The 217,975-nt window shown below is 40.0% G+C and overlaps 1 protein-coding gene across 2 annotated transcripts; it reads left to right on the forward strand.

Annotated features, from left to right (window-relative positions):
* The first annotated feature begins 17,569 nt into the window (after positions 1–17,569).
* BRINP2 (BMP/retinoic acid inducible neural specific 2) lies at positions 17,570–196,880 on the forward strand. Of its 2 annotated transcripts, XR_014175046.1 has the most exons (9): positions 17,570–18,302; positions 91,168–91,503; positions 122,496–122,686; positions 130,128–130,327; positions 134,477–134,582; positions 141,448–141,684; positions 147,716–147,938; positions 157,220–159,339; positions 196,843–196,880. XR_014175046.1 is itself a non-coding variant. In XM_081948966.1 (8 exons), exons 2-8 carry the CDS (start codon positions 91,238–91,240, stop codon positions 158,331–158,333), a joined length of 2,337 nt encoding a protein of 778 aa, XP_081805092.1. In that variant the 5' UTR covers positions 17,570–18,302; positions 91,168–91,237; the 3' UTR covers positions 158,334–159,405. The 2 variants fall into 2 exon arrangements, 1 of the variants encoding a protein (XP_081805092.1); XM_081948966.1 differs by lacking the exon at positions 196,843–196,880 and having other exon boundaries at positions 157,220–159,405.
* Positions 196,881–217,975: the final 21,095 nt, after the last annotated feature.

Consider the following 217,975-nt stretch of genomic DNA (forward strand, 5'->3'; position numbering starts at 1 on the left):
TTCCAATTTAATAACAAGGCCTCCCTATATAATGTCTTCTAAAATAACCATGTGCTTTAGTTCCCTTATACCATAAAAAAGCATGCCATCCCAACAGTAAATCATGACATTCAATAATCTAGAGTTTTTTTTAGTGCTACCCACTCCTTAATCCACATCAGATTTGTTGCTTGATAATATAATTCCCAATCAGGTAAGGCCAATCCTCCTCTTGTTCTAGCATCTTGTAACAATTTAAGTTTTATTCTTGCTTTTTTCCCTTGCCAAATAAACTTTGACTATTTTATTTAGATCTTCAAAAAAGTCCTTGCCCAATCTGATTGGAATTGTCTGGAATAGGTATAGGATTCTGGGTAAAATGTTCATTTTAATTGTAGAGATTCTTCCTATCATTGATAGTTGTAGATTTTCCCATTTCATCAAATCAGTCACAATTTGTTGTTTTACTCTAGTATAATTGTCCTCCTTGAGAGTGCTACATCTAGCTGATAAGTATATCCCCAAATATTTAACCTTACTTGTGGTTTGAATCTGCAAAGCTTCTGCAACTCTTCCTTTCATCTTGATGATATGTTCCTTGTCAAAATCTTTGTTTTGTCTTTATTTATTTTCAAGCCTGCTACTTTTCCGTACTCCCCTATTCTTTCTAACAATTTGGGTGCTGTCTCTAGTGGGTCTTCAAGAATAAAACCAGATCATCTGCAAATGCTTGTAGCTTGTATTCTTCTTTTTTAATTTTTATTCCTTTTATTTCTTCTTCTTCTTCTCTAATCTTTCTATGTAAGACTTCTAATGTTAAGACAAAAAGTAACGGTGATAATGGGTAACCTTGTCTCGTACTTTTCTTTATTTCAATAGAATCTGTCAATTCTCCATTTACCATTATCTTTGCTGTTTGTTTATGGTATACCATTTGTATGGTTTGGATAAATTTCTTACCAAAATTCATCTGTTCCAATTGTAAAAACATGAATTGCCAATTCACGTTGTCAAAAGCCTTCTGTGTGTCAAGAAACATCAAAGCCATTTGTTTTTCGGGATGGGCCTCATAATACTTCAAAATCATTCTCATATTGTCTTTAATTTGTCTCTTTGGTAAAAAACCATTTTGATCAGAGTGGATAAAGCTATTTAGGTACTTTTTGAGTCTCTCTGCTAATATAGATGCAAATAACTTGTAATCTGAATTTAATAAAGATATTGGTCTATAGTTCTTGGTTTGTATTAAATCAGTCTCCTCTTTAGGTAGCAGTACAATGTAGGCTTCTGACCATGATTTAGGTATTCTGTTCTCTAATATCACTTCATTCATAACTTCTAATAGTGGGAGAGACAAGGTTTCTTCAAATGTTTTGTAGAATTCTGCTGGTAATCCATCTGGACCTGGGGCTTTTCCATTGTTTTGTTTTTTAAGTGCTTCCGTTAGCTCCATCATTGTTATTTTGCTTTCCAACATTATTCTAGTTTCATCTGATATCTGGGAAAGATTAGCGTCCTATAAATACTTTTTGACTCCTCCCTCTTCCATTTTCTCTTGTTGATACAGCTTAGCATAGTAGTCTTGTATAAAGCCCTAGACAACAATTATAAAAAACTGGAAAAAGAACTACAGAGATCGCCACAAAAAAAGATGTTAAAATAAAAATGGATACAATCAAACATAAAATGGATCTACTGGAAAAGGAAGAACTGGCACAAAGATCAGAGGCACTAAACAGAATTATTTTGAAAATGCAAACAAACCAGGCAGATGGTTGGCATATAAATTGAAAAAAGAGAGAGAAGCAAAGAAAATATTCCAATTAAGAGATGAGCAAGGACAAATTCATTATGGAAATGATGAGGCCATTTCAGAGTTCTTGACTAGACTAAAGGTCCAAAAGAAAGAAAAATACAAAAATAGAAAACAGCAATGACAATTGTTTCCTTAAAGCTGTCAAGAAAACAGCATGGATACAGTCACTACAAATGATTTTCAGCTGGAGGATATCTTTACTTTTTTAAAATCTACATTCTGCAGGATCAGCACCAGGCAACAGAGTAGAACTTGCAGTGGGAGTGAGAGATACAATTGGAGCAATATACTGGGGAGTAAAAGGTAAGCTTTAAGTAACAAAGTCAAAACAGCAGGCAAATATTTCAGTTCAGTAGCTTGGAAGCTTCTCTTCCTAAGTAAAGATAACAACAATCTCTTCTTGAGTCATGTTTTTCAGTCAAATAAGGTGCCTCCTGTTGCTTCTCAAACTTGCATTGTGTTGAAAGGAGAATCCTGCTGTGACTGCTCTGGGTTTCTTAGGAGGAAAATAGAGCAGGAGATGAGAACCAGGATCCATGATTACATGCTGTGACCCACAGGGAGCTCAGGCCAGGGACTGAAGGCTAGAGCCAAACCAAGTCCTATGATATCTTTGCACTCTGCATCTCCAATCTCTGATTCACTCTTTCTAAACAGCACTGCCGCTACTGGAAGGAGGAAGAAAGGGCTGAACAGTAGAAAAGTGCAAGATTGCAATATCAGATTATATGGGAGAAATAGCTTCCTTGAGAATCAGATACACAAGAACCTTTAAATTTGGTGAAGACAAGTGTTAGGAGCTATGAGGTAGCATCATCTGAGGCTAAGATGATGGCCAGAAACAATGTTCTTTTCATGCCACTTTGAACTCCTAATGGAAAGACAAGACTGCAGTATATCAATGTAATATTGGGAGGAGGAGGAAAGAATTTCTTGGTGTGTTATGGGTAGATATAAACATCTCTGTGGTGATGGATACTGGGAGATATGGTGAGAGACATGGGACTCTTGGGGAATGTGGCCTTATTCCAGAGCCCCATGGGCTCTACCCCATGCTGCAGAGGACTGGGCTTTTGACTGCTGCTGTTTAATACCAGGTCAGGTCAGTCTGTGATTACCCACATTTGTGACTTGATCATGGTTGAGAGGGCTGACTTGTGAGATCTGACTAGACCCAGAATGGGGGAAGGGCCACACTTTCACAAATGTTCCATTGGGTTTCAGGTATAATATCAGCCAAGACCAGAGGACAGGGGTGGGGGAGTGGTGACTGTCATTTGGGAGTCCCTAAAGGCTTTCAAGGGTGCTGAAATAATTACTCCCTGCTGCATAGCAACCCCCCTGCCTAAGTTCTTTAACTTCATTTCTGGGTTGGTTGTAGAATTTCCCAAGCTTATGGTCCCTTATTGGGTCATATCCACTCTTCCAGCCTGACTCTTTTTATAACTGATGCAGTAGTAATTGGCTTTAAACCCATGGATGTGCTTGAGTAACTCACCGGCTCAATGGATTTATTGGCTCTCAGACTTGGCTAGCTGACTTTTCTTTGGGTTTCATTTCCTGTAGAGTCTCATAATTGAACAAATCCCAAGGCCTGGGGGAGTTTCTGAGAAAGAATTACAAGTAAAGACCAGTGAAATCTTCCTTGAGTTTTTATATTTTCACCTATGGAGGTTTTTTTTTGAAATGTTGTTGCTTTGATGGCTGCTTTCTGAGACACTCAGTAAGAGAGTCTTCTCATTATCAGAATCTAAAGACTCCTCTACTGATAGAGGAGCATCTCAATCTAGGTTCCACCAGGTCTTTCCACCCAAAGCTCTGCTTGGAGTTCTGTCTGTTTACATGAAATAATTGTCAATCAAATCCCAGACATTCTCAGATGGATTAAGATTTTTTATTTAACCAAGATCTTTGCAATGGCATTGATAACATGCATTGCCGATTGTTAATCTTCCTTTAACTTTGCACTGATTACATGATTGTAGTTGTTTTCTGACATTTAAAATAGTGCATGCTGTTTTTAGTAATTTTATTGGAAAAAATGACTTTTGTGGAATTTTCTCATCATTTTCACAAACCCTAACATTAAAGTTCATATTGATTACTGGAATGAGAACCAGTTTGGTTAAAGCACCAGGTTAAAAAGTGGGAGGCCACAAGTTTCATCTCAGCCATGAAAACCCACTGGGTGACTTTGGACAAGTCATCTCTCTCAGCCCAACTCACCACACAAGACTGCTGTTAGTAGGAAAATAAGGGGAGGAAGGTGTGTTGGGTATGTTTTTTGAAGGCAGCATAAAAATTAAGAAGATTGCTCCTGGGGAGGAAAGCTATGGCGAATCTAGACAGCATACTAAAAAGTAGAGAAATCACCCTGCCAACAAAGGTGCATAGTCAAGGCCCATGATTTTCCCAGTTGCAATGTATGGCTGTGAAAGTTGGATCATAAGAAAGGCTGAGCGTCAAAGAATTGAGGCCTTTGAACTATGGTGCTGGAGAAGACTCCTGTGAGTCCCTTGGACTGCAAGGCGATCAAACCAGTCAGTCCTAGAGGAGATCAACCCTGACTGCTTTTTAGAAGGCCAGATCTTGAAGATGAAACTCAAATACTTTGGCCACCTAATGAGAAGGAAGGACTCACTGGAGAAGAGCCTGAGGCTGGGAACGATTGAGAGCAAAAGAAGAAGGGGACGACAGAGAATGTGGTGGCTGGCTGGAGTCACTGAAGCAGTCGGCGTGAGCCTAAATGGACTGTCAGGTAGAGGAAGGAAGGCCTGGAGGAACATTGTCCAAGGAGTCGCAATAGGTCGGACATGACTTTGCAACTAACAACAACATATACACATACATACATATACATATAAAGACAAGATAGAGAGATGTGCACATGGATTAGAGAACAAATGAAAGGATATGATACATATATACAGACAGACAGACATGTACCAGTAAGGTCCAGTAGGGTATTTGCTAAAATTAGTATAATAACTTGCAAACATCAGAACTGCACATGGAAGCATATTCCTTGTTTTTTATAGTGACGTCCCGGCTAGACTACTGTAACGCTCTCTACATGGGGCTCCCCTTGAGATGCACCCGAAGGCTGCAGTTGGTTCAGAATGCGGCCGTGCGGGTAGTTTCGGGAGTCTCTAGATACTCCCACGTAACACCTCTCCTGCGCGAGCTACACTGGCTACCTGTGGCTTTTCGGGTGCGTTTCAAGGTGCTGATTATCATCTTCAAAGCGCTCCATGGCACAGGACCTAGTTATTTGCGCGATCGTATCCTGCCCCATACATCCCTCCGGCCGATTCGCTCACACAGAGAGGGACTCCTCCGGGTGCCGTCCACTAGGCTGTGCCAGCGGGCGACGCCCAGGGGAAGGGCCTTCTCTGTGATGGGCCCGACCCTCTGGAATGACCTTCCCCCTGACATTAGAATGACTACGGACCTCTGCTCCTTCCCCCGGAAACTCAAAACCCACCTGTTTCATCTAGCCGGCCTGGCCTAATTCCAGCTTTCCCACCTCAGTTTGTATTTTTAAATTTTATGGTTTGGTTTTAAGGTTTAGTTTTTAATTCTTATAAATTTGTACAGGGGATATTTAATTCAATTTTAGTTTGTATATTATCGAGTGTATGGTTTTTAAATTTGTACCTGTACACCGCCCCGAGTCCCTTCGGGGAGAGGGGGCAGTCTAGAAGTTTAATAAATTAAATTAAATTAAATTATCCTGTTGGATTACCATAGCAAGTTGCTGAGAGATGCCTATGAAGAGAATCCAGAAATTGTACCTGGTCCAGAATGCTATGGACTGACTGGACCGAAGCCACGCTGGCCCAATGTTTTATCTTCGCACTGGGTAGGCTGGGCTGAAGTGATGCAGGTTGTTCAGGCCAAAACAACGCAGGCCAGCCCCTTACATTTTCCAGGCTGGCCCCGTGGGCTGGATCTGACCGCATCGTATGCCGGATGTGGCCCACAGGCCTTGAGTTTGACTCTCCTGAGCTAAACATCTAATTATAGGGAATATGTGTCTTTTGGGTAAAACAGTTTCACTGACTACCAGTCTGTTGTTGAACACAATTCAAAGTGTGATGTGTGTGTGAGAGAAAGCACTCTTCCAACCACATCCTTTCCCTTTTTTTCTTGGAAATCATGCTGTTTATACATTATTGTCCTTCTGCTGCCTCATTTTTATTCAGAGAAGCCTTCAGAATTTAAGCTGGTTTGTGCAAAATGCTGGTACATCAGGTTGATTTGATGATGTGTCTTTTCAGTTTATACAATCTTTACAAATAATGTTGGAAGCTCTGAATATCATTTCAAAGGTACCTTGATAGTGGGTACTTGTTGATGATTCCAAAGTTGAATATCTGACTGACTTCATAAACTGGTGTTGTTCTAAAATTTAACATTAATTCCACAGCCTCCTAACTTTAAAGGTTTTGCAGGATATATTAATCCATATCCACTTTTTGTAAAGGGGTGTTTTTGTGATAAGAATTGCATGAATCTGCTGAACAGCTGTGTCAAAATAGTCTAGAACACTGAAATAATTGATGGCATATGAATAGTGACCCAATGTATGTCTGGGAACTATGGAGTTTCTTTAAAGCTCACAATTAATAACTTACCTTTTAAAATAACTATAATAAGATCAGACTTTTATTCAACTTGCAACTGAGACTGTATGTTGTACAATCTTGGGACAATGTTAGGAGCTGTAACAGTATGTAGCACTATAAATATTTCTAGATGGCAATTGGAATAATATGCCAGTTGAAATTATACACTTCTTAAGAACTGTGCAAGAGTAAGCAATGAAGATATTAAAGTGTTAAACTTTATTTAATATATGAGGAAGAGTTTGCAAAAAGTGGGTCATCCTTCAGGTGTCTTTAAAATCGAAGACTACAATTAAACTTTTCCTACAGAACATTGCCTGTTCCAAGGTCAACAAACAACTCTGGCCTGATAAACAGAAAGTGCTCCCTCTTTAACCATTGGTCATCCCCTTCTCTTACCCTGGAGATATCAGTTATCCAGGGACATCAGCTACATACATTAATTTTTCTCTAAACAAGGAGAAACCCTGTAGGGACAAGTGCATGAAGAATGGCCACTCAACTGCAGTCATAGAGAAAATAAATATTTCCTGACATTTTCCTTTTCTGTCTCTTCTTTTATCCTTTAGAATATTTATATTATCAATGCATTTTTGTATTAATTACTGAAGTCCTATAATGCTTGCTGTTATGATTCAATTGATAATGTCCTATCAATAATATAACCAATATTGATTTCCTATCCCCCCTAAACACTAATATTCTGGAATTGGTGAGTTAATGAACATTAGTTGAATAGCTGGGTAACTTGAAGTTTAAATTTCTGAGATGGAGGTTTCCCTTGTTATTTCTCCCTTAGTAATTAATTGAGTATTAATTAAGAGTTATTCTGTCTCTGATTATGGAAGAGCTACTCTAGAGCATCAAGGTAAATCAGTTCTATATCACTAACAGCAGCTCTATTGGAACAGTCCAGCTGATTGGGCAGCAGATTTATCTAGTGATAAAACTTATTTTATCTTCCTAGAATTTTGCCACCCAAATGTTCTATTTGGCATTCAAAACTTGAAAGGATCGTCAATCATGCAATAAACAGCAAGAACATTGTTTCTGTCCTTTCTCCAACTGCACCTTCCCTTGTTAATCTTATAAACCTGTGCTGCGTGTTTCTTCTGTGCTGAAGGAAAAACAAGCAGTCAAATAAAATAATCAGAGTCTAGCTGAAATTTGAAGCATTTAGCTACTATGCATGGAGATAAATATCATGGGATGTGTGCTTGTTCTATATACCCTTATTAAGTGAGAAACATAATAAAAAGAAAGCACCTAAAATATAGACTCCCATTCTGTGCAATTTATTGTTTTTCATTTGCTAAGATTGGCATTTTTCCTTTTTAAGGAGTCAAGGTCAACATCAGAGAATGACTGGAAATAATTGTTAGTGGAATGAAAATAAAAACAAGAGATAGCCAAAACTTTTTCTCCTATCCCCGACATTCGGTTTCCATTCGGCACTTGACTAATCCAAATGTTTAATTCTTTGATGTTCCCTAAATCTCTGAATTCATTCGGTTCCCAAGACCTTCCACAACCTTAATCTCGACTGTTTTTCTTTGCTTCTTAGGCTGCTTTGACTTCTGTGAGAAAAGGAAGCAAGAACATTTCTTGCTAAGCTGTGTTGTTCTTGAGGTCAGCAGTAAGAAAAGATGGAAAGTCAACATTGTTTTTCCTTCTACTTACGAAGAAATTTAATCATCCATTTTAGTTAAAAATAAATAAACCTTTTCATCAGTCTGTGCTGGCCAAATTTGATACAACTATTTGGCTATACCCAGCATGAAGCGGATCATGTTATGCTTGTTTGAACAGTCACTAAACAAGGTAGACACTCATCAGAAAGTCAGAGATGACAACCCTAGCTGAACCCCACCAACATGGTGAAATGCCCAGAGATTCAAAGCAAATCATATAATAGTTATCTAATCAGATCATTGGCTGAGTAAATGAATTTGCCAGCTTTATGTTCTTTCCTATTGAATTGTTTTAATCTCAAATCCATGCCATTCCATTTATGAAAATGTTTGTGAATGATGACAAATCACTGCCAAAAAAATTGTTAAACTACATTTTCATCCATCCCTAGTATTGGGTTATTCTGAAGGATGGTAAAACAATACTGGAAATTATACTAGATGTGATTTTTCTGCTTCTAACTTTGTGAGTGAGGAGTCAGGAGGTGTCTCTTCCTAAACGGCTAGGTTTGGTCTAGGGGCCTCCAGATGCTATCCTAAAATTTAACCAGCCTATAATATTCTTTTTCTTTCCTCATTTCCATGATTAAGAAGCTAGTTTGAAATTAAAATTAGTTGAACTAAGACAAAAATGACACACCAATATTTAAGCTATGCTTATTTCATTCTAATAAAGGGGAACTGAAAGTCCGTTTGGTGTAGTGGTTAAGGGATCTGTCTAGACCTTGAATTCTAGTCCCACCTTAGGCGCAAAGACAGTTGAGTGACCTTGGGCTAGTTACTATCTCTCAGTCCTGGGAGCAGACAATGGCAAATTAATCACCCACCTTCAAAGTGCTAACAGCCAGATGACTGCAAGGAATATAAATCCTTCCATTCCCCAGCATTCAGTCAGAACCGAGGGTGCTTCTTGGATAACAAAGTAAAACGTTTTCAAGAAAAAATTAAGGACAGTCTAGTTGCCTTTTGAGAAAGCACCTTTGGGACAACCACAACCTGGATGACTGAGATTCTCCATAGACAATAGCAAACTACTTATAAGAAATCTTGCCCCCCCCCAAAAATTACAGGGACGTGTCTAGGCACTCTCTTAGAATTGGACATGACTGGAATACTAATTTGATTAATTCAATTTCTATGGTCATCCATCTCAAACAAATGAATCCGAGTGGCTATAAAGCTATATTTACTATGAGACTACATTGGAGAGACCACATTTCCTCAAAGAAGTGAGTATTTTTTTGGAAGGCCCTTTTCTGAATCTCCAGTTTTTATTTTTAGAAAGTACACCTCTAATTCTTTTACCCATGGACTTATCAAGAACAGCATGAAACCGTTTTCTGCCCAATCACTCACTGAGGAAGAAAATGAAATAAATTAAAATCTTAGGCAAATTATGTTTGAAGTCTGGCCCATGTCTCATGTTGTAAAATTTCTCCTTGGTTGTATGAGTCGTATTATTAATCACACAAGTGTTGTGGCGGTATTCTAGATTGTTTCTGGCTTTGATTTAGGAAAATACAGATTAAGAACTTCAGTAGCTAGTCATAGGCCATTTACTATCCTGAAGAAAAATATGGAAGAGGGAAATTTGGTTTCTTATACTGTATGCTGTCTGGACTTCTCCTGAAGGAAGCATAAAATGTGTGTGTAATAATAATACATGAAGTCTGAATAAACAGCTCCTAAACCAATCCTGGATATTCCTGATTTGCATAACTCAGCATATAATGTATCAATTTCTATCCCCAGGCCGCTCCCTGTCTGTTTTCATTTTCCCCGTATATTTTTCCTATTTAGAAGTCTAGGCAACCATTGCTTTGAAAATCCTCTTCAGAACTTAAAGGATGGGATTAATATAGGAAAAACAATTTGGGAAAAAAGCCAACTTTTTTTCTCTGTAGGAAAAATTATCTTCCTCACCATGAAAAGGGCTTATAGCTTGCCTCTGTTAAAGAGCTGCAGGGACTCCCCTTCTCTTCTGGCCTGTCAAATTTGAATTTTTTCATCTACACAGAGAAACAAATTCCAGTTTTGTACCCCATTCATATTTATTCTCCCCTCCCTTCTGATGTGTCAATTCACCACCTACAGAGTTTATCTTAGTCAAGCACCTTCCTATTTAAAGTACTTTGCACTGTATTTTTAGGACATTGAGAATCAGCAGTACCCAAAGACTTAAAATAAAAAGAGAAGCAAAGCAGGGAACTGTAAAATATAACAATCTTCCTGGATTTTTCTTCTGAAGGGGGCTTGTGTGAGAAGCAGGAAGAGAGATGTGCATGGTAGAAAGATATGAATGTAGAAGTGCTGGTATTTAATACTTTTTTTCTATCTCTTTGATTGATATCTTGCCTTTCTACTCAAGTGAACAGTCTTTCAGTAATATAATATAGGTATACAATGGACAACATAGGGAAAGCCAAGCCACTATTCTCAACCTACTTTCTTCATTAAATGTTTAAAGAACACATACAAGGAAGTAGAGTATAACAGTATAATTTTGTCCTTGGGCATTCATTGAATGTGTCTTCCAGGGGCTGAAGTCTGACCAAGGCTACTTTGCATGCTTAAATATGCTACTCATTTTCCTGTATAGTAGATGACTGGCAACTGAAGGCCAAATTAGAGTTTATAATAAAGGTAGGTATTTATTTAATGCTTCTTTCTTAAACTATAAAAAGAATAGCTGCAGAAGAGATAATGCTCTTGATTGCCATGCTATAGCACTAGTGTCATTGAGACAATTAATCCTTTAGCCTTTTCCTGTTTGAATGTATTTAAATCCTGCAAAGAGATTGAGAGGGAAAGTTTCTGTTGGCTCCTAGAAAAACTAGCAATTTGGGGGGAAATATTCCCAATGGATCATCACAGATAGGAGAAACGATGAACATCCTTTACACTAAAATCTTGATCCTGACCCTACTGAAGTCAGTGCTATTTTAAAAGAAAAGAGTGCTTTATAGTAGTTGGAAGGGACCTTAGAACTCCAATCTCTTCTTGAAAACCTTCAGTGACAGAGAAACTCCAACTTCTGGAGGCAAGTCATTCCACTGATTCATTGTTCTCACTGTCAGGAAATTTATCCTTAGTTCTAGGTTGAGTCTCTCTTTAATCAGTTTCCATCCATTATTTCTTGTCCTGCCCTCAGGTGTTTCTGAGAATATGTTGACCCCCTTTTCTCTATGACAGCCCCTCAAATATTGGAAGACTGCTATCATGTCATCCTTAGTCCTTCCTCTTTGTTGCTCTTCTCTGCACTCTTCCTAGAGCAGTGGTTCTCAACCTTCCCAATGCCGCGATCCTTTAATACAGTTCCTCATGTTGTGGTGACCCCCAACTATAAAATTGGTGTCTCAGTTCCTAAGACCATCGAAAATATGTGTTTTCCGATGGTCTTGGGCGACCCCTGTGAAAGGGTCATTCGACCACCAAAGGGGTCCTGACCCACAGGTTGAGAACCACTGTCCTAGAGTCTCAACATATTTTTTGTATTGTGATAACCATGACTGGATACAGTGTTCCAAGTATGGTCTTACCAAAGCAGTATAATATAGTACTAACACTTTGTGTGACCTTGATACTATCCCTCTGCTGATGTAGCCTAGGACTGCATTGGCTTTTTTGACAGCTGCGGCACACCGCTGGCTCATATTTAAGTGGTTGTCCACTAGGATTTCTTAATTGGATTGGATTGGATTGGATTTATTAGATTTATATGCCGCCCTTCTCCCAAGGACTCAGGGCGGCGTACAGCATTAAAAAACACATAGTACAAAAGTTAAAAGGAAATTAGAAACAGTCCAAAAAACAAACCCAATTTATATAACACTCACATTTTAAAAATTAAATAAAATTAACAGGCCAGGCCGGAATTGTAATTCCTCTTACAATTACTGTAATTGAGCCAGGTCTGATCTATTGTATACCTATGCATATGTTTGTTTCTTGCCTAAAGTAAAGTGTAAAACTTTACTTTTCTCACCACTGAACTTCCTTTTTTTGGATACGGTCTAGTGTTCAAGTCTATCAAGATCCTTCTTGATCTTGAAACTACTTCTAAAGAGTTGGATATTCCTCCCTTCCCCTCCCAGTTTAATGTCCTCTGCAAATTTGATAGGTTCTCCTTATATATAACATATATTCTATATGTTAAAATACAGTATGTAGGTCTCAATAGTAGATTGGAAAAAGTATTGTAAGGGAAACGCAGGCCAATAACAACCATTAGCACATGTATAGCATGTTTAAAGTGCTCAGATTTTATATATTTATGGAGTTTTGTTATTATCTTTATAACAATTCTGTACTTAGGAAGAGGAAAAACTATGCCTGAGTTTCTCTAAGAGCATTTCGTGAGCAGAACCACTTGAGACATTTTACAGAGAGTACTTCCTTCACATAATGTAGACAAGCCAACAGTAGAAAAATTGAATCTTCATTGCTACAATGGGACTGCACAACTCAGAGCAGCAGACTCACCTACTTTCTTGGAGGCTAAAGGGCATGGCAGTCGAGGATATCTATATGCTACTAAAACTCTCTTTGTCTGTAACCTTAATTTGGGTGAAACAGTCCATCATATATAAGGCAAGGATTTTTGAACCGAGATCCCTCAAATGGACTAATTTACATAATGTATCAAAAATTTAGGGCCAATTATTCCTGTGAGATTGAAAATTGGAAATAAATTGTGGTTGTTTCAATGCCACCATGGTGCCACACTACAACGGTCAGCCATCATTACGTGATCATCACTCCCAACATTCCCTGACAGCTTCCAACATATCAAATGGGGAAATCATTGATCGTGATTGCTGAGGCTCCCTGCAGCTTCCACAAGCAAAGTCAGTGGGGAACCTGGCAGGAAGTTGCAAGTCCAAAGTCAGGAGGCAGATCCGTGGCTACTGCCAGGTGGGGAAGGGAGCAAGTGGGTGCACGAGAGGTGCACATCCTATCAAGTCAAAATGTTTGTTATGGTCCAAGATCACCACAAAGACAGTTGGTTACAGTCAATTAGAAAACATAGACAATACTTAGGGGAAAATAATTTTAAAAACTAAAATATATAAAACAGAAAAGTATATATAAGAACAAAACTCTAAAAGAGATCTGAAAGGATAGGTAGGAATATTAGAAAGGTATAGGAGAGCATAAAGAATGTAGCAGGCTAAAGCTATCAAAGGACAGAGCACTTTAGTATGACAAACTGGATGCTCATTAAGGCTAGTGCGTGGCACAGGTCATCATCTGATGGGTTTTAAGTGCTGCTGTGCAGAACTTGGCAACATTATATGTTGTAGCAGGGATGGCTCCTAAAAGCATCAGGGAGGTGTAAAATTGTCCTGTGCACCCTGGATAGTTATATAATAATGGTGAGATGAGGCTAATACAAATGTCTCTGTAATAGAGGCAGTGAAGAACACATGCTCTGTTGTTTCTGTGTGCAGAGTCACAGGGGCATTGCTTTTCCAGGTAGGGAATCTTTCCGTATCAGCCTTCAAGGAAAGCTTAGGTGAGGACATGTCAGGGTAAAGTCTCCCCAGTGATTTGGTACTTCGAGTTTAGTTAAGCATGCCATAGGGGAGGTAGAATATCTGTTGGATTCATTGGTAATAAAGGTCAGGCACCTGGCTAGATCCAGTTGGTGTTCTGTATCTACTACTGCTGTTTAATGCGTGTTTTGGCCTAATCGTACTCCACACTGAGTAGAAAACCCAGAGAAGCCCAAGGATGAGATTTTAATTGCCAATGCCTGTTTCCATGTGAACTGCAAATCATCCCTCATAGTTAAAGGGGAAAGGCCAAGGTGGAAAAAGGATACTATGAGCTAGTAATTGAATGTAGACACCCACTCTTTCACCTCTACTTTCAGGGTGGCATTAGACACACATTTTGAGACCTGAAGGGCTGATTTTAGAAATTTGAACTGAACATGTTCTAATGGTAAAAAATTGGAGAAGGGTCCCAGCTAGGCACCATAAAGAAGTTGCACTATTGGCTTGGCTTCAAATAATTTGAGTGCTGCTGGCATATAGTAGTCTTTTGGCAAATGCCATGTTTTCAGATAGCTGAGTTCTGGCTGGTCTTCCTTGCAGTGCTTATAATGAAAGTTGGATTGAGAAGATGGTTTACAATGACGATTGTATAGAAGCTGAATAGGAATGGGGCCAATAAGCAGCATTCTCAGTTTCATTTTACTTTGAATGATGTCCCTTCAGGAAACATGTATATTAGATGGACTAAAAACAGCAGTGAATTGAAGAGGCCTCCAGTTTTCCACATAGTTTAGTTCATGGCATGGAATCTAAAATTGTTTTGAAATCTACGAAGGCAGCATAAAAGGAGGTAGTGTTGCAGAAGAAGTACTTTTCAATGAAACCACCAAGCACTGATCAATGCTGTGTTATTCTCCCCTAAACCTACATCCTTCCCTAATGTATTATCCTTCCTTACTTGCGCTTCTGCAAGTATCGTTGCTTGTTCCTGAAATTCTGTTGTAGGAGAGTTGCATAAAGATTGCTTATTGTATTGAGAAAGCTGATCAGTTTTTAATAGGAATTTCGAGATACACACACACACACACACACACACACACACACACACATACCAGTGACGTGCGCACACACACACACACACACATACTCATACCAGTGACGTGCAGTCAGGGGAGGCAGGGGAGGCAGAGCCTCACCGCTCTCATCATGAAAATAAAAAAGAATTTACTCCGGGAAGTCGCAAAAGTGGCTGGGAGAGGCGCACGGCTTGGTTTAGCCTCCTTGGACATTGCAGCAGCAGCTCCAAGTGCGCCGATCTCGCTATTTTTTGCATCGGGCGAGCCAGGGATCCTTGCAAGGGGAACGGGACCACATGTGCAGGAGGCTCCTCAGCGCCAGCCTCAGATCAGTGCAGCCGCAGTCCCCTTCATGTTGGCTCAGGAAGGGGGGGAATGGGACCACATGTGCAGGGGAAGGGGACCGCGGCTCACGCTGATCTGAGGCTGGCGCTGAGGAGCCTCCTGCACATGTGGTCCCATTCCCCTTGCAAGGATCCCAGGCTCGCCCGATGCAAAAAATGCCTAGGTAACATCATCAGTGCTAGAAGGGAGTGGGGGCGGGAAGGAGGAGAAAGGAGAAGTTTCTCTTCTCAGAAATGTCTTCTCAGTGGAACTGTGGCAGCCTGCCTGTCCCTTTCTGACATTTCTGAGAAGAGCAACTTCTCCGGTCGGGCTGTGCCCGTGCGATTACAGCAACCACGCGGTTCGATGACGTCACCAGCCTCACCAGCCATAAACCTCACCGCACGTCACTGACTCATACATACATGTGTGTGCATACATACATACATACATACAGTACATACATACATACATACATACATACATACATACATACATACAATGATTGCAAAGCCCCAATCCTTGGGAACTTGGCCATAGGTGTCAATGCAAGTAAAGAATGAGGACAGATTGGGGTCTAAAAACCCAAGTTATTCTTAATAACCTCTGGAGGGATTAGGACTTCTCCTCAGGTAATAGGAGAAGTGTAATGTGGGTATGGGAGGATGTGTGAGGGTACAAAGAGATGTCTGAGACGTGCAGTAAAGTTCAGGATGGATGCAAGTTGAAGAGGAGTGCAGGGCTATGGTGTGAGTTGAAAAGAGCACATGAGGATGTTGCATGGGTCAGGAAGTGCAGAGGGGTGTGTGAGTGGTTACCACAAACCCAGAGGGACTGGGGGATTATGTGGGGAGAGACTCAGCCAAGTAACTTTGCAGGCTTCCTTGCCAGCCTGCCAGAAATGGGAATTCTTTCCCATTAATTTCTCCCTGTAGGCTTCCCACAAGCAAAGTCAGTGGGAAGCTGGCAAGAATCATTCCTGCTCCCACTGCTTCTTTGCCAACCCATGGTCATTATGTTGATCTATTTAGGTAAGTACAGGTAATCCTTGACTTACAACAGGTTTTTTAGTGACCATTTGAAGTTACAACAGCATTGAATAAAGGTGACTTATGACCATTTTGTGCATTTATGACCATTGTAGCATCCTCATGGTCATGTGATTAAAATTCAGGTGCTTGGTAACTGACTGATATTTAGCATGTTCCCAGTGTCCTGGGCTCCTGTGATCACCTTTTATGGCCTTCTGAGGAGCAAAATCAATGGGGGAACCAGATCCACTTAACTATGTTACTACCTTAACAACTGCAGTCATTCACTTAAAAACTGTGACAAGAAAAATCATAAAATGGGGGGAAATTCACCTAACAATTCTCTTGCTTAACAACTAAAATTTTGAGCTCAATTGTGGTCATAAGCTGAGGACTACCCATAAATAGCTCTGAAACAATGGCCCAACAGATCACAGGTTGTCTGAATACTATTACAATACCTGTAGCTTAATGAGAGCCTCATTTATCCAGTATAACAGACCTGGCAATGCTCTGATTGACAACTTGGCCATTTAGCCATTGTGCTATCCCAAAAAGAAGCTCCTTGAAGCCTAGCAAAAAAAGGGGGGAAAGATGAAAAGAATTGAATGATTTCTGTTGGAAACTAGGAGTGAAACCCAGTTAACTAGGGGCATAGCCTTTTAAATTTGGCATGATTTTAGCGTAGGTTTGTATTTCTCTTTCAGTTCCAAGTTCTTCATCTGGACTAAACTGGGGAGGAGGGCGTGGAAGATGCACCAGACAGGGGATGTAGAACAGGGGTGTATGGTAAGACTCCCTGCAAACAGGAACAAGGTCCAATCCACAATATTCCTTTACAACAGAAGCTCACCTCTTTGGATAAGCAGAAGCTTCAGTAGTTCTTTCCTCCCTCCTATTTTCACCCTCACTCTTCACAGCTTCTTTTTCTTGTCTATCTGCAAAGATCTGTCTCCTGGTTGCTGTATCATTTCTTCCCCTCCCTGCTCTTGACTCTGGGCTTATTTCCAAAGCAGGATCCCCTTAAATATTTCAGTAGCAAGAGGTTGCAATACAGCAATCAACTGCAGGCGCCCTTCCTCGCTCCCCCCCCCCTCCGCCCCAATATCACCCTGCTTTCTGATTCCATTGCGGTGCTGCCTGACACGTGTCCCCCCCCCCCCCCGCTTTAGATTTAACTCTATCTGCCCTTGCACCATGCTATCCGGGCACTCCCTGGATCCCGATCTCCATTCCGGCTACTCCAAAAGAAAGAGCGCCTGGAGAAGTTCTCTCCGCGGCGACAGGCAAGAAGGGGCAGCCTCTGCCTCCGCTTTTCCACCCGGCCAAAGGAGACCCGGAGCCGACCCCCTCCCCTCCCGGGCCACGCCGGTGCCAAGCTTCTGGGCCAATCGAAGGCTCGCAAAGAGTAAGGGAAGAGATCTCATTGGCTGAGCGATCTGCATGCATCAAATAGAGGAGGATGGCAAGGGAGCCTGGCGAGCAGCGGTGTTATCTTGGAGGCACTTTCACAGAGGGAACCGGCAGGTGACAACTCTCCGGAGGTAGAGCGCCCGAGAGCGGAGCTGCTTCGTCCCTGGCGGGTCCAGCAGCCAAAAGCGTGGCCCCAGCACCGCTCTCCAGCATGGCACGGGAAGACCATGGTGGCAATGGGATTTGTGCTCCTTACTTGGCGGGCACCAGGCGTCCACACTAGGAAGAGAGCCAGGTGCTTGGCTACCTCCACGGCGGGGAGAGGAGACCATGTCCCCGGAGCTGGGCACCTTCTCGACTACTTGGATCGTTCCCCACGCACGGCGGCACCTGCCCGGCACTTCTAGGGTTGTGCTTAGGAGGAAGCTGCAGGTAGGGCTCGAGAGAGAAGCGCTGTTCCTTTCTCCCCTCTAATTGCCACCCCTCCCTCTGCGAGAGACGACGCGAGTCCCCACCCCGCTTCTCGCCTTAAGAGCTCTGTGGAAAGCGGGCCAGGAAGGATGGTGATGGGCAGCGTCCGTCCAGCGGAACAGCAGATGGCAAGCTGGAACCCGAGCGGGCGAGGATTCCAGCTGGCATCGTTCCAGGAACACCATTTATTCTACCAGCCCTCGCAAGGAACTTATCCGGGGAGGCCCTAAGAAGAGCCCGAGTGGCCGGCATCCCGCTTCCAGGAGTAGCGCCGAGCAACTACCTGCCGCTCTGGCTGGCTAAGCCGAGCTGTTTCCAGGCGTCGCCTGCTCCCGTCCCTCGCTTCCGTCTTCCCCAGTCCTCTGCCGTTGGGGGGTAAGTCTCGGAAGTTCCCTTTCGGCGCTCGCTCGCAGGCGCAGCTGCTCTCGGGATGAGGCTTTGGGACCCCCTTGCCAAGCCAAAGTGGCGGACTAGGCTGCCTGCTGAGACCGCGCGCCTGTTGCTGCCCAGGGAGAGCCGGTTGGGCGCGCGGGTAATGAGCTGCAAAGCGCTGGCAGGCAGGGCTGGCTCGGAGGAGAGCCTCGAGGGAGGCAGAGCGGGCGAGGGATACCGGGGATCCGCGGCGCCCCCTCTCCCTGTTGGGAAGTGGGCCACGTGTGGCAACATCGACCGATGAGGCCGCCCTTAATTAGAACAATCGGTTAGCTGGCACCCTTCCCATGCCGGTTCTGGGGTTGCAGCCCCTTTACGGCCAAGGCAGGGCGGCGAGAGAGCGCGTGTGAGTGAGGAAGAGGGGTGTTCTGTATAACTCCACCCTCTGCACACCTATGCCCTCCGTTCAGCAGCGTTATCTGGGTGGGGAAGCTCCAAAAAGCAGATCCGGATGCGATCCAAAAGAGTTCTCACGAACGATCGTACCATACAAATATAACCGGCTATCTCCGCGTGGGCTTCACTTAGCCTGTGACTGCAATGAGAACCCCTGAACTTACCAGATCGTGGCTAGAATACAGTGAATGGAAATTCCATTTGTCCGTAGGGATGTGGGGAGAAGTTGTTAGACCTGGAGAAGTGCAGCCCAAGAGTTCCAAATTCTTAGTTTGAAGGTTGAAAACCCCTCCCCACAACTCAGCGGTCAGGTCCAATTACCTTTTCCAAATAAATCCTGTCTGAGTTTCCCAAGCTGTCGAAATAACCACGAAATAACCAGAATCTATTCAAACAACGGATTTGAGATAGAATATCATCTTTTGTTCTCATTTAGTTTTCTCTATGCTGTTGGAGGCATATATTCTCCCTCCCCCCCCTCAAACACACACACACACACACACACACACACACACACACACCAATATTTGCAAAACTCTTGGTTTGAGGAGAATTCCGGGTGTAATCAAAAATTTTGATTACACCCAGAATTAAGGATAGCAATAGTTTATCTATATGCTATATTCATTTAGATTAAATACTAAGGTGCCACATAATGGAGGCATAGGCTGTAATGTATCCACATGTTTAATGTAATCACCCTTTTAGATGCACACTAATAAGATGTTAGTTGCAAATCTAAAAATCTAAAAATGTAATCTGTGAAGTGATTCCAGGTAGGCAGAACGTTAAGCACAACCTGGACCTGTTAACTAGACCTCTGCTACTGACAATTGAATTGTAGGTTGCACCTTCCTTATTCTACTGGGGTGGATTTGAAAGGAGAATAATATACATAATGATATGCAGTTATCCATCTGTAAAGAATGTATTCAATTAATTCATTAGGTCATTGTCAAGCATGAATGCTTATAGTGGTATTGAATGGTTATTTTCCTTCCCTTCAATTCAAGCATGCTGTTAAATAAGTACTTAATAAAACAAGAAGTAGTGAGTTATAAAAAATCTTCGATGTTGCAGAAAGGAGAAGGCAAGTTCAAAATCATATAAGCCAGGATTTATTTTTGGCAGTGATCTTGACAATTTAATACTTCATCAGCAGAAATTCAACAGGCATTGTTTTCTCAACATAAAAATGCTGTATTAGGAGAAAGTTTACCTGCTGAATGGCTGCACTATGCAGTTGTTAAAAGCATATGAAGACTTGATATGGAAGGAGGTAAGAAAGAAATCAGAGTTTTAAATAAATTCTATTATGTGACTGTCTATATTAGGTTAGGATGTGCAGGGAGAAAGATCATATTAGGCCTGCATCTTTAGCACGGTAAAATAACTGTTAACATGAATCCTAGAAAAATATTCAAAATAACAAGTTTCCTGTGATAGGAAAGTATAAATTACAGATATTACCCCCGAGAGAAAGAAATTGGGTGGCTTTCAGTAGGCTTTGAGTATCTTGTTCCTCTTTTCTTCATTTGCAAGAAGATCAGATGAATTCCTTAGCTGGTTACTTCACAGAATTGTTTTATAGATGAACGACCAAAGTCATTTGAGTATTAGTAGTATGTAACTGATAAATGTGTACATGAAAGCAAAATGGGATTGCTTTCAAGAAGGACAAAGAGAGATCTGTATTTCCACAGGAGTTCTGAGGATAGTATAGTAGTGCAATGTACAAAACTGGAGTCTGACGTAGATGTATTGTATATAAATTAAATTTAGTCTTCTTGGGCTTAGTGTGCTTATGCACATTAGTCTAGTTTATTTAAAAATAACAGCCATCTTTCTCTAAATTATATAGGATTACATAGTGTAATCTTGTGTGCAGCTTTTGAAGTTATACACTCCTTTTCCATAGGCACATATTCACTTATTCATTTATCCAGTTCAGACAATTTGATGCTCTTCCTCTGGCTTTTCCTCCGGGTTGTCTCCTTCCTACTTCTTCTCCCACTCTTGCCTTGCTCTCTGATTCAGCACCAGAACCAATGTGGGTCGGTGCTAAAAAGGCATGTATTGGGTACACCTTTGTTAAAATGAAGCTCTCAGAATTACTTGGAGTAAAATGTTACCACTATGCCTTTTGTTTAATATATTGCCCATCCTATTATTAATGGCTGGAGGAGAAACAGGTGCAAAAAAGATTAGTACACCATCAACTTGGAGAGCTGTAGAAAGAGAGGCTCCTCTGTCTTCCTGAGGACAAATGGCCTTTGTGAAGATGCTTACTTTTACACCATAAAGATACAGGCTCCCTGTTCTTCTTTTGCTTCTGGCCCTCCATATAGGAACCCACAATTATGTGTCAGAACATACTGTTGTCCCCCACTTTGAGCACCAGGGTGCCATATCAGATAAATATAATGTGTTTTTCTCTGGGCAGCTCTCCCTAGTTCACTGGTCTGGACTTCCTTCCTTCCTCCCTTCGTTCCTCCCTCCCATCTATTCATTCATAGCAAATCTACTATCTTTCTATCATGAATCTGTTTCAGGCGCTCCAAACATAAGAGATGGTAAATGCCTTTTTAACCAAGCTGTTTGAAATAAGGATTCTGGGTTTGTCTCGCTTAAATTAAATTTAGGACTATTTTCGGACGCTAAACTATAATTTTAATTTAAACTCAAAAGAAAATATGCTTTATTATTAAAGATTTAGGAAGCAGTGTATTTACTTCTCTCTGAAAGATTGAGGCCTATGAATTAGTCTATCAAAGCAAGCTTTGCTGGCATATTTTACTTATTTATTTGTCAGATGTACATATTGTCCTTACTTCAGGAACTCAGGGCTGCATACATAACACTCCCTCCGTCCCCATTTTTGCTCACAAGAACAATAACTCTGTGCAGTGAGTTGTAATATGAGAGAGTGACCAGCCCAAATTTACCTAGTGCTTTTTCATAATTGAGGATGAACTAAAACATGGGGCATAGGCATATTAATCCAACTATTGAACCACTATAAATAAAACTGGCTCTAAAGATTATAGCTGAAGTCTTTCTGAATTGATAATTCTTGATACAAACACTAAATGGCTGGTGGTTTTGCTTTCAAGCAGTGGGGAATCACAGAAGGAAGTGTGTGTGTGTGTGTGTGTGTGTGTGTGTGTTTGTGCATGTGTGTGTGTGCGTGTGCATTTTTGCTGATAAATAAATGAAGGGAGACTAGTATAGATCTATTTCAAGCTATTTAGTTCTCATCAACTAGCCATACCCTTAAAACTCGGGCTGTTTTTACATATTAGGCAGCTATATTAACCTCTAAGCCACAAGCTCTCCTCCCTTATCAGCTGAGCCAGAGGAATGATTAAGTGTTTTGTCAAAGCACCTGGTATGCCCAAATATGGGATACACACACACAGATACATACATTCAAAGATGAATTGTGGCATGCACAATTATTTATAAATTACTCGCTACAGTGTCTGCTTGGCTGCTGAAAAGAACACCCCATGGAATCTTTGCAGTAGTTATTTTTAGCTTAGTGGACACAGAAGATAGAGGCAGCAATAAGTGGAATAGTTCATCTCCTGAGATACTGTGTTTTGGGGGAGAGGTTTACTATACCAGAGATAGGCAAACATTGTGATGGGCTGAATATCTATAGCTCAGGTGTAGGATGAATCTCCACCAACATAGGCAAACATGCTCTCCAGATGGGATATTGATTTCCATCAACCTCAGTAGAAAAGGAAGTTGGAATTGTAGTCTAAAATTTCTAAGGCACCCAGTAGCCTACAATAATAATGAGCAAATTACAACATGCATATAGATCTTTTTTTTAAAAAAAGTAGAATCTATTGTCAGTGTCAATATAGCCTGCGGTCTTCAACTATGAAAAGGGTAATCTTCATAATGATTGCACAAGGATGTCCAAAATTCAGAATCAAATCGATAATGACAGTCCGAGGTAGTGATGGATATGATGTTTATGAGTAGTTGAACTTCTTCTACCAGTCTCTTTGGATGATAGATTTGGGACGCAGCCCACTATAATGTTCATCCCTTGAATTGAAGCAGCACAAGAAAACTCTCATTAATGACCCTGGAACTTATGCAGGAAATCCTTCTGGCAGACTTTGTGCTCTCAATATATAAGCCCCAGAAAAATGGATGGGGACAAAGAAGATAATTGAAACATTGGCTTATTCGCCTTGCTATTGTTATTCTGTTTCAACTTCCTTCAATATCAATTATGCACAACATGGATTTGGATCTTTTGTTTCATAACGATGAGATAAAATAGTAAAAGTAAATTCATTTGTAAATTTTGTTTGAAATCATTTCCATTATATTTGTTTTGAATCTCTTTAACAATTTTATAGCAAAAACATTGTGGGACAGTGATTGAAATGTGATTGAAAATTGAAGACCTTAGAACAGAGATGTTTTAATGACACCTCCTCTGCTGTGTTTTTAAGTTGCATGCCAGAGTCTAAACTTGATTAATTAATTAAATTTAGACTCTGCTGACACCAGGTGACACTCTGCAATTTACTTTTTAAAAGTGAAGAGCAATAAAACAAAATCAAAGATGAAAAATTTAGCACATTTGTAAGGAGAAAACACAACACGCTTTAAGAAATTGTGGTTAGGGCCAGAACAAAACTTATATTTAATTTGACTTCTGCACAAATTTAATTAAGTTGCATATAATTAAAAGTCATGTATTTAACACTTTTCCATCTGTCAGATTAACAATGCTTACTTGGTAACAAGTTTGGGAAGTCACATGCGGGCTACAACCAAGACATTTGGAGGCTTGCATTTGGTTTTATCTCTATCTCTATCTCTATCTCTATCTCTATCTCTATCTCTCTCTCTCTCTCTATCTCTATCTCTATCTCTATCTGTCTGTCTGTCTGTCTGTCTGTCTCTCTCTCTCTCTCTCTCTCTCTCTCTCTCTCTCTCTCTCTCTCTCTCTCTGTGTGTGTGTATTGTATGTGATTTGTGTATATTTTTATTTGTTTCTGTGAAGGCTAAAGGCCTTATTTTTTTAAAAGGATAAAATTACTGGGGATTCCATTTTGATTTGGCCTCTATATTTGAACCATAATTCTATTACAGAAGACACATCAAAAATGTTTTTTTATTTGTTAAACAACATTCATGCTCCATACGCATCACTGCCATATCCCAATTTACATTCTCTTTTGTCACCAAGCTAAAAGTACTTTGCCCCTAGATTTATTTTATTGTTCATAATAATTGATACTGAGTTGACTCAAAGAATCAATGTTTCTGATAAATTATAAGGTGGATCCACATAGCATGCAGGTTAAAATAAGTTGCTAATTTGTGGTTCAGTCTGCTGTATAAACCAAGGCAAGTGGGTTGGTTCTGTTTTTAGTATTTCAGTTAACTGGGGTTGTGATGTGAATACACTTCCACTGAATCCCTGGGTGATTTCTTTGGCCTTCTCTGAATGGTATTAATCTCCAGATCTCTTACAAAAGAAGCAGATAGGGTGTTAGGCCTGGACTTCAAAAGCTTTGCCTTAAATTTACTCATTGCTGGAATCCATGTCATCTCTCAGCTCAACCTGCCCTGTAAGGCTGTGGTAAGGATTAAAAAAGGAGATGCGGATCCTACAGTACATACATTCATCTTTCTGGAGTCAATCACAAACACAATGAATAGTGATAACTGGTAACTGTGAATGTCCTAAAGAGGATTGGTTAAATGCAGCACGTAAACCTGTGCAATACTAGCAACATTCCTGTTATTCTTCTGGCAATGATCAGTTCAGAATAAGCAAAGTTCTGTCACCATTCCAATTCTGCAGGATATTCCTTGTACTACGGAATGCCATTTGCTCATATTTATCCCTCTGTGTCCCTACCCCTTTCTTTCCTCTCACAGACCCATGTTATATTGTAAACTCATTTTGGCAGGGATTTACCTTCTTGTTTGCTTATGGGACCTCTTGATGCTAGTAAATAAAAGGTAATAACAATGATGACAGATAAGAATGCTTCTGAATGCTTCTGCAGCCCTGGACGACTGGTGCCAACCAATTTAGACAGATAGGATACTAATAATCTGAAGAAAATAACATCTCTCCTATTTAGTTTTGTTTGCATAATTTGAAGTTTATCTAAGTTGGAATACCTGGCTCAATTAATCACAACTTTTTCTTTCATAATGAACTTCTACCCAAATGTCCACCAAAACAAATGAAGTACTGTTGTCCAACTGGCATTCTAGCACAGTGATATAGAGAATATAGAATCTGTCTCTTTGTGGATCATTTTACTACTTTCCACCTTTGTATTACAACACCAGATCAGGGAGAAAGGTCTTAACTGACATTCAAAACTAACCATATACATGGTTATACCATGTATATGCATTATATACCTTTATAGATCTAAAGCCAATCCAAGACTGTTGCAGTATCCATATGCCTAAAACCTCAAAGATTCCTCTTTTTAAAACAGTACAACACTTCTATTAATTTTTTCCTTTAACAGTGAAGGTATTTCCCAATGACATATATAAGAAATGTATACAAAATTATAAATGTGTTCTTTTTTATGTGCAACCATTATGAGTATACTTAAAACTGTGTTTTTCACAGTGGCCTGTCTGCAAGTGTTTAGAAAATGAAAATAATTAGTTCTGTGCTGTAAAAAAAATCACTAGCTCATTTGTGCATATCAAGCTTTGTTGTATTAAATGCAGAACAATAAATCAGATGATTCCTTCCCTAATCAGTTGGAAAACATGGCTGGACAATTAGCTCATTCTTATAATATGTAAACTATCCAGACTGTTTTCTGTGGGATTTGATTAGGCTGAATCCTTCCCTCTGGCTCCACTCCATAACTCAGTTCTTCAAGGTAAAGTGGGAACAATATTATAGAGAGTTCGACTGCAGAGTTAGTATCCATCTAATATTTCATGCAGGTCTGGATAAACATGACTAGGCTACGTGGCAGTCTACATAGGGGAGAACTTTTTCTCGGCTCCTGAACATTATAGTGAGCTACTTTAATGTAAAGGCTGTCTGGTGGGAGGTCAGGTGAGACCTTGAGCTCCATATATATACACACACCAGTGTTGCTTTCTTGTTTGCGTGCTGCAGCTCTCAACCTCCTGGGCCTTCACAAGTGGATGGTTGGCTCCTTTGTGAATATGTGGTACTTCCTATGTGGGTATTAGAGAGAGATTAGATGACGCAGGAAGGCAGCTTATTGTGTCCCCTGGCAATGAATTGTAAACATCTTATTTTGAAGACATGGAGTTTTTTTGAAAGCTGTTGTTAGAGAATGCCAGTTTATTTGAGTATCACTACTTAAGATTCATTAGAAAAATGGAAGGATGTTTGAGGACATCACTCCATGGCCAGGAGTCAACAATTGAGAAGAGAGGGATTTTTTTCAAAGGGCAAGGGAGCATTGATTCTTGCTCTAACGCAGTAGAATTACAAGAGCAGATGTCACAGAAAGGAAATAGGCTTTAAAAACACAGATTGGGCTCTTTGTCTGCTGACCTTCTGCAGAGTGGAAGGACTCATAAATGGAATGAAGTCATCTGACTTGCAAGTCTAAAAGTTCATTACAGGACTTGCCCATGACCATGTAATCAACTTCATGAAGCTGCTGTTGTCTATTGCCACTTTCTGTTCATTGCACCACATTGCCTTCCCCAATTCATTGTTTATAGAATTATGGGAAATATTTTAGTACAATTACAAAGATGCTTCATTTTAACAGAACATATCCGGATTTGGAATAGACTTTAAATTCCATGTCTATTCTGAAACCCGGCTACAGCTGCTTTAAGAACACATAAGGATAACTGCATATGTTATGTTTTGTGCATTAGCTATATTCTGTTTTAAGAATGAATAAGGATGCTCTCTACTCAGATCTCGTGTCACCAGTATTCCTGATCACATAAGATTCACCCACAATCTTCCTAAGAAGTTTGAAACCCATTGGCAATTCCCCTAACAACACAATTTTAGCTATCATTAATGTTGAGGCACTAATCTCCAATATCCATTAAAATATGGATTTCAAGTAATCAAGAATATAATCCTTGGTCATAAAGCACACCTTGCCACCAGCTGGTAATACTTCATATTCATCCATTAACATATCAGCAATAACAAAGATGAAAATTGATGGCACATCTATAGGAATATGCATGGCTCAACAACACACCAACTTTTTCATGGCTGATTTAGAAAAAATGCTTTCTCAACCCTTACACATTTACCTAACTTCTTTTACTAGACCCATTACCCATTAATGACATTTTCAGCATCTGGACCCATGGGAAAGAATCTCTCAACAAATCCCATCATGATGTCAACAATTTTCACTTCACCATCAATTATGAAACTAAACAATAGATATAAAAATTACATTATACAGGATAAGTACATATTCCCATGCCTATTTACATGCTTACAGATTCCATTCAGAACACACTACCAAATCTCTCATCTGTAGCCAACTTTACACTACAGCCATATTTGTTCTAACTAATGTGACAGAGATGCTCAACTGATGGAATTAAACCAGGCATTAAACTACACATCAAATAGATCAATAGACAAATCAATAGATCCAGATCAATTTTCAAGGAGGACCTATTAAAGGACAGACAATGAGAAAGAACACCATTGGTTGTCACTTACAGCTCACAATTCATTTCACTCAAATGCATTATTAATAAGCTATAGTCTACAATGACACTGCACTTTCTCAGGCCCTGGGAAGCAGGCCCAAACCTGCATATGGACAACTACCCAACCTGAAACAAATTCTCACAAGCAACAGGAAAAAACAGATCAATGATGCGAAAATGAGAACAAGAGCTTGCAACAAAACCAGACATTAATTTTGCTCCACATTTATACCAGCAGAACTATGACATGCTCCAATAAGTGCACACCCAAGATTAAATATGTCTTTATTTACTTTTACTCTTTCATCATCTGCCAGTAACGCTCCCCTAGATTCTAGGTAGGATAAGTAGGTCAAAGTTTGTGCAAAACAACAAAGTAACATTAAAGCATCTTTCTCTTCCAGGACACTCCATTACCTTAAAGCAGCCATATTGGGAAAAGAAACTTTCCTAGTACAATTGAATGAGAACTTGTTGAACTCACATATATCAAAAGATTTTAGGCTGAATGTCTCAAAAAGCACATTAACACATTACCGCTATTCATTGATAAAAAATACTTCTAATTTGCCTCACCTAATATCTGCAAATCCACCTTGTCTTCTGTTTTTCTCTTCTTTTCCCCACTAGCTCAATGCAAGTTAAATCCTATATTAATCTGGCCACTCCACTATATTTCATGAAGTGAGCTGTAATTCACAAAAGCTTATTATACCTTTTAATAAAATTGGTTAGTCTGAATAGATGTTATCAGGTTTCTCCTTATTTTTGCTTCAGAGAAAGGCACCCTACAACCACAATAAAAGGATATGCAGCATCACCTGAAGCCACAAGCCCTGTGTTATGATCCCAACATTCTTATAAGCTTAAGGAGTCAGAAAAAATCCATAGACAAGATCAAGTTGTTGTATTATGACATTGCTTTTGTTAGCCAGCAGGGGTCAGTCTCTCCTCTCAGTCTGTGTTCTGTTGTGTCTCGACTTATTGAAACTTTTGGACAAGGCAGAAATCTGAAGTCAGTGGAGAGGTTATTCTAATAATTTCTTATCTTTAGGCCAAGAGCAGCTTGCTATTAATTGGCCTCCTTTTTGTCTTTTGCCCAGTTTCTTAAGGGAAGCCTGGGAAACTTGTTAAGTGTATCAAGACCAGTTTCCTGCCAAGTTTTTTTCCCACTAAAAACAGCAACTTTAATAAGAAGAACAAGGACTTACATCACACTTTACAGTGCTTTACAACATTGCACATAGACCATATTATATCGGATTGCCATCTTTATGATAATCCTAGATGGAAATTTTGTACTCATTAGTTTAAAGAGATAGAGAGGGGTTATATGGGTTGCCAAAGATGAGCCATAAATTGGGACAGCTGTCTTCATTCATAAGTCAATTTCTCGTCAGCTACATTTTGCCCTTTTTCATTTTCCAGATTCACTGCTGGAGCCAACTTCTAGTTCAAGGCTCAGCTGCACATCAAGGCCATTTAAATCACTCATTGTTTGGAACAGAACCTTCTTAGGAGGCCTCTCCTTTATCCTCCTCAATGGCTTTTCTTTTCTTTTTGTTCCTAGCCGGCTGCAAAACAAAGCCAGGAAAAAATCCTGAAGAAATTAATGAGCTGCAAAAATGAAAATGTTTAGCTGGAGTAGCAGCACACAAACTGACTGGCATTTGCTTCCTTCCACTCCCCACCTCCCCATACCCTCCTCCAAAGACATAAACAGGGGGTGCATCATCACTATAGCTTGGTAGATTTGACCAAAGCAACCATGGGCCATTATAGTTGCAGAGCGAATTAATCGTGGCGTTAAGCCTGTAGATCATCTTTCCATAGGGAGCCATCATTCCTACATGGATTTTGCTGTCCAGAAAAGAGCTGTGCTTGGAGAAAACAATGTTTTCATTGTCTTGACAATAGCCCTTCTCGTACCTGCCAAATTTCCTGATGAAGATCCAGATGTGTTATTACAGAAACAAATTGGGGCAATATGAGTAATGTCCCCCTAGGTGGGGCAGGGAAACAATCTGAACTCCATAAGTTATGATATATCCACACAGGATTATGTAGAATTGTTACTTTCATTGCTCAGAGTTTTAGAGAGGGCAACATGCCAGGCTGGCTTGACATGAATGTGGCATCAAAGACTCAATATATCAATTGTAATGGAAGAGAAAATTAGAGATATATGGTGTTTGACAGCTGCAGCCACCAGCAGGCTTTTTGCACAAGGTTCTCAGAAGAGGGCTATCTGAAAGCTTGGCATCTGAGTAGCAGTACAGTTAAATGTGATAATTAATCCATATTTGCCTCAATTTCAATGCAGGATTGAAGGGGGGGGGGAGAGGGGAGGAGAAAGAGAGAGAGAGTGGGGGAGACCTTGATATAGAATAGATATTACACACTGGATATAAAAGTTACTGGTTACCAATATTAAGATAGAAAACAGTTTTTTTTAGTGAAATTTCAGCAGTATGCCAATGGAATTGTTCTACAGATATGACTGATAACTGAGATGTGTCCAGAAAGAATGACAAGATGGAATAGAAAGAATCTTTGAAATCTATGTGATGAAAGGTATATGATTGTGGGTGGAAATATAGGGAGATCATGTTCCCCTTCAAATAACTCAATCTGGTCATTGCCTGCATTCCTTAACTATTTGGTCAATGAGGTCCCAGCTGAACAAGACCTGGTTTCATAATTCCTAAATTCAAATTTCCTAACCTTCAGTCAATTAACAGTTCCCGGAGCAAAAGCACTTCCTTGGGTGATGATATATATGAAATGTACCGGACAATGAAAGGGTTTAGCCAGCAATTCAATTTAGGGAGATGGAGAAGGCTATTATAATCTACTGTAGAGACCAAAAATAAATAAAAATACAATGAGGAAAAAAGGAATTGGTGAACTCTCTACAGATCTTAGAATTACAGGCTTGCAATTTGGGATCCAAGGAAGAGGAGCATGCTATATTTCATCCTTGCAGTGTTTAACTGCATGTGGTTAAGAGGGTCATTAGATGATGTTGCAGGCCAATTTTCTTTAACATAGGAAAATTCTGGGAACAGATGGAATGAGAAAGAGAAGCATCACCTACCGATTTTGGGGGAAGGAAATGGGTACAACTGGACAGAGTGTTAATTTATAAGATGGGCAGAATGCCCTTTCCCTATTCAACTGGTACTTTCTCTGTATTAGAGGTAACTTGGTCAATTTTCATAGGGAAATAAAGTGCTATTTACATACTTTTCAGTCTATCTGTTGGCGGAGGGAGTTCCTTGTTCTGGGGCCTGGTATACTGAAGCTTGTTCATAATGAAAACTCCTTGGAACAGGGAAATGTTTTTCTGTCATTCTGTAAATTCTGTAAAATACTGTAAATACCAGAGATGTTGATGTTATTGCTTCTATCTCCCTGATTCAATGTTATGTTAATAACCAGTGCTGGTGGACTGGGCAATCTTAACTGGGGCTTTAAAAGCATCACCTGGAAGTGGTTCAGAGGTGAGGAACTTAAGTTTCTGTTTCAAGATAACCATAAACAGTTCTATTGAGGCCGCCAATGTGTTCTAGATGAACAACTTTTCTCAGGAACTGTGTTTGAAAGTATCTGAACTGATTCCTCATGTATCACAGATTCAAATCCAATAATTTCTTCAAATGATTGAAAATAGTTTGGTGTACGTCTTTGGCAAAGTGGGTGACATATAAGGCTCCATATATTTCCAGAGCATAGCTGCTGATATTCCTTATCATCGGACTTATTGGTGAGGGCTAGTGAAGTTCAGCAATAGCTGGAGAACCATGTTACTTATCTTAACGTTTTTAAAGAAATTTTTCGACCTTTACTTATTCCAGTAGGGGTCTTCAAAGAAAAGTTCTCCACAATAATGTTGTTTGTAATTTGTGGGTCCACATACCACTATGATGCTTTCACTATAGGGAAGGTTGACTAACCTAATTACGACATTCTGTTTAGAAAAAAAAAATCAGAAATATTTGAATGCTCTGACTTCCCTGGGGAGATTTACTGTACCAGAGTATTGCCTGGATTTCCCACTATTAAGGCATTAGCTAATTGTCAGAGTGATTAGCCTGGATTTTTTTTGTCAAGCTACATACATTTCTTCCATCATCTTTCACAGTCAATTAAGAACACTTTAACCAGGGGCCAAACACCTTGTTGGATATGCAATGGTCTGGAAAGTCACAGAAGAAGTACAATATGTGCCATTAACTTTATTGCTGCAAGGTGAATTAATAGCAGCTCACCAAACAGCTTTCATTCTTGAGTGTTGGCACAATGGCACAATAGTTGTGCTCCTTAAGACAAAAAAGGTCATTTGCTCTCATTTTTCAACCCACATCTGGAATGGGCAAGTTTCCAATCCATTAAATAGGTCACATCTATCCAACAAAACTGTTATGCTACAGGATAAGATGATTTTGCTATTTCTCTTGGCTAATTTGCTCCACTTTTATGGTGGTCATGTTGCCAGCCAGTCCATCTTTACCAGATCTGATTCAGCAAGGGAATGGTGGTACCACAACTTCTGCCCTGGTCTTAGCTTTATGTTAATTCTGCTCCCATCTGATGAGTGCAGGGTCAAGGGTTTATAGTGTCCTACCACATTGACTGATGAGGCTACCTTCCACTAACATGAAGACTTTTGAATTTTTAGAACAATTAATTTAATATCTGCTGTGCACGATAAGGCCTTGGAACTGTAACTTTGTCCATTGCTGCTTTAGAGCGAACTTGCCAAATGTAATTGAAAATTGCTAAACCATAGTGCAAAAACATCTAAAATCCTGCCCAAATTAATTTGAACGGTTAAAGAAATGTAAACAATTCTTTTCCTGTAGGTTCTGTTTTTAGAAGGAGGGATGGTGTTGGTGTCCACGAAGTTTTGTTCCCTTAGTGCAGTGCTTATTAGGCCTTAATCTAAAGTCATTCCTACATCTGATATACCGAAATGGTTGGGCTATATTTCTTGAAAGTAGCAGGATGATAGTCTTTTGGCTGGGCAAGAGTTGTACCAGTGGCAATCTTTTGTTCTGCACAAATGCTGGTTTAGATAGGTGTAAAGCATGGTAATTTGATAGCTTTCCTTATCCTTCTATCTATTATTCTGCTGAACTGAGGAGATATAGGATGAAGCACTGTGGTTGGATACCTTCTACCATTATGAAATACTGAAAGATCAATGTCACGGCAGCAGCTGGCATTAGTATATGATACTTAAAACTCCCACTGAAGCATGTGCATATTTTGCTATCTTGTTTGCTTTTCAAGAAGCTTGACCAAAATATGTGCATGTAGCAAGTCAACCAATTTTTTTTTTAAAAAAGGTTTTCAATATCAGTAGAATGCAGGGCCAGTCTTCCCATTGGGAGGAATTAACGGCAGCTCAAAAATCAGATCCAATAGGCTGTGGCATGCCCAACCTAGTGGGCTGTGATGGGCCCCTGGAAATGTAAGTGAGCACACGCACATGCACTCCATTTAAGGGAGTGGTAAATGTGCATGCATACCACTCAAGCAAATGGAGCTATGTGCGCGTGTGCAGAACCATCCCCTCCCTCCCACACACACGGGTCTGCAAAGCTGGAAACATTGGGGATTTCTGCTGTAGACTGAAATATTTTTCTAGGTTCATAGCTTTCATTCTTACACCTTCATCTTCTCAGGATGGAATTTATGTGGGCTAATTTTGGAAGAGGGAGGTGGGTGGACTCCACTTCCAATATCTCTGCTCTTGCTGCTCTTAGATATCTTTCCACATAGATAGGAAACAGTAATGTAAACACCTTGGAGATCCTGGGACATTACCACTAAGTGCAAGGTGCATCTATTTCAGACACCTTTCCCAAATTTAACCTTCATGGTGACTACCTATGGAGGTCCACTTTTGCTATGTTCTGCTGAGGGACACATGGCATGGATTTTGTAACTTGTTAACTAACATAGTTACTTTGTATTTTAATTTGACTTATTTTCTCTTTTTAAAAATGATGTTGTCTTATTACAGCCTGGAATGTAGGAATACATTCTTTAACATTTAACTGAAAAGATAAACTAGCTGGAGACTATCTCCAGATAAGAAATAGTTTGTTAGTATAAATTGGGGTCTGGTTTGTCTCTTTTGTCACTTCCAAACAACCTTTTTCCTTACAATTTATGCCCCTTCTGACATCAGACCTCATTTTAATGAACACGTGTGATATTAGGGGATTCAAATATGTAATGTGTTTGACTACATGTAACTGATTTCCTATGCAAAGGGGAAGTTACTTTTATCCTGCCCAGTCTTTCCTCTTGCATTTTCTTTGTTGTGTTAACTATAGAAAGGAATTTTTCATAGGGAGATGCCACTTTATCAGGATACCCTAATAAACTGCTTTTAAATTATCTTCTGACTCAATTGCTTATTGGGAAGTTAAACCAAGGCAGAACCTAGGGTCAGATTTGGCTATAACCGCAGATCCAGAATATTACAAAATGCATATTTTCCTAGTTTTTCTAATTAATTTTAACTATCCAAATAAGTTTTGGAGAAACTGACTTACTCTAGCAAAGCAAAACTTTTTACAAAAGTCCAGATTTTCTGCATAAGGTTATTTATATATAGCATTTAGAAATAAAAATGATAATTCTTAACCTTATTAATGCAAAGTCTTTGCCAAGAAAGGGAAACTCCTACAACTCAAATATATTATGAAATGTAAACTTGCAAGTCTTTGCTTAGTTTGATAAATTATATTTGCTGCAGTTAATCCCAAGGAAAGGCAGTGCTGAATCACAGATCGCTGAGGTTTACTTATGTAACATTAGAATCAGAATCCTTCTACTTCTAGATTAGCCTTTCCCGAATTGGTGTATTCCAGATATATTGAGACTAAAAGTTTCCACATTTACAATTACTGCAGCTAAAATATCCGGAGTTATCTGTAAAGGACAAAGGGTGTGGTATACAGTCCTGCAGATACTATATTACATCATCATTCAGGAGGGGCTAAAGTAAATCTATGTTTAAAGCCCTCTCCACCCCATCTAATATTGTGTAGCCTAAAAGTATAGTGCTTGCTACGGACAATCATGGAAACAAACAACTTGCCTTGATGTTGGCCTGTGTTACAGTTGCCAAGGCAGCTTTAAGTGAATCCCAAGGTTGTTGAGACAAAACTATTGTCAAAGGTTGCCATACATTTAAATAAAACTATACAAAAATAAGGCAGGAGTGCATTCTTGGGAGTTGATTCAACATTTTGAATCTAATGCAGCTCATATTGAAATCCTTTTATTTCTGGTGTTGAGATACTGAATTGAAAGCTCAGCCATACCAGGTAGACCAAACAGGAAGCACAATGAGAAAAACATATTCTACTTTATTGCAAAGCTGATAGAACCTTGCAAGTCTAAAAGTACAATTCTCCTAACCTCACCTTTTCAGGCTGATAACTTAGAGATGGTCCCACCTTATCCTCTTGCTCTGCTCACTATGCAGTTATGGCTATGTCATTGCTTATCTGACCATATCCTCTCCCCCCTGGTTTCCCAGGGTCACTCCCACATACCATTATATCTGTGAGACCCACATCTCAAGTCTGATTGCCAGTCATCAGTCTCTAATTTTATTTTTTTCCTGTTCTCATTTCATGGCAGCAGGCAGTCTTTATTTCATTTATTTGGCTGACAGTGCAGGGTCTGATGTTGAGCAATAGCCATCTATAGCTAGGATCTGATTAGCATCTGCCTAGTAACAAGAAAAGTACACAGATTCAATAGTCTTGATGATTTAGATCCATAGAATTCAACACCATATGGAAATGATCTTGAGGGAAGAGAAGAAGAAATATTCTCTAGGAAACCACCAGACAAGAGAAGGACCAGACCCTAATGGCTTAAGGTCAGAGGAAGAAACTTAGGAAGGACTCATCTTAGCCAAAAATAAGCCAACAATCTATTTTGTTTATTGCTCAGCTGCTTCTGGAGTCTTCTGTGTTCATTCTTCTTTAGATATGTTGGATCATGTTTACAGGACTGAAAGTTCTCCTCTTAGATGGTGGGTGGTGGTCTCAAGTGGACCAGGAACCAGAAGCTATGGCATCTAATTGGAATCAGGACTTAAGAGGAAGCTAGAAAGTAGGGTTAAGAAACAATTCAGAAGGACATGTACAGCCAGGTTAAATCAGGTTGATATAGAAAACTCTTTGCTGAGAAGATTCCCACACAGAGAGAAGTCATATATCAGTTCAACAGCAATTCTGCTGTTCTGCTCATCCTAAAGCCCCAGCAGTAATTCTGCAGGAACTCACACTGGTAATTTCAGAAACAGTACTGAGAATCCCGGACTGTTTAGATATGGTCAGGGACCATCAGGATTTTGTAACTTTATCCCTAGCGTTGTCCCAACTTCTTCTTGATTTAAACTGGGAAGTAGGACAGGATCCTATAGGTCTGTTAGCATGACTGGCAATCCAACTGCTGCTTTGGTCATTTAGAAATCACTGCAAAATTGCTTCTGCCTAGCAGAGTCTTACCTTTTTGGTATTCTGTGGAGTGAGTCAAGGGAAATAAATTGGGCAGTGGCTAGATACTTGCATTAAATATGATTAAACTCTATTTAAAACTCATTATCAAGACTACTTTGTGCTGCTGGTGTAGGCAAAAAGCAGTTACTGTTAATCACCGTTGTATCATTTTGCCATCCAAGGGACTTTTCTGGGCAGTTCAGGATATTATATAATTTGGGCCAATTGGCCATTTCATTTGTTGAGCTCTAATGATGTAGACAAAGTAAACCTACTTCATAAATACCGTTCAATTCTTTCGCCTCTTGATTTATTATTAAGGGGAAAGAAACTGACTGTTGGGTTCCAGGGGATAATAAATGCCTCCTTGGAAAAGGTGAAAGCCCAATCTGCTAAGAACACTGATTGTTTACATACTTATATCTCACATTACAAAAACTCACCTGCTGCCATTTTGGTGTCCCCTTAAAGCCTTAGGGACAACAGTGTTGTTCTGGTCATCCTTCAGATATGCTTAATAGCAACATGCATATATATATACACACACACACACACACACATATATATATATATATATATATATATGTATGTATGTATGTATGTATGTATGTATGTATGTATATACGTATATACATATATACATATATACACACATATACACACACACACACATACATACACACACACACACACACACACACACACACATCCTATGGAGACTTCTTTTGCATTTATTTATTTAGAAAATTTATATGGCCAGCCATCTAATATACAAATGCCTGGCTAATAACAGTCAACATGAGCAATATAATGAAACCTTTATAAACCAAATAAAAACAAAATTAAAATGAATCATAGTACAATAACCAAGGAACCATAAAACTAATTGACCCAAAGATACAGCTATATTGGTCTCATCTATTATCTCAACCCAAGCCTTGTGGGGAAAAACAGGATTCAAGTGTGTATGTGAGTGTTCCATAGAGCAGGTGTTGTGACAAAGAAAACATTGCTGCTTGTCTCACAAGATGTTAATTGTTTAAAAAAAGAGGATCTGGAGCTCACTCTCCCTGTCAGATCTGTTAAGATGGCAGAGACCACTGGTCTCACCTGAGTTCCACCTATAGATTGGTCCTGTTAAACTGTTAACAACACTGCTGTAGGTGTGTACCAGGGAGGTGCGGTCAGGGGAGGCAGGGGAGGCAGGGGAGACAGAGCCGCACTGCTCTCATCATGAAAATTTTAAAAAAAGGGAAAAGGGAAAAGGCGCTGCACATGTGGCCGGGAATGGGAGCTCTCCATGGTCCCCTTCATGTTGACTCAGGAGTCAGGAAGGAGGGGAATGGGACCATGTGTGCAGGAGGCTCCTCTAGCCTCAGCCTCCCTCCTGCGCACGTCCCATTCCCCGCCTTCCTAAGTCAACCTGAAGGGGACCGCGGGGCGTGAGCCGCAGTCCCGCGGAGCACGCTCCGTGGTCCCCTTCATGTTGACTTAGGAAGGTGGGGAATGGGACGTGCGCAGGAGGAAGGCTGGAGGTATCGCGGAGGAGGGATTGCGCTGCGTGAGCCGCTGTCCTGCGGAGCCGCTGTCCCGCAGAGCACGCAGGAGGGAGGCTGGAGGTATCACGGAGGAGGGATTGCGCAGCGTGAGCTGCTGTCCTGCGGAGCCGCTGTCCCGTGGAGCACACAGGGGGGAGGCTGGAGGGATCGCGGAGGAGGGATTGCGCAGTGTGAGCCGCTGTCCCACGGAGCCGCTGTCCCGTGGAGCGCGCTGACGTGGTCCCATTCCCCTCCTTCCTGAGTCAACATGAAGGGGACCGCAGCTCACGCTGATGACATCACCAGCCTCACCAGCCGTAAAGCTCACCGCACGTCACTGGTGTGTACAAATGGTTCCCTGCTACATACACCTGCCCACATGAAAAGTAAATGTTGCAATGATTGGCAGATGTTTTCCCTACAGGTTGAAGATTGGGGCAGCAAAGCTGGAGGAATCAACCATACGCATGCATATAACAAGCGGAAGCAATATTTAATGGTTACTCTAAATTGAAAAAATACAGGCAGAATAGGGATCAGCAATAGGAACAGCACATTTCCTACCAGCATAGCTTTCTGATGTTTTAAGATAGATGGGTATTAGAACTAGCAGTGCTTCAGATTCAAAGGCAAGTTATTTTGGAATATGTGAGCAAATCTTCATAACACATGCAACATGATCCCAGTAAAACATGATCCAAGGTCTGCAGTTCAATTTTATTGGCCCCCAGTAGTGCCCTGAGAGGGTCCTGGGTGCTCTGGATCAGATCATACCCAAGTGGCTTCCCGCTGCCTGAGGATCCCAGAACTTCCCTTGGCTCACAGAAGAATGGAAGGAGTGGGTGGGTGAAGTGGATGAAAAGCACTTCTGGAGAATGCCAAGGTATGAATCTGACTGAACATGAGTAACAGCCACTATAAGGGCCTATGTTCTGGTGAAGATAGCAGAATGTCAGTATTTCTGCACCCAAACTTCCTCTAGGGATAGTTGACTGGTGGCTTTGTTTAAGGTGACTTGAGCTGTCCTGGGACAGGGGCTCTCAATATCACCCTGAGAAACCTGCAGGGCAACTGATCAATAAAGTTACTGTAATTGGACTTGTGCTAAGTTGGACTTTAGATTTAGAGGAGGTCCTGTGGTGCAAGATCTGACTTAGTTATTTGGAAGGAGTTTGAGGCCTGTTGGACATGATGAAGTGGATAGGGTTCTTGTGGCTATTAGTTCAGCCACCTCTGTTTTAAATCCATGCCCATGTTGGCTACAGTCTCCTAAGACTATGATTGACTCCTAAGAAGTGAATTCTTTTTCTTTGAAAGAGGGAGTGATCCCACCATCTTTTAAGGAGCGTGATCTCTACCTCTCCCCCCCTCAATAGGCCATTGCTGGGCCCAACAGTGCTGGACAATTTGCATGCATCCCTTTTGGGGGCAATGTTGTGGAGATGGTAGTTGTGCAGTAGCTTCAAAAGCTCTGGAAGAAGTGGATTATCTAGGCCCCTTTACATCAGAATTGAGACCCAGCTGTAAGACAAAATCAGCATTGGTTGCATTCTTGATTGCATTCTTTGATGGGAGAGGGATGGAGGTGGCACATCCATCTGTGTGCTTCTTGACCTGTCAGCTGTTGTTCCAAAAGTGCTTTTTCAAAAGGCAACTGGGCTTTCTTTCTTTGTTTGTTTTCTTGAAGTTGAAGAATCCATCTTTCCATCTTCAAGAAAATAAAACAAGCCAGTTGCTTTTTGAAAAAGCACCTATGGGACATCAATCATGACATTCATCTGGCCTTTGTGGGTTGCAGGTGAGGTTATGCTGACTTTCTTCCTCCACTGGTTCCAGTCAGTATTGATAGGAGAGATACAGACCAGGGCCTCTACTGTGTGGGATGCTGCAGGGCTCAGTACTGTAATATAGCTTGTTTAATATTTACATGAAGCCACTGGATTCTCATTGTTGTGGGTTGAGTTTTCATAAGTATGCAGATGATACTCAGGTATATATCTCCCTCGAATCATCTTAATGGTGGTATAGAAGTCTTGTCTCAATAACTGGAGATTATGGTAGTCTTGAAGCAAAAAACAGGCTTCAGTTCAATCTTAGCAAGACTGAGTGATTCACCCAACCCTACTGACTTTTTCAAAGCCTTAAACATCTGGTTTTGCAATTTAATTGGGGGCCATGATAGTACAGGTGAGCCGTATCTTAGCTGCATTGATTGGGATGATAGTGCTGTTGCTTAGTAGCTATGTTATTTATCATTTGGTGAATCATGGACTGAGATGAGCACCATATAAATTTAATAAATATATGTTTTAAATGTATTTGTTTTAAAGAGCTGAAGAAACATGTTACGTAGATCAGGGGTGGATTCTGGCAGGCGCTACTGCCGGTTCGCTCATGGTGCACTTTGCGTGCATGCACACTTTGCGTGCATACACGTACAAGAAAAATTGTTCAGCGCATGCGCAGAAGCAACAAACAAGATGGTGCCACCTAGGGAACCGGTTCGGGGTGTGGCAGGCCTGGGTCACTGCCGGTTCCAGTGGCCCAGATCACCAAACTGGCCGAACCAGTCTGAACTGGTAAGAACCCACCACTGATATACATGCCCTTCCCCATGTGTTCTGAAAATACTTGTTGTCTTCAAATCCAAAGTGCAATATAATGTTTAGTGTAGCAGGATCATAGTAATCCATGGTCAAATAGGTTTTAAAAGGCTTTTATGTCATGACCACAAATCCTGGGAATTGCATACATACTGTATATATTTAGGCTGGAGAAAAATCATACATAGGAACTAGATTCTATTTAGAAAAATGGAACAAGAAGAATAGCATTTGTCCTTCTCAGTGGAGTACAGCATAGGTTTTTGTTTTGTTCCATGACTCATATCTAGAAATATTTCCAAAACAATGAACATTTATATGCCATTTTGTCTCATACGGAAAATCACAATAAAATTATTACTCATAATCAACTTAGCAAAATAGCTTTCCTTGGAATTGCTTTTACTGATTTCAAGGTTTTCTTTTCCATACATGTTTGTTTAAACAATCATAACTGCAGTTGTCCTGAAAAATGCTTTTGTTCAACATTTTTGAATCAAATGATGGGAGTTTAGTCCAAAACAACGTGAGTTTACTAGGCTGAGATGAGTGTAATAGGTTCGTCTTTTCACTTAGCAGATTATGAACAGTCTGAACATAAATTTTATGACAATGTGGACTACATCATATTGACAGAGATATATTATTTCATTCAACTTAATGCAGTGACAAAATATTTCATCTAAGTCTTGTCACTCAGGTGATATTTATTGTTGCTCATTTGGGTTACTGTTTCTCATGAGAAAATATGCACAGATCCTTTTTATAATGTTTCCCATCATCTTTAGGCAATGCTTCCAAAATGTAACAGAATATAAATGTTACAAAAGAGGATGAGGATACAGTCATAGCTGCATCACAGTGTCATTAATAAGATTGTTATCAGTCTCCAGTCTTTAAAAAAAACCCATACCTTTCTGCATAAATATTGATCGGTCATGGTGACTGTTGCAGTTAACCTCTTTGTTGTTTTTCCTTAAAACAAACTTTCTCATAAAAGACACATTTGCAGATCCACCCTCATCCTTTCTTGAGTGCTCAGCATGGGGATTTGGTGGGTGCCTGTTTCCCAGCTGAAGGATACCAATGAAGCCAGTGTTCTTTCTTTTTTATGTTCTATATCAGTGTTGCTCAACCATGATAAATGTAAGTTATATGGATGCATGTTGGTTAGGAAACTCTGGGAGCTGAAATCCACATATCTTAAAGTTGCCAAGGTTGAGAAACATTGGTCTACACCAGTGCTTCTCAAATAGTGGGGCGGCCCCCCCAGGGGGGGCGCAAGGCTCCGTAAAGGGGGGCTCAGCTCAAATTATGTTATATATTTTTGTTTTGCAGGTTAAAGTTTTTTTTAATATTGTGTTCCTTTAAATCCTGTGCTCCTTTAAATCTTTTCTGCTACAGTTAATAAAGCTATTCTTTGTTGTAAATTGATCCACATTTCTTTCTTTTTTTATTCTCTTATACGTTAATAAGGATACAGTGTTATGCAGAGGTGTACTTATAACAATTTTATAGACAAATGATACTATTTACAGTCGCGCGGGGGGCGCGAAATGTTTTCTTCTTCCTAGGGGGGGCATGACAGAAAATAATTGAGAAGCACTGGTCTACACTAAGTTTGTTCTCTGATCATGTTGATATGACAGCAATCTGCTCTGTAAATGAAACATGATTTTATATTCTAGTGACTTGCCCTGGCAGTGTTGATGGGAGAGACCTTAGTCTTCTTTGCTTGTTTCACAGTTCCTAGATTGGGGTATTGTTTACTTCTTGATTGTTGACCTGGTGTTAATCTATGCTCATCTGGGTGTTGATTGCTGGTGAGGAGGTGTTTTATTCCTTTTTTTAATCTGTTGATTGCCTCTTTTGCATAGTATGTAGATGTTATTTATGTCTATGTGTCTATTGGTGACTGATTTTTGACAATACCAGGGTTCCAGGAATTCATTTTTGGATTTAACTTAGGATCACAGTTTCCCAATTGAAACTATGATTAAGTCTGTGCATGTTGTGACAAACTTTTTTTGTCTTCTGACTGCTATTTAGTGTTCATGTTCTGCCAGTCTTCTGTTTGTTCTTCCTGACCTAAAGTGGCAGGAAATAGGTGTCTTGGAGGCATGGTCATTCATTGTCCACTTATTTCTTAAAGAAGAAACTGGCAATGGCGCAAGTGCCCACAGAGGGCTCGGCATGCCACCTCTGGCACACATGCCATTGGTTCGCCATCACGGACCTAGATAGATTCTCTCTATCTACCCTAACTTGGTATTTCAGGTCTTCCAACTGTGCCAGTGTAACTAGGTACATCCACCTTGATGCTGGTTGTCCTGTTCTTCTCTGTCCTTCCGGCTTTCTCAGCTTTCTCCAGATCTTTGCACAATGTGTCCCAGCCCAGAATGGAGCATACAACTGGAAAGGTCCCTATTGAACTGGGATATATGACAAACCTAGAACCAATTTCAGCAAAAGAAGAAGAAGGATATATGACAAACCTAGAACCAATTGCAGCAGCAGCAGCAGCAGCAGCAGCAGAAGAAGAAGAAGAAGAAGAAGAAGAAGAAGAAGAAGAAGAAGAAGAAGAAGAAGAAGAAGAAGAAGAAGAAGAAGAAGAAGAAGCAGCAGCAGCTGTTTCTTGTTACTCCTTGTTAATTCTTGCCCAGCTAGGAAAATGAAACTCCTGGATAATTGAAACTGTACAAAAATAGATGTTGCTTTTAAATGCATTTTTTTAGAAAAGAAAAACATGGGTAATATTTGATCTTAAACATACTTTACAAATATACAAGTATTTTGTTATTTTATAAAAAAAAATATTGTATAATTTGGTTTGCTTATTAAAGAATATCTGGTATATAAAATTACAGAGTGTAATTTAAACAATAATTATACTTTTACTGCTTAACTGGGGCTGTAAGTGGTTGAACTTTAATAATTTCATTTTTCTTTATTTTTGCCCAATCAAGAAAAAAAGTTTTAGTAAAACAAAAATGCTATATATTCTGCATTTTGCCTGCAATTGTACATAAGAGACTGATACAGACATTTGCAAAAAGTAAAATGAGGGGAACCAAGAATTTGTAAAATTAGAGAAAGCTTTTTTTTAAAAAAAAAACATTCTGGCCTCCATTCTGGGGACTTCCTATCTTTACCCAAGGGGAATGGGAGGGCTATTGTAATGGATAGGTGGAAGGTAGACAAGGATTAAGTAATCCTTTCTGTCAATCCTTTCTTAAATCTATCATTTGATCACATTTTTGGAAAGCAAATTGATTATTTTATCTAAATATTTCTAAAGTTTGCCCTTTATTCTAATTCTAGCTGCGATTTGAACAGGTCTCAGGCCAAAAATTCTTCACATGACATAACATTGAGAAACAACAAAACAATACAACTGAAGAGGCAGTAAAAATAATTTTGGTCAGATGAGAATGTCTTGGCCTTGTGTTAAAAAGGTTCTTATTTGGTGCAATTAAGCTTTATTAGGAAGAATATTTTAAACTAGGAAGATTCCTAAAGAAATTATCTCCTCCTTTGTATAAACAAAATTTACTACATAACCTGATAAGGATAATTCAAAGATTGAAATACATTAACTGGTTGACATAGAAATAGGCATTGCTACAAATATTGGGACCATAAGCCGCTAAGCACTTTACAGGTAATCATCCATGCATATATTTTATTGGAGGAATAATCCAATAACATTAAATCTTTAAATCCTCTTGATTTACTGACCACTAAAGGGCAGTAGGGTGTAATTACAGAATCAAATATTTACTTTTGTCCCCGCTTGTCTATTACGCTGCTTGTTCTTGCCTATCAAATTACCAACCTGAGGTCACTTCTTCTTTTCTCAATAGGCTTGCATGAACAGTGCACCTAGTATCTTTTTGGTAGGGTGAGCCTATACAATATATTTCCTGCAGATAAATCTTTATATTATAGTTTATGAACTATGTTTTTATATAGTTCTAGTGAATCTTGGGAAGAGTTGGTTGTAATAAAGGCTGAGCGAACTTTCTGAAGATTATAGTTATACAGAAAGTTCTCCACTTACAACCACAATTGAGCCCAAAATTTATGTTGCCAAGCAAGACATTTGTTAAGTGAGTTTTGCCCATTTTATGAGCTTTCTTGCCAGAGTTGTTAAATGAATCACTGCAGTTGTTAAGTAACTAATACAGTTGTTTAAGTGAATCTGGCTTCCCCATTGACTTTGCTTCTCAGAAAGTCACAAAAGGTGATCATATCACCCCAGGACGTTGCAACCCTCATAAAAAAACATGCCAATTGCCAAGCATCCAAATTTTAGCCATTTGTCTACGGGGATCCTGTAATGGTTGTAAAGTTTGAAAAACAGTAAGAACTCATTTTTTTCAGTGCTGTTGTAATTTTGAATGGTCACTAAATAAATTGTTGTGAGTTGAGGACTACCTGTATAACCTGCTTTGCCAATCACTGCTCAGGTCAGTTTGACACGTGGACACAGCATGTTTTACCTTCTTCATCTCTAATTAATTCAACTTGTGCCCTGTCAGCTTTTTCTTTAGAGCATCTAAGTTTTTGAAGTGAATATGCTGACCATTGTGATTAAGCTAGATATAATGTAGTTACATCTTGCTTAATTGGTAGAATTTTCAAAGCCAAATTCTAATTGCAACTTCCATATCAGCTTCAAAGCAAACTTCCCTATAAAATATTATTTGTTTGACTTTGATTAGTACCTTGAATATTGGCTGAACAACAGGCAGCCCTTATGGAAATAAGCACAAGTTGTATAAGAGGAAAGAAATAGGTCCTTGGTATGCATGGAATCACTCAAAAAGCTGGTCTAAAGCATCTATTGGTGGGAAGTGATTTAGAAAGGCTGTTGAGAGTACAGATCAGAGTCTCATCTTTGCTAATTTGCCAATTAGAATCAATAGGAAGCAGTAGTGCAAGCTGAGCCTTGTTTTCAACTAATTACAGGAAAATAGTTCCTTGCCGGTGCAAGAGAAATCTTGCATGAAGTCCCCAACCCTGAGTTTCTAATCAAAAACTCCTTGAGATTCTTTTCATCAGAGATATGGAGGATTAAAAAATGGAAGCAGAGTCGAATTCTATGCCCTCCTTCTATCCCTTCTGTGTGGTTATCTCAGAAGCATACCCTGCCTGAATCCTCTCCTTACTCCTGACTGATCCTCTTCTAGCTATTGGGCAATTGTCTGGCAGTTTACTACCCATCTGCTTAATTTCACATAGCTTTTTAAAATTCTGTTTAGCTTTGCAAGCCTCCTGTGCCAGAGATGGATGTATCCCGGAGGGAAAAGGGCCAGTGTTTGTTACCCTTATTTTCTCCACTGTATTCTCAAGTGACTAGGCAGCGTTGAATGGGATGTCAGAAATGTTTGAAATCTATATTTAGAAAAACAGATGGGCTGCTTGCTATGGCAAGTCAGGCCGTGTACCTAGGCACACATGAAATATAAGATTTATAAAGAGCAAAACCCCAGGGAGATTAAACATAGATAAAGAGAGAGCAGAGGCTCCAAACCTAAACACTGCCATTATGTTCTTTGATTTCAATAGAAGAAAACTAAATTACAGTACCAAAAAGCTAAGCTGGAGGGTGGAAAAGAGAACACTGAAACCCCCCCCCCCCCAGCCGTAATAGGCTAAAGTTAAGGAAAGAAAATGCATGAAATGGCTATCAGGAGTAATTTTCTGGCAGTCCAAATCACAAGAGCATAGAATTAGCTCCATTGGGAAACAGCTAGAGGCCTGTGGTTTAAATCTTTAGATCTGGAGAAGACAAAGCATGGAGACACAATCCACAGGGACCAATCTTGTATTAAACATCAGGATTAAAAAGACCAAATGGTTTTTCTGCCCTCTAATATCTGCTGCTCCACCCCTGCTGCCTCCTATTAGCCCGAAAAGAGAGAAATAATATATCAACAGACAAAGGGATTGGAAGTTGCATTGACTGAAAACAACTCGCAGCTGTATGAGAGCTGGTGCAGTCAGTGGCGTATTTACAGGTCTTTGTTATGAATCAGGAAATGTCTGATTCAAATCTCCGTGGGTATATTGGATGGCCTTAGCCCAGCTACTCTTCTCTCAATCTTGGTTTCTTATCTGTAATGGGAGGGTAATAATATTGTCTACGCACTGAAGTTTCCAAAAGAATTGAAATATGATTGTGCACACAAAGAGCTTTGAACAGGTTAAAGCCCTGTATGAATGCCAAGAATTATTTTCTTAAAAACATGAGATATGGAACTGCAGACAGAGCTCAGCGGTTGTTCTTCTGCTAGAATACACCAAGAAAAGACAGAGAGGCTCTCATAATCTTGAGAGACATAAAGAAGAGGGGGTGGCAGCAAAACAGCTTGTTGGACCACACTCTTCTTTTCATAAGGTTGCAAACTTAAATATAAATGACCTCTTTATTCTTGGACATTTCTTGTCATTTCCTCACAGGCAAATTTAAGCAGAGAACAGAAGGATGGCAAGATATGTTGCTGGTGCATCAGAGTTGAGCTATGCAAAAAAGAGTTGTTTGAGGGACCAGATTTTCCTGATTAGAACAGAATAATAACAGAACAGAATCAGAAGGGACCTTGTAGGTCATCTAGTCCAACGTACTACCCAAGCAGGAGACACTGCACCATTTCTGACAGATGGTAGTCCAGTCTCCTCTTGAAAGCTTGCAGTGATGAAGCTCTCACAACTTCTGAAGGCAAGCTGTTCTCACTGATTGTTTGTTGATTGTTGTTCTCACTGATTGGGTTGATTGTTCTAACTGTCAGAATATTTCTCCTTATTTCTAGGTTGAATTTCTCCTTAATCAGTTTCCATCCATTATTCCTTGTCTTGCCTTCAGGTGCTTTGGAAAATAGCTTGATCCCCTCCTCTCTGTGCCCCTCAAATATTGGAACATTGCTATCATGTCTCCCCTGGTCCTTCTCTAGTCATGCCCAGTTCCTGATTATATCAGCCCAACCCAATAGATGTGGCAGAAGGCACATGCTGGGGATACCATCTCCATTTAGCGATCCAAAGCAGTGGGTTTTCTTCGCCATGGTGCCCGCCTTATGGCGCATTCTCCCTTCCAACATTAGATCAACTCTATCCTGTTTGATGTTTCAGAAGTCCCTAAAGGTGTGTGTGTGTGTGTGTGTGTGTGTATGTGTGTGTAATGTTGATTTTTATATTTTTAAATGCTTGTTTTTATCTATGTATTGGTTTTATTGGATATCGTATCCTGCCCAGAGTCACTTTCATGAGATGAGTGGCTAAATAAAATTGGTTGACAAATAAATAAATAGCCTAACAAAGCTGCTCACAATGAGGGATCTTGAAAAAATGAGGTCAGTAGCATAGCTGCTTTCTTGCCAGTGTCAATATCTGGAACAAACAAATTATGTACCAAAGGTGTCGGTCGTGTTTGGTCTCTGGAGTATTCAGAGAATACCGATGTCAATGTACAGGATTTCTCAAAAGTACAGCAGCTAGTTTACTCCAGATCTCCATTAAGTAAGGAGAACCTTTGAAATATCCTTTCAGAGCTAAACAGATACTCAGGTGTTTATAGGGGGCAGTGGTTTATAGGCAGGAGAGCTGGGTAAAATAACCTCAAACCTGATCACTGCTTCCAACTAGAGTCTCAAATGTCTACACAGAGAGACAGAATACTGATCCTTCTTGTTTCTCTGTACATTTTTTAAAATAGAATTTCATTATTGACTAAGTATCTCTCTGAGAATGTTATGCTTACATTTAGAAATAATCTAATATATATAAAATCTACCTCAGCTGATCTCAACAAGCTAAGCAAAATTGCTTAATTATTAATGTTTAGCTGGGCAGAGTTGGGTGGCAACAACAACAACAATAATAAAGTGGAAAAAGTTATTGAAAATGAGAAGGTGAAGAACTTGTGGGACTTTTGAAAACAAGCAGATTGTCATATGGAACACAATATGCCAGATATCATGATTGTTGAAAACCAAAGCATACAATTTATTGATGTCGCAGGAGATGCCAGAGTCAAAGAAAAAGAACTGGAAAAAAAATCATGAAATATTGCAACCTGGCCATTGAAACTACGCGATTATGGATGAAACATGTAACAGTGATTGTCTGTTACCCATTGTCATTGGGGCACTTAGTACCATGTTTTACCAGAATTTTATAAAATACATCAACAAATTGCAGCTTCCTGCAATAACACCAGCAGAACTGCAAAAAACTGCGCTATTCGAAACATCATACATCTTAAGAAAGTACTTGGTTGATACCTAGGACACTGGCAGCCACCCGTATCAACCATTAGCACCAGTTAATGGTATTTGTGACACATTTTTAAATGTTCAGTTGACTGAATTTCATGTGTAATGAATAAAGATGATGATGATTATGATGATGACAACAACAACAACAACAACAACAACAACAACAACAATAGTTGAGTGACTGTGGAAAAAGAAATAATGTGCTGTCCCAATTGTAATTGGAGCCCTTGGAGCAATACCTAAAGGGCTACCTCGCTATTTGGAAATTCTAAATTTATCGGACTTGAACATTCTGATTCCACAAAAAACAACCCTACTTGGAACAGCTTATATCCTCTGACGTTACCTTAACCGTTCCTAGGTCCTTGGTTAGGACTCAAGCTGTTGAGCTATCAACCAGCCCCAAAGGCTGTGAATCTCACCAAAGATTAAAATAAATAAATAAATAAATAAATAAATAATAATAACAACAATAACAACAACAACAATAATAATAATGGAATACAGGTGAAACTCAAAAAATTAGAATATATCCCAACCTGAAAACTTGGATGTGGGCATGACAGGTGTGTGACTCATCCAGCCTACTGGCTGGGAGTTTGAGAGGAGCCTGAGGGAGGAGAGGTGATATGATAGGTGGGGCTTCTGTGGGGCAAACCTGAGGGAAAGAAGGTGATAAGATAGGAGAGGTTTCTGTGGGGCTAAACTGTGGGAGAAGAGGATAGGATAGGGGAGGATATTTTGGGGCAAGCCTGAGGGAGAGAAGGTGATAAGATAGGGAGGATTCTGTGGGGCAAGCCTGAGGGAGAGGAGAGGAGAGGAGAAGTCAATGGTAATTACTCATTAATTTTCAAGCTGTAAGTGTTGATTTATCAAGCCTGATTACATAGTTTCATAGTGGAACACGGGTATTCAGCTAGTAAATAAATAAATACACATCCATGTAGTCACCAAAACTCAAGCTTGATTCAGGGCAACCTTAATGCAAACTTGGAAGTTCTAATATTATGCATAGCACTGACAGTGGGCAGTCATGTTTGCAATTCTTTGAGCTAGAACAGTGGTTCTCAACCTTCCCAATGCCGCGACCCTTTAATACAGTTCTACATGTTGTGGTGACCCCCAATCATCAAATTGGTGTCTCGGTTCCTAAGACCATTGAAAATATATGTTTTCCAATGGTCTTAGGCGACCCCTGTGAAAGGGTCCTTCGACCCCCAAAGGGGTCCCAACCCAAAGGTTGAGAACCAATGAGCTAGAAAAACAGTTAGTAGGAACAGCAGAATGATAATGATTGGAAATAGGTGAAAGTGTATCTTTTTATTTCTACAACCTGCTCTGTCTTTTTCATTAGGATATCAGAATTGTACCTCAGGAATACAATTCCGTTTACGAAGAAGAAAAGATCTGAAGGCATCAGACTAACCATTCAGTTTTGCTGAAAGCAAACATGTCAGAGCTTAATAGTTTCTGATTGAGCCAAATATTCAGGGAATTCTGAGAATAGAAATAATTTCAACAGGCCTAGTCTATAGTCTGAAGTGTACTGCATAAATCATTTGTTCCTGAGCTGATATATTCTGATGGCTGAAAAGTGGAAATATAAATCAAAGCCACTTACTAGGTAGCTGTTCCTAATAAAAAAAGGATTTTCACCAGTTCAAATATTACCTGCAAATGAACATAATATTTACCTACGTTTCAGGGTGGTTGTGTGGAATGATAATATAATTAAGGGCTCTGAATGCTTTCAAACATTGTATAAGTATTAAGTATCAGATACTGTACCTTATTTTACAATTTCATCCTCTTATCTATATAAGTAGTAGATCTCCCCTACTACTTGGAATTATTTTATATCATTTTATGGTATGTTAATGTTTCTAAGCAAACATTTCTAAATTTCTGTTGTTATGAGGTATGATCATTTTTCATACTTACAATGGTTGTGGCATAGTCAAGTGATCAGAATTCAAACATTTGACAATTAGTTCATATTTATGACGGTTGCAGTGTCCCAGGGTCATGTGATCACCTTTTGCCACCTTCTGACAAGCAAAACCATCGGGGAAGCCAGATTCACTTAACAACTGTGTTATAAATTTAATAACTGCAGTGATTCACTTAACAACTGTGGCAAGAAAGGTCATGAAATGTGTCAAAACTCGCTTAACAAATGTCTCACTTAGCCACAGAAATTTTGGGCTCATTTGTGGTTGTAGGTCGAGGACTACCTGTACTTGCTTTCACATTTGGATTTTGGAGGGAATTACTTCACTGTGTAAATTGGAAACCTTCAGGGCTGATGAACAAAGAGTTAACCATCTTCCTTTATCCCCAGATGGGGTAGAGCTCCAGAACACTCAGCCATGGAATTGCATTCAGCACTCTAAAATGCTGAAGTGCACTGTTAATGAGTTGCCAAATGAATGTTAGCACCAGCCATGCATTTCTGAGAGTAACATTGCACCTGTGAGGTACTAGCTGGCTGTTCTCAAAGACTCTACATACTATATGTAGCATGTGGGGGAGGAGGAGGAAGAGCATGGCTGGTGAAACTGATGGTAAATTGGATCGTGATTTATTTACTGCACATCACATCTATTGAGCATCTGAAACATTTGTCCTGTGCTCTAGTCCGCAATAGCCCTTAGATTTCAATCTCAGGGAAAATTGATTGGAGAGAGAGCAGAAGAAACAAGTTCAAATACAGAGGTGTGTTTTTTTTAAAAAAGAGGTTTTAGTTCTTTACAAATTAAGTTCAATTTTTTTTTTAAAAAAACCCATAATTCAATTTAATTTGTAAAGAAATAAAATCACATGCACAAAGCAACAGGCTCTTTCCTCATGCTAGTTTTTTAAAAGAATGAGTTAAAAACAATGACTTGTTTCTTGTCCTTTTACAGCATAAACAAGTATATCTGAACATACAAGATGCTTCTAGGAAGAATGTACTCAGATGTGATCCAGGGCAAAGGATGCTAGTGACCATTATGCATTTTGCCACAATTCTAAACTACATAAGGTTAGAGAGAATAGAAGAAAGTGCAGAGTTTGCCATGAAATGGGATAGTTTGACTGAAAGGGTGCATGTATGAGGAGAAAACCCAAGTGAATGCTATGTCTAATTGCTATATAAATAAAACAATTTCACTACAATCACTAAATTCTACAATGAATTCACCTGTTCAGTGTGTGCTATGCCACAATATTTGCTTTTTAAGAGAAAGAATGATTGGGATGCTATGGATCTGGCCTGGTTTGGCCTGTAATGATTCCACCATGCTGAAATTATTAACTTCACATTTGTGACAATCCCTCTGAGATGTAGCACCCAGCTCTTATTATGAAACCTAATCACCTGTGACAGGAATGGCCTATATAGCATTTATAGCATTTCCATCTGCAGACAGTAAACAATGGTACTAGAGGAACTTGAAGTGAGGGGAAAAAATCATTTGTTTCGGGTTTTTTTTTTTTACACATGCAACATTGCATCTGATCTCAAAATTGCTCCTGCCATAATTTCCCCTTGACTGATGTTATTTCCCAGAACAAATTCCTTCCTTGCACCCATCAATGATAATTTAGTTCCTTATATTCAGGGTATGTTGCAAAATACTTTTCAGCTTGGAAAATATAGTTTCTATAATGCCAGTGCCACATAATAAACATCAAATATTCTCCCTCTATGTACATTATTTTTTTCCTTTGCGTAAAACACAGAAGCTTATGTCTTAAGCTAAACTGCCACTTTTGGAGAACAATAGAATTAAGAGTTTTGGTCATAAGAGATGCACATTTTTCCCCTTCACTTTTTATTTTATTTCCATCTGAGTGATTAAAAGAAGAAGAAAAAAACACCACACAAATGTCATTTTTAAAAAAGGTTTACTTTGCTTCAAAATTTGTATGCAATTTTTCTAGACCAGGAGTTTCAAACTTGCGCCATCATGGCGTTGTCATATGATGTATCAGGACTTTCCCCCCCTTCGCTAAACCAGGGCCAGCAAGTTATGGATCTGGCCCGCATGCCATGAGTTTGACACCCCTATTCTAGACTATACATTTATGCATCTTTGAGGGACGCATGGTTATTGCCAAATGTTAATCCATTCCAATTTGTGTATTACTGTGTTAATAAAACAAATTAGTTCCACTTGCTTAAAAACTAGGCTTGAATGCAACCTTCAACCTTTGAAAGTAAGGCCATGGGAAAGTATCATTCAATTGAAACTAAGGTAAGTATGACAACAAGAAATTGGATTAGACTACCACTTCCTTGCATTCAGTACAGTGGTGGGTTTCAATTTTTTTTAGAACCTATTCTGTAGGTGTGGCCTATTTTGTGGGTGTAGCTTGGCAGTCATGTGACCAGGTGGGAATGACCAACTTGTAAAATGTGGTGAAACTCATTTAACAACTCTCTTGCTCAATTGTGATCATAAGTTAGCTTTCTTTTTCTTTCTTTCCTTTCTTTCTTCCTTCTTTCTTTCTTGTGTGTCTCTCTCCCCCTCTTTCTTTCTTTCTTTCTTTCCTTCTTTCCTTCTTTCCTTTCTTGTGTCTCTCTCTTTCCCTCTTACTTTCTTTCCTTCCTTTCTCTGCCTCTTTCTTTCTTCCTCCTTTCTTTCTTTCTTTCTTTCTTTCTTTCTTTCTTTCTTTCTTGTCTCTCTCTCCCATTTTCTTTCTTTCTTCCTTCCTTCTTCCTTCCTTCCTTCTTTCTTGTCTCTCTCTCCCTCTTTCTTTCTTTCCATTCTTCCTTTCTCTTCCCCTTCCTTCCTTCCTTCCTTCCTTCCTTCCTTCCTTCCTTCCTTCCTTCTTGTGTTTGTCTCTCTCTCCAACTTTCTTTCTTTCTTTCTTTCTCTTTCTCTTTCTTTCTTTCTCTCTCTTTTTCTTTCTCTCTTTGTCTCTCTCTCTCTCTCTTTCTGTCTCTCTATCCCCCTTCCTTCCTTCCTTCCTTCCTTTCTCTCTTACTCTTTCTCTTTCTTTCTCATTCTCTCTTCCCCCTCTCTCACACACGCACATACCTTCCAGATGGTGAAAATTTCTGTTTTGCAAGCTGGGAGGCTGGCAAAGAAGCCTCGTTTTCCCTGCTGCCTGCAGCTCTCGGAGGAAGGAGGCAGGGAAGCAAGCCCCAGGCCTCATCTCTGCCTCCTTCCTCAAGAGCTGGCTTCAGGGACAGCCAGCCTTTCCTGCTATTGCGCCCTTCACTCTCTTTGGAGTGAAGAGGCTGTGCTGGCAGGGCGCCTCCCATTTCGCCTCCCACAAGACTTGGTTTGGTGAAAAATACAGTGAAGATGTGTCTATGCCTACTATCACCACCAGCATCCACCTCCTCCTCTTCTTTACTGGTCAGTGGAGGATCGGCTGTGGCAGCCCAGCCCCGGTTGCCTTTCCCCAAACCTGGACAGCACTAACGCCCGCCTACCCGGTGTCCAAGCTGCAGCAAGTGAAATACCACTTCAGCAGTGGTTATCTCGAGCCAGGCTACAAAGCACAGGGAGCAAAGACCAGCCACCACCGCCACTGCTACCCTGCTGTTGCTGATAGTAGTAGTAGACATACATCTTCGCTGTATGTTCCTCTGCATCCAATCTCGTGCAAGGTGAAATGGGAGGCGCCCCGCCGGCAGAGCCTCTGGGTGTAAGGCGAGTGAAGGCGCAATGGTGGGAGAGGCTGGCCATCCCTGAAGCCAGCTCTCAGGGAAGGAGGCAGAGATGAGGCCCGGGACTTGCTTCCCTGCCTGCTTCCTCTGAGAGCTGCGGGTGGCAGGTTGCCTTCCACTGCAGGTGCCCAGGGCAGCCTCGACCGCTGCCTCCCTGCCACGCCTGCGCAATGTCTCTGCCAGTCCACCAACTTGTGGATGCTCCCAGTTCTGCTGGGTGGCCGCTCCTTCGTGCCCTGTTGCCGGCTGCAGTTGCGCTTTTGGCTGCCCCGCTTTCTCCTGGCATTCCTTCCTGGCTGGGAGATGCTCCAGGACAGCCCCATCACCCTGGCAAGGCACTGGGTCAGTCAGCAGCCCACACACTGCCGCCACGTGACCTTTATAAATGGAAATTAATCATCTTCTTTTAAACTTTCCATTTCAATGAAAATTTTTCTAAAACTTCTTAAATTCTCATTGAAATAGAAAGTTTTTAAAAAGATGGTTAATTTCTGTTTATAAATCAGCAGTAGGCCAGGAAAGCATCCCCGGGAGCTGAGTGGGCCGAGTGTGGCTTCGGAGGCTGAAAGGGAAGCTGTGCCCCTGCCAGGTTCCCCTCCCCTTCTTGCTAGTCTTCCCACCCACCCACCTCGGCCGCCCAAGGTCAGCAGAATATGCCTGAGAAGTGCCCTCAGGCATATTTATAAACAGAAATTAACCATATTTTTAAAAACTTTCTATTTCAATGAGAATTTAAGAAGCTTTAGAAAAATTCTCATTGAAATGGAAAGTTTAAAAGATCACCTCACTGTGATCCGAGGGATGTTATTGCCTTGGTAGGACATCTTCCCCTCAAGGCCGCGCCTACAGTGCGGGAAGGAGAGCAGTGGAGGCAAAGTGGCCTTTCTGGGTTCATCCCCCTCCCCCTTCTCTTTGAGAAGTGGTTTGCAAAGTCCCAGTTTTGCAAGGTGCTTGTCAAAGAGAAGGAAGTGTGGCTTCTTCCAACAGCTGAGTCCTCCGCTCTGGCACAGGAAGTGGGTGGATGGGGCAAGCATGGTCTGGACAGGCAGGGCAAGAGAGAAAGAGAGAGGCAACTAGGCAGGCGGGGGAGCGAGGGGGGGCAGACCACCGGAGAGATTGTTTTGGTATGGAGGACCCAGAACGCAAACACATGCTGGATTTCTGGCACCGGTACGCGCATACCAGACCATACCTCCTGAAACCCACCTCTGATTCAGTGCCTATAGATGCAAATAGAAATGCCCTGGAAGGCCATGATCAGAATGGCACCTTCCATGAATATTACATACACATGCTGTAACTAGATCCCATCATATAATCCTGATCTTCAATGCAATCGTCTCACTGCCTTTTGAAGTCATTCGGATTGCCCTGTTATCTGTCCTGAATATCCAACTATTCAGCCTTGCTGGAGGTTCTCGAGCGAGACAGAAAGATCAACCTTATCCTGTCTATTTCTTCCTCCCCTTCCAAACATCATGTTACTAATTTTTATTATGTTATTACTTTCCTCCCAATTACATTTCCTAACTAGAGAGATCACCTTTTCACTAATTATTTTAGTTGCCCATTTCTGTTGTGGTTTTAAAAGAGAACAGCTATAGTTTTGCTCACTGTTTGTCACAGTTCTTTGGAAACTGATTTCCTATGGGCATTGCTTTGAGTGTCCTTCCCCAAGGGAAGGAAATGATAATTCTGTAGAGTGGACAGTGGAAACCCTTGCTAGTCTGTAGACATGAGGCTCCTTCTGGGATCTTGGCAATGTGTAAATGTTAAAATCATAAAAATATCCTAAAGTATACATTACTGGGCTTCCGTTTCTAAGCAAATCATTTAGCAAGTTATAAATAGCAATCACCAGCAGTCTATTGAACAGAAGCCCAATTTTTCTTCCTTACAGCCAGGTTTTCAGCTTCCTATTAACTTGCCAAAATCAATGACCAGATTATCAAATTACTCACTGGGTTGTAAATCATCTGTATAAATGAAATAGACTGGAGGCCCAACTTTCTGATCTTGAGTCTTGATTACAATTAATATGACAGTGGATATATATTAGAATAAAAGGGGCAGGTAAGAAAAATGGTTGCTGTGTAAGGAAAGTGGAAAGACTGCAGCGCTATGGTGAGAATGTTCATAAATGCAAGCTGCTGCTAGTATTAAATGTACAATGGAGACAAATGGGATAAAATTAAAATAATAAATGTTAATGATGCAAAAAATAACAAGGCTGAAGTATAAGAGGGTGATAAATTGTTTGTAAGGTAAAATAATATGAAATAAAAAGAAACATGAACCCTGTAGTTTAATAAAAGTCTAAGCTTAATAATAATAATAAGTTTAATTGCAAATGATTCTTTTTTGCAAGCTGGTAGAAGATGCCAGTCAGCCTATGTCATCCATCTACAAACAGGTGATCTCCAGATATGGTGTAACTAGAAGTCCTAGAATTTACAATCAGCATGGTTGTTAGTCACAGTGTTTGGAATTCCTAGTAGTTGTAGTCCCAAGAAATCTGAATGGCTTCTGATTGGGAATGGTTTCATGGCATTGTCCTTTAAAACTACCAGTGGAGCAAGGAGCAAAACCAGAGAACTGAAGCTATCTGTGTCTTATGCTTGGAGGCTGTCCATATCCAGATGGGGGAGAGAGATGTATGTCTCCCAAACATCATTCCAACTGTCATCGAAGCAAGGCTGGGGATAAATTTTATTCCAGTGGATTTAATGCACAAATAGAAATCAATTTCATTTGTAGTTGAAATTTTTAATATCATTTGGTGTATATTTTTCTATTATTGGTGATCCTAATTGGGACTGGAATTTATATTGCTAAGCAAAGCAGTCATTAATCATACTATCATATGACTGCATTGCTTAGCTTCAGCATTTATGGTTTTGGCTCTTACACGAGGACTGCACCATCATTAGGCAATGATCTCATGATTCTTTTGCCCTCCGGGACTCACCTCTGTTTCATCTCCCCCTATCCTCATATATCTCCCACAATGCTGCCCTTTTGGCTGCCCTGCACTCCATCTTTCGCTGCCTTCCCCTGCTGCCCAACCTGCTCTTTACCATCTTCTTCCTTCTGTTGCTGACAAGGGATACCTGGTCTTGTGAATGCCCAGTAACTGCCTCAGCTGGATCTGCCTTGTCAAGAGCAGGAGAAAGAAGGACATTTGGGGGAAGCATGGGGTGCATGTAGTGCAGTGTGGCCAACAGGGCAGAAAGGTGGGTGAGATAGGAGGATGGGGAAGGGGCAGGTTTGAAATGCATGCTGTGGTTGTAAATATGAATGGGCTGACAAATGCCTGAATTTTGAACACATAACCATCACCGGGTGCTGCAGTGGCTGTAATTTTGAAGTCCATCATAAATACATTTATTCAGCTCCATCCCAATGGTCACTTAATGAATGGTTGTTAAACAAAGACTATCTGTACGGGATCTGTAAAGCGCAAAGATAAGCAATTTATAGTATGGTGCCATAATAGCAGGCATGCTATCGTTATGACTAAAATACAAGCAAACAAAATTGCCGTATTTCATCCCAGGCTTGGTAATAAATCAACTCTCCAAACACTTAATCTCACACTCAGGGACTTACTTACAGTGGAAGCTCAGAGAAAACTGACTAGATAAGCTACATTATTGCAGACAACACAGACCTCATACATCTGCAGAAGATCCACCTCTTTCAGAACATGGGAATTTTACATGTCTGCTCCAGGGTTTAAATCCATTCACCACCTGAACTTGAAATTGAGAGCCATTTGCTCTCAATTTCAGAAGGGTTCTATCTGGCCTGAAAAGCTATTTCCAACCCCATCAACTTCAGCCCTCAAAAAATAATTATTTCCTTGTTAAGCATTGTGTGGATATAATTCAACCTTGTTATTTCTTCAGCAAACCAGCTGTGTCCATAGTACAGAGTAAAGTTCAATGGCAGCTCTATGAGGATCCCTCTCTCCATTAGACTAGTAACACTAAACTAAAACCATCTCACAGATTCATAAGGCTGAAAAAATATCAGTGATCTTCTAGTCCAACACCCTGCTCAAGCAGGAGACCCCCATATCATTTTAGAGAAATAACCATTCAATCTCTTCTTAAAAACCTCCATTGATAAAGCACCACAACTTTTGAAGTCCAGCCATCCTACTGACTGATTGTTCTCACTGTCAGGAGGGTGAATACCTCTTTGGTAAGATTTCATCTGTTACTTCTTGTCCTGCCCTCTGGTGCTTTGGAGAATAATTTCCTCTTCTCTGGGACAGCCCCTCAAGCACTGGAAAACAGTTGTTGTGTCCCCCTGATCCTTCTGTTCAATAGGCTTGACATACCTAGCTCCCTGAAACATATATGCATGGGACATGATGGCAAGGAACAGAAGAGGTTAGGAATTTATGGAAAAAAGACATGGATATATATATAAAACAAAAATGAAAGGGAATGGTATTGAAGAAAAAAGGTAAGGCAAATTCTTCTTAAATAAAACTTTATTTCTGGGAATTATGGTCCATATAGTTTTCTTGGCAACAGTAAGAAAGTAATTTTTTATCGTCTTCCAGGATCATTTTGGAATTCCTGGTAAAGACTGTTGACCTTGTAATTTTTTATCCCAAAGATCCTCTTATTACCTTTATAACTTGATTAGCTTAACTGAGATCAGCTAACTACGACAAAAGAGAGTGGGGGGAGAGAAAAAAGCAAAAGCAAAAATATTTGTGGCCTTTCAAGCCACAATAGTTGTAAATTTACTTTGGAGCCTGAACAAGTAGGATAGTACTTAAACTGTATGTGCTGTAGAATCTTGGCTCTATGGTAATTGATATGAAAATCCCATATGTCCTCAAGCTAGTTTCAATATCTTATCAGCAGTTGACATATCACAAGTAAGAAACACCTCAGTAAGGCATCTTCCCTTAACTCCAGGCACTCATCTTACTTCAAAATCTGAGCCCTACTCAATGTGGCATTTTTACATTGAAACTTTTCATCTGATCAAGAGACTTTTCATCTGATCAGAAAGAAGGAGTTTCTAAATAGGATTTATTATAGGATATTGATCTTCTGAACTTTTCAATGTGTAGCAGAACACATTGTTGAAAAGCCCCAATGGAAGGACATCTAGTTTCATATTTAGGATCTTCCTAGCCAAAATATTCAGACTTGTCATCACCTTCAAATTTAAAGGATGAATCTTCGATAGTATCTTCATCTCTTGACCATGGAACATTCTCTAGAAAGCAAGTTAGCTTCAACACTCCTCATCTTTCATAAGGCACTAATAAGTCTTGGTTCTGTGCTCTGACTGGGGTCCCAGGTGTGTGGAGGGATTCACTATGGTACTGATTGTTCTGGTTTACTCAAATGCTGTGTATTTTAATTTTTATATCTCTTTTCTTTAACCACTGTTCACTATCTGGATATATTCCGAACACTATTCCAATATTAATCAATTCATTCATACAATTAATCAATATGAAAGGCTTCTAACAAGGGGTAAAACCCACTCTACTCCAAGGTCTGGGAAAATAGCCAGGTCTTTAAGGTCTTCTGGAATGCCATTGGGGTGGGAGCTATCTGGATCTCAGAGGGATCTCATTTCAGAAGGTAGGTGCTGCAGCAGAGAGCCTCCTTAGTCTTGAAAGATGACATTGTTTAATCAAATGGACTTAGTACACACCAACTCTATTAGCTCTTAATGGCTGGGCAGAAACCACAAGAGATAAATGACACCCCCCCCCCCAAATAACTGTCCCTGATGCCATGTAAGGCTTTATAGATGATAATCATAATCTTGAATAACATCTGGAAGTCCACAAGAAACAGTGCAGCTCACAAAGCAGGGGTGTCAAAGGGGCATGCCAAGACAAACCCACCACTCTTCACCCTGCTTCATCCTGCACCAGATGAAGTTTTTAAGCAGTCTTCAAGGGTAGCCATGTTCCCTCCATGCATATATAAAATACATTTTTTCTCCAACATCTCGTTAGTCTCTCTATGAATATTTTTGCCTGATTTGGCATGTCTGTCCTCATTCTCAAAGTAGAAATATACATTTTATTCAGAGTGATCATAAAATTCATAATCTCCAGGTGTTGTTTCAATTCTTTTAAGTTTTCGGATGTTACTATCAAAGGAATGAAGAGATTATCAGGTATTTGCTATCTGAAGGCTATAATGCTTTGCAATTGTTGCTAATCTTTAAATATAAAGTTTCTTTTTAAAAAATATATATTTATTATTTTTACATTTAAAATAATGCAATACCGCAGAGTCGAAGTGACCATACACAATTATACACATTACACATACACATACACATTACACACACATTATACACAATTAGTCTCAACCATTAACTATTAGCCTACTTAGTGCATTATCTATCCTTCTGTCCAATCACAATATATACAGTTTGTTCCAGTCTTGTCACCTTGTCTTATACCAATCATAAAATCTGTTCCAGACTTCAAAATATTCTGATTCCCCCCTTTTTTTAGGTTCAAGAGTGAGCCTATCTGCTTCCACACAGGTCAACACTTTTCTGATTATATCTAGCTCTGATGGTGTATTTTCTTTTTTCCAATACTGTGCAAAAGTTATGCGTGCCACAGTTAATACAGGTATAAATATAACGTTTCCTAATCATAACAGCTATAGCTTTATGTCGTACATGGAAAAAGAGATGCCAGATGTTCAAGCTGGCTTTAGAAAGGCCAAGGAATATGACCAAAATGCTGGCACATGTGGGACAATTGAGAGAGCCAGTGTACTTCATTGATTATAGAAAATCCTTTGATCGTGTCAATCATATCATGCTGTGGGAAATGCACAGAAAAATGGGAATCCCCAAACACCTCATTGTCTTCAAGTCAGGAAACCATAGTTCAGACAGAACATGGTAAAACAGAGTGATTCCAGGCAAAGAAGTGCAACAAGTCTATTATCCCCTTACTTATTCCATGTACATGATATGCAGAATATATATTAAAGTAAGGCTGGATTGGAAAATGAGCAGGGTTTTAAAATTGGATGAAGAAATAAAAATAACCTGCACTATGAGACTACTCTGAAAATGGATCTAGTACTAAATTCAAAGAGTACAGTGAAGATATGGGATGAAAATTAAATATAAAGAACACATAGAACAATCAGTCTTGAAACTGACAATGAAGATATTGAGCTGTTGGATAGTTTCTGCCTTTTTGGATTAATCATTAGCAATAAAGGAACAAGCAGTCAGGAAATACACTGGAGATTAGCACTTGGTAAGAGCAGCCATGAAAGCTTTGGAAAAGTTATTCAAATAGCACGATGTGTCTGTGCCTACAAAGATTAGAGTCATGCAAGCCATGGTACAGTACTCCCGGTGACACTCTAGGTCAATGATGGCAGTGGTGGGTTCCTGCCGGTTCAGACGGGTTCAGTCGTCATGCGCAGAACAATTTTAATTGCACTATGCATGCACGCACAGTGCACATCAAGCATGCACACGCACATAATGCTCACATGAGCGAACCAGCAGTAGTGCCTACCGGAACCACCCCGAGTGATGGCGAAACTTTTTGGCACCGAGTGCCCAAACTGGAACGTGCGTGCTTGCGTACACTGGAACGCTGGAAACATGAAGACCAGTTGGTCGGTGCACGCATGCTGGTCTTCGGGTTTCCAGCACTCTGGCACATGCAAGGACCAACTGGCCAGTATGCATGTGCGCACCAGAAACAAGAAAGGAAGCTGGTGATGGCGCGCGTGCCCACAGAGAGGGCTCTATGTGCCACCTCTGGCACACGTGGCACAGGTTCGCCATCATGGCTCTAGGTCCAGGAAATGAAAGTGGACTTTAAATAAATAGGATAGAAAGAGTATTGATGCTTTGAAACTTTGGTGTTGGAGAAGGCTTGTGAGAATAGTAAGGCAAGCGAGAAAACAAACCAATGTCTCATTTAATACATTAATACAGATTTCTCAAATGACCAGGCTCAAATCATCCTATTTTGGAGACGTTATGCAAAGATCCAGCTCTTTGGAAAAAGCTCTAATACTAGGAAAGGTGGAAGGGAAGAGAAGAAGGGGACAACCAGCATCAAGCCTAATGGGCTCAGTTACAGTGGCAATGAGTGCACTATTGGGAAACTTGAAAGAACTTGTTAAGGATAAATCATCATGAAGAAAATATGTGTGGTTGCTAGGTGTCAAATATAACTTTATGGTACATATTCAATAGTTGTATTCCTGGGTTTCTTTTATTTTGTGGCAGAACATTGGAACTCTACACCAACAAATGATTTAGAATATGTTGTGCTTCTGGTCACAGTTTAAGTGCACATCAGTATTTCCAGTGACATAATTCAGTTCCCTGCTATTCATACAAGCCATGCAATTACATATGCCCAGAAACAAAATCATTTTTTTGTCAGTAGATGGGACTTAAATAACTTTATTGTCACTTTGAATGTACACTAATGAGCATGCATTAAAATGAAATTTGGTTGCGTACAGCATATGTAGTGACATCGACAAACTTTGATCATTCGTTAAAATGTGGAGAAACTACTGGTTATGTATAAATTTTGCTTTGGAGGCTACTTGACTAGTTTCATGCTCAGTTGCTACATCTGCACAACTTGTAAACTTTTCCCTTTTTCTTTCCTCATCTTCATGGTGCTGGGCCCTTGGGGAGAGATGATAGCTGAACTGTTTGTCACATTTTCCAGTTGGTTGCCTCAGCATCCCCAAGGGAGCTCTATGTGCTAGAACCCAGAGGAGGTGAGAACTGCTTCCTGTTTGCACATGCAAGGAAAGCAGAAACAGAGCAGGCTGAGGAGAGGGGTTGTTAGTGGCTCTTTCAACTTCAGCAACTCCAGTTCATCACTGCCTTTGACTTTGTGGTGACAGTGCCCAACTGAGCTTGGCTCTTGATGAAATCTCCGGGCGCAGGGGAAAAGGTGACTATCCCCTTGGACAATCAAGAACCCTTGTTCTAATTTAACTCTAAACTGTCATAGGAATTTTAGTAGGTTTAGCATGGTTGTATGTTGGAACATACAATCTTATACGCTGCCTTGACAGTTCCTAGAATATGTTATTAAAAGGTTAAAGTATGTAATGTGTGACACAGCATGGTGATGCTTGAGGCACTGAAAAAAAAAGATTTTTAAGCTCTAAGTTTGGCTGAAAAGGTGAATAGCTGTTAAATTGATCATTTCTCTGCAGCCATCTTCCCGAATAAAATCCTTCCCCAGCTAGTTTTCTATATTATTTGGATAATTTTATTTTTCTTGAGAAAAGGGTCTTTTGGGAAGGGTATTTAATGGTCAAGTGTCTCCATGGGAAAATGGAAAATATGCTTGTCTCTTCTTTTTGCTGCCCTGCTCATATTTATAATCCCCAGGAGCAATATTAACCTCAAAAAACCACAATAGACATTAGCAGATAATCTACTTTTCCCCTTATTTCTTTGTCCTTGCATACTATATTTTTTAAATTCAGAGCTTAACTCTGACTAAATAATTAGTATAGATTCAAACTCTGCACAATTACATCTGTGAAGCAATTAAAATGGCTTTGCTGTGTGCTGCCTGCTCAGATATATTACCTAGCCGTGGTTTATTTTTGCCATAGTTTTAACTGTAGTTTATTTCAGCTGTGGTTGATTTTTTTTTTTTAACAAACCAGAGCTTCCCTTGATTTCTTAACTTACTTCTGCTAAAAACATTTAGATGCATTTTAAACTTCTGGGGGTAGAGGATAAATGAAGGAGAAAGGTTAAATTCTAAGGTCTAGTAATTTTAAAATAATTGCTAAATACTTATGTTTATGATGAAAAATGGCAGCATCCCCTTTCATTTTGAAACTTGCTGTTTTTATCTTTTTATAATAATAAATAAACCATGATGTTTAAACTTTTTTTTTAAAAAAAAGTTCAAATAATCCCCTCCCCCCCCAAAAAGAATAGGTGGGATGTAACAAATAGGAGAGAAATATATTGTAAAATCTCTTTCCCTCCTTTGGAAGTTTTGCTCCCGGGATAAAAGCTGTTTCTAATCTTTTACCTGCTTTGCCTACCTTTGAGGAGAATTTGGCTGAGATAGCCTGCCTGCCAGGTGTCCTCTCCTATATTGACCCTTCAGCTCCCACTGGGCTCTCATTTCCTCGAGGTGGGTTGCAAGTTAGGGCTCAGGTTGAATGGAGATATTTCCCACAAAATATTTTTTGAACCAGTAACGCAAACACATAGAAATGCCTTGGAAGAGGTCGCCACCAGGTAACTTATGACTATAGTCAGGCTGACTATAGTTTTCTGATATGGCACTGTGAGGCCCATTTTGAAATTGCAAGCGCCACATTTATTATTAAACCTTCCTTCTTGCCATGCTCATCAGTACAGTGGGAATAGCTGACAGTCTTCAGGTCAAGTTAAAGGTATTTAGCAAGTACTTACTGAGCCTGCAATAGGGCAGGCTGGGGGTGCCAGAGGCCAGTAATAAAACACAGAAGTTGTGATGATTCATTCTGCGTGCATGAAGAGATGGAATAGCAGGGGTAATGAAGGCCTTTGTGGAGGCTCAGCCGAATTGCCGTAAAGAGCTCCAGATCTCTTGAGTAGTAATGAGCTTTACAGGAGCTGAATGGCACATATTAGAAGTGTTAAAGAGTAGAGGAGAAGTGGAGTGGGAGATCATGATTGCATACATTTGCTGAGCCACTTGATGTCCTTTATCATCTCAGATATCAACTGACTTATCTGGTCTGAGAAACTAAGCATGGTTAGGCTTTGAATGGAAGCCCATCAGCAGGGTCAGGGTTAGGATTAGGGTTAAAGTTAAGGTAGGACGTCAGATGAACTTGGAAGCATAGACATTCATAAGAAGCCAGTGACAACTTCTTCTTTAGTGACTGTGAAGTCACTAAAATGAGCTTGATTTGAAGGATACATGTTATAATAGAATGGCAGGGCTGTTTCCAGTCACATCCAAAATGTATGATTCTGGTGTTCAAAAGACTGATATTTTCTACTAGGTTTTTTTATTAGGGTTGAATGGCACAGCCAAACAATTTGTACAACAGAATTGCCTCTGATGTCAGCATGCCAACCAAACAAGGCCTGATGTAAGTGAGAAATCATATTAGAATTGGAAGTAAAATATTTTTGAGAGCTGGAAGTTGGTTGCCAAATTTTGTGCAATGTATTCCATATATTGAATAGAGGGATGGGTTGGTATATATCACAGTAACTATTGACTTGTGAAAATTTGTATGGCAATTTTTATTATGTTCTATTTATTTAAAACAATAATATAATTATAAACAATAAAAATAAATACAGCAACTAAGAGCAGTTAACATTTTCTAAGCAGCATGTACACTTAAAATTGATTAAAATTCTTGAGGCCATTAAAATATTTTTGCCTGGTAGGGAAAAAACAATACAGTCACTTATTGTCCAACTTCAGTATAGTCTCACAGAGCTGATGAAAAGATAGGAGGAGCCAAAATATTTACATTCAAACTCTGAATTATTCTTTGAGATTTCAGGATTTCTAAATATTTTACTTACATTATTCACTTATTGGTAAGGCAAAAATTGATAAGGCAAAAATCAATTTACTTTAGTTTACAATATATTGCTTTTTAACAATAAGTCTTTTTGGAGTTGTTTATTTCTGCTATCAGTAGATGGTGACAAAGGATACTAGTCCTCTGTCTTTCTGCATCATTGATTCTTAGATCTGGAACTGGTGTGTAGAGATCTATATCTAAACCTTTCTTCAGCCCTCCAGTTGGAATCAGGTGTTCTCCCTGACCATTAGATGTTCTTGGTACTCTTCTTACATGCAGTTAATTAGAAACATCTGCTTGTAGGCAATAGTTGTGATTTACACATCTCTTTTTGATACTAACAAGGCTTTTTGCACTAGCTAATCTTGTTATTACTATCATCATCATAATAAGCAGCAGCAGCAGTAGCGAGAAGCAGCAAGGCCAAGCAAACCACTATAGTCTACATCACTATTCCTGCCTCTTTAAACATACCCAAACGGAGGTCGTGGTACTGCTTGCCTTTGCTTGGAAGGGTACCCATCTACCCAGAAGGAAAGATAAACTAATTTGGTTGAAACCTTCCTAGATGCAAAACACCAGGGCCAGAGGCGTCTCTGGGGTGTGGGACAAAATGATAAGTGGGATGTTACTATCAATGCCCCACCCCCATTTTATATGTGGATTTGGCTTCAGTTACAACATGGGTGTCAAACTCTCAGCATCGTGTTCCCATCACACAATGTTTCATGATATTTCCCCCATTTGCAGAGCTGGGGAGGGCGTGGCCTGCACGTGACACATCTGGCCCATGGGCCACCAGTTTGACACCTCTGAATTACAACACTGCATCTGCTATTTTGCAGATTTTGACGTCCCCATGGCTAGAGATTCATTATCTTGCCCTTGGGGCTGCTCAGGTGGAACTTGCATTATATGACTGGACCCTAGTCATATAAACAATAACTCTGAGATGTCAAATAGTTCAGCAGCCTGAAATATGACTTAGTCCTTAGATGAAAGATGGATCTTGAAAACCACCATCCTCTCTCTTTAATAGCCTTTAAGATGGGGACCAAAGGGACTCGTAGAGCTATGCTAAGAGTTGTGGAGACAGGTCCTGCATATACTGATGGACACTCATTTCTTCACATTATAGTTGCGGTACATATTGCTATATGCTTGTTGACACTCCAAGTCAGCTTTTTAAAAATATTTTCCCCAACGTTTCTTTCATTACGAATGTCTGCAAGTTTCAAGAAGGCAAAATCATTCCTCGAGCTACTAAGCCATACATTTTTATGCCCGCCCCCTTATCATCTCGGGAACTTTTTTTAATTGAATGAAAAATAGACCGTTTCTCAGAGTGAGAACTTCAACAGACCTTGGTGCCCCTCATATTTCTATCAGTCTCACAATTGGCTTACCTGATGTTCCTCATGTTGGCACTGGGCTCGCTCGGTTTGAACGGCGCCAATGCTCCTTAAAGGCTCGGTAGCGGGAGAACATTTTCGTCATCGGGAACTCCAAGTCAGCTTTTATGGTGATAATCTACCATTCAAAAAGCAAAACTTGGCAGGTATACCATGTTTGCTAAATTGTATTTGCATTAGAATGACATGTTACATGTTGGGATTGGCATGTCTCCTTTCTTGCACTTTGAATGGTTTATTATAGAAGGGAGTGATGGAAATGTCTTTGCAAATGTTGCTTTATTGTTCTGGCAGAGTTCTCTTTGCTCCCCAGGGTTTGAAGCTTCTTTCTCTGTGGGGCGCATGCCTTAACCAAGCTGCTTTAAGTTCATAAAGGTTATTGTACTGTTCGAAAACCAAAATATTGAAATGAATCAATTAGAGTTGGTGGAAATGCTTTTTTTTTTTTTTGCTGAAGCAACATGACAAAGTAAAAATAAAAGTATACATTGCGGAGCAAAGTTCAGTTTTCCTGATGACATCTTAATTTCTTTCCTGTTGAGTTAAACATATGTGACAAAAATATTTTATAATTCAGTGAGATATATGCAAATTTACCATTATTTGAACAGTTAAAATGTCCAGAGATTTAAACCAGTTTTGAACTTAAGCAATGGCCCAGTCAACAAAGATGACTGGGTGTTGCATGTAGACAAATATCTGAATTTACAGGTAACAAATGGAGCCTTTGCTCTGCCTGTGAACCCTGCAAAAAAAAAAAAAAAACCTTAACAGCTCTCTCCTCTATCTTCAATTTGCCTTCTCCAAAAAATAATGAACAAATTCTGGGGTTGTTGTTTTTTTTTGTCTTAAAAAGATGATTTAAGTTCAGTTATTTAATAAACTCTAAATGAGCAATAAATTAATGTATAATATTTGGAACTCTAATTCATTTTGATCAAATATTTTTTTATAATTTCCCAAATAGTTAAAAGCATCAAACAATTAAGGTTGTTGAATAAAAGGTTACAGTGAATGGCTCTAAAAGGATATTTTGATACAATGAGAAATGAACTTTGGGATGCATCTTTACATATAAAATACAAAAATGGTATGCCTTGCAGGTTTTTTTAAGGCGACTATCTAATATAATTGTGTGTGTGTGTGTGTACACACACACACACACAGTATATTGACAGATAATTGATGTGGTAATGATTCATCACGAAATGGAAAAACTGATTCAGAATTTGTCTATGAAGGCAAGGGTGGGGGAACCTGAATTCTATGTTAATTAATGAATACATGCCTTAGGAAAGTAGGAAAGATGAAGCTGCTAAAATAATAAAAACAATGACGGTTAAGTGTCACCACATTATTGTCAATTCTTAGCAACTGCACTGTTTTCACCATAAACATCTCCTCCTGACCTGGTTCTTTAGCTCTTGCAATGGTAAAATGTTCAACTAAGTATAACATCATTTAGAGTATTTTTCTGGTCACTAGAAGCAAAAAGGATCCAACAGAGCTAAGGCACCAAAAAGAATGAAGCAGTTGGGGAAAGACTACAATTTTAGTTCTTCATTAAGGAAAAAAGAAAAATGTGGTGGACTTGACAGTTGATGATACTTTATTCTATAACAAAAGTATGTGAGGGAACTTTTCTACCTTTCTGTCCTAGAACCTGGGGTCATCCAATTACTTGGATGGTAGAATATTCAAGATAGATAAAAGGGCTATCTTCACACATACTTTAACTAAAATATGGGTTTCTTTTTATCACACCATATAACAATAGATAAAATGATGGATAGCTTTAATATGGGATTAGAGTAATTAATGGAGGATAAGACTATTCTAACTATTAATCATAAAAAATGAAAGAATTTTGCAGTGACCTAATTTGAATCACACTCCCCAGATAATCTTTCAATGAACTGCTTTTCTCAGCTTTAAAATTGCATATAAAATACAACTATTTGGGAGAAAAGACACACAAAAGGAGTTCGGAATTGTACTAAATAAAAAATGTATATATGATACTAGACAACCCATGCCCCATTGGGTCAAAAAAATGTCTCTGAAAAATTAAAAACATTGATAGAATTAGAATGTTCCTCCTGTTCCATTTTTTCTGGCATAGTTGTTCTGTGCATAATGTTATTAATATAGTAACTTGATTCTTTAAACTTAGTTTCAATATTTCAAATATATTTGTTTGCATTAATTGAGAAACAGGATGACCAAAATCAGTGAATATAAGAATGACTTTTCAATTTCAATTTCAATTTCAATTTATTTGTGCTTCTAGACCGCCCCCTCTCCCAGAAGGGACTCGGGGCGGTGTACAGTCCATAGAGAATATCACAAAAATACAATAAAAAATTAAATATGTACAGTTTGGAGGAGGTTAAAATGCAATTAAAAGAACTGTACAAAGCTAAATAAATATAATTTTTTTTAAAATCCCTAAAACAGACACAACAGATTAAAAAACCCTAAAATAACCAGATAATAATACATTTGCCAGGAGGGACAGTTGTAATTATGCCAGGCCTGCTAATCGGAACAGGTGAGTCTTCAATTTTTGCCGGAAGGAGCGGAGGTCAGTAGTGGTTCTAATGTCGGGGGGGAGGTCATTCCAGAGGGTTGGGCCCATCACAGAGAAGGCCCTACTCCTTGGTGTCGCCCGTTGGCATTGCCTAGTGGACGGCACCAGGAGAAGTCCCTCCCTGTGTGAGCGAATTGGCCGCAGGGATGTATGTATACTTTTGACCTGCTGGTTTCCCCATTGAATTTTCTTGTGAGAACCTGGAACCTATTCTTTTTGCTTCTGGCCTTCAACCCTCAAAAGCCACAAATTATGTATCAGAACATACTGTTGTCCCTCACTTTGAGCACCAGGGTGCCATGTCAGATAAATATAATGTGTTTATCTCTGGGCAGCTCTACTTAGTTCACTGGTCTGGACTTCCTTCCTTCCTTCCTTCCTTCCTTCCTTCCTTCCTTCCTTCCTTCCTTCCTTCCTTCCTTCCTTCCTTCCTCCCTCCCTCCCTCCCTCCCTCCCTCCCTCCCTTCTTTCCTTCCTCTCTTTCCAACAGGCAGGTAAATGGCTGCTGCTGGGTGGGGGGAGACACCAGGGATTGTGAGAGTGGTTGGCAAACTGTCATGGAATATTGAAAATGAAGATCAAGTGACTGCAGTAGCAGCATAGCAACAGACACTCGCATGGAAGCAATCTTAACCTCCCCAAATTTTGTTTCCCTGGAAGTCATGGGTCCTGGATTTTAGACATATTCTGTAAATTAGCCCATTTGAGGTAACTAGGTTCAAAAAAATTTGCCTTTTGATACACCATTTTGCTCACCTAAAGGTCATAATAAGAATTTTAGCAACATATACGGGTACAGGTATTTTTGTGAAAATTGTGGCCAAAATGTGTATATTAGAGAAGGGATTAAAAAGAATTATGTGCAGATTTCTATGCATATGCTTGCATTTTGATTGCAGAATGATGCAGAAATTAAATGGAATGGGATTAAGATTGAGTTCATGAAAAACAGGGATGGATATAAAACAGATTGTCTTTTTCTCCATGATTGTGATGATTATATACTGTAGAACATCCGGTATCAGAAATAGAATGGCCCTGATTACCACTTGCTGGAAAACATGCAGGCCAGTGTTATTGCCCTGGGGCTCCCCAGAAGCATCTGGAATAGAAGAGTGGCCTGTGTGGGCTTGGTTTTACAGTGTTCTTGGTTTAGCAGTGCTATTCTCATGCATACCTGCCTAAATGTTACGGTAAGAAATAAGTATATACATTTATCTGCTGTGCTGTGCACTGATTTTTAAATTTAATGTATGCTTCCCCTCACAGTACACCTGTCTCTCAGTCCCTGAAGGATTAAATCCAACAGAATGAGACATAAATAAATGGGGATAGAGCAGTATTTGCCACCGTGGAACAATTTTCCCTTAAGCTTTAACCAAGAAATATGTCAAAATAATGAGTGAGAGCTGTCTACCAGCTTACTGAAATTGTCATTCATCCAAATGTAAATTACGCTATATTAAGAAGCCCCCTGAAGTTTATTTCAAACAATGATCAGATTTCCAAATGAAAAAAGATGTCCCCCTCCCTTTTTTCTTTTGCTTCATGTTAGTTTGCTAGTATGGGATTGATCTCTTTTTATCCAAAGATTTGATTTATCAGAAAAAACAAAAACAAAATCCCTGTTATGCAATTTGTATCAGCAGAGTTCTGGAAATATGTCATGACTTCTTGCCATCAAAACTCCTACCATTGTGTTGTTCACTTCTACAGTATTTTTGTATTCTGTCTTCTACTTACTTCAGCACCTGCAACAGCTATTACTACATTACCCAGTATTGTATTAACCTGGGATCAAAATAGCCATTAATACCTTACCCAAAAGAAAAAGAAAAAGGATTCCTCTGGTTGAGCATGTTACATCACACCAAAGTTGCTGAAGGAACTTCAACCTGGGCCAAACTTTTAACCTGAGTGAATCTACTGTGAATCTACTGTGCACAATAGAAGAATGCTAATAAAATTCATAGTTGATGTGATTCAATTTACCTCCTTGACTGCCATGGCAACCATGCACATAGGAAATCCAGCTGTAGAAAAGGGGAAAGGCTTTCCCCATGCTTGAAACACAAGACAAGGAAGAAAATTTGCTTGAGTAACATAGTACTTAAGAATAAAGGTCTAACAATTTATAAGCACATTGGTCAATGTGCTTGAGTTGTAACATTTGAACCCATTTCCCCAAAACTCCTCTCCGTTCAATGATTTTAGTCCCTCTCTTTATGGAAATTTTCTGCATGTGATGTTTTAAAGAACATAACCCTAAAGTCAGGGAAGCCTGTATTTGAAAATCACCACAAAAAGATCTAGAACAGCGGCACCCAACCTTTTGGGCACCAGGGACGAGCTCCGTGGAGAGAGGTTTTTCCATGGACCAGATGGAGAATGGTTTCACGTGCTGCCTGCATCCAGCAGTTGGGGGCATTGCTTGTTTGCGCAGCCCAATTTCTGGCATGCCATGGTCTGGTGCCTATCCATGGACTACGGGTTGGGGATCCCTGATCCAGAACACGTTCTAGATATAGCATTATCCATAGACATGCTATTTTTTTCTTATTCAACCTAATGAATTTTTTTTTGCCACAGAAGGAATCTTGGCAACCATCTTTGTAATCTGAATAAGAGTTAGATGAGAATGTTTCTTCTTCTACCTGGGTATTTAGGAGAAAATGTCTGAAAAGGTTAGAGTAAAAAAGGCAGTGCAACATTGTGCATGCCACAGATTCAATTTTCTCTGACTGTTTGGATCGTCCCTTTAAAGCACTGAAGGTAGGACACTGAATTAAATGAAAGAGGTGGTGATATGTGGCAAATAAGAAGCCATAGAAGACTTTCTATGGGTTAAATACAATAATAGATTGTTAACAGAAGATTTTGAAGTTTGCTTCATCTGTTAACTACTTTGCTTTATATATAGTAAATAGATGATAGGTCAATTTAGTTGCAAATATATGTAGAAGTTTATAGTCAAGTCAAGTAGGTTTTATTTGTCATTCCAACAATATACAGTACAGTACACAGTGAAACGAAACAACGTTTCCCAGGCCCAGGACCAAGGTGCTACATCAGACAACATAGATAAAAAATAAAAAGCAGGACACAGAACTACATATAGCTCTAAATCTAAGAACTTAGAGAGAGAGAAAAAATACACAAACTAAAAAATACACAAGCTAAATACACAAAAAGAGAAATACACAAGCTAAATACACAAGTATTTATGGTTTCAGTTTCTTGTGTTGAAGAGTCTGATGGCTTGTGGAAAGAAACTGTTACAGTCTGTTTGTGCGGGCCTGAATGCTTCTGTACCTTTTTCCAGATGGCAGGAGAGTAAAGAGCATGTATGAAGGGTGTGTGTGGTCAGCCACAATGTTTCTGGCTTTTTGAATGCAGCATGTGGTGTATATGTCCATGACAGAGGGAAGAGCAACCCCAATGATCTTCTCTGCCATCCTCGCTATTCGCTGTAGGGTCTTGCGATCCAAAATGGTGCAATTCCCAAACCAGGTGTTGATGCAGCTGCTCAAGGTGCTCTTGATGGTCCCTGTAGAAGGTTGTGAGGATGTGTGGTGGAAGCTGTGCCTTCCTCAGTTTCCTAAGGAAGTAAAGACACTGCTGGGCCTTCCTTGTTATGGAACAGGTGTTGAGGGACCAGGTGAGATTCTCCGCCAGATCTAAGATCTCCACGGAGGAGCCATTGATGTTCAGCGGGGAGCGGTTGTGTTGTGTCCTTCTGAAGTCAACCACCATCTGACTGGTTGTTGGCTTTACACCAGTTTGTTAACTTCTCCACCTCCTCTCTGTATGCTGTTTCATCGTTCTTGCTGATAAGACCCACCATGGTTGTGTCATCAGCAAACTTTATGATGTGATTCAAGCTGTGCATTGCTACACAGTTGTGTGTCAGCTGGGTGAACAGCAAGGGCCTGAGCACCCAGCCCTGAGGGGCTTCAGTGCTCAGTATGATGGTGTTAGAAGTGTTGTTTGCGATCTGGACTGTCTGAGGTCTTCCAGTCAAAAAGTCCAGGATCCAGTTACAGAGGGAGGTGATCAGGCCCAACAGGGTCAGCTTCCCCATCAGGTGTTGGGGAATGATAGAATTGGATGCTGAACTAAAGTCTATGAACAGCATTCATACGTAGGTGAGTGAGGGCTAGATGGAGAGTAGTGGAGGTGGCGTCGTCAGTGGAGCGATTCGAGCGGTATGCAAACTGCAGTGGATCCAATGTTATGGGCAACAGGGTCTTTATGTGCCTCATGACGAGCCTCTCGAAGCACTTCATAATGATGGGAGTAAGTGCAACGGGGCGGTAGTCATTGAGGCAGGACACTGACAGTTTCTTCGGCACGGGGATGATGGTCATTGTCTTGAAGCACTTTGGGACAACAGTGATGCTCAGAGAGATGTTGAAGATGTCAGTGAAAACATTTGCCAGTTGGTCTGCACATTCTCTGAGCACTCTGCCAGGAATATTATCTGGTCCCGCAGCTTTCCGTGGGTTGACCCTGCTTAGAGCTTTCCTCATGTCAGTAGTGGAGAGCCAAAGTATCTGGTTGTTGGAAGGAGGTGTGGTCTTCCTCACTGTCATGTCGTTCTGTGCTTTGAAACTGGCGTAGAAGCTGTTTAACCAATCTGGAAGTGAGCCATCACTCTCACAGGCAAGTGTTGCTGTTCTATAATTAGTGATGGCTTGGATGCCCTGCCACATACGCTGTGTGTCGCCACTGTTCGTGAAGTGTTGGTGGATGCTGTGGCATGTGCATGCTTTGCTTCTCTGATGGCCCAGGACAGATTGGCTCTTGCTGTTCTTAGGGCTGCTTTATCACCTGCCCTGAATGCAGAATCTCGGGGTTTTAGTAGAGCACGCACCTCTCCAGTTATCCACGGCTTCTGGTTGGGGTGTGAGATAATTTTCTTGGAGACTGTGACATCATCAGTGCACTTGCTGATGTAGCTAGTCACTGACGATGTGTACTCCTCCAAGTCAATGGAGTCACCGTTGCTTGCAGACTCCCTGAACATGTCTCAGTCAGTGCATTCAAAGCAGTCCTGAAGAGCAGAGATGGCTCCTGCTGGCCAGGTCCTTACCTGCTTCTGAACTGGTCTCGAACGCCTGATGAGTGGTCTGTATGCTGGAATTAGCATAACAGAGATGTGGTCTGAGTAGCCAAGGTGGGGGCAGGGCTCCGCCCGATATGCACACGGGATGTTTGTATAAACAACATCCAGCATGTTTTCCCCTCTGGTTGCAAAATCCACATTCTGATGAAATTTAGGGAGCACAGTCCTGAGATTTGCATGATTGAAATCTCCAGCAACAGTAAACAGTCCATCAGGGTGGGTATTCTGCACTTTGTTGATCATCCGGTGAAGTATACAGAGCGCTTCCTTAGCATTAGCGCTAGGTGGGATATACATGCTGAGTATAATAGCAGTGGTGAATTCCCTGGGTAGATGAAAAGGTCTACATCTCACAACCATAACCTCCACAAGCGGTGAGCAGTAGGTGGAAACGAGGACAGAGTTTTTACACCATTCTGTGTTGATGTATACACACAGTCCGCCACCATGAGTCTTACTGCACAGAGCTGCATTTCTGTTGGCATGAAACACAGTTAACCTGTCCAGCTGAATAGCAGCATCCGGAGGCTATCACTCAGCCATGTCTCCATGAAAACAAAGATGCAGCAGTGTCTGTACTCATGCCGTGTAGCTTGCTGATGTAATCTAATTTATTGTCCAGGGAGCAGACATTTGCTAGCAGGATGGATGGCAGAGCATTAACCCCTGCTCGTTTTCCATGCATCCGCTTTCTCTTGCACCACTTCCGATGCCCCCTCCTCCATCAGTTGGCTTCTGGTGATACTGAAGTCTGAGGGCCTGGACCTCGGAGCAAGCCAAGGTTGCACAGCTTCTTCCGCAAATCATCATTAATGGTGTTGGAGTTGTTTCTGTATTTCCATAGTGTCCGCCGAAGGTACACATAAGCACCAGTTGCTCCCACATCCATATGTTTCGTGGGACAGGATACAGCATAAAAATAGCACCACTTTGGATCCGGAGTGGCCGCTGTGAGCTACTGCCACACCACCATGATAGATGGAAGCATATATTTAGCTTTAAATTTTGGGCTTGCTTCACAAGGGGGTGGGGAACTAACATTGGTGCAATATATTTATCAGTATTCAGCTTCCGGTAGGAGAGTTAACATGTGTTTTTCTCTTTTATCCCTTTTAATGCACTTTTTCAATGTTCTGTTTATTCTTTGTCTTGTTTTTGTAAACATTTCTCTTTTTTTAAGTTGTATTTTAATTTTCTGAATAAAAAAATGTAGTTAAAAAAAAGGAGGCACACATAAGTAATGGCAGAGGAATACTGATGTTTTTCTCATGGAAGTGGCGATTGCAGTGGGGAAGCCCTGCTCCTTTGCTCCTCTTGCCAGCAGCATGTCACCACAAGGTTACTGCATCATCTGCCAGCCTAGGATTTTATCCGTGTACCTTTTCCAAGTTGGGTGACCTGCTAAAGTCATGACTGTCATGATGAAACCTGAAAGCAAAGACATAAAACTGAAATTAAAAAAAGCCCAAACAGATTTTATACGTAGGTAGCAGTTCAGCATCCAGGTATGTTAAAAATAGTGGAGAATAAACTGAAAATGATTACAAAATGAGTTGACGGCGATGGGCAAGTGTTTGCTGACGGCGACGGGCAAGTGTTTGCTCGCTCCGGCTCCCCGGTGGGCTTCCCCACTCCTTGGGGGGCACAGGACGCCCCGCAGAGGCGTCCTGCTGGAGGGGCGGCACCGCGGGGGATCCCTGGATTGGCGGCGGCCGGCGGGAGGTCCCCTGCCTCGCCCAAGGCACCGGGGAGCAGATCCGAGGACGCGTGGGCGTCTTCGCTGAGAGGCTATGCGGAGAATGAGCAAGCAGAAGGAAGCAGCTGCGGTGCGGTGAGGCGCAGACCCCCCTCCACTCCCTTTACTGACTTGAAGAATTTGCCAGCAGTTTAAAACTTTTTCTTTCGGCTGACTTGAGAGGCGCGGCTGGAGGGAGGGGGATTCGCCCCCCCCTTGGACAGGCGGCTTGGAACAATTTTGCTCTCAGCCCCAGGGGAAGGAGGAGGGGGGAGAGCCAACCAATGATGCCACACCCTTTCTTAAAGTGATCTTCTTTGAACTTAACCTCATAATATACTGATGATCTGAAAACTTTGGGAACTTTGAACTTTGAAAACTTTGTTATACCTCTAAACCCGAAGCTGGCAGGGCAAGATGGCACACTTCCATTGTCTTCATGAACTGTGAAACCTGACTCCACCTTTAAAAATTCAGGCTTCCGGTCTTTGTCTCCGTGCTACTCAGATAAATCTCTTGTGGATTGCTACTCTTTGAACTCCCTGGAGTGAAAAACTTTGCTCTACTGCCAGGGTGATTAGAGAAACTCTCTTCTGCCTGGACCTTCTGCCTCCTGGACTCTTCTGGCTGCTCTGCTGCTCTGACTGTCCATTCTCTACACTGACTGAACTCTTTATTATATAAACAATGCCTCCTAAAATACCACGTCCTGGAAAGCCTGGCTTTGCTACCTCTGCCCCGACATCAGCAACTTCTAGCCCTGCTACACAATCAAAGATAACAGACCTGATGCAACCTAAAAGTACAGAGATGGACCTCCAAACAAATGCTCCAGCAACTTTTACAGGGACAAGAGGAAATCAAGAAACAACTAAAGGAGATGAAAGAAGAAATTAAAGAGAATCAGGCCCAAATTTATAATAACTCACAGAGATTGGACCTTCTGGAGGGTGGGGCAGCTGAGATGAGGGAGGGGGTAGAGGGGGTGCAGAAGGGAAACAAAGAACTTGATACCCAACAGATGAAAACAGAGTTTGAGAGAATGTCCTTTTACCTTAGATTTCAAAATGTGATGGAAGCAGATGATGAAAACATAAGGGACATCATGACAAATATCTTGTCTGAATACATTCATAAAGAAAAACAACAGATGGGATGGGAGATAGATCTGGTTTATAGAGTGAACTCAGCCTATGCTAGAACACACAACGTACCCAGGGAGGTACATATTAAATTCCTTAGAAAAAGCACAAGAAATGAAATTCTGGGTGCACAAAGGGGGCAAGCCTTGACATACCAAGACAGGGAAATAACCATCCTGAAGCAGATCCCCAAGAAAGTGAGGGAAAAAAGAAAAAAATATTCGCAATTAGCAAATAAATTATACCAGAAGGGGGTGTGGTTCAGATGGCTGATGCCTGAAGGTATGTTAATATTCTGGGAGGAGACAAGAATTAGAATCAACACACCCATAGAGGCACAGGCCTTTATGGAAAAAAACAAAACACACCTAGAAAAAACAGAAGATCCTACAACAGATATGCAGGACACGGGAGGGGCCGGAGCTCTGTCAGCGGGGGGAGATGGGGCAATACCAAGAAAGCTCAGATCACAAAAATGAATAAGAAAATGTTTTTGACATAAACTGATCGAAAGTACCAATGGAATTAACATGCGGACTATATACTACTATGTATTAAACTGATTGAAAGTACCAATGGAATTAACATGCTGACTATATACGACTATGTATGGAGGGAGGGGGCGCCTACCACACTTTGCAACTGCCAAAATTTGTATACCTTTTCCACTACCTTTTCCCTTGTAAATTTAAAAAAAAACAATAAAACTTTGTTTAAAAAAAATAAAGAAGATGTTGAGACTCTGGAAAGATGATTGGGGGCTGGAGGCTAAAACTTATGAAGAAAGATTGAAGGAATTTGGTATGTCTTATCTAGTGAAAAGAAAGACCAGAGGAGACACGATAGCAGTATTCCAGTATTTGATGGATTGCCACAAAGATGGGGGTGGTGGTGGTTTCCAACCTATTTTCTAAAGCACCAAAAAGCAAGGCAGGAAATGATAGATGGAAACTAACCAAGGAGAGAAGCAACCTAGAACTAAGGAGAAATGTCCTAACAGTGAGAACAATTAATCAGTAGAATGGCTTGCCTTCAGAAGTTGTGTGTGCTCCCTCACTGGAGGCTTTCAAAAATAAACTGTCTGAAATGATATAGAATCTCCTGCTCAAGCAGTGAGTTGGACTAGAAGACTTCCAAGGTCCCTGTTATTCTATGCTCTGTGGTTATACCCAAATATCTTATTTCCTGCTCAGTCTTGAAACATGTTTTATTCATCAATTCTTACAGCTTTTTAGTCTTGCAACTTCATATTTTTTGTTAGCATCTTCGTCTTCTGTTTATTAATCTTGAAGCCTGCTAATGTTCCAAATTCTTTTAATTTACTCATTAAAAGTTCAATTTCCTTTAAAGGGTCTGCTGAAATAAAAATCAAATAATTTGCAAAAGCTCTTAACTTATATGACTTTTTTATTTTTATGCCCATGATCCTCTCATAATATCTTATATCTCTATTTAATATTCCAAGAACTAAAATATAAAAGGAGTCAGTTATTTATTTTTTATCTCATAGTTTAGTAAAATCTCCATCACTAATTATTTGTGTTGCCTGTGAAGTATAAATTGATGTCATTCATTTTACAGAATTCTTTCCAAAATTCATATCTTCCAAAACTTTTAAACAAGACAGTCCAGTTCAAATTGTCAAAAGACTTCCTTGCATCTAAAAATATCAATTGGTTTGTTTTTCCTTACGTTGTCCAAATGTTTCACAATATTGAATACAATTCTAACATTATCTTTTTAACTGGCTTTTTTTGATAAAAACCCACATTGTTCTTTATGAACAAATTCTAGAAAAATTATTTTCAATCTTTCAACTAAAATCATGGTAAACAACCTATAACCATTATTCTAGAATGATATTGGCCTGGAATTTCTTCCTGACATTGCATCTTGTTCAGGGTGGGTTGTTGCCGGTTTTACTACTAGTTCGCAACCTGCGAGCCACGCACATGTGCACTATTCAATGTAAATTGTTCTGCATGCGTGCACTATTCAATTTATAGCAGTGACGTGCAGTCAGGTGAGGCAAGTGAGGCACAGCCTAACCTCTCATCATCAGGGCAGCGAGTCATTCGATGGGAAACTTGCCTTTTGGGAGGAATGACCCAGCTTGGCTCCCGCTTTCGATCTGCCGCCCAACAACCGAATGGAGAAGCGAAGAGGCAGGAGAGACAAAGCAGGAGCCAAGCCGAGTCATTCCTTCCAAGAGACAAGTTTCCTATTGAATGACTCGCTGCCCTAGACTTGGGGCTCCAGTCCAGCCTGCGGTGCTTGCAGCCCCCGCCAACTCCTCCAGGGACTCACAAGCTCGGCACCAGAGAGCCGCTGCGAGAGAGGCCGGCCAGATTGCCCGGGCGGCGGCAGAGGTTCCCTTTGTTCTTTCAGGTGTGGGAAGCGGGGGGGGGGAGAGGCTTCCTCCGCTCCGTCCGCTCCCCATCTGCGCTGCCCTCACCCGACAAGCATGCCCCGGATTCCACGCAGCTCTGGCAGGCGGTGCCGTGGCCGAATCCCAGGGCGGAGGGCGGTAGGTCGCAACTGAGCATGCCTGACTGTGGAATTCTGGGAATTGAAGTCCACAAGTCTAAAAAAATTGCTGCCTCACCAGCTATGAACCTCACCGCACGTCACTGATTTACAGTGAACTGCACATGCGCAGTCACTAAAATCCAACATAGTGGCGACATCAGCAGCGGCAAGCGAACTGCAACCCAGGCCTGACTTCCACTATTGGTTCGGCTGAACCAGACCGAACTGGCAGCAATCCACCTCTGATCTTGTCCCTCCTTAGGTAGTAATGTTATACTGGCCTCTTTCCAAGTCTCTGGTATGCTTCTACCCTGTAGAGTTTACCGGGTAATGGCTGTAAAAGTTCGTCCTCAAAACACTTATAATATGAATCCAATAGTCCCAGGCTTCTCTCCTGATTTACTCTTTTCAATTGCTTCTAAGACTTCCCTTATTGTTATAGGTCCATTCATAATTTCTTTATCTATAATCCTTGGAAGATTTTCTTTTTAATATATGGATTTATTTCTCCAATAGAATATCTTAACCTTAATACAATTTACAATAATATTGGTACATTTTTTTGCATGGCCACATTGCCCATAAGTTTCAGATCTACCATCTTCAACCCACTAACCATTGAGCTTGAACTGCCTAAAACTCTCAGACACATTCCCCCGGTATTCCATTGCACTCTGCTAAAGCCAGCAACCACCTCTCCTCAATGCCTGGCAATTAAACCACCATCCCATCCCATCATGATCGAGGGGGAAACAACATTTTGAGGTCAAAGACATTTTAGATTCACACACACACTGTGGAAAAATCCAATAACTAGTGGCGTGGACTAGTGGCGTGGAAAGATTTTCCACCTTCCGTGACAGAATGTGTGGATTCACAACACACAAAGGCTCCAAATTCCTCAAAAAGTTCCTCAAACAATATCTGAACAAACCTCATTGAACATCGATTAATTTGGCATTTGTGTTTGTTTTTGTCTCCCCTCCCACTATTCTTTCCTCTATAGCAGGGGTGTCCAAACTTGGGAACTTTAAGACTTGTGGACTTCAACTCCCAGAATTCCCCAGCCAGCCATGCTGGCTGGGGAATTCTGGGAGTTGAATTCCACAAGTCTTAAAGTTCCCAAGTTTGGACACCCCTGCTCTATAGCACTGATGTCTCTGAAAATGGGAAGGGGGGGAATTCAGATCTGCCATCTTCAGCTTAACACTTTGCTGGTATCCTGTCATAAATTGTTAGGGGTGGGGGAGAGTATGTAGGAAATTGGCATGCAGAGAGTAGAGATGAGCAAGGCCAGATGGGCCAACTTGTCCTTCATGCAGGGTAGCAGTAAATATTTTTGACACAAACAGCATTAAGCCCACAGTAGTCTACGCATGGACACAGGGTCCCTTCTTCTTTAGTGACATCGTATCTCCCTCTTGTAATTTCAATTTCATGTTCTTTTCTCTTTCTAGTTGCAATTTATAAGATAGCCATTTCCCTGGTTTATTCACAAATCAAAATTTCTTTGCTTTCCATGATTCAATTTTATTTCCATTTCTCTTATTGTTAACGTAGATAACTGTTCTATAAAATCTTAATTTGTTGGGAAATACTTGTATTCCCTGGGGAGTTCTTTAATTATTCTTTTCTTTTTATTTCATCTGAAATATTTTGTATTTTCTCTTTCAGAATTTTGTTATATCAGGTAGTTTCTAATAAAAGCTTCATTTGCATTACAAACCATTGTCAAATTCTTTTAATTTCTTTTTGCAATCCTTAACAACTTCTTTCTGTAGCAATGCTTCATTTGATCTCCAGCTAAAAGATCTAGATTTTCTTGTATAAACCAGACTCACAGAAAAAAAATAAGCCTTAGTATTTGAAAAGCTCATTTTTTAAATTGTAAGAAAGCAGTCCTCTGTTTAATAATTATCAAGATAGGTCAACCTTTCTCAATAAATTGAACTTTTTGATATAGTTCATTTTATGTTTAGAAGGATGGTAGAGGTTGTCGGTCATATGTGATAAAATACAATAAACTAAAATCCTTCTTTTAATGAAAACTGAAAGCATTCTTTCTTTTCTGAGCACCTAGGAACAATTCCCCACTGACTTGCTTCTCTTCACAGTTTGAGATCCTTGAGTTTGAAAATGTTCCCTTGAATTGCATCCTTATTTAATCTCTGCTTTGGGCCTAAGAATATATTAAGATACTTACTCTTTCTAACCTGCTGTTCCATGCTTTAATTGCACCAATTTATTTGGAAAGATTATTTCCATTTAGTTTTCTTTTTCCTTAACTTTTTATACCATATTTAAATTATCAGTGTTCAAAATATAACCTTACATACTATAGTATGATATGCATTAGAAACAATTTTTAAAAATTAGCTGCAGCAAAACTACATGAAAGTAGTTCAATAACGTGATTTAAATAACTTGGACAAAATATAAAATTCCTTTAATTTTATTTCTATATTGCCTTTATGGGCAAAATACCCTTCCAAAATTTCAAGTTTCTTTCTCTCTCGCTCACACACAAACTAAATATTAATCAAACAAAAACAAAATTAACAACAGTAAGACCAATATAACATGAAAGAAGGACGCCCCCTCCCAGAGTAAAATTAATCCAACTGTGATTGACAAGAGAAGCAAGAGTTGTTTTTTAAAAAAATAAAAAGCTTTGAATGAGTAATTTGATGGATGGATGGGTGGGTGGGTGGGTGGATCAATTGATGTTTGGGACCATATAGGATTACCAGAAGTTCAACAAAAAGAAAACATGATCTTATTTTTATCCTTGTGTGCTCCATCTAAGAGGCCTCTCTTTAAAATTAAGTATTGCCTGGCCTTTTCAGTATCTAATAAACTTCCTCTTCTCAAACAACTTTTCTGTAAAGTACAGCTCTTCCCTAATAAGTGCTAACCATAAATTTTCAAGCTCAACTTTGTGATCTTAATTAGTTAATTAGTAGTACCCTCCTGCTGGTTTGCACTGCAGCCTGAAATTGACAATACCTGCCAGCTGGATCAGATGCCTTATCTTCCTGTGGTTCTTACCCAAGCCAATAATTCAGCAGAATACCAGATGGTCAGTTGAGATAAAAGAAAATATATTTGTGTAACCCAAGATGATCAACTAGTATTGGGTGGTGACTACAATGGATTGTTCCTCTCTCTCCCACAGGTTTTTAGTTTAAATGTTTATCAAGCATTATCAGTAGAATGGAACATGGTAGCTTATTACAATCGTTTCTGATCTATTGGCATGAAATTGTCCTCCGGTGCCATCCTTCCTTTATATTCTGCTAAAATAGACATTTCCTTATCAGATCACAAGGTACTCAATAGGTATAGGGCCACTACAGAACAGTGGTGTCTTGTTTTAAGAGCAGTCTTTCCAGGGTAATAAGAGATTTTAAAAAGAGGACAGAAGGATGGAATAAAACGGAGACCACTGCAGTGTCTGTCAAAAACATAAAGACAAAAGCCAGATTACTGTGTAATCAAAACTTCAGTCTTTTTATGGAGGAAAAAGGATGAGACTATATTCACATAGTGTGACTACCATATTTGTTTTTGATCCTAACCCCTACAGATGCCCTTGGGGGGATGGTAGCCCTTCAAAGATGTATTGTCTAGCATAGGAAACAATCAGTTCTGAAAATCATTGTCATGTTTAGTCCATCAAAATGAATAGATATCCTAGTAGTTAATAGTTAGAAAATACTATCTTTAAGAGGTTGTGTAGTGTCAACAAAGATTTTTTTTAAAAAAAAACACCTCAGACTTTTGGTGTCATGGCCTCCTAGAATTTCAAACCATATTTCAGTTTTCTCATCAACCTAAAGTCACTTAGGAATATGCTTTTAATAACTAAAGTTCAGTTTAGACTTCTTGGGAAATGCAGGACTTTTGGAATGTAAGATAATAAACAAGATTGTTCATGTAGAGAATTCCTTTTAATCTGTGCAGCATTTCTGGGTAATAAAAGATTGAAAAAATTGTTCCTGATTCAGGAACTTCAGAGAACTTATTATTTAGCATATGATGATAACATGACAGAAGAGAAGTAAACTTACATACACAGCCCACATAATTATAAGTAAAACTTCTATGGGGCTATGGCAGTGGCCTCATAACTGGATGTCCAATTCAGCTATCCAGGCAATGATCACCTCTGGCTTTGCTTCGTGCAGATCTTCAAGGAAACCAGAGAATGCAGATCATGGGCAATTTTGCACAATATGTTTAATACATTGCATATCGGCACCACAATTGCAACAAGAGGAATCTTTCCATTCCCACTGACAAAGGGCAGAGGCACTTCTCCCAGTATCCCACCTAATCCTGTTCAATTTTGACCAGACAAAATGAGGCAAGTCAAAATCACATGGTTTGGTAGAAAAATCACTAATGGTCAGACCAGAAGAAGATGCCTGAACTGAAACTATAATAATATAATAAATGATATAATAAGAAACTGATTTCCTTCCTTAGTATAGATGGTAAAAATATGAATGCTTAGAAAGATTTGTTTTTCATTTAATTTTTCCCTCTGCCTTCTTTTACTGTTGCTGACATGGTACCCAGTAAGATAATTAAAACAATTTTTAATTAGAGGCATCACTTACAATCCTAAGCTCACTGGTCTTACTGCTTCTTAAAACTGGGTTGATGCAATACCATCTTATGCCAGTTCCCACTGATATGAACAGGTATATGTACACATTAAAAAGCGATAATTTTTTCTCATAAACCATCGTTATGCACCTCAGGTTCTAGAAAAAGAAGCTATCGAAATTAAATTCTTCATTAAGCTCCAATATAGTGTTTCCAATATAAGTAGAGCTAAGCAAAAACTCATAGCTATAGGAGTTAGACTTATATATTGCCCTACAGTGTTTTACAGCACTCTCTGGGTGGTTTACAATGTCAGCGTAATCTGAGCCCTTATTTTAGCAACCTCAGAAGGATGGAAGGCTGAGTCAACCTTAAGCGGTCAGGATCAAACTCCTGACAGTGGGCAAGAGTTAGCCTGAAATATTGCGTTCTGATTACTGTATTTTCCTGAAAATAAGATCCAGTCTTATTTTCTTTTGGGCCCCAAAATAAGCACTATGTATTATTTCGGGAGGTGTCTCACCCTCTTACCTTAGGACCATAGCAGCTAGACCTCCCACACCGTGACATCTGTCGCTCTGCTGCTTGACTTTTGCAGTCGCTTGCGGCCAGATGCCACATAGTGCATTGCACTGGTGCCACCGCTCCCAGCAGGAGGCTGAATGACCCATGGTGCCAATGCCACCACTTACGGAATGAGGCCGCATGGCATGTGGCGCTGTTGCACACACGAGCAGTGGCACCGGCACAATGCGCCACGCAGCCTGCCACAAATGGGGGCACTGGCACAATGAGTCACATAGTCTTCTGCTGCAAGTGGCAGCACTGGTGCAATGTGCCACGTGGTCTGTCGCAAGCAGCAGCACCGGCATGATGCACCATGTGGTATCCAGCCACAAGCAGCTGCAAATGGTTGCAGAAGAAGTCGGGCAGTGGTGCAAAAGGTGTCAGGGCATGGGTGGTCCTAAGGTGAGTAGGTGTGGGGCATATGGGGCAGCTACACCCCCACCCCTGCCCTAGGTTGATTTTTATGTATGCACCTCGTCTCACCTCGAACAACCAGATGGTGGGACGGAGTGGGTTGGGTCTTAATTAGGGCTTATTTTGGGAGTAGAGCTTATATTAGGTGCACACACAAAAATCAAGCTAGGGCTTATTTTGGGGATAGGGTTTATTTTTGGGGAAAGACCGTGTTGCGCCACCAGGGCTCCATATTTCTGCTGCTCTGAATATCTGGAAAGTCCAGAGAATAATCCTGTCAAGAATGTGTCTTGGCCTAGCCATGTGAATTCCAATCACTGTCTGATCTATTCCAGCTTTTTTTAAAAAAACTCTTCTGCCTGGCCAAAACTGGGAGAAGATGATATTTTGACTTTAGCTATACTGTATGAAATGTTATTATCTAGTTATCATGAATCAGTTAGATTACACTCCTGTGTTCAAGCCAATTGAACTCGTAGCAATTCAGGCTTTAAACATAGGGTAGTCCCTGGGTTAAGGATCAGTTATGTTTCTAACTCTGTCTTCAAACCAATCCTGTATATAAGTTGGAACCTTATGGACAGGCTGCCTATTGCTAGAGGTGACAGATGGTGTTCACCTACCATGGGCCAGCAAGCCACTGGGGCCAGGTTGTGCTTTCAGAGAGTATTAAAACGACTGAAAATAGACAGCATATTAAAATACATAGCTCCAACTGTTCCTGAAGGTATTGCACAGCTTCAGCAGTTTGTCAGCTTGGCAAGGGGGAGCGTCAGCCATCATTTTTGGTAATTGGCAGTCCACTTGTATCTAGCGGTTGTTCTTAAGTTGGACACTCCTAACCTGGAGACTGCCTTTATAAGAATCACTGCTTTAATTTGACTCAGATATGTACAGAGGTGGATGGAGAGCACATTGTTTGCATATTCTTAAAATGGCTATATTCTGCAGAGCAAAGGCAAAAATACACCATATTATAATAAGTGAGTCTAGTTCAGTAGTGGGTTTCATTTTTTAAAAAAATCTCTTCTGTAGGTGTGGCCTGCTTTGTGGGAGTGGCTTGCTGGCCATGTCACCGGGTGGGAGTGGCTTGCTGGCCATGTGACCAAGTGGGAGTGGCTTACCAGCCATGTGACTGGGTGGGCGTGGCCAACTTGTAAAATGTGGTGAAACTCACTTAACAACGCTCTTGCTTAGCAACCAAAATGTTGGCTCAGAAACTCTGGCATTTGAAGCACGCAAGTCTTAAAGCTGTCAAGTTACAAGACCCTTGCACCCCTAACCCTTTAGAAAAAAACTCCAGGGGTGTTCAAACTTGACAGCTTTAAGACTTGTGGACTTCAACTCCCAGAATTCCTCCTCTCGCTCTTCATCTTGATGATATGCGGACAGGTGGGGGGAGGGAGCTGGAATTGTACAATTCTACCAATCTTGATTACTGGTTTTAAAGAAAAGGGTGGGTCTTTCATGTAGCAGTGAGTAACTTCTTAGAGAATGATATCACAGTGCCATAGGGAAAATTACTGCCTACACAATTCTGATCTTTGGAGGTATAGATGTATTCTTGCATCTGAATATCTTTTCCAAGTTCACCCTGGCTATTGTACTAAGTGCTAATCTGCATTGCATTTCTTCACTGCTAGTTTCTTTGTTCTTGATGGTTGTTCTTAAAAGGCAGAAGCTGTCTACCAGAATTCAGTATCTTCATTGTCGGTTCTAAGGCTGGTTACTGTACTTGTTCTTTTTAGTCTGGATCGTCTTTAGTCTCTCTTCCCCCCCCCCCCCCCCAGTGTGCTCCTGTGACTTTCATTCCTCATCTTGCAGTTCATTTGCATTTACAGCTATCAAACCACCCCACTGCATGAAAGGAAATCATTGAGCCAGTCTAGGAAAGGGGGAGCCCAGGAACAGCAGCTAATGAGAACTCAAGACTGAGAAATGTGGGATGCACATTCAAGCCTCACCGCTCTCATCATGAAAATTTTATAAAAATTACTCCGGGAAGCCACGAAAGTGGCTGGGAGAGGTGAGTGGCTTGGTTTAGCCTCCCTGGACATCGCAGCAGCAGCCCCAAGTGCGCCAATCTCACCATTTTTTGCATTAGGCGAGCCCGGGATCCTTGCAAGGGGAATGGGACCATGTGTGCAGGAGGCTCCTCAGCGCCAGCCTCAGATCAGTGCAGCCGCTGTCCCCTTCATGTTGGCTCAGGAAGGAGGGGAATGGGACCACGTGTGCAGGGGAAGGGGAGCGCGGCTCATGCTAATTTGAGGCTGGCACTGAGGAGCCTCCTGCACATGAGGTCCCATTCCCCTTGCAAGGATCCCAGGCTCGCCCAATGCAAAAAATGCCTAGGTAACATCATCAGTGCTAGAAGGGAGTGGGGGGTGGGGGGAGAAGGAGGAGAAAGGAGAAGTTTCTCTTCTCTCAGAAATGTCTTCTCAGTGGAGCTGTGGCAACCTGCCTGTCCCTTTCTGACATTTCTGAGAAGAGCAACTTCTCCGGTCGGGCTGCGTCTGTGCGATTAGAGCAACCACGCGGTTCGATGATGTCACCAGCCTCACCAGCCATAAACCTCACCGCACATCACTGATAGTACACTATAGTAGAGTTTCTGCCTACTAGCAGACAAAGCACAGGCCTAGCATAATACCTTTGCCTTCTGACCCTCTCTAGTTGTTAGATACCTTCTCCAACTCCAGGGACCTCACTTCTGAATCCAGGGCAGATCTTCTTGCCAAAACTCTCTCTCACAGGCACATTTCAGCTAACCAGGAAAAGTGTTGTATGGATTAATAGGTCTCTGACACCCTTCAACTCAACATCTCTGGGACAAAGTTCCTCACTACTGTGTTTCTAGGAAGCAGGTCAGCAAGCCTCTCTTCCCTTCCCCTCAGCTGAAGCTTCATAGTTCATCCCAAGCCCCAAAAGGTCATCAGTGAAAGCAATATGATGTTCCTGCAGCCTTCTATAACTTGCAATTTGCAGAATTCTAAACCTGGCATGACTTGTGGAATTATTTAAGAGGCATCAGATTGGGGAAATGTGTTCTGGCGTGAGAGAAAGGGGAGACAACCTTATAATTCTTTGCCAGGGAAGAAATAAACACATGAATGTTTTATGGAATTTATTGGATAGCTTCAGAGAGGAATGGGCTGGGAGATAAAAATAGAAACTTGTGCTTTGAGTACAAAAATGAATCCTTCCTAGATTTGGAAATGAAGATCTGAGCAACTAGCTTTTCAAATACAGTATTGCCCTGAGACAATGTTTACCTAGGAAACAAAACTGCCATTATTTAAATCTTTCAAGTAATTTACCTCCTCATTTTAGTTCTGAATTTGGAAGTATGCGGTACATTTTTAAGAATTTGCTTATACTGTGTTTGTATTGCCTGTCTTGGGTTTAATTTATTTTGGTTGTTTAGGTGGTTTGGCAAAAAGCAGTGTCCATTTTGACAAATTATTCCCAGTCTTGTCATTCAGCATTTCATTTACTCACCAAGAGATACTTACAAATGAAATAGGACGTGGGGAAGGAACAAGGGACAGGACAGATAATATCCTTTCTGAATAAATGGGATATATTTCAATGACAGATAGAGGTAGGAATACGGAAGATGGTCCATATAAGATGACATAACCTACAATGGGAAATTAATTCTTACATAAACTTAGGGGAGATATGCAATATGAATAAGATGAAATTTTTGAGTGATAAATCTGAATGCTGAGCATCCCAGGTGATTTCTACAGGCAGCCCTTGACTTACAGTTGCAACTGAGCCCAAATTTTCTGTTGCTAAGTTAGACAGTTGTTAAATTACTTTTGCCCCATTTTATGATCTTTCTTGCCACATTTGTTAGGTGAATCACTGCAGTTGTTAAGTTGTTAACACCGTTGTTAAACGAATCTGGCTTCTCCATTGCCTTTGCTTGTCAAAAGGTTGTAAAAGGTGGTCACCTGACCCCGTGACACTGCAACCATCATAAATATGAGTCCGTTTCCAAGCATCCAAATTTTGATCAATGACCATGTCGTAATTGTGAAAAATGGTAACTTTTTTTAGTACCATTGTAACTTTGAATGGTCACTAAATGAACTGTTCTAAGTTGAAGACTTCTTGTGTATTACTTCTTAACCCCAATATCTATAATATGCTTATGATAATGACATACTTTTTAGGTCAACTATAAGTGTAACAGTAATTTCAACTGTTCAAGCAGCTACTGCAACATGTGGCTTGGTCAACTGACATTCAGGAGTGATGGCATATTCATACTCACTCTCTATCTCCCACATATCTTTAAGCACACACAGGAAGTGGGAAATAGGTGATTGCCTACATACTGACTTCTGCTGGTATGCTCACAGGTCTGATTCCAGTTTTTGTATGTTTAACTGAAATGTACTGGTAGTCCTTGATTTACAATAGTTCATTTAGTGACCATTCAAAGTTACAACGGTACTGAAAAAAAGACTTATGACCATTTTCCACAGTTACGATGTTTGAAGCATCCCCATGATGATTTGATCAAAATTCAGATGCTTGGTAACTGGTTCATACTTATGAACGGTGCTGTGTCCCAATACCATGTGACTTTCTGACAAGCAAAGTCAATGGGAAAATCAGATTCACTTAACAACCAGATTCACTAACTTATCAACTGCAGTGATTCACGCAACAACTGTGACAAGAAAGTTCTTAAAATGGGGCAAAACTCACTTAACAAAAGTCTCATTTAACAACATAAATTTTGGGCTCAATTGTGGTCATAAGTCAAGGACTAACTGTACTATATGTTGCAGAAGAAAATTGTAACACAATTCTACATATTCACTGCAGCTTTCTTTCAGTACCTCAGTTGTAATAATGTATTGACACATTCCAGATCACTGCCGTTTGCCTTGCCTTCTATGCTTTAACCCCAGACTGATCAGGAAAAAGCAACTTCAACAGTAATATATTTATAATGTGTGGAGAAGAAATCATTAATTCGAGAACAGCATGCCATACAAAAGGGACAAACCTTGGAATAAGCTTAAAGTTGCAAACCTGTTAATTACTTGCTTTGCTACACATTGTTACCATGAACCTCAAATGTCAATGTCTTGGAATGTTTCAGTTGGAAACCATGTTCAGAAACACATCTACACCAGAGGTGGGTTGGCAATTTTTCTACTACTGGTTTGGACGTGCTCTTGCACACAATGCTTCTGGGCATGTGGGTGGAGCCTCCCGCCACCGCTACTACCAGTTCACCTGATCTGGCAGCAATCCACCTCTGGTCTACATTTCAACTGTTTGGTTTGATGAACCACAGATGTGCAGGCCTATCCACTCTATTTCTCAGTGCTTCATGTATAATTTATTTCCTTATCCTTGTTCCTTCTTAATGCAGGAAATCCTGAAGGAGTACCGAGAAGGAAAGAGTGGTGAGAGAATGAAGAAGCCAACCGAGCAGGAGAAGCATGAGGTGGCAGCGCGGCACTCGATTTAATGGTCTCCGGCTGATGGTCCCATGGTTGTCATCAGTCTTGGTCCTGATTCTGGGATTCTGGGCCCCGGCTACAGCTGTTGCAACACCACATGAACAGCATGCCTCAACTGCTTTCTCCAGCCAAGTACCACTGGATTGGTTGCTTACTGATCGAGGACCATTCCACCGAGCCCCAGACTACGTTGACTTTATAGAGCGCTATCGGCAGGGTTTCACCACGAGATACAGGATCTACCGGTAAGCCATACAGATGAAACAAAATTTTGCACAAATTGTAACATTATCTAATATTCTTTATGTCAAACTTTCATGGAATAGTGATATAAAACAGTACAAAATATAGTTTAATATTCTGTATTCTGCATTGGCATATGCCAGGTCTTTATATCTATAAGGGCCTATAGTAAGGGGCAGTGTGCGGTAGCTGCTAACTCAAGTGACATATTTGGAACATTCATTAAAGGTGGAACAGTGGAAAGCAACAACTAAAGCCCATGGATACCAATTCAATAGGAAGATCTTCTGTAAAAGGACCACCAAAAAATTGAAAGCCATGATCATTATATCATGCTGCCTCTCTTTATTCAGCAGCCTTTCCCAATCTGGCACTTTCCAAATGTGTTGGAACTGAGATTCTTGGCTAGTATGAAAACTTCAGTAGACCCTGAACAGAAATTCTTCATTGACTGAGTTTGTGGAAGGAGAGCATCTTGTTGTATATTCAACTAAAGATGAAAGGTACCTGTCTCATGTGGAGTATAGTAGAGAGATTATTAATCCTCTCCTGAATATTTCTTGCATTCCCGATGTATTTGTTTTGCAAGGTTTAATACACTTCCTTCAAATTCAGCAGCAGTTAAGGAGAAGAATGGATAGAATGATAATATCATTAGCCAATGTCTGCCTAGTTAATATTGTAGATTATAGCTTTTATGATTCCCAGCCATCCTGAGTGGGGATGTTGGTTAACTGTAGTCCCAAAATCCAGAATAGAATGGAATTTTTATTCTAGAATGTCTGAGACTCTAAGTTTATCCTGAAATTATTTTAATTTGATATTGATGGACTTTAGTAACAGGAGGGATCAATGAAACCAAATTAAGTTACAACAAAAGATTATTCAGTTATCTGCCTGGTAATTGATACCTATGTTGAAAAGAAATAGCATTTGTTCAACAGAATTTAGTCATCTTCAAATTTACGTTTTTGACTGACAATTGATTTTTTTCCCATGTCTGCAAAGAAACAATTCCAAACATTTAAAATAGGGACTGCTTCCAAATCCACTTGAGTTCTTCCTTTACCACAGCATAGGAAAAATAGGAAAAAGAAAAATTATTATATAAATGGCACTCACATAGGAGGCTGTTCTATTTAAGGATAACTGCACTGACTGGAAGATAATGGGAGTTTGTCTAACACTAACATAATGCTTCTCAAACTTGGCAAATTTAAGACCTGTAGACTTCAACTCATAGAAGTCCCTAGCCAGCATGGGAAATTTTAGGAGTTGAAGTCCACACATCTTAAACTTGCCAAATTCAAGAGATACTGTCTTATTTGAATGACCCAAGATATTCCAATATGAGCATTCATATTCTTCAGATCAGTGGCTATCTACTTCAAGGGGTTACTTTATCATGGAATTTTGCATGCACACACATAAAGCTTTCTTCCATACTTTAAGAATCACTGCTACAAAAGAAAAAAGCAAAAAAAGACAATATTACATTTTTTTAAAAAAAAGCAACATACATTTTTGGGGAACTTGTTTAACCCATAATATCAATTGTGTCTGCTAATACTAAAGTGATGTAAGTAAGAAGTTTTTGGAATCTAGCTTGATTTTTATAAGCCAATTTTAAGAGACTCATTTGAATAGTTAGAACATGCAATTTAGCTATAAAACAGTGTCGTAGATAATTCAATAATTTTGTGAAAGCAAATGAGCAAAGCCTATTCTATGGGGCAGGATCACTGCTTGTGTTGTACTATTTTTAGCCTGCTGTGGTTATTTGTATGCTTTCTCACTGGCATTCTAACTTTGGCAAGCTGCAACAAAACTGTCAGGCATCGAATTAGATTGGAAAAACAACCATTTAAAATTGTCAATTCCTTGGCTTCCTCAAAATCATCTCTCTCCAAGAAGAGTTCTTAAAGTTACTCATTACTTCTGTGCTAGAAATACTGTAGCATCATTAGGAATTGCTAGTCCTGTGTTATGCTTTGGATTTAATTCCAAAAAGGTGTTTCAAAAAGTAGGATTGGTATGCAACTTCTTAAAGCATCTGTGTTTTTCTTCAGGAAAAAAAAACACCTGTAACACCTTTTAGATACACAACTCTATTAAGATTAGTCCCCCCCCCCTACTTTGTTAGCATTTCCACCGAGCCGTTAAAGTGTATTGAGAGTAGAAAAATGATTCAAATACAGATTGATATGTGAATCTTTCTGCTTCCCAAACCTTCATGGGAAGAGAGAAACTGCTGAAGTTAATTACAATATTATGTACAGTATAGAAATAAACGGCTTAACTAAAGCTGCAGATGACATCGGTCAAGTCAGAATTAGTTGCCTAATTTGCATGGACTGGACTTTTGAGAAGTGTTTCGAGGGACAAACAAAGCATCCAGAGGGGTTTGTGGGCAAGGCAAGCTGGAGCTAGTTATCTTTTCTGCTCTTCCTAGCAGTGTAGCTCTCCTTAAACAACTAATTTTCCTAGTCTCGGAATACTTTGCTAAATAATTAGATATTTCTAACCCATGTTGGCAACCTCTGGCCTAGGCTTCATATGGCACCTGATTCCTGTTTTTGTGGCCTCTGAGCCCACTCTGTAGCAAGAAATTATGATAGTCCAGTTCTGCACAATGTTTTCCTATTTTAAGATACAAGGTAAGAGTACTATAAATACAAGTGGGGCTTATGAGAATTAAGAAAAGAAAAGGACAAACAAAAACAACACAACATTCATATTCCTTCTCTCTCTAATCTGGGGGAAATAGCCACCCAAATTTTTGTCCTGCCATGTGTTTAACATGGCCTAATGCAATCTCATTGCTCCATTCACTGCATCTCTCACTTGATAGCCCCATCCGCTTATGTGCTGCCCTGGGTTATCAAAAGTTTGCTCCACTCCCTAGTAAATTGATACATAAGTGGAGCTAAACTACAGATAGAGAAAATTGGCTGACAGTTCTCCTTTCCTTCATCTTTTTCTAAAATTCCTCTTTCCCTCTTCCTCCAGCTGAGATTCAGGATACTAATAATGAATAGAGCATGTTGTTTTGCTCTGATGATTTATTTAAGGGGAGGCAACATGAACCACACTGAATGTGTTTGAGAGGGAGAGACATATAATCTTTCAGCTTGAAAGCATAATAGATACTATTATAGATGGATGATGTTTATAGTCACGTTAATAGATGGATGATGTTTATAGTCACGATATGCATACTGTTTATGGACAGAAAGGTTGACTATTTGCAATTAAATCCAGTGCTAGAGAATTATCAATAATATTTTTCCTTGTGTATAAAACAGTTAAATACAAGACTACAGAATGGGACTGGTAAATGTTATTTCCCAGTGGCCTTGGTGTAGCAGCTGATGAAGAACTCCAGGTCAGCTTCAGGGCACAAGAGATATGATTCAGTACATGTTATTACCAATTAGGAAGCAAGATGAAGAAAATCTATACTGCATGATAACCCTGGAGGGTTACTAGGATAGCTTTATAGTGGATCAGCCAAATAGATAATCCATATCTACAAGCCATGAAAGCTATGTATGAGAACTACCATTTTCGAAACAAAATATCTTTGCATGTCAATTGTTTCCATTGCCCTCATAGTCTGGTTCCCTGTTAGCATTTGATTGGCTGTTTTGGGAACATAACCCTAATCAGATCAAACTTTTGGTTTTCCAAGTAGTTTAATATTTTTATGACAGCAACTGCCTGTCAGAATAAACAACAGATGGAACAGTATCCTGACGTGTGTGTGTGTGTGTGTGTGTGTGTGTGTGTGTAAAGCTGTAAGCAGAACCATTGTCAGCATTGCCAGAATCCTGTATCATGCCTTGAGAAAATGGATTATCCATATAAGAAACTTTCTAGTTTATTTTGTTTATAACTGATTTCTTATAAACATAGAGACAAAATTACAATCTAAAAGATACAACATGGCTATAATAGGTTACTTGAGATTGGAACAGAAAGAAAGAGAGAAACTGAAGCAAAAAACCCCTTCCTTTGTTTTACTTGCAATAATTGTATGCCACTCATTTCTAAAGGCTCTGAGTGGCTAACAATCTGAAACATCATTGAAAAAGTTTTTAAAACTTGAAGTTTTATAGGCACTCATAAAAAATTGTTTTTGGATTTCTTTTTCAATACCTATGTCTTTGGAGAGTTACCAAGCGTTTCTGTGACAATAGAGATCTTGCTCTTTTGTTTGCCATGAGAGAAGAACTACTAATAGGTTTTTCTAGTACTGAACTGTGTCATTTCAAAGATCAATTACAGGGTTTATTCCAATGCTTGTCAGGAAGAGGAAAGTTTTGTTCAGAAAGTGAGATTTCTGCTGTTACTTGGGACAAAACTTTTGGTTCCCTCTATCCATGATGACGAACTTATGGCACGCATGCCAGATGTGGTACACAGAACCCTCTTTGTGGCCACATGGACCATCGCCAGCTGCTCTTCTGGTTTCCAGTGTGCATATCGGCACCAGCTAGCTGGTCTTTGTGGGTGTTTAGGGGCCATTTTCAGGCTGTTTTTTAGGGCTGTTTTCAGGCCATTTTCCAGGCTGTTTTGGGGGCATTTTTGGCCTGAAAACAGCCCAAAAAACTGGTCTGAAGCGTGTCAGGCAGCTGGTCTTCAGGTTTACAACTCTTTGCCACATGGGCATGCATGCACATTCCAGTTTGGGCCCTTGGTGCCGAAAAGATTCACCATCACTGCCCTATATAATCACATTCTCTCTATTGTGCACTCCCTATTGGTTAATTATCACACTATTCCCAAGGACTCCTATTTGGAAATTATTAAATTAATCAACCAATTAAAATATGGGAAAATCCAGATAGTGACTTAGTTCTATTTGAGTTAGAGCTGATGGTGAGCCCCTAGTTTGGCCTGCCTTTCACCAGACTCTGCTGGAAGCTACTGTTGGAAGAAATATCCACCTGTTCCAGTCCTAAGCCAGGAGAAAGGCACTGGAAATAAAATGGAGGCAGGAGGCTGATTGGAAAGAAAGATTCCCTTTATTGATGAAGCAGAACTACCAACCACATGCGATTCTGAGACAGCTGACAAAATGGAGTTTAAAGTGGGTGGGTTTTATACCTTGTGGAGTCCTTTGGGGTCATGACTGACTCTGTAGACAAAAGGGGAAATGTAAATCCTAGGTGTTTGAGCTAATCTTGTCAATCTTTGGCTTGCCTAATTGTGTTGCTTTTCTGGAGTTTCTTTCTGACCCAGTCTTTCTGAATCGATTACCAAATCTGCATTTCTAAAAGCTGGCAGGGACCCTGGGGCTGCTTTCTGCTTCCCTTAAGATTTTTCCCCATTTCTCCCTTAGGGAAATATTCTATCTTGCCTTTTTAATATCCCCCAAAATATTTCATTCTTCGGGAGAAGGGGGGCTTCCCACACTACCTGTAAAGAGCTGTGGCTTCTTTATTTAATCAGGAGGCTACACAAAAACACCATTACCCAAATTAGACATGAGAATGCCAGACAGTTTAGTGTGAATATCCCAATCAGCAAAGAGATGAAACAGGGCTATATTTTGTTTCCCCACTATCTTTGTTTAATATCTATTTGAAATTGTAGCAGCCATAACTAAAAGAGAATTTTAACACACATACAAGCTCAAAGACACATTTTGTATCATTGACAATGAAGCAATGTTTTCACTTTCTCAGATCAATCTAAGGAGAAGTCTCTGGGGCTTGGTGACCCATCATAGGGCAGAAAGCTACAACAGTTTACTTCGAAATTAAAATTATGGTATTTTCAAGGGTATTGGAGTGCCATAAATTCCACTGACAGAGTGATAACAAAAGGCACACTTCTGCCTTTAAATAGTGGAGTGTTGTATTCCAGGGCTCTATATTTAAGTTGTCTCTGAAAAAGGGAATAGTGCTGCCAAGGCAATATTGAGCCTTTGTTAGATGCCATCTGTTCCCTTGTATCTGTTTAAAGCTGAACTTGTGTTACAGATGCTTTACCACTCACCGTTTGTAAATGTAACACCTTTAAGCTCCTAGAGACTGTTTGGTGATGGTTTTTGCATGTTCTCTTTCCAGAAATCCTATATTGTGCCTCAAGTGATCTGATCCATGCTAAATCAGGAATGGTTCCTCTTTAGGGTCTCCACCCCATCCCCCACTCACCCCAATTTGCTGCCTGTATTTCTTATTAAAGTTCTTTATCAGCAATTGTTCATTATTATTTCATTCTGACAGCTCTTCCTGATAAAAAGTCATGAGCACCTTGCATTTCTGCTGCAAGTTTAAGTCTAGAGATAGAGAGAGAGTAGAAATCCACCAGTGACTTTTTGATGCAAATGCATTTGGGGGCTACTGGCAGGTTCTGGATTGGAGCATGCTTGTATCATAGATATTTTGCCTGGTTTGCTTCAACATCTGCCCTACAGCAATATTGGAGGGTAAGTACAGGACAATCCCTTTTAGATTGAGAGTTTTCTTTATGACTCAAATGAGCCTGAAACCCTTGTCCACATTTTCTTCCACCACGTAACTTTCCAGATCTTTGCACAACTGCATATACTGGCTATCCTTTTAATGCTCCTTTCCAGGAAAAAATAATCTTACTTTGAGGAATATTTATTTATTCACCCATTCATTACATTTTGATATCCCCTATCTCTAGGCAACATACAATGAAAACATGTCTGAAAATATATAAAAAAAACATAAATATGAACAAAGTGAAAAACAGAATTAAACGATAAGGTTACAATTTTAATGGTTAAAATGTTTAAAAAGTGGAGAGGACACACTCATTACATCAACCATCCCCAGAGTTGCCTAACACTCTTTGACCCCGATGCCAATTGGCAGAACCAAGTCTTAATACTCTTTCTTTTTCAAACAAAGATTTTTATTGGTTTTACAAAAAAATTCAGGAAAGGGGATAATGGATAAGGTTACAAATTTTGACAGCTACATTATGCAGGAAATGGCACTCCCCCCAATTCTCATAACTTTCACTTATTAATACATTGAGTAGTTACTACTTAGCAATATTTTGACAGCATATTTTAACCTTTTATCTTCAAGTAATTTCAATCTATTTTATATCAAACAGAAAAAATTCTCTGTATTAGCAATTGCATTATTTTTCTAATTCACTTTTGTGATCTAAGTTTTCTCAGTGTTGCCTCTTCTCCTCCCACCAGCAAGGCTCCGGCACCTCCCGTGTCCTGTGTGTCCCATGTGGTATCATCAGTTTTATCTAGGAGTACTTTGTTTTTTTCCATGAAGGCCTCAGCCTCCATAGTTGTATTAATTCTAACTCTAGTGTCCTCCCAGAATATCAGCATACCTTCTGGCAGAAGCCATCTAAACCAAACCCCTTTCTGGTATAATTTCTTCGCTAAGAGCGAATATTTTTTTTCTTTTATCTCTAACTTTCTTTGGGATTTGTTTCAGGATGACTATCTCTCTATCCTTGTATTTTAACACTTGCCCCCTTTGTGCACTCAGAATCTCATCTCTTGTAGTCTTTCTAAGAAATTTAATGTGAACCTCCCTTGGAACATTGTGTGTTCTAGCATAAGCTGAATTGACTCTATAGACCAGATCAATATCCCATCCCAGCTGTTGTCTGTCTTTTTTAATATATTCAGCCAATAACTTTGTAATAACTTCCCTCAAATCTTCATCATCGGCCTCAATTACATTTTGAAATCTAAGGAAAAAAGACATCCTTTCAAACTCCATTTTTATCTGATGGTTCTCAAGTTCTTGGTTTCCTCTCTGGATCCCCCGCACCTCCCCCCTCATCTCAGCCTTCCCCTCCTCCAAAACTTCCAGTCTTTGCGTATTTTGAGCTGTTCAGTTCTGATTTTCTCTGAGCTGTTCGTTCATTTTTTTTAGTTGATTCTTCAATTCCTCCTGCCCCTTTAAAATCTTTTGGAGCATCTGTTGGGTTAGGTCCTCCTCCGGGGGCTTGGGCTGCAACAGAGATGTTAGTGTCTGTTGCCCGGTGGGGCTGGACGTTGAGGATGTTGGGGCAGAACCAGCAAAGCCTGGTTTTCCAGGTGGTGGTCTTTTTGGTGCCATTTTGGTAAAAAGAGCTCAGAAATGTCTGTGTTAATACAGTAAGAAGGCGACTGTAAAAGTGGATAGCCAAGAGAGATCACGAGGCAGGCAGTCCAGGCAAATAGAGACCTTTTCTATAGTTCAAATCCAGGCAATAAAATCCATTGTTCCAAGTCCAGAGTATAGTATATCAAGAGATATCTCTGAGTGTCACGGAGACAAAGACAAAATGCCAGCAGTTTCTGTGGGTGGAGTCATATTTCAGAGTACATGAAGACAACGGAAGTGTGCCATCTTGCCTTGCCAGCACTGGGATCAGAAGGCAACAAACCAAAAGTTTTCAAAGTTTTCAAAAAAGACAGATCATCACCTCATTTTCACAATTGCAGTAGAGTATTCATCTGCTGCTTGCTATGAGTGTGATTTCATTCCAGAGTTCTCTCCCCTCCTCCTCCTCCGGGGGTAGAGAGCAGTTTAAAGCCGCTTATCCAAGGGGGGGGGGAAATCCCCCTCCCTCCAGTCACACTTCCCAGGAACAGATTGAACGCTTTAAAAAGCTGGCAATCCTTTTTTTTCAGTCAAAAAAGGGAACGGGGGGAATTTCCACCTCACCACATTGCAGCTGCAGCCTTCTAATCGTCAATTTCGCCCAGCTGTCTCGAAGCGAAAGTGCGAGGAGTCCCTGTGTCTCCCCTTTTGCCTCCTGGTGCCTAGGGCAATGCAGGGAGCCCCCCCGTGGCTGCTGCCGACGCAGAGGACTCCCAGCTAGCCGCCCCCTCGGCAGGGGCCCCTACGAGGCTCCCTGTGCCCCCCCGATCAGGGGGGAGCCCACCAAGAGCGTGCGGGGCGAGCGAAGCATGCCCGTCGCATCCTACAGCCGGAACCAGAACTCCTCTTAATACTCTTTCTGAAGGCCAGAAGAGTGGTGACCTGTCTCCTTTGGGGTGGGGTGGGTAGATAATGTTTCAAAGGGTGGGGGAAATGGCGGAAAAGGCTCTCTTCCTGGATCCTGCCAGGCAAATTTCTTTAAGGATCCACAACATGCAGTCCAAGTACTGACTGGTAGGACAGGATGAAAAATCCCTTTTGAAGAATCAGAACTCAACTGTTATGAATAGAGTGGCTAAATTTTTGTTAGTTACTGTCTCAATGAGAAAGAAAATACAGTTTTGACCCTGATATGAAATTCTCTTTTACTCTCTAGTTTTATCCACTTTTTTTTTGTTTTTAGGTTTTCAAATATATTTTTATCTTTCTATCACATGTGCATTTTATTTTACTTTGTGTCTTTTAATTTGTTTTTCTCTTTGCTGGTCACAGACTGTATTTGTTACTAAGCAGAAAACCATTTTTTTTCCTTTTTCATCACAGCCATTATCATTACCCCTACTTGGGGGACACTTCTACAAATTTTAAAAAAAAATGCACAATAGTGTTGGTGTCCTGGCAATATACACACATGAATGAGAAGAAGAATCTGGCAACATAATATATAAAGGGACTCTACTAAATATTGTTAGTCTGTGACCATAATCAAAATTGATTGATTGATTGATTATGAGGTTGTAATATGAAACAATGTGAAAGCAATCTTGCTGGATCAAACAAAAAAATTATCTAGTCTGCAAAAGTAACATGTGATACAAAGGAATATGTTTGGGGCTTATGAAAGATGTTTCATGTACAGTTTTATTATTTTATGGCAATGCATATTCAAGATTTATTGGTGCTATACATATGTTGCAAATCTGTACATTTCATATGTCTATAATGCATAAAGCTGTGTTGAAGGTATTTGCATCTGTGCAATTCAGCCCATTCAGAAACAATTTTCCAGAGACTGACCTACAAATTAAGATTATAAAATAAAAATAAGCTCATTTTTATAAAATTTTCTCAGGACTAAAACTCTATTCACAAAGATTAGAGATATTATTCATCAATATCTGTGGATAAAGTATAGATCATCTCTTGGGGCAGGTGGGGTTGGAGTTAGTATGTTTGAAATTTTTCCTGGGCTTTTAAATATGCAGGCAGGGAGGATAACCATTTTAACAAGAATTTTAAAAAGTAGCAGCTAAGAAGTTGGGACATACAGAGCTGTCCCTGATGTTCCTGAGGAAATGAAGCCTTTTCAACCCTAAATGGTATCTTTTAGAAAGCCAGAGCCAATAAAAAAAATAAAGATTACAAGGGAAAAAAAATTAATGTACTATTCTTTGAAGGCAGTTAAAATGATTGCTCTGGGGATCTGGAAAAACTGGGTGCTATCTGCCATGAATAGCTATTTAAGAGTTTGACTGTCATGGCTTCACTGAGGAAAAAAGATGGCAGAAAAAATATGGTCCTTAGAATGGAAGGTAAAAAAAGGTTGTGCTTAATTAGGCGCAATGAAACGTTTTAATTGTAGGAAGTTTTCCAAAATCAACCCTTTTCCATTTAAAAAGTAACAATACCTTCTGGCACAGGCTTATCAAATGCATGAAGTGTTAACCTGAATTACAGGGGTATATATATATATATATATATATATATATATATATATAGATAGATAGATAGATAGATAGATAGATAGATAGATAGATAGATAGATAGATAGATAGATAGATAGATATAGATATAGATATAGATATAGATATAGATATAGATGATATAGATATAGATATAGATATAGATATAGATATAGATATAGATATAGATATAGATATAGATATAGATATAGATATAGATATAGATATAGATATAGATATAGATATAGATATAGATATAGATATAGATATAGATATAGATATAGATATAGATATAGATATAGATATAGATATAGATATAGATGATATAGATATATATATATATATATATATATATATATATATATATATATATATATATATATATATATATATATATACCTGTATATATATATATATAGATGGTTGTTATTGTAAGCTTTGAGGGAAACTGTAAATTTTGAAGGCAGCTGCTAATGCTCAGGATTATGCTGGGGATTACCCCATTTAGTCCACTGGGGTATGGCACTCTCTTTGTCTGCGTCTTTAGGTTTGAAAATTGGTTTTTAAAGCAAAGAAAAATTTAACAGTAAATAAATAGACAATTGGTTGAACTGGCTTAAACTTAGTACAGTACTTTGCCTGGGAATGGCATAGAAAGGGTTAGATTATAGCTGTGTCATACTATATCCAAATAGAAACACTGGCTACCTAGTTTACAAGGCTGTTATTTATATTGTTATCCATCCTGAGATTGTTGCTTTGAAGTTTCAGCCATTTCCTCCAGGTCAAATATTGCTGCCTCTTGCTGTGCAAAGTTTGGATATCAGTGATTGTGTGCAGGAGTGGTAAAAACAACAATCAAGATGGTGGTTGAATTGTCACGACCATCATCCCAGCAAATGCCCCTCATGTAACTCTTACCTCAAGGCTTTGTCCTCTGGTTAGGCAGCCATAGTACTTATAGTGAAGGTTTAAGGGGTAGAGCTACATTACTTTCACCTCTTATATACCTTGCCTAAAATAATTGGTGGAATTCAGGTGTGGTGGAATGCTGCTGGTATAGTCAGTTTCTGGGCATAGAAAATGGAGTGAGGACGGGGAGAAGAGAGAATCACCTTGTGTCCAGTTTGGACTGGGAATTGTTCCAGGTTGGATTTCACAATGGTGGAGAGGAGTTAGTGATATGCTTACTTCCCCAGCTAGTGTACCCTGCATATCTGAGGTGGAAAAATGCTGTAGTCTGTTACAGGACCCTCAGAATTCCCAGTTCAGATGTCATGAGGAGCACTCCTTTTCTTAGTTCAATATGAAGTGAATGTGAGCGAGGTGTGTTCACCATCACATCACTTGTTTTTTTTTTTTTAAGTAAACACTTCCATCCTGTCCTTCTGTGCTGGGCTCTGCTTCTTTCCCGCAATGTAAGACTGAAGGTGTCTGAATGGATCGTAGTATGACTACAGTTCCATGCAGCGGTTAGAAAATACGCCAAATATGCCCTGATACTTCTCTTTCTGCAACTTCCCAATGGACATTTATTTATTTCTTGTCAAATCAACCAGCTTCTCCCCTCTCATTTTTTCCTGTAGATTGATGTGATTTGGCATCGTTTACTGATTTTTAGCTAGTGGAAACAAAGATGGAAGTAGACATGATGAACAAATTTAAGCCAGGAAGATTTTACTTGTGTACAGCTGAAGACCCACCTCTTTCAATTATCCGGCCTGGCTCAATCGCAATCGTAATCTTCCCATTCCTCCAAACTGTTTTTAAACTGTCCGTAAATATTAATTTTTTTGGGTTTTTACAATTGGGGTATTTTAAAGCTGACTTTTAACTGTCTATTGATGTAATTTGTTTCCTCCTCCGTGTATGTATGTGTGTTGTATATGTATGTACGTTTGGTGTTGTTGTTTTATGCTCCATTGTACGCCGCCCCGAGTCCTACCTGGAAAGGGAGCGGCTAATAAATCCAAATTTATTATTATTATTATTATTACTTAGCTTGACTTATGACCACAACTGAGCACAAAAGTTCTGCAAAAGCAAGACAGTTAAGTCTGTTTTGCCACATTTTACAACCTTTCTTGCCACAGTTGTTAAGTGAATCACTGCAGTGGTTAAGTTAGTAACATGATTGCTAAGTGAATCTGGCTTCCCCATTGACTTTGCTTGTCAGAAGGTCACAAACAGGTGATCACATCACCCCAGGACACTGCAACTCTCATAAATATAAACCAGTGGCCAAGTGTCCCAATTTTAATCATGTGATCATGGGGATGTTGCAATGAGTGTGAAAAATGACCTTAAATCACTTTTTTCACTGCTGTTGTAACTTTGAACAGTCACTAAACAAGTAGTTGTAAGTCAAGGACTACCTGTACTTGCTTATAAGGTGTGTAGTGCTAATAGTGCTCTCTGTCTAATAGTTGATATGATCAATGATTAACAAAAATTAAAAACAATAACAAAATCAAATCAAATAGATGATGTAAAATATCAGGCTAACTAAGTTAACTAACACACAAAAAAGTGTCTTATATGAATACAATGGTGCATTAATTACCTGTGCAAGTATAAATGTAAAATATTACAAACTCTGAAGTAAAATATATATCATCTAAAAAGATAATTAATATGTGAACCCTAAAGGGATAAGTAACACAGAAGCAATTATTTCTGCAACCCGTTATGCTTTATTTTCATTGCGGCAACATAGAATTTGGCAACTGCACAAGTGATAAATGGTTTCAAATCTTCTAAAAGGTGTTTCACATAGAAATTGTCTGGTCTTGTGGAAATTACATATTAGGGACAGAAGATAAGCAGACCTGATAATCCCTGAAGAGTTTACAATGTAGCAATGCATGTGAAATGGTTTTGATTTCCTTGTCGCCACACTGGCAGGTATGTTGGGTTAATGGAGTTTTGGAGTACAGTATCTGCCTTCTAGCAGGGCAGATGGTGAGATGTTGTGACTGGCTTTGCAAAATGTTTTTCTCAGCTTGGGAAAAGTTAGATTTTGAAGATACCTTGTTAGTTCCCAAGTGCTCTTATTCATCCAATTTGTGCTATGCTGGGGCAGCAATTAATTTTAGTCTTATATTCTGTTTCCCTTATTCGTTGAGTGGACAGTTGTTTGACGTCACACCCTAAAGAAATTAGTAATGGTACAGAAAGTCCCTACAATGGCTGTTCTGCTCTATAGCCTATTTTCAGGGAAGAGAAAAATTGTCTATTGAAACTAAGGGGGTCGATCTGAATTGTATTTTTACCCAGTAGTTTATCATCCTCCTCCAAGCCCTTACCGCAGTTGCAGGCATTCCTGCCTTACGCCTTAACTGGGTGTTTGCTGATCCTTTGGACTCAGCAAGGATTGATCTCAAAAAAATTATTTGCACTATTTCCAGTGCATCCTTCTTTGCATAAATTCCTACTTGTGCCCTATATAGGATATAGGCCAGTGGTTTAGCCTGAAAAAAGCTAATGCTACAGGAATTAATTGTATTAAGCCCTTAATAGCACCTGTACCCATAAGAGCTAGCTGCAATAAGTGATACTGGCATACATTCCAGGTGCCTTTAGAGTGAAAAACTACCCACAGGTATTTAAATGAAGTCGCTTCCTCTAATTTGTGCTTCTCTCTCTCCAGAATTGTTAGGTGGCCCTCTGAGCAAAATTTAGATTAATCAAAATTAAAAAAGCTGAGAATTTTGGCTGTAGTACCAAATTGCTTGCTGCTATTGGTCTTTTTAGCCCTATAGGTTTTAATTGTGAAATTATGGTACCATTATCAGCACAGAGGGGTATGTGGATTCTGTGCCCTGCTAGTTTGGATGCATGGAAATGTGGATTATGACAAAGGTCCACCAATGAATTGATGTATAAACTGAAAAGACTGAGGGCTAGAATATATTCCTCTCTCACTCCTTTCTGAACATTTACTGTGCCAGAGAGAAATGCTTGGAAGTTGTACCTCGCTCTTACCTACGATTTCTGTATCAGAAAGAAGAGGCACCTATTAGTAGTTGTGTGGGGGTTTTACTCCTCAAAAGAGCATTCCTGGAAATTATTTCAAAGGCATGTTTAAAATCTAGAAAGGGAGGGGATTTCTTTGTGCAAGACAGTGGAACTCCAGAATCTGGTCTGCTGTTGATCTCCCTCCTCTGAATCCTGCCCGGTCATCTTGGATTATGCCCTCTGTCTCTATCCAGTCTTGATGCTAGTAATTTATAATGTTAACCACACTCAAAAGGCTGATAGGCCTGTAATAGTATGGATCATTCTTATTGTCCTTTTAAAAAACAATAAATTGGGATTATTATTGCCAGACCCCAATCTTTTGGAACATAACCAGTCTGATCTATGAATGTAAATAGAGATGCTAAGCAGAGGGGCCCACCAGCTGGGATTCTTTTTAATTATTTCAGGCAAAACACAATCAACACCTGGAGACTTGTTTATTTTAAGGGATTCAAACAGTTGGATTATCCCTTGCATGGAGACAGGAGGCCAATTCTGAATCTGATCCAGGTCGATCTCCCTCTCATTTAGGTTACTAGCAGGGGCCATGTATAACCCTCTGAAATACTCCTCCCAGGGTTGAATTGGCACTTGACTGAGGAGATGTGGGCTAAGAGTTTTCCTAATCCTCTGGTAGTTTGTCAGAAGAGGGAAGAATCTTTCTTCCTAATTGATTGCATGTTTCTGTCAGGTTCATTGCCCATATTTTGTTTTGTTCTAGGAGGGCCTTGTATTGTGCCTTTAAATTTCATAGGGAAAATAGTTGGTCTTCAGAAGAAAAACGTTTCTTCTTCCTGTACATATAACAATATGATCTTTTCAGTTGTTCACAGTCTTGATCAAACTTTTAAAATATATTTTACAACCCAGTTAATGGAGCATTGCTTTGTTTCTTTGGCCAAAGCAGATTTCAGATTAAAAATCAATATATAAATCAGTATGGTTTTGGAGACTTGATGTCTAATCTGAGGAGGAGGAGCTTCCGGCGATGGCAGTCGCCTCTTGAGCTCCAGGAACTGTAGCGGAGCCCCAATGGGGGGGAAGGGGCTGCTGCCGGCCCTCGTTCCATCCGAGGGCCAAGAGTCGGACTGCTGAACCACCCTGGCCTGCTTTGGACCTATTTCGGTCCATCAGGGTGGTCGGGGAGGCCGGGGAGACTGGAGAGAGGCCGGAGAGAGGTGAGAGGCTGGAAAATGGATGCGGGGGCCGGGGCTGAAGGCAGGAAGAGGAACGGCGACGGCGCGCATATGTTTGGCGCAGGCGATGGCGGAGGGAGTAAGGAGACATCCATGAGAGTGACTGGCAGGGCTGGGACTGGCTGGGACTGGCTGAGCAGAATGGAGCTGAGCAGCTGAGTAAACAGCAGAGACGGCAGCGGCGGCAATGAGAAGAACGGGAGAGGAGACGCCGCTGCCAGGGGGCCTTGCTGAAGATCTGCTATCTCCGAGCGGCCCCCCGCCTGCAGACCAGCCAGCACTAATAAGAAGATGCCGAAGGCTTAACATCAGGATATTGGAACACTGGGTGAGAGCCTGGAATATGAGGTTTTTGGGCTCTTTGGGAGGGAGCCAGGACAGAGTCTGGAGTTACAGGACGATGGCCGGGGGTGGTCTAGAACAGCAGAAGCTACCGGAAGATCGGGCCTAGGGCCATGGAGAGGCCGGATTGGTGCCTGGATTAAGCAGGCCTAGGCTAAGAACGCCCCCCCACCCACTGAGGACCCTAGACTTCTGTCCATGAGCTCATGCTCACCTGGGACCATCTTATGCCCACTCGGGACCATATAGGGCTTTCACCCACTTTTGTCATCTTTTATCATCGTTTATCATCTTTGCCACCTCTATTATGCCTGCACCATCTGGACATTTGGACTTCTATCTGCCCCCCCCCCCTTATCCTCATCCAAATACGAACAGGATTCTGCCTCTTACCCCCCCTAACTGACTTTGTTAACATCTGCAGCACCTTAACCCCACTGGATTTTTATATCAATTTACCTGAGGTCAGACTTGCTCCGCCTGCGGGAGGCCCCTCTCTCGCAGGCATGGCCCTTGGCTCTCTCAAGGGCCCGCCTCGATGACGGGTTTGTCAACCCCGAGAGGTGCAGGAAACAGAAGCTAAGGGGTTTTTTAATTAAATGCTTTGTATCTTTTTTAGGGGGTTCCAGGGTGGGGGGGAGGGTCCATCAGACAGGGAGGGAAGCCAGTGCCAGGCAAACAGGTGAGTCCAGGAAGGAAGGGAACGAGGTGGGGGGGGGAAAGAAAAGGTCATTTCAACGGAGGGTTGTTTTATTACAACGGTCGTGGGGAGAGGGGGATGCGAGGACAGGAGAAGATCCCAAGGTCGGTTGGGAGATCATGGCTGCTGACTACGCCCGGTCGTTTGTACCAACCCCCGCAGTCTGGGTGGTCAGGAGCTACAGAGCCAGGGCCTGCGGCTGATGCTTTGCAATGCAAGGTCTGTGATTAACAAGGCCCCCCTCATCAATGAGTTGATCTCAGAGGGGGAGCTAGACCTTGCAGGGATAACGGAGACCTGGTTGGGCCACGAGGGCGGTTTGCCCCTCGTGGAAATGTGCCCACCGGGTTTCCGGGCATTTCATCAGCCCCGGGCCCTGGGTAAGGGTGGTGGGGTGGTGGTAGTTATTCGGGAATGTTTGGAGCCGAGAGAGTTCACTGTTCCTCAGATACCCGGGTGTGAGTCCCTTGGTGTGAAATGGGGCCCAGGGAGGCAGTGGGGCTTGCTGATTGTATACTTGGCTCCTCGCTATGCATCAGCAGCCCTGCCCGAGCTCCTCGAGCTGATCTCGGAAACGGCAGTTGAGACCCCCAAGCTTCTGGTTATGGGGGACTTCAACTTGCCGTCGACGGGAGAGGCTTCTGAGGTGGCTCGGGAGTTCATGGCTTCCATGACGGCCATGGACCTGACCCAATTAGTTCAGGGCCCCACTCACGAAGGTGGTCACACACTGGACCTTGTTTTCGTATCTGAGCAGTGAACGAGTGATCTGGGAATGGGGGATTTAGTCATCACACCCCTGTCATGGTCTGATCACTCATCTCTCTGGCTGAACTTCCCTGGCGCTACCTCCCACCGCGAGGAGGCAGAACCAGACTGTCTAAGCTGGTACTGCCCCAGGCACCTGATGGAACCGGATAGATTCCAGACGGAGCTTGGGCCAATACCTATAGCCCTGACCCGCGCCCGGTCGGAGGACCTAGCGGCCGCCTGGAATAGGGCGGCGGCTGGGGCCTTGGACCGGGTTGCGCCTTTGCAACATCTCCTGCGGCAGCGATCCACCCGGGCTCCTTGGTTTACCGAGGAACTGAGGGTGATGAAACGCCACAGGAGACGTCTAGAGAGCAGGTGGAGGTCCTCACGCTCCGAATCTGATCGAGCACAGGTAAGAGCCTACTTGCGGACTTACCTTGTGGCATTAAGGGCGGCCAAACGTAGACATTGTGCCACCCTTATTGCGTCCGCCGATAACCGCCCTGCCGCCCTGTTTCGGGTGACCCGCTCCCTCCTATCACAGAGGACGCGGGGGGCACCCCTGCAGGGAAGAGCAGAGGAGTTTGGGGAATATCTGCAGGACAAAGTCGCTCAGATCCGGAGCGGATGGGCCCCCTTCAGTGGACCGGATGAGCCATCAACAGCGAGTCTTGTGAGACCACTCTGGGAGGAGTTTGACTCTGTTGCCCCCGAGGATTTGGACAGGTTACGTGGACGGCTGCGACCCACCACATGTTCAATGGACCCGTGTCCCTCCTGGCTGGTACTGGCATCCTGGGAGACGACACGAGGCTGGCTTCTGGGCCTGGTGAACGCTTCGTTGGGTGAGGGATCCTTGCCAACCGCCTTGAAAGAGGCGGTGGTGAGGCCCCTGCTCAAGAAGCCTTCACTGGACCCAACGGAACTAGCTAATTACCGTCCAGTCTCCAACCTTCCCTTTTTGGCGAAGGTTGTTGAGAATGTGGTGGCGCAGCAATTTCCGCGACACCTCGACGAATCCGAGTATCTAGACCCACGCCAGTCCGGTTTCCGACCCGGGCACAGCACAGAGACAGCCTTGGTCGCGTTGGTTGATGATCTCTGGAGGGCCAGAGATAGAGGTTGTTCCTCTATCCTGGTCCTATTAGACCTCTCAGCGGCTTTTGATACCATCGACCATGGTATCCTATTGCGCCGGCTGGGGGGGATGGGAGTCGGAGGCACCGTTCTACGGTGGTTCGGCTCCTACCTCTCTGACCGGACGCAATGTGTGTTGACAGGGGGGCAGAGGTCGACCCTGAGGCCACTCTCTTGTGGGGTGCCGCAGGGGTCGGTCCTCTCGCCCCTCCTGTTCAACGCATATGTGAAGCCGCTGGGGGAGATCATCCGTGGTTTTGGGGTTGAATACCATCTGTACGCTGATGATACGCAGCTGTACATCTCAACCCCAAACCACCCCAATGAGGCTGTCGAAGTGATGTCCCGGTGTTTGGAAGCCGTCGGGGTCTGGATGGGGGACAACAGACTCAAACTCAACCCCTCCAAGACTGAGTGGCTCTGGCTACCGGCACCCCGGTTCAGCCAGCTAACTCCATCACTGGCCATAGGGGGTTAACAACTCCCCCCTGTGGAGCGGGCGCGCAATTTGGGCGTCTTCCTAGATGCCCGGCTGTCTATGGATGACCATGTGGCAGCCGTGGCAAGGGGGGCGTTCCACCAGGTTCGCCTGGTGTGTCAATTGCGCCCCCTACTGGACCGGGATGCCCTACGCACGGTCACTCATGCGCTGGTGACGTCTCGCCTGGACTACTGCAATGCCCTCTACATGGGGCTTCCTTTGGGACGCATCCGAAGACTACAGCTAGTTCAGAACGCAGCCGCGCGGGTGATTATGGGGAGCTCAAGATACTCCCATGTGACACCTCTCCTGCGTGAGCTGCACTGGCTACCTGTGGTTTTTCGGGTGCGTTTCAAGGTATTGATTACCATCTTTAAAGCGCTCCATGGCACAGGACCCAGTTACCTGCGGGATCGTATCCTCCCGCACACATCCCTACGACCAATCCGCTCTCACAGGGAGGGACTACTACTGGTGCCGTCCACTAGGCAGTGCCAGCGGGCGACGCCTAGGGGTAGGACCTTCTCTGTGATGGGCCCAACCCTCTGGAATGACCTCCCCCCCGACATTAGAACTACCACTGACTTCCGTTCCTTCCGTCAAAAATTAAAGACTCACCTGTTTCGATTAGCTGGCCTGGCACATTCTTAGTTTTTACCTCCCGATGGATATATTTTAATGGGTAATTTGGGGTAATATTTTAACTCTTGGGTTATTAGAGTTTTTAATGTATTATATTTATTATTCTATATACAGTCTTGCAACCTCCTCCACCTACGTATTTAATTATTTAACTGTTTTATGTATGTATTTTATAACGCATTTTAGTGACTGTACACCGCCCCGAGTCCCTTTCGGGAGAGGGGGCGGTCTATAAATATGAATAATAAATAAATAAATAATAAATAAATAAATAAATAAATAAATAAATAAATAAATAAATAAATAAATAAATAAATAAATAATAATAGGCATGTACATATTTCTAGCAGATGATTTTGTGTTACCTTCATTCCATTCAATTTGTATCTCTTTGTTGTTGATTTCCAGAATTGGGGTATGGACTGCTTCTGCTTTTACTGATTCTCAGAGGGGCATAAGAGTTAGTAGTCGGGGATGGTGATCACTCTCTAATCATGAATCTATGCCCGTGCACTGTAGGACATTTAGGAGATCATGCAATGAGATCTAGTAATCAATTATTTTCTTCCTGCCTCCCCCCGGCCTTTCTGCTAGATGATTCCCATCTTGGAAACCATCAAGTATGCACAGCTCCAAATACTGGGTCACTTGCCGAACACATAATCCTGCCCAATTAGATTTTAAATCCTTTCTCTAGTGTACAGGGGTCTCTCTAGTGTTCTCCTCATAAAAAGTCATAAATTGATGGAGTAGTCAATTTCTCACTTTAATGAGCATTATCTAAGCCCATCTAATTATTCCTGGAAGAATTGTATATGTATTCTCTACCATTATAAGTTCTCTAACAGGCAAGACTTAAGTTGGGAAAAAACAGACAGGAAAGAAGCAGCTTCTGCAAGGCAATGCCTAACAAGTGCAGCATCCCTGGCACCAGAACCAGAGCTTGACTCTTATTATTATTCTCTGAGGCCCTCAGGAGAGCTGGTTTCCTGTTTGACAAGGGGAGGACAGGAAGGGTAGTGGTTCCCTCTCCACCTGCCTACTCATTCTCCTTTTCCTCTGGAGGCCACATTTTCTCCTGAGGCAGCACTGTGACGGAGATGGGGAGGTGGGGGGCAGAGAAACCCTGGGACTATGCTTACCTCAGTCTTTCCAGTCTAATCCTTTGTGGATTCTCTGAGAGAGTACACCTAAGAGTAGGCAACCAATCCCACTGCATGCTAATTTAAAAATTGGAAAAAAACATTGGGTAGGGCAAGATGCTTTGTGAACTTTATAATAGAGCAATGTTTTTTTTTTTTAATACAATTAGACCTCCCTCTCTTTTCTCCGGTGAAATTTCCACAGTGGTAGGACAAAGACTCAATATGGCAAAGATCAACTTTGGCATGCATTTTCTTTTGATGCCAGCATTTCCATGTTTGAATCTAAGAACTGATGTATGAAGGGAGCCCACATGCAGGGCATGAAGGCAGCTCAGAATTATGCTGGGGTTTCCACTACATACTCTAGATATTTGGGTATTTTAAATTATATGTACTATCTTGAAGGGTTTTTAGAAGAAAGTCATGGATTAACATTGATAAATTGGTGAATTCAGAATTCAGGAATTTTCAAGGCAGGTTAAGGTGGGGAAAACAGTCTGCAGGCTTTGATACAGAATTATGTGGAAAGGAGGAGAGTTACGTCACATCTGAAAAGTCCTGGAACAGTGGTGAGGTCAGATTTAGGGATTCTAGTGTTGTCAAGGAAACAGTAGATTCAGCCTGCAGCCTTAATTCATTTTAGAACTCTGGGTTAGGGTCTGATATGCATAAACTCATGCAGGCTTCTTTTGGGGTGGTCTCTCTGATAGATTTAGGTGAAAGTGCATGTGAACATGCAAAGGCATTTGTTGCAGATGTATTCAAGCTATTTCCAAAATCATGACAATTGTAGCCTGAGTGAAATAATCATCTTCTATATCCCCTTTGATCATAATTATTTATTCTGTGAATATGTATATGTGTATGTGTATATGTATGTGTATATGTGTATATATGTATATCTATATGTGTGTATGTATGTATGTATGTATGTATGTATGTATGTATGTATGTATATGTTTTCATAGATTTTCATGGGTGTAGGTATGCTGGTCATATTGTATTCGGGTCTTTTCCTGTGTAAGATTGAGATTGTCTTGGCAACGTTTCAGTGAGGTCTCACTCGCCATCTTCAGGCTGGGTTTTGGGCTGAAGATGGCGAGTGAGACCTCGCTGAAACGTTGCCAAGACAATCTCAATTTTACACGGGAAAAGACCCAAATACAACAAGACCAGCATATATGTATATTTATACACACACACACACACACACACCATATCAAAAGTTGTATTTCAAATAGACATTTTCATTTTACTTTCATATTAAATAGTATTTTTCCCAAGGTACACATTTCTAAACATATGCTATTCTAAAAACACTTAGTTTGTCTACATTTTAATTTTTAATGGGCAGCCTTTCAAATGTTAGAAGGTATAATACAGTGAGATGGGCAGCAAAATGATTTAATAAATAAAAAATCTGACAAGTCCTAAAAATGTGGATCAAATTAAATGCTCAAGAATGGCTAGGGAATAAATGTAGGATACAAAGGACTATCCTGATATGGAAAGAAATAAGAAATGCTTACCCATTGCCCTCTAAACCATCACATAATTTGTTTGCATATAGCATATTCAGTAAATATGGCCAAAGGTAATTTATTCAATAAACATGATTAAACAAACTATGACTTAGTATATTACATAAACCCCATCTGAGTCAAGTGATGTAACATTGCCAGATGACAATGGTCATTGTTGGAGGATCTGGAGATATTCAGGAAATTGAAAAATGGGGTAGCACAGCTGTCTTTCCAACCACTGTATGTCTTGACAGTTATTGTTGTCTATCAGCTGCTTGGTTTCTGTCTGGGAGATTGGAGATGAGGGCTTTCCATATATTATCCTTGATTCTTTTTCTTTTTCTTTTGCACTGCAAAAAAGATACACATGCATCTTTGGAGAAGGCATTACTTGTGTTCAACAGATCCCTTGCCCATGGCTAACATAATCCCATTTTTCTTCTTGTCTGAGTTTGCATGACATGTTGAGCCACCAATTAATCAGATTTGTTGAGTTCACAAACCTTGATAGGGCTAAAGTTTGGTTTTTTTTATTAGATTACAGATCAATGCCTCATGTAAACACAACCCTTCTTTCTCCATCCAACACAGATGAAGAATTCCTGTGATGGATAGACATGTCCCTTTCTACAGTATGACAGCCTGACTGAATTAGAAGAAAGCAATGAATCAGAACAGGGATTCCGTGCATTGAGGCTTCTGCCAAAGAGAAACATGTTGACACTCAGTAATTTCACATATATCAACTTAACATCTGCCCCCTGTGAAGGAACTCTTATGGTATGTGCCAACCAGACCTCAGCTTCAGAGGTGGCACATACTCTTCACATTGGTGACTGGCATGAAGATGATTTCAACTGCCTGCTGTGTTCTCCAAACAATGCCTCTGTAAACAATGATCAGCCAATTTCATTCTAATTTTGAAAATTTCAGGGTAATTAAAGCCAGGCAATGGCTTGCAAACACTTTAATTAAGTCTGATTGGGGAAGATAGAAGGGGAGCAAGGGAGTAAGGGATGATTGGCAAAGCCAGAAATAATGCAGAGTTCCAAGATGAATGTGTAAACACTAATCACATAACTACCGATGTAGCTTTTAAGCCATATTTAGCATGACATGAAATATAGGTAGTCCTCAAGTTACGACTACAATTGGGACCAGAATTTCCATTGCTATGCAAAGTGGTTGTTAAGTGAGTTGCACCCTATTTTTCAATCTTTTTCTTGTGGCTGCTGCTATTCTTAAGCAATCATACAGTTGTAAAATGAATCTGGCTTCCCCCATTGACTGCTTGTCAGATGCTAGCTGGGAAGGTTGGAAATGTCAGTCTCTTGACCCTAGCCTAGAGCATTGCAATGGCCATGAATACATGGCCAAACTTGGCGATGGTCATATGTGTAAGGACAGATCATAAATAACTTTTTTCAGTGCCATTATAACTTTGAACAGTCTCTAAACAAATGATTGTAAGTTGAGGGCTATATCTGTAGAGACACGGAAGCTGACCTCAAAGGACAGCTACAGAATTGCTAGATTGTTACATTGTTCTCCAAATGTCTGACAGCTGATGCTTGTCTAAATTTTTGTTAAACACATTTTTTCCCTCATGAAAAACATGGGCGCTAGGAATAAGGATTAAAAATCCCCTGTGGAACTTTTCCTTTTTCTATCTCAGATGCCATTGTGGGTGTGGTTGCTGAGATAAAGATTGAGCAGAAGGTCCATGGCAAATGGAGCTTGTTCTCTGTTCCTTTAAGATCCCTCACTCCAAATAAAGATGCATTGGAATTCATGATCATACTGTGTGAAATTTGGATGCAACGCTCTGCTGCTTTAATACTATTGGACTCCAAAATGTCAAAATAGCAAAGTGCACATGCAAGAAAATGCATAGTTGTGCAGTAGCAAATTACAGGCTCATTTCATCTGCAGCTTTGTCCCCATCTTTCCTCTGGAAAATTCCTGCAGATCCAAGCTGACATTTGATTATCATTTTAAACTGAAAATGTAGGGGATGAATTAATGGATCTATTGTGTGTAAAACAGGCATTTGACTTCAGATGCAGTACAAGAACTAGAGGTGTCCTGCTTTGTATAGCAACAAATTCTTCTCTCTGGGTCCAAAAAGAAGAATGCAACAGAGATTATTTTTAAATGAATTATGCTAATTAAGAGAAAGGGCTGCACATTGTCTTAATTTAATTAATTTATGGCAGCTGCAACATGATATATGCATTCACTTGAAGATATATTTAAACAATAAAAACAGGAAAAGTGAGTATAATTTTCACTGTTCAATGCTTGCCTTGACACATATTTTGATCATTTGGCTGGCATATACTACATACAATAGGTGTTTCAGGTAATTTTTTCAGAAAGTTCAAAAAGTACTTTCTATTTCATTGAAAAAAGATTTTAAATCAGACTCTATGAAGTTACTTTACACTGGTAAGATCACCTTTCCATTCAGCTCAGTGGACCCTGATCTATTCAGAAATGTCTTTCTCCAAGCTATGCTTTTTCTAATCTTGCTATCTGATATTTTTTATCTAAAAGTTTTAGAAGTACTCATTTTTTATCTAGCCTGATTCTCAAAAAAAGAATTGGTGTGTAATTCTTGCTATCCTTTTCCCCTTAGACAGATATTTAATAAAACTACTTTTACCATTCCAATTTATGATAATCCATTCTGGGATCATGTCTTGTTCTTTAACCTCTAGTTATTTTATAGAAAAAGAGATAAAAAGCTGAATTATTTCTGAATAATTAATATGTTGACTAAAACATAAAAATAAGTTATTTTTGTAAGTATATTTATAATGGCTAAAAATAAATGTGAGTGGGATAGGTTGTGATTAACTTAAGAAATAAAATTTAAAATCTTAAAATTATATGTCTTTCATCAGCTACTTGCAAACATGTTTTTAGGAGCATTAACCATGTTGATCTGTTTGACAGCATTTATTCTGGGATAAGTTTTGATAGCATGAGAAGTAATGTCCTCAGGCTGAATAATTAAAGACTATTTAATTGTTAGTTAAAGCCTAACTATTCACTTTGTGTAATATTTAGTTAAAGACTAAATATATGCAAACAAATCTAATAATCTTTCATTAACAATCACTCTTAACAACTATAGATGCATTTAAGAATGGCTGTAAAATCACAAAAGTTTATGCCATAATAAATTTATTATTTTTAAAGTACCATTTTTCCCATATACAAATATGTTCCATCTAAAAAACTTCATTTGCCAAGTCTTACGTATTGTGGAAAACAAAGTCTCCCTTTCTACTTCTCATATGAGAGCAGTCTGATGGCGTGTTTCAGTTCTCTCCCATTTTGCTCTTCCTTGATAAACAGGAATGATAAGCTGTCATTGGCAAGCTGTCTATTCAGCACTTTTCTTATTAATAGTCAGAATTCATTTACTTGAAAGAAGTTCCCTCATTATCATTTTCTACTTTACAGTCTGAAGTGGCACATAGTTAGCAATAATTTTTAACTTTCCAGTTCCCCATAATTAGCAAGAATATGACTTCCCCAATTCATTAGTGGTTGCCCATCCAAGATCTGTTACAAGGCTTCAACCTACTTAGATTTTTTCCCCCAGCATTCGAGGTCACTCTTTGCTTTGAATCTGTATAAACCCCAAATGAAAAGTGAGAGGGAATGCTAAGATTATTAGCTGCAAATTCCTACCCATTTTATAATTTTGAAAATTCATTTGCTTGTAATTGCTGTTTCCACCAGATCTATAATAAACACTTTTTCTATGTGGAAATCAAGTCATATTTTATGATGTCATTTTTTTGTCTGTCAGTCACAATTCATGTCCTGCTGGAGTCTTAGGCTTATGAAGTCCTTATGCAACAGACAAGTTGTACACTCACCTTTGGGATAGCATCTAATTGTTTTTTGTTTGAAATAAAGACAAGCATGGAATGGAATTGCAGGCAGGCCTAGCCTAATCAGAAGGAAGTCTTACTTGGTTGAAGGAGGCTTCCCCCCTCCACCTGTAATCAGTCTACTTAGAAATTTAACTTTAATTATACTGCTCTGATGTGAATTCCACATATGGCACAAGTTTTTTAAACTGGGCATGTTACATTTTTCTGCATTCTCAGAGGTGAAAGATGTGAATAAAATTCTAGAAACATCAACAACTTAAAGGGACAATGAGGAGTAATATTAAAAACTATTTCATTCAGAAGTAGGTCACTGGTCCATTAACCTGGTGCCAACTGAGATGTTTATCAGTTTTCAACATTGTAGACCTATTTCATTCTACCTGGGAGGGTGAGCCAACTTAGTGAGACACAAACAGCTCCTGAAATAAACTTTGGGCTTGTGACAGGCCTTTTCTATCTGGCTTACTTCTACACCCACAAAATGTCATCTAGACAAAATAATTCAGACCAGCCCCATAAATGACACTGGGACCAGAGGTAGATTGCTGCCGGTTTGGCCCGGATCGGGTGAACTGGTAGTAGCAGTGATGGGAGGCTCTGCCCACCTGCCCAGACGCTTCTCTGCATGCGCAGAAACATTGCGCGCCCGAACCAGTAGTAATAAAATTGGCAACCCACCACTGACTGGGACCCATAAATCTAACCAAGCAGAGAAACAAAGAAACACAGAACCCAGGATTAATGCCTATCTCCCCCATTGCACAAACAACAACAAAATCTGCCTGAGGAACCATTCACTTCCAAAGATTATGACAACACAGAGCCCAATCATACGACAAGCCACCTCCCTGACTTCAAAGACTCAGCCCAAATTTGTCCCGACTCCCACCAGGGGTCTATGATAATTTGCTGCAGCCAACTCACCACAGCCAACTCACCACAGGACAAATTGCTGCAGGACAAGTGTTACACTAATATCAAAGAAATGGTGGAATAGAATCATTAAAGAAAGGATGCAAAAGGAGGGCAGAATGAAATGTGAATGGCAAAAATTAAAATATATTTTTAAATTTATTTTAAATAATTAAATAGAATTGTTAAATTGTCTTGTGGCAAGTTGTCCTGCAGCAAGTTGGCTGTGGTGAGTTGTCTCATTCCCCACAGCAGGGAAATAACTGCTTGAGACACGCATCCTGCATCTCCCTCCAACTACATCACTAAACCTTTCCCATGAAGTCTGCCTTCTGTCTGCAGAAATTTTGACCCTCATATTGCAACAGCTAAATGAAATTGCAGCCAAGGTGGGCGACTTCCAACAAGCCCTTGATCTGCAAATCCCTGGGAATTAATACTGCAGCAGAAGCTGGCCACAGTCAGCATTCTGGCAGCCTATTCATCCAGGCATCCAGAAGTAGTTAATTTAGTCAACCATGCCATGTGGTACAGAAAAACGTGACTCCTTCTAGAAAATCATGGGAATGCCCACAGACTCAACAACTTAGAGTTTATTGTGATCTCCCTATCTTAGATCTAAACTGCCAAAGCAGAACAATTGGCTTTCACTTGGTTTTCACTATCTGCCCAGTGTAAGAAACACCAAATGGATCTTTTTAGGTTTTTTTCTCAGCCTTTTCTCCCTTCCAGATTCATTCAAATGAGCAAATTCCTACAGGCGGACTTATCACTTCCAAACCATCAGAGTCTTTAAGGAGATTTCGTCAGCAACCTCATCACTAGAAAAGTGACAAAAGGTCATGAACTTGCAGATAAGATCCATAAAAACACACACTTCCAAAAGCAATAAATCTGCCAGCCTTGGCAGCAGCAAAGAGGTTAAGCAAACTTCAAAAGAGGAAGCTATAAACTCAGAACTCATTAATCTGAGGGGGGGGGGGGAAACTTGCTGACATCAAAACAATCTTGATGTGCCCTCCCAGTGCTGATAGTGATATGGAAGTCCACCACAATTTAATTCATCTGCCCCTTTGAGTTGCTCAACCTCTAAACTATCTCATGTTATTGCCTCTTCTATGACCAAGACACATAGAAAGCTGTCAGCACATTACACTGATTCATCAATAACAGTGAAAGTGGCACTGACAGTGACTCCTCTGGGAGTTTTACACCAGAAATTCTCAAGAAACCCATGCAATCCCAAGCAGCGGTTAACCAAAAGAAAGAGCTTGTAAATATAACAAAGCTCAGCCAAACAATACAGAAACCCAGTCTGGAGATTTAACTTCATCTGCCTCCAAAACTAAGGTGCCTCTTCTGGCCCATAGGAACCTGACTCTTAGAAGAAACAATTCCCTTCATTTCCACTTAACACTGGACAACCCACAAAGAATGCTTGGGATCTTTGCTTGCCAGTGATCCACATTTCACTGCCCATGCTGCACTGATTCTCCCGATGGACATACATTTGGAAGAGAAGAATGTGAAGCCTATTGTGCCACTCCTCCTCCCCCACAGAAGGAGACATGACTATAGTAGCCTCAACTGTCAACTAATATTTTCTACCCTTGCAAAAATCACCCACCCAGTCCCAAGGGTACAATGCCTCTGCTCCACATTTAAGTATTTGTTCACCAGCATAATGTCATCCTTTCAACCTGGAATGTGGCTGGGTGGTTTATATCCACCAGACATCCATGTTTTACTGACTTCCTCTCCCATCATGGCATCAACTGCTTCAATGTGGCTGCCTCATCAAGGCTATCGGAACTGGGAAAGGCATAAAGCAAGGCTGCATATTGGCCCCATTCCTAATTCTGTATCAAGTACATATTGGACCATTACCTCAATTTTCACTCCCCCAAACTGGCTGGAAGATGCATTTCTCTTTTATTCTAGGCAGTGACGTAGTAATATTCTCAAGAATACCTGTTGCCTTAAAAGAGCACTGAGACCACTAGGGCAGTATTGCAAGGATGAGCAGCTAGAACTCAAGTATGAGAAAAACAAGATTTGCAAAAAGTACTTGCCAAAGGTCTAAGAATCAATGGAGGATACATGGCCATGAGATTCAGCAGGTGTACTGTTTCAAATATTTGGGAAATAGTCCTATATTCTGCCAACAGTAGGAAATCCCCTGAAGACAACATCACTGAAAATGCACAGATAAGAATTTGCAATCCTTAAATTCCTCAAGATAAGAGATGGCCACTATATACCAGCAGTATTTGAAGCTAAGCTAATAGCACAACTTCTTTATGGTGCCCAGCTGACCCCCTTCTCCAATTGTGTCCCATTACAACTTTTTCAGTCCAGATTTCAAAGATTAAGCATTCAAACCCCAAACTGTGTCTCTAATACCACCCTAAAACAGACTTCATGAAAGTAGAAGCTTCAGTATAGGTGATGAGACTCAACTATTGTCTCAGACTACTCTTTCTTCACCTTGGCCTTGCTCCACTATGAAGGGTGATTCTCAATTAACAAGGAAAAAGACAGCAACAACTACAATTTCATCCTTGGGGTTCTCTCCAGGCCTTCTATTTAGTATGCAATATGTTCAGGCCATAGCATTCATTAAACAGTGTGTAGCAGACGCAAAGCGCCAAATGGACCTGGCCAGGTCTTCAACCTTTACTGCCACTGAACCCAAGAGATATTCTGTCTCTCTGTGACATACGTAACTAATCTTGAAGTACCTAACCACCCAAGGGCTTTCCTCTGGCATGATGACACATTCTTTTCTTAGCTGTCATTCAAGGTTGATACAGCAAGATTTCCTACCTGGAAAGATAATGCATCTGTGGCTCTCAACACGTAGAAACCATAGAACATGTAGTTCTCCGGTGCCTGTATTACAGAGGCATTTGTATTAGCCTCATCATTACTGTATAGATACACAGGGAGCCCAGAACGATTTTGCACCTCCCTGCTACTCTCATCTACCAACCATTCTACAGCATCCAATGTTGCCAGGTTCTGTACAGTAACCCTTAAAATCCATCCAATGATGGATGATCTGTGCTGTAAATCAGTTTTAATGAGCACCTAGGATGCTCTGTATTATAATAGGTTTAGTTTGTCATGCTCTTCTATATCCATTTACTGCTCAACCATTCCTTTTATAATATTTTTAAAGTTTTGTTTGTATGCTTTTTAGCTTTTTGTGTGCAATCTATTTTCTGTTGTATCTTTTATGCTTTTTAATTTCCTGTACACCACCCTTCTTATGCTAGTTTTTGACTGTAATAAAGTTTGACTTCATTGAGTTCATTCTTCCTGCATGAAGAAAATAGAAATCAAGCACTCAATTCAGCAGTGAAGTTGGTCTGCTGAACATTTCTATTAGAAAAATATTCAGTAGGTTAAATATGTTTCCAGTTTTATTTTCCTTCCATGTCATGTAGCGCTTAAAGTCTACTTAAAAACAGTTGTGTTAAAAAAAATCTGAGATCCCTCCAGGATTGAGGAAATTATTTTTTACACCACCACCTGTTACTTATTCCTGAGGGCTAGAAATTTTCTCTTTCTTTTTTGATTTACATAAATTCTAGAGCCTCCTGGGTGTGATCTGCTTTGTTTACTGTTAGTCTTCCCTATATTCTTGTCTTGCTATTTTCTTCCAGAGAATTTGCTCGTTGGAAAGTCAATAACTTGGCATTGGAAAGAAAAGATTTCTTCAGTTTGCCTTTGCCTCTGGCTCCAGAATTCATCCGCAACATTCGTCTTCTGGGGCGTCGGCCCAGCCTTCAACAGATCACAGAGAACTTGATTAAAAAATACGGGACCCATTTTCTTCTCTCAGCAACTCTTGGAGGTAAATACTTAGCTTTCTGTTCATACATTAAACTCATAAACAATATACTTGAGCTGCATCAGCAAAGATTATATTATATTAAATATATTTCCTGAAGCATTTACAGTAGGCGCAGCCTAACTGTAACAGCTCTAGCAGTTCAAATTGTTTATTAAGATGAATATCATTTACTCTTTAAATATGCTTTGATGAGACAAAAGGACTCAAAAAGGCATGCATGGAGTTATTTGGAAGCATTGGTGCATAATATGTGGATCTTCTGAATATGTGTTTGGAAACAGAGTCACTGCCTTAGGTGGGGTTTTTTCTCAAGTAATCATGCACAGGGTTGCAACTACGCAGCTCAATCCAGTTTTAATAATTGTTATGCCATGTTAAAGCACAGATATGAAGAGACCCAGGGCACAATCAGATCAGTTGTCTAAATGGCAAGAATATATGAAGATTGCATAGAAACTGTAGTTCATAGCAATTGCCCATAGAGATAGTGCTTCTCCTCTACCTATTGCAGTGTCACATCCTGACAACATCTGTCATGATCACATAACTGCTTTCCCCATCAGGGAACGGCACTTGTCTTCAGGAAAGATGTGTCATGGCTCTGTGTCTTCATAACATTTCCCTACAACCTCCCTCTGTGAACCACAGTCTGCAGCCTCAGAACCATGTTGGCAAAGATTTCCATCACTGTCATCTCTTTAGAATCAGTTAGAGACAGAAGGAATATGAAACATTAGAATAGTCTAAGGCAACTCCAATTTCTATTACTGTCACCTCTTTAGAATTAGAGGCAGAAGGATATGCAACATTACAACATTCCTTTCAGGCACCCTCCAACTGGTACCACAACGCTCTGTGCTCAAGAATGCTCCTCCCACTTCAGCTGACAGGTCCCTCTTTCCAGCTCAGGAATAGCAATTCAATAGACAGCATTACTGCATTCTAACTACTGCACAGTCAGGGCCCTCTGGGAATGGCCAACCACTTCTGAAATCTTGCCACAGAAATTGCAGGTATTTCTCAATACTGAGTGGAAGACACGTAAGTGAATGAATGAATGAATGAATGAATGAATGAATGATCCAGTGCTTTATCCAAATAACATTCACTCCTCTCAATAATTTTTCTGGCCTCGGAGAGGATTTCCATAAATTTTTCTTCCTCCCCCCCATTTGCTAATGTATAAAAAGCTAAAAAGAGAGTTGTAACTTTGGACAAGATGTCGTTTTCTATCGAAAAAGAGGTTTGAGGGGAGAGTGAAGATACATGACCACTTCCTCAAAAGAGAAAGACGTAATTCTAGCTTCAGGCTGTGTAAAGCATGGCGGCCAAGAGAACTGCTGCAGAAAGCAGCAGGCGAAGCAGTTCACACTTTTCTCTAAGGATTTATCATACTAGGATTCATTGGTGTAGAGGATTTGTTATTGATTAAAGCCATAGTTCAAAGAAGGACTTAAAGCAGCGGTATGGATTTTTAAAAATCTATAAGTCACATCTAGTATTAGCAACAGAACAGGCTTGCCAAGAGACTAAAGACAATTAGTGATATTTCACTATGTGAGTGATTGCTTGGTTTAAATAATACCTTTTCTATTGCCAGATTAACATCATTTCCCCCCTTTTACTCACATTAACCATCCTTTTTAATGCTGTGATGTGCTAAAGATTTCAAGTACTTGGGCAACTGAGTTTTTGTGTGCCATGCACTGTATAGTAATTATCTCTATTATTATTGGATCTGACTCTACTATATAGTAAGACATTTCACAGAAGCAGGAGATCTTAGAATCAGAATACAGTTGGAAGGGACCTTGGAGATCTTCTAGACCAGTGGTGGGCAACCTTTTTTTTCAACTGAGCCAAATCTCGCCAAAACCACCATTGAAATTTATTTGGAGAGCCGCATTTTTAAAACCGAAAATACATAGGATGGTACACTGTTTTTAGTTTCAATAAGTTTTTATTGAGAATATTCCGCATGCAAGTATCCACATAGGTCGGGAGGATACAAATAACACAACTAATAAAACAAAAACTTTAGAACGATATTATTTATCGATAACGTTAAATTCCGTAAAATTTGCCTTACAATGTAGAGAAAATTACATCCTGACAATGACTGACAAAGTCACAACCACTAATGTGAACATTGGCCTTGCATTTCCTTGGATAGTTTGAGTAAGTCAGGTTTGTATGTTGTTGCTTTTAATTTCATCTCCCTCTCCCACTTTCTTTCTTTTTTTCTTTTTCTTTCTCTCTCTCTCTCTGGCTCTTTGTCTCTCTCTCCCTCCCTCCCTCTCTGTCTCCCTCTGTCATTTTCTCTGGGTGTCTATCTGTCTGTCTCTCTCTCTGTATCTCTGTCTCTCTCTCCTCCTTCCCCCATCTCTGTCACTCTGTGTGTGTGTGTGTGTGTGTGTGTGTGTCTGTCTCTCACTCACTCTGTGTGTGTGTGTCTGTCTCTGTCTCTCCCTCTGTCTCTCTCCCCTCCCTTCCTCTCTCTCTGTCACTCTGTGTATGTGGGTGTGTCTGTCTCTCACTCATTCACTTAATCACTCACTCTGTGTGTGTGTCTCTCTCTGTCTGTCTATCTTTCTCTCCCTCCCTCCCCCCCCTCTCTCTCTCTCTCTGTGTGTGTGTCTGTCTGTCAGTCTCTCTCTGATTCCCTCCCTCACTCCCTCTCTCTGTTCCTCTCTCTGTCTGTCTGTCTCATTCACACACACACACACACACACACACACACACACACACACACACACACTGTGGTCACCTTGTTGAGTGTTCCAATCACAATGTGATTGGAACACTCAACAAGGTGACCACAGTGTGTGTGTGTGTGAGTGAGACAGACAGACAGAGAGAGGAACAGAGAGAGGGAGTGAGAGAGGGAATCAGAGAGAGACTGACAGAGACGAATCAGAGAGGTACTTTTAACTACCTGGCAGCGGCGTTTTGGCTTGGGGGGCTCCTCAGAACTTCCCAAGACTTCGGAGGGAAGTTTACAGTCCTCCCTCGGAACGCTTCGGAGGTAAGCTTCTTCAAAAGCCCGGGCGAGTGACAAGAAGTCTCCCAGGCTGTAATTTTCCGAGCTGTGCGCACGCGCCTGTTTTCCACGGCGTGGAGCAGCGGCGAGATTCTGGGCGGCGAGCGATGATTCCGGGGGCCATCCAGGAAGATGAGGAACGTGAGGGGGGACCCTGCCCCCCCACTGATGGCCCCTGGAATCATCACTCGCCGCCCAGAATCTCGCCGCTGCTCCACGCCGTGGAAAACAGGCGCATGCGCACAGCTCGCCAAATTACAGCCTGGGAGACTTGTCTCGCCGGGGTTTTGCAGAAGCTTCCCTCCGAAGCCCGAGAGGAGGGAGGGAAGCGGGCGCCCGGCACACAGAAGAGCCGGATTAAAATGTTTAAAGAGCCGCATTTGGCTCGCGAGCCGCGGCTTGCCGACCACTGTTCTAGACCAACCCCTAATCAAGCAGAAGACCCTATCACTTCAGACAAGTGGCTATCCGGTCTCTTCTTAAAAACGTCCAATGATGAAACACTCACAACTTCTGAAGGAAAGCTGTTCACATTTAAGGCTCATGTTTAAGTGATCGTCCACTAGGAATCGAAGGTCCCTCTCACAGTTACTGTTTTTGAACCAGATTTCATCTAATCTGTATTTGTACCTTTGGTTTTTCTTGCCTATGTGTAACTTTAGTTACACTTTAGTTTACTTCTCAGTCAAAAATGATTGTAATAAACATTCTAATAGAGGTGTTTTGGGTAATGCTAAAAGCCACACCAGGTATTCTATCCCTCAAAGAGGCTTCCTGTGGATTAAAAATTGATCCATTTTTATTTGCAACTCCAAGGATTTTGGTCAAAGAAAGAAACTGCAATGTGATTGAATGTGATAATTGCAGAAGAGTCAGAATTTTCCACCTCCACAAATGCTGTTGACATTCAAAGGCCTGTTAGATGCTATTGTCTGATAGGAAAGTTTCTAATCAAGATAACCTGTATTGCTGAGAGTAAACACCAGATTCATAATAAAATAATCCTACATTTCTATCTCTGTTTTTTGAAATATAATTAAAAACTGAAACTAACTTAACCAACCCTATATAAATTAAAATCTGTTATTCAAGCAAATACAAAAATGTTAATTTCTCAATTTAAAATGTATGTGAAAAGACAATAAATAGATCCCTTTCTTAAGTTTTACTTCCTCAGAGAAGAAATCCTATACTTTGGGGACAATCAGAGTTGGCTCCCAATTCTTAGGGTCTGTGGCAAATGTGAAATAGACTGTTAGATCTTTGGGAGGTGCAATGGCTCAGTGGTTAAGAAGCTGAACTTGTTAGTGGGAAAACTGACAGCCTGGGTTTGAAACCCAAGCCCCATGCAATGTGGTGAGCTCCCTGTCAGGCCTGTAGTTATGTTCCTTTTAGGATCTTTGGCCTGCCACACTTTCTATTATTTCACTGTGCTGTTTCATTAGCGTAGTAGTTGGGAGGGGGAATAGAAAGGAGTAGAGTTGTGGAATGTGTTGTTGTCATTCCTTTCTAGAAGCCCAAGGTCATCTTTTGTCTCTGCACCTCTGCACCTGACCGGAAACAGCTGGGTGGAGATGTCAGCATGGCCAAAGAAGATTGGACCATGTGATGGATTTACGGGTGTGGGGAAAAGATCACGAACTTTCAACTGGGTGGAATCCCAGGAAGCTTTTAGATTTGGGATTCCACCGATGTGCCAACATGTCTGACTTATTAAATTGGAAATTTAAGGATAGTTTTGCTTTGGACTCTGATTTAATTCTGCATGATATTTGGAATGCGGCAACTCCCATTCTTGCCCCTGCTCCTGCCCAGTTTGAAAGCATGCAAATGCAAGTAAATAAATGGATACCGCTTTGGTGGGAGAATAACAGCATTCTATGTTGCAGCATGATGTCATGCTGGCCACATGACTGTAGAAACATCTTCAGACAATGCTGGCTCCCTCGGCTAAGAAATGGAGATGAGCACTCTCTAGAGCTGAACACAACTGGATAGGGGAAATCTTTATTTTTATTAAATCTTTGACTTGTTAAGGAAAACACATTCATTAAAATATGAAATTCCCAGGCTTGGAAAACTTTAAATCAAATTGCATTTGAAATATGGCTATTAGATTTGGATTACAAAAATCTTGACAATTTGGAATAAAAATGGCAATAAAAATACTGAAAACAATTTGTTGTCTAGAAATTATCTGGGTTTTTCTAGCCCAATCTGGTAATCCTAATCTGAAAGTGAATGGGCAATTAAGGCAATGATGCTAAACAAGTTATTTCAATTTGTATTTCCCATAATCTTCTAGTACAGTGGTCGGCAAGCCGCGGCTCGCGAGCCACAAGCGGCTCTTTACACATTTTAATGCAGCTCTTCTGTGTGCCGGATTATTATCCTCCCTAATCATTGTGGATCGAAAAGAAAAAAGGGAAAGGGGCGCTTGTTTTGAAGCGCCCGCTCCCCTCCCTCCTCTCGGGCACTTCAAAACAAGCGCCCCTTTCCCTTTTTTCTTTTCGATCCACAATGATTAGGGAGGATCCTGAAGTCGGGCGGGGACGAGAAGCGAGGAGGCAGAAAAAGAAACGGAGGCTAAGGAGCTTCCCTCCGCCTCCTCCCAGCAAAAATCTAACCGGGGAGCCGGGCGGGCAGCTCCCCGGTTAGATTTTTGCTGGGAGGGGGCAGGGGGGGAAGCTCCTTGGCCTCCATCTCTTTTTCTCCCTCCTTGCTTCTTGGGGCTCCACCAATGGGGGAGCAAGGCCCGCCCAGCGCCAGTCTTTGGGCTAACACAGAGGTCTGCAAAGTTGGCTGTTTTAAGACTGGTGGACTTCAATTCTCAGAATTCTGGGAGTTGAAGTCCACCAGTCTTAAGAGCCAATTTTGCAGATCCCTGGCCCTTGGTGGACTTCAATTCTGGGAGTTCTGGGAGTTGAAGTCCACAAGTCTTCAAGCTGTCAGGTTTGAAGACCCTGGTTTTTTTTTTTCTAAAGGGTTGGGGGTGCGAGGGTCTTGCAACTTGACAGCTTTAAGACTTGCATGCTTCAAATGCCAGAGTTTATTGAAACTAAAAACAGTGTACCATCCTATGTATTTTCGGTTTTAAAAATGTGGCTCTCAAAATAAATTTCAATCGTGGTTTTGGCGAGATTTGGCTCAGTTGAAAAAAAAGGTTGCCCACCACTGTTCTAGTAGATAGACTATAACATTTTGGGTCCTTGCATTTATAGTATCAGGTACAAGGAACCAGAAATGACAAATGAGCTGATTTTACAGTTGTCTTCATTGTTGCTCGCCTATAGATAGGCATAGCTAGCTAAAACACACATTGCTTAACTACTGCATACTGTAAATACTTCAAAGTTTTATGGAGGATCTTGTTTCAGCCTTTTCCTCCTAAAAGGACTCAAGGCTATCCCCCCCCCCCCACCCATTGAAACCAGTGCCAGAACACATATGACTGTTTTCAAAGACAGCCTTAACCATAACATACTGTAATGAACAGATTTTGAATGAATGAATGATGAATTAATGTGCAATGGATAAATAAAGCAAGTTCAGATTTATCTAATGGTAGTGGCTGGGCCATGGGATAGGGGGGAAATTAAATAATTAAAATGGAAGAAAATAACATCTAGTAACCCTTGGGAGCCAAATCTCAAGAATCAACATCATGGCCAGGAGATTCCAAGACATTCTTATCTAATTATTGATTTGATCCTAGAGCAGCAATGGCAAACCTTTTTTGGCTCGCGTGCCACAAGTGGGGGGAGCGCGGGGGGTCGTGTGCGGGTGTGCCACACCCATAATGCAACGTGCGATCCCCCAGTGCGGATGCAAGCACAATGCGTGCCCCCCATTTTTACATGCTTTTTTCACCCTCCCCAGGCTCCAGAGGCTTTATAGGAGCCTGGGGAGGGCGAAAAGAGCCTCCCCTGCCCCCCGGAGGTCCTCCGGAGGCTTCAGGGACCGTCCGGAGGCTTCCCTGAAGCCTTCGGAACGCTTAAAACCACCCTCCGCTCGGAGGGTGGTTTTAAGTGTTCCGAAGGCTTCAGGGAAGCCTCCGGACGGTCCCTGAAGCTTCCGGGTGGGCGGGGGAGGCTCTTTTCACCCTCCCCAGGCTCCTATAAAGCCTCTGGAGCCTGGGGAAGGTGAAAAATAGCTTTTAAAAATGGGGGGCACGCATTGTGCTTGCATCCGCACTGGGGGATCGCATGTTGCATTATGGGTGTGGAAGTCCACAAGTCTTAAAGTTGCCAAGTTTGGACACCCCTGCACTAAGTGAACTGTTGTAAGTCAAACTGTTGTAAGTTGCTATTTTTTTTCTTTTTTTCATTGTTCTCTTTTGTGGCAAAATGTATCCATTACCTCAACAATCCCAACTCAGCATAAAGCTTCATGTCTTCACAGGGGAAGAATCCTTAACCATTTTTGTGGACAAACGGAAGCTCAGTCGGAAGGCAGAAGCTGCTAGCCTCTCAGGGAGTGGAGGAAGTAACGCCACCGTTTCCTTGGAAACACTGCATCAGTTGGCAGCCTCATACTTCATTGATCGGGAGAGCACCCTGAGACGTCTCCACCATATCCAGATAGCAACTGCTGCAATCAAGGTAAATCTAGAGGCACATAAGTAAGGATGATTTAGCGTGCCCTTGAGAAAGAGCTCTGTGCAAAACCATTTCTCTGAACAATAACTGAGACCCTGCAGTTGCAAAATTGGGGAGGATGGTTAAAAAAAACCAAGAGACCTGTAGAAAAACAACTCTAGCTTTGCACCAGATGAAGCTGTTAAAAAGATGAATAACCTTTTACACTTGGCCACACTTAGCTTTTTGTTTTGTTTTGTTCCCCCTCCCCTACTGAGTGCCCTCAGGCATGATAGAAAAGTAGGTGTAACCACGAGGAATAAAAAGAATTTAAACTCAAATGGATACTCAAGAATTCCAAAACAGAGTAATGTCAAAACACAAGTACACAGAGACTTAAAATGGCACTTCTTTCCTCTGGCATCTTTGCTGCAAAATAAGTGGGGGAAGAGATGAAGGGATGCATGTATGTACTGTAAGTTGCTGTCTGTCTGAGCCATAGACAACGAAAGGGATTTGGATTTGGTAGAGCAGACAAATTCCATTCATTGGATAAGCTTGTAGCAATCCCTGTGTGTGTGTGTGTGTGTGTGTGTGTTTGATTTATTTATTTATCTATCTGTCTGTCTGTCTGTCTGTTTGTTTGTTTCTTTATTTATATTTATATTTATATGCTGAGTTAGACTCCTGGTCCATCCGTTCCCCATTTTTTCAGCCTTGCCAGCTAATCCCCTTTTCAACCCAATGTGCTAGGAAGAAGACAGTTTTAGTTTTGAATGGAACCCTGCAATTTCTCCCAGAGTAAACTGTAACTGTTGGATGCAGGTTACTTTAATTTTTTCTTCTGCATTTGACAGAACACATCTCAATTTATTTCCCCCCCCCCATCAATTTCTCTGTGTGCCAGGACTATAATTTTCAGGTTGCTTAATCAGAACTCCCATCCCTGAAATTTCCACAATTATAAAACTTTGTGTTAGTCATCTATTTCTATTCCTCCACCTTCCCAAAGAATCAGGAGGAATAGCAAACAAGAGTCAGACCTTAACTGTTGACTGTATGCTATTTGTGGGAAATTGGTTTTGCTAATTATGCTGAATTTCAGAGAAGGAAGTACAGGTGGGGTATCTTCTCTCTCAACAAGCCAATTACTACACATTTATTTTCTTTTTTTAGAAGCAGTGCTGCCTCTTGCGCTGTCACAAACTTGATGTACTTCATTCTTTTCCAGTCTTGCTATATCAAAGTACTTTTATATTTAATTTCATATGCATGAAGTGGTGGGGGATTTTCTCATTTTTTACTGCCACTTTTAAGTTTTGGGGTTGATGGATATATTTGTGCAAATGTTCCCTTCCTGTTCTGGCAATGTCAACATAGGGAATATTCTACTGGAAGATATTTCTGCACAAGCCTCACTAAAACAATTGTAAGTTGAGCAGGAAGGACTTATATTCTTGTGCAACTTTCTTGTTAGGAAGGAAAAATCAGATTCAGTCTTGCCAGGGAGAGAATCTATCTTTCTCCTGTGTACCATTAATGGCCTTTAAAAGCATGATGCTATCTTTATTTTATACTAGCATTTTTATCTGGGTGTAAAATGTATGGAGTTATTTTGTAGAAAGACATTGCAATATATTGAAATTATGCCACTTATAGCCTTAATAGAGAGTAACCTCAATATACATTTGAAGATACTTTTAAAGATTTAAAATTATTTCGACCAGAGTGTAAGTACTATACTCTGTTGTATTTTTATGCTGATTTTATTAATATACTTTTATTTTTATACTGCCTTTCTGTATAAGCAGCCATGATGGTTTATATGTTGTATGCCACCCAGAACCACTTCAAAATGGTACCCAAATAAATTTGACAAAATAAATAAGAAATAAAAACAAAATAAACAGCATTAACAATATAAAAATAGTCAGAGAACTGTAATAAATATAAAAAGTAACAGTAGAAAAACTTCAAAGGTTATTTTGTTTTAATTATATTTCAACATGACTCTGCACCATATCAGCTTCAAAAGAAATGTCTCTCATTCATTTTCATACTTACTCTAATTCAGAGTGATTTCTAGTTCCATGTATATCTCATTATCATATCTTATTATCTAAACTGTTTTGAATCAGGTGTTTAGTTTTAGTTTCCATCATGGATGATTGGGATTTATGAAAGCCAATCATATCAGATGACCAGGACTTATTACTAGTTTTTGATGCTATCAATCATGATATTCTTCTGAACCAATTGAGAGAGAGTTAAGTTAGAGGTTCAGTTTAATATTGTACACAAAGGGTGTCAAACCCAATTTCACTGAGGGCCACATCAGGGTTGTCTTTGACCTGGGGGGGTGGGGTAGGCATGGCCAGAGTGGGCATGGCCAGCTCAACATCACTCATGTCAGGGCACCTGTGGTGGTCCAAGCACTCTGCCAGTGAAAATGGGCCCCTGATCTCTGTTTCCAGCTGCGATGGCCTCCTGCAACCCTCTGCCAGCCAAAGCGGAGCTGGGGGGGGGGACATGCAGTGCTCCCAAGCTCTGTTTTCGCCAGCAGAAGCACAGCGGGCTGCTCTTTGCTGTTTCCAGGGTGGCCCCATAGTCCAGATCTAAGCACCCCGTGGGCTGGGGTGGGCCTTGAGTTTGATACTCCTGTTCTACACCAATGAATGGCTATTTTTTCATCTCTTCATTTTAAAAAAGATTAATTGACTGAAATTATCGGTAATCAGTCAATTTTGGGGTGTTCTTGCACAAAGTCTCACAATAGGGTGACTATGAGAACTTTACATTTTTAAAATAAATCTTATTGATTTTGCGCCAATTTTGAGATTCTTCTGGAGAATCTAACCTCTTCTTCTGGAGAATCTAACCAGGATGCTAACCTCTTAAAGTCAAAATAGGAGTGATTCCTGAAATATGTGGTAGTTTCATATTAGTTGTGTTTGTTTAGGACTTGGGTAAGATCTGAATCTGACCAACACAGTCCAGAATAATAAATCCTTTTCTTGCAAACCATTAACCAGTTTTGCAGCAATACTGAAAGGCAAATGGCAGTTTGAAAAAAATAAATATCCAGCTGCTACCCTTCCTCTGAGCATTGCCTACGATAAATCCAGGGATTCCCTCCCTCACTGCTATTGATATTTTAATTGTGGTGACACTTTATGTATTGCCTATGATATATCCAGCGTAGATCCTATACTACTTCATAATGCATAGTTTCTACTAAGAATAAATTATGTTATCTGGTAAGTAATAGTAAAGTGTTATACTCATGTACTTAATATACATAAATTATTGCAATGGGATATGGAATTTTACAAGTGATGTTGATAAAGATTGATGTAGAAAAAGTAGAAAAGAAGAATGACATTGGAAGAAATGGGAATGTTGTTTCATGATGGCAGTGAGAATAGGTAAGAGGCAAGATCTTGCTCTTCAGAAAGGAATGGCTTCATTCAGAAGGGAATGTCTCTAACTTTTTTTGCAATTATGAATTTTCAGTAATGAATGGGAAGACGTATATTGAAATCAGACAAGAGACTCTTGAGATCCAGTTACAACTTGATCCAGTTAGATACCAGTTAGGTCTACACTAATGCAGGCCCATTTAAACAGAATCAGATGAAGAATGAAGCTTGTGTAGACAATATATGTTAGCAGGGGAAAATCACTAGAGAATCAATGAGTTGTTGATTATGCACATAGCGTAGTTCAGAATTCAGAAATAGGATCTGAACTGACTCTTCTGAAGCAGAGAGTATGTGTATACCTGACGGCACCACCTTGGCAGGATGGTGTAAGTGGAAGAGAGGAGACAATGGCATGATGACACAAATTCTGTGGTCCACGTCTAACTTTATGAAACCATATAAGGCAGCTTACCTCAACACCTGTCCACCAGGTGTGCTGTACTTCATTACCCATAATCTTTTAATAAGCGCACCCTTTGGCTGGTACCCTTCAGCCATATGAAGCATTTGGTTAAATCACTGAATTCTAAAGGCTTCACTGTTTTTGCTGCCTCCCATTGCCAGCTTTTTCATCAATTAAAAGTACCTCCTGACAATCTAAGTAACTCCTTGAATCAGAATGGGTTACCTTCTATTTGTTTTACTTAGGTTTTACTTACTTACATTAAAGCTATATGCTTCCCATTTTTAGGTTACTGAAACCAGGACAGGCCCACTTGGCTGCAGTAATTATGACAACCTTGACTCTGTGAGTTCAGTTCTTGTGCAAAGCCCAGAAAACAAGGTTCAGCTACTTGGTAAGGATATTTCTCTTTTCACCTGCTCTGTTTATCTGCATTAGTCACTGGACACTCACTTTGTAATGTTTGTGTGTCATTGTAATATACTGCTACAAAGAACATTAAAATGCATTTAATGCAAAGTATTGCTCTTCTGTCTGAAACAACTTTCTTTCTTAGGAAGCTATGGGGCAATGTGCTTAAAAGGGGGATATGCAGTACTATGCCAGCATCTTTTCCCAACACTGATTGCAATTTAAATTATGGCTTCTATGATTATAACTCTTACTGTCCCAAGATAATTTCCACACAGAAACTTCCCTAATGCATTCTATCATATGGAGTATTTATTTACTTACTTGATTTATGTAGCTACCCATCTCACTTTTATGTGACTCTAGGTGGCTTACAATAAAACAAGTCAAAACACCAAACATGATATAAAACAAACAAACAAACAAACAAACAAACAAAACACAAAGCAGCCAGGCAGGATCTAATCTATGCCCAGGCACCCAGGTACAAGTACAAGCTCAAGTACAAAGCAAAATTCTTAAGGTCTTATGAATGGTCAACAGGGACAGAGGCAATCTCATCTCAAGGGAAATGAAGATAATAGAGCTTTACTGGTCTCACTCAAAGTGTGAAGATGCTGATCATATAAATTAAGTAGGAGACTCAACTATCTCGTCAACCAGACAGTCAACCAGTTACAGTATCTGGCTGAGGCATATGCATCACATATTCAGGAACAAAATCACAAAATGTGTATGTGTTTGTGTGTGTTTGAGTTGTGGCCTGTCAGCTGCTGGCCTCTCCAGCAGCCGAATCAGATGAGGCAGTCAGGGTCAGCATCAAGGCAGCCTGAGAACTCTGAGGGGGGAGAGGGAATGGAGCTGGCAGAGAGAAAGACAGAGGTAGAGCCTGGGCTGTCCATCAGCCTTCAGATGGAGAGTCAACACCCTCAGGTCTGGAGGTGGTTGTTGAGGAAGAGGAGGAACAGCTGGGTCAAGTGCCTGATCCACAGTTGTGCAAAAGGCAGAGAAGAGGAGAGCAGTGGAAATCCTTGGGAAGGAAGAGCCACCACTGCTAGCTAAGCCCCACCCTAGCTCTGGGGATAAGAGGCAGAAGGTGGAGATGAATAGATATGGCAGACAACTATTCCTCTTCTGGATGGACGGACTTGTTAGTCTGCATTGAGAGAGAAACTTTTTGCTGGGGCTGCTGGCGCACCTAATAAAGGAATCTTTGAGTTGGAGTCGACAGGAAGTTCTCCAGCTGGACAGACATGGGGTATGTGGGCTCTTAAGAGTCTCACATGAACCCTGTCTGACAATCCAATTCCCAGATTCTTTTGAATCTGAATCCCCACTGGAGGTGGGAGCAAAGAAGGGTAGCGTCTCATCAGACCCTGAGGGAAGCAACTGATCCCTCATGAGTTAGAGATTTGCCTATGAATCAGAGTCAGGGCGGCAGTCATTAACATGGCTGACAAGATGCTGGCTTTTTGTCAAGCAAATGGAGCAGGCAGGAACTGGGAAAGATGAAAGGCCTGGTAAGAAAATTTATCTAACCCACAATTATAAATTAAATCTGGAAAAGGCAAAGAAATCTTGAGAACATAAATAATACTGATGATCAGATCAGGACTTTTTTCCCCAAAGAAAGGAAGGTGGAGGGTTGTAAACCCTCCCCCCCCCAAAGTTCTTTGTTTAAAACGCTTTTGAACAGTAGAATAGAAAGCAGACAAGCTTCTAAACCCACCCAATTATAAACTCTAAATTTGGCTTTGGATCTTAAACAGAAGCCAATACTTCTACTTTGTTTGAATTTCTTCCAGCTAATATAACCAAGAAAAAAAAAAGCATGTCCTCTTACTGATAACAGACAATTTAACCTTGACTGTGCGGGAAGTTTTAATTAACCAGCTGCCATAAATCAGAATTTGGAAAAGCAGAGGCAGAGAAAAACTTTTGGCTGATTACAAACTTATTATAAGTGATTTATTTTGAGCAGTGATTGAAGCAAAGAACAAGTATTGGACCTGGGAATTATGAAGGGGTTTTTTCCTCTTACCCTCTCACTTCTTTTTTTCTTGCTGTGGAGGATTAATATGGCGTTAGCTTCTCTTCCGGTTTCAAAGTAGATGGTTTAATTAAAGTTAAGGTGGACCAGAATTTTGAAACAAGATTTGTACAACTAACTGAAATCTTGGAACTGGATATCAAGGAAGAACAAAAGATTAAGATGGCCCCCATTTTTTCCACAGCAATTGAAGTAGATAAATCTAAGGTGGAGTAGACCTCTGAAACAAGGATTGTATAACTAACTATAACTTTGTAACTGGACATCATGGGAAACTGGGAATTAGAAGAACTAAGTGAAATTATAAAAAATATGCATAAATCAGTAAAATCATTAAAATTAAGCCTAAATAGAATTTTGAACCCAGGGAAGCAGAGATCTAAAGAAGAATTCAAAGAAGAAGAAGGGGGGGGAGACAATGAAGGAGGAGAAATGAAGGAAAATAAAAAGCAGACAAAAACCCCATCGGTCTTGGCATTGGGATAGAAAAAATTGTAAAAGATGAGATGTCCCAACAAAAGGGGGGGGGGAAGCAGATTAAAGTGGTTTTGAAGGTTGTGAGTGGTATAAAGAAAGTAAGTAGGAGGCTATGCCTCAACAAAGAGAAATATAAAATACTTGAGTGAGGGTGGTTTGGAGGAAATTGTTGGGAGTGGAGGTGTTAAAACAAAGAAAAGGGAGAAGACAGGAACAGAGAAATGGGACAAAAGACTTACTAGGAAAAAAGCAGATATCTAGATATGGGAAAATATAAAGTAAGATAAGGGTTTTATTCCTAAATATAAAAATAAAATGGAGTTGCTAACTGGTTGAATGTAATAATGGAAAGAAAAATATATTGAATATGGATAAATATGAAACTGATATGGGGAGGTTGTAAAGCAGAGGTTTCTGTTTCATTTTTACACATGATAATTAAACTGAGTTGTGAATTGACTGAAAATGATAACAGAAGGATAACTAAACATTGATTAAAATATATGAGACATGGATATACAGTATACATAGAAATTTTAAGATGATGAATAAAGTGAGATGTTTACTGCTTGTTTTTTACATAATATATTAATGGAATTGTAACAAACATTGAACAGCGTGGTGTGTCATTTATAGACAATTTAAGGATAATTTATTCCAAGTTATGGAAAAATAGAGAGGGAACATGGAATCTATCTGCAATGGGAAATTACTGAGATTTTAAGACAGAATCACAAATTGGGGGCATGTAAGGATGTATACTTATATAAAGATAATGATGAGAATAGCTAGGGATTGTAACCAGGTCTACATCTCGACCAAAATTAGGCTTGGGGTGGTGGTTAAAAGTACAATGACTATATATGTATACTTTTTTGTTATATTTTTTTTCAAGAAAGGATGTTAAAATGAAATATGTATATCGAAAAGGAACTATAAATACTATCAATATTAAACGGAGCTTGCTCAGTAGCTGAAATACACCAAATAAATGAGAAGAGTGGGAAGAAAAGATGAGAGGCAAGAGAAGAAGAAAGGGATAGGAGAGAGGGCAAGGAAGAGGAGGAGAGAAATGAGGAGTTGGAAGGAGGGAGAGGAGAAGGAGGGGGAAGTAGAGTAGGGAAGGATGACAGAGGGAAGAACAGAGATAGGGAGGGGGAGGAGAGAGGGGGAGAAGAAATGGATAAGGATAAATATGGTGTATGGAGAGCAGAAGAGTTAAATAATTGTGTTTTGGGAGTTGATGGTAAGATGAATTGATGTAAACATTTAATAATGCAAAATGATATTGGCTATGGAATAGTATACATGTAACTATATATTGTGAAAATGGAAAAATTAAAAATTTTACAAGAAAAAAAAAGGGAATCTTTGAGTTAACTTTAGAGGGTTTGTCATGCTTGGAGAGCTGGGTCAGAACTCTCTCTCTCTCTCTCTCTCTCTGTGTGTGTGTGTGTGTGTGTGTGTGTGTACACATATACATACATATATACACACATATACATATACTGTATAATTTTTTCATTAGCATGTAATACATTCACAAACAAATATACATACACAAGAATAACTATGCTAGTCCATCAGAGGAAATAATGTAAAATTTCAGGTTCTTAGAATTTTCTTTAGGCTGTGAGATCAAGAATAAGTAGACCACCCTCCCCCACCCCATTTGATTAGATATCGTGGACATAAATTGCAGTTTAGACTCAAAATGGTTAGACTAAATTACTGATCATTAGCACATTTTATCAGTGACTTCCCCATCTCATCCCCATTCCCTAATTTCAGAAAATCTAAAGGTTGTGCTCTGAACAAAAAGCACAGCTCCTGGATTAATACAGAACAGAAGTAAAAGAAATTTAATTGACCTTATATTAGCAAAAGTAAAAATTAATTATAAATAATTAGACAAAAAAGTCAGCTGAAGAAATTGTGTGATGGCATTTTGGCTGGTCCTAATTAACTTGTCTAAGCAGTTGCCAGAAGCCAAACCTGACTCAAAGACACGGCAATAAATAAATAAATAAATAAATAACATATTGCTCAATTGCAGTTTTTGGCTTTGGAATATATTACAGATATAAATTAGGATTACTAAAATTTAAGTGCTCAGATGTACATTCCTGGGGATTGTGTGTACTCCTTTGCAGAGATGTTCACAAATTAGCAGAATTGAGAGAGATTCTAATATTACCCATTCAATATTAATAATTACTAATGGCTACAGTAGAGTGTGAATTGATCAGAGGTGTTATTTACAGTGTCTGCTGAAAATATCTTGATATGGCTATAAATTTGTTGATTGCAAATACATGGTCTACAACTGAAGAAAATATGCTTTGAAAATGTGTGCATTACTTAAGTGATATTCTCAATATTGCCAATATAATTTAGAATGATGTGTCCAATTGCCAGCACATATTATTGGATACAAATTTATCCAATATTATTATTGAATATTAATTTATCTTGTTTTTGAATGGAGGAGGATAGACATGACCAAAAAGACAGTATATTCAGATTATGAGAAAAAATTATTCTGGTAATTCCCAGGCAATTTTCTTCACTGAAAAAAAGATGAAGTCAATAAGAAAGCCAAACTGATGAACACAATCACAGCTAAATGAACAAGGCATTATACTGAGACGTGTCTTCCCTTCCAGTGCTATGAGATGTTTCAGTTTTTTCCTCAATTTGCAGGCAGCAAAAATCATTTTCTCTTTTTCCACAGTTGGTGGAAATAACACCATCAACCTGGACTAAGTCAAAATAAATGTATTACTATAGAGAATCTAACTGACTGTTCTACCAATCCTATTTTCAGTTTCAGTCCTGTTCTACCCGTCCTATTTTCACTTGATTTACCAGTATTGTTTTCTAAAATGAACTCAAAAGAATAGTAAAAGCCAAAAATGTGTCCTGTGTCCATATGATGGAGCTCATTTGCAAAGGAATGATCTAACTTTACGCTTTTCCTACGAGAAGCGTTCCTGGGCAAGACTTAATCTGTGATCTACTTACGAAGAAACTGGTTTCAAAAATAAAATCCACCATCCTTAAGAATATTGCATTCAGTATAGCTTACCTAACAGCAGTATGCTTCACTGGAGACTTTGCAGTAGGAAGTTGAATCTTGTAGCTCTAGTGTGATAATCATAATCTTAGGAAGCTTTCTTCTCTAGTGCAAAATAATTCAGAAATTATCAAAAGAAAGCACTACATTCAGTGCATTCTATATTCGCATTCAGCAATCAAGAGAGCATCAGACCAATTCTGCATTAAGATCCCTGCCACAGTGTCATTTACTATTCTAACATATTTGCGTTTCAGCTATGGTGAGCAAAAAGTTGCATTTTAAACTTTTCTTATCAATCTATCTTTAGCTGTCCAGTTTTTCATCAAGTTGTGATTATAGCTTTGGTTGTACTGCCTATCTATTCATGGTAATGCATTCTAAGTTTGAGGATCAATATTGGAAGAATGTGGAAATATTATGTATGTTTTCCTCTAGAAATGTTTTAATCAGCAGGAAGATAGGTTTCCAGATCCCACTACAATAATTTCATTGCTTGGGCCATTTGTTGGTTTGTTTATTATTTTATGGTTTTTTTTTAAAAAGAAGAAAAAATAGGAAAAACATAAAACAGATATTTTCAGTGTATCAAATAAAACTTGTGCATATACGTGTCTCATACAATAAAGTTATTAATACTGAAGTCATTTTATTTAATGAGAAACAAATGAAAAGTTAAACATATAAATATATCAACTGATATATGCAGTTTAGATTTCTAAATAAATCCTAACTGGAATTCATAGCAGTAAGATGATTGTTTAGCTGTAGAGGGGGAACTTACCACTTCATGCTGCTGCATACTTAAGTGAGAATGGGTAGTCTTCCAATGTTCTAGTATCATTTTTTTTTTGCTATCATAAAAATATACTGTATTCATATTTGCAGGCTACCTATTAATTTCCAGAAGATCAGTATATAATTTTAAGAATTGAATATCTCTAAATAACCAGTTAGCCCCCCAAAACAAAATTAATGTGAAGTATTTTTTATCTAAAAATGACCCTCTGCAAATATCAGTGTTACCTTTGAAATACCACTTTGTCAACAATTAGCTGAACTTACCATTTTTACCTCTTTTTTCTTTTTACATTCACAATTTTGAAAAATTAATTAGTGATATTTAAATGTTTACTCCCCTGAAAAGAACTATGAGGGGAGAAGTCTGATTTCCAAAATACTCATTTATTCACAATGTGGATATCACTGTACTAAGGTTGTGAGTACTCTCTATTCCTTTGATAGGTCTTCAGGCAGTATTACCTGAGTACCTACGAGAACGCTTTGTTGTTGCTGCCCTAAGTTACATCACCTGCAATTCAGAAGGGGAGCTGCTGTGCCGAGATAATGACTGCTGGTGCCAATGTGGGTTTAATTACCCACAATGCAATTGTCCTGAGACCGACATCCAGAGTATGGAAGACAGCCTTCTCCAGATCCAAGAAATCTGGGAGAATCACAACCAACAGTTTCGGGAATCAGGTGAGATGGGGACTTTAGGAGATGATCGATGTCACATTTTTTGTACTCTGCCATTAATAGTGCCAGCAATATATTCAGCAATATATTCAGCAACAACCATAATTCTTTCCAGTTTCAGAAATTTGTTTGTTTCCAACATGCTTAGTTTGAAATGAGGAAATATTGGCTGGGTAGGCCATCAACTGGTTAGTCTTTTTGACATCTTCCTTGACACCTAAAGTATTCTGTCATTTATAAATTCGAGCTTACACAAATTAGAAGCCTATTGTGACTGTGATTAATCAATCCATGTAAATGGCTTCATTGTTATTTGTAGAAATAAATTGCATCACCAGTTCTAATACTTCTTTGAAGTAGATATTAATGTGGTTTCTTTTGTGAGAATGACTAATTTTTGTTACTGATTGTCTCTCTGGAAGGGATACCCATATTAGTCTGCTGTGTAATCAGTGAGATTACATGGCGGTAATGTAATGTAACACAATACATGCTTAACTGCTTGTGACTACATTCTTGCTTGTGCATGTTGGTCTTCTCTTTTCTAAAGCCTATTGTTTTCATTTTACTTTAGAAAGGTATTACAAAAAATTAAGGGTCTGAACCAGGTTGTAGGATGGACAACCAAAGCTTATAGGCTACACATAGCCTCCAAGAATTATTTTTGTAGTCCCTAGAACTGCCTAAGATTGTAGACAGTTTTCAGCAGATCAGCCTTGGAGGAAAAAGATCAAGACAAATAATTTGATGGAGTTAAGATGATTTTTTTCCTTTTACTTCCTAAAAGCTACTTAAACATTTCAATCTTGTCCCTTTTGGTAACAATTTCAGATTATTATTATGCCCTTGCATTCCTCAAGGGTAGCATTAATAAAATAATAAAAGTATGATCCTGGCTACAGAAGGTATTTCACTCCTATCCTAGTGAACCTCAGGTAGTGGCATTTCAGCTGAATTCCCCCCCTCTCTCTACTCCTCCCTCCCTCTTTCTTCCTATAATAATAATAATAATAATAATAATAATAATAATAATAATAATAATAATAATAATAATAATAATAATAATAATAATAATAATAATAATAATAATATTAATGCTTCTAGACCGCCCCCTCTCCCGCAAGGGACTCGGGGCGGTGTACAGTTCATACAAAATATAACAGGATACAATAAAATTAAATTAAATATGTACAGTTGACAATTGACATGGAGGAGGTTAAAATGTAGTTAAAAGAACTGTACAAAGCAGATATAAAATAAATTCAAACCCCTAAAAACAAATACAGTAAATTAAAAAGCCCCTAAAATAACCAGATGTAATACATTTGCCAGGAGGGACAGTTGAATTATGCCAGGCCTGCTAATCGGAACAGGTGGGTCTTCAGTTTTTGCCGGAAGGAGCGGAGGTCAGAAGTGGTTCTAATGTCGGGGGGGAGGTCATTCCAGAGGGTTGGGCCCATCACAGAGAAGGCCCTACTCCTTGGTGTTGCCCGCTGGCATTGCCTAGTGGACGGCACCAGGAGAAGTCCCTCCCTGTGTGAGCGTATTGGCCGCAGGGATGTATGTGGGAGGATGCGATCCCGCAAGTAACTAGGTCCCGTGCCATGGAGCACTTTAAAGATGGTAATCAGCACCTTGAAACGCACCCGGAAAACCACAGGCAGCCAGTGCAGCTCGCGCAGGAGAGGTGTTACGTGGGAGTACCTCGTACTCCCCATCACAGCCCGCGCGGCTGCGTTCTGAACTAACTGCAGTCTCCGGGCGCGTCCCAAGGGCAGCCCCATGTAGAGAGCGTTGCAGTAATCCAGGCGGGACATCACCAGCGCATGAGTGACCGTGCGTAGGGCATCCTGGTCCAGTAGGGGGCGCATTGGCGCACCAGGCGAACCTGGTGGAACGCCCCCCTTGCCACGGCTGCCACATGGTCATCCATTGACAGCCGGGCATCAAGGAGGACGCCCAAATTGCGCGCCCGTTCCACAGGGGGCAATTGTTCGCCCCCTATGGCCAGCGATGGGATCAGCTGGCTGAACCGAGGTGCCGGTAGCCACAGCCACTCAGTCTTGGAGGGGTTGAGTTTAAGTCTGTTGTCCCCCATCCAGACCCCGACGGCCTCCAAACACCGGGACATCACTATGTAAGCATCCTTCCTGTATTTTGCACATTATATGGTGGTTTTTAGAGCAGATCGTATCATGAGCTTGGTCAGAAAGAGTGAGAAGTGTGCAGAAATGTTGCTTTTTGATATATTTGAATCCTCCACCTCTGACTTCAAGGAGTTTGGCCTGTTTATATAGATAGCTCTGCTCCATCTCCAATTCTCTTCAAAGTGACCCTTTGAGGAAACTCAGGGTGAGACCTATTGAGTGATCCAAACTGACCATCCAAACAAAAAGTCTCAGGTATTTCAGCTTTATTCTCTTGATCCAAGTCACTGCGACCCATAATAAATAGCTTAACACATATTCTTCATTTATTATTTAATCATGCTTAATTCCAGGGAATTCAATTTAGTCTGGAAATGCCTTTAAAAATAAATGTGCTAATCTTAGATTAGGTATAGACCAGAGGTGGTATTCAGCAAGTTCTCTCCAGTTCAGGCGAACTGGTAGTGGCAGCTGCGGGAGGCTCCGCCCACCTGCCCCAACATCATGTGTGAGCACTGCAATGTGCAGAAGTCGGTGCACATGTGCAGATGTGGCGCGTGTGCTCACATTTGCAAACCGGTAGGGAAGGTAAGTGAATCCCACCACTGGTATAGACAATGTGATTTGGATTGCAACTTCCATAGCTCTTTTGTAGAACTGATGGGAATGAAAATGAAATATTTTTGAAGGGCATTAGACTGCCAATTTCTCTGCTAGTACTCTAGAAAGAAATACACGGTACTGTATAACCTTCCAATTGCAAGAGTTTATAGCAGCCTAAGCTACATGGGTGGAATATATATAATTATTATTAGAATTAATAATAATAAGCTTTAGGAGAAGAGGGACTGTCTGAGAGTTGTTACAGTTGATGGGACCAGCAGCAGAATGAGGTTTGTAATAGCACTAAGAATTATCCGTAAAGCATCAGGTTGAGGGTGTGATTACTTCCATTCATTCACAAATAGAAATCTGATTCCTGTTCCACATGGTTGAGGGAAAAATGAAATTGGGTTTTGGCATATATGGGTAAGCCTAGATTTTTTTTAGATATTCTGTGTTTGGAACATAAATGGAAATATGCCTCACTTTCAAATTTACAATACTCAAGCACTCTCGTTTGCCGAATTAAAACAGAAGATAACAGAAGAGTCCAACTATGTGAGTTAACATTATATACACTTAGAAATATATTATTCAATGGATTGAGTTTTTAGAATGTTTCTCAAGGATGACCAAATCATATTCTCTGCATAAGAATTCTCTACAATTATCTATGCATTAGATACTTTTTCCCTCTAACTCAAACGTATTTGAAAAATATGATTACTATCAAACTTCCAACAAATCATTTGACATTCTCTCTTATATTTATTAATTTATAATTTAAGTTTGTGTCTTACTTTCCACCTCTGGGGATGGGGTACTCAAAGCAGCTATCGATTGGTTTCTTTTAATGAAGTAATACAAACAGTTTAAATCTAATTACCTATACAGAAATATACGTTGAAATAGATGAAGGTTTACAGAAGATTTCATTAGTGTCTTAAACATATAGAAAAGTAATGTATACACGATCATTGTTAAACTGCATATTTTGAATTTTACATTTCAGTTAAAAATCTTTTTTATTTGCTCATAAATCATCATATTTATTTATCAAACTTCTTAACAGCCCATATCCCTCACAGAGGGGCTCTTTATATATCTTTATATAGTTCTACTAATGTGCATGGCACATTTTTGCAGAGTAACAGTCTGAAGACTTTAGAAGAATCTAAAACTCAAGATAAATAGAAGATAGAGAGATAGAAGGAAGGATATGTACAGTATGTGTTCTGTTCAGTTGAATGTTGTTTAGCTTATGTCCAGTAGAGAATAAATATATTTTTATTCAGTTTAAAATATGAGTTGATATAAAAAGAAAGGTAGTCAATACAATTACATCAAATACAGGATACTTACTGGATTTTTACAATATATATGGACATCATAGCTCTTAAAACGAGACAAGAAGTATTGGATTCAGCTTCAATAGCATTTATCCAACTAAAATTGCTTTTCCTATAATTTATTTCCCAGTACTGTATGAATTTCCAAAGAATGTCAAGGTGGAGGTTTTAAAAATATATTGAATTCTTCCCTCTCTAAATTGAATATAGTATGTCCGCTTCAATAATTCTGTGATAAGCCAGTGATTATTTAACAAGTGAGGAATGGAGGTTAGAGATTAAGGGCTGGAATTCTTCTCCTACCATTGACTCCACGTTTTCTAAGCTACTAACCAGAGACCAAACAATCTGTAATTGAGTAAGATGGCAAGTTATGGGAGTTGCACCCAGCTATTTACTTCCATCCATATTAATGTTTTTTCTTGGGTAGTGTTACCACAGTGACTTTAAGATGGAGACCAATTCTAAGTAAACCCACACATATTAACCTCCTCCCAAAATGTCTGAATTGAAGCTGAAGTTGTAAGAATTTTAAATATGACAGATCCTGACAGAGGTACATACAATGAGCATAGTCTTAAAGGTAGCTACCCATTTTAATTTATAGACCCATTCTCAAATTATTTCTTATTTGTAGGATATACACTTCATTTGGAGAATAGATTTCAGTGAAGTACTCTCAGAATTCTGACAATTTGTTAGCTATAAAATAGGATGGTCTGAAGGAATTTCTGCTGATTGGAACTGTGCGAGCTCTCCAGTAAATTTCAGCACCTCTGTCCCCAAAAAATATGAAAGAAGCAAGATACTATTACCTCAGTGGGTTCAGGATAAATCTTCTTTTCTCAGTGTTGTTCTCCATTATTTGGTCCTCTACCTCTCCTGTAAGTGATATGTACCAATTAGAGGGAAACACAATAGCTAAATCCTGTTAGGCACAAATGTAAAATAATAAGTCATTGCCCAGTGTATTTAAAAGATGGGCTAATCCATGTAAATTACCCAAAGTTATTGGACATCATTTAAAAAGAAGAATATTTACTATCGTTTCAATAGAAATCAGTACATTTCATCCTAGTGTGGAATAATATTATCATGGGATCTGAATTCTTGTTTGCTCTGTTTTCCAAGGCTCATTGTTGATGATCAATTCATAGCCTTTTTTAAATTTAGGAGCCATCGGCCTTACCTTGCATCATTAGAAACCTCAAGTAGAGAGCCAGTTTGGTCTAGTGGCTCAGGTACAAGTCTAGAAAGCAGAAGCCCATGAATTCTAGGCCCACTTTAGCCATGAACTGGTGGCATTATGGCTCAGTAATTAATTAAGTAATTAGTTAAGACATGGGGCTTGTCTGGAAAGCCAGCAACCCAGGTTCAAGACCCAAGCTCCATACAACAGGGTGAGCTCTCATTCTTACCCCAGCTTCTGCCAAGCTAGCAGTTTAAAAGCATGCTAATGCAAATAGATAAATAGGTACCACTTCAGTGGGAAAGTAATAGCACTCCATGACATCATTCTGGCCACATGAGCATGGAAATGTCTTCAGACAGTGCTGGTTCAATGACCTTGAAAGAAGCCCCATCCCCTATAGTCAGCAAGGCCTAGCAAAGTAAAATCTGCAGGAACGCCTTAGCCATGAAAGCCTACTTGACTTTGGAGCAATCATCTCTCTCAGCCCAACTTACATCACAGGGTTGTTGTTACCTCACAGGGTTGTTGTTTTGGGGAAAATAGGAGGAGGAAGTTGCATTGGATATGTTTATCATCTTGAGTTATTTGTAAAAATAATAAAGGTGAAATATAACTAAATAATAAGTAGCATGATCCAAGGCTCAATTAATGCCATGCTCCTCTAATTATTGAAATAAACTATAGCAATTTTGTGGTGTTTTCCAGTGTTTTCTTGTCACTGACATTTTGTTTTGTTTCCCCAGAGGAACTACAGTCTCTTGTGAAGAAGCTACCAGTGGATCGCTTCTTGAACATAACTGCCATCTCCCAATATTGGGCAGCAGATGTTGATATTCAGCATCACTATCAAAAATTGGGCATGACTTTGAAGATGTTATCTAAGAAAAGCCATCGGATTGTCCGACGCCTTTTCAATCTGGCAAAACGCTGTCCCAGGCAACCTCGCTTCAAACTCCTGAAGGAGAGGTTAGTTAAACAAATGTGATATTTGCATTGTAAATTTAATCCTACAGACCTACACAATTCTAGTCAGGGAGAAAATTCAGGGAAAAGATAGTTGTAAGTGAAAATTAGAGAATGATTCATTTGGAGGTATGCTATACTAAACCCATTCATGAAATGTTTTGAAATCAAAGTGGACTTGACTTTGGAAATATTTCTGGATATAATTTTTGCATGATTGTTGCAATCAACCATGGAATTTCAAATAAGCTTCAGAATATTAGCCACTTAGCTCAGAAGGAAAACAATGGAATTATAGTCAACAATTTCTTACCTTCAGTCTCTAGCAGTGGAATATCAAGTGTATTACCTAAATACTTATGCAGGTATTTCTGAAACTGCCCAACACAAAAAGTAAACATTTCCTTATTCACTGCACCAGCATGTAGGTAACTGTTTTTATTTGCTCTAGGAAAGCCAGTGATCTTATGATAGGAAGAACGAATTAAAGTATGAAATGAAAAAAAAATCCCTGCTATCTTTCTTCTGGCTCTTTATATCATGCACATGCTAAAACATAGTATTGCAATATTTTACTAGGAGGCAAACTGAGGTGGAAGGGGTTACTATTTAGATTGTAGAAAATTGTTGCTAGAGCAAATGTATCCTTCTGCTCTAGATGCACAGAGGTACAAGAAAGTATGATGCTAAAGAAAGTAAGGGGCAAGAGAAATAACAAGAAAAAGTGAGAAGAAATAACAAAAAGGATAAACTTAGGGAGAAAGGAAGGAGGAAGCCCCTCTCATACTCTATATTTCTCCAGTATCCCCAGGATCATAGACTGATGAATAAATGCTTCTCACAAGCTTCTTTGAATCCACCTGAGGAGAATAGACAGTCAATTGTTCAGGGACACAGTAAGAAATATTGGTAGAAGAGGGCACTTGTCCCAAAGACACTAACATCATTCTATTTTAGCCTTCTACCACCCTGCTTATTTTTTTTTTTTAGAGTTGAGAGGTATCATAGTTGGCACAGAACAACAACCATGAATGAAAGGGGAAAGAAACATCTGAAATAATGCTCAAAAGGAGGCAAAAAGCAAAGGAAGCCTTTTAACTCTGCAGAATTCTTGAGATACAGAGGCAGAAATTATCATGACCTTTCTAGTTAGTCCAAGTGCAGTTGACCTAACAACTGCTTTCAAACAGATATAACTAAACATGTCGCTGAAGAAAAGTGCAGGTCAGGGAAGAGTTGGTGAGGACACAAGAAACAGCTACTGTTAAATTAAATTTCTTAAATCTACAGTAGATTAGTCAGGACTGTAGGCTCCCCTGAGCCCTCACCAGGTATTTCATGGGTTAGAACAAGTGAAAAGCTTCATGCTCCTCCAAAACAATAAAAACAAGATGTTTCAGTTTGTCCTAATATGAAATTCCTTGCAGTGGCAAAGTGTAGATGCTGTAGCTTTTGTTGCAAATGCAACAGCCAAAAAGGATTGGAAAAAATAGGGATTGCACATTTGGTGTGCTATGAAAGGTCAGCAAATCACCAAAGAGTTTTCCATAGGTGGAAACAGTTTAAGTAGATATTAAGATCAAAGATTTCCATAAGTTATAAGCATCAAGAAAAATGTCATCAGTCTGTTCAGAGACAAAATTAACAGATTAACAGTGTTGGAAGGGACTTTGTAGGTCATCTAGTCCAAGCCCCCCCCTCCCCTGCCCAAGCAGGAGCCCCTACACCATTTCTGACAGATGTCAGTCTAGTCTCTTCTGTGGGTAAGGTAGTGGGTAAGGCAGGCAAGTGGGCTTGCGGTGAGGACTGTGTGGGAGGTAACTGGGTGAGAAGCGAAGGAAGAGTCACCAGGCAGAGATCAGCTGGGCCTTGGGGTCAAGGCAATTGAGGGAACCAGAGTGAAGAAGCAGCTATGCCATGTGTGCAACTCTAGGCATTGCCCAAGGAAGGCAAGGTGCAATAAGGAGTGAGTGGCAGGGGCAGGGTGGGACGGGCAGGGAGGACACGGCCAGCCAGTGGTGTGATTCACCAACCAGTTCACCTGAATCAATCAGTTGTATGCTCCAAATAGTGGACATTTCCTTAAAATTTAAAATTCATAGCTGGATTTATGCTATATTCTAAGTGTATATAAGAAGAGGCATCATCTCACAAATTCTACACAGCCCTACACATTGGGAAAAAAATGAAATAAAACCATAAAGTTATGGCAGCAAAAGTCAAAGAGAAGTTTTGGCAAATATAAAATCAGCAAGGTATGACACTATGATTTTGAATTGCACATTTGACATCAGTCATATGGAACTTGAGAATTGAATCATGTACTTTGTAACAGCAACAGAAACCTGTGAACATATCCCTGCGATAGGGCTGTTATAGAACATTTTCTTGAATTTATTGATACTTCTGGTACTACAAGAACTACTAATATGGCAAATGTACTTCTTAGAAAGCTGGAAGAAATGAATTACAAGAGCTGGCATAAGAAGTCAGGACTATGTTGTTATTCTAGGAGAAATTTATATTAAGAGTTACAGATGTTAAATTAGCTTAGAAAATGGGATCAATGTGTTATTATTAATCTAAGAGAAATTTATATTGTGTTTGTTGGGAGGAGAGGGGTTACGAGTAATTTACTTTAAGACGGGGGGAGGGGGCAAAGTATTTGGTATAATATTTGAATGTGAATTTTTGCGGGGGGGGTTGGGGGTGTATAGCATTTGTATGAGATTTACATTGTATGGCGGGGGGGGGTGTGAAAAGGGGAAAAAAAATAAAAACACACACAAAAAAAGAAGTCAGGACTATGATTAAGATACCCATATAAGAAAGCAGGAGTAGCATTTTTTTTAATCCCTTATAATTTTCCTTCACTGAATTTGCTTGCCAGGGATGCTGCATCAGCTTTTATCAAGGTTGCTGAATTTTTAAAAATAATAGAAAGCATTCTATTTTCTGCATCAACTTCTCTATAGGAAATGTTGAAACAATATCTTGGAACGTCCTCTGTAACACTAAAATCACAGAGTGCCATAAAATGGGAAAGTTGAGTTGATAAAGTTTATCAAACAGCAGGTTGAGAAGAACAGATGATGCCATAGTTTCAATTAAGGAGAATAATCTTTAATAGGAATTTTTGGTGTGAAAACAGCGGAAACCAGCAGACATCTAACTTCATATTTCTTATGGCTTAATGATTGAAATAAATGTGAGCAAGAGATTCCAACATGCTAACTCTGAAAGATAGAAAAAGATGGAACAACAGGTGCAAATATAGTCATACCTATAATTTTACCAGTCAGATAATGTCTGCGTAGATATTCCCACTCACTTAAGTATATAACAATCACTGGAAAAAAAGCATTATGAGACATGGGATAATCCCATTAAAATCCCTAAACACAAGTAGAAAGATTTAACCACATACTAGATTGTGTGATGCTGAAAAACATTTCCTGTAGCTCAAAGAGCATAACAATGCATTTGAGATGATAAATGATCATCTCAAATTCCTCTTGGTATCTGAGAAAAACATACACAAACAATGCAGGGACATTACTAATAATATTGAGAAATGACATGTTCAATATCGATGAAAGTGATTTGGGAGATAAATTGAAAGCCTTTTCAAGATTGAATCAATAAATAAAGGCTGCTTGATCAATGTCACCCTTCTTTATTACTCATTCACCATCCATGTATGCTGAAGTGTGCAACAATGCACTCTGAAGTTTTTTGGCAATATAACAACACTATCTCCCCAGATAGTGTTAGTAAGCCATTAGTCAGTTGACCATTAGCCCCTGAAGAAATTTTCAGAACACTTAACTGGGAGATGAAGGTATCAACATTGGTGGCAAGAAAGTAAACTCTTCAAGTTTGCAATGACATTGTGAACATCAGGTTCCAAGAGGAAGGCCCCAGGAAATGGGCAAGGATCTCAGAGCTGAGACTGCAGCCATCTTTCTGTTCTATTCTATTCTATTCTATTCTATTCTATTCTATTCTGTTTACATTTCAGAACTATCCACGTCCCTCAAAGAGGGATTTATAGTTTGGTCTAGGCATAGGCCTGTGAGAGATGGGTTGGTTCCACTGATGCTTAAGTAGTAATCTATTGTTTCTGTAAAAAGCTATCATTGAACCCAACCATTTTGAATAATTTTCATTCTGTTTTCAATCTTCCCTTTTTAAGGAAGATTGTAGAAATGGAAGCTGCACTATAGCTACACAGAACCCTAGAGAAAGTGGACCTATTTTAATCACGTTTCAGGCAACACTTGCCTTTTAGGACACCATCCCAGATTGGCTTCAACCCTTCTGGCCTTTTGGAAAGCTTTTAAGAGCTGGCTGTTTTCCTGGGCATGGGAATTGGGAGGTTTCCTTTAGTTGCCTTTTTTTTTTGCTTAGCTTTCACTGCATAAAACCAGTCCTCCAAGAAATGAAAAATGCTGAAGCAGAAGCAGAGTGCCTAGAATAGTAGTATAGTACTACGAGAAATGAGCCATAGCTGTTAAATGTGTAACCTGAAAAAATGAAAAGCACAGACGCTTTGAGTAACACAGCAAATGATGGAAAGGCAAATACTAATCATCAAAGTGGCATAAAAATTAAAGTATAAATTGGTATGCCAGGTTTTACAAATGGAAGACAATTAATGGGTGTGAAAGACTTGTTAGTGGACCTACAACTTTAGATGCTCACAAAGTCGACCGTCTTTGAGTTGTAGTGATGAAAATATAGAAAAACCTTGTACCCAGTTGGTACATTATAGCATTGGCCTGTAGGCATTACAAACGCCAGCTGGTATTGTTGCTTTGGGCAATGAACCTACTTGAATGAAGTAGCAAAGTTCTGGAATGTTTCCCTTTCCAAATGCTGTTCCTCTGCCCTGACTTTTAAAGTTGCCCAGGAGAGAATACAACTTCTCCAAGTGAAGTTAAACAAAATACCCCATAATTACAGAGAAGGTTCAGGGTAGCCTTGTATTCATCTGAATACAATCCTTGACTTACAGCCATTCGTTTAGTGACCATTGGAAGTTACAAAAGTACTGAAAAAAGTGACTTATGACAGCATTTCCAACTTATGACCATTGCCCTGTGGTCACATGATCAAAATTCAGATACTTGGCAACTGCCATGTTTTTATGACAGTTGCAGTGTCCTAGGGTCATGTGACCACCTTTTGCAACCTTCTGACAAACAAATGGGGAAGCCACTTACTAGCCATGCTACTAACTTAACAACTGCAGTGATTCACTTAACAACTGTGGCAAGAAAGGTCGTAAAATGGGGCAAACCTCAGTTAAGAACTGTCTTGCTTAGCAAAGAATATTTTGGACTCAATTGTGGTCATATGTTGAGGACTACCTGAAAGCATGAATTGCCCAGACTGCAGACTTTCAGAAGGCTTTCAAATCTTTGCACCCAAGAAGCCACAGAAAGCATAATTTTGATTATTCAAATAGATAAAATTCCAGTGCTTCATCTGAAAAAAAGAAAGAAAACACAAAGATTTTATGTTTGCTCTTTGGTCATTTAAAAGTTACTTGAAATGTTCAAACAAGGCATTTTAGGTACTTCATTCTCTTGTACTGTAGTTGCAGAACACTTCCACAAGAAAAAGAAAACAGGATGAAGGATAATTGAGAATTCCCTGGGTTTTGGCCTAAGCAAGGAGCACAGGAATGTAGTTTGAACAATTCCCAACTTTAGATACTAAAATATTGGGGCCAGGCTGGCTAAAACAGGCCTGCCACTGCTTGCATTAGGATACAAACAGAATGAATAACAGGAGAGGAATTAAAGAATTGGAGCTGAAATATGATTAAACATTTACAGTAAGTAGATGTGCAAATAAATGCATGATTTATTTTTACTAACTTTTGTTCAGTGATCTCCAAAACGGGAGTTGTATGTTTGTATTTTAATTTACGTAGCCAGAATAGCAGGTCTGTTCAATAATGAAGCTACTTTCTCTCACAATTCTGTAGATATCAGAATAGATTTGGAACCAAGGTCAACACATGCTGGTGGGATGTCGTCTTCCAGCTAATCTTACCATACGAATTCCCACTAATTTTATGTGGCTGTTGTTTTTAATGCTTTATTTTTTTTAAAGTATTGAAACCCGCCATACCTACCAATTTATTTGACATATAATTGTTGACTGGCTCTTCAGCTTTCATTAAATAGAGGTGGGGTTGAGCGGGTGAAGAGTCAGGAAGAATATTCCCTAGTAATGATTGATGTAGAAAGTACTAAGACAATCAAGGCTAAGGGCACAGTTCTTCTATCTCCTGCTGCAATAATGACACACTCACACACATCCTTCATTAGCCTGACTAATGATCTGGAACACACACACACACACACACACACTTTTTTTGTATCTATGCTTTTGAATCAGTTTTTTACTTCGGGCAACTGCTTAGGCAAATCCCTGCAGTTTTCTTGGCAAGATTTCAGAAGTGATTTGCCATTGCTTCCTCCCTATGACTAGAGAGAGGGACTGGCCCAAGGTCACCAGCTGGCTTTGAGTCCCAGGTTCGACTAGAGCTCACCGTCTCCTGGTTTCTAGCCTCAGGACTTAATCACTGACTGGGTCTCCAGATTATATTGCAGGCTTTTATATATCATGCAAATCGGGGGTGAAATGCTATCAGTTCTGACTGGTTCGCTAGAATGGTAGCAAAAAATGCTAAGGTTCGCCTAAACTGGTAGTAAAAAAAAATGTTAGAAAGTGAAAAAAAAGGTTCTGTGACACTCAGCTGATCCACGTGATTGTCGGAACCATTTTTTTTTTATTTTTAAAGCATTTTTTCCTACCTATTCGCCCGAACCGTCAGGAGAAAAATGCTTTAAAAAGTGGGGAAAAGTTGGGCACGCCCACCTGGTCAGATGACCCACCACCACCGAGCCATGCCCACAGAACCGGTAGCAAAAAAAAAAAAAGATTTCACCACTGATGCAAATACACTATTTACTGAAATTATCTTTAAAGCTGGAAAACCCATGTTTCTAGTTGCTTGCAATTTTTCCTAATATATATATGGAATTTTGTCATCAGCTTTTCTAACAGACTTTTCAAAACACAATTCTATTTAATAGATGACTTTTTGCATGCAGCTGTTCTAGTTTAGGATGCATCTTTCTTAAAAGTGCTTTTGTTGGAGGGAAGGGACGTATCTGTGTGTTTGTGCACATGGAAAATGATGACTGCTAACTTACACCATGTTTTGCTGGCTGTTCATCACCACAATGATGAATCTGCTTGCAGACTATACCGTTTTGCTCCCACTAAAAATTGTGGCAGTGGTATTTCCATCCTTATTCTCTATGCCTTAATAGATATTGAAAGATCATCAATATTTGGAGTAGCTCAGTGAGTCTTCATATTTCCTCCATTACTCCATAAATTCATGAGTGGTGGGGGCAGAAAAGGATTTCATGGAGATGGAGAAATCTTGGAGAACGCTTCTTTTGTACTTGGGAAGTGGAAAACTCTTTTTTATCCTCATTCTAAAAATGGCTAAAAAAATTCCTACCCTATTTCTCATGCCTAATTTTTAGATGCTTAGGGGTATGAATCTGTAATTTTTGTGAGGAGTCAGTCTGTCTTGTCTTCTGTTTGTTCCTTGGTTTAATTTAGAGAACTGAAATGTTGGAATTGATTCACAGTCTGCTACCCTGTTCATATTGTCTTTTTAATTAAATCATAGCTCATAAATGAATCTTGATGCAAAGATGTGATCAGATAAAGTTTTTTTAATTGAGAAGTGCATGTTAATCAGTGTATTAGTAACCTTAAGAGAATGAAAACTGCAAATTGAGAAATATAGCAAACAGCCAAATATGTAAAATGAAAAATAGAGTTTTACTTGATTGCAGTGATATAAATATAGTAAAAGACAGGCACAAGGAGTCTATTAGACACTCCCTTATCTCCCATTCCTTATCCTACACCTACAACAAATGTGGTAATGTTGGATAGAGCTATCTGGGTTGCAAAACTGATCTGCTACTAGATGGCAGAAAAAAAATAGTTTTCTGAATCCTTGTGCTCCCACCTCTAGTGGTCCTCCAGTTTTTTGCATGTCAGATGTGGGAGGCCACGTCTGGAGCCATAGGAGAGGAACAATGCACAAACAGAACAAAGACCTATGTTGTCAATGTTGGTTCAAAGACTCTTGTCACCTTAGCAACAACAGATTGGTAGTAGTGACCTCAGAGACCTTAGTGTCTTCCCAACTGATTGCTGCTAGATGACCCTCTTCCTCTTTCTTGTAAAGGAATGAGATGAGAGAGAGAGAAAGTATATTTATTATATCTATCTATATCTATGTATCGATAGATAGATAGATAGATAGATAGATAGATAGATAGATAGATAGATAGATCAATAGATATAGATATATAACCTTTTGTTGCCATTTATTGGTCATCTACATTTTTGCAACCCAGATATGTTTTGCCTTAGAGACAAAGACTTTCAGGAAACAGAATGAGGAGGATTCTTGTGAATGGAGAAGTGCTGTGCAGTCTACTACACATGCTCAGCTATAATCTGAATGGGCAGGTAAAATACATTCCCCTCTCTGAATATGAAGGTTGAACTGGAGTGGGGAAGGTATATTTTAGGTAACTGAGGAAGTAAAAATGGACCCTTCTGCATTTGCATAAAAGTGACCATGCAACACTCTTCTTCCCTTTCTCCCATGTAGTCTCCGTTGCCAGAGCACGGGGAGAAGTTTGCTGGGACTCTTAGTCTTCCCTCTTGGGAGTGGTCTGAATCTTCTACTGCATCCCAAATTGTCTGAAGTCTGTCAGTTCCCCTGGCTTTGAATTCTCACCTCAAGTTTGTAGGATTCAGCCCTCGTAATGTGAAGGAAAATATTTCTATTTAGCATATGGGCTGAAACTTCTGTTCTGGATTTTTCCCCATTTCTTTATTAAATCTATATGCTGCCCAATCTCACTGTCAAATGACTCTGGGCATCATAAAATAACAATATAAAACAATTATAATGTTTAAAACTTTTTAAAAAGTGAGTATTTAGACAGATTTCAGATATTGCTTATTTATTTTTATTTCAACCTGAATGAATAATTACAATTCCATGAAGGATATTGCAATATAAGATTTTCCTTGGGGGGGGGGGGCATTACCTTTTTCTTTGGGGAGTGAGTTGGTGAAGCATAAAATCTGGCTAGATCAAATGGTCTTCTTCTGAAGTATAATTCCAGAGCTCACCTTTCTCTCTGTTTACCTTATTCCTCTAGGCCTTTGACCTACTGGTGGAGCCACGTTCAGTCCCTCCTTTACTGCAGTGAGGCCTCTGTGCTAGGGACATTTGTTGAAGAAAGCCGCAGCTGCATCTGCCCTAATGATCAGCCCTCTTGTCAGGTCACCATCCCTTGTGCTGCAGGAGAAGGGCCAGAATGTGCTGCCTGTGCAGAAGATAACATCACCCAGTGTGGATCCTGCAATTCTGGCTATATCCTCACTTTAGGGTTGTGCCGCCCAGAGGTGGCAGAGTCTCTTGAGCATTACCTAGGGCTAGAAACAGACCTGCAGGACTTGGAGCTGAAATATCTTCTGCAAAAGCGGGACAGCCGCATTGAAGTACAGTCAATTTTCATTAGCAATGATATGCGCCTGGGGACTTGGTTTGACCCTTCCTGGAGGAAGAGGATGCTGGTGACACTGAAAAGCAACAAGTACAAGCCAAATTTGGTCCACCTCATGCTGGCCCTCTCCCTCCAGATCTGCCTCACCAAGAATAGCACCTTGGAGCCAGTCATGGCCATCTACGTCAATCCCTTTGGGGGTAGCCATTCCGAAAGCTGGTTTATGCCTACCAATGAGACTGGCTTCCCTGACTGGGAAAGGACTAATGTAGATGCCTCTGGCCAATGCCAAAACTGGACTCTCACTTTAGGCAGCAAGTGGAAGACCTTTTTTGAAACAGTCCATGTCTATTTGCGGAGCCGCATCAAATCTCTTAACGACAGTTCTAATGAAACCATCTTTTATGAGCCTTTGGAAATGGATCCTTCTAAGAATCTAGGGTATATGAGAATCAATAGCTTACAGGTCTTTGGCTACAGCCTGCCATTTGAGTCTGATGCAATTCGGGACCTTGTCCTTCAGCTAGATTACCCCTATACACAAGGCTCACAGGACTCTGCTATCTTACAACTGATTGAGATCAGGGACCGAGTGAACCGTCTCTCCCCACCGGGGAAAAGCCGCATTGATCTTTTCTCTTGCTTGCTTCGGCATAGGCTCAAACTGGCCAACAATGAAGTGAGTCGGATCCAGTCTACCCTGCAGGCCTTCAATGCCAAGCTGCCAAACCCAGTGGAATATGAGACTGGAAAACTCTGCAGCTAGCCTTAGGAGTGGGTAGGGCTACTCCTGTAACCCTGGAGAGGAAAAGAAACTGCAACAATCAAAGGCCTTACTTTCATGCCAGCCATTAAATTCCACGAGACAGTCAACAACCTGCCTCAGATGATTGCAGGCTTTGTGAACCTTGGAAATAAGTTATGGCACATCAATCTTTGGAATAGTTTACCTAAGAAGAGGCCTCAAGGCAGTGCTGCTGCAAATGTCCTACTCAAACACTGAACAGGTTATCATATTCCCTTTCCTGCTGACTACATCAAGAAACTATGAAGGAACCGGTAGACTGGGAAAAAGAAAGTGACTGAAAGCAGCATGACAGGAATGGCAATAAAGCCTTTTGCTCTCTGTCTGGCAGTTTTGGCTAGCAAGCCCTTCAAAAGATGATGAAGAAGAGTTAGACATGATTCTTGCAGGGGTTTTAAGAAAGCCTAGTTTGAAAACCCTATTTAGTCCTTGCTTTCCTTTATACTGTTTACTTTTGTATTATTTTTATGGGTGTTTCTGACAATGGCATGGGCTTGATATTCTCTACATTCCCTTCTAAAACCACCACCTAAGCACATCTTTCTCAGAAGGTAGCTCCATCTCTGTCAGTTGGAAAAATGCCTTTCAAAGAAAGAAGTTTAGGAATTAAGTTTCAACTGACTCACCAAGTCCCTGCTTCACTTTTTTCATTTGTTTCCTGGAGCCATTACAAGCATTTAACTGGCTAATATCATTTGGGATATGAGAAGTGTGCCTAAATTATCTCTTTTTCTCTCTCCTTACTATGAAACACATCACACTCTTCTGTCCCTTTTAATCACGCGGTTCTTTCATATGTGGTTGATTTCATAGGAAATTACAAAATTTCCATCCAGGAAAAGTGATGCAGAGGCAATTATTCTTAAATATACAGTATATTTGGAACCTGTTTGGTTTGGCAAACAATATACTGTGTCCAAATATATTAATAATATGTATTGTTTCCAAATATATATATATAAGCGAGGTCTCACTCGCCATCTTCAGGCTGGGTTTTGGGCTGAAGATGGCGAGTGAAACCTCACTGAAACGTTGCCAAGACAATCTCAATCTTACACGGGAAAAGACCCAAATACTCTTTCCAAATACATATTTGGAAATTGTTGTTAAATTCAGTATATATTTGGAAATATATATATTTAGAAATTTACTTATGTATTTGTTTAAAATGATTGGCTTTTTAAAAAGCATTTGATTTTTGCAATTTAAAAACAAATTGGAATGGAACATTCCATTTCGTTGTGTATACTGCTGCACACATCTTAGCCAAATGTATGTTTTATCATATTTTATGATGTGGGGGGGAGAGAGATTCTCATACCCTCTCCCCTTCTCTCTCTCCCTCGCACTCCTTCCCTCCCTCCCTCCCTCCTCTCTGTCTTGAAGAAAAAAGGAAAGCAGTAAACAATCAAAATAATTTACATTATATCTTCAATAGTCTGCAATTTGTGCAATGTGTGAATGTGTTCTCCATTCGTAAATGCAAGGAAGAAGACCTTTGAATCCAGCTAAATTTACTTCAGCAATAACTTCAGTGATTAAACTCCCCATTTGTGTACTTAATTTCTCCTGAATGTGCAAAGCAGACACGACAGAAGTGAAGTTATTGCTGCAATAAACCACTGTTGTTGGAGAGTGTGAACATGTCCCTACTGAGGTCAGGAAATTGAAAGACAGTTTTGTGAACAGAATGAAAGATGCTGAGAAGGAATTCAGATAAATACATTTTTCTTGTGTAAACCCCTGTCCCTCTCTTTCTTCAATTTCTGTGGTACTAATTAATAGGGCAGTTGACTTCTCCATAGCCACCCAACAATCTTGTACCAAATCAAGGGTGTTATTGTTTGAGGCACCTGCCCTATTTCAATGGTATTACACATCCTAGAGGTAAGCACATATCAGGGTCATTAATTGTAGGATTTAATTATCCAGGGTTGGGCACTGAAACTGTGGTGAAAGGCTCCTCTCATTTTCTTCTCACCATTCACAAAGGGGTTGCAATTTCTGCTTTACTTTCACCCTGTTCCCTTGCCAGTTGTAATAATCTGGCTTCCTTTGGACAGTTTGGCTGATTTGCTTCTAATCAACGGTGATGTTCACTTGACCTATACTCAGTATGCTCCCCAATACTGGACTCATTACAACCATATTGACTCCTCCTGCTTAATGCCCTTCCTTTTATCCCTGATACCTTTTCTCAAGAGAATAATGTGCCAAATGAAAACAGAAAAATCTGATCGCTGCTGCAGTGATGCCATCTCATTCTTGTTTCCCTGCCTCCCTCCCCACCCCTACACATACACACACTTCCTAGGATCTTTGGGATAGCTGATCCTTTGCAATCACAGAAATATTGCTGATTCAAAGTCCAGAGCCTGGATACTTCTAGATAAAACTTTTCTTATCCAATTGTCCTGCTTCATTCCTAAAATATGACAAAGGAGCCCAGAATACTGTATTATTATGTCCCTTTTGTAACACACACACATGGCCATTTTTCCATTGGGTTTTCTTGCATCTTTTTTCTAATAAAAACAACAAGGAGGGGAAAACAAAAATAGCTGCAGGAAGTCTTTTGATTGGTAGCACTAAGAGCTGCCTGTCTATCAGCATCAATAGCATACTCCGAATATCAGCTAGAAAAGGTAAGCAAGAAAAAAAAGGGCTAGCTGCTTGCATGCCTCACCTGTAATTTTCCCAGCAGTGCCAGCAGACTGTCTTGGAACACAAGCTGTCCTAATGTTGTGATACTTGGAACATAACTTAATGTGATGAGCTGCTCTTCCTGATCCTAGTCTGCCTAAATATCACACTATGCAGCATTAGGCAGATTTGAAACCAAGCTTCTTCTCAGATCAGTTTGCTTGCTGTAACATTATACCACTCCTTCTTTGATCTGAAATTTGAGATTTTTGAGAGATGCTGAAATTAACAGTTAAGTTGCCCTCTTGAAGGATGTTAAGAGTTTCTAAACATTTTATCGAAAAGGGTACCTATAATTTTGCTGTAAATCCCAGCAATTCCCCCCTCTGTTTCACATCTGCTACCAAGTTTGCATGCCAAGAACAACCCGTTAGCGTGACTCTGCCAGGTAGCTGCACACTCGAGTTACATTCTTGTAATACATACTTAGTGCTTGTTCCAGCTGCACCCCAGGAGAACTCACCTGCCTGCCATGAAATTGAATACACAACACTGTGCTCAGCTACACTTGGGGAAAAAGTCGCAAGTATGATGCTGATAGAATATGCTTTAGTTAACAATCCAGTAGAATCATACGGAATCTAGGAGAATAACACAGCCAATACATTTTCTTTAGTACATAAATCTTCATAATTAAAGCTCAGTTGGCAGCTGCTTTGCCTTTCCTTGGAAAACTCTAATATAAAGGATTGGACAGCCTCTTTTAATAACTTCCTTGCTCTGCTGATCTTTTAGATTAGAGATACTGAAGTGACAATCTATGGGATTCTTGCATTCCCATCTCAAAGCAGCCTGGCTTTCTACCACCTGTTTCATCTTGAAAGCACAAAGCACCCTTCTAAGCAGGAAGCTGCGAGGTTATCACCAAGCCTTTCTTGCCAGACAGCATAAGCACTTCTAGGTACTGAAATCATTGTTTCCAGGAAACATGGCAAGAGGAAATAAATACCATGGCAGCTGAGTAACTTGACTGGACCCCAGTGACAACACAGAGAGTGTTTTCCTGTGTGAATTAGGTAGCAGTAGTCATGACCTCAGAACTGCAAGGTGTAATTAGCCAGCAACTGGTCTTTACTTGAAAGGTTCAGGCAGAAATTTAGATTGTGCCCTACCATCCAATTCTGGGCAGAGAACGAGGAGAAATTGTCAGAAGACCAGCCATATCAAACCTCATATACCTAGGGCAGGATGGGTCAAATGAACCCATCTAAAAGCTTTCAGGTCAGGTCTGCAAAGATCTATCTGCCTGCAAGGACAATCTGATAATAGACAAAAAATATGTTTTGGATGGTCTCACAAGCACAGCTATGTTTCAGAAACAAAGACTGAATAATCTATGTAAATCTGTATTTTGGGATGTCCTTTCTGTCTCATATTAAATCTTAAGGTTGTTTATGGGTAGCTGTTTGTGGTTTCTGCTCCACTGAAACAGGACTTGGATTTGAGTTCTGTTAATATTTATGCCATATTTATTTTAATCAGAGTTAATAAGCAGCTTGATAATATGTAGTCCTAACAATCATTCATTTAATACTACTTGAAGCTACAACAACACTGGAAAAAAAGGACTTACAACTGGTTCTCACAGTTATGACAGTTGCAGCACGCCAATAGTCACATGGTCAAAATTCAGATGCTTTGCAACCAATATATATTTACAGCATGGCAGGAACATGTGAATGCCATTTGCAACTTCCCAACTGGCTTCCAACAAGCAAAGTCAATGAGACCAGCCAAATTTGCTTAACAAGCATGTTTTTCATTTAACATCTTCAGTGATTTAATTAACCACTGTGGCAAAAAGGTCATAATATTGGGTGCAACCCACTTAACAACTGCCTTGCTTAGCAAATGAAATTCTGGTCCCAATTGTGGGCATAAGTCAAAGATTACCTGTACATAAAGCCTAAGACAACTCACCGCAGGCAACTCACCACAGCCAACTTGCCATAGAACAACTTACCAAGACTCTTACCGGGACAAGAGTTACACTAATATCCTGGAATACAATCTTTAAAGGATGCCAAAGGAGGGACAAAATGAAATGTGAATGACAAAAATTAAAACATTTTTTTAAATTATTTTAAATAATTAAACTGAATTATTGAATTGTCCCACAGCGAGTTGTCCTATGGCAAATTGGCCATGGCGAGTTGACCATGGTGAGTTGGCTGAGGCGAGTTGTCTCATTCTGCTGTAGATATAACACTAAATAAAATTAATATGTTGTAACATATCTATGATAAGCCATCACAAAACAGATGTGGTGACTTAGCTGTAAGGTGCTGGATTCAAAAGTCCAAAATGTTTCATTCAAAATCAGGAAAAGAAGCCTTCAAATCCTCTTTTTAGAAAGACCAAGAGGGTTTGCCTTGTGAAGTTGTCCTTCAACTGGAAATGAGTTGTTCAGAATGCAACAGTCATTCTCTTTCATTGAAGACAAAACTCCCTTCAGGAAATATCAGTAGCAAGAGCTTTCATCAAGTTGTAATCATTTCTTTTGTGATGGGAAAGCTCCGTACTAGAACCTGCCAAGGGTTGTGGCCATTCTGTTTTTGCCAAACTCTGTGAATACAAATAGCACCGAACAAGTTTTTGAGAGACAGAGAAATTGACCTGAAGCAGAAATTCAAGGGCTGATACAAGTACTCCGTTGTCCTTAGATGAGTTATGGAAATGATGAAATGAAAATTATGAGTGTTGTGAGTAATATAATTTAGAGGACATACGGTACAATCTACAAAGTGAAGTAAAGATCACAAATGACAAAGATCAAGTTTCTACAAGAGATGACATTAATTAGATGTGAATTCCCATGAATTCAATTTTGAATATGTTCGGTATGAATTATAGCCCCCTTCCATTGGAGTTTAAAATTCACTTATAATTGTCATCCTCTGTACCTGATAGAAATTACTACAGCTGATTTTTTTCTCCCAGAGAGACATTTTTGTATTCCATAGTGACCCTCGGGTCGATAATGTAGTCAATTTTGTTCTTTCTTCATTTTTAATGTTTCACTGTAATTTTCTATAGTACCTCTATAGTAAAAATGCTTAATTTTAACTGCTTATATTTTATCTTATATTACAACAATTGAACATTGTACCAGCCATTTCATTGAGCAAAGCTGGATCTTGAACTGACACCTTCATGTATGATTGCAAGAACACATACAGTATTCTTCTTCTTGGTGAAAGAGAATCAGTGACGTGCGGTGAGGTTTATGGCTGGTGAGGCTGGTGACGTCATCAGGAAGGTGGGGAATGGGACCACATGTGCAGGAGGCTGAGGCAGCCTCAGCCTCCTGCACACATGGTACCATTCCCCGCCTTCCTGAGTCAACATGAAGGGGACCGTGGAGCGCGCTCCGCCGTCCCCTTCATGTTGACTCAGGAAGGCAGGGAATCGGACCACGTGTGCCTTTTCCCTTTTCCCTTTTTTTCTTTTCATGATGAGAGCGGTGAGGCTCGGCCTCCCCTGCCTCCCCTGACCGCACGTCCATGAAGAGAATAATATTGAGCCTACACACAATGCCCTTTATTGCTTTGGTGTTGGTTTCAAAACAAAATCAAGATCTGGTTTAGGAAATACAGAATATTCTTTTTGAAAAAACAGTGAACTAATATGTTTTCCCAAGTTTCCATCTTAAAATCTAATGCTATCACTAAGGAAAAAATATTTTTGGGTTCTAGCTAAATTAATACATTGGCTGCTACATAGGTCAATTATTGAGAAATTGCCTTGTTCACAACATAATGTGTGAACCTTGCCACTACACATTTTAAGCTCCTTCTGCACAACAGACATGCTTGTTGGAAGATAAGGATTGTATTCTAATATATCCATAACAGGTCAAAGGAAGGTTGTTTATACTCATTAGTCCACAAGCAAGTATCTAAAGGAGCCAGGTAGATAAGAAGAAAATTATTCATTAATACCTATTCCTGAGCAGTGCAGAGGAAAGATTGGTTATTTATTTTCATTCTACATTCTGATTATTTTCTCTATGGAAAAGAAATTGAAGCCAATGGATACATTCCTCATGTCACACTTTCCTGACTCTGTTTTCACCTGTGGTTCTGTGTGTGTGTGTGTGTGTGTGTGTGTGTGTCTGTGTGTGTGTGTTTGTAGATTTTCACGGGTGTAGGTATGCTGGTCTCGTTGTATTTGGGTCTTTTCCCCTGTAAGATTGAGATTGTCTTGGCAACATAAAAGAAGCCTTGACAGCTATCCAGAACAAATACAACCCCCCTAAACACATCCTGGACCTGACCAACCACTGCCTAACCAACACATACTTCATCCATAATGGAAAAAGATACAAACAGATAGAAGCAGCACCCATGGGATCACCCCTCTCACCTGTCACCACAAAGTTATACATGGAACATTTTGAAACCAATGCCTTAGATAAATCTGAACACAAACCCAAACTCTGGCTTAGATATGTAGATGACACTTTTGTAATTTGGCCACATGGGAAAGAAAAAGTGGACAACTTCCTCACACATCTCAACAGCCTACACACCAAAATACAATTCATTATGGAAATAGAAGCTAACAACCAACTTCCCTTTCTGGATGTCCTAATCTACAAAAAACCCAATGGCTCCCTAGGACACACCACCTACCAGAAAAAAACACACACCAACCTCTACTTAAACCCACAATCCCACCACCACCTGCACAGATCAACTCTGTAGCCAAGACCCTCATCTCTAGAATCAAATGCCTAGCCGACAAAGACCACCTGAAAATTGAATTACACACTCTCACAAATGTATTAATCTCCAATGGATTCCAAAGAAAAACAATTACCAACCTAATCCAAAGGGAGACTCCCCCCAAGAACTGAGACACAGAACAGGACAAGAGCATTGCCCTCCTCCCTTACATCAAAGGCACCACAGATAAAATCAGCAAAATTCTCCACAAGCACAATATCAAGACAGCCTTCAACACTAACCAAAAATAGCCAACATCTTAAGAAACCCCAAAGACAAAATCCAGCTAGAAAACCAAGGAGTCTACAAAATACCATGCAAAATCTGCCCTGCAACATTCATAGGACAAACTAATAGGAGAATAAATGCACGGATCGCAGAACACAAGAATGCAGTAAGAAAAAAAAGAAAAAACTTCCTCCCTTATCCAGCACCTTAAAGCTACAGGGCATGAAATTAATTTTGAAGGAACCAGGTTAATCTCCAAAACTGAACACTTCAACAAGAGAATAATTATAGAAGCTATTGAAATAAACACCCCACAACATGAATAAACGTGACGATACCTCCCACCTACCAGACATCTGGAAACCAGCCCTAGTCAACAAACGAGCCCCACCCACCACCCAGGCTGTTACAACACAAAACAACAACGGACACACAGCCAGCATCAATCAGCACCAATCTACCAATCATGATACAACTACACAGCCAATCAATCCACTTATTGAAACAAAGCCAGCACTCCACACCCACCCACCAAGATTTATAGAAAGATGGCAGCTCCGACCATGCTTTACTCACACAAACATGAAGCCAAAAACACCAGCCTGAAGATGGCGAGTGAGACTCCACTGAAACATTGCCAAGACAATCTAAATCTTACACGGGAAAAAAACCGAATACAACAAGACCAGTAAGATTGAGATTGTCTTGGCAATGTTTCGGTGAGGTGTCACTCGCCATCTTCAGGCTGGGTTTTGGACTTTGATATATATATTTTCTAGGAGCACTTTCTCACAATACTGTTGAAAGGCTTGCCATTTAGTGAGCCAACAGAAAATTAACCCAGCACATTTTTGTTCTTTCCTATTGAATCTGCTCTGTCTTGCAGTTAGAGGACAATGTCCTCATTAAAGGCTCTCATCTCCTCACTTTCTGAATGTCACCAAGTGGAGAAACCCTCCAATAAGCATGGGACTGATGAAATTGAATAGCAGACAACCTAAAAACAGATGGCAGATATGGGAACAGGGCCAATCCTCTGCAATTTCATAATACACAACCTACTTCCACTGGTCAGCTGCTATTCTAGCTGATTTTGAACATGGGTTTAGTGCTATGCTAGAAAAATGGCAAACCTGTGTTCTTTCTAGTTGTTGAAATTATAATTCCCAGAATTCATCACTATTGACCATGCTGGAATTCAACAGTTTCTGATAAGAGCAGGAATTTAACAACATTTTGGAGATCCAAATATTTAATCATAAACTTTGGCTACTCACTGTTGCATTTTCCCTGCTGGACTTTTCTATCAAAGCAAACTGCTTTTCATTTTATGCACTAGAGAGTTCAGAGTAGCTTTTCTCAAGAAATGAAAGTTTTGTGATCAAACCACTCAATCCAATTAATTGTTTTTACATTGGCTTTCCTCTTCCCTCCTCCAATAAAATTAGACCACTTTATGAAGCTCAGCAATGCCTATATTTATATAAAATAATTTTCAAAATGCTACCACATGTTAACATTTTATAATTAAGCCATTTTTGTTTTGCTTAAAGAGCACTGAATTTTACATCTGTATAAATTGTGCCAACTGAACATCTTAACAAAATCTCTCTCTTTCTCTCTCTCTCTCTCTCCCCCCCCCCCCATTTTACAGAGAGGCAAGGAGCTCAACATTAACTGAAATTTAGTTCACATTCATGAGAAATCTCAATACGATAGCCTTCTCTCTCCCACAGGTTCAGAAAACATTGGCTATATATTTATAATGTTTGTAGATAATATAAAGACTGGACAGTCAGAATTTTTGTGGCATAGTATATTCATTTGTTTTGCCTTGTTTCAGCATTACTGCATGCGCAGCTTGTCAATATTTTTAGGAGAGGAAAGATACGTATCACTATTACGATGGTAGCTCAATGACTATTTCACCCCACCATCAATTTCACCCTCAATCCTGGTGAAATAGTAAGGGAGAGCTGCAAGAGTTCTAATTTCATCCAACCTCAAAACATTGAGAATCTCAAAACAAGAAAACAGCCTTTTCTCCCTTTTATGCTGCATTCAGGGTTGCTTGGATGCTTTCTAAAACAAACCATCCTGGCTGCTACTGGTATGAACATGAGGAATGACAAAATGACACTACATCCTGCTCCTGTTCGCTGCATCATTAAAGACCTGTACCATTCTAAAGATCAATGAAGTGCTGGTGGAGAGCAGAGTGGGGGCACCACTGGGACGATGGTTTCCTGCATATAAGAAAGCATCTTTCCTCTGAGCTCTGCAGAACTTTAATACTGCAAGCTGGAACTAGACCTCTTCTGAGTTCTGATGTATTTAGAAGTAAAAGGGCACAGTTATTCAATTGCAACTAGTATGTGATATACTGGATATACAATGCTGATGCACTGTAAAGACCCCTCTATGATGTTGCTGCTAGAGACAATGAGTACAATACACAATTAGAATGAAGGAGTCCCAAGAAAAATACTGTTTTTATATATTTTGTGGGGAAAAGGCTACTAAAGTAGGTAAAATATATTTAAAACATTCATCTAAAATCAGGAGGACTAGGGATTGCATGTACAGGAAAAGGAAAATGTATTTTCTGCATTTACATTACTATTTGTAAACATCCATAAAATCATAGTACTTGGGGGACCTTCGCTATCCTGGTATTCTTCATCCCCAATTGGGAAGCCTACTTTAGTCAAACTGAAAGGATCTGACTTATCATCTGCTATTTCCTCTCTTCTGTTGCACACTCATGGAGTACTGGTACTGGCACAAGAGCAATTTGTTGGAAAATGAGTGTGCAACATGTTTGCATTTTATTGGCTGTGTTTTGGACCCAGAATATATAAAAGTGGCAGATTGAGCATTTCCTATAACTGTCAGGAAAAGGTTGAGTTGAACAAAACATCATAACAGATGAACTATAAAAAGTGAAAGCTTAATGGCTCTTTATACTGAAAAGTAGTTAAATCATGACATATATATCTTTAATTATCCTTATTCTATGGAAGAGTAGAAGGGCTGATCTGTATACAGAAACAGGATAATTATAACCAAGCAGCCGTAGAATCTTGGAGTTATTACAAAATAAACATTGGTTCATTGGTTTACAGTCCAAGACCAAGTCAAACTATTTAAAAATACCACATATCATTAATACCTGCATAACTAATTATACAGAGTACATACATATATGAAAGAAAGAGACTGTACAAAGTTAAGGTATTATTAAAGAGACCAAATGATTTCTGTAAGCTAAACTAAAAATAACAATTTTGCTGCTGCCTTTAAAACATCTGGAAGTTAGTCATTTAATAGTTTACCAGACTAAAGAGTAGATGTATCAGCTCCAAACTTTTTCTCCAGTAAGAAACAGGGAAGAGAGAGGAACTCTGTCACTTTTCCTGGAGCTATCATCTATCAAAGAAGGTGATTAAATTTCCACCAAACATTTAGAAAAACTGATTAATTTGTGCTTAAAGCAATTTCTTAATACTGCAAAAATGCTATCTTTTCTGCATATATCTTCAATTGTAGGAAGGTGATGGTGACATCATGATAGCAATAGCACTTAGACTTATATACTGCTTTACAGTGCTTTACAGCCCTCTCTAAGCAGTTTACAGAGTCAGCATTTCCCCCCAACAATTCAGGTCCTCATATTACTGACCTCGGAAGGATGGAAGGCTGAGTGAATCTTGACCTGGGCAGGATCAAACTGGTCAAACAGTGGACAGAATTAGCCTGCAATACTGCATTTTCCTGGGTGCTGCTCTGAAGTGTCCAAGCATGGGTTAAATACAGCCAATCTGCCCAGAACTGAATTGAAACTTTAACCCACGCCTCTGGAGCTGACTAATCCTCAGATTTTTTCAATTCAGCTAGCCCAGTGGACGCGGTTCCAGTTTCTCTTCATTCCTAAGTGATTGCTTGGACTCTCTATTTTTCTACTTTACTACAAAATTTATCTTCTTCTTCCTGATTATTGGAGCAGGCTTGGTGAGTTTTCCTTTTACCCCAGTTCCCTGGTTCTCACGCTTGGGCACCGTGAGGCTGCAGGCTGCTGTTGGGGAAGGTGCATGGGTCGGAGAGCTGACGCCAGTGTGATCACAGTGATCCTGCTGCGATCGTAACTCCACTGGGACATCCGTTGCTGCTGATTGTGCTTCTGAGTGAGCCGGCTGTTGGTGCGGAGCCTCAGAGCACTCTGGTGTATGTGAGTGGCCATTTTAAGTGGGTCGCATGTGGTGGTGGCCATTTTGAGAGGGTCACACATTGCGGTGGCCATTTTGAGAGGGTCAAAGTTTTGGCCGCCATTTTGTTGACCTACTTTTGCCGCGAAAAGCAGCTACAGCCACCTGATTGCCTGTCTCTTGCAGGTCACCGCTAGAAGCCTTCCTGTCCTGAATTCCGGCAGGCTCCCCAACTCACAGCTCCACTATTACAGTAGAGAGCAGCAGCAGAGGTTTGTGTCCATGACAATGTGGTCGCGCCCCACATTAATTGACCTGCATGGGTGCTGGGAGCTTGGAGCTCGCACTATTCTCCTTCACCAATCAAAGGACTGCTGAGCTTCGCTTGCCCCTGCCTTCAGTGCCTCTGCATCAGAGCACTAAGGCCAGTTTCATCTGAGGTGGTGAGTGGGGGAAAGTTACCTTCCAGGCCTTACATCTCCACATTCAATCATGTCAGAAAGGGCCCCTGAGGAGCAACAGATTGGTCCCTCCACCATCAGGCCCTCCACCAGACAGGCTGGCAAGGCAGCCAGGGAAGCCATCAGAGCAAGCAAGCCTTACTGTAGGCAGGGGACTAAGCAGACTTCAGGCCTAGACAGAGATGCCATCAGATGCCAAAAGGCTTTAGAAAAGCAGTTTTCTAGGACTCAACTACAGGCCCAGCCTTCCGGGCCTGTTTCCCCTGGGGATCACTCGCCCGGGATTCAGCCTGGTCAGGATCCTCCGATGTTGGAGAGTGAGGATGAAGGCCAGGAATTCTCCTCTGCAAATTCCATTGCAATGGCAGGCTCCCCTGGGCCTTCTATGGCCAATCAAACAGACCTATTTGCATGTCCTTCTGATCCTGAAGAGGAGCCGGTCACAGTGGGGGCCCTTGTACCCCAACAACCGGCCATTCAGCCCCCACCCAGAGCTCACCTCTTGGAAGATAGGGGACCCAATCTTTCCACAGAAATGCAGGATGTCATTGCCAGGGCCATTTCCCAAGGGATAGAGGCTGGCATGTTGCAATGGGCCAAGAGCCTGCACAAATCCCACCCACCCCCAACAAGATGTTGCTCAGGCCCAGCTCCCTCAGTCATCATACTCATCTTTGGCCAGTGAGGACTCTGACTGGGAGGAAGACCTCGGTCCAGGGCTAGAACCAGAATTCTCTGGGGATGAGGCTGCTGTTCCCGACAAGCCAACCTTTTCTGGCTTATTCAAGTATGCTCATTTCAAGACTATTTTGAACAAGGCTAGAGCCTCGACCCGCTTGGGTACCAGCACCCCGGCTCCGGCTGCTCTTGCACTGGAGGACCTCAGTGAGGGACTCTTTGAGGAGCCAGAACCTACTCAGGAAATTGTGCCAGTTCCAAAATTATCTCTTAATGTAGTGCAAAAGCAGTGGGCGCAGCCAGGCACCCTTGCTACCCCTAATGGTAATGACAAGGAATTGTACATGGTTGATCCAAGTCTAGAAGACTTACTGAAATTCCTCCCATGGACATGCCTGTGGCGACACTAACTTCCAATTCAGTTCAGTGAACTATTAGAAGGGCTCAAGGTGGAGGACAAAAGAGCAAAGAACGCTTGCTAGAAGACTCATCAGGCGGCGGCTTGGGCCATTAAAACTTCCCCTTCTGCTTCCTTTCTGTCCAGGGCGGCACTACTCTGGCTGAGACAGATAGTCAAAGTAGACATACCTAAGTTGACATTATCATTTTTCTTAGCCTTTCTAGTATTCTGTCGTTTTTCATTTTTACAGAATCTAGCTATATGCCCCTTTGCCCCACAAGAAAAACATTTTCTAACAGTATAGGCAGTTGAAGGTGACTCTTCATGTTGTGGTGGTTTCTCTCTCAGTTGCTCTCTTTCCAACCTTCTTCTGGACTCTTCCAACAGTCATGCAGTTATGTCAGTCAATGTTAGTTCATTTCGGGTTAGGACCTCGAGGGACGATACAAAATCATCATAACTCTCATCCAGTGATGACAGAATAATGTAAATTTGATGTAACTCTGAGAAAACAAGTTCTTTTTCATGTAGCTCTTGAAAAACTCCTTTCATAAAGTTTAAATGAGCTAACATATCTCCTCCCTTCAGAAGACGTGCCCTAAACAGTTTGCAGGTAAGATGTATATGTGCACCTACAGTGTCACGTATATATATCTTCTTCAAATTCTCCCAACATCTTGCTGCAGAATTCTCCCCACGAATATGAACTAACTGTTGGTCAGTCAACGTTTGACCAATTATACACAATGCTTGTTCATTGCATCTTTAAAACTCTGCTATCTTCTTGGCATCATCCTCGTCATCTGGATTCCAAGAAATCACGTCCGGTGGATTCTGCACAGCATCCCACAATCCCTCAGTATGCAGAAGTAAGCTGCACTTCATTGACCAGGAAACATAGTTTGTTCCATCCAACCGGGTTATCAGTGATAAATTTGCTGATGGTGCGTGTGCCATCTTCTCCATAATAGTAAGCACTTACAAACTAAACAGCTATCTGTATACGGTATTGCGTACCAACACCAACTCTCTTTTTAGCTATGTCTTGTACACTCTGGGTACACAGGATACACTGGGCCCATAACCAGTGTTAAGTAATTAAGCTCCCCGTTAGAAGAGTGAGTATGCAGAGAAGCGTAGTGAGAGTGATATGGAATAACACGCACAAACCAGCATACAGAGACACTGAATAGTATAAAAATATAGTAGTTTACTATGTAGAAATATAGAAGTATTCAGAGTCCGGTTAACAGTCCAAGTCATACAGTAATTCAGTTATCAAAATAGTCAGTCTAGCACACAAAGTAGCTAACAGGAACAAACCACAATACCTCAATATACACCAACCATCTTCTAACAAAACAGAGAGAGAGATCTAACAATCATTCTGGCTGCCTCTTATGGCTGCTTGAGGTAACAAGCCAATTACATCTGTTAAGCATTTAAAGTAACAGTAACATTTGTAACAATCATAGCTTAAATACATTGCCAAGCCAAGCCTAGGGTTACATCCCTAACAAGAGGGACCTCATAAGTAGGGGTATTCTTTCCACCAAGGTCATTCACACCATTCAGTCATCCACACGGCCTTCTACAAGCAGAATATACGACGCCACATGGAAGTCCTTCGACAGCTGGTGCAGAGAGCATGATACTGTGGTGACTATGGCTACGATTTCTCAGATCTTAGACTTTTTGCAAAATGGACTTGACCAAGGCCTGGCCCCTAACACTCTCAGATAACAGGTGGCATTGTCCACGATCTTGATAGTAGATGAGCATTGTTCCCTTGGTCGTCATCCCATCATCAATAGTTTTCTACGGGGTGCAACCAACCTGAGGCCTCTGGTCGTTCACAGGTACCCCTCATGGGATCTCAATGTGGCGTTACGGGATCTCATTGGCCCGCCCTTTGAACCTCTCTGATCGGCCAGCCTCAAACATCTGACATTTCAGATAGCCTTTTTGGTTGCCATCACATGGGCACCATGAATTTCTGAATTGGCAGCACTGTCAATTCGTGAGGACTTATGCTTGATACAACCTGACAGAGTAATCCTCCATTTGGACCCGGCATGTATACCCAAGATCAGCTCTTGGTTTCATGGGCCCAGGAGGTCATAATTCCGGATTTTTGTCTGAACCCCAAACATCCCAAAGAGAAAAAGTGGCACTTGCTCGATGTCCGTAGAGCATTACGTAAGTACATCAAACGTATGGCTGCCTTCCATCACTCTGAATCACTTTTTGTCTCATTTCAACCTGCATCCCAGGCTGCAAAGTTTCTTCTCAGACCATCGGACATTGGCTATGGGTCTGTATTACCACAGCTCACGTTCTTCAATCTATTCTTTTTTTTGAAATTTTTTTATTATTTTAATTAAACAAAAACGCAAAAAAACATTCTTCGTTACATCTTGTAGAAAGCATGACGATTGGTTACAAATAAATTTCGTGTGTTACTATACATCCTTCATATTTTTAATTTACATTTTAAAATCGAAGATCTTTATGTATTTTACCATCAATGTACCATCATTCTCATTTAGCTATAATTATTTAAACATGCTTTTATCTAGAATCATTTGTATTTAAACATACAACCACCTACTGGCATTCATTAGCTATTCCTATAAACCTCCAGTAATTACCCTTTTATAGCATATTCCCTTTTTTCCCCACTCACTATTTAAGGCTTATATCTAATTGCTTTTACCAATGCCAAGACATATAAAAATCATTAAACATTATCCATTAACATTTCCTTATTGTTATTATAGTTATCTAAAGAAAAAAAATGACTTTTTTTGTCATTTATATCACATCTCCTCCCCTCCGACCCAAGAAAAATTACATCTTTATAATAAAGTCTAAACAAAAGTTTGTTAGTAAAGTTTATAAGTGCCCAAGAAAAATTACATCTTTATAATAAAATCTAAACAAAAATATATTAGTGAAATTAATAAATCTTTTCCCCAGGTCCCAATTTACAGTTTATATCCAAATTATTTTCACTAATTGAGATTATTATTTCATTATTATTATCATAATGAGTTATTAATTAACAAATAAACATTTTAAAGAAAACATTCTAAAAGTGTCTAAGAAATCCTACTTATTAATCATCAAAGGTTAACTAAGTTTTGAGTTATCAACCTTCATCTTTCCAGTAACAAAACTGTCTTATCTCTTTAGCCAGTTGTTGTGTCAATTCTCTTATAAACTTCTTTATAAAGTTTTAAAAAACTTCTCTCCACACTTTTTTGCTTGAAAGATCTCTCATATAGTCTTGTTGCCCTTGAACTGGTATTAAAATTAACATGTCTTTGATTATCAGATATCTTTCTAAAGCTGTATCCCTTCCTATAAAGCCTCTGGAGCCTGGAGAGGGCGAAAAAGGGTGAACTCAGCTGGCCAAGACATATAAAAATCATTAAACATTATCCATTAACATTTCCTTATTGTTATTATAGTTATCTAAAGAAAAAAAATGACTTTTTTTGTCATTTATATCACATCTCCTCCCCTCCGACCCAAGAAAAATTACATCTTTATAATAAAGTCTAAACAAAAGTTTGTTAGTAAAGTTTATAAGTGCCCAAGAAAAATTACATCTTTATAATAAAATCTAAACAAAAATATATTAGTGAAATTAATAAATCTTTTCCCCAGGTCCCAATTTACAGTTTATATCCAAATTATTTTCACTAATTGAGATTATTATTTCATTATTATTATCATAATGAGTTATTAATTAACAAATAAACATTTTAAAGAAAACATTCTAAAAGTGTCTAAGAAATCCTACTTATTAATCACCAAAGGTTAACTAAGTTTTGAGTTATCAACCTTCATCTTTCCAGTAACAAAACTGTCTTATCTCTTTAGCCAGTTGTTGTGTCAATTCTCTTATAAACTTCTTTATAAAGTTTTAAAAAACTTCTCTCCACACTTTTTTGCTTGAAAGATCTCTCATATAGTCTTGTTGCCCTTGAACTGGTATTAAAATTAACATGTCTTTGATTATCAGATATCTTTCTAAAGCTGTATCCCTTCCTATAAAGCCTCTGGAGCCTGGAGAGGGCGAAAAAGGGTGAACTCAGCTGGCCAACGCGCCCATACGCGCTGGCCATCTGACAGGGGAGCGCCTCGTGTGCCTGACAAATGGCTCCGCGTGCCACCTGTGGCACACGTGCTATAGGTTCACCATCACTGTATTAGAATTTCTCTACAAAATTTTCACAGTTACACAATTCCTTTCTTTTTCTCCAAAACCAGAAATGCAAATAAGCTGGCTTGATTGACCAGTGAAGGCAATACTAGTTTGGTAGCCCCAAGGCTTCTTTCATCAGCAGATACAGTGGAAGCAGCCTGGCAGTATAAAGTGATAAATTCATAAATAAAATTTAAGTGTATATCAGTTGTTCCTCATTTCCACATATCTGCAGAAAAACAGTAAAAGTTCTGAATCTAATAAAGTGTGTGTGTGTGTGTGTGGTGTAGGGGGCAGAATGGAGCAACAAATAGAAAAAAATGGTATTTATTTTGTTCTCAGGGGGTTCTGAAAGAGGCTATGGGAGACTTTTTAAAAAAAGACTTAGGTATACACAAACTGTGTTTCTCGTATGGATTATACACTCTACCTGAGCATCTTATACTGTAATGCCAAGTAAAGTTCGATTCACTTAATAATGTTAACTTAGTAATTTCATGCTGTCAAAACGACTGTTGAGGCAAACTGAATTAATTTTTGAAATCTGCATTTCTCTAACTATAATAGTACAATTCCCTGGAAAGAAAGTATTGCAAATATGCATATATCAGGGAGAAGAGTGACACCTTTATTAGTAAAAATGGATTAAAATGCATTGTGTTGAGAAAAATTGCTTGCAAAGTCCATATATTAGGCAAATATTAGTAAAATGATGTATTGAAGAAAATATACTGGAACAGTGGTCTTCAAATGTGGCAGTAATGCTTATTCTCTAAAATGAGAAATGGATTTTTGTCTGTGTCCCCTCCTCCTATGGATAACAGTAATGATTTCATTGGAGTTTGAGGTAAGCAAGAAATAAATATGCTGCTTTTAATGATTAAATATTCATCTTTATGTCACAGGATTTCTCAAATTGTATGATTCCATTTGCATGCACAACCCTGCTCAAGGTCTTGTTTGTTTTTATTGTGATTCTCCCCTTCCTAGATGTTTGAGGCCTTCTACAGAACCCCAAGCTATAGTTTGAGAATTTCTACATTACAAGATATGTACCCCCAAAATACATTAATATTTTTCTGCAGCCTTCTTAAAAACACTAAAAGGTACACCAATTCCCATCCCTAATACCTTATAAAAGTAATGCCTCATCTGTTGTGTTGGCTTTCAAGTTCACACCAAGACTCTGGAATTTTGATACACTTAAATTAGCCTTCCAAATTTTATTTTCTCTGAACATAATGAGCCTGTAATTTCCAGGTAGGAATGCTGCTTAAGTTGAAATTACATAGGTTTAACCCCCCCACCCCTTTAAAATAATAATAAACCCAACATTTGGCTGTTTCTTATCTTGAAAAGAGCTTCAGGGCAAATTGAATGTATTCAAGTTTTAACACAGCCAGTCACCCTTCAGTAGCCCTATAGTGGATGTGCAGATGATATCCATGGTGGCACAGTGGTTAGAAAGACCATTGGCCTACCTGTTTTCGCCCTTCCCATGCTCCTATAAAGCCTCTGGAGCCTGGGGAGGGCAAAAAAAGCATGAAAAAATGGGGGGGGGCGCCTGTAGTACACGCATGCGCACTGGGGGGTCGCGCATTGCACTATGGGTGCGGCATGCCCGCACATGACCCCCCTGCGCTCTCCCCACTTATGGCAAGTGAGCCAAAAAAGGTTCGCCATCGCTGTTCTAATGCATCAGTAGTATACTGACTTTCCATTTTTTTTCTGTAAAACTAGCAACGTACAGAAATGTTACAGGGAAAACTTTCCCCATCATTTCCAACTTTATGTCATTGAAAGTTTCCAAGTAAAATTCTGGGGGTCAATTCTAGGGTTAGGGTTACAATGGGATAGGAAATCAAAGTAACTTCCAAAACCCCAAAACATCCATATTATAGGAGACTGGGTTTAAAACAAAGCAATGAGCAGTCCTATAGCAACATTTCACTATGAGCATACTTAATCTGAGCTAAGAAAAAATATCAGCAAGTTTTGTTTTTTTCATCTCATTCCTCCATTTGGCTCTGGGGGAAATGGAACTGATTGAGATGGAGAACCCCTGATGCCAAAGAACACGAGGGCAGCTTCTTCTAGTTAAGGCAACACTGTAAATGTGTGCAGAGAAAATCAGTCTGAACTCTGAAATTGTTTCTTGACCTATAAAAAATTTCTTCCCAAGGCATTATCTGAGCCAGTCAATCCAGGAGACCCTTTTTAATCTGCTTTTCAGCTGTGGAATATTGTCTGTTAGATTTGACCAGGGGAATTTATTATTCATCCATTTAACCCAGCTCTTGTGTTTTATGTGTTAACATGCTGGGGAAGTTAATCCAGTCACAGTATTAGCATCTGCTAAAAGCTGATAGGCTACATCTCCTGATAATGTCAGAGCCTTTAGCATTGCTGCTAAAAAACAACAACAAGTTTTGCAGCAGCATATGACCAGGGGAGTCAATTCTGGATGCCTTTCAGGGAGTGGCATTCATGAGATTTGACCAGAAAGAATAACCTGGTAATAAGACATGGGTGAAGGTAGAATGAATGGAATTGGCCGCTGGATCAGTTTACAGTTCCCATCCTGATCAAAGGACAGACATAATTTCTCATAGCTTGGGCTGATGTAGAAGATGCCAAACACTGTCAAGTAAGGCAGGTTTTAAAATTCTGCCAGTTGAAATTTGAAATCTAAATTCTACATTCAAATTTATATGGTTATAGGTACCTCTGTTTCCCCAAAAATAAGCCTTATCCTGAAAATAAGCCCTAACATGTTTTTACGTGTGTGCCTAATATAGGCTGTACCCCAAAAATAAGCCGTACTTAAGAGCCTGCAGAGCTGACTGCCCACCTATTCCATCTGGCTACTCATGGTCTCACAGTCACAAGGCAAGGTGGGTGGGTGGGGGGAATAAGACACCACCCAGATAAGCCCTAGTGCTTATTTTGAGACCCAAAAGAAAATAAGAACTGGTCTTATTTTTGGGGAAACATAGGTATATGAAATAGTATAGGGTCTCCCGCTTTGGTGGAGGGTTGGACTGGAGGACCTGCAGCATTCCTTCCAACTCTATTATTCTTTTATTCTATTATTCTTTCTAAGATCATGTGTATCCCCATCAAGCCCAAAGACAGTCCTGAATGGTATAGAATCTCCTACCACAAGCAGCAGGTTGGACTAGAAAACCTCCATGTTCCCATCCAACCCTATTATTCTCTGTTCTATTTAGTCATCAAAGTATGAAACAACTTTCCTTTGTTTAAATAGTAATTCATAAATTTAGATTCTTAATTCATCACTAATTTGGATCTGGATTGTAAAAACCCAGATGACCACTAGATAGAAAAAGACATAATTTTATAGATTTTTTTCCTGCCATTTAGTGGCTATCTGGAGTTTTGCAGTTTAGATCTGATGCCTCTGTTAATGAAAGAAATAGTTAAAAAATAGCAAAGGTGGAACTTTCACTTCTTATTTGGGGGTAAGTGCTATTGAGCTAAAAACACAGAATTACAAAAAAATGAATGAATGAATGTAAAAGAAGCATTCTCAATGCAGTTCACTTCTCGGATATTACTGAAAAAGTACTGTGTATAAAATACTGAGGTGAACATCCAATTGTCAACTGTCCAACTAATGAACCAAAAATAAAGAAACACTCTTGGAAGCTTTGAATTCCCCAAAATAAAACTTTATTGGGTACCCATTTTGGTTTTGAAGAATCAAAACCAGATCTGGTTTTACTGCACAAATGCTTGCTTAGTTAAACAATAGCTTCCCTTTCTTCCCACCCCTGGGTGATTACATTGTCCAATTATGAGAAGTCCTTTTGTTATGGGAACAGTCCATCTTTTTCCTCAAGCATGTGAAGTGGTGACTTGATGATTGCCAGGTTCTCACGGTCTGCACACACATTCTCAGCATTCTATTTCACCTTTCCCTCTCCCCCCCCCAGTTCAACAGCAAGTGTTAAGGCTTGAAAGAGACAAAGTGATTCAATCTTGACACCAATATTCATACATAGAATACTTTTTTTTTCAAAAGGTGTAAGATATAGTATATATAAACAAATTTGCTTCAATTCTATTTATATCATACTAATGGATATCCATGCTGGGTGTGGATAACTTTGGGGTTTACCATTTCAGTTTCACACTTCTTTATTAAAAGACATATTTGAAACTAATTCACACTCTGGCAAGAAAATAACACTCTGGCTCTATTAATAGAAAAAAAGAGCTCCTCCACTGATGCTGAATGGACAGTGCTAACCCTTGTTAGTTCAGAATAATTGTGTGACATGAAAGGCAGCAAGGATTTTCCGTTAAGAAAAGCAGCAGCTAATCTGTGTAAATTTGAAATACACATCATGAGTAGAGGAATTCAATTGATTTGAACATTTCACATCCAATTTTCACATTTTAAGCAGATGGCATTTTCAAACAAAAAATCTTTAAATCTCTAGAAGAATTAGCCAATTTTGCTTAACAAAAAGAAAAAAAACTGAGGATTCCCAGGATACTAAGCATCTATATTTATAAGAAATGGTTAGTAGGAAGAAAATTAAAAAGTCCCTTCCTCCCTAATTTATATTTCTAAAGAATGGTTTTAGAACACATTATGTACTGATTGGGAATCCTTGGGCAACAAGAGCATTTGCAGTACCATTTTTTATCCCCTGCACGAAGCCTTTTACTATATCATATAAACTTTAAGTGACTCTTATCTTTAACTTATATTCAATAAGTCTAAGACAAAGCAGCTAAATTATTGGAATCCAAGATGGTGGTGGTTTAATGTTTGGTTAAGATGGCTAGACAGAAAACTTGAGTTAAAAAGAAGTTTGACATGGGGTTTTAAAAATGGTTAATTCTGTGTGTTTATTTATGGTCACTAAGTAATATATATCAATATAGACAAACTCATAAAATAACAAAATCATAGTATTCATTATAATCTAAATAAAACCAGAGGAAAAAACATTGCCTTCTGGTACCTTGAGCAATGATTGCCAAATGTACATAGCAATTGAACAAAATTTAACTTGCTTCTATGTAATACTGGGACAAAAATTGGACTGCAAATTAATAACATATGCATTGTTTTGTTTGCCAGAAATCTTTTCCCAAAGGGGGGGGGGAGTTTGAATCTGCTCTAAGAACTTTAGAAAAGTTCCATGAATGATATTCTGTGCTAACATCGTGCAGAGACAATGATATTCCAGACACAGAATATTTTAGTATGAAAGAAGTTGGGGCATTTCAGGAGTCAGTATAAATGCCCATTCATTGTTTAAGTATTGATAGGGAATAGCAACAAGTTATAGATCAGTGATGGTGAACCTATGGCACGCGTGCCACAGCACGCATGCGCGCTGGCCAGCTGTGTTCACCTTTTTAAAAGCTATTTTTCACCTTCCCCAGGCTCCAGAGGCTTTATAGGAGCCTGGGGAGGGCGAAAACAGCCTCCCCCGCCCCCCCTGGAGGCTTCAAGGACCATCCCTGAAGCCTTCGGAACACTTAAAACCACCCTCCGAGCAAACCGGAAGTGACTTCCGGGTTGCTCGGAGGGTCGTTTTAAGCGTTCCGAAGGCTTCAGGGACCGTCCGGAGGCTTCCCTGACGCCTTCGGAGCGCTTAAAACCAGGTTGCTTTGAGGGTCGTTTTAAGCATTCCGAAGGCTTCAGGGACCATCCGAGGCTTCCCTGATGCTTTCGGAGCGCTTAAAACCACCCTCGGAGCAACCCGGAAGTCTTCCGATTTGCTCGGAGGGTGGTTTTAAGTGCTCCGAAGGCTTCAGGGACCGTCCGAGGCTTCCCTGATGCCTTTGGAGCACTTAAAACGACCCTCCAAGCAACCTGGAACTTCCGGTTTGCTCGGAGGGTGGTTTTAAGCGCTCCAAAGGCTTCAGGGACCGTCCGAGGCTTCCCTGATGCCTTCGGAGTGCTTAAAACCACCCTCTGAGCAACCGGGAGGTCACTTCTGGTTTGCTCAGAGGGTGGTTTTAAGTGCTCCGAAGGCTTCAGGGAAGCCTCCGGACGGTCCCTGAAGCCTCCGGAGGGCCTCCGGGGGGTCAGGGGAGGCTCCTTTCGCCCTCCCCAGGCTCCTATAAAGCCCCTGGAGCCTGGGGAGGGCGAAAAAAGCATGTCAAAATGGGGGGGGTCGTGCGTTGTGCGCGCATGCGCACTGGGAGGGGTCACGCATTGCATTATGGATGCGGCACACTCGCACTCGACCCCCCTGTGCTCCCCCCACTTGTGGCACGCGAGCCAAAAAAGGTTCGCCATCACTGTTATAGATAATTGAAAGCAGATGCTGCCAGATTATGATATGGTGTGAAACTGTAGATATCTTCCACTGCCAATGTACTTCACCACACATGGCTTATTTTAAGTTGCTGAGGAATAATGGCTTATTCCTCAGCAACTTGGAAGGGAGAGATAATCTGCCAGTTTCCTCATAAAAGTGTTTTATCTATTGGATTTGATTCTGACTAAAATAATGTGACACTCACCCTCTCTACCTGAGCTTTTTTGTTCCAACTGTGATAGGAACATGGTTTTTGGAGCAATTGGGAAACAGGAATTGCAACCAAATCTATAACTTTGTTTTCATTCTTTACTTTCTTTTTCTTAACAACAGATGGAGTAGTTGAAAATAGCCATCAGATTTCGTTTCTTTTTTTTTGTGTGTGACTAATATACAGAAAACTCATAACATGTAGTAACTAGATTGAGGATAGGGTGGCTATAGAAATTGAATACATAAATAAAATAAAATCTAGATGGCCTTTTGATCATAAATTAAGATGGAATGTTAGCTGCTAGTTATTTCTCCTCAGAAGGAGATGATAAGATTTTTAAAATTACCTTAAAAACCAGTAGTAGTGGTCACAAGCTGAGAGACTGATTCTCTGAGCAAAAAAAAATTGACTATTTGGGAAAAGTTATTAGATGAGTAATCCATTAACCTATAATCAAGACAGAGAGGTCCATATATAACAGACTTAGAGGGATTCTGTTATTCCAAATGTCCATTAAATAAGCAAGCACTTCATTGGCTTCCATGACATAAATGGATGCTAATGCAACTGATGTAAATTGCTGTGGATGATGTCAAATTTAGATAACATAAATGCCAAACTTGGACTACTTTGAATATAAGAGCTTGTCTGGTATTCTGGAGGAATGTCTGGTGGAAAATCTCGTCCATTATATTCAAAGTGTTTAATTGTACTTTCAAACTCTAACAGCATATTTTAAGAGTTTTTGTCAAAAAGATTTAAATCCCAAATTTACATATAAGCTGTGTGACTTTGGAAAGAGTTAAAATAAATAAATAGAAAAAACATTCAATCATATAATCTTTTCCTGTTCTATGCTTTTGAGATTTTTCTGAAACGAATCCAAGTATTAGTTTCTGTTATGAATTATATATTGTTCTTAATAGTAAAATCAATTTGTGCTGCAAAATGTTGTAATTGCCTGCTTTATGTTTAATATATATGCTTGCTGACAACGTATAAAATGCATACATAAAAAATGTACATGATGATATCATGCAGACTTATTTAGAAGTAAGCTGGGTCTGAAACATCAAATGCAAACCAAAGGAAAAATACTCTCCTGGGCACAAATGGGAATTGTCTTACTTCTGTGAAACAAATTTTGGAATTTAGCAAGGGACCTCTTATCCTTTACTAACTGCCCATATTTTTATGAATTTTGTCTTGTAAAATGTTGATGGACAGATTCATTTGGAAATAAAATGTAGGAAACTAAAACTACAAAATGTAGATAGACTACCGCAAAAATAATCATAAAATTCAATTTTTAAAACTCAAATGTTGGAAGAAAAAACAATAACTAAAAAATAGTTTAGCACACGGGACTCACCACCCACTGGGAAACAAGCTAGATTTTCAAAACAAGGCCAAGGTGGGGGAAAGATGTTATATGAGACAAAACAACCTGTGACCTGTTGGGTCAAGGCTGACCAGGTGACAAGAACAAAGGGACTGGAGGAGAGTGCATTGATTGGTGAAACATACCTAAGCAACATGTGACCTTTCCTGCAAGGTTCCCCATTGACTGTTTCCCTGCAAGGTTCCCAGGAAAGAAATTACAAGTCCAGTTCTGTCACTGTGTTCTCACGATTAATCATGGTTATATGATCCCCACTGACTTTCTCCCTGCAAGTTCCCAGGCTTTTCCATTCCCCATTCAACCCTTCCCAGGTTTGTGGAAATCTGTCAGAGCACAATATAAATGTGTATCATGTGTCATTGCTCCAGACATATTTCATAAACAGAGAAACAAAATGATCAAGTTTGCAAAATATTAGTGGGGTGGGAACAACATCTGACTTCCTGCCAGTTTGAATTGAGTTTCCTCGTGAGAAATAGGCAGTGAACATCAGAAATTTCCCTTCCCTTCCCAGCAGGTAGCATGAGTAATTATCACCTGCTAGGTAGATTTCATCAACTAAAAGAAATAGTGATCTAATAGGTAGTCAGGCTAACAGACCAAAACATACTGTCCATTTCCTCAAAAGTTATGATTATATTATATAACTTTATACACAAGACCTTGATTCCATTCCTACACTAGGACCTGTCCAGTCAGAGTCAACTCCCAGCAAATCCAAACAACTTTATTTTCCAGAATGGAGACTGGTACAATAGCAACAATTGTTACCTGTAGCCCAGCTTCAACCAGAGCCCTCCTGAATGAAAATTTGTCATCCTTGTCTCCCTGTCTTGGAGATATTACTATTGCCAGAATGGAAACTCAGGGGGGGCATATCTCTGAGAGGAGAGCCCCACCAGGGCCGTCTTAACAGCATTATGGGCCCTGAGCAAATAGTATACTGGGGCCCCTATAACAACTACTCACAGGAATAAAAATGTAAATGGGCGATAAAATTAAACATATATTTATTTTATTGGCACTTCAAAAAAATAAATATGTAATAAATATGTCGCTATATTTATATGATGCAAGGTGCATTGAAGGGTTAACATACCCAGATTAGTATGGAGCCCTATGCTCGTGGGCCCCACGAGCAATTGCCCATCAGGCCCATGTGTTAAGACAGCCCTGAGCCCCACCCATTTGAAGTCTCAATTATATACACACATACACTGCCACATGCACAATTACGGTAAGTCCTTGCAGTTAAAATCTGTAGCCATAGTCCAATGCTACCAAGGATCTACGGACAATTTCCAAGATGAATGCTGAAGGCTGGAAGCTGGAACAAATTTAACCAATAGCCCCCTGCCCTACTACACATACTAATCACATTAAAATCCATACTGCTGCCGGAGCTGATAGTCTTTTATAGATCTATCTTTCCCCATTGATTTATCTATTAATCCACTTTTAAGATAATTCAAGTTAATGGCTATCATTTCCTCCAGAAGCAGCACATTCTACAAATGTCTCATGCATTGCATGGAAAAAAATATACTTCCTCTGCCCCAATTATGCTTGCACTTAGTATCTCGAATACTGGCATAAGGAAAGGGGAAAAAAACCCTTTCTTTCTACGCATACATCAGAAGACTCTTCCTGGTGATCTAAAAAGCCCCACAAAGTTTTATTGTAGCTTTTCCTCATGAGGAAGACATGCCAAGGACAGTTGGATAACCTCTTTCTGTACATTTTCTAGCTTTCCACTATGCATTTTGAGATGTGGATGTCACAACAATAGACAACATTCCAAAACAAGTCATAGAACCAATGCAAAGGCTGGCGTGATAGGCTTTCCTTCTCAAATTAATTTACTCTGTTGTGGCTATGATAAATGGTCCTAATTTTATCTGCAGAATCCTCAAAGAACGACAACATTTCGAAAAGGTATTTTGAGCATAGGCTATTTTTCAGTCAAAATGAACTATGTATGTTCTGCATCCTACAAAGATACTCCATATGTTTGGAAATAGCTCTCTTCAGAATGGAAGACATTTTAGCTGGGAAAATAGTAGATTCTGCTATTATATTGCTAATAGTAGGTTGGACTTGTCATTTTTTTGCCTGTCTCCTCTATTTAAAAAAACATTACATTTTTCCAGTCTCTGCCTTATTTTAATATAGACAAAGGGGGATCTAGGGAATGGCTTGGAAAGTAAACAGTCTCCCATGCTGCAAAAAGAAATGCCTAGAACTTTCATATCTGTGATGTTGACCTTTGTTTGCAAGGAAACAAAAATATGCTATTAATTTTTTTATATAAAGTTTTTAATTTTTCCATTTTCATAACATACAATCACATGTATACTATTACATAGCCAATATTGTATTGTATTATTAAATGTTTACATCAATTTGTCTTGCCATGAACTACCAAAAACAATTATTGGCTCTTCTGCTCTCTGTACATCATATTTGTACCTTATCCATCACTTTCTTTCTTTTTTTATTTTTTTATTTTATTGTTTTAATTAAACAAAAAACACACACAAAAACATTCTTCATTACATCTTCCAGAAAGCATGTCGACTGGTTACAAATAAATTTTATGCTTTACTACAATCATTCTTTATATTTCATTCATATATGACATTGAAACAGAACCACATGAATTGGATAAAATCATTCAAAGCCCAGATAGAAAAATGATAGGGAGAATATATAAATTTCTCCTGAAGTATAAAATGGAAGAGGAAATTGTGAAAGAACAAATGATAAAATGGGCGCAGAACTTTGGATATAATATTGAATTAGACAAATGGGAAAAATTTTGGGGAACAAAGTTAAAAATGACACTCTCAGTTGCATACAAGGAAAACCAGTACAAAATTTTTTATAGATGGCACCTGGCACCAACAAGGTTAGCTAAAATACATCAAATACCTCCCCAAAATGTTGGAAATGCGAATCGATACATGGAACGTATTACCATTTATGGTGGACCTGCGAGGAGGCTAAAAAGTTTTGGAAAAAGATCAAAAATTGCCTGGAGGCAATAACGGGAGTTAAAATAGAATGGAAACCGGAAATCATCTTATTAGGAATAATGTCTGCGAAATACAAAAAAGAAATCCAGTATTTAATACTACATATAATAACGGCGACAAGGATTGCCTTTGCCCAGAAATGGAAAAACAAACTAACTCAAAGTGAAGATGAAATAATAAGAAAGGTTATGGACTGTGCTGAAATGGACAAACTAACTAAAGAAATTCAGGGAAAAGAAGAATCAGAATTCTACCAGATATGGGATAAATGGTATAGGTGGATGGAGGAAAGAAACAAGAATCAATGAAGGAATGTAACAAAACTTAAAAATAATAGTTATGGGTAAAATAAGAAAGTTAAGAATGGTGAAACCCAAATAAAACATAATTGAATGGGAAAAAAATAATAAAAATAAAAACTTAGTTAATTTTTGGTGATTAATAAGTAGAATGTTGTAGCTGCTTATAGAATGTTTTTGTTTTTAAAATGTTTATTCGTTAACAGATAACCCATCATGACAATAATAATGAAATAATAACTCTAACTGGTAAAAACAATTTGGATATAAACTATAATATGGGACCTGGGAAAAAGATTTACTAATTTTATTAATATTTTTTTGGTTTAGATTTTGTTATAAAGATGTAATCTCTCCTGGGTACTTATAAATTCTAGTAATAAATTTTTGTCTAGATTTATTATAATATAAATATAAATGATTCTAGACAAAAGCACGTTTAAACAAATATAGTTAAATGAGAATGATCGTATATTGATGGTATAAAGATTTTTGATTTAAAATGTACAATTCAATATCCATCACTTTCTTCTCCCTTTCTCCTTCCCCTCCCTCCTGCCTTTCTTCCCTCTGTCACTCTTCTCTTCTCTACTTCCCCTTCCTCTCTCCTCTCTCCCCTTTCCACTCCTTCTTTCTCTCCTCCTCTTTCCCCCGCCTTCTATCCTATCTCTCTCTTCTTTCCTAACCTCTCTCCTCTACTTCACACTCTTCATCTCATTTACTTGGTGTATTTCAGCTTCTGAGTGAGCTCCATTTTATGTTGATGGTATTTATAATTCCTTTTCCATATACATATTTAATTTTAACATATATCTTCTTCCTTCTTTTTTAAAAAGAGAGATCAAAAAGGTATACATATATAGTCATTATACTTTTAAACACCCCACCCCCAGCCTAATTTTGGCCAAGATGTAGACCTGGTTACAATTGCCAGCTATTCTGTTATGTTTATATACTTATACATCCTTACACGCCCCCACTTTGTAATTCTGTCTTTAAATCTCAATAGTTTTCCATTGTAAGTATATTTCATGTTCCCTCTCCATTTTTCCATATCTTGGTTTAAATTACCCTTAGTTGTCTATAAATGACAATCCTTACTGTTCAATCTTCATTATAATTCCCTTAATCTACTATATAGAAGAACAAGCAGTACAAATCTCACTTTGTTCATAATCTTAAAAGTTCTATATATGTCCATGTTTCATATGTTTAATTGTCCTTCTATTGTTATATTCAATCAATTAGTAACTCAGTTTAATTATCGTGTATAAAAGTGAATCACAAACCTCTGCTTTACAATCTCCCAATATCAGTTTCATATTTGTCCATATTCCATATGTTTTAACCTTTATTTAATTATCTTTCCATTATCATATTCAGTTAGTTAGCAACTCCATTTTATTGTCATATTTAGGAATAAACCCCTTATCTTAGCTTATATTTTCCTATATAACAATTCCTAGTTGTCTGACTTTATTCCTAGTAAGTCTTTTGCCCCACTTCTCTATGCCTGCCTTCTCCCTTTTCTTTGTTTTGACATGTCCACCCTCTTCAATTTTCCCCAAGCCTCCATCAAAAAGATCTTTTATATTTCCCTTTGTTGGGGCATAACCTCCTATTTCAATTTTCCTTATACCACTGTCAACCTCCAAAACATCTTTTCTCTGCTTTTTATTCCCTTTTGTTGGGACAGATCCCCCCTTTACAATTTTCCTTATACCACTCCAAGCCCTATGGAGTTTTTTGTCTGCTTTTTATTTCCCATCATTTCTACCACTTCATTGTCTCCCCCCCCCCCTACTTCCTTCCCTTCTTCCTTAAATACTTGCTTCTCTGAATTCAGAATTCTATTTAGGCTTGATTTGAATGATTTATGCATATTTTAATAACTTAATGTAGTTCTTCAAATTCCCACTGTCAGGCCTGCAGTTATATTCCTTTTAGGATCTTTGGCCTGCCACACTCTCCATTATTTTACTATGCTGTTTCATTAGTGGGGTAATTGGGAGGGGGAATAGTAAGGAGTAGAATTGTAGAATGTGTTGTTGTCATAATAAAACATTCATTTCTAGAAGCCCAAGGCCAATTTTTGTCTCCGCACCTCTGAGCCTGACTGGAATTGGATGAGTGGAACTGCCAGCATGGCAGTGGAAGATTTGACCATGTGATGGACTTGTGGGTGTGGGGGCAAGATCTTGAACTTTCAACTGGGTGGGAAAACCAGGAAGGTTTCATATTCGGGTTTTCCACAGATGTACCAACATGTCTCTCTTATTAAATTGGAACTTTGATGAAAGCTATGCCTTGAATTCTGATTTAATTCTGGATGATATTTGGAATGCTGACACCCACCTTTCCATAGTCTCCAGTCCCAAAGTTACAGTTAGTTATAAAATTCTTATTTCAGCGTTCTGGTCCACCTTAACTTTATGTACTTCAGCTGCTGTGGGGAAGAGCGACAAGAGCCATTTTGGTCTTTTGTTCTTCCTTAATGTCCAGTTCCAAAATTACAGTTAATTATACCAATCTTATTTTGAAATTCTGGTCCACCTTAAATTTAGTTAATTCAACTACTGTGAAAACGGAAGAGAAGCTGGAGCCATCTTGATCTTTTGCAGAAAAGAAAAAGAAAAAAAAGACTCCGTATTTCCCCAGTTCTTGATTTTGTTATTATTTTTCCTTGGTACTTACCACTTTTTGTTGGTTATAATTGCTCAAAATATATTAATTGGAACAAACTTGCATACAGCCAAATTTGGGTATGTTTCTCTTCCCTCCTGCTTTTCCAAGTTCTGATTTATGCAGTTGGTTAATTAAAATTTTCCACACAGGCAAGATTAGCTTATCAGTTGTCAGTAAGGAGATGGTACTTTTTTCTTGATCTTTCTCCCTTGTTGCATTCCAGTTCTCATTAATTGTAGTTGCTTAAGATATGTTAGTTAAAAGACACTTGGACGAAGCAAATCTTCATGCTCCTAGACTCCTTTAAAAACACAATCTTTTCAAGTCCAAAACCAAATTTAGAGTTTGTGTTTAAGTGAGTTGTGTTTAAGTGGGTTTGTCACTTCTCTTCTTTCTCCTTTCTGTCCAAATTATTTCAAGCAAATGGCTCCATTTTCCCCTTCTTTCTTTTCGCAAAAATCCCTATTTGTCCATCAATATTATTTATGCTCTCAAGATTCTTTGCCTTTTCCAAATTCTGATTTATAACTGTGGGTTAATAGATCTTACCAGGCTTTCATCTCACCTCTGCATGCTCCCGTTCAGCTGCTTTGACCTGGAGCCAGCTCTTGTGCAGCCATGTTGCCATTCTGTTGCCCCAGTTCTGATTCAGTGGGCAAATCTCTGACCTATGAGGGACATGTTGCACTCCCTCTGGGTCTGACGAGACGCTGCCCCTTCTTCACCCCCCCAGGGGGGTTTTGATCCAAAAGCAGATCTCAAAGACAGTTTGTCAGACAGGGTTCATGTGAGACTCTTCAGAGCTCACATCCCCCATGTCTATCCATCTGGAGAACTTCAGGTCTACTTAAATTAATGTGCTATTAATTTGAAGCCAAGTTGCCAATTACTCTTGCTTTATTTTTTTTTAAAGCTCCAGCAATTTCATGTTCTTTTCTTAGTTAAGCATTATGTCAGGAAATGCACTTAGAGGTTCACTCTTCAAAGCATTAAGAATTTTCTTGATCTTGATGGTGCACTTTAACCTGTGACTGACATACATTTATTATTTTTTCTGCTGCCCCTAAGGTAATAAAGCCTCCTTGGATTCTCCCCCCCCCCCAGATGTAGACTGCAAGCGGCATTTTAAATATGAGAAATCATGTAAAGCAATCTTTATTGAATTACAGCATTTTAAACTACAAGCAGCAGGTGGATCTCATAATCAAACATTCTCTTTATGTATAGCCCACTCACATTCAGAACAAGAAGTAAGGTTCCTGATTAACTGAAAGGGAGAAAAAAATCCTGATTCCTACTCAGCTGATTCACTGTGCAGGCATATAATAATGATTCCCAACATGTTACCTCAGAATCATGGCAACTGAAATCCAACATATCCAGAAAGCAGCTAGTTGAGAAAAGCTGCATCAAAGCTACCAGTAAATTGGGAGAATGAGCGAGATGTCACGATGACACAACGTGCGGTCTCGATAGTCCAAGACTGCCATTGATTCTTTTACCAGCTGCACGGTCCATATGGACCTAAACCATCCTGGGGAGACGGTGACAGGGAGACAAATCCTTGCTGGTCTCAGGGACACCACAAAGTCTCTGATCTACCCAAGGGAAGTTCTCCAAGCCGGCGGTAAACAGACAGCCCCCAGGCTGACAAAGACGGAGACGGCTCCGGAAAGAAGGCAGTGAAAGTGAGTCCAGCTGGTGAGATTTTTTTCTTTGAGAATGATTGCCCAAAGAATTTTTAAAAAAAAGATAAATTAGCCCTTTAAGCAAAAGAATAAAGCGGCAAAATTTATCTTTATTGGACTGCCTTAGAAAGTTTTTTCCCTTTTCTATGTAACAGCGTTTTGTGGATTGAAGTGATTGGAACGCTTCCCGTTTCTCCTCTTAAGTGAATGAATTGATTTTTTCTCCTACTCTGTGCTACCTTTATTTTTGGGTTGATCTAAAACTGTTTTTACTTTAACAATCCTTCCTCTTACTGTTTATTAAATTTTATTAAAGACACTTAGAAATTTTTGTTTTCCTTAAGTTTGATACCATTCGGAAGCCAGAACTTGTTTTCTTCTTTTTTTGAAATAAAGTATCCTTTGCTCTATTTTCTCTGATTTTGTTGACATTGCAACTAGAGGGTTTGCAGCTTGTCTGTAGAGACTGATAACGACTCAAGGACATGGACTGTTTTCTTGCAGGTGTCTTTGTGGAATATTTTGGACAAGGGAAGGGAAGGGAAAGAAAAGAAAAGATAGATCCCTCACTTTTTTTGAAAAAATTAAAAGGATCTCATGTTTAAGCAAATTCAAAACAAAAATATTTTTATACATAAAAGTGACATTGAAGGCGAAAGTGGCAGTGGATTTTCAACTTTCTCTTTTCTTCTGGGAAATATGCATTTATATACAAATGAAGAAACCCTAAGCTACCAGGATTTTTTGGATGGAATTCTAAAGATATTGGAAGGATTTGAGAGGTTTGATAAGAAGTTGGATAGATTATTGTCTGGCTCAATAAAAGATGAAGGGACTGGAGCTTCAAAAATTAAAGAAGAGAGTGAAGATATAGAAGATAAAGACAAGATAACAGTTGAACCTAATAATGGAGCACCTATGAGTGAAAGTGGAAAGGAGAGAACATGGAAAAGTGAATCTGATTATTATTATATACTTGATGATCTGGAGCTCTACCCCTCCTGTCAAGATATGGATTTGATGATGGAATTAAGAAGAGAAGCAGCTTTAGAAAGACATCTGATAATCAAAGACATGTTAATTTTAATACCAGTTCAAGGGCAAAAAGACTATATGAGAGATCTTTCAAGCAAAAAAGTGTGGAGAGAAGTTTTTTAAAACTTTATAATTGAGAATTGACACAACAACTGGCTAAAGAGATAAGATTGTTTTGTTACTGGAAAGACACAGGCTGATAATGAAGGTTGATAACTTAAAACTTAGTTAACCTTTGGTGATTAATAAGTAGGATTTCCTAGACACTTTTAGAATGTTTTCTTAAAAATGTTTATTCATTAATTAATAACTCATTATGATAATAATAATGATATAATAATCTCAATTAGTAAAAATAATTTGGATATAAACTGTAAATTGGGACCTGGGGAAAAGATTTATTAATTTCACTAATATATTTTTGTTTAGATTTTACTATAAAGATATAATTTCTCTTGGGCACTTATAAACTTTACTAACAAACTTTTGTTTAGATTTTATTATAAAGATGTAATTCTTCTTGGGTCGGAGGGGAGGAGATGTGATATAAATGACATTTTTTTCTTTTTTCTTTTTTTTTCTTTAGATAACTATAATAACAATAAGGAAATGTTAGTGGATAATATTTAATGATTTTATATGTTGTGGCATTTGTAAAAGCAATTAGATATAAGCCTTAAATAGTGAGTGGGGAAAAAAAGGGAATATGCTATAAAAGGGTAATTATTGGAGGTTTATAGGAATAGCTAATGAATGCCAGTAGGTGGTTGTGTCTTTAAATACAAATGATTCTAGATAAAACCATGTTTAAATAATTATAGCTAAACGAGAATGATGGTATATTGATGGTAAAATGCACAAAGATTTTCGATTTTAAAATGTAAATTAAAAATATGAAGGATGTATAGTAATGCACGAAATTTATTTGTAACCAATCGACTTGCTTTCTACAAGATGTAATGAAGAATGGTTTTTTTGTGTTTTTGTTTAATTAAAACAATAAAAAAATTTCTTGAAAAAAAAAGCCACCAGTAAGTTCAGCTCTTCGGCACACAATAAGATCACACCATGTATTATGCATGGATGTGATTCCTCTGCGGAGGCTCCACTAAGTCAACTGAGGCAGAATAGCCAAAGCTTGCAAAAGAAAGGATGAGCAAAACAACAGTAGCATAAATGCCTGACACATCCTCTTGTTTAGGTGATTCTTTCCCTTTGAAGTACAAAAGTTTTCTGGTGCCTTTTCCTGGCCTGCTCCAAAGCCCTTCCCTTCTTAAAGTTTAAAGGCCTGAAGCTAAGCAGCCCATGCATAGGAATCTTCTCAACTACAGCAGTAGTTAGCAGCTACTTGGGGTTAGATAGGTCCACAAAATTCAAAAGGGATTGGACCTAGTCCTCTTGTGGCTATGTAGGGATTCTAGGCTGATCTTTGGTTCTGCTACTCCTTCTGTTAGAATTCTGTCACTTTGAGGAAGTAAGATATGATTACAGAAAGCCTGAACTTGGGGATGACAAAAATTATGACCATATTCTCCTGCATAATAAAGCTTTAATTGCTTTGCATAATTGACCTTGACTATCCATAAAATGTTAAATATGGCTCCTGATATCCCAAGAATTGCCCATATTGGTAAAACATCTTACCTATATAGATACCTTTGGTGAAAAGGTCTGACAACAGTTAATCTGAAAAGTCAGGGATATCAGATGGATTTATAGAAGGGAGGGGTTATATTTATTATTATATCCCACTTCCTGGGACACCAGAGTTTATTTTCTAAATTCCAATCCATCTGCTGAGGATATGCCAAAATAAAATCCAATCAACTATTACAATGATATATTGATCTATCACAAAAGGTGAACAATCCTGGATATGCTAAAAATTGAGCCAGTTATTTTCTACTGCATATCTAATTTTTGGAACAGTCTTATCTGTTTTATAATGCTAAGCTAATTCATCTTGAAGGGAACTTGATTCTTGTAATAATAAAAAGTGGGATATATAGCATCACCACCAGATGGATTCGTAACTGTCTGACAAACCATACTCAATGAGTAGTCCTTAACGGTACTACATCTACATGGAGGGAATAACTCATCTAAGATATACATGACTTAGAGGGAATAGAAGGGAAACTTACCAAATTGCAGATGATACTAAGCTGGCAGGAATAGCCAACACCTAGATGATAGGCTCAAGATCTAGATGGATCTTGACAGACTTGAATTCTGGGCCCTATCTAACAAAATGAAATTCAAGGTAGAGAAAAGTAAAGTCTTGCACTTAGGCAAGAAAAATCAAAAGTACACATATAGACTGGGTGATATCAGGCTTAATAGCATTAACTGTGAAAGGGATCTAGGAGTCTTAGTGGACAACCAATTAAATATGACCCAGCAGTGTGTGGCAGCAGCCAAAAAAGCCAATGCAATGCTAAATTGCATTAATAGAGGGATTCAATCAAGATCAAATCAAGTACTAATACCACTTTATAAAACCTTAGTAAGACCACACCTAGAATACTGTGTCCACTATAAAAAGATGTTGAGAATCTAGAAAGAGTGCAGAGAAGAGTAACAAAGATGAGGCTAAAACTTACGAAGAACAATTACAGGAACTGGGCATGGCAAGTCTAGTAAAGAGAAGGACCAGTGGAGACATGATAGCAGTGTTCCAATATTTGAGGGGCTGTCACAGAGACGAGAGGGTCAAGCTATTTTCCAAAGCACCTGAAGGCCAGACAATGAATAATGGATGGAAACTGACAAGGCGAGTGTCCATCCTTCTGCTCCTCAGTGCAGAAATCCCTAATATGTTCCAGTAGATTTCAAAAGCATCACTTGGAAGCAGAAACAGCCAAGAGTAGTCACTGCTATATAAGGTTTCTGTACTGCTGTGAGCTATACAATTTAAAGTTTCTGCTATCAAGCAATTTAAGCAGGAATACACCTCTGAGTAAACAGGTATTTTGCTTATGGCATTTGTACTTTACTGCAACAAGCAAGCACTCGCCCTCTAAATAAGTTAGACAGTCATAATATTAAAACTTGATAAGTGTTCTCAACAAGAAATTCACAATGGTAGCATCACACATACATTCCAAAAATACTTATGATATTTGCACACAACCACCTGCTTTGCAGTTCTTGTCTTCTTAACTGATGGAAGACTGAAACCCAATAAATATATGCCCAATAAAAAAGAATAGTATGTTGGAGTACTGAAAAACTCAGCCAAATGGGAAAATCGAAAGAAAAAAAATATTGGACTTCCTGCTAAGAAGTAACAATTTATATATAGTGTGCACAATTCTTTTAGTTAAATTATTGCTGAACAATTTATAATAGTTGCATCACAATATTATTCTAAGATATTTGCCACTACTACCCTATTTCCTAGATGTTCACTATTGTCCCCCCCCCACCAAAGATTTAAGGGCATGTGAAACAGTTTTGATGAAAGTTGCATGATATGAAACTTCTCTTCTTTGAAATAATGTTTGGTTTTAATTCTCCAATGAATCAAAAGGAATGTTTTATGCTTCCTTGTTACACAGCATTCGTTTTAGCTTTCCATAGCTCTCCCCAAAACCAACCAAGGAAGATAAAACCACCTAAATCTAATACTGTTGTGCACGGCTTTGCACTAAATTATCTGTATAGTAAGCCAAAAATAGTTTAAGATTATAACTAGCCCACCTGTTTCCCCCATTAACATGCAAATACATTTTTCTTGTTCAGAGACTGCATGAGAGATTTCCAGTCCTTGCAAAATATCACATTACATCCACATAAAGGGAGCAGCAACTCCTCTGTGAAGGGGGGGGAGTTCGGCTTCTCTCTGCCATTTAAAGGATGCAGCAGGGAGAATCCCAACTTTTTTCCTCTCCCCCCATTCACAGAGGAGATGCAGCTCCCTTTATGCCCCCCCGGCCCCCTCCCTCCCGGGGGTCAAAGCACCTGAAAAGGACAGGCAGGCTGCCACAGCTTTACTGAGAAGACATTTCTGAGAAGAGAAACTTCTCGGGTCCGGCTGCACCTGAGCTAGTGGAGCGCCCGTGTGATTGGAGCAACCACTTACTGAAACAACGCCAGCGCTCCACACACCCCCACCAAGATTTATAGAAAGACGGCAGCTCCGATCACACTCTAAGCCTAAAACACCAAACTGAGGATAGCGAGTGAGACCTCGCTGAAACGTTGCCAAGACAATCTCAATCTTACACTGGAAAAGACCTGAATACAACAAGACCAGCATTGCTAATTCTTTTGAAAATAATCAAAATGGATTTAAAAAGGGACTTAAAAATTACACGTTACAAGAAAGACATGAAAATACTGGATTTGCTAATGAACTGAATGATCATTCAACAATAAAAAGGACATACAAGTAATGTAGCAAAACAGTGACACTGACTATCTTTTTAAACTAAAATATTAAAAAATTATTTGAATTTAATAGAAATTACAAATGGACTTGGATAATTCAAGAAAGGACGTAAAGAGTAAAAGAAAACTGGAGTTAGAATTTTATTTATGGGACTTGAGGATCACTGGAAGAAAGAAAGAAAACATACGGAGTGGCTGTGGGTACCAGCTCCCCGGTTCAGCCAATTAATTCCATCATTGGCCATTGGGGGCATTCAACTTGCCCCCGTGGAGCGGGCGCTCAATTTGGGCGTCCTCCTGGATGCCCGGCTGTCCATGGATGACCATGTGACAGCCGTGGCAAGGGGGACGTTCCACCAGGTTCGCCTGGTGCGTCAATTGCGCCCCCTACTGGACCGGGACTCATGCGCTGGTGACGTCTCGCTTGGACTACTGTAACGCTCTCTACATGGGGCTTCCCTTGAAATGCACCCGGAGGCTACAGTTGGTCCAGAACGCAGCCGCGCGGGTAATTATGGGGAGTACTAGGTACTCCCATGTGACACCGTTCCTGCGCGAGCTGCACTGGCTTCCTGTGGTCTATCGGGTGCGTTTCAAGGTTTTGATAATAATCTTTAAAGCGCTCCATGGCTCAGGACCTAGTTACTTGCGGGATCGTATTCTGCCCCATACATCCCTGCGACCAATCCGCTCGCACAGAAAGGCTCTACTCCTCCAGGTGCCGTCCACAAGACAGTGTCGGGGGGCGGCGCCTAGGAGTAGAGCCTTCTCTGTGGCGGGCCCAGCCCTGTGGAATGACCTCCCTCCGGATATTAGGAATACCTCTGACCTCCGCTCCTTTCGTATTAAGCTTAAGACCCACCTATTCCAAGCAGCTGGCCTGGCTCAACTTTGATCTAACCATATCGCTCCTGACGGGCTTTTACTGGGTATTTTAATTATATTTAATTATCTAGGGGTTTTTAAATATTGTATTTTAATTGTTTTATTTATCAGCCGACCTCCTCCTTGTGTATGTCTCGGTATATGTCTCTGTTATATGTTTGTTTTGTCCATATTTATTTCATATGTTTCATTGTACGCCGCCCCGAGTCCTTCGGGAGAGGGTGCGGCTAAGAAATAAATATTTATTTATTATTATTTATACAAAATTTATTTGACTATGGTTAAATAATGTGCTGCTATCTTTGGTGAAGTTTAATAGCTTCCTGGTTTTTATTTTGAAATGATAATAGTGTAATGGATTAGATTGTAATATTTATGTCATTGCTTTTGATATCTAAATAAGGGTGTTTTTGAATTAGACTTGCATTGGTTTTATCTGATGAATATAATTCTTAATAAAATTATTGGAGGGAAAGGGAATTAAAAGAGAGAAAGAATCAACATTTTAGTGGAATGATAGATAAGAGTGATAAAGCAACAAACAGCAAGGATCATGACCTATAAAAAGCAATTTGCCCCAAGCAGAGCAGCAGTATTAATACACTGACTCATTGCAGACAATGATAGCTAGGCATATATACACCTGAATACATACTCCAAAGTATGTATTCCTAGTACAACTTACCCTCAATGAAGAATGCTTCCTTAGAACTTCCTTAGAGCTGCAGAAAAAACAATTACTACCAACCTTCCTTCCATTGAGGACCTATACACTGCACGAGTCAAAAAGAGGGCCATGAAAATACAGACCCCTCGCATCCTGGACATAAATTGTTCAAGTCCTATCCTCAAAATGACTCTATAGAGCACAGCACACCAAGGCAACTAGACACAAGAACAGTTTTTTTCCCAAACGCCATCACTCTGCTAAACAAATAATTCCCTCACCACTGTCAAACTATTCACTAAGGCTGCATTACTATTAGTCTTCTCATCGTTCCTATCACCCATTTCCTCCCACTTATGACTGCAGGACTGTAACTTTGTTGCTTGTATCCTTACAAATTTATACCGATATCTATTGTTTCCTGATTGCTTATTTGTACCCTATGACTATCATTCAGTGTTGTACCTTATGATTCTTGATGAATGTATCTTGTCTTTTTACGTACACTGAGAGCATATGCATCAAAGAAAAATTCCTTGGGTGTCCAATCATACTTTGCCAATAAAGAATTCTGTGCTATTCTATTCTATACATGCTAGCTGAGAGAAGCATTCACTTACTTATTGATTTGCAAAAATTATCATCTGCCCAATGACCTTGTAATGAGAATGCTTTGTAATGAGCTTTTCCAGTGGTTCCCCCCAAGCCCAGCCCAGGGCTCGTGACACTGTCAAGCAACAGCAGCAGCTCTGCAGAGTTTGAGGCAGGATATTTTCCCCTTTGACCAGCAGGCAAATATGTGTTCTAGCAATGAAGTACAAACCTTCATATAAAGATGAGGTCTTTAGCCAGAGGATACTCACCAAGTCCTCTGCTTTTATCATCATCATTCAATGAATACCAATTAGTGAAAGTTGCTTTCTCCCTAGGAGCAGTGTTACAGCAAGATGAAATCTAATCTTTATGTTCTGCTAAGTGAGCGAGGTTGAATTTACCCCTTCGAGTCTTTATGTCATAATTATGTTAATACGGGTTCTTATAACATGGCCTGCAAAGGGATTTATAAAAGCTTTACCTCATGGGGTAATCCTTATTAGGGATGGATATGTTTAGGTGCAGTCCTTTGATCTAGACCTCGCTTTCTATCCTGGTTTAATCAATTCATCGTGACTCAATAAATGTTTGCTGTCAATAAAACAGGCAAGTGCTCTTCTTAGTTTAGTACCCAAATAAAGCATAGGGAAGGCTGGAAGCTATATACTTTTAATTTAAAAGAAGAAGAAGAAGAAGAAGAAGAAGAAGAAGAAGAAGAAGAGGAAGAGGAAGAGGAAGAGGAAGAGGAAGAGGAAGAGGAAGAGGAAGAGGAAGAGGAAGAGGAAGAGGAAGAGGAAGAAGAGGAAGAAGAGGAAGAAGAGGAAGAAGAGGAAGAAGAGGAAGAAGAGGAAGAAGAGGAAGAAGAGGAAGAAGAGGAAGAAAAGTTCAAGCACCGGTTAGAAAAAGAGGTTGTCAGCTAATCTTCTTACATTTTTGCACCTCAGGACATAATTCTACAATTTCAGTGCTGCTGTTTTACCCATACTCAGTCAATAGATAGATTCAGGTGATCAGTTGGGACTTAAAACAGAGATGGGCAACTTGTAGACTTCAAGGCACTTTTTCATTGCCTGCAAAGCACTCTCTGATCTTAACGTCTGGAAACCAATGGCAGGCAGTTGCCTGCTTTTTTTTTAGAAGCAAACATAAGAACTGTAATGTAAAAAAAAACCTAGGATTTTCTGCATTGCAGCCTTAAGCAACTTTTGTCATAGACTGGCTGGAAGTGAAGCAGCTGTAGAAATCCTTTCCTGATTTTTTAAAATATTTTTTTAATTTTTTGAATAAACACAAACACACACCTTAAAATCATCTTCCATTACAAATTGTAGAAAGTGTGTCAATTGGTTACAAAGAACTTTTGTGCATCCCTTCCACAGTCATCACCTATGATTCATATAAAGTTATATATTTTACATCAAATATATATTGCTATCATCATACCTCATCCTTCATATGACTATAGTTGTTTCAATGTCCCTTTATAACAAACATTCCAAAATTTAAAACAAAACCACATAACGGCATTCCTTTATCTATTTTCAATATCATCCAGCCACATTATATCTTTATAACACATTCAAAATAAAAATTAATTATGTTCAATAACAAAATTTTTAGACCTCTTTTCTTAATCATTGTTTACAATTTATATCCAATTTCCCTTTTATCATGTCAATACAAATTATTACATTATTATCATTATCAGTCATTTATTTAACAATTAACTAAGTTTAACTTACCTTTTCCCCTTTTTTCACCAATTAAAATTTATACCAAATTTCCTCTTATCAAACCAATACATATGTATACATTATTATCATTATCAATTATTTATCTAACTTTATCCATTATCACTACATTTTTAACATAATGCTCTAATTTTAGTTAAATTTAACTAGTGTTTTATTACTAATTTTCATATCTCAACCTGTGTCTTTCCAGTAATAGTGTAGTCCTATTTCTTTTGCCATTTGTGGAATTAGTCTTCTGGTTATTTCCTTATTCAAATTTGTTTGGACTTCTCTTCGCAACTTGTTGCTTGTTACATATCTTGTAAAATCTCGAAACCCTCCATCAGCTTCTTTAATCAGCTTATCTTTGGTTGTCAGTAGTGTTTTTGTCAAAGTTTCTCTCCTTAAGTCCATCAATTCTTCTTTTTTTTTCTTCTATACCTTGAAATCTGGAGTAAAGCACCTTTCCATCTACCTTCCCTTTCCTTGTTCCACTCATTCCATCTCAAACCACACTCAGTTCACTGTCAATATCCACAGTTATCTTGCCTCTTTGTTCATTTTTCCCTTGGGTTTTTAGGACTCTAGCCTTCACTTTTTCCATTTCCTGGATATCTTCCATTTTTCCATCAGGTTTTACCACATTACAATTTATATTTTCAATATTTTCCCATCTCTCCTCGATTCTCTCTGTTGCTTCTAATAATTTTTGAATTCCAAACATAATCTGTTGTAATGTTATAGTTTCTTTTTGATGTCATGCCATCCTTCCAATTAGTAAACACTGCCACTCTAGTTTAAAAAGAAATCTTTGTTTTCACTTCTTTCCAGCTACCAACAAGCATCCAAAGAGCACCTTTGTAAACAACCCATGCTCTTCTCCTTATTTCTTCTATAAACAAGCTGAAGCCTTTGAAGTGCAAGGTCGAAATGATCAAAGGGAAAAAAAAAAGCAATGTTTCCAGGTCTCAACCTCCAACCTCCAAGTGGCAGTGTAACTTCTTTTCTCTCTAAGATCACTACCCTCTATATATTCCTTTTATATCTTCTTTATGTTTCAGGCTTAGAAGAAACAAAATTCTTAAATGAAACAAAATAAAAAGAAAAAAATCCATCCCAAACAGTATTGTAGAAATAAAGGAAAATATTTAATCCATAGGTAAAAAAAAGAAATAGAAGAAGAAAATCCGGTACTTTCACTTTAAAAAGTAAAAAATGTTTATGAAACTTCCATCCTTAGGAAAAAAAATCCTTTCCTGATTTTTAAATCTTGCTCCATTTTGGCCACAAATGGACAGTGATAGTCAGGACTTCTACCCAGACAATATTTACCATAGCCTCCAATTGGTGGGTTCTCCAATTCCTTTATTTCTCCTAGCTTTATTTTATGGATGAGCCTTTGAGGGCAAATTGTTTCCATTTATAGGAAACTCTTTGTACTTGACACCTTCCTATTTGTTGTGTTAACCAGCGGATTGATAAAAGAAAGGAAGGAAAGATGTTTTTAACTATTGTTTTATTCCTGTTACTTGGGCTAGAAGAGAAAGTGGCAGAATGTGGTGCCACTTGGTTAAAGAGAAAGAGAAGGATCCATCTTTCATGGTTCTTTTGATGAATTTGTAGAAGCAGAAGCAGCCACCCTGAAAAACAGTGAGTGGAGGGGACTTCCTTCCACAGTGCGTAGTTGGATATTGGATAATATCTACACCAAATATTGATCTAAAATAAATCTAAATAAAGTGAAGTTCAGTCAGAGAAGTTTACTACCTTGCTTGTCAAGAAAAGAAGGGCAGAGATTACCTTCTCAAGTAAATAATATTATGCGTTCCTGTCCTCAAGAAATGGTCAATGGTGAAACATAGTCCTCCAAATCAACTCTAGGACAGTACTGCAGTGACAGTTACTTTAAAAAAACCAAATCCCCTTTTCTGACCTTAAGAGTTGCAGGTATCAAGTGTTTTCAACTATCAGTTTTATAGATGCATGTAGAAAGATTAAATTCTAGATGTAACCATAGAGATTTTCCAGGAATGGGAGGCATTCATTGAATGAAGTTCAGCTGTCATCAGATGCAGTTGGCTTGAAGGCAGCATGATAGTGATTATTTCAGCTAAGTAAGAAAAAAAACAGATAGGTTTTTATGCAGTCCACAAACTGGTTGAGCGCTTCTCCTTGACAAATTGTAATTCAGAGTGAAATCAGCTATTGCCAGATATGGATAACCACATTATTTCCATGGAATAAAATACAATTGGCAGGTATTACACATATTAACATCCATAGCCAAGTTCCAAAATTGGACTCATTCCTTGATTGAAGAGCCCCGATTGGTGGACATTTCCCCTGCTAGCTGGTGATATGCTGAAAGGGGACAGAAACAAACCCAGAAGAGAAAAGTAACCACCTTGCCTGTAGTAGTTGGATCATTCACAAAATAGGATAATAGCATTTGGCTGTGTCACAAAGGAATTTAACAGCGGCAGAATAGGGATTGGCAGTACTGTGAGGACAGGAAATGTGATGCTCGCATTGTTTTATGGCTACTCAGGGATTAGGGCCGTACCATTAAGGGCCTCGACTGAACCTAGTTCCACCCCAATCTCCTGCCTCTCCAAACCTGCTCTTCCTTTGGTAACAACACAGCCTCCTGAACAGGGAAAGTTAATTTCCCCAAATACTGGGACTTCCATGTTTTCTGAAGACCATTCAGACCTTTAGACAGAATCTCACTTTCCCTCTCTGGAAAATATATTTTCTTTTCAATCCTGCAGCAGGGACAAGGTGTTCTCCACAAGATACACTTAAGGCAGGGGTGTCCAAACTTGGGAACTTTAAGACTTGTGGACTTCAACTCCCAGAATACTGGGAGTTGAAGTCCACAAGTCTTAAAGTTCCCAGGTTTGGACACCCCTGACTTAAGGGCACCCCTGGGATTCCAGCTGCTGCAGGAAGACACCTTCAAGAACTGTGGCAGTGGCATCAAGCCATGGGGATATCCATTATGTGCTGGGTTGAGCTAACTCCCCTTTTATAACTGTATAATAAATTTACCTACGATGAATCATGGTTTATTTTGGTAGCTTCTCCATTGTGGGAAATCACATATCATGTTATTGCCATTAGCTTTGGGGGGAAAGGATTCAGATAAATAGAGCTGGGCCCAACCCTCTGGAATGACCTCCCCCCAGACATTCGAACTACCACCGACCTCCGTTCCTTCCGGCAAAAGTTAAAGACTCACCTATTTCAATCAGCTGGCCTGGCACTTTCTTAGTTTTACCTCCCGGGGATTTATTTTATTTTAATTGGGTTTGGGGTTTTAATTGTGATGTTTTTAGGATTAGAATATATTTATTTCTTAGTACAGCCTATCTCCCCCTCCAAATGTATCTTAATTGTATTTTATTATTATGACTGATTTTATTTGTATTGACTGTACACCGCCCCGAGTCCCTTTCTGGGAGAGGGGCGGTCTAAAAATCTAAGAAATAAATAAATAAATAAATAAATAAAGAGCTACTCAACCCAATCTTATTATTTGAATTTTGCCATCACATATGAAAGGGGAGTGGCAGCAGGAGGCAATCTGAGTCCCAGCACAGCATTCACCCAGAGCTTGTATGACTTTTGAGTGCAATCTGATTAAAATTCTTAAAAGGTGAGGAAGCAAAACTTACTTGTCAATAGATTCCCAATGCATTTGACAAAGGGCAAGATGTAGCCCAGATTTCATGCCACCCTGGAAACTTTCTGCTTCTACTTTTGTAAAAACAAAACAAAATTAGTATAGCACTAGGAAACTTTTCCCCTTTAGATTTCATTAAAACTCACTTCTAGTGATGGACAAATGCCCTTCAGTTCAATTTGAAATAAGATCATTTCCCATTTTATTGGAAAAGGAAGGTACAAAAAATCATTATCTACACAAGACATTTGAATGGACTTGGAATATTAGATGTACCACATCGCACTGCATTATTTTAGCTGCCTCTCAAAATCGCATATACTGTGATGCTCATCACATTTCAGGCAAAGTGAAACAAAGAGACAAAACAAAGTGTTTTAAAATTCTAGGGAAAGGTAAGAAAATATAGAAAAAACTGTTCAGCAGATCAATGATTATGTGATTTGCATTTCTGTTCCTTACTCCAACTTGTTTAATCTTGGTATGCAAATACTTTTTTTTTTTGCAAGACTTTGAAATTTTGTACTGCAGTTGTTGGTGAATCGTCTTGAATTGCTGTATAACATTAAGAAACTATCCTGAAGTTTTGAACTATTCTGTTCTTTTGAACAGGTCTTTCCCATTGAAAACTAGCCTACAAATGAGATGATAATAATTGAAGAACATTATGTAATAACCAAGCATGACTGATCAAAATACACAGTCACCCATTCCAAGAAACCTTTACACCTTTTATGCAATGACTACTGCTTCAACGCTGAGCAATTAAAGCTCATACAAGGTAACTTCCCATCTCCTCCTCCTCCCTTTTCTAATCCCATAAATGGACTGAATAACTTATATGGTGACTCTTCTAAAGAATGGAAAATATTTATTCATTCATATTTCTATGCTGTTCCAATCAAAAAAGTAATGGTCAGTAATGGTATCCTCTTTTCTTCATTACCAGTTTGGAAGCGGGAGTGCATGTGTCTGAGAATGCAAGTCCGTGATGACGTCTTGGTGGGTGGGTGGAGCCTTGCACTGCCTCCACTACCAGTTCACTTGAAGTGCACCACTCTATGTCATTTGCAATCATATTTATCCAAATGAAGATTAAAATGATACAACAGTAACTGAAGACAATGGGATGTGGAGCAATACACATATCAAATAATGGCTTAGGGGATTATACTAAATATCATGTTACCAATGGTATCTTTAGAACTATGTGTATATCATCCTTATAGCAAAAAGACTTGTGGGCACCACAGATTAAGATACCAGCTTTTACATTAGTTATTTAGCCATCATCTGGCAAAAAAGCCCTCTGTAAGCCAATTTTATAGAGCTGGTTGCAATAGAAACTTGGCCATATGACAGTTCAGGAGAGAGTAACTTTACAAATAGTCTTGAGTGGCGCTAGAATCAGAATCTAAACTGAAATATTCCCAAGATAGATCAGCTCTAGGAGGCCATCTGTCATAAACAGGTATCAGGAGGACACAATATTGCTCAACATTGTGCAACCAGAAGCTTTCCTCTTCATAGAGTTGATATCCATTGAGAACTTTCCTCATGTTTGTTTCTGAGCTGAAGGTAAGGGTAAACATTTCTTCTATTTTATCTGTATAAGGGCAGTCCTCTGTTTGCAGATGTCCTTTTTTATGAAGGGCCAATAGCACTAGTCTACTATGGTGAAAGATTTATTTTATTTTATTTAGCGCATGGCAAATACATGAACTTAAAGTGGTTTAAATGTTAATGTCCAGTGCATGCAGCCATTCAAGGATAGGGTGATCTATGTTGAAAAAATCAGACATTGGGCCAGTGTAACCTCTTGATGGACATTTGGACACAATGTGATGGGTATTTTGTCAAGAAGCACCACAGTCACATTGCGGGGTAGAGACAAGACCCCATTTAAACAAGGAGTCCTGGCAAACACCATGTTGGGTACGGATCAGGGGTGGGTTCCTGCCAGTTCTAACCTCTTCTATACAAATCTACAGTGCCATTTAGAACTGGTTCCAGCCACCCTCCCCCCGCCTGTCTGCACATCATCAAGATGAAGAGCGAGAGGAGGAATTCTGGGAGTTAAAGTCCACATGTCTTAAAGCTGTCAAGTTTGAACACCCCTGGGTTTTTTTTCTACAGGGTTAGGGGTGCAAGGGTCTTATAACTTGAGAGCTTTAAGACTTGCACACTTCAATGCCAGAGTTCCTGAGCCAACATGACTGGAGGAGGAATTCTGGGAGTTGAAGTCCACAAGTCTTAAAGCTGTCAAGTTTGAACACCCCTTGGTTTTTTTTCTAAAGGGTTATAGGTGCAAGGGTCTTGTAACTTGACAGCTTTAAGACTTGCATGCTTCAAATGCCAGAGTTTCTGAGCCAACATTTTGGTTGCTAAGCAAGAGCGTTGTTAAGTGAGTTTCACCACATTTTACAAGTTGGCCATGCCCACCCAGTCACATGACTGCCAAGCCACTCCCACTCAGGCACATGACTGCAAGCCACTCCCACCTGGTCACATTGTCGGCAAGCCACTTCCACAAAGCAGCCCACACCTACAGAAGAGGCTCTAAAAATATTTGAAACCCACCACTGGTACGGATGGTGAAAGATAATTATCTCTTATGAATGAAGGCTAATATATGTGTCCAAGGATAATGTTGCAAGATTGAATCTGGGTTGGTAACTGGGACCAGAGGTTTTGTCTTCGAAGCTTTTGGACTCATGCTGGTGCCCATCTTCAGGGTACTTCTCTCTGCTGGAATATGTGCTTTGGACTACTAATAACCCAAAAGAACATATTACAGTAGAGAGAAATTCCCTGAATATGGGCTTCAGTATGAGTCTGAAAACTCGGACTTTGGTCCTGGTGATCTTACATAATTATATCTATTTATTATTGTGTAATTAATTTTAAACTGTCACACAGACAGAGGAGGGAGGGAGAGGGAGAGAGAGCACTTTCTACACATTCTATGCAAATCTCTTTTCTCACTTTTGACAATACGTTAAGTGCAATCTTTCATCAAAAGAACTTGGATCTGGTAATTTAAAACCAAGAAGGCATGGTTGATTTAATAAGCCTATCTGCTACCTTTGTGGTCATCATGCCCAGAGGAGCATATCTTTACTCCTTCCTCCTGATTTGCACAATACTCATTCTGCCCCTAGAGATACTCCAAACAGTGAAATGGGCAGTATATAAATTTAATTTAAAATATTATTTTAATGGAGGAGCCATGTTTCTGGACAAAGCCCAATATGCTATGTATCCTTTATTATTTGATGAAGTCTATCTGATTTTTGGCAGATGGACTCATGTTTCATCCTGGAATTATCTTTGATAAAAGAACTGGCACAGTTTACAATAATTACGATAATAGGAAGGTCTTACTTATTGAATATATATTCTACCCTTCCCCAAGGTGGGATGTGCCAGAGGGAACAATAGTAATGATCTGCCAGGTGTGTGTTATGATTATCTTCTTACCTGAGAAGGAAGCTAATCAAATCTGTTTTAAATGCAAGCTTGTCTTCTTGCTGGAGAAGAAAGGGAAAGAAGAGAAGCCAGATTTTCTGCTGTAAGCTTCATTGTGTAATATTGAACAATTGCAATATTGAAGACATCATCTAGTGATGGAAAAAATGGCTATTTGAAGACACACAGCTAAAAAGTGGGGCTATAGCAGAAGGAGGCTCATGCCAATGGAGCTTACAAAGTGATTAAAGTTCAAATTTAAATTCCATTATTTCTCTAAAAGATCAGCATATCGAAATAAAATAGAATAAAATAAAACCAAAAAATAAAGTGAAGGACAAAAAGGGGAGAGCAGGATCTCAACTGGATAAGAAGATAGTGTTGTCAAGAAAGATTCTGATTCCTAGAATGTGTTGTGCATCACTAATATAAGGGACATTAGAAATGCACCTTTCCAAAGGCAGGGAAAATGTTTTTGTTAATCATATCAGGATCTCTTTCAACTAAATCAGATGAGGAGGAAAACAGAGGCACATTCTATTACAATAGTGCTGGCATTGGGGATATGCCTACACATGGTAACTGAGAAAGTACAAGGCAGGAAAGAATTCTTGGACATTTCTAACACATAGCCATAGGGAGACTGGTAAATACCTACAGATACAGTGTCTGGTATCTGAACATCAAAGTAGAAGCATGGGCAATGGAAGAACTAGAAACCATAACTTGAGAAAAACAATATTACTTGAGAGATGCTACAGAAACTTGGTGGCATGAGTTATGATTGCAATATAGAACTCAATGGATATTACTTGTTCTGAAGTACCTGAAAAGGGAGGTGGGGATGCTAAATAAGCCACATGCCTGTGAAGAAATTTATAACCCTGAATATGGAAATCTTCCTCAAAGCATATACTGAGGCAGCGGATCTGGGTGATGCTTTTCTAAATCCATGAACCAAATTCTTAGATATAAAAGTTTCAGTGTATCATAACAGGAGATCTCAACTAACCTGATACCTGCTGGAAAACTAAATCAGCCAACACATTTTGATGTTTCTTGGTGGCAATTTCATTTCTAAGAAGATGAGAAACAGAACAACAGGGTTGATATCTTGAAGCTAATCCTGACTAATAGAGAAGAATCAACCAATAATCTGAAGGTAGTAGATTGTCAGACAATCTTTCAGGGCATCTAGGAGACAGACATCACCTGGATCGTAGGGATACTCATTTATTGGTGCAGGGTATAATAAAAGAAGGTTGAAAGACTGCTGGAGTTTCCCTTTGCCCCTCTTGTACCAAACAACATCAAAGAGATGTCATTTTGAGTTTCTTCCTCATGCTTTTCCCTTTTCCAGCACTATTGCCATTTCTCCTCCCTTAATAACTTCTCCCCAGGTTCATCAAGATTATCTCCATGTTTCTCGAGGTAATCCCCAATTTACAATGGGATTGAAAAAAGTGACTTATTACTGTATACCACATTTACGACTATGCTAGCATCCCCATGGTCATTTGATTAAAATTCAGATAATTGGCAGGTATTGATGACAGCTGTGATAATCTTTTGTGACCTTCTGACAAGCAAAGTCAATGGGAAAGCCAGATTCACTTAACAACCATGTTACTAATTTAACAATTGCAACAATTCACTTAACAACTTTGGCAAGAAAGTTTGTAAAATGTGGCAACATTCACTTAACAAGATCTTTCTTAACAATGGAAGTTTTGTGCTTAATTATGATCATAAGTCAAAGACTATCTGTAGTCGCCATGAGGAAAACAACAGTCTCATGTTGTAATTCAAGATAATCAGAAGAGTAGAAGATAAGGGACATCATTCACATAGCTTAGCTTCAGAAAGCTTGATTTTAATCAGCTCCAATGAAAGATGGGTTGCAGACCATGACTCACAATCCTAAAGGATAAACAAGTCCAAGAGAGACAGGAGATCCTGGAAAACAAGAGACTGAAAATATAGGTACAAACAAACCCCATGAAAAGGAAAAAGGAAAAAGACTTAAGGGACGTATGTGAATGAACAGTGAGCAAACTGGCAAGCTAAGAAGCAAAAAGCAGATACACATAAAATGGAAACGGGTAGTAACTAGGCAGGCGAACATATCTTGAATTTCTATGGACAGAGTTTGGAAGGCTGAAATTCAAAATGAAATGAAACAACTTGCAAGAAATAGAAAACAAAGAAGCTACAATATTTGTGGGTTTGAGCATTTGAAATAAGAAGAGTCGAGGAGTATTTTGGCTAATCTGCAAGACAGCAAACAAGATAAATGTGGAATGGTTTAACACATTTTTTTGTTCATGGTAGGAAGGATTCTCTTAACATTTAGAGAGAGAGACTCCATCTAAACAAGGAGATGGAATAGAAATTAGGATTGATAAAGTTATAGTAAGGATCCCTGTCTTGCTCTCTCCATGTTTCAAGACCTGATAATTACATTCCAGAGTGTTGAAGGAGCTGTCAAAATGATTTCAGAATGACTGACTGAAATGTTTGAAAAGTCCTGGCAATTGGCACCCCCTTAATTTTCACCTCAAGAATGCTTCACTAATTATAATTTAAGATGATATCCTCACGACATTCCTCTCATCTCTAACCCATAGTTGAAGCCAATAAACATTATGGTTTTTTGATCCAAAGTAAAGGTGGAGTTGCCCAGCTCCTGCCAACATGTGTATTACTTTTGATTGCTTTTGACAGATTGTACACTGACTGAGTAACCTGCCTATTAACCCTTAACCTTTGCATAGATTGCCTACAGTATCTCACCTATCGTCTACTAGGTGCTGCAGGAAACAATTCACAGGATGGGTAGGGAAATTGTTATTGACTGTGGTTGCTCACATATCAATCAGATATTTAACTAGGTTTGGCATTTTTATCCACTTGCTGAGTCCTTCCCAAGGACCTTGGATAGGTGGATGTTCTTTGTTGCTGGTGTTAAATGTATCTGTTCCAAGTCAATCTGCTTTTTGCAATTGGCTGATGGTGTTTTTATCAGTGCTGATGGTGTTCAAGCTGTGCTTCAGATCTTTTAGGAGGATTGGATGCAAGGCATCTATTACTATTAGTATTATTTTTGCTTTCTTTTGCTATATTCTACTCTTATTTGCTGGTCTTTGAATTTGTGATTGTCTTCAATTCTTTCTCTCCTATTCTACTCTCTTCAAGCACTGCAACATGCCCTCTACAGACTCTTTTTGTTACATACGGACAGACGTAGCACAGATTTGCATGTCCCTGTGGATTGGCTCGCCAATCCGGGCGAGTTTTGAATTGCTGTCATTGGCCAGCTAGTCTGCTGGAGCTCAATAAATAGAGAGCTCTGACAGCCTGCCGGCAGTTCGTATTGCAGGGGCTAGTGAAATAAAAGGTGCTGAAAGTTTCTTGAGCCTATTGTCTCTTCTTTTCTGCACCGATCTAACACTGGTGATGACGGACAAAGGAAACTGACCATCCATCTCGTGGCATCCATGGCCATCTTACAACAAGGATGACCCTGCACTGGCCAACATTAGAATGGCATCGCACACATTCCCTGCACCGGCAATTTTGATCCATATTCCGAGGACTAGCACACATATATGGAATGGTTCAGGATGTTCCTGGAGGCAAACAACTACCAGGACCTACTGGACAACTGAAAATGCACCCTTTTCCTCACCTGCTGTGGCACAAAGACTTACAAGATAGGACAGACATTGATTGCCCCTGCCAACATGGAGTCTGTCTCTTGGATGACCCTGCAGCATGCCTTAGAAGATCACTATGCCCCGTCTGCCACCCCCATGGTAAGCTGAATGAATTCCATCACCAGCGCCAATGGGAGGGGGAAACAGTAAACAATTTTGTTGCCAGCCTCAGGAGATCGCCACCAAGTGCAAATTCATAAACCCAGAAGAGATGATGAGTGATCGAATCATCCTGGGCATCAGAGACCTCTCACTGCAGAAGAAGTTGCTGGTCAGAAGCGGAGTCACCTTTAAGGATGTGGTTGAGGAAGCAAGAGCCGCAGAATCCTCTGACAACTCTGCAGCAGACATCAGAAAGCCCAGTGGGGTGCATCATGCCTATAGAGAACCCGATTGGGACATGGAAGTCCTGGAATATGAAGAGGAGTGGGAAGACACCAACGCCATCCACCACATCTACCCAGACTGGTGTCTGAACCCCAGAAACTATGAAAGTAAGCAGCCCCATTGTTCTGGTTGCATGGGGTTCCACACAAGAGCAGTGTGCCATTTCAAAGAAGCCATCTGCTGCCAGTGCCAGCAAAAGGGCCACATCACTGAGGCATGCAGAGTCACCCAACCTACCCCATACCAGCCCAACACCACCGTGGGACAAGGCAGACCAGCTAACCCAAGACCCAGCCAACAGCAAAGCAAACCCCAAGAAGACCAGTACCCGGCCTCCAAAGACATCAACCACACCACCATTGTGGGGCATTCAGATGCATACAAGGGGGAGAAGTATCACATGACCATCACCATTGAGGAAAGCCACTGCCAAATGGAGCTGGACATGGGATCATTCTTCACCATCGTGTCCTGGCAGACCCTAAAGCACCTGAACCCTTCCACCACTAAGAAGCAACTCAAACTACAGAACATCTGCCTGAATGACTTCCAGAGGAACAGTATCCAAGTACTAGGAAGAATGGAAGTCAAAGTGGGTTTTAAAGACTTCAAAGGCTGGCTACCCCTCACCATCATTGCAAGCAACCATCCATCCCTGCTTGACATAGAATGGTTCAAGATTCTGGGGCTTGGAATCATGGGGCTGAATCAGATGTCCTGGAATGAACTGGGTCTGCTACTGGCTGAATTCAGGGACATGTTTGTCAGGGGCCTAGGTAAATATATGGGGAAACCCATATTGTTCAACCTAGACCCCAATGTAACCCCCATCAGGCTCAAACCCTGAAGGGTACCTTTTGCTCTACGGCCCAAGGTAGATGAGCAACTGGATAAAATCACTGCCCAAGAGATCCTAGTGCTGATAGATCACGCCACGTGGGAGACCGCAATAGTCACCCCAGTCAAGCCGGATGGCTCCATCCACCTCTGTGTGGATTACAAGTGCACACTTAACAAAGCCCTCCAGCAGCGTGCATATCCGGTGCCAGTGATGCAACATCTGCTGCATTCCCTGGGAAGCAGGAAAGTTTTCTCCAAGCTAGATCTTGCCCAGGCATACCAACAGTTGCCGGTGGACAATGCCACTGAAGAGGCCCAAACAATAGTGACTCACAGGGGGGCATTCAAATGTCCAAGATTGCAATTTGGGGTCAACGTAGCCCCATGACTGTTCCAGTGTATGATGTAGCACCTCCTGCAAATAATTCCAGAGGTGGTTCCCTATTTCAATGATGTTCTCATCTCAGGGGAATCCACCGCACAGCTGATGGGCCTATGGCGTGAGACTTTGGGGAGGTTTCAACAGAAAGGGCTTACTTTACTTTACTTTATTTCGTATTTCTAGACTGCCCCCTCTCCCAAAAGGGACTCGGGGCGGTGTACAGTCAGGCTAAAACACAAATAGAATGCATATCAATAAATACATAAATATATAAATACATAAATGGGGGAGGCTATATAGAACTGTACCATCAAGTAAAGCATTAAGAACAGTATGTAAAAACAACCCCTAGAAATATCCCATTACCCATGAAATTCCCAAATAAATATCTGCCAGGAGGTAAGATAAAACTATGGGTGGGCCAGGCCGGCTAATCGAAACAGGTGAGTCTTTAGTTTTTGTCGGAAGGAGCGGAAGTCGGTGGTAGTTCTGATGTCGGGGGGAGGTCATTCCAGAGGGTTGGGCCCATCACAGAGAAGGCTCTACTCCTAGGTGCCGCCTGTTGGCATTGCTTGGTGGACGGCACCCGGAGGAGTCCCTCCCTGTGAGAGCGAATTGGTCGCAGGGATGTGTGCGGTAGGATGCGATCCCGCAGGCTGAAGGTTAATAGGGAAAAATGCAAGATCGGCGTGAAACAGGTAGAATTTCTAGGCTACCTGATAGATGGCTCTTTCATCCACCCACAGACAGCAAGATTAAAGCCATTAAAGAAGCCCACACCCCAACCAACAAAACAGAGTTGCAGGCATTCCTGGGGTTGCTGAACTTCTACAGCACTTTTTTTGAAACAGAAGGCAACCATTGCTCTTCTACTCCACAAGCTCTTGGGGAAGACCACACTGTGGACTTGGGGTTGAAAAGAGGAGTGAGCCTTTGCCATGGTGAAAGAACTCCTTTCATCTGACAGTGTCCTCATCCAATACAACCAGACCCTGCCCTTGCTGATAACCTGCCTCCCCCTTCAGAGTCAGCCGTCCTTAGTCACCGTCTACCAGATGGCTCGGAAACCCTGATTGCTTACTATTCCAAGGCACTCTCACCAGCGGAGAGGAATTATAGCCAGAAAGATAAGAAAGCTCTGGCTGCAGTGGCGGGCATCAAACACTTCCATGAGTACATCTATGGGAGAAGCTTTGAACTCATCACCGGTCACAAGCCCCTGCTAGGACTCATTGCCAGAGACCAACAAACCCCGACCTACATGCCACCCAGAATGACCAGATGGGCCATCTTCCTGATGGGGTATAACTACAAGCTCATCCATTGCCCGGAAGGAACATAAGCAATGCAGATGCACTTAGTCATTGACTGCTACCAGAACTACCAGCTCCAACCTCCCAGATTCTGCTGATAGACATCAACCCATCCAGCCCAGTCATGTCCATCGATGTCGCAGAACACACTTGGAAAGACAAGACCTTGCACAAAGTTTTGAATTGGGTGTTGAGGGGATGGCCACAAGAAAGGTTGGGGGGAGAATTTAAAAGCTTCCAAAACAAACAACCTGAACTGTCAACCATCAAGGGGTGTCTGTTATGGGGGGAGAGGGTGATAGTACCCTGAGGGTTAAGGAAGCGAGTATTGAAGTCACTGCATGTGGGGCACCTGGGAATTCTGTGCAGGAAAGCACTAGCCCAGAGCTATATTTAGTGGACAAATAGTTGGGAGACTCCGAGTTAAGGAACCAAGGCGACTGGGCTGCACAAGCAGACCTGAGACAGAATTCTGAACAACCAGGGTCTCCACCCTGCAGAGCATACACAACCGCCAGCCTAGAGGCCCACAAGCAGGAACTGGCCCTACCTAATAGACACCATGGCAACCTGTGCTCAAACCCAAGGGAGGAATGTGGGCACTTATCTGAAACAGCCAGCATCCAGTGAAGGGAGCAGGAGGTGGAGGTCGAGGGAACCAGGCCGGAACTTGACTCGCAATGTGAGGAGTTCCAGGAGGTTCCATCCCAGGGAGCCAGAGAGGCAGCAGGCCTGACTGCACTGGCCAAGGCCACAGGAACAACTGAACCATGCAGGTCCAGTAGGAACTTTAAATGCCCTGCCTACTTAAGGGACTACATCACTTACGTTGGCTATTGATTGAGCATACTGCCTGCAACCCACCACTCGTGTACTTACACCTATGATCCTTGGTACATAGGGTCTGCCAACATCACTCTATGTATGAAGGCCATGATTCATTGACACTTTTTTAGGTCTTCCTATCCAGGGTTTCTAATTCAGCTTCAGTCCAATGCATTATTCCAGCTGTGTATCTAAAGACTGATATTGCCCAGATGTTAATTGCCTTGATGGTATTTCCTACACTTTTTCTTCTCTTAAAATCTTCTTCACTTTCATAATGTATGTGCTAGTAATCTTCTTGCTTTTAGTGTGCTTGAAGTTGACAGCCTGAAGGCTGTCCCAGATATTTCCCAAGTCTCCATCCAGACTTTTGATGTTATTTCCATAGGGCATCTTGTTTCTTCAGCTATTACTGTTTTCCACTATTGTTTATAAGGGTGGCACATATATTCAGTGCAAACTCTATTACAATACCTTGGCTGCATATTTGGTGGGTGTTGAACAGAGATTCTATTTCCAATGGGTGTTTTTCCAAGCAGTTTTAGATTGTCATGTGAAGGAGGTGTGATGATTCTAGCAAATGTTTTTGATGATTAATAGCCATGGCCTGACTTGCTCGATATTGTTGACAGAAGAACCAGTGCAATAACAAACAGTAGTGGTGCCAGTGAGCCTCCTTGAAAGGCTCCTCTCTTGATATTAACCTCCCCCAAGATATCACTACTGATCAGCAACTGTATCTTCTATTGTGCCATTGATCTTTGCACAAAGCTTCTGATGTTTCTACTGACTCCTGTCATTTCTAGGCACTTGATTATTCAATTATGTGGTAGCGAGTTGAATGCCTTCTTGAAATCAATCCAAGCTACATTCTCTTGCAGTTTTCCAAAATCATCTTGTCAATTAGGAGCTGATTTTTTTGTTCCTCTACTCTTTGGGTTGTTTCCTTTCTGCTCAGGTGGAAAAAGTTTGTTTTCAACTAGATGCTGTTGGACTGCATCAGCCACAACACCAGTTAGAAATTTGAAAGCTGTTTGTAAACAGATAATTGGCCTGTAGTTGCCTGGCACTACCTCTTTTGCTGGATCTTTCACTGGACTGGGGTGAGGTTTTGCCAGATGTTAACCAGGACTATTCTTATTGCTCTAAACATCTGTCAAAACTCACTTCCATCTCCAGCCCCAGCTGTACTTCAAGAATGATTAGTAAATGTTTATCTTTTTGACAGGAAATCTACCAATCACTACACCTTAATTTGCACTGCAATAAATATTAGGACAGCAGCTTTCAGCAGCCTTGTGAACAAGGCAGAATAACAATCAGTTGTTAACAAAGCAAATGTATACAGGCACCTTTTGTGCTTCCTCGTGGACTTAGGGAAAGGATTTAAGCCAGTTTTTAGATGTACCCATAGTCCCAAAACTTAAATAGAGCAGGACTAAGGAAACCACAGAAGAGTTCTGTGCTGGTTAATGAACACAATAAAGGGAAGTACCATGTTGACCCCTGAAATAAGTGCTTGGCCTTATTTTCAGGGAGGTCTTATTATTTTTGAAGTGCAGGAGGTCCCTTAACCTTGGCCCTCAGCCCGGGAATCAAATGATCTAGAGAGGGCCAGAAGTTCCATCTCTGTTTCTGGCACACTCTTGCCAGAAATTTGTTTCTGATACACTCTTGCAGCCCTATGCTGGGCCTCCTCATTGCTTCCCATGCAAACAGCAAGACGTGAGGCAGTGAGGAAAGGGGGAAACATGCCCCACGAGCCCCACATGCACCTGCCATTCACACAGAATGACCTCACAGAGGCCGCTCCCACAAACCCTAGCTACTATGCACCTTCTGTTAGTGGCAGCAGCAAAAAGAGCAGCAGGTCCAGGGATGCGCCTCATGTGTTACATTCTTCCCAGCCCTAGCCCTGTTGACCTGGGACTGCAGGGAGGGGGACTGGCGCTGGAGCTCTGAGCAGTGCCTAGTGTTGGCTCTGTCTGTACAACCATGAAGTGGGATTGGCATGGCTGGTTCTTGCCCACAGTATTGTTGGCCAGGATTAGGTCAGAGCTGCTGCCGCTGCCAGCCAAGATCAGCAGGCCAGATTCAGTGAGCCGGATGCACCGCTGTCACTCAGGAGGAAAAGTTTTAAAAAAATTCTCATGAGTTCAATCAATTAATTCCAACTTCTCGAACCCATGAGAAGTTTTTTTTTTTATGGTACAATTTGTTTCCCTGCACACAATTGTGAGAAACGTGATGGAGTTGGAAGTCGGGTAAGACATGCATCTCACTTCTCCTCCTCCCCATCCTCCCCGCCTGCCACCCCCACCTGCCACTCCCCCTTGCCAGCTGAGATCAACAGGCCAGATTCAGTGTGCTGAATGCTCCACCACCGCCCAGGAGGAGAAGAATGTGAGAAATGGGCTCTCTTGCAGTACCTCCTC

Source organism: Natrix helvetica (assembly GCF_964273705.1).
Source record: "Natrix helvetica genome assembly, chromosome: 3".
In the NCBI taxonomy this organism is placed as follows: Eukaryota; Metazoa; Chordata; class Lepidosauria; order Squamata; family Natricidae; genus Natrix; species Natrix helvetica.

Coding starts and splice junctions, on each gene's coding strand:
- BRINP2 (XM_081948966.1), top strand. CDS start 91,238: ATGAGGTGGCAGCGCGGCACTCGATTTAATGGTCTCCGGCTGATGGTC. Junction 122,687..130,127: donor TCTCTCAGCAACTCTTGGAG/GTAAATACTTAG, acceptor ATGTCTTCACAG/GGGAAGAATCCTTAACCATT. Junction 147,939..157,219: donor TTCAAACTCCTGAAGGAGAG/GTTAGTTAAACA, acceptor TTATTCCTCTAG/GCCTTTGACCTACTGGTGGA.